Source organism: Aulonocara stuartgranti (assembly GCF_965226115.1).
Source record: "Aulonocara stuartgranti genome assembly, chromosome: 4".
NCBI lineage: Eukaryota > Metazoa > Chordata > Actinopteri > Cichliformes > Cichlidae > Aulonocara > Aulonocara stuartgranti.
The window spans coordinates 28,880,671-29,169,028 of NC_138942.1; the positions used below are offsets into that span (position 1 = coordinate 28,880,671).

The 288,358-nt window shown below is 41.7% G+C and overlaps 8 protein-coding genes and 1 long non-coding RNA gene across 24 annotated transcripts; 3 read left to right on the forward strand and 6 right to left on the reverse strand.

Moving 5' to 3' along the window:
• Positions 1-22,084: 22,084 nt before the first annotated feature.
• Positions 22,085-71,568, reverse strand: LOC309705671 (mitochondrial adenyl nucleotide antiporter SLC25A23-like). 5 transcript variants are annotated; one of them, XM_082531592.1, is made up of 13 exons: positions 70,732-71,568; positions 69,067-69,120; positions 68,927-68,974; positions 68,704-68,751; positions 63,991-64,114; positions 63,802-63,889; positions 59,283-59,394; positions 58,825-58,983; positions 31,684-31,836; positions 31,375-31,488; positions 28,761-28,928; positions 24,498-24,648; positions 22,085-24,371 (listed from the first exon to the last, which is right to left on the reverse strand). In XM_082531592.1, exons 1-13 carry the CDS (start codon positions 70,942-70,944, stop codon positions 24,190-24,192), a joined length of 1,614 nt encoding a protein of 537 aa, XP_082387718.1. In that variant the 5' UTR covers positions 70,945-71,568; the 3' UTR covers positions 22,085-24,189. The 5 variants fall into 5 exon arrangements, with proteins under 5 accessions (XP_082387718.1, XP_082387717.1, XP_082387721.1 ...); XM_082531591.1 differs by having other exon boundaries at positions 68,915-68,974; XM_082531595.1 differs by lacking the exon at positions 70,732-71,568 and adding an exon at positions 69,543-69,693 and having other exon boundaries at positions 68,915-68,974.
• An 8,641-nt stretch (positions 71,569-80,209) lies between these two features.
• On the forward strand, positions 80,210-93,378 carry gps1 (G protein pathway suppressor 1). Its single transcript, XM_082530251.1, has 14 exons — positions 80,210-80,366; positions 84,436-84,528; positions 84,781-84,962; positions 85,316-85,480; positions 85,731-85,866; positions 86,375-86,452; positions 86,575-86,635; positions 86,775-86,860; positions 87,128-87,222; positions 87,319-87,424; positions 90,286-90,366; positions 91,112-91,249; positions 91,335-91,469; positions 92,205-93,378. Exons 1-14 carry the CDS (start codon positions 80,334-80,336, stop codon positions 92,277-92,279), a joined length of 1,464 nt encoding a protein of 487 aa, XP_082386377.1. The 5' UTR covers positions 80,210-80,333; the 3' UTR covers positions 92,280-93,378.
• An 11,983-nt stretch (positions 93,379-105,361) lies between these two features.
• On the forward strand, positions 105,362-138,089 carry LOC309704789 (TANK-binding kinase 1-binding protein 1-like). Of its 8 annotated transcripts, none has more exons than XM_082530214.1 (15): positions 108,162-108,289; positions 108,655-108,741; positions 114,424-114,505; positions 123,355-123,595; positions 123,708-123,839; positions 124,415-124,519; positions 124,639-124,789; positions 126,742-126,935; positions 127,457-127,524; positions 127,608-127,714; positions 128,301-128,473; positions 128,574-128,855; positions 129,454-129,534; positions 129,628-129,855; positions 136,037-138,089. In XM_082530214.1, exons 4-15 carry the CDS (start codon positions 123,362-123,364, stop codon positions 136,163-136,165), a joined length of 1,884 nt encoding a protein of 627 aa, XP_082386340.1. In that variant the 5' UTR covers positions 108,162-108,289; positions 108,655-108,741; positions 114,424-114,505; positions 123,355-123,361; the 3' UTR covers positions 136,166-138,089. The 8 variants fall into 8 exon arrangements, with proteins under 8 accessions (XP_082386344.1, XP_082386340.1, XP_082386341.1 ...); XM_082530215.1 differs by having other exon boundaries at positions 114,427-114,505; XM_082530212.1 differs by lacking the exon at positions 114,424-114,505.
• A 4,927-nt stretch (positions 138,090-143,016) lies between these two features.
• LOC309704790 (uncharacterized protein) lies at positions 143,017-179,129 on the reverse strand. The gene is made up of 5 exons (XM_082530220.1): positions 178,846-179,129; positions 144,933-145,978; positions 144,623-144,778; positions 144,267-144,359; positions 143,017-144,133 (listed from the first exon to the last, which is right to left on the reverse strand). Exons 2-5 carry the CDS (start codon positions 145,962-145,964, stop codon positions 143,561-143,563), a joined length of 1,854 nt encoding a protein of 617 aa, XP_082386346.1. The 5' UTR covers positions 145,965-145,978; positions 178,846-179,129; the 3' UTR covers positions 143,017-143,560.
• LOC309704793 lies at positions 150,420-152,407 on the forward strand. The gene is made up of 3 exons (XR_014276379.1): positions 150,420-150,600; positions 151,740-151,924; positions 152,012-152,407. It is a non-coding gene; the product is annotated as an uncharacterized lncRNA (long non-coding RNA).
• Positions 152,450-157,935, reverse strand: LOC309704792 (G2/M phase-specific E3 ubiquitin-protein ligase-like). 3 transcript variants are annotated; one of them, XM_082530222.1, is made up of 13 exons: positions 157,503-157,931; positions 157,196-157,314; positions 156,808-157,114; positions 156,650-156,741; positions 156,348-156,400; positions 155,099-155,138; positions 154,925-154,992; positions 154,705-154,791; positions 154,311-154,624; positions 153,901-154,079; positions 153,565-153,746; positions 153,204-153,419; positions 152,450-153,113 (listed from the first exon to the last, which is right to left on the reverse strand). In XM_082530222.1, exons 1-12 carry the CDS (start codon positions 157,651-157,653, stop codon positions 153,266-153,268), a joined length of 1,746 nt encoding a protein of 581 aa, XP_082386348.1. In that variant the 5' UTR covers positions 157,654-157,931; the 3' UTR covers positions 152,450-153,113; positions 153,204-153,265. The 3 variants fall into 3 exon arrangements, with proteins under 3 accessions (XP_082386348.1, XP_082386347.1, XP_082386349.1); XM_082530221.1 differs by having other exon boundaries at positions 156,650-157,114; positions 157,503-157,933; XM_082530223.1 differs by lacking the exons at positions 156,808-157,114; positions 157,196-157,314 and having other exon boundaries at positions 157,503-157,935.
• Positions 179,130-184,482: 5,353 nt separating the features above from the next.
• Positions 184,483-196,753, reverse strand: LOC309704873 (oxysterol-binding protein-related protein 7-like). Of its 3 annotated transcripts, none has more exons than XM_082530344.1 (23): positions 196,506-196,753; positions 194,700-194,919; positions 194,352-194,495; positions 194,181-194,234; positions 193,982-194,095; positions 193,731-193,889; positions 193,293-193,434; positions 193,021-193,139; positions 192,476-192,565; positions 192,226-192,367; positions 191,943-192,076; positions 190,772-190,864; positions 190,193-190,373; positions 190,011-190,085; positions 188,518-188,732; positions 188,266-188,403; positions 188,125-188,188; positions 187,949-188,027; positions 187,147-187,291; positions 186,900-187,050; positions 186,556-186,682; positions 186,331-186,453; positions 184,483-185,459 (listed from the first exon to the last, which is right to left on the reverse strand). In XM_082530344.1, exons 2-23 carry the CDS (start codon positions 194,865-194,867, stop codon positions 185,351-185,353), a joined length of 2,766 nt encoding a protein of 921 aa, XP_082386470.1. In that variant the 5' UTR covers positions 194,868-194,919; positions 196,506-196,753; the 3' UTR covers positions 184,483-185,350. The 3 variants fall into 3 exon arrangements, with proteins under 3 accessions (XP_082386470.1, XP_082386469.1, XP_082386471.1); XM_082530343.1 differs by having other exon boundaries at positions 192,226-192,370; positions 196,506-196,752; XM_082530345.1 differs by lacking the exon at positions 190,772-190,864 and having other exon boundaries at positions 192,226-192,370; positions 196,506-196,751.
• Positions 196,754-219,793: 23,040 nt separating this feature from the next.
• Positions 219,794-229,147, reverse strand: ube2z (ubiquitin-conjugating enzyme E2Z). Its single transcript, XM_082530256.1, is given in 8 exon segments — positions 219,794-223,570; positions 223,759-223,849; positions 223,965-224,029; positions 224,032-224,079; positions 224,161-224,272; positions 225,464-225,651; positions 226,191-226,263; positions 228,209-229,147. Coding segments are annotated over 8 exon segments (1,212 nt in total). The 5' UTR covers positions 228,661-229,147; the 3' UTR covers positions 219,794-223,387.
• Positions 229,148-273,946: 44,799 nt separating this feature from the next.
• Positions 273,947-280,369, reverse strand: atp5mc1 (ATP synthase membrane subunit c locus 1). The gene is made up of 5 exons (XM_082529458.1): positions 280,235-280,369; positions 278,952-278,999; positions 278,402-278,482; positions 277,969-278,147; positions 273,947-274,348 (listed from the first exon to the last, which is right to left on the reverse strand). Exons 2-5 carry the CDS (start codon positions 278,988-278,990, stop codon positions 274,234-274,236), a joined length of 414 nt encoding a protein of 137 aa, XP_082385584.1. The 5' UTR covers positions 278,991-278,999; positions 280,235-280,369; the 3' UTR covers positions 273,947-274,233.
• Between the last annotated feature and the right edge of the window lie 7,989 nt (positions 280,370-288,358).

The window sequence follows — 288,358 nt, forward strand, 5'->3', positions numbered from 1 at the left end:
TGCAAGTGTTGCATTTTGAGGAGAAATTTATTTTGAGCGAAGAAAAGCTAAATTTGAGTGAACAAAATTCATTGCTGCGTGCAAAAAATGTATTTCAGTGTTTGCTATTATCACACACACACACACACACACACACACACACACACACACAATAGCAGCCCCTGTCGCTCAGCTTTTGCACTTGCTAGCAATCTGTTGCCCCTCAACTCTTTCTGTACACCGTTATATTTGTGCGCTACAAAACCAGCCAATCACAGACTTGGATGCAAAAAAAATCTGATTGGCTGTTTTGGTCTCTATGCAGCTCGAAATGACGAAATGCAATATCTCAGAATCCATTTCGTCCAAAACTCAAACGAGGCAGTGGCGGAGAAACACAGAGTGGCAGCGTTTGAAATATCACTCTTTCTGGGTCACAAAATAAACTTTTAAGATATTTTCATGTGAGAATGGTGCTGTGTAAACTTCATATATTTGCTTGATTTATCAAGACATCACATATTTGCATAAGTGCTCTAACGTTTTCGGAGATGCCTGTTACCCACCAGCTGACCTGGTGGTCACTCGGGTTAAACATAATATATAAGGCTGAACTGACAAAAAAAATCACTGACTACACCACCAGGTATTATAGGAAAAACCATAAAGCCTTTGAACTAAAACAAACGCTGTTGTGACAGTGATGTACACTGTCTTGTTGGTATGTGTATGATTTGTATCACCTTCATGTTTCCCTCTCACCACATATCCAAACCGATATCATGGCCAGCAGCTTTTACAGCTGTGGCTCCAGCAAACATCAGCTGATACTAGAAAGTAATATTAAATAAATTCTAACAACAGCTTATCAAGCTTGAACGTGCTGCTGTTGTTTAGCGTGACATCCGCTGATTTCCTCTTTCTGGCGCAAAGTGGGCGATAAACAAACAAGAGACGATCAGCTGATCATTGATCAGTTTCATGATTGAAGTAGCAACAGGAGAGAGTGGGGAGAGAATGAGAGAAGAAGCAGCAGCTGTGCACCAAAGACAGAATAACTCCAGCTTTGTGTCTTTCTCATTGTAGCTGAAGTCCGGGACGAATCGCGTTCCTTTTCCCCTCAATACGGATGTATTGTAATTGGTCCAGCCCAGAGTTGATCATGACCAACTGGCTAATCCACCACCTTTCATTGTTTATACCGTTACAAAGACAAACAAACAAACAAAAATTAAAAATTACCATCAGCCCACCGGGCAAATGCCCAATGGCCAGTCCAGCTATGCGGTCAGCTGGTGGGTAACAGGCATCTCCGAAAACGTTAGAGCACTTATGCAAATATGTGATGTCTTGATAAATCAAGCAAATATATGAAGTTTACACAGCACCATTCTCACATGAAAATATCTTAAAAGTTTATTTTGTGACCCAGAAAGAGTGATATTTCAAACGCTGCCACTCTGTGTTCCTCCGCCACTGCCTCGTTTGAGTTTTGGACGAAATGGATTCTGAGATATTGCATTTCGTCATTTCGAGCTGCATAGATATGGAACGCCAGGACTGCCATAATGAATTAATTAAATACACCATTAAATAATTAATTAAATGTGGCAATAATTAATTAAAATTGGAATTAATTAATTAAATAAATAGTTATGACACATGTAATTAATTAATTATTGACACATTTAATTAATTATTTATGTATTTCACATTTTAATTAATTATTGACACATTTAAGTAATTAATTATTGACACATTTAATTAATTATTTATGTATTTCACATTTTAATTAATTATTGACACATTTCATTAATTATTGACACATTTAATTAATTATTTAATGATATATTTATTTATTTCATTTTGGCAGTCCTGACGCCTGGCTCTCATCATGAAATAATTTTATCTGTCAGCCTCACCCATCAAACTCAGGGGGCGGGGTTAACGCTGATCGAGTCAAAACCATTGCTTTGGCCTGGTGGCCATTGTTTCTAGCACACAACAACCGGCATGTTGAAACTAACAGAACTGAACTTTGAAAAACCCTGTTTGTGTGTCACCAAATACCGTTTTAATATTTTTTTAGCCGAGAATGTAGTGGTTTAATCTTCATGTGTCTGGTCGGTTTGTCAAGATACAGCCTCTTTGCAAAAGTGTTTCGATGATTTCGGAGATGTCTGCCCAGTCTCACGGCAAAGCGTGGGATAGACCCGCTCGCCTCGCAAGCAATCCCACCGACAAAGCGCAGGCCCCGGTACACAGCTGTAGTAACCCCCGCTGACTTCTTTTACTGAGGTTATATTTATCGGTGTTTTATTTCCTGATGTTCTTATGTGTCCTACTTGTTTCAGTCGCCAATTCTGAATTATAACTAACATTAAAAACATGTTTAAGGAGGAGAGAGAGCAAATAAATCTGTTTAACATCTGATCTTTGGGTTTTTGTTCAGTAATCAGCGTGACCTGTGTATAAACACATAAAAGAGATAACGTTGGTGTTTCCGTCATGTAGTAACTGCTGGCTTTAACTGTACAAAGGTTGTTCGACACTATGAAACACATACAGACTTCATGATGTTCGGCTAATATTTTTATTGTGAATATTAATCATGCTGACCTCGCTCTGTACACCACGCAGCGAGGTCAGCATATCCACGATATCCTCAGCTCCATGAGTTAACACAAAGTTTCCCAGCTGACTATCTAACTGCCAACTATTCCAGAGACGTGAAAATATACAGCATAAAGAAAAGTGTAAGAGACTCAGCAGCAGATTAGAATAACAGTTATACATTTAATAAATCACCAAATGAATCCAAGAAACGAGCAAACCTGTTCCGACAATTTGAATTTGTATTCCCTCAGCTGCAGACTCGCTGCTGTTTAAATGTTTGAAAAGGAAGATTAGATATAAAAAACGTCAAACATAGACTCAGTCTGCCTTCACATTTGATATGAGGCCAGCACGTATAGTGGCCTCAGCAGGCTATTACTGAAATACACGTGCTATATCATAAACTATGATATAAACAGGGAGGTCCTATTAACATGTTTAGTTTTAAAGGACACCTTCCTGCCTTTAGTCTCATTCATGAGCAGTATTAGTTTTCTTCTAACATCCAGAAGTCTGCACAATGTGTTTCATAGTTTGTAACAAGCCTTTGACAGGTAAACATAACATGACCGAAAAAAAAAAAAAAAAAAAAAAAAAAAAAGAGAGAGAGTGTTGACATAAGAAGAGAAAATTCTCTCAATTATGGAGACAGACAAATGGTTCGTTTGATGTGTGTTTATTCCTCCCTAAATATCGTCGGTGAAGTTTGCCATGCACGTCAGATTTTCCTGCGCATTTTTATACCTCTGCCAACAGAGAGAGAGAGAGAGAAAAAAAAAAAAAAAAAAAAAAAAAAAAATCACATTCTAACAGACAGCTGGTGCTTAGAATACAGTTGAATAACTATTAAAAAACAGATGATATTTAGATGATAGTTCAGTCTAACACATGTGCCAGTGAACCATTAAACGTCTGTGAAACTATGCAGTTATGAAACGTAACTTTAACCTCAGCCAAACCGATTTGCTCAGTTGTAAATAAAACAGCGAAGTAAACGTGACCCGACAGACAGAACCTGAGTGAATGAAGTCCAGCGTTTAACCACTGAGAGCTAAAACTCAGCTGAGGTTTGAAAGCTGTGTGCCGGTGATTGGACATCAGCCGCTGATAAAGCTGTTCGCCTATAAAGTGCTGTGGCATGAATAAGGCACGGCGGGACCACGGAGCGACGTTCAGAGCCAACTTTATTTGATTCACGTCACACCACACCACCACCAACCCCTGAGTCCGTGTTTTAACACGGCGGGCGTGATTGCGGATGCCGTGCAGGTGCGTCCGCACGGCCCCGCAGACCACGCCCCACCACATACCCCCATCGCCCGATTGAGGCCGGGGAGCAATCTGGCCGAACCTACTCCCCCCCCCCCGCGAACTGGGGCGAGACTCGGCCCCTACACATCGGCGCCCCAGCCCCTGACCAAGCGACGGGGACGCGTCCGTTCTGGTGGCCGCCCGCGCATCCAGCGGCAACGGCGAAGCTGGTCCGGAGGTCGGCCGCGTAGCAAGCGGACACGGCCCCACAGGCATGGCCGTGCGCTCCTGCACACAGGCGGCTGGGCAGACGTCAGGTGCGCAGAATTGACTGGTGGCAGCGAGGCTGGACTAGCCAGCCCGCCGATCCCCGGCCTAGCGGGGCTGTCCCGCTCCTCTGCCTCCAACTCCGGCTGCACAGGCTGCCCTGGAGCAGGGACCTCCGTCTCCCCGCACAGCTGCTCCGCCACCGCCTCCGCCACTCCCGTTTGGAGCGGCTCCCCGCACTGCGCCTCCGCCCCCAGCAGGCACAGCCCCTCGCCCACCTCTGGGTGGAGCGACTCCTCTGCCTCCGGCAGGTGTAGACCCTCGCCCGCCTCGTCCTCGGCCGCCGATTGGAGCGGCTCCTCCACCGCTCCCGGCAGGAGCAGCCCTTCACCCGGCTGCTCCTCCTCCTCCGGCAGGCTCGGACCCCCGCGTGGCTCGTCCACCACCTCCGGCTGCCGAGGTGACCCACACGGCTCCTCCACCGCTTCACTGTCCTCGGGACACACTTGTGGGGGTGGCGCCCAGGCCCAGAGCAGCGCTGCCAGCTCTGCCATCTTCCCCAGGTGGCGTTCGCTCTCCTTCCGCAGCTCTTCCTGTTGGCGACGCACCTCCGCCGCCTGCTTCCGCTGGGTGGCCGCTATTTCGGCCACCCTCTCGGCCAGCTCTTTCCTTTCCTGGCTCTGGTAGGTACCCGCCATGCCGCCTCCTGGGTTTCGGCACCAATGTGGCATGAATAAGGCACGGCGGGACCACGGAGCGACGTTCAGAGCCAACTTTATTTGATTCACGTCACACCACACCACCCCCTGAGTCCCCGTGTTTTAACACGGCGGGCGTGATTGCGGATGCCGTGCAGGTGCGTCCACACGGCCCCGCAGACCACGCCCCACCACAAGTGCTCTGTAAGGAAACGAGCTCCAGCAGCTCTGCGCTCGGGGAAAACACTATATTTACTTATCTTGTGCAGAAAAATGCGCTGACATTGCGTTATATCGAGCACCGGCTGCCCAGTTAAACTGTGACTATCACCAGGTAACTAGGCGTGTTTCTTGAATTAGCAGCAGGTGTTAAACAGCTGACAGATGAGGAGGAGGATGCATGCAGGTAAACTGAGGGTCTGTTGAGCTGATCGCTGGTTTCGTGAGAAAAATGTCAGCTCGTTCTTTATGTTACAGAAGCACAGAGACACAAGACCAGGCGGAAAGAGACGATGTTCGGTGAAAATGAGAATCTGCGAATGCAACATGTGGAACACGGAGAGTGGAATATGTAAACAAACCGGTTAACGTAACCCCCTGGGTGCGCTCTGCATGCTAACTGTTAGCAGAGCTAGTGAAATCTCTGAAAACATCTGAGCACTTTTGCAAACATGTTCTATGTTGACAACCTGACCAGACATACGTCGCGACATTCGCGGCTAAAACACTGTTAAAAGTGTAGCTGGTGACAGAAAAACGGGGTATTTTAAAACTACACCACCACCATTGCTGCCTGTGATTTGATCTGCATTCTGGGATAACTGGCTGCCCCAAGTCTACACAAGCAATCGATTTTCTAGGATCGACCTGTTTTGACTTACTTTGCACGGCAACCAATCAAATGTTAGAGAAGCTGCATGGGCAGCGTTAACCCCGCCCCCTGAGTTTGATGGGTGAGGCTGACAGATAAAATTATTTCATGACGAGAGCCAGGCGTCAGGACTGCCAAAATGAAATAAATAAATATATCATTAAATAATTAATTAAATGTGTCAATAATTAATGAAATGTGTCAATAATTAATTAAAATGTGAAATACATAAATAATTAATTAAATGTGTCAATAATTAATTAATTAAATGTGTCAATAATTAATTAAAATGTGAAATACATAAATAATTAATTAAATGTGTCAATAATTAATTAATTACATGTGTCATAACTATTTATTTAATTAATTAATTCCAATTTTAATTAATTATTGCCACATTTAATTAATTATTTAATGGTGTATTTAATTAATTCATTATGGCAGTCCTGGCGTTCCATACATAGAGACCAAAACAGCCAATCAGATTTTTTTTTGCATCCAAGTCTGTGATTGGCTGGTTTTGTAGCGCACAAATATAACGGTGTACAGAAAGAGTTGAGCGGCACAGACAGAAATGTTGAGAGCACAAGCAACACATTGCGAGCAAGCACAAGTGCAAAAACTGAGCGACAGGGGCTGCTAAAGACTATGTGCACGTTAGCATATGCTACTTCCGGTGCGGAAACTCCTGTGGGGAGCTTTGTTTCCGGTGTTCTATTCGCGCCCTGTTAACGGTGCAAAACAAGTTAAGGAAATGAATGAATCAAGCGGCGATTTACATTTCTATAGATGTCTTGGGTATTTACCCAATATATCTGTAAATGATGTTCATCGACTTGTCGATATTTTTTCCCCCGTGCCTCAGAGCAAAAGAGAAAAGGGATTCAAATGTTATATTTCTCAGTATCTGTAAACAGCGGTCCCTTGTTTATCGCGGGTGTTATGTTCTAAAAATAACCAGCGATAGGTGAAATCAAGTAGCCAGTTTTATTTTTTGACGGTGCCAAAAATCCGCGATACAGCGAGGTGAAAGGTGAACCGCGTTATAGCGAGGGACCACTGTAATTTTGAAGGTAAGTCACAACATACCCTTCGTAAATACTAATGTATAGAAACCGTTACCAACAATCGTTCATTTTTTGTGTGGCTTTTTTTCACGGTTTGTTAACATAGGGGTGGCTGTAGCTCAGGAGGTAGAGCAGGTCACCTACAGGTTGGAGGTTCGATCCCAGGCTCCTCCAGTCTGCATGCCAAATATCCTTGGGCAAGATATTAACCCCAAGTTGCTCTCCGATGCATTCATCGGAGTATGAATGTGTGTGAGTGTAGTTAGAAAGCACTCAGTATAGAGGTAGTGCTTGTGAGAATGGGTGTGACTGGGTGAATGTGGCGTGTTGTATAGAGCGCTTTGAGTACTCCGGGAGAGTAGAAAATCGCTATATAAGAATCAGTCCATTTACCATGCTGTGTGGGTGTGTACTTTACTAGCTGATATCGACATAACGGGGGAAACATCTGGTTTGACTATTCTTCACCTGTAGTTTGAATGCTGAACATTTGCCTGTTTAAATCATAATAACTGTCACTATACAGAGATGTGCTTCTGAATGTGGACGATGTGTCTTCTGCATGCAGTAATGCAGTTCTGCTTGTGTTGAGTGATGTAAACAACTGATCGATCTCTTTAAACTCTTTAAATGTCAAAATTGATCATTCGATTTTTTATGACACAACAGTGGTAAGTGTTCCCACCTTCTCCTCTTCGTAACTTAACTCGATCTTTCCGTTTTCGAGTTTTGGACATGATTTTGGAGTATATCTTCACAGTAGCGATTGACCGCAAAGTAAAGCTACCGGAAATGTACAACCCCACATCTGGTCTCAAACTAGGAAGTTAGCATTTTCTCGTGCACAGGGTCTATTGTGTGTGTGTGTATGGATAATAGCAAACACTGAAATACATTTTTTGCACGCAGCAATGAATTTTGTTCACTCAAATTTAGCTTTTCTTCGCTCAAAATAAATTTCTCCTCAAAATGCAACACTTGCACCTGCAATTTTTTTTACGTGCGCTCAGAATAGTGGCACAAAAATAACACCATACATTCTCCCTCTGTTAACATTCGTGTCGTTCACAATAAATCAATTTATGAAGTAAAACAGAGAGAACGGACCGTGTTTCCTGTAATAACCTCACAGGTTTCACACAGCATCTTCTTCCTGTATTTACTTTTTTTGCTCCCGCCCCAGATATATCCGGCCAATGAGCGGATTGGACATTGTCACGTGATTTATAGTGACGTATTTTGGTTCACTTAAAGTTGACTTGAATTTTTCTCAGTGTGAAAACAAATCAAACCACAGGAAGAAGCTTCAAGTTTACAAACTCATCAGCTGATTCGGACCAAACGAACAATAGGTGTGAAAACGCTGTTCGATGCAACATTATTTCTTCATAGCATCAAACAATTTTACAACTGTTTTATTCTTCTATAAGCATGAATATCAGGTATCCTAAATCAGGACACCAACACTGCACTTACTGACCTCATATCAAATTTGTATAAGTTTGAATTTTGTTTTTACATTTAACTTATATAGTTATAGATTATCTGCTGGGGAATACATTTTATTTGTATTTATTTATTTATTTTTTATGTGCAGCTTGTTAAATTTTACCTTATTGAACCACTGAAGGAAACAAACACTGTGCCACATTGTCAGTGTATTAATTTAGTGATTTAGAAAATATCTAAATGTTATACTTTATTCTAATCTGCTGATTATTCTGTTTTACACTAATGCAGCACTACGGACGATACCTACAGCCACCATTACTGAGACTAACAAGATGATCTACAATATGGCAGCAGTGATCAGTGAGATGCTTGGCCACAAGTTGAACAGCCACAAAGGACAGTACCCGCCATGGAGAAGGAGGCTAGAGGCTACAGTGGGGCAAAAAAGTATTTAGTCAGCCACCGATTGTGCAAGTTCCCCCACTTAAAATGATGACAGAGGTCAGTAATTTGCACCAGAGGTACACTTCAACTGTGAGAGACAGAATGTGAAAAAAAAATCCATGAATTCACATGGTAGGATTTGTAAAGAATTTATTCATAAATTAGGGTGGAAAATAAGTATTTGGTCACCTCAAACAAGGAAAATCTCTGGCTCTCACAGACCTGTAACGTCTTCTGTAAGAAGCTTTTCTGTCCCCCACTCGTTACCTGTATGAATGGCACCTGTTTGAACTCATCATCTGTATAAAAGACATCTGTCCACAGCCTCAAACAGTCAGACTCCAAACTCCGCCATGGCCAAGACCAAAGAGCTTTCGAAGGACACCAGGAAAAGTATTGTAGACCTGCACCAGACTGGGAAGAGTGAATCTACAATAGGCAAGCAGCTTGGTGTGAAAAAATCAACTGTGGGAGCAATCATCAGAAAATGGAAGACATACAAGACCACTGATAATCTCCCTCGATCTGGGGCTCCACGCAAGATCTCATCCCGTGGGGTCAAAATGATCATGAGAACGGTGAGCAAAGATCCCAGAACTACACGGGGGGACCTGGTGAATGACCTGCAGAGAGCTGGGACCAAAGTAACAAAGGTCACCATCAGTAACACACTACAACGGCAGGGAATCAAATCCCGCAGTGCCAGACGTGTTCCGCTGCTGAAGCCAGTGCATGTCCAGGCCCGTCTGAAGTTTGCCAGAGAGCACATGGATGATACAGCAGAGGATTGGGAGAATGTCATGTGGTCAGATGAAACCAAAGTAGAACTTTTTGGTATAAACTCAACTCGTCGTGTTTGGAGGAAGAAGAATACTGAGTTGCATCCCAAGAACACCATACCTACTGTGAAGCATGGGGGTGGAAACATCATGCTATGGGGCTGTTTTTCTGCCAAGGGGACAGGACGACTGATCCGTGTTAAGGACAGAATGAATGGGGCCATGTATCGTGAGATTTTGAGCCAAAACCTCCTTCCATCAGTGAGAACTTTGAAGATGAAACGAGGCTGGGTCTTCCAACATGACAATGATCCAAAACACACCGCCCGGGCAACAAAGGAGTGGCTCTATAAGAAGCATTTGAAAGTCCTGGAGTGGCCTAGCCAGTCTCCAGACCTCAACCCCATAGAAAATCTGTGGCGGGAGTTGAAAGTCCGTGTTGCTCGGCGACAGCCCCAAAACATCACTGCTCTCGAGAAGATCTGCATGGAGGAATGGGCCATAATACCAGCTACTGTGTGTGCAAACCTGGTAAAGACCTATAGTAAACGTTTGACCTCTGTTATTGCCAACAAAGGTTATGTTACAAAGTATTGAGTTTTATTTTTGTTATTGACCAAATACTTATTTTCCACCCTGATTTACGAATAAATTCTTTACAAATCTTACCGTGTGGATTCATGGATTTTTTTTTTCACATTCTGTCTCTCACAGTTGAAGTGTACCTCTGGTGCAAATTACTGACCTCTGTCATCATTTTAAGTGGGGGAACTTGCACAATCGGTGGCTGACTAAATACTTTTTTGCCCCACTGTACGATCAAGTTGGCACAGAGGGAGGTTAGCCAACTATCGGAGCTGCAGAAAGGTGCGATGAAGAGGGTGCCTAAGAAGTACAGCAAGCTGTCCATGCCTGAGGCCTTGGAAACTGCCAAGCAATGACTCACAGCCTTGGCCAGCCATTTGAAGAGGTACACCAGAGAAATCGAAGGCAGAAGAATAAACCAGCTGTTCTCCACAGAACCCGCCAAGGTGTACTCTCAGTGGCAGGGGAACAATATGAGAACAGCACCACCAAGGCTGGAGATGGATCAATACTGGAAGAGCATATGGGAGAAGGATGCAACCCATAACGACAATGCTCAGTGGCTAGTGGATCTGGGGGCAGACCACAGCAACCTCCCTGAACAGGGTCCAGTAACCATCACAGTGGCAGACATCCAAGAAAGAGTTGGACAGCACCAGGCCATGACATGGTTCATGCCTACTGGCTAAAGAAGCTGACTGCACTCCACGAGTGTCTGGCAGCACAAATGAACCAGCTGCTAGTTGACAAGAGACACCCAGAATGGCTAACCGAAGGCCGGACAATCCTGATCCTCAAGGACCCCCAGAAGAGACCAGTCCCCTCCAACTACCGACCAATAACCTGCCTCAGCACCACATGGAAGCTCCTGTCAGGCATCATAGTGGCTAAGATGTACAGGCACATGGCTCAATATATGAGTGGGGCACAGAAAGGGATGGGCAAGAATACCAGAGGGGCAAAATACCAGCTACTGGTAGACCGAACAATCAGCCGAGACTGCAAGACCAGACTGACCAACCTGTGCACTGCCTGGATTAATTACAAAAGGCCTATGACTCAATGCCCCACACATAGATCCTGGAATGCCTAGAACTATACAAGATCAACAGGACCCTAAGAGCCTTCATCAGGAACTTAATGGGGATGTGGCGTACAACACTAGAGGCCAACTTCAAGCCCATAGCACAAGTTGCCATCGAGTGTGGGATCTACCAAGGAGATGCTCTGTCCCTACTGCTGTTCTGCATAGGCCTTAACCCCCTCAGTGAGATAATTGACAAGACTGGCTATGGATACCGACTACGGAATGGAGCAGTTGTCAGCCACCTCCTGTACATGGACATCAAGCTGTATGCCAAGAGTGAACAAGACATCAATTCACTGATCCACACCACCAGTATATACAGCAATGATATCGGAATGTCATTCGGACTGGAGAAGTGTAGTCGGATGGTAACAAAGAGAGGGAAGGTAGTCAGAACTGAGGGGATTGAACTACCAGAAGGCAACATTGCAGACATAGAGCACAGTTACAAGTACCTGGGGCAAATGGGAATCATCAAGAGGTCGCTAGAAAAGCTGCAACCACCAAGTACCTACAGAGAGTCAGGCAAGTCCTGAGGAGTTCGCTGAACGGTAAGAACAAGATCCGGGCTATCAACACCTACACCCTGCCCGTGATCAGGTACCCGGCTGGGATAATAAGCTGGCCAAAGGAGGAGATAGAAGCCTCTGACATCAAGACAAGAAATCTCCTGGCCATGCATGGAGGGTTTCACCCCAAGGCCGGCACCCTGAGGCTGTACGCTAAGCGGAAGGAAGGAGGCCGGGGACTGGTGAGTGTCAGCACCACAGTCCAGGATGAGACAATGAACATCCACGAATACATCACAAAGATGGCCCCAACTGACAGCGTGCTCAGTGAATACCTCAGGCAGCAGAAACCCAAGAAAGAGGAGGGAGACGAGGAACCACCATGGAAGGACAGGCCCCTGCACGGTATGTACCACCGGCAGATAGCGGAGGTGGCTGATATCCAGAAATCCTACCAGTGGCTAGACAAAGCTGGACTGAAAGACAGCACAGAGGCACTAATCATAGCAGCACAGGAACAAGCTCTGAGCACAAGATCCATAGAGGGTGGGGTCTATCACACCAGGCAAGACCCCAGGTGCAGGCTGTGTAAAGATGCCCCTGAGACAATCCAACACATAACAGCAGGGTGTAAGATGCTAGCAGGCAAGGCATACATAGAACGCCATAACCAAGTGGCCGGTATAGTATACAGCAGACCTTCCCAAAGTGTGGGGCCCCCTATATTGTTTAGTATTAAGCTTTGCTTGTTCCATATTCAGTTTTTCAGCAAAACGTGTTTGAGTCCATAAGAAAAGATTCATTCTTATATCTGGAGGAATAAATATATTTCAATAAATATTAACATTAGCCCGCGACTTTGTTCCAGTTTTGAATTTTGGCCCACTGTGTATTTGAGTTTGACACCCCTGTTCTAAGCCAAAGACTAGAAAATATGGTGAAGCACATCTTCTCTTTGGCTTCACCTGCACAAGTGCCAAGGTAGATCTCCCCTGCAGAATTGCTTTTCCCTTCGTCGGGAGCAGCGCTGGGCTGTTTAAATCACGGACAAACAGTATCCCACATTCGTGATTTAGTTCACAAACACTTCTTGTAATGACTAACTATTCCTGACATTTTGGAGATATACATACTATACTATACTTTATACAGTAAAGTTACAGTAGGATACAAATAATATCAGGCTGATCCTGCCACGATTTGTTCCCCTGGTTCAAATCACGGACAAACAGTATCCCACAGATGTTTATGTTTTTAAACCTATTTTGCACAGAGAGGCATTTTTTGAATGAGCAATGTTGAATATTATTACACAGGAAAAAAAACAACTACACGTAAAATAATCACCTCCATTTACAAAGCCTCTGCCTTTGTAAATGGAGGGACATTAACTGCGTGTGTCTATGTAAGCGTGTAAAACCTGAAGATAGTCAGATAAACAGTATCTATCTGCCATTCTGCAATTCATCTCATGTAAACAATAACAGCGTGACGTGAAATAAGGCACATACCTTTGACATTGCGACAAACTCTGTATTCCTCGTCCACACCTAAACGCAAAAAAGGAGTTTTAAAAAAAATCTCAGTTTTCGGTGATTCGAAATGCCGTTTACGTGTGGACGAAACAGCTGTGTTTTCAAAAATACCCGTGTAGGTGTGGACGTAGCGTAAATTAGTTAATTTTCTTACTACCTGTAATTTATTGCAGATAACTTGTATTTGCGTAATGTTTTACTAAATGTTTGAGGTGTGACATAAACCGCAATGGAGCAAAATATGGGTGTGTGTGGTTGGAGGATGTGTGCGTGCGTCATAGTGGTGGTAGACAAACAGTAGAAGACGGCCATAGTGATAGATGTCACGGTTCCCAATGACAGCAACATCAGAAAGAAGGAACACGAGAAGCTCGAGAAATACCAAGGGCTCAGAGAAGAGCTCGAGAAAATGTGGAGGGTGAAGGTAACAGTGGTCCCAGTGGTAATCGGAGCACTAGGTGCGGTGACTCCCAAACTAGGCGAGTGGCTCCAGCAGATTCCGGGAACAACATCGGAGATCTCTGTCCAGAAGAGCGTAGTCCTAGGAACAGTTAAGATACTGCACAGGGCCCTCAAGCTCCCAGACCTCTGGTAGAGGACCCAAGCTTGAAGGATAGACTGCCCACAGGGGCGAGCGGGAGATTTTTTTATTTTTTATTTTATATTAAACAGAAAGCTCCTTAAAAGATTACAGGAATGTCACAACTCAGTCAGACTGGATGGGCATGTAACAAATTTTTTCAGAGACCTAAGATTATAATTATAATTTTGGTGAATTAAATTTTAATTTGAAGGTTATAAGAGGCTTTTGGACAAACAAACAATTAGATTTTACAAGTATTTTAAGAACATAATAATTGGGGCAGCTGGAGGGGCAGTTGCCCCCAATTTTTAGTTCAGTTGCCCCCCAGGGGAAACCCTGGGTTAACTTAATTAGTTTATAACCAGCTTCATTGAGTATTACAGACTTCTTCCCTTATAATGGATGAATATAATGGATGTAGCAAAGAATGTTTTTGTTTAGGTTGAAACTAGGTTGTATATTTGTCCATATGTTAAGTTATTAGCTTACCAGACTGCATTCATAAGCTTTATCGATGTAATGCACAGACCCATTTAGTCAGCAGGCTATATTATTGGTCAGATAATCAGTATAGAAACAGTTCAAAAAGCACCAACACTATAAACAGTTCAGTGAGTTGACTTAGTGAAGCATAATCTATCTGCTACAACTGCCTACGTTTGCACATATGTGTCTCAGGGCTGTTATGCCCTTGTAAAGATTGACCTGACACACGTATGTTGTTCACATTTTGAGGCGTGTTTATTACAATAGCACACATGTGACGTTTATATAATTGGCACCCGATCCACCAGTTTTCCAGCTGGTCTCCAGCACACCCTCCTCCTCTCTGGGTGCCGGCTCCACTATATATCAGCAAGAAACCTCAAAAGTGTCACGGCTGCCGAGGCGAGCCGTGTGGTGTTGGAGGGAGAAAGGACCCAAAATGCAAGCAGTGGATGATAATGCTAGTGATGTTTATTTACAAAGTGGAGTGGTGGCAAAACAGGCAATGAGGGAGGACAATAAACTAAAGAAACCTAAACTGGGAAAACGAAATAACTAACCTGAGAAGATACCAAAAGGGATGAGAGGCAGAGAGACGCAGATGAGGAACAGGACACCATGCGTGGGACACGGAATAACACAGGCGAACCGGCAACAGGCAGGAGAACACACAGGGCTTAAATACACACACCAGTAATCACGGGATGAGAGACAGGAGGGCAACACAGCTGGGAGAAATCAGAGCTGACGGGACAGGGGAAAAGTAAACTGACACTCACACTCACATCAGACGGAGACCTTCACAATAAAACAGGAAACTCACAGACACAGAACCAGACAAGACAGAACTAAACAGACAGATTCACAAGCAGACAGTGTGACACCATGGACAGAAGGAGGGAACACAGAAAAGTGGGAGCAGGCAGGCAAAGAACAGAAACCTAACAAATGGCAAATCACAACAGAATACATACTCGGAATGAACAAAAGCATAAGGAAACATAAAACACTGAGTCGGCAGGCTCAGGACCATGACAAAAAGTTGATTCTGTGCCCCTGTTCACCAACCTCCCTGGCACTGCCCCTTGGGCTCACTGCACCACCCCTCCACTTCACCTGAGCCAGGGACCACGCCACCACCACAGCCCTTTACTAACAGTACCCAATCTGAGTTTAAAAAAAAATTCATACCACATATAGCCTTTACTAAGGCAAAAACTAACCACAGATCCCACAACCATTTTCTGTACTAGACCATTAATGCTGTAGAACTGAACATTTTAACATGGCAGTTAGAGGTGGGCAGAGCTATCCAAAATAAATAGTATTGATAACAACCCTGATATTCATATTACATCAATACTAGCACGACAGAATTAATACTTTGTTTCTGTCCTCTTAGTTCAGTTTGTAGCACAATGAATTGTGTTATTTTTGAATGTATTTTTTGGGGAAATGAAAAATCCAAAAACTTTTGATTTGATTGCTTTTGATTTTGAAAACTTTTGAAAAAAATATCTTCAGCATGTTTCAGTGCGTGGTGTATCCCCTGAACAGAGGAAATAAGATAATGAGATTTGATTATGGAATCAAGAGGTACAGGAAAGTATTCAAAGCAAGAGGCTAGCAAAGAAAAAGTAGGAGATGAACAAAGTAGACGGGAGTATTATGAGGGTAGGCATACAACAAAGCGAGGTGGCAAAAGCAAAAAAAAAAAAAAAATTATAGTGAATTGTATATCAGACAAGCTTAAAAGGACTTATAAGTTAGCTAGGCAGAGCTGAAAAGGATGTGCATGATAGAGATGGTAATGTGAACAAATGAAGAGAGTGTGTTAATAAGACGGTACATGTACATGCCCACACTACAGATGATTACTGGATTTTTGAAAAGGATGCACAGGCTGTGGTGAACAAATATTTCAAGTAGAGGGAGGTCATAAGGGTTAAGTATAAGTTTGGAGGAAGGTGTCTGCAGATGGACTAAAACTTATACCAATGCTAAAATTTGTAAGAGATAGGAGATTGCAATGTTGTATCACGGAAGAATGCAGCTAGGACGACTTTGGAAGTAAAAAAGAGGAAGTGAGTGAAGGCATGATGAAGGCAAGATGTCTAGGAGAGAGGGCAGTGAACCTTTTACCTACAGGGAGAGAGCGCTGATAAACCACAGCATTAAGCAATGGGAAAGAGCTGTTGAAGCTGGGTTAAGATGAGAGGTGATGATCAGCGAGCAGCAGTATGGCTGTCAAGAAAGAGAAAATTGCATCAACGAGCAGTTCTGATCTTGAGGAATTGGCAGAAGTATGTGAGGGTAGTACAGAATGTATATCTTGAAGACAAGATGATGGTGAGGTGTGCAGTAGGAGTGAGAGATAGGTTCAAGCTGCGGATGGGATTCGATCAGGGATCTGCCCTGAGCCTCTTCTTGTTTTCAGTGGTGATGGACAAACAGAAAGATAAAGTCAGCCACTTCACTGACTATAATTTTTGCAGATGACATTGTGATCTGTAATGGGAGTAGAGAGCAGGTGAAAGAGAGCCGAAAATGTGGAGCTGTGTGCTGGACAGAAGAGGAATGAAGTCAGAGAAGTAAGACAGAATACATGTGTGTGAATGACAGGGACACAGGTGTAACAGTGAAGCCCCATAGAGTAGAAGCAGTGAAGATGGATGACTTCACTTCACAACCATTCTACTAACAGTTTGCTTATTTATTGATTCTGCCTTATATGTACCTCTTTTCTCCTCTGTTTGGGGACTTTATGAAAATCATGGCCAAGCCCTGCCTCCCACCTGTCTTGCCCACTTTCATTCCACTTGCTGGAAAAAAATACCCTGTCACTATTCTGTGAAAAGACAGAAAAGTGATCAGAATCCTCCTGATATTCTTTTAGTGGGATCTATTCTGCATCCACTGGATGCACAACAGATATCTTTAAGTACGCTCACTCACAGTTTCAGTGGTTTACCTACCTGCTCATTGAACCTGAAACCTCTCTACAAAGACTTTCAGTTCCATACATGCCTATTAGTATTCCAAGGTAATATTTCTGAACTCGGCTGCGAAAACTTTAAACAGGAATTAAAGTGCAGTAAACTTCTTGATATGTCCTGCATTTGAGTGCATTTAGGCAACCTTGACTGAATTATCTGGTTGCTATGAATTCGGGAGACAGTAGGTACTGTACACGAGACCCTCTCCCAGTAAGAAATCATGCTGGGAAGCCATGAACAGGCCTTAAGACAACTCATAGAATTGCAACAAAATAATCAGCAGCAAATTTGACAAATTACAGGTATGAGCCAATGCACCAACATTAACCAAAGCACTTGCTTCCCCCAACAACAGCAACTGTTCCCACTTACTAATGGAAACCTCCATTTACATCTAGTACACCTCGAAAACCCTCCATGCCACATCCAGAGTCCTTCAGTGTTGAGCTGGAAAAATATAAAGAATTCATCTTTGCTCATTTGTTTAAAGATTATGCTTTAAATTATTCCAAGTCTATGTTGTAAGTTTAGAGAAAGAGCTTTGAATTGGGCCAAAGCTAAAATTAACAAAGAACCGAGCAGTGACTTACACTAGGTTTGTAAGGATTTCTGATTCAATTCAATTTTAATTTTATTTATACAGCGCCAAATCACAACATCAGTCGCCTCAAGGCGCTTTAGCACTTAACATAACTAAGGGAGGATTCAGGGTCACCTGATCCAGCCCTAACTATATGCTTTAGCAAAAAGGAAAGTTTGAAGCCTAATCTTAAAAATAGAGATAGTGTCTGTCTCCTGAATCCAAACTGGAAGCTGGTTCCACAGAAGAGGGGCCTGAAAACTGAAGGCTCTGCCTCCCATTCTACTTTTAAATACTCTAGGAACAACAAGTAGGCCTGCAGAGTGAGAGCGAAGTGCTCTAATAGGGTGATATGGTACTATAAGGTCATTAAGATAAGATGGGGCCTGATTATTTAAGACCTTGTATGTTAGGAACAGGATTTTGAATTCAATTCTGGATTTAACAGGAACCAGTGAAGGGAAGCCAATACAAGAGAAATCTGCTCTCTCTTTCTAGTCCCTGTCAGTACTCTTGCTGCAGCATTTTGGATTAGCTGAAGGCTTTTCAGTGAGTTTTTAGGACTTCATGATAATAATGAATTACAGTAGTCCAGCCTGGAAGTAATAAATGCATGAACTAGTTTTTCGGCGTCACCCTGAGACAGGATATTTCTCATTTTAGAGATGTTGCGCAAATGGAAGAAAGCAGTCTTACATATTTGTTTAATATGTGCATTGAAGGACATATCCTGGTTAAAAATGACTCCAAGGTTCTTCACAGCGTTACTGGAGGCCAAGGTAATGCCATCCAGAGTAAGAATCTGGTTAGATACCATATTTCTAAGCTTTTCAGGGCCGAGTACAATAACCTCAGTTTAATCTGAATTAAGAAGCAGAAAGTTAGCAGCCATCCAGGTCTTTATGTCTTTAAGACATTCCTGCTGTTTAAATCAGCCTATAATTCCAGATGACGCCTCCTGCAAGCTTTTGCACAGTGCACAGTGCACCAGACTACTTTTCATATTTCTGACTTACCTTTTCCCAAATGTGGGGAGCACAGTGTACTGAGTGTACTGTTTCAGCAAAGTCTAAATGATCAAACAAGGGAACTTACCTCTAAACATAAAACCAACACTGCTTATTCTTCCATCTCTTAAATCATAAAAATAGATAACTGTCTAAGGGAATGAAGAGCGTAAAAGGATATATTTCAAAGTGAGGGCGCTCCTTATTTCTGGTCCTGGAGTCTAGAAAACTGGAGACATGCAAATAGGAAGGTAAGCAAACACCCATGTCTGAGTTGGCCCCTAAGTCAATGGGTGGGCCTTGTTATATCAGGATTTTGTTGGGACAACTTTTATGTAGAATTAGAGCCACTGTCTGCTTACGATGATGATTATGTACATAAAAGTGAGCTAGGCCTTTAAGATAACAGTAAATAAACCATTACTTAAAAAACTCACTTGACACAGCTATCTTAGCTAATTATAGGCCAATCTCCAGCCTTCCTTTTATCTAAAAAAATCTGGAAAGAGTAGTTGTAAAAGTGTTAACTGATGATCTGTAGAGGAATGGCTTATTTGAAGAATTTCAGTCAGGTTTAAGAACTCATCACAACACAGAAACAGCTTTAGTGAAGGTGATGTTCTTAAGGCCATTGTCATTAGGTCATTTGATTGTTGGGGTTTCCTCTCTGTTATTGTAGGGTCTTTACCATGTAATATAAAGTGTCTTAAGGGAACTGTTGTTATGATTTGGTGCTATACAAAGAAATCTGAATTAAGTAGTTCAATAACCAACAAAGCCCAGTACATTGCAAAATATGTAAGAAAACTGTTCTCCCTAATAGTGGAAACAAACTTGTTTTAGAAAGTGTACTTTAGAAAGTGTACTTTATTGGTCCCCGTGGGGAAAATCCCTCTCTGCATTTAACCCATTCACTCAGTGAAGCAGTGGGCAGCCACTGGGCGCCCGGGGAGCAGTGTGTAGGGACGGTACCTTGCCCAGGGGTACCTCAGGGTAGCTGTTCAGGGGAATCGAACCTTCCGATCATGGGGCCACCACTCTACCTACTGAGCTATCCCTGTTTTACCACTTGAGTCAATAATATGGTTGAGTACAAAAACAGATGTGTACTACAACGTGATATTCATATCTCAGTGAGCTGCGTCAAGCTTAAAATCTGCATTTTCTGTTTCACGACAGTGGCTCTCTTAGCTATACCACTGTGGTAACTAATGGTGAATACATAACATGGTTGAGAGCAAGTAAAGTTTTATTTGTATAGCACATTTCAAGATAAGCATCTCTAATTGTTTCACACTAAAATGCTAGAAGATAAAAACAAAAGTTAACAAAAAGCAAGTGAAAAAAGATGACTTTTTGGGTGTTTTTATAAAAGAGACCACAAGATCCACAGATCTCAAGCTCAGAAGGAGAAAGTTCCAAAGTCTGGGGGTCACTGTTGCAAAAGCTCTGTCTCCTTTAGTTTTCAGCCTCATGTGAAGCACAGTCAGCAGGCCCTGATACCTCAGGGACCTGTATGTGACAAGAAGGATTTAAAATTTGAGTCTAAATTTACCAGGAAGCAAATAAAGAGAAGACAATATAAATTTTAAAGCTTTTAGATCATCCCGATAAGAAAGAATAGCAGTAGTCCAGTCTAGAAGTAATAAATACATAAACTAGGAGCCTCATTTCACTTCTCACTTCTGCTTAGCCCTAGGTACCCAGGTGAGCCCGTCTTCTGGCTATTAACCACAGGCTAATGGACAAACAGGGTCAATCAGGAGCGGAAGCAGCACTTCAGTGTGTAATAGCCACTAACCCTGCTTCTTAGTGCAGTATGCAGGTAATTCTTTGATATGATCAGGTTATAAACCACAGTGGTTTTACTTTATTCAACTCACAAAACCCTGACAGAAAAAAATGTAACCGTTGGCTGGATACACTTAACAAAACCTAGCCAAAAAATCCAAATAACCACCCAAAGATGCCCTTACTGAGGGAACAATTAGTTTTCTTAACCAGCTTGTTGGCTGTGGGGCAATAACAATAGCAAAGTCTTACAGCCAGATGACTGAGGTGGAGGATTCCTGAAACAAACCTAACTTGTGACAGTAAAGATGGGGATGTCCTGGAAGAAAGGCACACCTAACACAACTTGCAGGACTTAACCTCGTAATATTCAACACTATACCAGCCAATCACTGAGGTCCAAGGTTACGGTTAGAATGCATCACAGTCAGACATCAAGACTCTGAATCATGACTGTAAAGATATACTGTTTTTTTGATTAATCTGATATGTCTTAAAAAACCCTAATTCCAAAAAAGTTGGGATGCTGGAAATTGTTAATAAATCAGAATGCAAGGATTTTCAAAATTAATGAACCCATTTTTATTCACATATAGAAAACCTATTTATTCAAAACAGAAATTGAAAACATTAAATGTTATAACTGAGAAAATGCACCATATTAAGAAAAATATTAGCTAATTTTAAATTTGATGTCAGAACACATCTCAAATGTTGGGACAGATCTGGGAACTGATGGAAGAAGTTGCTGGACTTAAAAATGCAACTTTTAAAATGTATTCCACTACAGATTACAGATTACATGCCCCAAAATGTATTTTGTAACGTATTCCGTTATGTTACTCAGTGAGAGTAACGTATTCTGAATACTTTGGATTACTTAATATATTATCATGCTTTTTACAACTACATGAATGTACTATTGCTGTGTGATTTATTACTTTTACTGAAGGTTATTCGCCATACCACTACCAACTAGAGGTTTACACCTTAATATAAATGAGTAACAGTAGGGTGGACATTAGGTAAGGCTGCACTTTTGCAGCGATCGTGTATAGAAAACTATTTTGTGTATATATAAAACAGGGACCTCTGGCTAATACGTCGGGTTCGTAGCCGAAAACTAGCTTTACTTTGTTGTCTGGGTCAACTTTGCTAGTGAGAGACAGAGAGAGGCGTTGAAAGGCTGCTTATTGTTTTGGAGGAAAACACAAACACAGTGTACAGTCGAGTCTTAATAGCTTACTTACAACTGGGCTACACTGCCCATGAGGCTACATTCTTTAGAGATATGCCTGTAACACTGCCTATTGACTTCATATTAAATCATTTTTTGAACAATAATTAGAAAAACTATTTCTTCACGTCATTATGCGGGCCGCAAGCAGAGGTAACATGGGCCGCAAGATTGAGACACAGGCATTAGAGCCTCTTAATGCCTGTTTTGTTTGGGTTTCCACCGGCGTTAGAGCATAGGCGAACATATGAAACAGGAAAATACTGCAGTGTAATCCATTTATTTCAACAAAGTAACTGTATTCTGAATATCACCTTTTTAAACTGTAACTGTAACGGAATACAGTTACTCATATTTTGTATTTTAATTAAGTAACGCCAGTACATGTATTCCGTTACTCCCCAACACTGCCTTTATATACCTTTTGCAATTGATGATGCCTTTCCAGATGTGGAACCTATCAATTCCACAGGTGCTAATATACCTCCATGCTATCAGACATGCATGCTTTTGACATGTGTGCTGATAACAATCTGTATGATCCATCTCCTCTTTGGTCTGGAGGATGCATTCTCCATGTTTTTCAAAAAGAATTTCAGATTTTGATTTGTCTGACTACAGAATGGTTTTCTGGTTTGTCAGTCTATTTAGTCCATTTTAAATGAATTTGGTCCAGAAGATGATGCTCATATATGGGGGCTTCTTTATATGACAACATTTTAATCTGCACAACAGACGGTCTTCACAGACAATCATTTCTGAAAGCACTCCCGAACCCCTATCAGTTTTCCATTACAGAATCAGTTTTTGTTTGGTTTTTATAGGCCTGAATATCACAAGCATTCAATATAGATTTTTGGTCTTGTTCCTTGTATACAGAGATTTCTCGAGATTTCTAGACTCTTCTGATGTTATTATGTACTGTAGATGACAAGATACTGTATTTCAAGTCATTTTATGTCCTGCAACAAAAGGTTTCCATGAAATCATCAATTTGTAGTCATAGTGTTTTTGCAGACTGGTGAACCTCTTCCCAACATTGCTTTATTTTTTATATTATTTATATTTTATATTTTTAAAAAGTCATGTTGCAGACCTGTGGCTAGTTTGTCAAGCTATTACTTTTTAGTACCACTTACATTTTTAGCCTTTCGTTGCCCCCACCCAAATCTTTTGAGATGTGTTGCTTATATTAAATTTAAAATAAGCTAATATTTTCTTAAAATGGTACATTTCCTAAGTTCAGACATTTCATAGGTTTTCTATTTTGAAGCATATCCCGTCTGTCATAGGTCAGGAGATGGCCTATAGTCCTTTTAAGATTACAGCTAGGTTTGTTTAAGCTAAGATTTTTTTTTCTCATCCTGTTCCTTTTGGAAACTTGCAGGAAGGAACACTGTTGAAAAAAAATGGAGCATAAACTCTTCATATCAAACCAAGTTTTGTGTTCACATCCACATTTTCACTACATGCAAGAAATCCATCTTCTCCATTTATTTCAATGTAGTTTCCAGCAACAGCTAGCAGCAAAACAGTTAAAGGTTTCAAAGGTTTACAGCAATGCACAGCTAAGTCATGCTGCAGCTCACATGCACACACTGCTTCTATATTATTTTATAACTTGAACAAGCAAACCCAGCTGTTTACCTCATGTTTGTTTCGACAAAATTCTGAGAAGTCCTCCTTTTTGGAATCTGATAACCCGCTGTTGGAATCTCATGTATTTTGCAGTATTTTTTGTGACCTTTCCTAAATCATTATCAGATATTGATATACTACATATTGATACCTTTAAACCAACCCAAAATGTTGCTTACAGGACAAAAAGTCTGAGATTCAACTCTTGCTTGTGTGAGACGTTATCCAAACATTCTGGAAAAAGGGCCATGGAAAAAAGTGAGAAACAAGATCAGGAGAATCCTTGTCCTTTTTTGTGACATGTACTGTGCACTATAAATTTATGACAATGTAAACGTGGAGTTCTACTGGAATGTGCTGAGACACTGGATGGAGAAGGAAAACACAAAAAATAGCAGCCGCAAGTGAGTCCATCTGGATAAGGGTGAAAAGAATAGGGTAAGAATTTTCATTCCTAAGAACTTTTTGATGATTCCTCAAGCATAACATAATACTGTTAGAGTGGGCATCATTAGCCTCATTCTCCTCTCCTAGATCAATAAATTTATCCTGCTGACCTAGTACCTGCACTTTAAAAAGGTTGGAAGTTGATGGTGTCCACAAATGTTTTATGGCATCGGTGCACTGATCCTTCATCTTCTCTCTTCAGAGGCCCGAGAAGCTTAATTCTCCACTTCTGCTTCTTCTAACAAATGTGTTTCTGCCTCCACAGTTGTGTTTGTCGCATCAGTCTAGTAAACCACTCCAAGGACCTTCTTCATGTGCTCGTAGACCACATAGGAGATGCTGACAGCAGGAATAACTTTGAGGAAGTTGGGCGTGATGCCTCGGTACAGACCTGGCACACCTTCATGAGATATGATGTATTTGAACTGACCCACCATGGTCAGCTTGGGTTTACCCTCAGTAATGGCTGAAAGTAAAAATGAGAACAATGTAAGCTACAGAGAGTAATATATGGACAGACTTATTGCTAAATTGTTCCAATGTTTTGTAGGCCTACAACTGCCTACAATCTATCATTTACATCATATCGCACCCTGTGCCTGCATGCGAGTCCGGATGAGAGCGAGGGGATATGACGCTAGCTGGCCACAGGTGCTGGAGACAGTACCACAGCCCAGCAGGACCAAAACTCCTGGGTCTGCTGAGTTGACACAGTACCTCTGGAGCCAGGCATTCCTCAGGGTCTTAAAGCATGAGCAGTGAAAAATGTTAAGACACTAATAGAGGAGAGCAGTTAAAAGTTAAAAGAAAGAGGAAGAGAAAAAGGAAGGGGAAAGAAATGAACTGAAACGCATACACTGACAACCACTTTGTTAGATAGTCTGTTTAGCTGCTCAATAATGCAAATATGTAATCAGCCAAATATGTCAGGAACACATGGTCAAGATGACCTGTTGAAATTCAGGATGGGGCAGAATGGGGAATTAAGTACTGAATGTGGCATGGTTGTTAGTGCAAGATGGTATGGGGTAGGTTTCTTTAGAATCTACTGGGAGTTTTCTGCACAAAAATCTCTAGGGTTTACAGAGAAGTTAAGTGAGTAAGTGTTACTTCTCTGGGCAAAAATACAATCTGTCTGCCAGAAGTCAAACAAGAATGAGTAGATCAGAAGACAACAATAACTCAAATGACCACCTGTTATATCTACATTATGCGTGCGTGGGAGTACAGTGTTCAGGTGTGGAATCCAAATGCAAGTGGTGAGTATGAGAGATCAAATGGAAAATATTAGGAGCAGAAGGAGAACACAGGTTAGCAATGCATGGAAACAGCAAAACATAGACAACTGAGGTGGCCTGTACTAACAGAGGTTAGCAGAAGAACCGGGTAAGGACAGTTGACAATGCTGGCTTTAAATACCACTGGCTGATTGCTTCAAATCACGAACAGGTGCGGTGAGCTGATGAGGAATCTGCCCAGAGGCGGTGCCATAACCACACATGGCGAGACTCAGCTGGCCCATGAAAGGAACAAACATGCTAATGCTTCTGATCTGAAGTAACTCTTTATACACAGAGAGTGTACAGAAAGCAGTAGTCAAAGTCAAAGTCAAAGTCAACTTTATTTGTCAATTCTGCCACATGTACAGGACATACAGAGAATAGAAATTTCGTTACTCTCAAACCCTAGATGAAATAGCAATGAACATTTAAATATAAGAGGGTGATTAAAAAATGCAAATAAAATAATTAAAAAGTAAAAATTTAAATAAATACAATACAAATTAACAAGAAAGCTATACAATATACAATATACAGTATTCAGGTAAGGGTAAATGACATTGAGTGTAAACCAGGCAGAGTAGTGCTGTGGCCAAACGTTTAGAGAATGAGAAGTGTTGTTTGCTTATTTACAAAGTTTGCTGTTTCAGTGATAGTTGTATATCATATTATATCACTTCAAACAGAGGTGATCCAGTAATGCTGCACTAATGAATTAGACTAACTATTCACTTTAGCTAAAGTTATTAAGTTAGCTAAAGAGTTGGGATGCTGTGTAAGACATAAAGCTAAAATACAAAGGTTTGGACACCGTTTTGCATGTTTCCCTACTGTAGGGGTCTCTGCAAGCATACAGAGGGGGTACTCTGAGAGGGTCCAAGATGACAACTTTGGAATTCTACTAGAAACAGTCGATCATATTTGTTGTCAAAGCTGAATTCAGGGCAAACTACGCTAAATTAGCGTTTTTAGCTAGCAGCTACAATAAGCATAAAAGTTACCGTACGGCTATCATTTGTTAACATGACGCTTGTTCTTATACATGTAATACATTTATTACCAACCTGAGAGTTTATCTGCTGGTCATTCGACATGACGAATGACTTCTGAAGTCTTAATTCAGCTCAAGACGCTGTAGATTCCCGTCAGTAACACTTTCGGTCCGCTAGTAAAACGTAGTTCTATTAATCTGCGCTTGAACCGGAACCGGATGTAAGTTCCAAAAAACTGAATTTTGGAACTGAAATTGAATTGTAGAACTGAAACTGAATGGTGAGAAGTGAAACTGAAAGTATTCGAGAGCTGAATTTTTAAAGGATAAAATGCAGTTTCAAAGCAAATCAATTCATTTTCAAAATATAAAATTCAATTTCAATTTAGTGATGATCATTTTCAAACCATAAATTCAATTTCAAATTAGACTAATTCAAATTCAGTTTTCAAAAGCATTTATTCAAGTTACAATTCAGATTCAATCTGAGCAATTCAAATTCAAATTTAACTTATTCAAATTCAGTTTCTGATGGCACAGATTTCTGCCCATAGTTGAGCCCCAGCTGGACCAGTTTTTGATCGGTTGAGCGGTTGGGCCGATACGCAAACTGGAAGGGATCCAGGGAGGGGGGCAGGACAGTCTTGATGTGTTTCATGACTAGTCGTTCGAAGCACTTCATCAGGATGGGAGTAAGTGCAACAGGACGGTAGTCATTAAAGCAGGAGGGAGATGACTTTTTTGGAACCGGAATGATTGTGGTGGCTTTAAAACATGTGGGGACGACAGCCTGGATGAGTGATATGTTGAAGATGTCTGTGAAGACATCAGTGAGTTCCACTGCACAGTCTCTCAGTACACGACCAGGAATGTTGTCAGGACCCGGAGCTTTTCGTGCATTGATCCTGCTGAGGGATCTCCTCACGCTGTCCAGGGACAGAGTCATCACCTGGTCACCAGGAGGGTGTGGGGTCTTCTGTGCAGTGGTGTTGTTTTGGACTTCAAAGCGAGCAAAGAAAGTATTCAGCTCGTTCAGCAGGGGGATAGTGCTATCACAGGTCTGTGGTGGGGGCTTGTAATCTGTGATGGTCTGAATGCCCCGCCACAGGCTCCGTGAGTCTCTGCTGTCTTTGAAGTGATGAGATATTTTCCTGGAGTACTGTCTCTTAGCCTCTCTGATGCCACGGGAAAGGTTGGCCCTAGCTGTCCTCAGGCTCGCCTCGTCTCCATCTCTGAAGGCAACATTCCGAGCTTTCAGCAGCCTGTAGACCTCTCCTGTCATCCATGGTTTTTAATTTGCCCGGACAGTTATGGTTTTCGTGACTGTTACATCCTCAATACACTTGTTGATGTAGGCAGTAACAGTCTCTGCGTACTCCTGGAGGTCAGTGGTGTTGTTATAGGTGGCAGCCTGCTTAAACATGTCCCAGTCTGTGGTGTTAAAGCAGTCCTGTAAAGCCTCTGAAGACCCTTCTGGCCACACTTGTATCCGCTTACGAACCGGTTTGGTGGTTTTAACGAGTGGTCTGTAAGCAGGCATTAGCATGACAGTGATATGGTCTGAGGCGCCGAGGTGGGGGAGGGGAAAAGCTTTGTAGGCTCCTCTCTGGGTGGTGTAAACAAAGTCCAGTGTGTTATTTCCCCTTGTTGGAAAGTCTATGTGTTGTTGTATTTTTGGAAACACGCACTTTAAGTCTGCATGATTGAAATCCCCAGCCAGGATGAGAAAAGCATCAGGATGGGCTGTCTGTTGCTCACTGATGTGCTGGTACAGTTCATTCAGTGCCTCACTCCTGTTGTTGACATTGGAGGAGGGAGGGATGTACACAGCGCACAGTAGTATGGCTGTATATTCCCTCGGTAGATAGAATGGCCGGCACTTAATAACCATAAACTCCAGCACTGGTGAGCAGTGTTTGCAGACCGCAGCAGCATCGCGACACCAGGCATCATTGATGTAAACACAAAGTCCTCCCCCGCGGGTCTTACCTCCCGCGACGATGACTCTGTCAGCACGGTAGCATGTTAGCTGGTCGAGCTGAATGGCGCGGTCCGGGACACTGTCGCTAAGCCATGTTTCCGTGAACACAAAAGCACAGCAGTCCTTTACGTTCCTTTGAGATGAACGTAGCAGTCGGATGTCGTCCAGTTTATTTTCTAGCGAGCGTACGTTGGCCAGAACGATAGAGGGGATGGCGGGTTTGTGTGGGCTAGCCGCTAGCCTAGCTCGGATGCCACCGCGCTTACCCCTCTTCTGCTTCCTCTCACACCGCTTGAGGCGCATCCATTGTGGGCGAAGTGCAGGAGTGGGGGTCGGTGATTGAGTAGGCCTTCGGAGCAGACCCAGATCTTTCAGCTTCTCGATGTCCACAGAGTTTAACTTAAAAAGTTTGTTTCTGCCGATGTCGAGAAGAAGTGTTCGGGCATATCCTCGCTTGCACACAGATAGACGCGACAAAGACTTACAAAAACACTGCAACTTACAGGACGAAAAACACGAAAAAGTAGTTTGTTTGGGAGAGAGAGAAGCCGCTGCGTGTGCACGCGCCGCCATGTTGTTAAAAAAAAAGCCTGGAGTACATACCTCATACACAGCCAAGTCAATGCCAGCATATGGAATGATGCCCATTGTATTGGGCAGGTATCCTCTGTAGAATGCTCGGATACCCTCAGTCTTCAGAATCTGTCTGGCACAGTCAGCCATACCTGAGTACTGTCCGGTCTTCCTTAATGTAAGGCGAGTTTTCAGCACCTATCCAGCATAGGGAATAGAAGAAAAAAACGCATACAAATCCAAAATTAACACAGGAGTAAGTAGAAACAGTAGCAAGAGGTTCTTCTTCAATGAGTCAAAGAAGGTAGAACTGGTCTATGGTTTCTTTAAGCACCTATTTTCTAATTCTTCCACTGATACAGTTGTACTTTACGGTAGCATTTCTTCAGTTTAACTAAAGAAGCCTCTTAAATAAGAGGTGAAACGTCTTTTACCAAACATTTTTCTTTTTACTCTGAGCAGAAGCCAGATTTCCTATGCCATGCCTCTCCAGCTGCAAACAAAATACAGAGCTAGCCACCACTACCACCTTTAAGAGGGTTTGACTCCTCTTAACTACTTATGTCCAAACAATAATTTATAAGGGCTAAATGTGTGCTCTCTCCATTAGCCAGGATCAACCATGGCAAACCCTCCTCGCAGTCTCCCCCATTTGATTGCATTAAGTGGGAGTTCCGTGTTTGATGGAAACACCCCGAAGCTCCCCTGACTTTGAGCATGATAGACTGAAGCCCTGTTAAGCTTGATGTTAAGATGTTTAAGAATTTGGGAGAACAGATTAAAGAAAAAGTTTGAACGATTTTTGGTATATTAAAAATGGAAATAAACTGAGTAAGCCCACACATGTGCCCCTGCAGCACCATTACTCCAAATTCATGTAATGCCCTAAACTGTCAAATTTGGATGGACTACAACCTTTAATTGACCCTGAAAGAGGCTTCATGCCTATCCCTAAGACAGGGCCAGAGGATCGTGTGAAACTCTCCTGTGACTAAACTGAAGCTCAAAGGAAACATTAATGTTGATCTGAGACTGAAGGGCTTCAAAAACAAAAAACATCTTCAAAGGCCTCCTTAAATACCCACAGAACTGACCCTTTGGACTTTGCAACAGAGCACCAAACATGGGACCAGAGGCGGTTTTAGATATGGGCAACATGGGCAGCTGCCCAGGGCAGCATTGTGGTGGGGGTTGCATCATGGCATTGGGGGGAAAAAAAAGTTGCTTGCACTCACGCTGCCCCGACATCATGCCAGCAAATTTTGGGGATTGCATAGGCACCGAATGGTTTTCTATTGCCCATTTGCAAGGAGTAAGGGCACCTCGTAAATGGAGGCGAGGGGTAGGACAGCAAGTGATTCTCTGGCTGGCTGGAGCAGCATCTAATAATAAGCTCACAAAATAAAAATAAATAAATATTTTGAAAAATAATAATAATAATCATTCGTAATATTGTCAATCCAAGCCCACTATGTATGAATTATTTTTCCTGGGTTGTGTGGAATCCAAAAAAAACAAAAAACAACCTATAGAACCTGAATCTGTGCATAAGGTGTCTATTAGTGTATGTTGTGGGGTTTGGTTGTTGATACTGGAGTGCAAAATTACTGATGGAAGATTGACAAGAAAAGGTCAGAGCCATCAGGTCCTCAGTTTAGAAAAAAAAAGAAAAGAGGAGAAACGAACAAAAGACACGGGTAAGCAGATGTGTCTTTGGATAAAGGCAGGTATTATGTATCCTGAAACAAGATAACATTCATTAGTAGGTATTGGGAAAACTTCTGGTTGCCTTTGTTAGCCACTTGGCTATGATAGTAAACAGACAGTAGACACTGATGTGGTTTACTCAATCTTTTGGGCTGTGTTCAGTACAATATTAATTAGCCATTACTGGAAGAGCTGTATTGTTGATTTGTCTGCTATTCTCAATTTAACATTCAACAACAGTTTTCACAATAAAATATGTTAAGTTACAATCTTTAATATGTTTGGTGTGTGTGACTGTGTGTCGGGTGGGGTGGGGGAAGAAGGTTTTATTCTGTGATGAGAAAAAATGTGACCTTGATGGTCCTGATGGTTTCCAATGTTACTGGCTTAACAAGCAGATCCCACCTGAGATGTTCTCCACGCTCCACAGTGGAGGGGGTGCCATAATGGTCTGGGGTGCTACAATGCTACAGTACACAATGCCCGCAGGACAAGGGACTTCTTCCAGAAGAATAACATCACTCTTTTGGACCATCCTGCGTGTTCCCCTGATCTAAATCCAACTGAGAACCTTTGGGGATGGATGGCAAGGGAAGTTTACAAAAATGGACAACAGATCCAGACAGTAGATTCCTTTCAGATGGCCGTCTTTACCACTTGAAGAAATGTTCCCACTCACCTCATGGAAAAGCTTCCATCAAGCATGCCTCAAGGAATTTTTGAAGTGATCAACAATAATAGTGGAGCTACTCATTACTGAGCTCATGTTTGGAACATTGAACATCCATCTATCTATCTATCTATCTATCTATCTATCTATCTATCTATCTATCTATCTATCTATCTATCTATCTATCTATCTATCTATCTATCTATCTATCTATCTAAAAGAAACATATCTTCAAGAGGAAATGACTGACACAAATTTTAAACTCACCTCCATGGGATAGATGATAGTTTGGGCAGTAGCTCCTGCAAGCGACCCAGCAATGAACCTCTCTTGTACCCTTAAACTGCCCCCCTCTTTATTACCTCGGATCAGCCACTTGATCTGGAGTAGGAAGAGTGAGGAGCAGGAGGAGGGGAAACCACAAGCAATAAAAGATTTCAGAAGGACACAGAGTGGACTATTGTTTTTTCCCCACTGTAAACTAATATACAGTTACTACTTTTTCTACCACGAGTTAAGTAAACACTTAAGAGAACAGAAGACATAGTTCCACTTTCTCACTGTTTGTCCACTGACCTGTTCGTAGGCCATAAACTTAATGGCGGATTCAGGGGCAATTTTCAGGACGTTGATACCATTTCCCCTCCAGAGTGAAAGCACACCTCCCTCCTGGATCATCCCCCTCAGGCCAAACCACAGATTAATCTCTCGAGCTGTGGAGCCATGTACCTAAAAATTCAAATTATGACAGTAAAGCTGATTTTTCTTTTTTTACAATCTGTACTATGTTTTAAAAATACGCTGTTGGCCACCAACCAAATATGTTAGCGTGCTTATCCAACCCTAGTTGGGTATATAAGCAGAATACAAAGGTAAATATCTTCCTTATTAAGGCCATATAGATGTAAATGTTGCACACCAAAGATTCTTTTTTGTTTGGATCACAGTCAGCACTTGTTTTTGGTCTTTATACAGACTTTGGCTACAAAGTATCTGAAGTAAAAAAAGGAGCATTCATCTGAAGCTGTATTTAATCCCATGTGATAAATGTCTTTTAGCTCTGTTTCTGGTCTTCATCTGGCCCTGAGTAAATTTTACTTATGATATGAACTATGTTCACCAGACATTTTTAAGCAGTACCTCTCTGCTGTTTGCTGAAAACACTCTACACTGTGGATGACAATTATGTCATTAGCGGTGAAAAGTGGTGATGGTGTATGTTAAAGTGAATTGTTAAATGTTGTCATTTTTATGCTTACCATCTCTACATTGTTTCAAACTGTGTGATCAAAGACATTCCTTTGTCTCTGACCACCTCTCCAGCCACTGGTGCTGAGGGAGGTTTTATTGTAGATACATCCTATCTGAAAGATCTGTTTCTTGTGTTGTAAGCTTCCTGCTTTTATGATCCTTTTGGGGAGCAGGAGAACACGCATACACACACACACATTCTCACATGCATGCACACACACACACTACGAGGAGGGCTGCTCTTTGAAGGAGTTGGGCTGGTGACAGGTGAGGAGCGTTAAGCTCCACAGCCTGGTTCCGATCAGCCTTCCCTTGCTAGAGAGTAAAAGACCGGTTGAAGATGTTCTGGCTTGTTTTTGTTCTTCATGAGGAATAAGTCTCTAAACTAGCGGGATCTGTGGAAGCGCAGACTCAACATTTATTTGGTCCTTTGAGCCAGATCCCAACACATTGCGTCCACCGAGGAGGAGGGAGATGACGCTGCCGAAGTCTGCTAGCAGCCAGCATCTGGGATGCCTGATGAAAGCCCTGGTGCTTAACTTTATCGCCAGGCTGGAGAGTTTGTGTCTGAACTCTCCTCGGGTTGGATGGCACTAGTGTCTTTTTTTTTTTTTTTTTTTTAAGGAGGGTTAAGCAGGTTTCCCATCGAAAGGAAGGTTTTTCTCCGCCGCTGAGGGCGTTGAGTGCTGGAGAAACCAGCACTTGTCAGAGCTCTTGTTGGTGTCTATTTTGTGTGTGCGGGCCAGACGTGGTCTGTTTGAGTGAGTCTGATTGTTGTTTTGTATGCAGTCACTTTTAAGCTGATGAGCAAGGTACACATTTTCAGAGCAGAAGCCGGTTGAGAACGCATTAGAGGGAGGGAAACAGAGCTATGATAACTCGAGCATGCAGCTATCCGTGAGTTCAGTTTCTTCCTCACACCTCAGATGGGCAACAGCTTTTCTGCATCCTGATTCATGTGTGTGAGACCTTTGTAACATCAGTATCACGTTTTTTGTTTTGGCGAAAGGCACGTGATTGTGTTTGACATCATGGTGTGTGTGAGCCACAGAGAGGTGTGAAAGTATGTGAGTGAAGTGGTCTCGAACTGGGGAGTGTTTGGTGTTTCTCAGCCTGAAACAACTGCAATCCCACTTTCTGTTTTTAAGAAAGGAGAGTTCAAAAACAGAGAGATGTATGTTGTTTATGCGGTGATGAGAATAATGAAAACTTGATGAGAGAGGTACATAAAAACCCACACAAACAGAAAATGTCTTAACCATACTAACCCTACATGCATATACACATACAATGACACTCATGAAGACCAGACAGCATCTAAGCATGAGATTCTGTTTGTCATCTTGTCCAAGTCACTAGCAGGCACGTGCAGAGGGGGGGGCTAGAGGGGGGGGCTAGAGGGGCTTGAGCACCCGCCCCTTTCCTGATGGGTGCCAAAAGTGCCCTTTTGTTGAGGCAACTTTTTAAAAAAAATTTTTTATTATTTTTTAATGTGTGTGTGAGTGCGGAATCCTGTCTGTGCCCCTCAACAATAATATTTAACTATTAATCACAGTTTTGCTAAATACAATCTTGCTTGCATCAGTCACATGATCACTATTAACCAATGATCGCCCTTGTCGGCAGAACGCGCTGGTTACGAGCCGGGAACGAGTTCACAAAGAGCACGCGCATTTGTTGCGGTCCGGAGCTGTAGGAGAAACACAAGTTAACTCAGAGACACAGACTGATGCGACAAAACTAGTAAGTAGGTGTACAGCGCACACTGTATTGTGTAGCACCCAGGAGTATTAGCTTATTATGTACACGTTGGTAGGCTGTCTTGTTGCAACTGACGAACTGAAACAAACCAGTGTGCTGTGTGTGCAACAGCGCGACAAACATTACCTGTCCTTTTATTAACTGCACAAGTAGTGCTGGTCATAGCTGCTGGCTACCGGTGTAAGGCTGTCATGGGTTTGTAGCTCTGTCACCGTTTTAGGGAACCTATTTAGTTTTAAAGTATTTAGAAACATATTTAGTTTTAAAGTATTTAGAACATATTTAGTTTTAAAGTATTTAGAACATATTTAGTTTTAAAGTAAGTTTCCGGGCTTTTCCGGCCTTTCTGGAGGGATTATATTTCACTAAAAAACGATCTAATATGCACTTCCACATAATTATGCATTATTATAATTATAATATATTAAAAACACACGCTGTATTTTAAAGAACATACATTAAGAAGCAGATTATATTAGATTTATATTTTAAATAAGACAAAATTTGGATTTTACAGCAGTAAAATTATTGTATCTCTGCAGTTTAAAAATGTAATAAGCTTTGCCCTGCACAGAGTGGATAGTGAAACAAATGGAATCTTCATAATGACATTATTTCATATTTATTACTTCCCCCTCCTCTTTGCTTTATTATTGTAGCTCTAGTAATAAATAATAATGTAAGGATTCTGGATCAGCACCATGATGCCCATAGTATATACAGTATTCTGAAGAAGGTCTAAAATGTCACTGTGTGTGCGTGCATGTGTGTGTTTTATTTAGATGGATTTTTAAAAAAAAATATTACTCATGATATAACATTGTCCAGACATGGCTGGTAAGGACATGAGGAGGAAACAGTAGGAGCTGTGGGAGGCTACTAAAGGCAGTGCTATAACATTTTTCTGTCATCATTTAGATTAAGTGCAAGAGTTGTTAGGTGTGGATAATTAGATTATAGTTTATTGCAATAGCAAGTTGTGCCTTGTTCTCAGATAGACAGCAAGTGGAGAGTGATATATGAAATGATGGGATGGAAGGAAGAAGAGAAGCAAAGAGTGATTCACAGGCAGAGCCTAAATTATTTCTCAGTTTTTTGTTGCCTTATGGTTCCAAGCGCTGTCACCAATCTTTGCATTTTGTTATTATCTCATGACACTTGTTTAATCAGCTACCATCTCTCCTATGGACTTTTTAATGTCTACAGTCTCAGATCAACACAGCCCTGCCCTCCAGCACTATCAGCAGCAGGAGCAGCAACCCCTCAACAGCAACATTGTACCCATCAGGTAAAGCATCGGCTACGTTTGCTTTGCCTTGTTGCCCATATTAGATTCTTGATGAATGTGTGTTGTTGTTATTCAGCCTGGTTCAATGTGCCCCATTTTAGCTTTGAGCACCCGCCCCTTTAAACCTCTCTGCACGGCCCTGGTCACTAGTAAGATGAAAGTGATACATAGTCTAGTGTCTAATATTATAGGAGGACAGATGATTGCATCATAGGGGTGGAAAACAGAATGCTGATGAGGGGTCATGAATGAGTGAGCTGAGTGAGCTGATTGTTGAGTTTCTGATGTGTGAAGAAGTTTTAACATGGCGCACATTTGGTTACATGAGAAGAAACTTATTATGTGATGAGACAACAGGGTTACGCTGTATGTTGTGTGTGGTGTGGCTGATTGGATGAATGTTTGAGATTAAACTGGCTGATGATTTGTCTTTTGTTACAAAGTTGAGCCTGCCAATTAGGTTTGGTATGATTTACTGGGTGACCGACACCTGACCACCAGGATGATCCGTGTGTTTGGCTAATGCTCTTTCCTTTAAGAGTGCTTGTAAAGGATTCAACACAGACAGACAAGTGACAATTGAACAGATGTGCAGTGGTTACAGAATAGTTACATGGGGCTGATCACTATTGAGCTCATGGTGAGTGACAAATTTAAGGAAAGCCACTGATTACAATGTGGAATGAAGTTGAGATGTTCAATGATTTGGAGCAAATTACGGAAAAGGTAGGGGTTTAATGAGTTTAGAATAACCCTGCAACGGTACTTGTCTCTATGATGCTGAATACTTTATTACACTTATGAGCTACAGTTGGTTGCAAATGTGAAGTTGTTCTAGGATACAGGCTCCGGGTGGACCTGGGACTTAAATAAGCTTAACATTTAACCACTGACTAATGTTTTGACACAGGGTTACAGGTTTGGAGTGGAGCTACTCCAAGAGGGACCCTGGAGCCTGGAGAATATTTTTTTAGGGAGAATGTGCAACATTCTTGTACATGTCTCATTGTGTGGGAGTTGATACATGGCGAGAGCCGTGTGGCGAGAGGAGAGTCAATTTTTGATTTGCAGGTGTCATGAGGTGCCATGACGAGAAGGAGTGACTGAGGGGATCGTCCACAAGACGCCAGGCTTCAGGAGGATCAGAGATCATCTTCAGCACAGCAGACATCCCACAGAGACCTGTGCTACTGGGCTTCCAGAAGATTGTCATGAGGAGATTTTGAACAGCAAAATCTTAAATGAAGTGAAAGAGTTTCGACGTTGAGGAAGAGAACTAAGGTGTACGACGTGCTCTGCCTTAAATCGTCCGCGGCATTGGAACATGAGAACCTTAAGGTTGAAGGGAGCGTGCCAAGCTCCATCCGACGGGCAGGAAGAAGTTCAGCGATGGACTTGTGGTTCTGTGAAGAGCACGAATGCCAGGTGACAGTGGAATAACTAACAGCAGTAACTTACTATTCTAAAAGATTAGATCTAGTTGCTTGTGCTTTGCCTCCGTGTGTGAGATCAGTATGTGCAGCGGCTCAGGCTGTACAATGTTCCGGGAAATAGTTTTATTTCACCCTTTGACACTGCTAGTTCCACACGAGGTAGACGTTTTACTACTGCAGACTAAAATGACGTTTCTGTCACCCGCAAGATACTTGTTTTTAATGTCACTGTTACTCTCACAACCACACATAACCATAAAGCGGTGCACAACTCTGAATCCGTCAACCCTTTTGCCAACGAAGGAAGAGGGCACTCCTCATGAGTATAGAGAGCACGTGGAGACGGAGTGTAAGCCAAGGGATGATATAAAAGATGTGCCACTTGGTGAGGGAAAGGTTTGGTTTGTTGATGGTTTGAGCTTTAAAACAGCAGAGGGACAGGCTAAAACAGGTTTTGCTGTAGTAGATAGTGAGAAAGCTATCTGTGCAGGACAGTTAGCATGTTTCATATCTGCTCAAGCAGCAGAGATAGCAACTTTAACGAAAGCGTGTAAAGCTGCAGAGAAACAAAATGTGACAATATACACTGATAGCCAATATGCATTTGCTACATTACATTTCTTTGCAGCACAGTGGGCAAGACGAGGTATGACAACCTCGACAGGGAAACCTGTAGAACACGCCAAACTCCTGCAAAATCTGCTGGACGCAGTATTAATGCCCAGTAGAATTGCTGTTTGTAAATGTGCAGCACATACCCCAGGGAAAGATCCAGTCACATTAGGGAATGCCTTAGCAGATAAGATTGCAAAAGAGACAGCTTTAGGAGCATATGGTGTTCACATTTTAGCAGTGCAGCACCAGCAGACATTCTTATTACACGAGATGTATTGGCAGACATGCAGGCCCACATACGGCAGGAAAAACAGTTGTGGTTCACAAAAAGTGCAAGCTTGCAAGATGATGTTTATTATCTATGTGATAATACTGCCTGAGAATTTATAAGACTGCTGTGATTTTGAGCCATGGGCCATGCCATGTCTCAACAGGAGGGATGATGGCAGCAGTAGAGCAACATTTTCATACTCTAGGACTTAATGCTTTAAATGTTGCAAGCACAATTCTCAGGGTAATTTGAGACCTAAGAGAGGGAAATTCCCCAGACCCATTCACCCATTTCAAGTTATTCACATGGACTTTATAGAGCTGTCCAACTGTAATAACTATAAGTACTGTCTAGTGATAGTGTGCCCTTTTTCAAAGTGGGTAGAAATTGTCCCAACTAGGAAAGCAGATGCTATTTCGGTTGCCAAAGCAATATGTACGAATATCATCCCGGAACACGGGATTCCAGAGACCATTTATAGTGATAATGGCCCACACTTTGTAAATGAACTGATTGGGTTAATGGCACAGCATCTAGGGATAACACTAAAACACCATTGTTCATATCACCCACAAAGTGCAGGGTTGGTAGATAGAACTAATGGGACAGTAAAGCTAAGACTTAGGAAAACAATGGAAGAGAAAGGCAGGACATGGTTAGGCTGTATAGAATTAGTTAAGATGTACAGTGGGGCAAAAAAGTATTTAGTCAGCCACCGATTGTGCAAGTTCCCCCACTTAAAATGATGACAGAGGTCAGTAATTTGCACCAGAGGTACACTTCAACTGTGAGAGACAGAATGTGAAAAAAAATCCATGAATTCACATGGTAGGATTTGTAAAGAATTTATTCGTAAATTAGGGTGGAAAATAAGTATTTGGTCACCTCAAACAAGGAAAATCTCTGGCTCTCACAGACCTGTAACGTCTTCTGTAAGAAGCTTTTCTGTCCCCCACTCGTTACCTGTATGAATGGCACCTGTTTGAACTCATCATCTGTATAAAAGACACCTGTCCACAGCCTCAAACAGTCACAAGAGGAGAACACATTAGCAGATTTGATGCTTAAAATGTTAAAAAGTAAAGAAGTCATGAGAACAAATGATCTGCCAGATGATTCTGTTTCTCCACAGGAGTAGAGTCTGAAGTCTGGAGAGTCTGGGTGCTGATAAAGGCCATAAAAAGGAAGTGCTGGTCCAGTCCACGGTGGGAAGGTCCCTATCAGGTGCTGCTGACGACGCCCACAGCAGTGAAGATTGCTGAGAGATACACCTGGATACATCAAGAGCACTGCAAGAAGGTGCTTCCTGGTCGAGTCTGGGTAATGGTGAAAAGACCGGAGTACAAAGGGGGAAGAAAGTCTCTAGGGCCTCTCGTCTCAATCCTGGTGAAGAAACCGACAGATCCAGAACCCAATTTAGAATGTCTAGGAATGTGCTGTGCACCTTCTTGAGCCTGTTGACCCTGAGTGGGTTGACAGGAGCGCACTGGGACATAGTAAACCACACCCAGTACCTGCATGGGATTTCAACCAATTACTGGTGGCAGTTTATGAACACAACTGCTCACATAAATAATGAGACCAATTGTTATGTTTGTGCACACATACCACTGTCTACACATTCTTCTGGGCTGTGGCCATATAGCCACAGAGAGCGAGACAGTTTGTTTGCTTGCCTGAGCAACGCACCCAGGAGTAAAACATACTTGGAACTAGGGATGGGTACCGGTGTCCGGTGCCATGATGGCACCGGTTCTGACATAAACGGTAGTAACCAGACCGAAAAGCAGCGCACATTTTGGTGCTTTATTTCGGTGCTTTTTTTTCCTGAGCTGTGATACACTTCTAGCCAATCATTTTACGTTTCCGAGGATAGTAGGCGGGTCCAGGTACGTACGTTCTTTTAGAGCAGAGCTACAGATTTAAAAAGCCTAAGGCGAAGCGGTCAAAAGTCTGGCTGTACTTCACAGCAAAATATGCAAACTCAGCAGCCTGCAACAAGTGCTTTAAGCTGATACTGTGATACTGTCAAAGGAGGTAACACCTCAAATCCGATGAAACACCTGGAGACGCATAGCGTGTTTTTTTTAAAGCCCAGAAATGCACCGTATTTGATAGCTTGCTGCGAGACCTCACACTGTGCACATCTACTGCGGGTGGGTTGCCTGTTATGCAACATCCCCCAAAAACACGAAGAGGAGAGTCCTGGCCCCTAGCCCTGCCAGTGTAGCAGAAATGATGAGGATGATGATGCAGCAGCAGCCGTTCTTCTCTGCGTGAGTTGCTTAATGTTGTTCGTGTGTAATTTACGTTGAGTAGGCTAACCACGTTTGTTACGTCCCCTCTTAAATGCTAGGCGATGAGGGTGGGGGACAGTAACAGTTAGATCCAGGTGGAATGAAAAGAACGCCAGGCAGAGGTATTTAATATAAAAGAGATCTTTATTGCAGGCAAACACCTCAATAATTACAAATGGCAACAACAAAAGGAGACAGCACCGCTGCTTTTTAATAAGAAATCAGGGAGGTCAACCCAAAGTGGTAATGACCACTCAACAAAGAAAGCAACAATAAGGCTTCAACAGAAAGAGACAGCAACGCTGCTAACAAACAATATCCAGGCAGGCCACACAAACTAATGAAGGCCGCCATCACTCATGGGCAATCACTGCTCAGTTAAGCACTACTCACACACCAGAGCCACACACCAGAAGGCTGGTCACACGCAGCAGGCTGTTCCACACCTAAGTCAGTAGCCCACTCTGACCAGCACAGAGGGAAAACCACCAGAAACCTCTCCTTCCTCTTCCACACTGCTCTTCTCCAGCTTATATCACCCCTGAGGGTAATTGGTTGTAACGAGAGCAGATGAGCAGCAGGTGTGACCTAAAGGAGAGGGCAGGGGCAGAGAGAGACAAGGGGAGGGGCCAGAACGAAGGAGGAGGAGAGAGAGAAGACAACACCACGCCCACACACTCCCACAGCCTCCCAGGATGTAACATTCCCCCCACCCTAAATCCACACTATACAAAACACAGAAGAAACTCATCACTATGCACTGCGTGAGAGTGCATCAGCCACCAGATTTTCAGTCCCTTTCTTGTGCTGGATAACCAGATCATAATCCTGCACCAGCAAAGCCCAGCACATTAGTCGTTGGTTGTGGTTGTACATGCGCTGGAGGAAAGTGAGGGGGTTGTGATCTGTATACATCGTTACCGGAAAGGAGCTAGAGCCCACATACACAGTGAAGTGCTGCAAGGCCATCAGCATCGCTAGAGCATCTTTCTCTATGGTGGAATAGTTTAGCTGATGGCGCTTGTACTTTACAGAGTAGTAGCAGACTGGGTGACACACACCCTCTGCGTCGTCTTGTAACAGCACCGCACCAGCTCCGGTGGTACTGGCGTCGACTTCCAGCTTGAAAGGCTGAGAGAAGTTAGGGGCAGCCAGAACTGGGGCGCTGCAAAGGAGGGATTTTGCAGACTCGAATGCGTGCTGGCATTCCCCTGACCACTCAAAAGGGACTTTGGGGCTACATAGCCTTGTCAAAGGGGCCACAACTACCGCAAAGTTCTTGCAAAAACAGCGGTAGTATCCAGTCATGCCCAGGAACCGTTTTAACTCCCGCCTAGTGGCTGGGGCCGGGTAGCTGAGGATAGCCTCGACTTTTGCCTCCACTGGGCGTACCCGCCCGAAACCCACCTGTTTCCCCAGGTACATGACTGTCGCTTTGGCGAACTCGCACTTAGCGAGATTTAGAGTCAACGAGGCGTCAGCCAGTCGCTGAAATACTGATCGTAGGATGGCCACATGCTCTTCCCACGTGGCTGTGTATATCACCACATCATCCAAGTACACATTACATTGAGGCACGTCTCCTACAACCAGCTGCATCAACCGCTGAAATGTGGCCGGAGCGTTTTTCATGCCAAACGCCATCACGGTGTACTGCATGAAATGGTCGGGTGTGACAAATGCAGAAATGTCAGAGGCTCTGGGGGTCAAAGGCACCTGCCAATATCCTTTAAGAAGGTCCAGTTTGGAAATAAATGTGGCAGGACCTATGTTGTCAATGCAGTCCTCCATACGAGGAAGTGGAAAAGAATCGGCGACAGTCACTGCATTTACCCTACGGTAGTCGGTGCAGAAACGTGGGGTGCCATCAGACTTGGGCGTAAGTAAACATGGAGAGATCCAAGGGCTGTGACTCGGTTTCGCCAAACCATTCTCCGCTAGATAACTGACCTCCTTCCTCATCACCTCGCGCTTTCCCATAGGGCAGCGGTACGCGTGCTGTTTGATTGGGGTTGCGTCCCCAACATCGATATCATGTTCACAAACATTAGTACGCGAGGGCACATCACCAAAGAGAGAGGGGTAGGAGTGCAGTAGATTAAGCACATCTTCGCATTGTGAAGGGGACAGATGAGACAGGTGGGCCGTTACTTCGGCTAAGTAAGCTGAATTCGCCAACCGTCCACACTGTTGTCCCTCAGAAAGTATATTGTTACGAACTTGTATGTCCATGTGTTTGTTTGTGCAGGTGTTGTGTTTTTTCTATGTTAATTTAGCTGTGCCAGGGCCCTGTTCCGATTGGTGCGTGGATATACTGCCCCGGCGTGATTGGATCCAGCTGGAGGACCCGCCCATTAAAAGGAGGCTGGAGTGCTACAGCGGGAGAGGCCCTCGCGTTTCTCCTCATCACCCAGCAGTAGTCCTGTGGTAGCCGCTGGCTGCAGTATACGCTTGAAAGTTGTGGAAGTGGAGTGGGTAGGGGTGAGCTGCCATTTCTTTTGATCACCCGTTTTCTCCTGTTTTGAGTTAGTTAAGGAGGTCAGACTCTGTCTTTATTTTTGACTTTGTTTTGGTAAGGTCAGGGGTGCGGGATTTGTGTAGGTTTGTTTTGTTTATTGTTTTGGCCTTGGCTCACCCTGAAGTGTTGACACTCCCGTTTTGGTTCTCTTTATTCACATTGTAAATAAATCACCTCATATCTAACGGATTGGTTTCGTGTGACTGCTTGGGTCTTGGGGGGGAAGCGAGTGCCTCGCTCATGTTATGGCCTGGCCCTAGACGGGTCGTAACATGAATTGGGGGCTCGTCCTCTGCCTTTTTCTGTGGGTTTTCGCGTGTGTTTGATCTGTTGGCGGTTTTCTTGGGTGTGGGGGTGGTAGGTGTGTGGAATTATGGAGTTTTCTTTGGATGATTTTGTTACTTCGCCTTCATGGGATAAAATAGTGAAGTGCAGGAAGGCGGATTTGCTTATTATTGCTAGTTGTTATGATATTCAAGTGTCCTATGGTGCCCGCAAAGCGGAGGTTAGGGACGCTTTGTGTGCAGAGCTGGTGGAGCGAGGCATCCTTCCTGCCCCGAAGGCAGCTGTAGAGCAGCCTGATGGCGGGGGTGTGAAGGTGGCTCCGGAGGCTGAGCCGGGGCCGGATGCCAAAGGGCCTGTTAACGTGCTACCAGCCGAGGCGGACTCTGATGCAGCTGAGGCGGACTCTGATGCAGCCGAGGCGGACTCTGATGCTGCTGGGGCAAAGATTGAAGCAGCTGGGTCTGGTACGGCCGGGGAACCCCTGGCGGGGCGGTCTACGGAAGATCTCCGTTTGACCCTCCGTATAAGGGAGGTGGAAACCCGTGCTAAAGAGTTTGAGGTACAAGCAATGCACCTCCGTGTCATAGCTTTGGAGCTGGAGCGAAAGCCCTCCACATCTGCCTCTAGTCATCCTAGTACGTCCACCGCTGTCCCAACAAGTTTTGACATCACTAGGCACGTTAAACTGGTTCCCCCGTTTCGTGAGGCCGAAGTGGATTCCTATTTTAACGCTTTTGAGCATATAGCGGCCGCGTTAAGCTGGCCGAAGGAATTTTGGCCGCTGCTGTTGCAATGCAAACTGGTTGGCAAAGCCCAGGAGGTGTGTACCAGTTTATCAACTGAAGATAGCCTGGATTATGACATCATGAAGAAGACTGTGTTGCAGGCATATGAGCTCGTCCCAGAAGCCTACCGTCAAAGATTTAGGAAGTGTGAAAAAACCGCCAATCAGACATTTGTGGAGTTTGCCCGTGAAAAGAGTCGCTTGTTTGAACGATGGTTGCAGGCCAGTAAAGTAAAGGATCTCGAGGGGCTGAAAGAGCTTCTTTTGTTAGAGGAATTCAAAAAATGTTTGCCGGACCAAGTAGTCATTTATCTGAATGAGCAAAAGGTGACCTCACTTGCTAAAGCAGCAGTGATGGCTGATGAGTTTACTCTCACCCACAAAACTATATTTTCGGCCGCTGTCTCACAGAATATCAGGGTGGGACAGGAAAGGAAAATAAAGTCCCCAAAGATAGGACTGAAAGATAGACAGGAGGATGGTGTTAATCGCGACTGTTTTTATTGTCGCGAACCCGGACATCTGATCGCTGTCTGTCCTGCGCTCCGGAGGAAAGAGCAGCGCAAAGGCTCTAAAAATCCAGCGGGCGTAGGTCTCATCAAAGTTGTCCCTTTGCCTAAATCGCATTCCACTCTCACCCGTGATTTGCACCATGCGGATGTGGAAATAGAGCCACGTTTTAAACCATTTATCACGAAAGGCTTTGTTTCTGTGACGGGAGAAGAGAGGGATAAAGTGCCTGTTACTATTCTTCGGGACACAGGTGCGCATCAGTCGTTTATGTTGGATAGTGTACTGCCATTGTCAGATAAAACTGCTTGTGATTCAGATGTGTTGGTTTGGGGAATTAAGATGAGCGTTCTTCGGGCGCCGCTACACAAAGTACATTTGCATTCGCCCGTGAAAACGGGGCATGTTAAAGTTGCTGTGAGTTCCCAGTTGCCTATTAAAGGGGTTTCATTTATTCTGGGAAATGACTTGGCTGGGGGAACAGTTTTCCCACCGCCTGAAGTGGTGGAAACGCCTATTTCTTCTGTCACTGATGTTGCCGCCCCTTTATCAAGTGTGTTTCCTGTTTGTGCTATTACTCGTGCGCAATCGCGGAAATTTGATGATGTTGTGGATGTTGCTGACACGTTTATGGCGACGCTAGACGAAAGAAAATCTCCCAGCCGTGAGAGTGGCAGAATAGCAAGCGGAAATGATGTGACAAAACTGATGCCAGAGCTGGATGAGAAATTGAATAGGGATGCATTGATAACTGCTCAGCAGAATGACTCATCACTGGCTCCCTGTTTTCTATCTGCAGCTAAGAGTGCAGGAAGTGAATCTCCCACTTCTTATTTTGTGCAAGATGGAGTTCTTATGAGGAGGTGGTCCTCTGACCGGTGTGGTTTGCCTGGTGCTACGCAGGTGCTTAGCTTAGCGCATGATGCCAGCATGGCTGGACATCTTGGGGTGAACAAAACTTATCATCGGGTGTTGCGCAACTTCTTTTGGCCAGGGTTGAAAGCTGATGTGGTGGCATATTGCCGTACCTGTAGCACATGTCAGATGGCGGGGAAACCTAACAGACCCATCCCACCTGCTCCGTTACATCCTATTCCAGTAATAGGTGAGCCGTTTGAAAAAGTAATATTGGATTGTGTGGGTCCCCTGCCAAAAACTAAATCCGGACACCAATACATACTTACAATAATGTGTTCAGCAACAAGGTTTCCGGAGGCAATTCCGCTACGCACGCTGAAAGCAAAACCGGTGATAAAGGCACTACTTAAGTTTTTCTCTACTTTCGGGCTTCCGAAGGTTATTCAAACAGACCAAGGAACGAATTTTACTTCAAAAGTGTTTGCACAGGTTGTGGAGGAGTTGCACATAAAACATGTAAAATCCAGTCCATACCACCCAGAAAGTCAAGGTGCTCTGGAGAGATTCCATCAAACCCTCAAAGCTATGCTGCGCAAGTTCTGCGCAGAGTCGGATAGAGAATGGGATGAGGGTCTGCCGTTATTGTTGTTTGCCGTCAGAGAAACCACTCAGGAATCCTTGGGATTCAGTCCGATGGATCTGGTGTTTGGACACGTGGTCCGCGGTCCCCTCCGCCTTCTGAAGGAGAAGTGGTTGTCAGAAACTTCTGAAACCCAGCATAATGTTCTGGATTATGTTAGCGGACTTCGGGAAAAGCTTCACCTTGCATGTCAGTTAGCTCGAGAAAATCTGTCACATAAACAGGCAAAAGTGAAAGCTCGTTATGATAAAAAGGCTGTTCATAGAAGTTTTCAGCCGGGAGAGAAAGTGTTGGTGTTGCTGCCTGTGGTAGGGTCCAGTTTAGTAGCTCAGTTCGCTGGCCCATATGTGGTGGAACAGAAACTCAGTGATAACAATTATGTGATTCAGACCCCAGACTGCCGGAGAAAGTCTAGAGTCTGTCATATTAATATGTTAAAATCGTATCACTCGAGGAGTCCTTCGGGTGCGCCGTTTCCAGTGTGCGCCGCTAGTGCTGTTTCTCCTTATGAACCCTCTGATGACGGGCTGCTCCAGAAAAGTGAAGCGCTGGGTAGCGGCCGGTTGAAAAATTCGGAGATCCTAAATGATTTAGACACATATTTAGCCCACCTATCTGAGCCCACTCGGGCTGACATCACTGATCTGATAGAGGATAATTTATCACTCTTTTCTGACCATCCTCGTCAAACTGCGGTCCTGTGCCACGACATTGACGTGGAAGGACATAAACCGATTAAGCAGCATGCTTATCGAGTGAACCCAGTGAAAAGAGCGATAATGCAGAAGGAAGTTGACTACCTCTTAGAACACGGTTTAGCCTTTCCGAGCGCCAGCGCATGGAGTTCACCGTGTGTGCTAGTACCAAAACCTGACAACACTCCTCGGTTTTGTAATGATTACAGGAAAGTTAACGCTGTTACCAAACCTGATTCATTTCCTCTTCCTAGAATGGAGGATTGTATTGATAGAGTGGGATCGGCATCTTTTGTAACCAAACTTGATCTGTTAAAAGGTTACTGGCAAGTACCTTTAACTCCCAGAGCCTCTGAAATATCTGCTTTTGTCACGCCAGATCATTTTCTCCAGTACACGGTTATGCCGTTTGGGTTGCGTAATGCACCCGCTACTTTCCAGCGCCTTATGGCCAAAGTACTGGCGGGCGTGAATAACTGCGATGCCTACTTGGATGATGTCGTCATTTACTCATCCACCTGGTCTGACCACGTACAAACACTCTCCCTCGTTTTCAGCCGTTTTCAGAAAGCCTCGCTTACGCTAAACCTAGCCAAATGTGAATTTGGCAGAGCCACCATCACATATCTGGGAAAACAGGTGGGTCAGGGACAGATACTGCCGGTGACCGCGAAAATACAGGCGATCGTTGAGTTTCCAGTCCCACAAACGAGAAGGGCGCTGCGCCGATTTCTAGGAATGTGTGGTTATTACAGGGGTTTTTGTAAGAACTTTGCCACTGTTGTCGTTCCTCTCACCGATTTGATCAGTCCGGTGAAGCCTTTTGTGTGGACGCCTGTTTGTCAGACTGCTTTCGAGTCTGCGAAAGCATTACTGTGCAGTTCCCCTGTTCTTACGGCACCAAATTTCATGTCCCCTTTCAAGCTCGAGGTTGACGCTAGTGCGGCTGGTGCAGGAGCTGTCCTTATGCAGGAGGACCATTGCGGCGTAGATCGCCCAATTTGTTACTTCTCAAAAAAATTCAACAAACATCAGATGAACTACAGTACTATTGAAAAGGAAGCCCTTGCCTTGTTGTTAGCCCTACAGCATTTCGAGGTGTATATCGGATCCAGCTCTATCCCTGTTCAAGTGTTCACTGACCATAACCCATTGGTATTTCTCTCCCAGATGCAAAACTCAAATCAGAGACTTATGCGTTGGTCCCTTCTTTTGCAAGACTTCAACCTGCAGATCAAGCATAAGAAAGGGACGGAAAATGTCATCGCGGACGCCCTGTCGAGAGCAATTTTGTAGTTTAGGAATTAAACAATAGGAGGATTGTTTAAATCTTATGGAAGGGGGTGTTACGAACTTGTATGTCCATGTGTTTGTTTGTGCAGGTGTTGTGTTTTTTCTATGTTAATTTAGCTGTGCCAGGGCGCTGTTCCGATTGGTGCGTGGATATACTGCCCCGGCGTGATTGGATCCAGCTGGAGGACCCGCCCATTAAAAGGAGGCTGGAGTGCTACAGCGGGAGAGGCCCTCGCGTTTCTCCTCATCACCCAGCAGTAGTCCTGTGGTAGCCGCTGGCTGCAGTATACGCTTGAAAGTTGTGGAAGTGGAGTGGGTAGGGGTGAGCTGCCATTTCTTTTGATCACCCGTTTTCTCCTGTTTTGAGTTAGTTAAGGAGGTCAGACTCTGTCTTTATTTTTGACTTTGTTTTGGTAAGGTCAGGGGTGCGGGATTTGTGTAGGTTTGTTTTGTTTATTGTTTTGGCCTTGGCTCACCCTGAAGTGTTGACACTCCCGTTTTGGTTCTCTTTATTCACATTGTAAATAAATCACCTCATATCTAACGGATTGGTTTCGTGTGACTGCTTGGGTCTTGGGGGGGAAGCGAGTGCCTCGCTCATGTTATGGCCTGGCCCTAGACGGGTCGTAACAATATGCAGATCGTCGTCAGCACTGGCCTCTACACTCAGCACGGTGGCGGAGACAGAGCTGGAGGTTGCCGCACTGGCAACAGTCTCATGGGTTTCCCTATCATGGTAGGGTTTTAACATGTTGATGTGGCACAGGCGTGTTTTCCTCCTGCGCTCTGGGGTACTGAGAACATAATCTGTCTCAGACACTTTCCTCACTATGACGTACGGTCCCGCGAAACGGGCCGTAAGAGCAGAACCAGGCACCGGTAGCAACACTAAAACCTTGTCCCCAGCCTGAAAATGCCTTTTCACAGCCTTTCTGTCATGCCACGTCTTCATGCACGCCTGGGCAGTACACGGGGCCTCTTTAGCTAATGAGGTAGCACGTTGCCAACGATCCTTACATGTCTTTACAAAATCTGCCACGTTAGTTTTTGGAGCACCCCCACTAAGGAACCTCTCTTTCAACACCTTTAGCGGACCCCGCACCTCGCGGCCAAACACAAGTGTAGCTGGGCTGAACCCTAAGGACTCCTGCTTAACATTGCGTATTGCGAACAGTACAAAGGGGACACCCTCATCCCAGCTTCTGCCCGTGTCATGGCAGTACTTTTTTAGCATAGCCTTAAGTGTTTGGTGCCAACGCTCAAGTGCACCCTGCGACTCTGGGTGATAAGCACTAGACACAGAATGAGAGACGCCCAGGGAAGCTAAAGTCTGTTTGAATGCTCGAGATAAGAAGTTAGTTCCCTGGTCTGTTTGCACTGTTTTTGGAAGACCAAAGGTGGTGAAAAATTTGATTAGCGCCTTAGTAATGTTTGCAGTGGTGACCCTCCGCAGAGGAATTGCTTCGGGGAACCGCGTGGACAAACACATTATGGTCAACAAAAACTGATTGCCTGCTCGTGTTCTTGGCAACGGACCAACACAATCGACCAAAACATGCTCGAATGGCTCACCAACAGCTGGTATTGGACATAGTGGGGCGGGGGGCACAGTTTGATTTGGTTTGCCCACCAGTTGACACGTATGACAAGTATTACAGTACTTCGCAACATCTGTCTTCATTGCCGGCCAGAAGAAGTGCTGCAGAATACGGTCATATGTTTTAGTTATCCCCAAATGTCCTGACCATGAATGGTCATGGGCTAACTGTAGCACGTGCTGACGTAAACTAGCCGGGACCACTATCTGTTGGACTACACTCCAGTCCTCCCCTGGCTTTGAAGTCCACCTGCGCATTAGCAATCCATCAAAAACAACAAACGTCTGCTTCCTGTCTCCTGTCGGATGATCACTCTCATCTACGGCAGCAAAACATTTGGTTAACGACGGGTCTTCTTTCTGAGCGATAATAAGGGCCTCCCGTGTGAGGAGAGGGGGGGCTGCGAGTTCAGGAGCAGGCTCAGCCACTTCTTGAGCCAGTTCCTTGGCATCAGGACCCACCTCCTCCTCCGAGGGCATCACATCCATCTCCAGCATAGAGCCGACCACTGACCCTGACAAGTCAACCACTTCTCCCCGCCGATGGGCCTGTGACCGGGTAAGAACACCTACAGGAAATACATCCGGGTGCTGCCGGTTTAAAGCATCTGGCAAGGGGCTTGGGTCAGGGGTCGTTATGACCTCTGGGGTAGGATAAACCTTCCCGCCTGCAATGTCATTGCCCATTATGAAGTCTACACCATCAATCGGGAAACAAGGACACACAGCTACAGGAAAAACACCGCTTATCAGGTCACTCTGCACCCAAATTCAATGGAGGGGGGCTGGCACATAAGTCATTCCAACGCCTCTAACAATAACATCAGTGCCGCTGGCGGTCTTTTCATCAAAGGCAAGGGCGCTAGCCAGTATGAGGGACTGTGAACCACCTGTGTCACGTAGAATGGTCACATTACGCCCATCTCCAGGCTTACCAGAGAGTGACACCGCTCCTTTGAAAATGAAGGGTTTAAAACATTCGTCAGGCGTTTCAGTGCTAAGTGGTCTACTACCAGAAGAAGCGTTTTTAATCAGCCCTATCCCTTTTGGTTTACGTGGTGTTGAAACTGGCTGTCTTTGCCTGTAGGCCTCGCAATCCGCTATTAAATGGCCGGATTTAAAACAATAGAAACATTTCCGGTCTGACCTGGGACGAGGCACAGGCACCTCTCTCCTTGTGTCTTGCTCACCACTAGCCTTTGCTAGTATGTCGCGTCGCTCATGCTTAACAACACTGGTTTTATGGACGAGTGCGAACTCGTCAGCCAGGGTCGCGGTCTGCTGCAACGTAGAGACCTTCTGCTCATTCAGATATACCGCCATCCGCTCGGTGACGCAATTTTTGAACTCCTCAATGAGAATCAATTCCCGTACCGAAGCTAGGTCTGCAGCTTTACAGGCCATACACCACCAATCAAAGAGGATACTCTTTTCTCTTGCGAAATCCAGGAAGGATTGACCCTGCACCTTTTTCAGCCCCCGAAATCGCTGCCTGTAAGCCTCGGGAACTAGTTCATAGGCTAACAGGATTGCACTTTTCAGTTTGTCGTAGTCCAAGCTGCATTCAGCGGACAACGAGGAACAAACTTCCTGCGCCTTGCCCACCAGCTTGCACTGTAGCAGGATGGCCCACACATCCCGCGGCCAACGCAAGGCACTCCCCTGTGCTAGCCGGGGAGAGCAGCAGTTGCCAAATGACCTTCACACAACACACAAACACCTGTACGCACTTGTAATCAACCCAATTCCTTTCATTCCGATCCCGGACGAGCCCCCACTTTGTTACGTCCCCTCTTAAATGCTAGGCGATGAGGGTGGGGGACAGTAACAGTTAGATCCAGGTGGAATGAAAAGAACGCCAGGCAGAGGTATTTAATATAAAAGAGATCTTTATTGTAGGCAAACACCTCAATAATTACAAATGGCAACAACAAAAGGAGACAGCACCGCTGCTTTTTAATAAGAAATCAGGGAGGTCAACCCAAAGTGGTAATGACCACTCAACAAAGAAAGCAACAATAAGGCTTCAACAGAAAGAGACAGCAACGCTGCTAACAAACAATATCCAGGCAGGCCACACAAACTAATGAAGGCCGCCATCACTCATGGGCAATCACTGCTCAATTAAGCACTACTCACACACCAGAGCCACACACCAGAAGGCTGGTCACACGCAGCAGGCTGTTCCACACCTAAGTCAGTAGCCCACTCTGACCAGCACAGAGGGAAAACCACCAGAAACCTCTCCTTCCTCTTCCACACTGCTCTTCTCCAGCTTATATCACCCCTGAGGGTAATTGGTTGGAGCCAGAGATCGACAGTTGAAGAGGGAGCTGAGTGTAAAAGCGAAGCTCTCAATTTACCGGTCGATCTACGTCCCTACCCTCAACAATGGCCACGAGCTGTGGGTAGTGACCGAAAGAACGAGATTGCGGATACAAGCGGCGGAAATGAGCTTCCTTCGAAGGGTGGCTGGCCTCTCCCTTAGAGATAGGGTGAGAAGCTCAGCCATCCGGGAGGGGCTCAGAGTAGAGCCGCTGCTCCTCCACATCGAAAGGAGCCAGCTGAGGTGGTTTGGGCATCTGACAAGGATGCCTCCTGGGCCACACCCTTGCCACATTGTGGTTACAGTGATTGCCATAATCAAGCAGCTCATGCATCTGCTACAAATCTGCAGATTGTAGTCACTGTGACTGGACACAAAGTGAAATAATGCTTACATGAAGACATGAGGGCAACGAGGACAGATTTAAACCTGGATAAATACCCACTGTTACCTAAGTGACTAAAATATTTCCAGCTCTCACCACATACTTGGCTCTGTGTCTTTTTTGCTGTGAACAGCCCAACCACCCACTCAAACTACCCACCATGTGGTTTGCTTCATTTCTGTTAGTGAATATCAGTGCAGCCTATGGATGTTAGTGTGCTATTCACTTAACAGCCATTAATAATCAAGAGCATTTCTTGCTATCAATAAACAGTAATGACCTTCCTCTGCCATATTTAATAGATTATATTGAAGAGCTGTTCACAGCCTTTTTGATACTTTTCCTCTTTCCATCATTCTGGCACAAGGAAATCTTTCTTATGTCCAAATATTGTTTTCTTTTTCACAATTGAGAAGGCTCTTTTCAATGCTTTTCTGGAACAGTCTACTCTGCTCTACCTGTTCTTGAGTCCTTGTTTGGACCTTTTATATTTACGTTCATGAACGAGGCTCTTGATTGCAGACTCTGACAATGATATGCTTACTTCCTTGAGTGTGTTCTCGGCAGAGCCAGATGGTATGAAAGTATAACCTCTCTTTTGGTGTTCTTCTACATGTTTGTTGAAGAAGAACAGGCCTTTTGGTGTTGCTGAGCTAGCCAGTGCATTACTTCTCTTTAAGAATATGCTGCTTTGTTGATTTTTGTCTCATTTTCACTTTGTTTCTCTTCTTTTCTCTCTCTCTGGTTTTCTTGTCATCTTTGTCTTATCTTTAAGGTTCTACACCCCAGTGTTGCTTTGTTTTGCTGTTTTGTTTTGTTTTATTGTTCATCTGACTCAGAGGAAACTCTGCTCACTACAACAGACTCTTCAAATCGCTTAGAAATAACTTCAAATGTTATTAATGTAGACATAGATACACTGGTGCTGCACTGAGTAGGTTGGTGATATGTCAGCACATTAACCACTTTAAACTAATATTAATAAACTGGCTGAAATTCATAGTGCTTTTCTTGCTAATTTAATGCATCTCAATTACACATTCACTGATATGTATAGGAAAACTGATAAGCACCAAAATGAACTTTCTCTGATAATTATAAAAATATTTTAGTGATTTATATGAATTTATGAATTATATGAATTTAAGTTCTAACAGCAACATTTGAGCAAAAAAAGAAAGTTGTAGATTCTTGTTTTATTGCATATTATAAAATTTGATGGTTAAAAAGGTAAAACAAAAAAAGCCTGTGATCCTTAACCTGCTGGGATAATAAGCTGGCCAAAGGAAGTGATAGAAGCCACTGACATCAAGACAAGGAAGCTCCTGACCATGCATGGAGGGTTTCACTCCAAGTCCAGCACCCTGAGGCTGGATGCTAAGTGGAAGTGTGAGCATCAGCACCATAATCCAGGATGAGACAACGAACATCCACGAATACATCAGGAAGATAGCCCCAATCAACCGGGTCCTCAGTGAATACCTCATGCAGCAGAAACCCAAGAAAGAGGAGAAAGAGGAAGAACCATCATGGAAGGACAGGCCCCAGCACTTTATGTACCACTGGCAGATAGCAGAGGTGGCTGACATCCAGAAAACCTACCAGTGGCTGGAGAAAGCTGAACTGAAAGACAGCACAGAGGCACTAATCATGGCCGCACAGGAACAAACTCTGAACACAAGATCCATAGAGGCTGGGGTCTATAACACCAGGCTGTGTAAAGATGCCCCTGAGACAATCCAGCAAATAACACCAGGGTGCAAGATGCTAGCAGGCAGGGCATACATTGAACGCCATAACCAAGTGGCTGGTATACAGTGGCATAGTATACAGAAACATCTGTGCCGAGTATGGCCTGGAAGTCCCGAGGTCAAAATGGGAGACGCCCTCAAGGGTGGTGGAGAATGACCGAGTTAAGATCCTGTGGGACTTCCAGATACAGACGGACAAAATGGTGATGGCTATTAGCTAAGCTAACATGTAAAAACTGGACTGGAACTAGTAACTTCATCACATCCAAGTCAACTTTGTTGTCATTATGATACTCAAGCATACAGTATTTGTGCCCTTCTCTCAGCTGTTATAAAATATATGTGACATATGTATAACTAGGGGTGGATTATTTAGCCCATAGCCTCAAAATTATATCCAGATCGTTCTATTAAAATATGATGCATGCAGCTTGCAGGCATCTGTCATTATGAGCTATTGTCATAATGACAGACTTTGTAGTGTGAAGTATGTACAACATATAACAGTATAACAATAGTGCAGGACAGTCTGATGTTGTGTCATCACTGCTTTGGCTGATGCTCAGCTGCCACACAGTACAAGCATAAGATATGTGCATACAAGAGCAATACAATCCTGACTACTGTTTACCTGAATGTCTCAATAAATACCACTTCCAGACAAATAAATCATAGTCATAAGTTACTGTATATTTAAAGTTTCAGCCCAAAATACCACACAGATCATTTTTTTTACTATTAATGTTAACCCCTAGTTTGGTCCTCTTTTTCTAAATCAAATTAGAATGTCTGCATCTCTGTCTTTCAGGAAGAGCCCTGTGATTGACGGAGAGGTATTTCTCTTAAACCCACCAGATTCAACTTACAGGAACAAAAATGAAACCAAACTCTAACTTTATCTTGGAGGACACAAGGTTACTGTGTGACTGTTTAACACAGTCGATTTTAGAATTACTGTCTTAAAACATCAGTCACCCAAAAAATGATCGAGGCAACAACAGGTTATTTGCATCGCAGGTAAAATTGTCATTTTTTCCAGTGGAGTCTGGTGGCTTTGACTAAAAGTGTCTTCAGTTTCTTAACACAAGCAACGATCCAACAGCAGCTTAAGCCTATCTATAGCAGGATGAATGGGATGTGCAGAAGGCTATGACACTCTGCAAAGCACACAGGCAGAAGTGAGCAGCAATGTGGTGTGAAATCTTTTATTGAACCAGAACCAGAATCCATAAAACAATGCTGGGAAAATACTGGGAGCTAGGAAACTAAGGTGAACACAGGAAACAATAAACAGGATGATAAATATATAATAAACTATAGAAGACGAGGGCTATAAACACACACAAGGTAATTAGGGAGATGGGAACACCAGGGAACTGCAACTAATTAGGAAAACTAGATAACAAACCCAAATGCAACATACATTAGATTAGATAGGATATTAAAAAATGAAACAGGAAGAACTTGTTAAGGGAACATCAGGAGCATAGAAGTAAGTGGAATAAATGCACAAAGCTGAAAAACACAAGGGCAAACTAAGGTGTACATTATTACAATGCAATATTAAATATCAAGTAAAACTTCACCTTTTATAAGTGTGTATGCAGCGCTATGAGATTCAATAATATAAGCTGAAACATGTAATTGAAAAATACTTCATCAATGTCACTTTTATTTCATGGGTCCAAACATTATATAAAAATCCCAAGTCTCGGGTAAGGGTTAATGGCCACTGACTTCTTCTCTCTAGGCCACTGCACTAGACAGGGTGAAATGTTAGCGCCGTCCTTATTTGCTCTCAGTATTGAACCGTTAGCTGAACTGATCAGATCCAACCCTCTCATACAAGGAATTAGAAATGAAACCAATACACAATATAAGCTGTCACTTTTCGCAGATGATATTTTGCTATTTTTAGAGAATCTGGTCACCTCTGTCCCAGCCCTTCTGAGCAATCTTAAAGATTATGGTACAGTGTCAGGTTATAAAATAAATACAAACAAATCTGAGGCGTTAATTGTTAAGTCAAATTGTTGAATGTTGTCATTGTGGTTCTTAAATTTGTAAAGTCTTAGTTCAAGCAGTAGGATCAAAGCCATTCCTTTGATCCTGACCACCCACGCCAGCCAATTTTTCTGGGTTTTTGAATTTACCAAGGGTGTGTTATTCACCACCTTGTGTTGCTCACAGAGGATTTGGGCTAGAGAAAGGAGAGGAGCATTGCTCCACCGCCTGGTTCTGACCAAGGCTTCCCTCGTTAGCGAGTTAAAGACCGGTTGAAGATGTTCTGTTATGTCTTGTGTTCTTCATGAGGAATAAGTCTCTAAACTAGCGGGGCATGTGGAAACACAGACGCAACATTAATGATTGTTGGGAACTGGCCCACACAGCTAGATCATCTTGTATCTTTTAGACACTCTAAACAGGGTTTCAGATACTTGGGGATAATTATTACTCCTAAAACCAATCAGTTACTTGCACTCAATTATGATCGGTTATTCAAGGAGGGACTTGGACAGATGGAACCTACTCCCACTCACTCTTATGGGGAGGATTGAATGTATAAGGATGAATATTCTTCCACGCCTATTATTCCTATTTCAGAACCTACCCATTTTGATCCCACAGTCTGCATTCAAATTATTAGAAAGCATTACATCTAAATTTATCTGGCAGATTACACAACCAAGGGTCAGACTCAACCATGTCTCAAGCTGTTCCCGTAAATGGAAATGTTGAGTTCCTTCCATCATTGTCAGATCTGAGTTTTGAGAGGTGGGCGGAGAAAGGTTAAATTAAGATTTTAGAACTCCACTGAAAACCTTTCTTTCCAAAAGTAGTGTCAGTGATAAGCAGTGTTGGTCAAGTTACTTGAAAAAAGTAATCAGTAACTAATTACTGATTACTTTACCCCAAAAGTAATCCCTTTACTTTACTGATTACTTTTTCCAAAAGTAATTAGTTACTTAGTAACTTTTTAAAAACATGATTTACAACCTGAATAGGTGATAAAGCGATAGATCTTTCAGCCCAATTCTACTTTTTCTGCATAATCCATCATACAAAATGTAATCAAATGGAAAAGTCTCTTTTTAAAACTTGTTTTATTAGTTTTAATCTTTTAACTTTATGCATCAAGCAAAAATGTAATTATATGCAACATTCTCTGACTGGAAGAAATTTGTTTAACATTTAAACCTATTTTCTGCACATTCCAGCACATAAAATAAAATATTTTTTTTGTGTTTACACTCAGTCTTTCAAATAGATGCAAGTGAAATACAGTAGAAAATAAATAAAATCAAAGACTCAGCGGTCCTGTTGCTCTATTTTCACCTGTTTAGCAGGAGTGCGGCAGGCGGAGGTTTGCCCTGGTGCAGGTGTGCCGCAGCGGTCAGTGGAAGAATCTGTGAGTTTCTCTGTGAATTTCACATTCCCGTGGCAGCATACTCGGTGCTTGCTCTGAAGTTTAGGGGTTTTTTTTGCTGTAAAAATAAGTTTTCTTCCCACGCAGTGAACAGTGGACGCTAATGTTTTTGTCACTTTTTACGGAATCAAACTCAAAGTAAGGTCAGTACTTCCACGCGTTAAACGCTGCACGGTCATAAGCTCTCCCGCACTCTACATATTATCCATTGTTGATCTGCACACAGCTGTTGCAACGAACGTTGCACTCGCTTACGTCATTGTCATGAGACACTCGCAAAAAAATCACGGCTTTAGTAATGCAGTAACGCAGCGTGCTTACAGGAAAGTAACAGTAATCTAATTACTTTTTTGGCAATAGTAATCCCTTACCTTACTTGCTACTTGAAAAAGTAATCAGATTACAGTAACGCGTTACTTTTTCCAACTTTTTTCAATTTTTTTACTGCCCATCTCTGGTGATAAGTGTTGGAGAAATTGTGGGGTTTGGGGGGACCAGACGCATCTCTTTTGGGACTGTGTTTGCATACAACAGAGCTGGATGGATATTAAGAACATTATGCAAAACATATTGTCAGTCAACCTCCCAATGGATACTCTTATCTTTTTTTGGGATATCTTTCCTGATGGTTTCTCCTATGAGCAGCGCTTTCTCCTAAATTTTCTCCTCATGACTGCAAGAAAAATGATAAAAATTTACTGGTTCAAGTCAGAAGCACCCACAGTTGCCCAGTGGCTTCTGAAAACGGTTTTGTTCATCTACGTTCTTTGATTTAGTGTTTCTATTATTTAGTTTTGTATTTCTAGCTCCCCTAGTTATATTTAGTATTCCTGATGTGTAGTTCTCAGTTTTTTTATGGTGCCTTCCCTGTGTTCTTGTGTCTCGTTGTCTCACTTGTGTTTTCACGTCTGTTATTTTCTGGTCTCGTCTGTGTGTGTATGTCAGTTTGTGTTCCCATTACTTCCATGTGGGCCATGTTCTGTTTTGCTTCACTTACTTTGAAGGTTCCTCGTCTCACGTGTTATGTTCAGCTTTGTGTCCTGTCTCGTTGTGTGATGTTAGCCCCAGCTGTGTTCCCCGTGTATTTAAGCCCTTTGTTTCTTCTGTCCTCCGTTGCGTTCTCCCTCATTCACGTTGCGTTCTGTCTGTCTAGGTTATTTTGTACTCCTCAGTTTAGTTAGTTTTCCTTGTGTCCAGCAATAAAGCTGTTTTGGAGTTCACTTTTCGCCTCAGAGAGACTGTATTTGGGTCCTCCATTCCTGCCTGCCACACACAGCCAATGACAAAAGTGACCAATCTTGGTGTTCATATGGAATTTTTGAACTTCTAATGGATCATCTAGTGGTTTTTTCTCAATGTTTATTAATGTTTTTCTTCCTTCTTACCTGTTGGCATCTTTGTTTTAGTTTTGTGTGAACAACCACATGGAAGCATCTACTCAGAATGCACATACAAAGACGGGGAAGTAATTGCTGTAAAGCTGGAAGGTAATCTTGTTGCTGAAGAGGCTATAAGAAGGCTTCAAATGTTCAAAACTCATACTTTGGAAAAAAAACCTCTTCACAGAGGTGGAGTTTCACAATATGTGTCCGTTAAGGACTGGGTGTAGCAATAACAACAATCACTGGAAATTACACAGAGCATTAAGTCGACTAATGTCTCTGGCTCTTTTCAGGTCATTATATAGTAAACTAAATGTGTGTATCAGTGGCAGGACAGTGTGAATACCCACTTGCAGGAAGACCTTGAGACGGTCCAGTGGAGCAGTTCCTGTCCGGGACACTGCCCCTGCCATGGCTCCAGCAACCAGCTGCCTCCATACCAAACCTGATTGCCGCTCCCGCTCTGAAAACTCATCAGGCACTGTCAGGTGTTCCCCAATGTCAAACATCTAAAACAACATTAGAAAGATAGAAACTGTGTTTGTGTTTGCTCGTTCTTCGCCACTGCATCTTGCCAACACATGCTAACTGTTACATAATCTACATCTATATGAGGTATGAATGAAAACAGTGTAGTTCACAGTTCAACTTGATTATGTTTTGGCCAAATACGACCAAATATTTTCATCCTAATAACCCATTAGCATGAAAATATAAATACTGTCAGGATGTTAACATTTATTAATCATTTATAATCATTTATAACATTTAAAAGTGAAAAACAAAAACAAAAAAAAACCACTCCTACATGGGAGTGCTTCCAGTGGTGGACAATTTCCTCCATGTTGTGCAAAGGGTTGAACAGGAAGTGATCACGCCATTCATTCCAGTCAATAGTCATAGTCCCATCTCTGTCCATACTGGGAGAAAGAGAGAAGGTTAGGGCCGGTTAATGCTCACTGTTTCTCGCCCTCATTAACTGGATGACAAAGTGACATCACATCTTCTGACATTTGTATAACAGATGTATTCAGGAGCTCAAGGGTCCCAAATGGCCATGGGCAAAAGCACCATACGGGCAAGCATGCAGTGCTGTGAAAGAGTATTTGCCCCCTTTATGCCATCTCCCTTGATGCCGGGTTTAAAAAATAGCAGTTTTGATTTTGGCGAATAAGACGCTCTCATAACTCATTGAGTCATGCCACTGACCGGCCAATTGGTGCCATGCATTTTAGTACCTCTTCAGATTGCTTTAGAACCCCTTCAGAGCACATACTATTTTAGTATCTGGTACCAGGTATTATTACAGTATCACCTAATGGAAAACCCTGAAAACTGTGGCGAACGGTGGCAAGTCGATCCGAGTAGGTACTAATGGAAAAGGGGTTTAAATTAAAGCTCCAGGCCCTTGGCTGCATCAATTCCAGGGTCCTGAAGTCCTGTGATGCCCAACCATCTGCCCCCTGCAGTATCTCTTCAACCTAAGTGGAAGATTTCTTCACTAATAAAAAGCATTCCCAGTTAATTACACCAACATGGCTGTAGGATCCCATGCAGACCCCTTTGCATCCTCTTGTCTCCTGTCTGATCACTGTTATAGCAATTGGTGAAGGTGAAGACATTATACACTCAACAAAAATATAAACGCAACACCTTTGTTACTGCTCCCATTCCCCATGGGATGGACGTAGAGACCTAAAATTCATTCCAGATACACAATATAACCATCCCTCCCAAACAGTGGTCACAAATCAGTCCAAATGTGTGGTAGTGGGCACATCTGCTATATTGAGATAATCCATCCCACCTCACAGGTGTGCCACATCAGGATGCTGATCTGACATCATGAATAGTGCACAGGTGTACCTCAGACTGCCCACAACAAAAGGCCACCCTGGAATGTGCAGTTTTTTGCGCTATTGGGGGTCTGGGGACCCAGAACCGGTCAGTATCTGGTGTGACCACCATTTGCCTCATGCAGTGCAACACATCGTCGCATGGAGTCTATCAGATTGTCAATTGTGGCCTGTGGAATGTTGGTCCACTCCACTTCAATGGCTGTGCGAGGTTGTTGGATATTCGTGGGAACTGGTACACGCTGTCGTATATGCCGGTCAAGCACATCCCAAACATGCTCAATGGGTGACATGTCCGGTGAGTATGCTGGCCATGCAAGAACTGGGACATTCTCAGCTGCCATCTGCCCTGAACAATGTGAACCATGATTCATCCGTGAAGCGCACACCTCTCCAACGTGCCAGACGCCATCGAATGTGAGCATTTGCCCACACAAGTCTGTTACGGCGACGAGCTGGAGTCAGGTCAAGACCCCGATGAGGACAACGGGCATGCAGTTGAGCGTCCCTGAGACGGTTTCTGACAGTTTGTGCAGAAATTGTTTGGTTGTGCAAACCAATTGTTCCAGCAGCTGTCTGGGTGGCTGGTCTCAGACGATCTTGGAGGTGAACCTGCTGGATGTGGAGGTCCTGGGCTGGTGTGGTTACACGAGGTCTGCGGTTGTGAGGCCGGTTGGATGTGCTGCCATATTCTCTGAAACGCCTGTGGAGACGGCTTATGGTTGAGAAATGAACATTCAATGCACGGGCGACAGATCTGGTTGACATTCCTGCTGTCAGCATGCCAATTGCACGCTCCCTCATTGCTTGTGGCATCTGTGGCATTTTGCTGTGAGACAAAACTGCACATTCCAGGGTGGCCTTTTGTTGTGGGCAGTCTGAGGTACACCTGTGCACTACTCATGATGTCAGATCAGCATCCTGATGTGGCACACCTGTGAGGTGGGATGGATTATCTCAATATAGCAGATGTGCCCACTACCACACATTTGGACTGATTTGTGACCACTGTTTGGGAGGGATGGTTATATTGTGTATCTGGAATGAATTTTAGGTCTCTACGTCCATCCCATGGGGAATGGGAGCAGTAACAAAGGTGTTGCGTTTATATTTTTGTTGAGTGTACTATGGAAGACGTTATGTTTAGTACTGGTACCGAAGAAAGCCATTCCTTCTGGCCTTAATGACTTCAGACCAAATGCCTTGATGTCACATGTCATGAAGGTGCTAGAGAGTGGTTCTTGCCCATCATATCTTGCAGGTGAAACATCCCCTGACCCCTTTCAGTTTGCGTACCACCCTCTTGTGGAGGTGATTATCTACCTCTTTCAGCATGCTCACTCTTAACAGGATGGTACTGGTGGCATTTTTAGAATCATGTTTTTTTTCCCAGTGTCTTTAATACCATCCACCCACTTCTGCTAAATAATAAGCTGCTCAGGATGGGCCTCACCACTTCTATTGTCTCCTGGATTGCTGACTATCTGTCAGAGAGCCCTTAATTTGTACCACTGTTTGATGTGGTGGTTAGTAATACTAGGGCACCACAGGGGACAGTCCTGTCTCCATTCCTGTCCACCTCAAATTTCCATTACAAGACTAAAACATGCCACCTGCAGAAGTTCTCTTATGACACTGCAGTGGTTGGATGTATTAAGAAGAAAGAAGAAATCACCTCCTTCTGAATTTCAGCAACACAAATGACATGTTGGCTGACTTTCGGAGGAAAAAAACACTGCAACTAGGCCCATCAACATGGCGGGTGAAGAGTTAGAAAACGGGGACGGCTACAGGTACTTCACCTGACTGGAGGAACCAACAGTGTACAAGACGCTGTACAAGATGAGGATGAGCAGACTTTACTTTCTAAGGATGCTTAGATCCAATAATGTGTGAGGCAAGTTGTTGGAGGTGCCATCTGTTTGACATCATTCCCTCTCACCTGTTTAAAACAAGTTTTCATGTAATTCGGCCATCAAGATTATAAATACTTGTTTCAAGACGGCCACATCTCCTAGCCAGAGGCAGCTTCTCTGCCCATATCTGCGAATGGCAGATGGATTGGTTCCTATATGGTGGTTTTCTACTCTGAGCACTCAAAGCACTCCAAAGCAATCCAAGGCTTGCCAAATTACACCTTCACTCCGGTGGTATAGGAGGCCAGTTGACCCTGATCAACCTGAGCCTTCCAGCTCAACACAGGCCTCTTTTTAATAGATTTTTCCCATGGCTTTCCACACTTTCAGATGACAATGTGAAAAACAGGCCAGCCTCAACAAGCCTCAGGTGAATCTGACTGGCAGCAGCCCAGGAGTAAAGCTCCCAAAGACCTGCTTCTCTCCAAAGCCGACAAAGTAGTACAAAGAAACCAGCTCTTTTCCCCCGCTTCCTCTGACGAAGCCTCCTAAGCAAAGGCGAAGTGCTCAAGCAGCACTGGAAAAACAACCTCATTTTGTTGACTCTGAAAATTATCCATAGCAGATTTTATCAGATGCATCATATATTAAAAGGAAGATGACACCGGGCAAAACTGTACCAAAAATACTTGCACAATATGTAAAATAAACAAACACATAGACAGAGGCACAGCCAAACACAGGTGCCATCTTGCAACCCAAGTCCATTAATATTATTTTCTTTTATTGTGCACTTCTTTTTCACTGTTAGTAATATTTTGATATTAACACTTCATCATCCTCTGATTACAGCAGTCAAGTAGCTGCTTTTCTAAATCCTTACTATTACGTGCACTTCTTGTGTCCTAAATCCCCTCACGTGCTAACCATCTGTATGCCAGCCTTGTCCCTGGGCCCTTCTCCAGTTGGAAACTCACCTGAAAGTTCAGTTCTATCACTAACTGCTACTGATTGTTTAAGATGCGGCCTTCACAAATGCCACTGCCACAAAATCTTTGGCTTTGTAAACTCCCTTAATCCTCAAAGCTAATCCTCCGACTTAGCCAGTTGAGTTTAAATCATTTATGTAGTTTTAACCTTTTTTATACTGGAAAGTAGGGCGAGCACAAGGGAGATAGAATCAAACCCAGGCACCTGTAGACTTTTGGCATATGGATCACCTGCTCAACCAAGTCAGCTACAATGGCACATGGTGTAAAATCTGAGCAGGTGGAACTGACAGAAGGGAAGCTGAAGAAGAGCGGAGTGTACGAAGGGGTGAGTATGTATGGAGAAGCTCGGATAGATATGGAGGAGCAAAGTTATGAAGCGCTTTGAAAGTGAGAAGCAGGATCTTGAAATTGACACGGAGGTGAACTGGGAGCCAATGGAGCTGTTTAACAGGTGTTATATGTTCAGTGGATCTAGTTCTGGAAATAATACGAGCAGCTGTATTTTGAACCAACTGCAGTTTATGGAGGGATTTATGAGGTAAACTATAGAGAAGACTTGACTGTAATAGATCACTGTGTAAAGAAATACAAACAAAATCAAATTTCCATTTCAGACATGGTACCTCTGCAGTATTTTGGAGGCCTGTTCCATGGTAACCTCCACTCCAAGCTTTTGTAGTGAGTGCTGGATCTCCCCCACATCAATTTGCCCTACCAAACACATCAGAAAGTACAAACAGCATTGGAAATTGGGGCCTGTAAAGAGATTATTTATGGGTGGTGTATTTACTGTGTGTTAAGCATGCACACACCGTCATTGTTACGGTCCAGTCTGTGGAACATGAGCCAGAGTCTTTTCTCGTGAGTCTGGAGGTACTGAGAGAACTCCTGGAAATCCAGCAGACCATCATGGTTGGTGTCGCTCTCAAGGACTATCTGTAAGTCCAGAGAAAGAGAGAAAGCACAGAGTAAACAGGGAATTAAAGCCAAAAAAAGGCTTAAATTAGGATGTGTTCACAATGTAAATGACATGGGGCAAACGGTGGGATCAGGGAGTGTAAATAGTGAGGAGAAGAGAGTTGAAGTCAGCCAGTCCATTTCCATTGTCCTGTCTACCATGCTGGATTCACAACCACAGAGCACAGGGAGCCACGGTGAGTTTATTTCAAAACTTTGTTCAGTACATTAACAAAATCAATACACACACAGAAATTCCTCATTAGGAGCAGCAGCAAGAATCAGAGCGAATGACCATTTTAGCTAACGTAGCTAACCATAAAAGTTTCAGTTTCAGTTTTCAGTTTTATTTGTCATATGCAAGTTAGCACAGGGTCAATATTGCAATGAAATGTGTTTGACGAGTAGCAGTCACTCAGCAGCATGATACAGTAAAAGTGCTAGCTAACTAGCTATCCAGGAAATACACACTAATCAGTGTACTGCCCTGACATTAGTGCTGGTAACTAGCAAATTTCACTACTGGACTGAATCAGCAAAAATGATTTAAACACAAAAAAAGACAAAGAAAGAACAACATATTATTCTCAACTGCAACAAGTAAAACAGTAAAATCTAGATTATTAAACCTTAAATCTCTCTTTTCTAAGTGCCTGTTAGCACATCAATTAATAATTGATTAACAAATCTTACAGAAACCTGGTTACAGCATGATGATTATGTTAGTTTAAATGAATCAGCACCCCAGAGTTATACTAAATGTCAGAATCTATAAACCACAGGCAAAGGGAGGATATGGTAGCAAGCTTTGCACCTCAGCTTTTTAATCAACCACAGACCCAGGGAGTTTCAATTCATTTGAAAGCCTGATGCTTAGCCTTGTCCACCCAAGAAAACTCAAAAATAGTTTTATTTGTTGATATCTATTGCCCACCATGCCTTACTCAAGGTTTCTGTATGATTTCTCACTCTTATCAAATTTAGTGCTCAACACAAATAAAATAAGTATTGTGGGTGATTTTAACGTCAATGTAGATGCTAAAAATGGTGGCTGCGGCTCAGGTGGTACAGCAGATCAGCTACTGATGGGAAGGTTGGTGGTTTGATTCCTGGCTCCCCAAGTCTGCATGTCAAATATCCTTGGGCAAGATATTAACCCGAAATTGCCCTCCGATGCGTTCATCGGAGTGTGAATGTGCATGAATGTTTATTAGTTGCACTTGAGTTTAGAAGTGCTTGTATAAGTGGGTGTGAATGGGTGAGTGAGGCTTGTTGTATACAGCGCTTTGAGTACTCCGGGAGAGTAGAAAAGCGCTGTATAAGAATCAGTCCATTTACCATTTAAAAATACTTAACAGGGCAGTGTTATTATTTATTATTAGACTCAGTTAACTTCTTTCAAAATGTAGAAGAACCCACCCACTACTTTTCTCACACTCTAGATCTTGCTCTGACATATGGCCTAGAAACTGAACATTTCACAGTGTTTCCTGAAAACTTTCCTGAAAGCAAATTTAAAATGCTGCTCCTCACATACAAGGTCCCATCTTATCTTAATGACCTTATAGTACCATATCACCTATTAGAGCACTTCGCTCTCACACTGCAGGCTTACTTGTTGTTCCTAGAGTATTTAAAAGTAGAATGGGAGGCAGAGCCTTCAGTTTTCAGGCCCCTCTTCTGTGGAACCAGCTTCCAGTTTGGATTCAGGAGACAGACACTATCTTTACTTTTAAGATTAGGCTTCAAACTTTCATTTTTGCTGAGTTACGGCTGGATCAGGTGACCCTGAATCCTCCCTTAGTTATGCTGCAACAGGTAAAGGCTGCTGCGCAATTTCCATGATGCACTGAGTATTTCTTCTTCAGTCACTTCTCTCGCTAGTCTTTGACTTTATTTATTTGCTGCTGTGTTTTACTTGCATCTATTTGAAAGAGTGAGTGTAAAAACACACAAAAAAATTATTTTATGTGCTGGAATGTGTAGAAAATAGGTTTAAATATTAAACAAATTTCTTCCAGTCAGAGAATGTTGCATATAATTAAATTTTTGCTTGATGCATAAAGTTAAAAGATTAAAACTAATAAAACAAGTTTTAAAAGGAGACTTTTCCATTTGATTACATTTTGTATGATGGATTATGCAGAAAAAGTAGAATTGGGCTGAAAGATCTATCGCTTTATCACCTATTCAGGTTGTAAATCGTGTTTTTAAAAAGTTACTAAGTAACTAAGTAATTAATTACTTTTGAAAATAAGTAATCAGTAAAGTAACGGGATTACTTTTTTGGTCAAGTAATAAGTAATTAGTTACTGATTACTTTTTTCAAGTAACTTGACCAACACTGACAGTAAGTAAGGTAAATAAAGCCCAGCTTCAGTACCTGAGCTATGTCTTGAGGCAAACAAAACTAAACTTTCTTAAAGAGTAAGAAAATGTGTGCATGCTCAATTGTTTCTTGCTGTATTAATTGGCAATAAATCTTATACTGGAAAGCCTGTTATTTCCCTTTAAATGGTGCCACATTTGTAAGGAAAATATATCTGTGGGTTGAATAGCAGAGTTGAGTATGTGGGATGAGTCCATGAAAAACTTACCAAATCTTCTCTGCCAATACTAAACACCTTAGTCTGCTATTGACTCTTGCTTTGACAACATGTTCACTGGAAGCTGAAAATGTGGAGGAACCTTATGTGAGTCCAGATTCTGCCTATGGCAGTTGGATCACAGTGTGGAGAAGATGCAGAGAATGCTATGTTCATTGGTAACAGCTTTTGCTGGAGACAGTGTGATTGTGTTCAGCGGCATCTCCCTCACTGTAAAAACAAGATTTATCATCATTGGAGGCCATCTCTATGGCAATCCCATATCTCAACAGTCTGGGACTGAACTTTGACAGTGCTCACCCCCACAGAGTGGAGTTTATTGGACACTACCACCAGAATTTGGAGAGGATGCTATCGCTTACCTGCAGTCCTGATCTCAACCACATTGAACATTTGTGGGATCAGCTTGGACATGTTGCTCAAGCCAGAATGACTAACACAATCACACAGGCTGACTTGCAAAAAAGCTGGTTGAAGAGTGGAATGCCATCCCACAGCAGTGTGTGACCAAGCTGGTGACCAGCATGAGGGGGAGGTGCCAGGCTGTTCTTCCATATGATACCGAGGCCCTTGCTTATTAAATTAACAAATTCTTTATTTGCCAATATGTCTTCAATTATCCAACTCAATAAACAGCACCCAACAAGAGTCAGTAGCAGAATACGTTTTTGTCACTGGCAGAGAAGATTGGCAAGGTTTTCATGGGTATAACCCACATGCATCTTGTGGATCTTCAGAAGTCCATATATAAAGCGTATAGCATCCCCTGTATTATTTGAATGGCTAATGAAGAAAAAGTTCATTTACTGAGTCCAAGAAAAACTGAGCAATGTCATTAAACTTGGACTTATTGCTAAATGTGTGACAAAGTTGATTTATTTCAACAGACTGTTGCCATTTCTGACATTGGTTTAAAATGGGGATGCAGCTGTTAGACTCCCCAGCATAAAGTAGCTCAATCCCTTATATTATTTTTCTTTAAGTACTCCACGATCAGGATTTCAAAAGTTAGTTCTTTTCTTCTATTCATTCTTCTGTTCAGAGACATAACTTTTACCACGTACCACGTTGACGTCGAGTGTCCTCAGTAAGACATCACAACAAGGGCGTAGATTTGGTTTTGGCATTGGTGGGGACGGATGATTCAACCACTGAACTCTGCCCTGTTTCTTTTTTTTCCTTTTGGTTTTTGCTTCTTAATAAAAAGAGGAGAAATATACTTGCCTACATGTGCTATTCTACGTGCTTTTAAACCATTTAAAATCACAATTCATAGTTTTATATGTGACTTATATAATGTTAAAGTACTATTAAACAAATGACTAAGTATTTTAGGCTTTAGTTTACTTCAGCCATAATCCATATAAATCAGGTATCATACAAAAATAAAAATAGCTTCAAATACAGTCATGACAATAAAAGAATATGACTTTAAGGACTTAACAACATTACTTCAGTTATAGTACACCAACATCTGTTATATTTTGGCCCTAAGGGAACACTGAATGACCTGGTGGTTTTTGTCCATAAAACTACTCATTTAAGATTACCACAAAGTAAAAGATCTCTCAGCAAAATTATGCAACAGTTTAGGCACACAATTGCCCCGATCAAATCAGTGAGCTGAGATTTTCTATTCTAAACATGAACTACTGTTACAGCAACAGACATGGACTACTGGTGTCCCACACAACAACTCAATGTCCACTATGTGAAGGAGCCAAACACATGCCTTCTCCTCTTGTTAACTGAGACAAACTGCTGGCATATTTGTTTTACATCTATACTGTCCAGTCTCTCCTGGTGGACATGGCATACAGCAGCATTGTTTAATCTCATTTGAGTCATTGTTAACCTTAGCCATCTTTTTAGTCTTCTGAGAGCACTGAAGCTTCTTTCAGCCTCAGTACATGCGTTTTATCCTCAGATTACAATTATTATTCTGTGCTTGATGTGCCTCACCTTTGGCCCTGGCTCTTCCCCTCTGACTGCACTACGACATATTGCCACCTGATAAAATAACACATGGATTCGTGCCATATAAAAAGTGAGACATGTCAATTCAGATTCTTTGTCAAATATACACTAATGAAACAATTTACATCAGCAGCCTAACAATTGTCATGATAATAAATACTATTTAATCTACAGCACCAAATCATCAGTCAGTCACCTGTGACCTCACCTCTTCACCTCTGTCCGAGCTACAGCATGGCAGAGCTGCCTCTGTCACCTGATAAATAACAGTGAGACATTCCAAATACATGCAGTCACACATGTGCTTCAAATACAGTAATGAACCAACAAGTCATCATCCAATTTCACCTGTGATCTTGTATCACCATTACTCTCCGAGCTTTGTGTTGGTTCTTCTGTCACCTGACAAATAGGACATACATGACAATAAGAATAAAATGAGTAGCTGCTTCGGTGTTTCTGTCAATTTGTGCAGATCTTGACTCATCAGTAATGTTTGTAGGGTGAGTGCATTTTTAAAACAATTTGTGCAAACTGCACTACAAGGTGGCACTACAAGACTACCTCATGACATTTTGTCTCAAAAATTAACCTTATGAATATGTCAGTACCATTAGGATGAAATTATTGTGTCACCAACATTTTAATGTTAGACATATAATTTTAACAGCCTCTGTAAACTAATATCCTGGCTTGCTCAAAGCTGCCGTTTTCTCTGACAGTTTCAATCAAAATTAGAAATGCTACTCTGGGAGACTGAGATAACTAATAGTGCTGCCTGTTGTGCAGTTAGTTTCCAAAACACGTTATTCGTGGTTACATACAATTTTAGACTGATGTGGGCCAAAGCCTAGCATAGCCTGTAACGTTATTATGACGGACACATATTATGAGTTAATTTGGCTTTAAGTGACTTGCAGGTTTCTTTGAAAAATACTTATATCCAGGTTCTTCCTTTTTGCTGCCATCCTCCTCTCCTCCTCGCAGCGCAAGCAGTGTTGCCAACTCCTCAGTAAGGAAAATCGCTATTGGTTGTCCTAAAAGTCGCTAGAAGTCGCTAAATGACGTCATCGCCTAATTGGTCATGCTAATCTAATTGTAACCTATGTTGTTGGAGAGAGAAATAACATCGTGGAAGAGACATAAAGTGAGTAAAAAACGTCCTAAATGCATTTAGAGTTTATTTAGAACTACAAATTAAATTTCTTTTAGCAATTATTGTTTTTTTTTATGTCACAATTCCAACCCTGCTCCTTTACCTGGGCTTGGACCGGCAAAAGTGACCCGAAATAGGCACTCTGGTGGAGTTACTTTGTGTGTGTGTGTTTATAAGTAGTTTTAAACCTTGTGATCCACAAAACAGCATAAGAGTAAAGGAGTGAAAGAAGAACTGACTGCGTTACAGCACCCGCTGCTTGTTGAGAGTAAAAGTGATACGCGCTTTCACGTCTTTTTTTAGCGACTTTTTTTTTTAGAAAAAAAGTCGTTAAGGGGTCTGAAAACTCGCTAAATATAGCGACAAAGTCGCTAAGTTGGCAAAACTGAGCGCAGGCTTGCCGCTGGTAAAACCAAACAGAGCTCCCTGAAAGGCACAGCCAATCACATTGGCCATATTTGTCACATGAGGTAGGACTCCAGTAGAGGACGTAATTTAACTCTTTCTGCACCGCTGGGTGAATGAGACGTTGACAGATCGGGGTTTTTTTTTCTTTCTATCGGGTTTGATTTTCTTTACTCGAATAGATCAAATTATTGGTGGGGACAATTCAATAATCGCTGAATATTGGTGGGGACATGTCCCTTCCGTCCATGCCAAATCTACGCCCTTGCATCACAAACACACAAAGATAAACTTGATTAAATAAAAACCTAAAATACAGAAGAAACCATTTCCACACTCTTTACCCTTAAGATAAGTTTACTTTTTTTTTTTACAAACACTATAAACTAGTTCACGTACAGCGTGCGCGTGCGTCTGCCTCAGCCTGTGCCGCATTAAAAACACCTGCTCACCTTCTCAGCCTCTCGGAGTTGTAAACCACGAGTTGCCAGTCCGGTCTTCAGTTCATTGATGTCAACCCTGCCATCTTTATTCAAGTCCAGTTGCTCGAACAGCTCCGCATACCTCTTTTCTCTTTCTGGGTCCAGAGCTGCTCCGCTCTTTCCGTTCTCTGCATTTTCTCCGCGGCGTGAAGGGGCGCTGGAGCACTCCTCGTCTTCGCCCATATGAAATGGAGAAAACCGGGTTTTGGTGCTGATCGACAGATTGTTTCACAGCCAAGCATCAGAAACTAAGCAACCGCGCGTGTTTTTGCAGAGGAACTGGTACCATTGTCTTACATAGTAACGGATGAATGGAGAAGAACGGAGTCTGCAGAGACTAACGTTCCTTCCAGATGGATGGATGCGGTTTGGACGAGCTTGATTAATCCCCGTGTCAGTTACATAGCCAGTCCTCCCCAGCACGCGCTAATCCATAAAGTCATTCAGCTGAATTTAAGTTTCCGTCATAGTAGAAGGTCGTAAATGAGTCGCTCATTCTACCGCAGTGTAGGCTTTTAGAAACACATCTGTGTGCGCGCCAGGAGCTTAACATCACCTCCTACTTGCACTTAAAAAATGGTACGAAAACCTCAAACCCACTTGAAGGGAGAGTGAGTAAAACGCAGTCTACCTCCGCAAATTCATCGTCCCCTGGGACTGACGGCACGCGCTCCTACTGCCTCAGCGTACGCGCGCGCTTACAGCAGTGCACGAGAGAAGATCACCGAGTTCACGCGATTGTATTAGGTTTGCGATATTTTACAGGGAGCCAAATCAAATCAACAGCCAGCCTTCTTACAGTCTGGCGCGCTTCCATGTTTTACTGGGTGGTACAGAGGACCACGCTGTAACTGTGGGAAGCCTCCTCTGTACACATGTATATACGGGAAGGATATATACAGGAGAGCCGCACTAAAGCACAAAATATAGTCTGGTTTTGACAGCTGTTTAGCACTTGCAATCAGCACAATAAAACATGATTATAATATTCAACACATCCTTTAAGTTTTAGGGAACACTGGGGATGGTTGTAAAAAGGGAGATGGCAGAAAAAGCATCACTTTCACTAAGAAGGAATTACATAAGAATCATGTAATCAGCTCAGTGTTTATTACAGGTTTATTCCAGACTATGCATGTGACAATGTGTGAAGAAGCATTCAAAATCTCTAACTTTCATCTAGGATAGTTTAAAAAAAATTACGTGTTTTACTAAGTACTGATCATTAAGAGGTTTGTATTCAAGGAAAATGAGTGGTAGCGAATGAGCTTTTATTGCCTGCGACATGCAGTTACTAGCATTGTAACCCTCTACTGCAAAAAAACATCACGGAGGATCCCCTGCCCATCCTCACATAGCAACAAATTGATTATACATACTAACATAAGGATTGTTGTGGTAACAAAGTGGCACTACTGAAGTAGAACCATTTTGATTTTTTTTTTCAAACCAAGAATAAATTCTTATTTATTTACAGGTCCACTCTCCATGGTTTGAAAACTGCTCAGCCTGATCTACACTGTGGACTCCATTGTAATAAACTGGTGTACAGCTCAGTGTAAGTGGTGTTGAATGTTCACACACTACAGTCCCTGTCACTTTGGTGCTGGTCAACCACATCTGTTTCCCAGGTGGATGGTAGCAGAGCTCATGCATATGCTGGCACTTATTGACTCATTTCTGATTTGCATTTCTGCTCTCTTTCTGACTTTAACTGACAGCAGCACTGTCAGGAAACAATAGGTTGAGCAGAGATTGTAAGGTTGGCACAGTGGAATGAAGCAGGTGCCCCATAAAGAATTGACCTGGGCTGAAGTATCCCAACAAGGCAATAGATCTGTGGCCTTTTTGTGGAGGTTTTTTCTGTACCTGCTCATTTATGAGAAGAGAAGAGAAGAGAAGAGAAGAGAAGAGAAGAGAAGAGAAGAGAAGAGAAGAGAAGAGAAGAGAAGAGAAGAGAAGAGAAGAGAACCTTTATTAGTCCCACACGTGGGAGATTTGTTTTGTCACAGCAGAAAGTGGACAGTGCAAAGTTATATAGCAAAAACTGGAGAACACTGGAATACAATAAGAATAATATACTGTACACAGCTGTACAGAATAGAATCGAAAAAATAAAATAAAATACTATATACAATAGAATAAAATATACAATAGGATAAAAATAGAATTCAAATGCTATATACAACTGAGTAAAAATACAACTTTGTCAGAAAAAGAGTATTGCACTTAGTCTTATTCCACATGTGTGGATGTGTGTGTTTGATCAGCTGCAAAAGTCTTTGTTGTGGAGTCTGACAGCAGTTGGGAGGAAAGACCTGCTCCGTCCCACACCGTGGGTGCTGCAGCCTGCCACTGAAGGAGCTGCTCAGTGCTGTCAGAGTCTCCTGCATGGGCTGGGAGATGTTGTCCAACAGGGATGACAGCTTAGCCACCATTCTCCTGTCACTCACCACCTCCACTGGGTCCAGAGGGCATCCTAGAACACAGCTGGCCCTGCGGATCAGCCTGCTCAGTCTCTTCCTGTCCCCCGCAGGGATGCTGCCGCCCCAGCAGACCACACCGTAAAAGATGGCTGAGGCCACCACAGAGTCATAGAAGGTCTTCAGGATTGGGCCCTTCACTCCAAAAGATCTGAGTATCCACAGCAGGTACAGCCTGCTCTGCCCTTTCCTGTAGAGGGCATCTGAATTATGAGTCCAGTCCAGTTTATTGTTTAGATGAACACCAAGGTACCTGTAGCTTGTGTTTAGCCTCTTCATTAAAAGGAATGTTTGCATGATGAGGGCAAATTCTATGGCAAAAAAGAGCTTCAGCACATTAAGGTGTATGCTTTTTGGAAAGAAATAGATTTTACTAACAGTAGTACAGTTGGTTTCAATAATGGCAAAATTATTCGACCTGAAGAAGTACAACTTGTTATAGAGAGGATGCCTCTAAAAAGCATGTGGTTTAGACCACTCACTGGGAAGATATCTAGTAGTGTCTGAACAAGATGGAATATTGTCTCCTGCTCTATTCAGTCTGTATCTTAATGATCTTTCTGTCAAGTTAAATGCATGTAAGACTGGGTCTATTGTGGGTAACGTTATTGTTATTAATGTATGCTGATGATTTGGTCATTTTGTCTCCCTACAGTGCTGGTTTGCAGCACTTACTTAGAGTTTGTGTTAGGTATGGTGCCCAGTATTGCTTTTAACCCTAAAAAGAGTGTTATTGTGATTGCTCCAACTAAGGAGGATCACAAGCTAAATATTCCATCTTTTTATTTAACCGACCAAGTATTGAATGTGGGGAGCAAAGTGAAATACTTGGGTCATATCTTAAGAAATGATCTTTATGTTGATGATGATGTGAAACGGCAGTGCTGTAAGCGGTACATGCAAGCTAATATATTGGCACCTTCACAACATCTGCTTTCTGGTCATTCGCCCTGACAAGGACTTCAAGGACATGAAGTGCACGATGTGTGCTTCAGTCGAAGAGAACTGTCCTCTCTGAGATGTTCGCTCTGACTGTCCAGACAGGAAGTCCATTCTTTGCTCCACCTTTGCAGTAGAACTTCACTGAACTATGCAGTTCAGTCTTGTTAGTAGGTCAGGCATTTCTCTGGTTGCTGCTGTCTTGAATGGATATGGCTTAACTCCAGTTTCTGGGAAAATGTTACAGAGGAATTTAACTTCCTTTGATGATATCTTACATTTTTCTATGCTTGGGAATACTGTATGCAGGTGAGAATCATGTTCTTTCTGTGAGAACCCCCAGATCAACACATTATCAATGTAATAATACTAATGGATTGCATTTATATAGCACTTTTCAAGACCCTGAAAGCGCTTTACAATTCCACTATTCATTCACTCTCACATTCACACACTGGTGGAGGCAAGCTACAGTTGTAGCCACAGCTGCCCTGGGGCAGACTGACCCAGAGGCAAGGCTGCCATATCATGCCATCGGCCCCTCTGGCTATCACCAGTAGGTGGTAGGTGAAGTGTCTTGTCCAAGGACATAACAACCTAGACTGTCTGAGCCAGGGTTCGAACCAGCAACTTTCCGATTACAAGACGAACTGCCAACACTTGAGCAACGATTGCCCCATCTAGACCTTCAACAACAACTATCCTTTTATGGAAATGTGATGGAAAGTTGAAAGGTGATGAATTATCCTGAATGTCAGCCTATAAAAATGATGGTGGCAAAATGGTTGTTAGTTTAACAGACTCTTCTGCTAAATGGACTGATTCTTATAAAGCGCTTAATACAACATGCCACATTCACCCATTCACACAAGTACTTTCTTGTATGCTTTAAGTGCTTTCTAGCTAACATTCACACACATTCGTACTCCAATGTAGCTTTGTGGCATGTAGACTGGGGGAGCCAGGGATCAGTAGATCTATAGATGACATGTTCTACCTCTCGAGCCACCCTTGTGTCATAACCTTAGTTTAAGTTGGACTCAAGCACAGGGCTCTGAAGAAAAGTTCAAAGTTTTATTTACAATGCAGATTAATGCAGATGCTTAAGACAAAAGACTGTTTAATAAAAGGACTGATTCTTGTGTCACACTTCTCTACTCAATCTACCCATTCATATAAGCTCTTTTTTCTATGCCCAAGTGCTCTCATATAACATTCATACTCAAACAGATGTCTTATTATGATGCCAAAGAATGTGCAGTCATGTTCTTCTTGCACCTCATGCACAGCGTTTAAGTAATGATGCTACTCCTCACATGAAAATGAGCCAGTTGAGGTGTTTTGTCTAACCAGAAGGAGACTTGAGGTAGAGTAAGGATACAATTGAGAGGCTGGATTCCTCAACTAGGCATTTGCTGGGAAAAAATAGGTCTGAGGATCTCTGCTTTGCCTCTCCCTCTTCAGTGTGTACTATAGAAGTGAGATTAATTATTGAAGCAGCATTTAGTCATGATAAAGAGCAGATTAATCAAAAATAGGGCTGTTTAGTAATTGACTCAATGAAAGAGTTGCTTCTTTAAAACAATTACTCAAGAGACAAGTCCAGTGTCTTAGAGCGAGCTAAAATATACCAGCATTTCATAGTGGATAATGGGCAAATAATCCCCTTTACTAATTATTGAAACTGTAGTATATAAACTTAAGATTTTGCTGTTTATGCTTTTGAAATAATAATAATTAAGTGACATTGCTGTACAGTTATGAACACTTGAACCTCTGTGTGTTGTAAAGCATAACTAATGCTTTACAACACACAGCATAATTAATAATCATAATATAGCTAAAATCCATCACTGGTGGTGAAGTTGTGTCAGCAGGCCTATAGATGACTTGTGAATGAACAATTAATCGCTTATTGGCTATTAATAGGGTGCGGATTTTGAGCAGTGACGTACAGCAGAAGATAGTGAAGTGCACTGATCAGCATCCACAGGATTAGACACAGAGAGGGAGAGATTAAAATGGTCAGTGTCACTTTCTCTTTGTGATGGACTGTAGCCGTCATGAGCAGATACGATTTGTAATTTCCACCTGTACAGGCACTTTTTTGTCCATCTGTGCTTTAATAGCTTCAGACTCAACAATTCAGAGCAACTCACAAAATAAATGATTGAATAAACAGCCGATCATGTGGTAGAAACTCAGTGCATTTAGGCGCGTTGACATGACTGATACAACCTGCTGAAATTTAATACAAGCATCAGAATGGGAAAGAGAGTTTTTTTTAAGTGACTTTTGAATGGTTGCATAGTTTTTGCCACAAAGTTACCAAATCTTCTGTGTCGATGCCAAACCAATACTTATTGTGCTACTGAAAATGCTGGTAAAGTGCTGGTGCTATATCAGCATCTATTAACATAGATGTCTATTATGTGATCAGTCTGCTCCAAGCATGCCATGTTTAACTGACCTGAAAAGGGCCCATACCTAATTGGGGAAATTTTAAGCCAGTGTTCTACAAAACCAAGTTGCACAATTACACCATTATTTGGAGTAAGCCTAGTACATGGGTCCAAAGGGTCAAAGTGTGGAGAAGAAGCAGAGAACACTATTTTGACTGCTGCACTGATAGAGTAACAGCTTTTGATGGAGGCATTGTCATATGTCCAGGGGCATCTTCCTCACTGGAAAAATAAGGCTATAGTGCTGCCACTGTGGGCCTCAGACTGGATGAGCCTGGACCCCTGCTCTCGGTGGATTTTGGAGAACAGGGGTGTCCATGGGGGCCAGCGGGGGGAGCTGGCTCCAGGTACTTTCCAACTGTCCCAATCATTTCCCCTCCATCCTTCCATTGCTTCCCTCTTCCTGCTTCATCATGCCACCACACATGCAGGACCTTGAGGTAAAGGTGCATCACTGAGTTGCAGGGGAGGTATTCCTCCTCTGTCCCTTCCTGGCCACCGATGCCTCAGTTTTATTCCTTAACAGGCACTACTACATTACTTACACTCTCATCACATACACAAATAGGGCCTTGGGGTGGGTACACTGAATGGCACCCTGAGGACAGTCTGTTTAATCAGCCTCCCCTCTGGTGCAAGTGCCCACTTCTCAATTTTAAATCGCATGTGTGTTTCTTGGAACAAAAGCTGTAATGGTCCACTTGGGAAAATTAATCTGTTGGGCATTTTGTTTGGTCTTCAGACAATAATTCTGATTGCTACACTGCCAAACAGGACAAGCAAAAAAGAAGGAAAAACAAGGCTTGTGATTATTGGAAGCAATCTCAATACAGAGAGATATGGATACGATACAAGTGGCAATCCCATATCTCGATAGTCTGGGCCCAAATTCTGTACTCCAAGATGGCAAGACTTGCCCCCACACAGACTACCTCCAAAATTTGGGAATGAAGAGGATGGAATGGCATGCCTGCCTCAGCCCCACCGAACACTCATAGGATAAGCTTGGATGTGCCAAGCTACCTGGTATTTTCATGCAATAACACAACATCTGAATATTTGTTTTGACTGTTAAAATGATAAACAGATTGATTTTCCAGTTTTATCATGCATATAATGGAATTTCAGCCAAATGAGGATTGATAACACCAACATACATAATTTACATTTCTTTTTTTAATGCTTTTTAAATTATGCAGTTGACCAGTTTCGCATAAAACAAAGTGAAAGGTTACATGAAATTCACATTTTAAACTCATCAACAGGGTAATGTCACAACAACCCTGCAAAGGCAAAGACCTCTTCCTCCCTTAGAAAGTAGATTTTACAATAAATGTTAACTGAAATCTTGTTGCCTTGTATGTAATAATTAATTTCCCTAATGCATTTCTGCATGGACCTGTGAAAAGAAATATATCTAAAGAGAGATAACTGAAGAAAATGTTCACATTTGCATTTTATTTATAAAGAAGTAGAAATGGATGATTTCCCAACATTAGTATTATTATTTATTTTAATATAACATGTTTATACCAACAAATATCAGCTTAGCCAAAGACTGAATTGTGTAAGGAAAACTAATAAAAAAACAAACAAACAAAGCATCTACAATCAAGACAGCATGTTGTGCTCGCCTTGAGTGCATTGTTGCATTGTTAGCTGCAGCGACAACTGCTGGATTTAAATAATGATTGCAGCCAGCGTTTATAAAGAGTGTGGAGAAGGACTGAACTTTGCTCAATCATTCTGATATCTAGACACCAAATGAGTGATGAATGGTCCTGTTTACATAACCAGCTGATGGTAAAGTGCTAACTGAATGAAAGATAACTCTGTATTCCAATTAATTTAATTATAACAAAACGATATAATAGACTATAGTCTGTCAAATGCAGAATTTACAAAAATACTTTTTACAAGGATGCATAAGTTGAGAACAGGAAATCAAAGTTAATGTTTTGTTTAGTTTTGCTTTAGGATATATACGCGCTTATAACAGTCGGAGTGTATGTGAGGGGTGGAGGCAGTGTTAAATGATCCCAGACTGGAGAAAATGTCCTTTTCCTCTGCGGTTCCGGTGATGATGACCCTAAAACGTAAAGTCACAAACAGCACCAAAGATAGTCTCCTCCTCTTCTACTCTCAGCACGAATTTGCTCTTAAACACAGTTTCATACCTCATCACTGTACAACCAATGACTTTATAAAAATCGTTGTGTACGAAACGACAGCTGTCACGTGATTTTTTCTTATAGCAATACACATGCTGATACGGGGCTTCACTAGTTGTGCTTTGATACACCCACTGAGAGTCCTTTATCGTTTGACCCATCACAAATGAAAGTCAAAGTGCTACAGCTGCCTGACCACTCTTTATCAACTGTCTCTCAGTCAAATGTGCTGAAAAGAAGCATCATATGGCATATTTTTTTTACTTAAGTAATGATACATATGCTGCATATTTATATTGTGCACATATGTGAAACCCAAGGGTTAAGGTGGGCTGGAAAGATCTGGAACAGCATTCAGTACTAATTTCAAACAACAATTACATAAACTGTTCCTACACAGTAAACATTTAAATCAGATATTGAATCTATAAATCACGTTTTCTTGCTTGTTTTTCTGAAGCTTCTTGGAAAACAAGCTGGCACATACAAATGTTGTGTTATTTACAACCAGGCATTTTAGTGCAACATAAACTGGTTCGTTTGCAAAACTTTGATAAAGCTTGGAGTGAGCCATAATGATGGACTGGCTAAATCTAGAGGTTAGTAGACATTTTTTCATCTTAATGATAATGGTTAGATTGACTCACTAATTTCCACCTTTTATAGCAGCTTTATAGAAGGGATTGGAAAATCAGCTATTTAACCCACATAATATATTTGATCCTTGTTAGTATGGGGTCAGAACGATGCCACCTTGAAATGAAACCAAAAAAAATATTGAAACTGAAAAAAAAAATTGTAACTGAAATAAATGTACTGAAAAATCTTGTATTGAAACTGAAAAAAATTGATAGTGAAAAGCAATTAATTGAAACTGTAATTTTTTTGTTTTCGCTTACAACTTTTTTTCCAGTTTCAATCTATCTTTTTTTCAGCTTCAATCCATTTTTCAGCTTCCATCCATTTTTTCAATTTCAATCCATTTTTCAGTTTAATTAACTTGTAACATCCATTACAAAGTTGTTCAGTTAAGGTAGTTAGCTAATTGTCTGCTGGATGCAAATTATATGCAAATTACCGTAAAGACTCAGCAGAAACCCGCCTTTAGTCCCCTCCCCCACTGGCCAAAACAGCGACACATGATTAAAACAGTCATTGATTAAACTGAAAAACAGATAGAAAAAAGCAAAAAAAAAACAATTGTGAAAGTAAAAAGGGAAAATAACTGCAAATGTAAAACAACAGAAGTAAAACACAAATTTGTGTTCATTAAATGTCAGCCTTTCCTTTTTCAGTTTAATTTTTCTTCAATCTCAATATTTTTCTATACCAATGTTTTCTTTTCAGTTTCCTTGCTCTTAATTAATTGGTTACCGTTGCAGTTCCCACCTCCCACCAGTAGTTGGAGATCCAACCCAGTCCGGCTTGGCTGCTGAACTGTCCGCCAGACATTTATGTCTTCATGCTACAATCCCACCCCCTCAAAGACACCAATTCTTAAGTGAGACAAACATAAGATGCCTTTGCCCGTGCAAGTGTTTAACTTTCAGGTGAGTTTAAAATGCTGTTTAAAATGTTTTTTGTTTTTTTTTGTAGCAAAGACTGCTGGAAACTCTGCCACCTTAGCTAGCGTTTAGCAGGCTAGCTTTGAATTTGTAGTTACGGTTGTCGTGGTTAAAAATCACAATTACAGACCACTTACGCAGTAGTTGTTTATTGTGTTTAATAGGCATGTACTAGGCACCATAAGTGTGTAAAACACAATCCACTTATCTCTTTTACATGTTAAAAGACTTACAGCGAAGGAACAGCTAATGTGTAAGACATCTAGAGGTAATTTCTGATTAGTGCAATGCCATATGCCGAAATGAGGAGTGGCCCTTAAAATGTCACGAAGCATCTTAAAATGCACATTCCCTGAAGCCCTTCTACGTAAAACTGATATGAAGCTTTATGAAGTGGAGCAGAACTCAAGGATTACAGTTGACTGAAGGCCTCGGTTAGCTAACAACATTTACAGCGCTGGTGTTAACGCACCTAAATGATAAAACGACGCGTGACTCTCGCGGTTGGCTTTTAAAGTGAGCCACAGACATGGCAAGTTTCAGTCTTTGTATAACACAGCACTTGGAGTACACTAAAGAACCAGTTGTGTTTATGGTCGTAGCCTTAAGCTAACGGAAGTATACCTAATATCCTGTTGTTGGCAGCTTGTCATGCTCGTTCGCTCCGGATAGCAGTTACTAGCACCATAAGTAGACAACACAATTATTACATATGTAAGAAGTATCCGTTGTCAAGAATAGCTTAATTTCAACGTCAATAAACTCCAGTATATACCATCTTTCAGTGTATCACTTTGCTAGCGCCAAGCTAATGTTAAATGCCTGTTGTTTACATCAGGAACCCGTCCATCCTAAGCATGATATTTGTGTCTCGTTCTCTGCCAGGCCCATGTAAGCTTGTTTATGGCAATGGAAAAAACCACAAAACCACAACACAAATCATTTGCTATTCATAACTCATAATGTTGAACTGGGTATTTCAAAATCTTCAGTTAATAAGTCAGGATTTCTAGAAAATGGCACAATTGTAAGAAAATAGCTTAAAATTTCAATTTGAGTATCTCAAATTTTTCAGTCACTAAGTTGAGGTTTAGAGTTAGCTCTGTCAATCAGGAAGCTATATGAAGGTACATTATTTCTTTGCTTACCGGAAAGAGAATGCATCAGCTGTCCAACAGCTGGACATGAATACATTGTTTCAATAGCTTTTATGCAGTTATCTTTGTGAGCTGAAGCTCAATAATAAAAACCTTTTATTGAGCCATAGCCAAACCACTGATGTGCAATGACGTGCTGTAATGTTGTAATGCTCAAAGCTTGTAAAATCAAGTTAAGCTCAGCAAGGGTTTGAGCTGTCACTTGAGAAAGCGTCATGCCAAAAACAAAAGAAAACAGTTTACATTTGAGAAAAATAGTTGTTGGTGCTCTCGAAGCAGGAGATGGATATACAACATCATCAGTGTTTTCGAGTGTTAAAAAGTGAGAAATACCATCAAGTAATTCAAAGTTGGCTACAAAGTTCAGAACAAGAATAGTGAGGTAGGAAGCCAAAGATTTAAAAGACTCTGGAAAGAAAATGATTGTCTAACAATACCAGTGAATGATTTAGCCAAGTCCGGAATTGTAGTCTCAAAGAAGACAATCAGTAGAACACTCCAAAGAAATGAACTTTAAGGTTGCAGACCAAGAAAAATGTCACTTCTACAGACGAAACATCTTCAAGCCAGATTGAATTTTGCTCAACAAAAACTATGCATACTGGAAGCTAGGGGTTGTTGGGATACTAGGATTTTATACTTGATGTTGATACGCAGGAAATTACTTGATCCTCAGTACCATTTTGGTTGCCACAGGGGAGATTTTGACCCCACCCTGCAACAACAAAATTAATCGCAAACAAGTCAAAATCTTGACTTGTTAAATCTCAACTAATTTTCTCTGACTGGCCTGCACAAATTTTTGACTTTAATATCACTGAAAATCTGCTGGAGGCACTTAAGAGAATTGCCATTGAACAATGGTCTGGGATTGCTTGGGAGGTGTGTTGAAAACAAATCACTGCAGGCTGTTATCCAGCAAAAAGGATTCACATTTAGCTGTTAAGATCAGAGAGTTGTAAAGTTTGGCCCTACTGTTTTCATATTTCATCATATTTCTGTGTGCAAAGTCAAATACTCTAAGCAGCCAAAGTAAAACTAAGATGTTTGGAAATGTTGACAACAGCACTTCAGGTTATTTAAAAAAAAGAAGAAGAAAGAAACTCATAGGGAGACTAATAATTGTCCTGTTCTGTAATATAATTTGACAAGCATAAAATTGTAGTTTTGCAAAAACGGTGTGTTTCCCAAAGAGTTACTAGCCAAAATTTGGCTTATTTTGGAATGCTGCTTGGACAACAGATGTGTCTGGCATAAAAACTACCTACAGGAGATGAACATTGTGTGAAAGTCATGTCCTCAAGAAATGGGAATAAATCCAGTAAAGACCTGATACAGGATTTGAGAGATACAGAGATGCTGCATTTCAGTGTGTGGTATTTGATTCGACCAAAGTTGTTATAATTATGAATGCAGAAGGTCAGATTTTCAACCATGCAAGACCTTTTTAGAAAACATAAGATTGGCGAAAAATGTAGCTGTAACTGAAAAATGTACACTTACAAACTGGACTGGTCATACAACATGCAACACCTGTATAAAAAAGGCCAAAGCAGACTGTATTTCCACAGGAGGCTTTCCTCGGTTGTTGCCGGTGTACTCTTCTATATTGTGGTGTGCTGGGGGAGCAGCACAGCAAAGACGGACTCATCCAGGCTGGACAAACTAATAAGGAAGGCTGGCTCTGTGGTCGGCATGAAGCTGGACACTCTGGTGACAGTGGCAGAGAAGAGGACACTAAAAACACTGCTAGACATTATGGACAGTGTTGGGCATCTTCTGCATGGTCATAAATAACCAAAGGAGTCTGCTCAGCGTCAGCTAGCTTCTCCCCATGTCTAGGACTTAAAAACTCCTTTTTCCCACACGCCATCAAACTGTTTAACTCCTCGTTGGGGGCAGGAAAACAGGAGGACAAAGGAGGGCGGGGACAAATAAGCAGTAGTGTTTGCACAAATAAACACTAAATAACAACTAATCACTGTTCAATAGACTGACAATAGTCGAAATACTGTGCAATAGGCGTTTTGGCTGCTACATTGCTTATGTTTATATATATTTTATTCATTCTTATGTTTATATTCTTTTTTCCCTTTAATTTTTATTCTAATTTTTTTTACTATTCAAATTTCTTTCAGTTTAATAATCCGAGTGATTAATAAAGTTCTATTTATCTATCTTACTGCCAATGCAGTAAAATCATACCTTAGTCCAGTGATCTACCTTGGCACTTGTGCAGGTGAAGCCAAAGGGAAGATGTGCTTCATCATATTTTCTAATCTTTGGCTTAGAATGAAGTTGGTTTGGAAACATATTCAGCGATGCTTCATCTCCTGCTTTGCGTTTGTGTGGGCGCCCCGTGCTAGCAGTGTCCAAGCGGTTTTTGGTTTCTTTCCCCCTTTCATACTGCGCCCCCCCCCCCTGCAATGGCGGGCCCCGCACTTTGGGAAGCTCCGCCTTAGTCATTCCACTGTGTTTTCCTGTCATGTAGGGGTTGTCCTCTCCAAAGCTCAACATTATTAAAGTGTGGTATCATCTTGACAGAGAATGGAACAAAAGACTGCTGCCATCCAAGAAAAGCTTATGTTTGCATATGTTTCAATAAATCACTGCGCCTGTTTTGCATTTTCAACATAAAGGCATAAAAGCATTAAGGAATAGGGCGGGGGCTGTGCCCACTTATTCTACTGAACATATTGCGTATCCATTATAGGACATTGTTTCCTGTACAGTTACTCCGACATAGTAAACTACCAGTACGAGTTTAAGCACCAGTGAACTACTGATGAAAAGCCCTTTGAAGAGAGGGCTTCCTGATGTAAATTACGCATTATCTAGTCCCAAGATCAGGTCTGTTGTTGAATCTAACAAAACTATGTATGTGATCTATTTCTAAGGGGTCTGTGGAGCCCATGCAGATTGATGCAGATCCCCAGGAGGACCAGCAGAATGCTCCAGACACCAACTATATTGTGGAGAACCCCACACTGGTATTGTCTCACAAACTGTTACATATATCCCAATATCTCTTATTTTATTTGTAATGTTTAATGTGACGCAGATTCCTGCTGCTAATTGATTCTTGTTTCTGTTAACTGTTCTGGGTGTGAATGAACGAAAGTTAGCTAAAATCCTTGTACATGCGGAGCTATATCATCCACTGATGAAAGTGTTACCTGACTGTTTAATCGAAGCAGTTCTGACATGTTTTTGAACAGATGTTTCACTCCTTGTCTGTGCAGGATCTGGAGCAGTATGCGACCAGTTATAGTGGATTAATGCGCATTGAGAGACTGCAGTTCATTGCTGAGCACTGCCCTCAGCTCCGAGTGGAGGCCCTGAAGATGGCGCTCACCTTTGTTCAGAGGACCTTCAATGTTGACACTTACGAAGAGATTCACCGCAAACTCACAGAGGCCACACGGTATTCTTTCTAGTCCTCTCCCAGCAATTGGGTGCTTCCTTTTGGACAGAGCTGCTTTTTTTTTTTTTAACAAGACATTTCCCAATTCCTTAAATCCTTAAATCCTGCGTTGTAGCAAAGAACAGCATGATTCAAACAGTACAAACAAAAACTTAGGTGGTGTATATCACATGTGCTTCATTATGGATAAGCAAAACCGCATTGCTGCATTTAAAATTAGGCTTGGAAAGTCTTAACTCCCAGCCTCCAAATTGTTCAATTTCTAGATTTGTAAATATTTGTGTGATTTTTTTTTTTTTTTTTTTTTTTTTTTTTCTTTCTTTTTCTTTCTTTCTCCTGGGCTCCACCTATAGGGAAGTGCAGGGTGTGCCAGACACAGTTCCTGAAGGAGGGGTTGTTCCCCCTCCCCTGGACTCAGCTTGGGCTGAATCGACCAGAAAAAAGGCTCTGCTTAAACTGGAGAAACTAGATACGGATCTTAAGAACTACAAGGGCAACTCCATCAAAGAGAGCATCAGGTGTGGTTGCAAAAGCATTACTGTTAATCTAAAGTTTAAGCTTAAGACCAACTGAACATTGAATAAGATCAGTAATCCAGCTAAGAAGCAGAAGGAGAGGTGCTGTCTCAGTCTTTTTTGCTGGAACAATAATAAATATATACAAAACTAGTGAGGGTCAAAGTTTTTTGATGAGCAGATTGGTCATTTTCAGATAACATTGTTTTTGTGGATGTCTGCCGTCTCCTCACCTTCCATCCCTTCTCCCCAGGAGAGGCCATGATGACCTGGGGGACCATTATCTGGACTGTGGTGACCTCAGTAATGCTCTGAAGTGCTACTCTCGAGCCAGAGACTACTGCACCAGTGCTAAGCATGTCATTAACATGTGTCTGAATGTCATCAAGGTACAGCAGGAAGGAAGCACAGTGCTCTGCTGCTGCAGTCACTGTTTCCATTGACACAATTGTCCAGGGATTATTAGCCTTATCACAATTCTTATTACAATTGAGAGATGAAGTTTATATTGAACTTAGAAACCTGGTTCTGGCAAAACTCTGCACATCAGAAAAGTATATGAGTATTTGCCCAAGATGTTTCACTTTACTGAAATCTGTGTGCACGTCAGCACTTCCAGACTTTCTCCCAGCTATAGTACCCAGTACACAGACCTATACGTACTGGGAACTATATAACTTAGACTGAATTGTGCCAAGACACTTTCAGTGTCACTGTAGTTTTCTACAGATAGCACTTCAGCCAATTAACAGAATTCGAAAACCTGGAAAAGTTGTTACACACAACAGAATCTTTTGGGTTATTTTTGCTTGTTTGTTTGTTTTTTACAGACATTGAGTTGTCTGATTAAGCACGTGAGTAAACAAAGTCTTTGTGACTTAAATTGTGCGTTCACAGGTTAGTGTTTACCTCCAGAACTGGTCGCACGTGCTGAGCTACGTCAATAAGGCAGAGTCCACACCAGAAATTGCAGAGGTGAGCACAGTTTACATACTTCAGCATCTCTTTTATTTTATATATTGTGTCCAGCCTTTTATGAAGAGTAATAAAATATTTATAGTAAATTTCTTCTTTTTGCTCTCCTCCCCCCCTAAAAGCAAAGAGGAGAGCGAGATAGTCAAAATCAAGCTGTCCTCACCAAATTAAAGTGTGCTGCAGGTGAGTGTGTGTGTGTGTGTGTGAGTGATTTTTGAAGAGGTTGCTTTCTGTTAACCAAGATTGGTCTTGTATTTATAAAGTTTGGAAAAATGTGACCTGATTTCCAGTATATTGTTCATCTTGCTTGTTGGTACATCAGGATTGGCCGAGTTGGCCTCTCGAAAATACAAGCCAGCTGCCAAGTGCTTCCTGCAGGCTTCCTTTGACCACTGTGACTGTCCAGAGGTGAGCTCGTACATGAAAACTGAAGATGTAACATGCAACATTGCACTGGGTGTTGCACTAAAGCATTAGCATCTCAGATTTTAAAAAAAGGAATATCACCCACATGTCTTCTATCCTCTTTCATTTGTAACCATGTATTAGTAACTTACATGGTTACATGTACACCTCAACCAGTGTGTTTGGATCCTAAAAATGTAGGACATAATATGAGCATCTATGCATGAGTCTAATTGCTGGGAGAAATATCATTATGTGTATTCCCTGCAGCTACTGTCGCCCAGTAATGTAGCTGTGTATGGGGGCTTGTGTGCTTTGGCCACGTTTGACAGACAGGAGCTTCAGCGCAACGTCATCTCCAGCAGGTAGGCTGGTGTACAAATATTTCTTGGATAGAAATCAGTTCTAGTGATGGACAGCAATCCATGCTAATACTTTGTATCTGTTTTTTTTCTTCCTAGCTCCTTTAAGTTATTTTTAGAGTTGGAACCTCAAATTCGTGACATTATCTTCAAGTTCTACGAGTCTAAATATGCATCCTGTCTCAAGCTACTGGATGAAATGAAGGTTAGCGCATGAAAGGTTTTTAAACTAACAAAAAACTGGCCATTGTTTGGGTCCTGGGCCACATCTGGTCCTTTAGTTGTCCCTTACTGGCCCTTAAGAGGTCAGTGGGTTAGAATTCAAATGTATAAAGGTATACATCATGCAAGTTCTGGTAGCACAAATTACTGTGCTTAAGGATTGAATTTTGAGTCTCCATTGCAAAACTAAACATTCAGAGAAATACAAGAACTTCACTCACTAGAAATGGAAAGCTGAACCTTTGCTAGCAGGTAGTGTTGTTATGTCTGACACTGAAGCCCTGAGGCCCGTGTAGAGCCGAGGAAGCCTGTGTCATGACCCGTATCTTTCCTCAGAATATCACTTGACCAAAGATAAACGAGGCCCTGTTTGAGCTGATGAAAAGACACGGGAAGTACATTTTTGTATGAACTGGATCTGAGGTGATTCTGAGGATCATAATGAGCTTGGAAGGAGATTGTAAGCACATTATGGAGCCACCAAAAAGGCAAAAAATATCAGCAGTTTGGGAGCATTTTGATATGCTATCGCTCAATAATAACAGATCTTCTCACAGATGGTTAGAGGTGTATGTGTGTATATTATACAGCACTTCATATAGCTATTCTACAACTGACACATCATTACGTTTGCATATCCACTGGTATGTGGTCCACATCTATTATCACAGCAGGGCTGCTGTACATCGAATGACCAGCAGATGTCAGTACTTCCAAATAAGCAGTTGAATGGTGTGATCTGCCTGTAGGCAAATAACTGTCCAGAAAGGTTCAACAGACTGAAAGGGCTTCATCACACTATCACTACAAACACACAACACTAACTCATTCTCTGAATTTATCAAAGTGTGTTTGGAAGAATATGAGAATGGGCCCCTCTCCAAGATAGACTGAGGACAGTGCAGGAAATCTGGAGCTGTGGTTGAAAAACAAAGCAGACCCTAGTTCTGGACGAGAGCTATGATATTTATGCAACTCAGTTACTCAGTTTTGTTAATTAACTTTAAAATGAACTTGGAGCTGAAAATAATTTGAGTTTTGCACTGTATAAAACAACAGGATGTGTTGTGTATATCAGTGCTAAAAATTAACCATGTTGTTGATGAGGAACTGTAGCTCATGAGGTGAAGCAGGTCATCTAAACGTGCTACTAATCCTGTAATCACTGGTTGCTTCTGTCTGCATACCACAGGGGTGTCAAACTCAAATACACAGTGGGCCAAAATTCAAAATGGAACAAAGTCGCGGGCTAACGTTAATATTTATTGAAAAAAAAAATCTTCCTCCAGATATAAGAATGAATCTTTTCTTATGGACTCAAACACGTTTTGCTGAAAAACTGAATATGGAACAAGCAAAGCTTAATACTAAACAATATATATATTAGCTGTATAATACCAGTAGGCCAGCTCTAATAGTAATTTGGTATGGCTTCGCGGGCCAAATGTAATTAGGCTGCGGGCCAAATTTGGCCCGCGGGCCAGAGTTTGACACCTAGGGCATACCAGATATCTTTGAACAGGATAGGGCTGTGCGATATGACCAAAATCGTATATTCCGATATAAAACATCTATCGTCCCGATAACGATATAAATCACAAAAAATTTAATATTTTCTGTAAATTCTGTGAATCTCGGGTAGGTGAAGTGTTTCCAGCTGGGCGTCGTGTACCTGGAGTTGAGTGTTTTAACCGATGCATGAAACTACACATTTTTAGACATAAGTTGTAACGGCCGCCGTTTTCTTTGTGAGTATTTATTACACGGCGTGCTGCGGGGAAAGCCTGTTCTAACGTTTGAGTCTAAGGTTTATTCTTTAGCACCTGACGACTCTTTCTTTTTTCTTTTTTTTTTTTTGCTTCTCATCCGTCAATACTCTGCATACTTTCTCACATGATTCAGTTTATTTTGAAAATTCTCAACAGGATCTTGAGCTTTATTGTGAAAGGTTTATGTGGAAAATAAACAAGCAGACACGCGATGCTGTTACCGTCGTTGTTGCTAACGACAACCCATTAAAAACAGGCGCTTGTCCGTCCGTAGTGTGGTTATATTAAATATAAGAGAAAGAGAGATCTTTAAGAAATTAATATAGCCACTACAGTGACCATCAAAACGATGAAAAAAATATTGCCGTAAACAGTTTATTTTGCGACACCACGAAACAAACGATAGCGTAAAATGAAACGATAGACGTTTTTATATCGTCATCCGATATATGTCGTTATATCGAACAGCCCTAGAACAGGATATTAACCCCCAGGTCGCTCTCCGATGCATCTATTGCACGGTGAATGTTAGAAAGCACTTGAGTGGGTGAATGAGGCATGTGTCATAAAGCGCTTTGAGTACTCAGGTAGGGTAGAAAACTGCTAAGAACCAGTCCATTTCAAATAGTTAACTTTATCAGGGTAAGAGCACTGAGTCACAGACATGTAACACATGGTGATGTAGGCCACTACACAGCTATCAGCTGGCTTTGCCTGTTCAAAGTACTAAAGGGTAGGAACCTAAGAACCAAAATTGAGTCTTCTAAAGAGAGAGGTGAGTATATTTCAGAGCTCTGATGCAGAATGGAAGGCTCAGACATTGTACCTGACTTTAATACATTTGTTCAAGACCAAAAAGAAAAGAGAAACATAAATTAATAGTGACCAGAACTGAGTTCAGCTTGTTGATGTGGCCTCCTCACTTTCTAATGTGGCCAGTAGAGAAAATGAACTGCCCACCCCTGAAGTAACACTACACATGCGTCAAAGGAGAGTGTGTGCTCCCGCTGTTGCATAATATGAGCGCGCGCACACACACAGAAAGTGCAGTATATGATTGTGCTGTTTCTTGCAGGATAACCTCCTGTTGGACATGTACCTGGCACCACATGTCAAGACACTGTACAGCCAGATCAGAAACAGAGCCCTGATTCAGGTGAGACATACTGCATACACACTGACCGTGCACAGGATAATCAAGTTGCTGCTGATTCTTTGGGGGGGGGACAAAACAGGGTGTATAAATAGTAGCCGTGGCAGGATGAAGCCCCTCCATAAGATAGATCTGCCCCCTGCATTGGTGTAGTGCTGCCACCTTTATCCGATAGTAACACATTACATCCTACCATCACTGGCTTCAAAAAAACAAAGCAAAGACAAGGGAATGTGTATATTTGAGACAACAAATAGTCACATAAAATATTAGGTATTTGAAAGTTTTACTAGTTTCACTTGTCTGTCATAATGACTGTCACTGTTAATGGATTTACGCAGTTTCTGAATATCTAAGTACTGGATGAATCTTAGGGAGAATCTGTTTCATCTGCAGTTATTGTGACTTGATGGTGGCAGTGTTGTCTCACAGTTTGATTGCCTAAATCCAGTCAGCAGTACTGTGCTGTGCGTGTTTGGCTTGTGGTAACACGATGGCACTGCAGCTGCTGACAGGTCTAGTGAAGTGTTGTGATCTGTAAATGAAGATGATAGTGTTGGTTACAAGGAAGCATCTCATATACATGTAATACTGTTTAACATGCACAGGCATTTCTGAGAAAGATGATTGACCAAACTAATGTAATCACTATAAATCTTTGTACTTTGTACTAACTTTTTCAAGTGTCATGTTTTTGAGCACTGATATTTTTCTTGTGTGTGGGTTTTCTGTTTTCTCCTCCTCCCAGTATTTCAGCCCCTACGTGTCAGCAGACATGACCAAGATGGCTCAGGCGTTCAACACAACAGTAACAGCTCTGGAGGACGAGCTCACCCAGCTCATACTGGAGGGTCTCATTAATGCACGTATCGACTCCCACAGCAAGGTGAAAACGCTGCACACATCAAACCGTTGCCACAGGTACTTTGTTGTTTGAACCCTGACAAACTGGGACTCTGACCTGCTCGTAGATTCTGTATGCGAGGGATGTCGACCAAAGGAGCACCACATTTGAGAAGTCTCTTCATATGGGCAAAGAGTTCCAGAGACGAGCCAAAGCCATGATTCTCCGTGCTGCTGTGCTGCGCAACCAGATTCACGTCAAGGTAGAGACATTTTCTTCTCTTCACATTGTAGTGAATAACTTTTTTTTTTCTTTTTCAGTTGTTCATAATGTTCTTTGTGTTGCGATAGAGGTTATTATCAAGTCTGACTACAGTAAATTTCGTGTGATTTGGTGATGAGCTTCTTTTTAATGGCATATCTAAAATGTATTTGATTGTAAATTAATGAACGGTACAGATTACAGTATTAATATTAACAGAGGGGGGTTTCTAAAATTGGATTGGGTGACTCAGGAGGAGAAACCAGTTATCTACTGGCATGATACATAGTGCGGGTAGAGTGCTACTGACTTTAACTAAGGATAGAGGTGGTTGGTGAATGAATACTTAATTCCACTGACACGCCTTCCACAATGGAATCACTGAGGTAGTTAAACAACTCCTTAATGGCAGGGAACCTGGGGCGGATGGGACTTGCTCTGAGTTCGTCAAGGCCCTTGGAGTATCCTTGTAGTGGGTGCTTCAGGAGTACGGGGTATCTGGCTCATTGCCACCAGCCATTCGGTTCCTCGACCACATTTGCAAGAACTTGGTCAACATTGCTGGCAGTAACTAAGACTAGCTCCTGATGGTTGTTGGACTCGGGGTTTTAATATTCTGATAAGATTTTTAAAGTCTTCTTTCTTTTTTGAACCTCACCTGTTATTCAATGTTACAGAGTTTATAGCTATGCTGTTGAACAAGAGTAGTGCCTTACTTGTTTCCTCCTGTTCTCAGTCTCCACCCAGAGAAGGCAGCCAGGGTGAACTCACACCAGCCAACAGTCAGACCAGGATGAGCACCAACATGTGAGGAAGAAGTGAACAGCTGTAGCGCAAAGGGGAAGGTTCACTGTTCTGCAACACACACCACCCCACCCACCGTCTGTGAGCTGAACGCAGAAACGAGATGAAACATAAAGACAGATAAAAACCACTTCTCTTCTTCTGTCAGGTGACAGGGAGCAAACTTTTTGTTTGTCTGACATGGAGATTCAGATGAAAATGTGTTTTGAATGAAAGCTCAGCACTTAGGCTGTAAGTTACTGGTAGGAGATGCACTTTGCCCTGCTTACACTTTGAGACCTCATTAATAGAAAGTTTTAAAATAAAAAAAAACACCTATCCAAACCCATCTAATCTCTGTTTATTTGTGCCCCTTTCTGTTTTTATCAAAGAATTATCCAACCAACAGCTATTTGTTTTCCACCAGTACTGTGCTGGTGAGGACACAGTTGTCCCTTGTCTTTTGGGCTTTTTTTGGGGTGGGTGGGTAAACCTGGTACGTGGGAATATATTTATGTTGGTTTTTACTGCTATTTCAATGACAGTATATGAGCTCTGAAATTCAGCTTGAATTAGCTTGAGACAGTCTGCTGAAACGAAGTGAAAAAATAAAACAAAAATACAACTTTGGTTCCTGTTTTTTCTAATTTGCACACCAGTTTTATCTGAATTTTTTTCAGAATTTAGTCTCTTAAGAACTAATTGCCATATGTCCTTGGGCTTCATTGACAGATGGAGCTGGCGATCGTCTACATAGCAATGAAAATATATGCTATGTTTTCTAATAGTACTGCCTAAGTGAAACCAAATTGGTCCTAGCATAGAACCCTGTGAAGCTCCACAATTAGTTTTGTGTGTGAAGAGGACTCTGTTTACATGAACAAATTATATTCTGTTAGGTATGGTTCAAATGACTGCAGTTCTGTACCTTTAACTCCCATGGCATGCTCTGATCTCTGTAATAAAATAATACTGTCAACAGTATTCAGTGTTGTACTGAGGTCTACAAGGACGAGCACTGTCAGAGGCCACATGAAGATCTTTTGTAACTTTCACTAATGACGTTTCTGTTCTGTGATGAGTTCTGAAACCTGACTGAAACTCTTTGAATAAACCATTCCTCTGCAGATGATCAGTTAGCTGTTTTACCACTTCTCTTTCAAGAATTAGAGATAGAAGGAAGGTTGGAGATTGGCCTACAGTTAGCTAAGACTAAGGTTATAGCCATGGTCTTTTAAGCAATGGTCTAAATAATGCCACCTTAAATACCTGTAGCATGCAGCCCATTAATAAGAAATGGACTCTGCAGTGAAGCCACACCAACCCTGACTTCACAATCCAAGTTAATGTAAACATTAGTGAAAGTTGTAACACAGGTCTGCAAAAAACATTTTTCTGCTGCATGGGATAGTTTTTGTAAATTCTGGGGTTTTTTTTTTTAGAGTGCTGAATTCAAAAAAGATATCCATTTCCCTCCATCACGTACACTTTTTTTTTTTTTTTGCAAAACATGAGTTTACATTAAAAAAAGCACAACAGCAATGAAGCAAGTCAATATTTGATTACAATTAACTATGCATAATTTTTCTGACATTCCTTACCTTTCACTATGAGCAAAATAAACCTGTTGGCACACGATCATCTGAGCTCCTCACAGCACCAAACCCACTGTGTGCAAATGTACTGTTTATAGGTTGGGGAAACCTGCAGTCAGCTGAGACTGTAGAAGTCACTTGGATGAGTGACGAAAACGCTGCGTCCAGATGAACCAACCTTTTGGGATTTACTTACCTGCATGATTGAGCATGCATCCACACATAGAGCACAGGGCACACATCAGGAATACCTGTTCAGTCAATCAAATGAATTAATCAACTTGATGCTTCATTCAGTGCGTGGCTCTGTAGCCCGCAGATGTGTTAAATGATGTAAATGCAAGCGTTTCACCCACATTTGCGACAACACTCCTAATACAGCAGCAACAGTGATGATGACTCTGGCACAATTAAATGCACTCGGAGTCTGTTTACACACTGCGAAGAGCAAAGAGGCAGCCAATAAAAATGTACATGGGCCATTAAACTCCTAGCCACAGACCTGAGGGTTGTTAGGTTGGACACCGGATTATTAATATTAATTAAAGTCTGCTCCATCATAACATTTGTTTTCAGTAGCACTAAAACTATGCCCCTCTTAACACCAGAAAGCCTTCGAGGGAGACAGAGGAAAGATCATTTTATTATGCCATAGATTTCATATATATATCTTATTTTATTTAACTTTGACTGTACTTGAGATTATTTATATATTTTTTGCATTTCAGAAATTATTCAAAAAAGAAATTTCAACATGACATGTAGGGTTTAGTTGGGATTTTTTGACTGCATGTTTAACTGAATGTTGTATGCAGTTAAACAGTTTTTTTCCTCTTTTGAATATTTATTATTTCTCATTAATAAGACAAAATAATTTATATTATTTCTTATTCAATGAATCGTTTGATTACTCAGTTACTAAAATAATCGATAGCTGCAGCTCTACATCGAATCAGTAAATTTACATTTCAAAATGTAACACTTTGATTCGCGGGCACTGATTTTTATAATAAAAGCACAGCTGCTTAAGACTGAATTTCTTTTGTGTTTGAACTTTAGTCAATGAGTTCTGTGAATCATTTGTGATTCACTGAACCCGTTTGTAGTTTTTGGGTGCCATAACTGCAACTGACCTCTGGTATGATCTGTCTTTGAGGCTTTGAATCAGGAAGAAGCCTCAAATGCTTCATATGACTTCCTCCACTCATCTCTACATGCATGGGTCACCAGGCAAGTTTTAGCAGGTATGATTGAATCTATAAGACATTTTTATGGTTTTAATTTAGATTTTATTTTATTATTTTTTTATCTATGAATTGAAATGTTTTCATTTTCAATAATTGGGTCCTTTCATTTGAAATCATCAATTTCTTTGATGATTTTCTATTAAACCTGCCCCAATTTGTAAAATAAATAAATAAATAATGTTTCATTGGTTTAAACATGTATAATGATTACCATGAAATTTCAGCTTTGGTTAGCAAATATTTTCTAGATCTATATTTACAAAAGACCACAGTTGACCCACTTTCAGGCCATTTTCTTTCTGCACACATCGTGCCCCACGCATCTATTCTAGTTATAATAATTATGTTCAATAGATTTGCTCCTTAATTTAGTTTAACCTGAATTATCATACTCTTCCAGGGCACTAGGTCTCAGAATGGTAGGCAGAACAGGCCTTAAAGGGGAAAACTAGCACATACAGCAGGTAAAATAAATATAGAAAACATCAGTAACTTTCTAAGTAAATATATATATATAAGTGCTACTGACATGAAATTCTCACCAGACGTCATCCAATCCACACATGCAAAGAAATCCAACCATAGATGTCCATGTGTGTGTAATAATCAGAAATGATACAGGGAAAAAGTATTGAACACACTTACTGAAATATATTTACTACTTTGTACAAATACTTTACTTTGTACTTTGTATAAAAGCCTTTGTTGGTGATGACAGCTTTGAGATGCCTCCTGTATGGATAGTTGCATGCATTACTCACATGTGATTTTGTCCCATTTTTCCACACAAACAATATTCAAATCCTGAAGATTCCCTTCTATAAATTCAAAGCTTTAGTTCTTTCCACAACAGTTCACTTGCATTTAGGTCACGTGATTGGCTGGGCCAGTTTGAACATTGTCTTCATCATCAGAATACTTTTTTAATCCCTGAGAAAATTTTGTTCTCAATGTTGCTCTAATCAATCAATCAATCAATCAATCAATCAATCAATCAATCAATCAATCAATCAATCAATCAGTCTTTATTTATAAAGCACTTTTCATACAAAAAAATGTAGCACAAAGTGCTTTACATAGTTAAAAGCAGCCCACCCCACCCTCCAACTCACTCCCCACACTCTCATTAACATAAATGATGTGAATACACACATATCCCCCCCCCCCCCCCCACACACACACACACACGCGCGCACACTTAAAGAGTAAAAATTGGGCTGGGTTCGCATGAGCCAAGTGAGGAAACACTATAACAGGGAGCCGTCTGCACCGGGAGCCGGTCACAGACCGCAGCCTCCAGGCTGGGCACACAGCAGGAGGGAGGCAAAGAAGCCCCCCAGCCAGGCTGAGAGGACCCCTAGAGACCCAGCAGCCACGGTCGATCACAGCCCCGGTGCAGAGAGCCCCCTCCGAGGAAACACTGGAGATATGCCACAATAGGCTATATACAGGGTAAAAAGATAAAATAAATAAGAACGGGATACAATATAAATATAAATATAAATAGAGTAAGAAGATTAAAAAATCAATAAGAATAAAATCAATAAATATTAGGTAAAGCCCAAATTAATAATAGAATAACAGGATAGAATAAATAAGCATAAAATAAATAAACGCCAAGTAAAAGCTAAATTAAAAAGGTGGGTCTTGAGCCTGTTCTTAAAAACATGTACGTTCTCTGCGGCCCTGAGCTCCTCCGGCAGGCTGTTCCACAGACGAGGACCATACCACTGAAAAGCTGCCTCTCCGTGAGTATGTGTCCTGACTTTAGGGACAATCAAAAGGCCAGTACCAGAGGACCTCAGGGTCCGCGAGGGTTCATATGGTAAAAGCAGATCTGAGAGATAAGAAGGCCCAAGACCATTAAGACATTTAAAAACCAATAAAAGAACTTTAAAATCGATCCTGAAACACACGGGGAGCCAATGCAGCGATTCTAAAACCGGTGTAATGTGGGCCCGCCCTCTGGTCTTCGTCAGCACACGAGCTGCCGAGTTTTGCAAAAGTTGTAAAGTTGAAATATTCTTCTTAGGAAGACCAGAGAGCAGGGCATTACAGTAATCAATGCGACTGGTAATAAAAGCATGCATCAGCATCTCTGTGTTGGCCCGAGAGAGAATAGGGCGGACTCTGGCTATATTTTTTAGATGATAAAATCCAATTTTGGTTACATGTTTAATATGTGGGATAAAACCAAGCTCAGAGTCAAAAATAACACCCAGGTTTTTCACTTGTAGCGAAGGACATAGTGAAAATGCCTCTAATTTAGACAAGAGTTTCTCTCTCTGAGCCTTGGGACCAATGATTAAAACTTCAGTTTTAAGGTAGTAAGAACAGTAACTAACTAAAACAAATGAAAAATTGGAATACATTACAAAGTTACAAAATATAATGAAATAGCTCTAATAGCTACAAATAGCTCCAGTTATAAATATCCCAGCAGTACACAACATTGAGGTGGCCCTCTGTATGTGCTATCCTCGCCCTGAGTTTTCTAGTTTTCACCAGCTAGACAACGAGATAACGATGCTCCAATAAAAAGACTTATTTTCCTTTTTCGTGCTGATTTAATGTCCTCGACTGTTGCCTTCTCTTTGACGTCGTAAAACTGAAAACATACAAAATATTGTATTACCTAACTAACATTGCAAACAAGCTTGTTACACAATTACTGGTAGCTGAAAAGATCAAAAGTTCATAACTCCCTTAAACGTACAAATCATCATACCATTTTTAAGGAAAACAAAGAGACAATTATTATTTTATCGCCCCAGACTCTGGAACAGTCTTCCTCTTAATCTTAGATCTGCAAAAACACGTGAACTTTTTAAATCGTTACTAAAGACACATTTTGATGGTCTGGCTTTTAACATACATTGACCTAAACCTTAGTTGTTGTTTTAGTTGTTTTATTGATTTATTTTTGTTTTTCTATATTTTACTGCATCATTGTTTTGCATTTTATTTATTTTAGTGGGATTTTACATTGTTAAGCACTTTGTGCAGCATGGACTGTTTGGAAATGTGCTCTGTAAATAAACTTGACCTTGACCTTATTGTCACTCATACTTATGGACAAATCTCGACCAAAGCAACAATATTTTAAGGTCCATATCGGCTTAAAACAGTAATACTTTGGCATTATGTTCAGCCATCTTGGATTTTCTGCATCCTTTATTTGTCTTTTTCCAAAGTAATCAAAACAATATTACAAAGCAGCCACCAGAGGGAACTCTGGCAGTTTATAAAACTGTATAGTCCAGTCTAATTTATAAAAGGCAGAACATTGTACTTTGTTATTTTCTCGGTAGAAGATGTGCAGATAGTAAGGGAGTGGCAGTGGAGTACGCGACTCCCACCTGCTGCCCATGCATGCACCATCATAGCCACCATCAGCCTCGCCACTCATAGCTCATGCCCCCCCCCCCCCCCCCCCCCCCTCATGTTACACAGTCAGCTCAAATACACACTCATAGTGCTTCATAGTCTACTTTCATAGTGTTTCATTGTTTATATTCATGTGCCTTTTGTAAATAAACTTTGTTCATGTCATGTCACTCAGTGCCTCTGTCTTGAATCTGCTTTTGGGTCCAGATCACGCTTGGCTTCGGCCGTGACACTTCCTGTAGAGTGCAGTGGAGTTTTTAACCCTATAATCTCTATAATCAATTCCTTGGTCTTTGTTATGTTGAGCTGCAGACACCACTTGACAAAGGAGACCATCACAGCCCGAAACTCCATCTCATCAACCATACCGATGCATCTCCTTCCCCTGCCCATGAACGACAGAGAAAATTGGACCAATACCAAAAATGAAATTGGATGGTTGTTACATTTACAAGAATCTAACTTGTAATTTGAACAAAATAAATTTTATGTTCTGGTGGTGAACATAATTAAATCATTCATGATGAGCATGAAATTCAACAACTTAAAATATGTTAAATATATTTTTGTTGCGATGACATGATGTAATCTAGCAAGAGTGGTTAGTTGAAGCACTCATGATATCAAAAGATCACGTGAGATTTCAAACCACAGGAATATCACTGGGGTTGTAAGACGCAGAAAAGCATACACACACCATGTGTATGCTATTGCTATTTATTGTGGTTTAACCTGTCAAGGGCAAAAATATAAGGAAAATTCTCTAACAAGGCTTGTAGTCGCAGCTTTCCTGCTTTGTGGAGTGACACTGTTGCCTCACAACATAACATTCCTCAGTTCAAATCCACCATAAGGCCCCATGTTTGCATGGGTTCTCTCCAGTTTCTCTGGCTTCCTCCCATGTTCCAAAGACATGCAGTTAGTGGAATTAATTGGTGATTTTAAATTACCCATAAGTGTGACTGTGAGTGCAAATGGTTGTCTGTCTCTCTGTGTTAGCCCTGCGATACACTGGCGACCTGTCCAGATTGTTGGATCAATTCAATTAAATTCAGTTTGACTTAACTTCAGTAAATAAATTGATCCATCATTAACTAATTAAGTTTGTCCAATTTTACATTAAGTTCAAATAACAGAACTGCATAATGCTAAAATAAAGCAATTTATTTTTAACCAATAAAAATCATTTTCATTAATTTTTTTATTTTCATTTAAATTTTTGAGCGTAGTACCTTATATAACCTTATAATAATATACCAATGTTAAATCTGACACTGCACGTGATTTCATTTTGCGCGCTTTGGATCATGGTTTGAGGGAGGCATCCATCTCAGTCAAGTTGAGCAGCTGCCTCTAGTTTTGTTACCGAAAAAAGGAAATTGAATGGTTGTTAAGTTTACAAAAGTCTAACTTGTCATTTGTAAAGTGTAACAAAATAATTTCATGTTTCTATGGTGAGCATAATTAAATCATGTCTGTGAAGGTTCTCAGTCATCCAGGTCATCGTAGTCAAAGGAGCTTGCAAATTAAAGCGTCTGGACTTCTTTAAGTTACTAGAAGATGTTTCACCTCTCATCCGAGAAGCTTCTTCAGTTCTTTTTTTTTTTTTCATATTTTTATTGAGAGACAAGTGTACACTAGTTTACAATGACAATACAATCTGTTCCCCTCACATATTTTTTAGTTTTTCTTACATGAACAGATACAATAATACACACACACACACACACACACACAGGCACACCCACACTCATGCTTAAATAAAATTGACAAAACAAACAAACAAAACAAAACCTAAGACGAAACCCAAAACAAACACAAACAACAAACCCCAAAACACACACAAAAAAAAAGGGGGGGGGGGGGGGGGGATATGATATTAATCAGCTGGTAGAGCGTTTAATGACTTGTAATAGTTTACGGAGGGGCCCCAGATACGATAAAATTCTCTGTATTTGCCCTTCGCCACAAGGCCTATCTTTTGCAATTTAAGAAATGACATCACATCTCTAAACCAAAAAGAAACTGAAGGTGGCTTTGAAGATTTCCAAAGGAGTAAGATGCAACGTCTAGCCAAAAGTGATGTAAAGGCTAATATTTTGAAGTGTGTAGGGTCGGTTAGACCAGTGTTGACTGGAAGCCCAAAAACAGCCAGAAAAGGGTCCATGCAGATTTGGGTCCCAAGAGCCTTGGAAAGAATAACTGAATACTTACTCCAGAAGCCATGGAGTCTTGGGCACAGAAAGAACATATGACCTTGGTCACATGGGGTGGCATGACATCTCTCACACTGATCCATCACTTGTGGGTAAATCTCAGACAGACGAGACTTTGAATAGTAAACCCTGTACAACACCTTGAACTGCATAAGTTGTAACCTGGCACAGGACGTACTATAACGGACACTGGATACTGCTTTCTCCCATTGCTGATCCGAAAAAATTACTCCTAACTCCCGCTCCCAAGCCCCCCTAATTTTAACAACTGAGTGGACATTTAAATCCATAAGTTGTTTATATATTAAAGATATAATTGACTTCTTATTGGGTTTAAGGGATAAGAATTCCTCCCACGGTTGGACATTTGGAAGAAGAGTTTAGGAGTGTTACGGTCTGCGGAGACAGGCCGTGCGGTGGTGTGTGTGATGGACCCAGGTGCGTACACAAGTGAGTAGACAGGAGTGAACTTAACAGAAAGCGAGCCTTTATTATGGCTGAAGACAAAGTGTACAAACAAAGCAGGGATAGCGTGACTAAACTAGACTATAACTAAACTGGGAAAACTAATACTGTGACAAACTAAGAAGACTCAGAGACTATGATGATCACTGCAAAGACTGACCGTGAACACACGGAGGTGAGAACACAGACGACGCGACACTGAACACCGCAAGACTGAGGACTAAATACACACCTGAGGCGATCAGGGGAAGTGGAGACACATGAGGACACAGCTGACTAGAATGAAACATAATTACAGCACAGGGGAGAGTAAAACTAAATGCAGTGAACAAAGAACACCAGACTCTTTCAAAATAAAACAGGAAACCCAGAGACATGAAGATAAATCATGACATGAACTTAACATAACCACACAGACATGAAACATGACAGGTAGACACACGAATCAGGGAGACTGAGTACAGGGGGAGATGACAGAAACAACTAAGAAATAAAGGACTAAATAGCCACCTAGAAATTAACTAGATCAAAAATGGATACAAAAATACACAAAACTCAAACACTGGGTCACACGACCCAGCCCATGACAAGGAGGGGAGGAGAGCAGAAGTGCAATGCCGTACCTGAAAATAATGGAATAGATTAGTAGCTGGAAGATTTGTTTCAGAACACAGGTCTAAAAAAGTTAAGAAAGTGCCATCTTTAAAGAGATTCTTAAACGTATTAATATCATGATGCTTCCACTGTACATAGGTACCATCAATGAGGCCAGGAGTAAACAGATGGTTCTGTGTGATGGGCATGTGTACTGATGCAGAGATGTACTTAGACTAGACTGTACCACGGGATTTTGGGTGAAATGAGAAGGCTTAAGTGGTAGTGGAGAGAACAATAAAGCTTCTAAGGATGAGGAAGTGCACGACAGGCGCTCCAGTTTGCACCACAGCAGATTCAAGCCAATGGGTCAATTTGTGAATATGAGAGGACCAATAGTAAAATAAAAAGTTAGGCAAGGCGAGACCACCATCAAATGTCAGTCTCTGTAATAATGATTTCCTCACCCTGGGATGTTTCCCTCCCCACAAAAACGATGTAACTAGCTGGTCTAACTTTTTGAAAAAAGCTTTAGGTAAAAATATAGGAATACTCTGAAACAGAAATAACAATCGAGGCAAAATGTTCATCTTTACAGCATTGATCCGACCAATTAGGGACAAAGGTAGCGATTTCCATCTCTGAAAATCTGATTGAATTTGAGTCATTAAAGGGGAGAAATTGGAAGAGTGTAGAGAAGTCAAATTACGAGTCACGTTAACTCCCAAATATTTAAAGCCGGCAGGGCTAAGTCTAGAAGGAATGTCAGATTGTTTAAGTCTAAGACTTAAAGAATTTATGGGGAAACACTCACTTTTAAGAAGATTTATTTTGTAACCTGACAGAGAGCCGAACTTGTTTTTAATAGAGACACAATCGATGGTATACTAGATAAGGGATCAGAAACATATAGAAGCAGGTCATCTGCATATAAAGACAATTTTACACCAAGGCCTGACCGGGAAATACCATGAAAATGAGAAAGGGCCTTCAAAGCTATAGATAGGGATTGAATTACAATAGCAAAAAGTAGGGGGGACAGGGGGCAACCCTGTCTCGTTCCACGTGACAATGAGAAGTAGCCAGAGGAAACACCATTTGTATAGACACTGGCTTGGGGTGCCTTGTACAACAGTCGAATCCATGAAATGAATCTGTCCTTGAAACCAAATCTTTGTAAGACCGCAAAAAGAAAGCTCCACTCTACACGATCGAAAGCTTTCTCAGCGTCAAGTGAGATAACTACTTCTGGATTAGTGGTGCTTCTTTAGCTCTAAGGTCAAATGGTGGGAAGTGTCACGGCTAGACGGTCCTCACCGATCGCCTTGCCAATTTTTGGTGGTGTTTGTGTACTTTGTCGTGTTTTCCTCTCCATCCTGTGCATGTGTGTTTTTTCTGCTGGAACATGTACTTCTCGAAGCCGTGGCACGGAACGGCAGCTGACCCGGGGGGAGTGTCCTGAGCTGGAATGGTCGCACCTGTGCGTAATCACTTCGCCGGCTACAACTAATCTGAAGCAGACCTATTTAACGGTGCGGTCGAGTCACAACCAACGCTGGAATGTTGAACTAAAACGGGCAGCGTAGTCGCGACTAGCATACCCAGTTTGTGAAGGAGAGAGAACGTTTTCGTTACTGTGCGTGTGTTTTTCTCATTTGCCTCCAGGATTCAGGGATCGGAGGAGTGGGCACAAGGAGTTGTTTTGGATTGTCACTGCACTGTCACCACGGGGAGAAGCCACCGTATCACTGCACTGCCCTTTTTGGATTACTGACTCGAACAGTTGACTCACCTTTTCACTGTGAATAAATCCACTGTCACTCTGCAAGGAGTCTCGCACCTGAGTCCTTTAACCCAATTCGTCATGACAGAAAGTCCCAGATACAATAATTAAATCATGTATCTGTATGAAATTCACTAACTTAATTTGTTCTTGTTGAGATGACATGAAATATTCTAGTAAGAGTGGTTAGTTTCTGGACATGAAATTCACAAGATCACATGAGATTTCAAACTGCAGGTAAATCACTGGAGTTATGACAGGCAGCCAACTACACACACACCACGTGTATGCTATTTATTATGGTCCTGGGTTCAAATGTTAACTAGACTCTGGACTTTGTTGAACATTATGTAATATGAAGACAACATGTAGTATTTAAGTGACCAAGTAGTATTGGGGTAAAAGTTAATGAATAGTGTTGGAATAAAATGACAAAATTGTGAAGGATTAAAATATTCCAAGAGCTCAACTTACTTCATCTAAACATTTTTCAATCACGTTTCATCAACACAAAATGCACAGGTTATTGAATATGAATAAGTTGTTTAAGTTTCCGCCAAAGCAAAGCAATTGTGTGCAACCAATGTCCACTATTGAATTAAGTAAATCCAACCTGTTCTTTTTTTCAGTGCAGGGGCCCTCTCTAGTTTTAAGATTAGGCTTAAAACGTTGCTTTTTGATAAAGCATATATAGTAAGAACTGGATCAGGTGACCCTGAATCCTCCCTTAATTACACTGCAATTGGCCTAGGTTGTGGCTTCCCTTTGATGCACTTAATATTTCTTCTTTACTCATCTTTTTTCACTATGTGTTTATACACCTCTCTGAATTTAATCTTTAGTTATTTATTAATCTCTGGCTCTCTTTCACAGTGTGTCTTCTTCCTCCCATCACCTCCACCTGGTAGCAGCAGATAGCTGTCCCTCCCTGAAAATGGTGATGGCGGAGATTTCTTCCTGTTAAAAGTTTTCCTTCCCACTGTTGTCAAATGCTTGCTCAAAGGGCTCCTTTGACTGTTAGGGTTGTATCCTTATTATTGAAGGGTCTTTACCTTACAATATTAGGCACCTTGAGATGACTGTTGTTTCGATTTGGCGTTTTATAAATAAAATTGAAAATTAAATGTCATCAGGGGAGGAATGAAAGGAGGAAGGGTAGATTGTTTTTGTCTGAATACAATGGGATGGTTAGCACTGTTGCCTCCAGGTCCTGAATTCAATTCCAGCGTCAGGGAAAGGATGGATTTGCATGCGCTCCTCGTGTCTATGTGGGGTCTTTCTGGGTACTCGGCTTCCTCCCAAAGTCACCATATGTGCAGTTAGTGGGGTTAGATAAATGGTGATTCTAAAGTGGCCACACCATAGGTGTGAGTGAATGGTTGTCTGTCTCTCTGTGTTTGCCCTGCAACAGACTGGCGATCTGTCCGGGGTGTACCCTGCCTCTCGTCCTCTGCCATCTGGGACAGGCTTGCTAAGTTGTGTAGGAGGAAGAAGGTGGATAAATGGATATTGTGTTGTGTGTAGACGAAGATCAGATCTCACAGATTGTTGCATGTCCAAAATGATTTTGTTAACCCCTGTATATGCAATCCATCCATCCATCCTTCTCATTCCCCATACCCAATACAGGGTTTTCGTGAGGCTGGTCATAGAATGTGAGAAAGCCTATGTTCAAAAATGTTTCTTTATGAATAACTCCCCTTTAGACAGTTTAGTAAAAAAGTTTTGCGAGCTGGTTTTCCTCAGTATTCATCTTTTCGCTTACCCTCCCCATGTTGTTAAAAGGGGGAGGGGGAAGTACACTCAACCCCGCTACACACACTGCTGATGTCAGACTCCAGTCATGTCGACCCTCCTCAGGATCAACGATACCATCATGTTCATGGCGTTTCTTCAGAGCCGTGAGTAAAAGTAGCTTTAGTGCCGCATGCGTCTTCTCTCTAATTTCCGATATTGTGCGTGTTGCTGCAATCTACTGTATCTGCTGTCCTGTTATGTTACCGGCTAAAACATGTCTGCATTTCCAAACGGGTCAGGATGACATGCTTTAGTGGCGCAACGGAGGATGCTCTCGGGGAAAAGCATCAGCAACACCGTTGTAGCGATTTTTTTTAAAAACACACATTAATTTATTGTTACATCACAGAAAGATTATTTTCTTTTTTACCCGGCTCGACAATAGATTGTATAGATTGCAATATCCCCCTGCAATATAAGCATGGATAGAGAAATATAATGACATACACTTGACACAGTGAGACTGTGTGTTTTTGCGTGTGTGACTATTTGCAGTTATGACTAAAGGAGCAATGGAGATGCGAGGCTTTATCAATCGCATTAGACGTGTTGCCTTCAAGTACTGTCGGGTTTTGGACACTTTGTCAATACCTTAGCTAATTTCCTCTTAAGTGTGCGTGTGTGTGGGGGGGGGGCTTTCGAAAATGTGCAAATCACAAATCGTGCTATTCACACAATAAGGTTAGTACAGACATGACCCTACTTTTGAAATCGCTTTTGAAATGAGCTGAGATGGCCTATTTATAACTCAGACAAACTGATCATATAAATGGACTGGTTATTATATAGCACTTTTCTACATTATTTATACAACACGACTCATTCATCCATTCACACATATTCTACAGGTGTTAGTAAGTGCTTTCTATCTAACATTTACATGCATTCATTCTCCAGTGAATACATCAGAGAGAAACTTGGTGTTCAGTGTGTGAGGATACTTAGGCATGCAGACTGGAGCAGTGAGGATGGACCACTAACCTTCTTATTAGTAGATCACCTGCGCTACAGCCAAAATAGTATAATACTGTTCTTCCCCAAAACTAATGATCCACTGCATATGAGCACTGTAATAGCTTACCGAATAGAATACATTGAAGCTTAAATTAATATAAAATTTCAGAAAAAGATTAAATGTGCTCTCACTGACGGCCAGCATTGAGTGTTCATCTATTACTGAATGTATAAAATTGCTGGACTAAAATCATCAATCACATTATAGCTAATAATCAAACAGTTTTGTTGTGACACTTGCATGATCAGTTCTTGAATTTTGTGCATAATGATGCATAGCAAAGCATGACTTAAATGTGCCTTTTCTGTGCACACTTGGATGGTCATGCTTTAAAAAAGAGAATGGTCTAAAATAGAGACCTAGTTATATGAGCAGTGCTTACATAACCTAGAGATGGTTATGTGAGAAAATCCCAGTAGATCAACAGTTTCTGAAATACTCACTGATGCCAGACTAGCCCGTTTGGCACCAATGACCATGCCACATGCAATTTCACTTAAATCACCTTTTTTCCCCCCTGTTCTGATACTAAGGCTGGACTTTAATCATTGTGATCACATCTACATGCCTAATTGCACTGAGTTGCTGACATGTGATTGGCTAAAATTTGCAATAAGCAGTTCAACAGGTAACCTAATACATTGTCTGGTGAGTGCATACAGAGGGTAAAATAAGTATTGAACACGTCACCAATTTTTTAAGAAAATATATTTCTAAAAGTGCTACTGACATGAAATTCTCATCAAATGTCTCAACCCATCAAACCCACACATGCAAATAAATCAAACCATAGAAGTACATAATTAAATTATGTGTACTAATGATGCAGAAATGACACAGGGAAAAGTTTTCAGGATTCAGGTCAGGTCATTGGCTGGGCTAGTCTAGGAGGTTTACTTTCTTTCTCTATTCAAAGGAGCTTGCAAAGATTTCTTTCTCTATAAGCAAATGAGCGTTTCCTTGGCTGTGTGTTTGGGATTGTTGTTTTGCTGACACGTCCCTCGTTTCACCTTCATCATCCTGGTAGGTGGCAGTGGATTTTTTTTTAATCAAAAATGTCTCAGAACATCTTTCCATTCATCTTTCCTTCAATTATATGACCCCCCCCCCCCCCCCCCCCCCCAAATGCTGAATGCCAAAAAACAGCCACATACCATGCTGTTCCTACCTCCAAATTTCACTGTTGATATGGTGTTTTTGGGGCGACATGCAGTCTGTTTTTACCTCCAAACATAGTGTGTATTATGGCATCCAAATGCTTTAGTTTTGGTCTTAATTAATCAGGCTATATCCTGGCAGTATTTCACAGGCTTGTCTAAATGTTGGTCAGCAAACTGTAAACGCGGTGTGGTGAGTGTCCATACATGGTTGAGCGCATTATTTATTGCTTTCTTTCAACCAATTCTACCTGCTGATTTCAGGTCTTTCTGTAGCTCTCCACAACTGGTCCTTGGCTCTTGGAAAACTCTTCTGATAATTCTTTTCACTGCCTTCCTGAAATCTTGCGGGGATCACCTGGTCGTGGCCTGCTTATGGTAAAATGATGTTCTTACCAATTCTAGATTATGGCCCCAACAGTGCTCACTGGCACATTCAGTAGTTTAGGAATTCTTCTGTGACAAATCCCATCAAGATGTTTTGCAACAATAAGGTTTCAATGCAATGGCGTGTCCAGCGGGGTGGCCTGGGGGGGCACAGGCCACCCCCCCAACAGACTGGCCACCCCAGGTGCCACCCCAAAGGTAAAACAATAAAATTCAAACAAATGTACGATTATGTTTTCACGGTGAAGCTCAGATATCCGAGTGTAAGTGAATGCAGCATCGGCTTCTGCGCTATGTGCATCACGTTAGCAAAGGTAGGAGAGCCAAGCACGAAAGACAGCACTGCAGGAAACAATTTTTCGGTGAAAGAAAATGAAAACAGAATAAATGTCCCGGTAAGTAATATTAAGTTTGTTGAGTTTAGTAAACTTTGGTGAAATTAGAATCCCAAGGAGAAAATAACACTTAAAGAATTATTGCAGCCGTCGTATATATATACTACTGAGGGCAGCTAACATAAGAGTTATGAGTTATAAGATATAATCTAAGTCGTAACATTGCTGTATGGAGCTGCAGATTTGGTTGCAGGTTAACATAGGACTGGCCATCGGGCATACCGGGCATATGCCCGGTGGCTTTTTTTTTTTTTTTTTTTTTTTGTAATGGCATGAACAATGACAGGTGGTGGGCTGGCCAGATGCTGGCAGATGTGTAAAAATAACTCAGTTGTTTGGTGGTGTCTATGGCGGGGCTCCCACAGAGGCCAGCAGGTGGATGAGGGAAGGGGAGGCAGGTGGAGAGCCCCGAGGAGGCCACCAGTCCGAGTGTCAGGTGAACTGAACTTCAGGTAAGAAGTTATGACCTGCAGTCTATCTGGGTCAGATATAAACTAAGTTTAGGTGCAGTTTATTTTCGTTGTGCTGACTTTTTACTGTCAGTTGCAATAACTCGTACTGCGTTCTAGCCAGCTTGATGGAGTTTTTAGGTGGGTGATGTTACTGATAGTGAACTTTATTTTATTCATAAGGTTAGTTAGTAGAGTTGCCAACGGCTCCTTAAAAAAATGGGATGGTCCCTCATTCAGAGAAAATATTACACGTTTCGTATTGAGCTGAGAAGAGACGCAGTTTGTCCCGGACTTTAGCTAGAATGGAAAAAGACACAAAGCTGGAGTTATTCTGTCGTTACGCTGCACAGCTGCCTCTTCTTCTCTCATTCTCTCCCCCCTCCCTCTCCTGTTTCTACTTCAATCATAAAACTGATCAATGATCAGCTGATCGGCTTTTCTCTCTTGTTTGTTTATCACTCACTTTGCGCCAGAAAGAGGAAACCTGCAGATGTCGCGCTAAACAACAGCAGCACGTTTAAGCTTGATCAGCTGTTGTCAGAATTTATTTAATATTAATTTCTAGTATCAGCTGATGTTTGCTGGAGCCACAGCTGTAAAGCTGCTGGTCATGATGTCAGTTTGGATATGTGGTGAGAGGGAAACATGAAGATGAAACCAGGAGATGTCCTTACTGAATCATCAGAGCTGAACAGATGATGGAGAAACAAGTTTACCTTTTAGGTGACATGAATGAGTTGAAGGGAAGTTATGAACTGTTTCTGAGAGACAAATAACACCAGGATCCTTTTCTAAGCAGCTGACAGCTGGTAACTGTGCAGGGGCGGGTCTAGGAAGTTTTTGCCAGGGGGCCAGGTAGGGCATTAACAGGGAAAGGGGGCACAAAGAAATACTTTTCTTTCTTATTCTCATTTAAAATATCTAGCTTTTATTAAATAATTATCTAAATCTTACAACCAAAGTTTTTATCTGACGTAAAATGTATAGAAATCATACATATACCAGAAAGACAGTGTACATCACTGTCACAACAGCATTTGTTTTCATTCAAAGTCTTTATGGCTTTAATGGGGCAGGGATAGCTCAGTAGGTAAAGTGGTCGCCCCATGATCGGAAGGTCGGCGGTTTGAATCCACTTAACGGCTACCCTGAGGTACCCCTGAGCAAGGTACCGTCCCTACACACTGCTCCCCGGGCGCCTGCTTAGTGGGCTGCCCACTGCTTCACTGAGTGAATGGGTCAAATGCAGAGAAAAACAAGTAATTTCCCCATGGGGATCAATAAAGTATCCATTATTATTATACCTGGTGGGCCGGTCTGTAGTCAAAATGCCAGATTTTCTGTCCCAGTCCAGCCCTGCAGGTTAATACTGGCAGTGTCACCATGCCAGCTGACTGTATTTCATCATCAGCCAGTGTTGTTCTTCATACATCAATATTACCAAAGTTTACCATAAGGCAGCATAGAAAGTATTTACTTGCTTTCAGGTTTCATTCAAATGTTAGTCTTTTCAGTTGTTTCCCCACTTTTTTCCTGTTTCAAAATCAAACACCAGTTTGTGAGAAGATTATCTTCTTTTTTTAATAGGCAGATAAAGTTTTGCATTGGCATTGGCTAATTTGTCAATTGTTTGTTACAAATGTTCGTATTTTAATATTAAAAAATGTTTTTGCCCAAAACATGTGTGCACTATGTGTCAGTAAAAATACTATGCAAATATTGCTGTCCTTGAATGCTGAGTAAACACTGACAAAGCACTGATTGTATCTCTTGTACTTTATCAACACAGTATCTAAAAACTTTGCACCGTAGTGGTTAAAATCTCATTCTAATAAGAGTTAAAAGCGCATTCGGTTATTAGGTTTACAGGGTTATTGAATTATGGTTAATGGTTGGTAGAATTTTTTTTAAACATTATCTGCCAATTACATCTGCCACCCTTCTCCAAATCTGTGCCCCTACCTGGCCCCCCCAACAAAAATTTTCTAGACACGCCACTGTTTCAATGGTCTGGAGAGAGCTCATTGGTTTTTACCCATCATGAGATGTTTCTTGGTAATGAGACACATTTTTTAAAATAGGTCAGTTGGGACTGAATCAGCTGACGTTAATTCCTGTTTTATTTTGACAGTGTCTGTGTACTACTGTGTGTTCAATTTTGCTTTCCCTGTCCTGTTAGTTCATCGTTTAATTATCCTGTGTGTATTTTAGTCTCCCCCTGCTTGTTGTTGCGTCATCCCTGTTTGCTGTGTGATTCCCTGTACCCTATACTTTCCATGTTTTCTAGTTCCCAGTTCCTAATTTCTCCCTCGTTAGAGTTTTTTAGTGATGTTCCGTTTGAAGCGGAGGCTCCGGTGCAGAAAACCAAAAACAACACACTGCTTCTGAAGCAGTGTCGAGGCTTGGTTCAGCTAACCTGAGTCACATGATCAGTGATGTGTGAAGCTTCATTTGGTACGTCTCTGCTTCAATACCTGTTTCCATGGTTTATAATGAAGGGAATCATTGGCAGGATTTGTGCTGTGTTGTTGTGATTTTGTGTGAGAGAGCGAAGTGTGTGACATATTGAGAGACATGGAGCCAGCGAGAAAGAGAGGACATTCTGCCTATTCCTAAAGAAAAAATAAATAGAACAGTCTTATGTGTTGTTTTTATTTTACTAGTTTTTAAAAAATTCTACCCCAAGGTAAAAAAGTACCTAAAATACATTATAGATATAAGTTATAATATATTATATACAAGTGTAGCTGTGCATTGGTTAATTACATAACCATGTGGAAATGGGGACCTTACAGCACAAGCATACTCCCAACCTATTATAAGAGCGTGTTGTATATTATTATAAAGAATGTTTTGCTTTCAAATGTCAAGAAGTCAAACAAAAGGAGACCATAACACAGCACGTTTAAGAAAAAGTTTATTTATCAAAAGTATTTATTAATCAAATAATCATTCTTTTTCACTCCCCCCCGCCCCCCCATAAATACATACATACATTCATACATACATAAAAACATGTTCAAAGCACCTCAGTCACATGATATTAAACAGAAACTGTCAACTCAGCTCTGTAGGAAGCAGTTCATTTCAAGCTGTTTATTCAAGCTGCTCTTCATACTTTTGGCCACAAGATGGCACAAAAGAGGACTGTTGAACAGCTTCGAGTAATGAAACCTTTTTGAATACAAGCTTCAATGTTTCAGAAAGCTTAATTTGGCCATCATAGCTGCCACCTTAAAACTAATTCCCTTGTGTTCGAGTCCTGTGTTTGGGTTCTGCCTTGCCTGTCACACAGCCACATATGACATTCAATCTGTATAGGGATTAAAAATACAGAGTACAATACAGACAGTTTTACTAGTTCTCCTACTTTAAATGCTACTGAAACCTGTACAAGCCAACCAATAACAGAGGAATATAACGACACAGACGGCATAACATTATGGCCACTTGCCTTATATTCTGTTGGTCCCCCTTTTACTGCCAAAAGAAACATGGGGAGTCATGAACTATGCTAGACTGTAGTATCTGACAACAAGATGTTAGCAAAGATTCTTTGAGTTCTGTAAGTTGTGAGATAGGACCTCCTGGATTGGAATTGCTTATCCAGCTGTGTGTGTGTGATATTCTCTGTTTGACTTGGTTTGTTGAAGTGTTCAGTTTTGAGTTGTATGGAGGGGATTTTTACTTAGGTTGTGTTTTTGTTCATATTTGGTATTTATAGTTATCATTTTTAGATTTTCTTCAGGGTTGTTTTTTCTGTCCTCCTGTGTTCCCTTTGTCAAGTCTGCCTTTCTCTTAGATCTTCCGTGCTTAGTCAGTCTTGTCTTCATGTTTATTTATCTTTTGTCTATGTCACGTTCTTTTGTCTTCGTCCCTGTCTGTGTTTATGCATCTTGTTTTATTCTTTATATGTCTTTACATGTGCTCTGAAGCCTCGGCACAGTACCTCCCATCACTGTGTTCCCTGTGTGTTTCGCATTTCCCCATTAGTATCCTGAGTTTCTTGTAATTTTGCCCCGTCTACTTTTTTGTAAAGTTGTTTTGAGTTTAGTTCTGTCTCTGAGTTCTGCATATTGGGTCTCAACCTGCCTGCTACACAGCAACGCATGACACCAGCACATCAGAAAACAGAGACAGACTCTTTAGTGGAGATATCATCTGAATTTCAGGAGCGGGACCACTCCTCCTTCACTCCCCCTCCGGCCTCAGGCTATAACCCCCCCCCCCCTCCAATACCTGCTGTTCTCATTTTCATGCTCCCCCTGCCCCCCCCCCCCCCCCTTTTCTTTCTGCTCTTCTCCTCTTCTCCTCTCCTCTCTTCCTTTCCTCCATTTATTTCTCGTTAGTACATGGGGATCTGCCCGGCCCGAGAGCCGTTGCCAGTCCCCTTCAAGGCCTTCCCCAAACCGCAGCACTATACACACTTCCTCATCCCTCATTGCCCATCGTTACCGAGGAAGTGGTCCCTGCTAGTGAATTGTCATTGTAGCAATGAAGCATTAAACAACGAAACTGAGTTGCAATTCTCTCAGTGCGAAAAGAAGAAAAAATAAAGTAAACAAAAGAGATTACACATTCAAATCCACTTCCAAATCCAGTCCCAGCTGAAGTTGATCAGACCCCAGCTTGCATCCCAGCAGCAACCGTCCATGGATCATGGATATGGATGTTTTAGCAATGTGCTGGGGGAACTTCAATTGCTTCCCCAAATGGGGTTGTAGCTTCCAGGCTGTGTAGAGAAGACCTGACCTTGTCCTTTGCTGTTGGCAGGACTTCTCTCCAGCTTTGACAAAGGCAATTCTCCTCTTCGTGGCAAGATGTTATTTCCCAGAGAAGATTGCATTGCCAATGCTTTCTGCCACTGCTTTCAGCATTTGGTTGTTACGCCAGTGGTAGCAACCTTCTGCAGAGCCTTTGGACATCTACTCTGTAGATGTTCTAAGTATCCCCTTTTTGAGCATAGCTGACAGATTGGTGTCTCATGGTTGCCCCACATAATAGAGATTGGCTGGGCTTGGTAGGGCATGGATGAGGAATCAGACACAATGGACATCCGCTTGCATGATGTTCCTCAGGTGATTTTCCACTGTAGCTTACGTTTTGTCCAGGCCACCTGCTGCCTGAGCCCCACTGTCCTACACATTTGCTCTTCCTTCACATCTGCTCAGTCCTCTTCTTGGATTATGTGGTCTCTCTCATTTTCTCTAGCCTTGTCCATGTGAGGCTTTTGGGGGGGGGAAAAAACAAGCAAGCTCTCCTGGATGCCAGTGTATCCACCAAATCCTTCTGCCTGAAGAATGACTTGGCCACCTCCACAGCTCTCTCTGCCTGTTCAGTGATACAACTTTTAAAACTTTTCACTAGCTGCCCTGATATGGAGGGGATGCCAATCCTATCTAAGAAAGATGGAATTTGTCAGCCACTTTCCCCCTTTTTAGCACCATAGAGTTTGATTTGGTGGGCTTAGTGCTCATCCTTGCCCAGGTAAAGGTGAAGTTTCTCAAGGCCTTGCAAGATGTCCTTACCTCCTGGATATTACAACAACATCAGTTAACTCCTGGAACTGATGTTGTTGTAACAGTCAGGTCATCCATAAATGCTCTTATCGGATGACTAAGATGGTACATCTGGTTATAATCCCTTTTTCCTGCCGATGACAATCTGATGTTTCTGTCCTAGAAGTGACGGTCAACATGAAGATCCTTGCTACTCTGCTCTCCGAAGGGTCTCCAACCTTCTACCTCCTTAGGATGTCTTGAAGGTCAGCTTGTTTCTTCTTTCTTCTCACTACACCTTATATGTTTTTTGAAGGTATGGAGCTCTTGCCTCAGCTGGATCTTGATGGCTCTGGTGTAAGTGGTTCTTGTGTAAGTGGGCTTGGTATCTACTTTCTTGACAACACTGAATCTTTCTGCTGCATAGCCGCAAATTATGTTAGTCATTGTATGGAGTCGGCGGTGTGAAGGCACCTGAAGGCCAGTACTTATGAGTGGATTCAAGCACAGACACAATACAGAGCAGTGTTAAGGTTTTTACAAGTTTTATTGTAAACACAGGAAGAACAACCTGGACCAGAAGCTGCTGTTGACTGTCTACCGCACCTCATTGGAGAGCATGGTTTCCTATTGCCTGGGTGTCTGGCCCACAGATGAGAACAGGAAGCATGCACATAGGGTAACACTGCTGAAAAAAATCTTTATTTTTTATTTATTTTATTTATTTTAGCTGTCCTCTGCCACCCTGGAGGCCGTCAATTGCTCCTGTCTCAGGAAAACAAGGGCCATCACAGGTGGCCTCTTGCATCTTGCCTGCCACCTGTTTGACCCGTTGCCCTCCAGACGGTATCTTAGGTTTATAAGGTTCTCACACCTCCAGACTCACAAACAGCTTTCCCCCCTGGGTTATCTGGATTTTAAAAAAGAGATCATTTATCCTTCAGATGCAGATGTACAACTGAGTCTAAAGGTCTCTCTTTCAAGGATGCCAATGTTAAAATTTTGGATAGAGAAAACAGATGGCTTGAAAGAGGAGTGAAAGAGGAGGTGGCTACGACACCAACAGTCTGATGTCTATAATCCAGCTTTTGAGATCCCTTCCCAGACACCTTAACATATAGCACTCACATCCTGGGCCATTTGACCTCAATAAATAATATAAATCACATGATAGGGTGGGGCTAGGTTTCACTATGGGTTCACCTGAAACCTTGGCTGATTGTGTCCCACACCGTTTTCACACCTTGGCTCGTGTGATTAGGTAGAGGATCGATACAGGGTCCATGACCCTCTTGCGGACACTCCCATAGGGCTTAAAATCTGGGACTCTCAACCAATTGCACCTAGAACTGAAGAAGCTTCTTGGATGAGAGGTGAAACGTCTTCAAGAAAACTTAAAGAAGTCCAGACTCTTTTATTTCCAAGCTCCTTAGACTACGATGACCTGGATGACTGAGAACCTTCACAGATACATTTAAAATGCTTCTCCTGACACACTTCAATAATCAGGCTCCATCTTATTGTAAAGACCTCCTAGTCCCATCTCACCCTAATAGTGGTGACTTGTGGTTCTTTAAAAGTATAATGGTAGGCAGAGCCTTCAGCTTTCAGGAGCTTCTATTGTGGAACCTGCACCATCGCTTGCCACGTGGCCAACCCCTGGACAAGCTTCGCCGTCGGCGCTGGACAAGTCAAGGCCGACCACGCAGAAGGCAGTGGCAGCGCGTTAACAGTTCAGGAGGCCGAAGCTGAAGCTGGACCATGCGAGGCTGATGCTGGGGCTGGACCAGGCATGGATGAGGATGCTTGACGCTGCAGGCGTGGATGAGGATGCTGCGAAGCTGAAGCTGATGCTGAAGCTGCAGGTGAGGCTTAAGCTGCAGGTGAGGATGATGTCAATGCTGCAGACGAGGATGATGCTGATGCTGCAGATGACAGCGTGGATGTTGTAGGTGGCAGCGCTGCAGGCGATGGCATGGAAGCCGCAGGCGGTGGCGCTGCAGACGACGGCGCGATAGACGGCGGTGATGGCCGGACGGGCTTCTTGGAAGCAGCAAGCAGCAAGCTGAAGCAACTCCTCGGACCTCCCAGCAAAAGCAGGATGCTGGAGCAGTTTCTCGGACCCCCCAGCAGAAGCTGCCAATGATGGTTATGGCTGGACGGGCTCCTCGGACCCCCCAGCGAAAACAGTCACAGAACCAGCAGGCACGTGGGCTTCTGGCACACATGAGGCAAAACCAGCAGGCATGGGGGCCTCTGGCACACATGAGACAAAATCAGCAGGTGTAGGAGCAGACACACACTATAAATACACACAAGGTAATGAGGGAATGACACACAGGAGGGGAGCACAGCCGAACCTAATTCACAAGACGAGACACAGACCTACAAAGTAAAACAGGAAACACACAGACTGTTTTACAACACAAATTCGGGGATACGAACAGAGCACAGAGGACAGACACAGGTAGGGCTGATAAAACACGGAAGCACCAAACCCTGAGAACTAATACAAAATTAGAATTAACACAAAACACAAGATGAAACCAAAAGGAAACACAAAACGCTGGGTCACCGACCCAGGACCATGACAATCTCTAATAATCGGCTATGTACCACAGGACTTCAAGCTGGCTGTAGTTAAACCTTTACTCAAAAAGCCATCTCTAGCCCCAGCTGTCTTAGCTAATTATAGGCCAATCTCCAACCTTCCTTTCATATCAAAAATCCTTGAAAGAGTAGATGTCAAACAGCTAACAGATAATCTGCAGAGGAATGGCTTATTTGAAGTTTCAGTCAAGTTTCAGAGCTCATCACAGCACAGAAACAGCTTTAGTGAAGGTTACAAATGATCTTCTTATGGCCTCTGACAGTAGACTCATCTCTGTGCCCTTACTGCTAGACCTCAGTGCAGCGTTCGATACTGTTGACCATAATATCCTATTAGAGCGATTAGAGCATGCTGTAGGTATTACAGGTACTGCGCTGCAGTGGTTTGTATCATATCTATCTAATAGAATCCAATTTGTGCATGTAAATGGAGAGTCCTCTTCACACACTGAGGTCAACTATGGAGTTCCACAGGGTTCAGTGCTAGGACCAATTCTGTTTACATTATACATGCTTCCCCTAGGCAGTATCATTAGAAGACATAGCATACATTTTCACTGCTATGCTGATGACACCCAGCTCTATCTATCTATGAAGACAGATAACAAACACCAATTAGTTAAACTGCAATTAGTTAAAGACATAAAGACCTGTATGGCCGCTAACTTTCTGCTTCTTAATTTAGATAAAACTGAGGTTATTGTACTTGGCCCTGAAAATCATAGAAATATGGTATCTAACCAGATTCTTACTAACAGTGTTACTAAAACCATTTAACTCAGTTACATCACTGCCACATTAATCCTAGAAGCACTTCGGTATAAGATGAAACTCCACAGATACAAAGAAAAAGAAGAATGGAAGCCAAAATCAGTAAGGATGTTAGTTAACTAATGATAAAGAGGTACAACAGGGTTTCCATAACAGAGGGTCTGGAATATGCCACACAGAGACTCACAGCTCTGGTCACTTAGCTCAAGAGATATACCAGAGAAGCAGAGGCCAAAAGAATAAATGGCCTGGTCTCCAAAGATCCATCCATGGTGTATTGTCAGCTTCAAGGGCAGACCTACCCAGAAATGAAAATAAGCAATATTAGAAGAACATCTGAGAGAAAAAGGTGTCCCACTACACCAATGCCAAGTGGCTGGTGGGCCTAAGAGTAGGAAAAAAGCAACCTCACAAAGGAAGGTATCCAACAACAGCATGAAGAGTTGGAGAGCACCAGGACCAGACATTGTCCCACAACTACTGAATGAAGAAGCTAATAGCAATCTATGGATTGCAGTACAAATAAAATGTCTGCTAACAGTATGTACTCATTCATACTGTCCAACACAGGGCAGAACAATAGCTATCAAAGGGGTAAAACAACATCAAGCTATTGGCCAATTATCTGCCTCTCCACAACATGGAAGCTCCTCTCAGATATCATAGCAACCAAGTTGAATAAGCACATGAGTGAGATATGAGCACACTTCAGAGACATATTGCAAAAAAAACAAAAAACAACAACAACAGGGCGTAAAGCCCCAGCTATTGGTTCACAGAACAGTTGACCAGACAGACCCGAGCATTGTCTGTATTGGCTACAAGGCACTCTGTGACTCAATGCACAGCACATGGATACTGGAGTCCTTAGCACTATACAAGGTTAATAATGCACTTATAACATTCATCAGGAACTCAGTGTTGAACGTGGAAGACAACACTGAAGGCCAACTCCAAGGCACTATCTACCTTCAAGTGCAGAATATACCAAGGTCCCTGCAGCTATTCCGCATAGGCCTCAACCCCCTAAGCCAGCTCATCACGAAGAGTGGAAGAGACTGGAATATACATTCAGGACTAGAATGACCATCAGATACCTTGTGTACATGAATAACATCAAGCTGTATACTACTTCAAGTAAGACATTAACTCACCTTCAATACATATGCCCCACTAGTCATCAGATACCCAGCTGGAATAATAAGTTGGCCAATAGAGGAGATAAATCCCACTGAAGCCAGACCAAGAAAAAAACCAAAAAACGTGACATTTCTTTTCTTTGTATTTTCTACTTATTTGGGGCAAGAGTAACAATAATCTTTGTATTTTTAGTCAAAGAACCCCATAGATTTTTATATTTAATCATACTTCAGAAGTAATTTTAGCATTAACTTCATGTAGTAGAATTAAAGGTGTCTGTAACAGAACCTTTAAACCTAGTTCACACTTTAAACCTGGTGAGGCGTGATTGCAGATGTCACTCAGGTGCATCTGTGGTCCATGCAGCGGCACCGCAGACCACGCGCCTCCACATATCATATAAACTCCAATAAATAATCAGAAGAGTTTTTGCGGCGGCATCCTTCCGTGTCAAGAAGTGATGTTGTAACATTCAGACAGGTGTTCTTTCAGGTATGCCAGCATCAGTGTGCATGACTGAGAAGTCCTGTCCATGAGTGGCAGTCTCAATCGCATGCGTCGCAGACACAAGGAGACGTCTGATGAGGCTGGTGTTTGTCTGCCTCCCTTCTGGCTCTCTTTTCAGAGATGTGTGCAGCCCTGTTTTCCTCTGCCTTTTCCGCTCCCCTCCTGACAGTGAGGCGCCAGACTGAGCGATCAAGTGTGCCGGGTTTCCATGCCATGGTATTTATGCTGCACAGTTTCATGTCTTTTTTACAGACATCTTTAAAGTGCAGCCGTGGGTGCTTGGTCTTGCTTGGTCGCAAGCCCTTCATCAACTCGCCAGGTCCTTCAAGGATGCAGCCAAGTTCCATTTGACTGATGTGGCCAAGACAATGAAGGTGCCACTCACAAAGAAGGGCAAACATGCTGTCCATGTTTGTGGATTTCAGGACCTCTGAATTGGGCACTTTGTTTAGTCTTTGAATCCACAGAATGCACTGCAGGCACCTCAGGTGGAAGTTTTCTCTCATGCCTCATGTAGTTGGTCGAGGCTTCACTGCTATAAAGAATGATTGTAGGTTGTACCCATCTATAGCGATGTTTTGGGGGGTGATCTTTACCCCGTGCCATGACTTGCATCTTCTTTAAACTTACAGCAAGCCTGAATTCCTTGTAAGCATAGAAGAGACAAGTAACAAGCTGTTTCAAGTGTCTTCCTTGTGGGATGTTAAGCCTGTGTCATCAGCAAAGAGCAACTCAAGTATAGAGTAGAAACTAGGGCTGAACGATTATGGAAAATAATCTAATTGCGATTTTTTGCCCCAATATTGTGATTGCGATGCGATATGCGATTATTTTTTAAGGTCTTTGTCTTCTGTATTATTAAACAAAGACAAGCAATACATCATATAGTATGGCCAATACTATATTACATTAATTTTAAACTGTTCTTTCCTGGAAGACAGACCTCTGTTATGATGACATGAGGTGATGCATGAATTGATGACTGACATTTTTATTTAACTTCTTCAATCACAACAGTATATTTAAACATACACAATAGTTTATTTTTAGCTTACAAACATCTGAGCATAAAGTGCTGACAAGGAACCCTGGTGTAAACATTAAAATGAAAGTCAGTGCAATGTGCAGATTGCAGAAATATACATAAAAAAATCAGTGGCTTTACCACACTCAGTTTTTCGACATCTGTGAACTACTAGACAGTCATTCAATTAAAAAATAATATTAAATAAATAAAACTAATAAATAAAAAATACACACATCTTACTGATCTCTGCAGTCAGTAACATTACACATAAAGTGCAAACATAATAGCAATTGTATAAACACACACACAAACACGCCTTTAAAATTTAAAGGCGTGAAATTGGACGGTCTAGCCTTCTGATTAGCTAATCAGAAGGCTAGTTCTGATTAGCGTCACCGCTGTCTCGGTGGAGTTTAATAAACTCGGCCGTCTGCTTCTTGCTATCTAAAATATAACCAGACACTGGTGTAAATTCTCGACTGTCTCATACTTCTGTTTAATAAGTTTTCTGTTTGACGTTTAGTCAGCTGTGTGAAAACCAAGGAGGAACCCACCCGGGGGATTAATAAAGTTTTATTTTATCTAATCTAATAACTTTAATCTCAGCCAAACCGATTTACTCACGAACAAACAAAACACTGAAAAAAGCCCAACAATAACATTTTTAGGTCGTCTAAGTGACTTATATATTACGTTTAACCCGAGCAGCGAAACTCCGCGGTGATCTGAAAATGATGTGCCGGGAGTTGTGCCGTTCTCGGCCGCATCAGTAACCCTCGAGCTCCCGGCTAGCTGTCGAGCTGGTGGGTAGCAGACGCCTCTGAAAACGTCGAAGCACTTTTGCAAATATGGGATATCTTGATAAACCGAGCAGATATTTGATGTTTACACAACTACTTTCTCGCCTGAAAATATGTTAAAAGTTTATTTTGTGACCCAGAAAGATTAGTATGAGTAATTTTAAAACTTAGTAGCGGCCGCCATTGCTGGAAACTGGAGTTTGGCTGGGCCGCGCTATGAATTCTGGGATATGGTAGTAATTTGGACAGCCTTCGGCGCGTCGCTGTGACGTAATCGGTCTACAAATGCGGCCTCAGGAGGATGCAGCCCATGAATTTGGACATGTCCAGAGTATAATCGCAGCCTTTGCGGTTAGAAAATTGCACTTGATCATGTCGCGATATTATCGCAAATGCGATATATCGTTCAGCCCTAGTAGAAACAGTGTGTGGATAACATGGATGTAGACTCCACTGTGTTTGTGTTTTAGTGAAGGGGTAACCATGTGATGAATACATACGGGCTTGCTCTGGTCTGTCCTTGGCTGATGCTGATTGTGCTTCTGTAAAAATCCCTTAATAATACAGCTAAGTGAATTGATTTGAAAATTTAGAGCCAAAATGGGGAAAACGACGACAAACACAGGCAGTATGTGGGCTGAATGTGTGTGAGAGAGGCAGAGACTTTGATGTGAGGGGTGGGGTGGTAGGGGGTGCATTGGAATTATGTTTTTTGTTACATTCAGCATGAACAAAATGTGTGGTTTTAACCATGGTCACATGTTTGAGTGACTCTCTGCTGCCAGCCATTCCTTTTTCTTTCCTTTTTTTATTTGAAAATATTAATTTCAAGTAAACCGATATGAATCAGTATGCATTAGAACAGTATCCAGAATCACAAGCAATAGATTACATGTTGTTTCTGTTCCACAAACTGTCCTGAGCTGTTGTTGGTCTGTTAAAGATCCATATGCAAACTGTATACCATTAAGGATATTTGGAATGGATATTTGCAGTTAATCAATCAATCAATAAAATATACAGTACTGTGAAAACAGTGGGGAGCCACCCCTCATTACATTTTGCTTCCAAGGAGATGTTCTGGTGGAGTTGCTCTCCGGGGTTTTTGAAGACCTTTCAAACCATAACAAAATCTCTTGTTTGTTAGGCAACTGTTCGGCCACCGTCATATATAAATCAGTTAAGCATAAAAAGGCACACACCACAAGAGACAAAACAGTACTGTATCTACATATAAAAAATAATAGAACAGACAGACAGAATCGGAGACACTGACACACTAGATGAGAGATGGATCTGGCTGATCACTTGATCTACTACTACTTGCTGAAGAAATAGTCTCAGTGGAATGGTGGCATTCAAGAAGCCATTCCTAATAAAGGGAAATAGGGACAAAAGGATAAGTAACCAAAATTACACACAAACTGGACTGGACGTTATTTGGAGCAGGTGGAGTGATGAATCCAAATTCAATTTCTTTTGACTCAAATATTTATTATCTGTTTGTTAACAGGTATGGACTGTACAGAGAGTACCAAAAGGCATCGTCATGGCTGCATTTCTGACAATAGTGTTGGATGTTGTAACTCAAAGTTTTGGATGTCAAAACTGATGATAATGATGGATCACGATGGAATAATATATCACCATTCAGCAGTATTTTTGGTTAGCTCCCATCAATTAGTCTTAGGCCCCACTTCTATGTATCAAATTACAGGTAGTGATCTTTTTCTACTCTCCAACCTCATTGAAACATATAAACTCCTGGCTGCACACACACTGGCTTTAACTTCTGTCAGGATGTAGACTTTTATACATTTATTGCTGCTAGTGCTCCTGTTGTGTGAAATGGGTGTGGAGGAGCATGGTGAGGTCACATGGCTACTAGTTTTTCTGTCTGTTCACCCATTCCAGTTTGTTGCAGTAATCAGAATCAGAATGCTTTATTGATCCCTAGGGGAAATTATTTTGGTTACAGCGCTCACACCTATGGGCAATCTAGATTAATCAATTAACCTATCCCCAATAACTGCATGTCTTTGTACGGTGGGAGGAAGCCAGAGTACCCGGAGAGAACCCATGCAAGCATGGGGACAACATGCAAACTCCACACAGAAAGCCCCTGGCCTGATGGTGGAATTGAACTCAGGACGTCAACAGCGCTAACCTAACATTACTGGCCTTACGGATCAGTTTATTGTAACTTAACAGAGCGAAGAATTTCTACAATTCTCCCCCATTTTGTCTCTTTCCCTTGTAGCTAACTGATGATGGATCTGTTCAGCAGAGGGGAGCTGGGGCTGCTGGGAGGAGGAGAGGGCCTCAGAGATGATGTGGCTGCGCATGGCATCCGCTGGCCACCCAGTCGTCTGCCAGAAGACATGTATCCGCCGTCTGGATTGGCCCTGGCTGCTGCCTACCATGACATCAAGCTCCGACTAGCCAGTCTGGAGAGGGAGAACAGTAGCATTAAAAGGAAACTCGAACACTACGAAGTCAAGGTGGAGAGCAGCAGGCACACACACATATCCACACATCCTAGACCCCATACACAAAACAGCATACAGTAACATTTCTGTGTTGGGAATGCTTTGTTTGTGCCCTGTCCCCCAGTTCCCTATGATTACTGAGTTTGGAGAGGAGACAATACTGTGTTGTTCCTGTGAGCCCATCATCAAAGATACCAGCACTATTCAGTCACAGACCACCAACCTACAACAGAGGATCAACTCCCTCACTCAGGAGGTAAAATTTGACATGCAGTACACCAGTTAGATGTGTCTGGTCAAGTCTCTTATGTGAATCATGTTGAGGTTTTTTCTCTGTCAGCCTTGTTTGGATTTTTTGTAATCTGACAAATAGTGAACACACAGCTGAGAATCAGGCAAAACAGTGATGAGACACATACCAGACTGTTATGATGTTGCACAGCAGTCAGGACCACAAGCACTGTACTTGCACAGTGAAGCTCTAATTCAAGGAGTTTAAGAGAAATATTACATTAACTGTTCAGGAAGTCTCTCATTTTCAGATTTGATTAACTATCATGACATACCATTGACATACTTCAGATCCTCAGACTGAAAAAAAAAATGCTAAAAAAAAGTCCTAGGGGTTACCTCTTGGAACCGCAAAGCAATAACACAGATTTGAGCCATGGCAAATGTCTCAGTAACTAGGAGGCCTTCATAATGGGAGAAACCTTTCTCCTTTTAAAATGTAAAATTATATCATAACATATCTTTCTGAAATTTAGATACCTGTAGTATACTGTATTTCATTTGGAATTAATTGAAATTGTTAGAAATAATTTTTCTCAGCTCCAAAAGAGCAAAGAGAGAGAAGAGAGACTGGAAGAAGTCATCCAAGCTTACGAGAAGATTCACCTGGAGAAAAGCAATGTCCAGAGAGACCTAGACAAAATGGTAAATACATACAAACATAATAATGTGTTTTGTACTGTTAAACACATTTTGTGCTGAGGTATTTCCTAGCAGATTGGGTTTCAGTTGCAATTTGCTGTGTTTCCATTTGTGTGAGACAGACAACTCTAGTGGAGCAGCACGTGGACAGGATCCGCATCCTCGAATCAGCTCTCAGGCAGAGAGATAGTTCCCTGCAGAAACTCAGCACTGAGCTGCACAGCAAAGACTTACATAAGTCTCAACTCCATGCCAGTCTAGACATACCGAGAGGTGGGTTCTTTATATATCAGGGGCACATCTGCTTAAATAAATGTCTATGGTAGCAGTAGGAGAAATATCCTAATCCATAAAGGGCAAGTAAAAACTATACTGTTTGTAACTGTCATAGTTATAGTTCAGGATTTCCATTTATTTAAAATCTGTCACATTCACAAATTCATTGCTTTACATATTCTATTCCCGCTATTCTTCTGTACCAACAGCAGGGCGGGGCATTCCTGATGAATGCTATAGAGCACTATTAGCCTTGTACAGTGTGTGTGTGGCATTGGGTCATAGTCTGTCTTGTAGTCAATCCAAGCAATGCTGTCTGGTCTTCTCCACTATCGGAGGGCGATGGCCCTCTAGTATGCACTCCGCGCTCATGTGTTTACTCATGTGCCTATTCAGCTTGGTTGCTATGCCTTAGTGGAGCTTCTATGTTGTGAAGATGCAGGCAATTAGCAGGTTTGATGGTACTGGACCGTTTTGAGGATCCTTCATGATTACGATTGTTCTTCCATTCGTTAGTCAAACACCTTAGTAGTGCTGCCAAGCATCCTTGGTCTGCCTGTCATAGTGTGGATGTTTGGGGAGTTTGAGACCTGTTTTTTCCAACCTTGGAAGACACGTTTTCCTTTTCTCCTCCATTTGGGGCGGAGCTGGTCTCTGCTGTGGTCTAGGTACACCTGCTCATCATAGGGCTACAATAAAGTGAGGGTATTTAAGGACCAACTTGAACCTTCATTCTTGGAATTAACTCTGCTCTCTGCTCGGATTCCTGTTCGGTCCTTTCCTAGTTTGTTGAATTATGTCTTTGAAAATCAAAGGAATCCTTTCTTGCAATGGAACAATTGCTAGGGCATGATCCGGACAGCAGGAGGTAACAGCGAACAGAGTTGACCACCCACAAAGTTCTGGGACACACTTTCGGGTGAGGTCAGAAGCTGGTCAGCTAAGCAAAGTTTAAAAGAGCCTGCAGTAATAACAAGCCAGCCCCAAGTACTGCTTCATCTCCTTTTTGGTTTTGGTGACATAGTGTCACGGCGGGGTGCGCCGGTGTGTTTGTTGGAGCGGACCCAAAAGCAGACACTGGAGGCAAGGAGCTGGTTTGCAAACTGAAGGTGAGCCTTTATTTCGGCTGAAAACATGAAACTATGAAACACCAAGCATAACTATGATAAATTATGTTGAACCTATGACTGACCATGATAACAAAAGGTAAAACTATGACTGTGACTAGATGACATGAGGAAAATTGGCAGACGTCCTGACAATGAACAGTAATAGACAAAGGACTTAAATACACACATGAGGTGATCAGGGGAAGTGGAGACACATGAGGAAACAGCTGACTCGGATGAACATAATGATGCACAGGAAATGTAAACTAAAACACAACGACATGAAAACTGGACTTTCAAAATAAACAGGAAAACATGACACCACACAGGCATGACAGCATTAACCAGGCAGAGCAGAAACATGACACATAAGACACAATAAACAACAATGGGAACTCTGTGGCTCCACTCTGCTCCAACAGCACCAATTCATAGTCAATGTGTTGGTAACACTTGTCATGTGTTACCAACACACTTCATCCAGCTCCACTTGGTGAGCTGGATGAAGGGAGCAATACAAGCAATTTATCTCCCAGCAAAAATTATCTTAGGTGCTGCTGATGTTCCTCGGCCTAGAGCAAATTTTCCCATGATAACCTCCCCAGTGTGTATAGCTTTGCTTTTAGGTCCAGAACATATTGAAGTTCATTCTTACCTGAGCTTGGACCTTGCTCCCAGCTTTCTTTAATGACGTCCAGCACCCCCTGTGGCTTCCTGCCAAACAGCATTTCCTTGCTAACGCTGCTCAAACTGGGTTACACTGCGAAATCCAGAGCAGGGAGATATATGTGAAGCTGTCATTTCTTTTTTTCATTTTTGTTTTTTTGTTTTTTTTTCCAGATGGTCCAGGGCCGACACTGCAGAGCTCCTGCAGTCTGGATGCCCTTCTGGACCTGAAGGTGCAGCAGCTGGAGGCTGAGCTGGAGGGTGCGCAGAACCAGGCTGAGGGGGCTTTTCAGAGAGAGAAGGCAATGAGGGCTGAGGTCCAGAGGCTGCAGCATGAGGTAGCAAAGCTGCGGGAAGCACAAAGACAGGTACCTCTCAATTGCTTTAAATGCTTAACTGGCCATGATCAAGTACAGATGGACTGCAGGACATTGTGATCTCACAACTGCTGTGGGTCAACAAAGCACACTTAGGCAGTCATGACTAAGGTGCTGCCATGCAGCCACGCTTTAACGTTAAAGCTTATAAGCTGCACTATTGTCCATTATATGTCAGGTTATTTTAAAACAAATTCAACAAACAAATTACACTCCTGGACTGCCACTTGCTGCAGTCTTTCAGAGTTATTGTGGTAAAAAAAAACAAAACCCTTAAATTAAAATAAATGAATAAATCTTCAGAAATTGTTAGAATACGATAATACGAGGATACTGAGGAAAGGTTTTCAATCATTTATCCCATGCATAGACTTTAAGCTTTATTTTACATACTCCCAAATATTAATTTATAATAATATTAATTTATAAACATTTATCATTTTCAGTCACATCTCGTGTTTTCCTTCAGTGATTGGTAGTTCTAACCACAGATCCTTGTGTGTCTGTGTCAGTCACAGGACCTGTCTTCTCACTGTGAACACTGTGACGTAGAATGGATAAAGAAAGCCGGCGATGAACAGTAAGTCTAATTACAAAGAATATTTAAATAGAAGTCTATAGTTCATTGTCTTATGCGTGTGTCTGTGTGTGTGTGTGCTCCAGGGTTAACCTGGCATTAGCTTACACGGAGCTCACAGAGGAGCTGGGTCATGTTCGCTGTCTGGCTGCAAAGCAGAGTGACCTTCTGCAGCATGTCTCACAGGAGCCTGGTAAGCAACCTGAAAGAGTGACTAATTTGTGGATTTTGTGGTAGAATATTTGTCAGAGAGACTTGTCCTGTAGATATGCTAAAAGTCTCTACCAGCTTGAAAGTTTTTCATTTTAATTGCATGTACTGTACCCACTTACTGGAACAGTTTTTGTACTGAGGCTCAAGTGTTACTGTGAAACAGTAATAAACATCTTTCTTTCATCTTAGTCAATAGCTGATAGTTTATAGCAACTCATGTTAGCTGTGGAGTTGTTGGATCATGATGAAAGAGTTCAAACATCCTCTGTTTACATCAGACTGCAGGAGGTATAATCAGCCTTCTGTATAGATGACCATACCGTGACCACTGCAACTTCTACTTGGATTCTACTTGATTGGAAGCTATGCAGTAACTTGTTGGACACATGTCAGCACCCACAGTAAACTTAAGTGAACTATCTATGGGACAAACCCTATAGTCACTAATTTAGCTATTGATTTTGATTGATTTTGATAGTCTTTGCAATTCTTACACATTTAAGCAGAAGTTGTTTTCAGGTCTGTTATTTCCTTTCTTCATTCATCTTTCTCTTGCTCTTGCACAGCTCCTCAGCATCTCTCTCCAACCTCTTCCCAGCGTGCCTCACTCTCCCCTGACAGACTCCTCCCCACTCCCCCATCTCCTATGTCCTCAACTGAAGGGTCCATCTCCTATTCCCATCAGCAGACTAGCAGCCGCCTACGAGCTAAGTTCCAGGGTCGCCGAAGTTACTCAGAGGTTAGGTTACACATTTTAGTAGAACATGAAAATGACAACTACTTTGTGAAATATTTTTATGTATTTTATTTTGTACTGATCCTTGCCTCCTGTTTCCAAGGTATCTAACACATCAGTCAACCAAAAGCCCCCAGTTCATCTGTTAAGGGACCCAGTATCTACGCTTCCCAAACCCAGGCACGTCCATGGGGACATGCAGGCTTACGGTCAAACCAAAAGTCAGCTCTGTACCTCACTGGTGGGTTTGGTCAGACCAGCATCAGCTCATGGAGCTGGAGTGGAGAGAGGAGGAGGAAGGGGCATAGAAAGGTGTGGTGACAACAGCCTGAGCAGCAGTCCTTGTCACTGTGTTCTCGACCTGGACTTTCCTGTGGCTGCTGAGGTGAGAAGTAGAACTTGTATTCACTTAGTTCTTGTTTTTCAGATGTTATGATGAAACAACGGTTTGTAACCCATTTTAGCAGTGAGTGCTGGGTGCTCTGGCCATTACCAGTCCATAGTCCATAGTTTATTTGAAGATTTTATGACGCTTGAGCATGCTGAGTTAGACAAATCAAGATGAGGTATTTTAGTGTCAAATTTTCTCTTTTTGGTTACCCTTGATATTTTAGATGTAGTGGGCTTCAAAGTAGTCTTCCACTGATGGCCATATTCCTATTTGGCTTCACTAGATAAAACTTGCTGACCTATTGCTAGTGTTTGCTAGCACTAACATTCTTGGTAATGCAGACAAATGGCTTGATGCACAATGTAGCAGCTAGCTAATGGAGTCTGTGTTGTGCTAGGAACTGGTTGTTTGTTCAACTTAGTAAATAGTGGATTCGTTTCTAAGCTGCCTTTGGCTAGTGGATTATCAGAGAAAAGTAATCACTCTGATAATCATTTAGTCATTTTTGATGTAACATGATAGTTACATCAAAAATGACTACTATTCTGCCAAACTACAGTATCTACTTAACCCTACTTTTCTTCTCATGAAGGTTCACCACTTCTGTCACACTGATGAGCCAACTGAACCCACGCCACTGGTAACACCACCTCAGTCTTCAGATGATGAAGAGGTGATGATAATGATTCTGATGTTTACTGATTTTCATCTAGAGTTAGAGGTCATATTGAAGATGTGTGGGGTTGTGTGCTATGTAAATTTACAGGACGTATGTACATATCCATCGCCCGTTGCCAGCCCACCTCATACTCTTGGTGCTGTTGGGACTGGTTCATCGTCACCTAGGGAACAGCCCCTTCACTCCTCTTTCCAGTCTCCAAGGAAACAGTCCCACCATCCCTCTTTCTCAGCCCTTGAGGGCCCTACCATGCTCTCATGCCATCTGCCTCCCTACGTGAACACTGAGCATGCTCAGTCATGGCCATCTATTAATGTGAGTAGAAAACAATATTGGGGATTACATGAAGCTATTAAGAGATTTCCTGCAGACCCAACACGCTCAGTGCTGCAGCTCAAAAGAAGTCCCACTGAAGCACAAAACCCCTCTGTTACCTCGGGTAATTTAATTTGTTTAACATGCTGAAGATTATGTTTGTATAATTTGTGTATGGAAAAAAAATGTAAGTTGCTTTAAAAAGACATTCCTGTATTCCTTTTAGCTGATGCCACAGAGAAATAAATCTGCCTGTTTAGTTTGTGCAGTAAAGATGAGACACTGAAATATTATTTTAAACTTGGTAAAAAAAAAGAAAAACACTCTCACAGACACTTGCACAAACTCTTAAGACTCTTAAGACTCTGTAATACAGGAGAAAGTAATATTTAAACCCTGAAATAAGTTAGCAACTTGTATTTCCAGTTCTCCTGGCATAGATGGGCTTTCTTCATGAGGTTTTGTTAGATGCTCGAATAGAGTCTCTGGTTAACTCAAACTTTACCAAGCTCTGGTTCTGATGCAGCCAATGGAGCAGATTGTGCCCATTCAAGACAATGATCCATCCATCATCTTCTTGCTCTTATTAATTTCAGGGTTGCAGGAAGCTGGGGTCCTACCCCAGCTGTCTAGTGCAAGAGTCAGGATAGACCCTGGACAGGCAGCCTACAGTGATTCAAACTTCACCAACTGTGTCATTTTAGAAGCATTCCAAAAGCAGCTTTCCACTCTGCAACACTGGACAGAGCTGGCAAGGAAGGCAGAAAAATCAAACTTTGCATGTGAAAAATTCCCAATGTAATTTGAAGCTCTGCAAAAAATTAGTAATTAGTAGCATCTTCTCAGAAATTTAATGTCACAGATACACACCATTTCTGATAAATATCTGTGACATTGACTCTTTGGCAATGTTGAATATTTTCATTATATTGTTCTAAATGTTGAAGTAAGTAAATAGCCACCCCATTCATGAATTACGTTTTGGTTTGCTCACAAGCGGCTAAATAAGACACTGAATGTCATCACATTAAACAAAGACACACACTTTGTTAGTGTCCAAATATTATCGTTTTGCTTCTTTTCATTATGTTTGCTCTTCTAAAATCATATAACTGTTATGAGCTTGTTGAGATTAGCTTGCCGAAAGCTTCAGTTCAATTAAATCAAGTTTTTTAATTAATGGGATGACTGTGGATCAGGAAATAGCACATATCATCTGCCATTCGGAAGGCTGGTGGTTTGATCCTCTGCTGCTCCATTTGGCATGCCAAAGTATCCTTGGGCAAGATACTGAAGCTTGAGTTGCTTCCGATGTGCTTATTGGAGTGTGAATACGTGTGTGGAAAAGACAAAATAGATAGAGAGGGGGGAAAAAAGAGTGAGATATAGGCCTATTTAACAACATATACTGTTTACACGAGATAATTTTATTTCCTATATGAATGCTAAATATTTAACTGCCATAAACAGCCATAACTGTACTTGACTGAAAAACACGTCAAGTGAATAACAAATGTACTGCACTGAAACACTCAGTGAGGCTATTAACTGCTCTGTATCAACTCATTGGTTATTTGCAACTTAGCCTACATACCTAATGAGAGGAATGTGCATGGCTCTGTAAACACAGTTCTGTGATGTCTTGGTCATTTGAGGTCAGCTTCAGCCTCAGGTTTGATTCAGATCCAATCTGCTTCTGTATTTTGTGTAGATACGTGATCGTAAATGGAAGGAGAAAGCACATCGCCTTGTCTGAAAGTGCAGGGTATTCCCTGCACAGCTGTATTCAAAAGTCCAAAGTTTCTGCTGTCTGCTATTCTGTACAGTTCTCCTTCTGATACTTCCTGTTTGGAGCCAGGATTGCAATGCTTTTGAACCGTTATTTTTCATTCCTCCACTTGCCATGACGACTTAGTTTGTCAACCCTTTTAGCTACTTGTTAGGCCGGCCTAGTAAGCTTGCCTACTGGCTGATTTAAAAAGGAATATGCCTTTTTCAAAAAAGACAAAACTTTATTTAAACTCAATTTTTGTGATCTTGAATGTTTTTAACATTTTAAATAATCATTTGATCTTAAAAAAGTCTTTGAGACGTTCCAGCAGTGGTACGTGTACCACAGTTTGAGAATGACTGTTTTAGGACTACATGCATTTTTTACTTGTAGGCTGGACTACTGTAATTTATTATTATCAGGAACTAGTTTTTCAGCGTCACTCTGAGATAGATGTTTCTAATTTTAGAGATGTTGCACAAATCGAAGAAAGCAGTCCTTAAACATTTGGTTTAATATGAACACTGAAGGATATGTCTTAGTCAGCTCACAGTATTACTGGAGGCCAAGGTAATGCCATCCAGAGTAAGCATGTGGTTAGATAACATATTTCTAAGATTGTCACAGTAAACTCACAGAGTCAAGCACAGGACTCTGTGAGTTTGGAATTGAAATTTCATGGCTTATTTACAACAACCGCCAAGTGCTATGGAGAGAAGGAGGACACCACTCTCCGCTGCAGTCAGACACTGCCAGAAACACACTCGAACTTCCAAACTCACTCTCAGGGATCCAGGGCAGAAACAGGGACAGTGAAATCTATATACAAAGAAACAGGCGAAGAATCAGTAGAATCTATTATCAGTAGAATCAGTATTGACGAAGGCGAAGAGAACATGAGTAGAAAGAGCCGGGGCTACACTGATGTGAGCAGTACAGCAACAAGGACCACTGAGCCGCCGTAGTGGCCGGACGAGTCAGGTCTGGTTGGGTATCATTTCATAATTAAGTGTGTAAAGAGGACTCCCCATTTACATGAACAACATTTACTGTCTATTAGACAGATATTATTCAAACCACTGCAGTGCAGCCCCTTTAATTCCTAATAAAATATTGTGGTCAACAAAAAAAAACGCAAATCTAGCAGGACAAGTGCAGAGACTCAAGATTCAAAGAGTTTATTCTCATGTGTACAGAAGAAATAGCATTTCTCTGTGCAATGAAATTCTTCCTCTGCTGTCCATACACAAATGAGATGAGCCATAAGATCATTTGTAAACTGTAACGCTGTCTCTGTACTGAATTCTGAAATCTGACCGAAACTCTTCAAATAAACCATTTCTCTGCAGGTGATCAGTTAAATACTTTAACTAATGTTTCAAGTATTTTTAAGATAAAAAAAAAAAGCTTGGACATTGGGCTATAATTAGTTGAGGTAGCTGGGTCAGGTGATAGCTTTTTAAGTAATAGTTTAATTATTGCTACCTTAAAGATTTGTGGTAGGTAACTGATTATTAGAGATGAGCTGATCACATTTGAGGAAGCATTAACTAACAGTTGGACTTCTTAGAGAAGTCTTGTAAGAATGGGTCTGCTAGTAATTCCTGAAGTTAACTCAGAAAGATCATTCTGAGAAAACAGGTCTAAAAAATATCAATGATATTTAAAAAGGCTGGACATTATGATGGGTTTGAATCATTTTTATCCAATGAATCTAATTTTATTTGTGGAGAAAATCATGAAGTCATTGCTAGATAAGATTAAAGGAATGCTTGGCTCAACAGACCTCTGACTTTTTGTCAGCTTGGCTACCATGTCGAAGAGAAACAGACTTTTTTATTTTTATTTTCTTGAATCAGTGATCAGTAAGATGTTCTAGCTTTGAGGAGGGGGTTCTATTTTTAGAGCAACAAGCTATTTTTAGGCTGATTGAAGCTCTTTTAAATTTGTGATGTGTCATTTTCTTCTCAAGCTAAAGCTTTGGGTTTGCCATGTGACACCCAAGAAACCTAAAGGATTTAAAGACTATGTAAAAAGGAGTGTGCCATAATCTCTCTTAAGATGTGTGTGTAGCACTGGTGGTGCAATTCTAGTAGTGGGCATTGATAGGTCTGTGTAGCACAGGCCTACTGCTGGAACACCGAGACAATTCTACTACAACAGCAAAAGCAAGACGCAAGTCACCAGAGCACTTTGTGTTGCTCGTGCACGACGGAGAGAACTATGACGAGCGCCGTTCCTTCCACTTGAACCCCAGTCACTCTCAGTTAGCTCCCCCGTAGCACTTCTCTTTATTGTGGTTACATGAATATGTATAGGTTCATTAACATACATATGAACAAAGAGTACGTGTGTGTGTGTGTGTGTGTGTGTGGTCAAGATGTAACCCTGTGAACGACTCCCCAAAGCTGGTGCTAGGAGCCCAGCGGTCCACCTAAACAAAGGGCTCTTATGCTAAAACAGATACAGAGCAGGTGTCCTCCTATACCATAAATCAGTAAGAGAAGGTACGACTTCTCTCATGACCTTAGGATGTGTGTGCATATGCCAGAGTGCTCTGGGGGCACAAAGAGTCTTTGCAGACTGCTATATCATTATACAATTGATTATATACCTCTAAGCATATATGAGCAATTGTTTCCAAGCATAAATGACAAATCAACAATATAAACCTAACAGGCATATAAGACCTGTTAGTGCTACTTCTAGCCTTCTTTGCACATAGTATAGGCAGTATAATTACCTTTAACCGCAGTATGAGGACAGAAGGGAAATATGGGCCAGATCAGACAACTTCTAGATTCGTAGGTGCTAAGGCCCCCTACGAGCAAGCACTTTGGCTCCAGTGGGAAGGAAAAACTCCCTTTTAAATGGTAAATGGCATGTATTTGTATAGCGCTTTCAGAATCAGAATCAGAATACTTTATTGATCCCTGGGGGAAATTATTTTATTTTTTACTAGTCCCTAAGGTCCCTAAGGACTCCAAAGCGCTTTACACATCCAGTCATCCACCTATTCACGCACACATTCACACACTGGTGATGGCAAGCTACCCTGGGGCACACTGCCGGACACTGGCGCTACCGGTCCCCCTGACCACCACCAGTAGGCAACGGGTGAAGTGTCTTGCCCAAGGACACAACGACCGAGACTGTCCAAGCCGGGGCTCGAACCGGCAATCTTCCGATTACAAGGTGAACTCCCAACTCTTGAGCCATAATCGCCCAGGAAGAAACCACCAGCAGAACAAGGCTCAGATCAGATCATGCCCTGCAAGGATTACCAGCATGGTGATGGTGGCTGCAAAATTGTTGTAGACGAGAAGGGAGAGCAAGGAAGGGCAAGAAAAGGAAAACTTTTACCAAATATGACACATATTTTATTCATGATCCATATTTATTTTATTTTATGTCACATAAGTTTCATCAAACTAAATTTTGCTTGGTGCATGCAAAAGGATTTTATGCTGCACATTATTTTAACAAATAAAGTTCAACTATATGAAAGAGAAGACAAAGGCTGATGTGCAGTAGCGGCATATAAAACAAGTCAAGTCAAGTCAAGTCAACTTTATTTGTCAATTCTGCCACATGTACAGGACATACAGAGAATAGAAATTTCGTTACTCTCAAACCCTAGTGATTAAAAAATGCAAATAAAATAATTAAAAAGTAAAAATTTAAATAAATACAATGCACTATTTGCCTATTTGCACTACTATGCCTCCTTAACTTGAATATTGTATATTGTATATTGCATAGCTTTTTTTTTTGTTATACGTAAAATTGTAAATGGAGATTTAGTAGTGAAATGGGAGTGAAAAGAGGTCAGCGCAGAAGAAATCCACAGTGCATTATGGGAAGTCCCCCAGTAGCCTGAGCCAATAGCAGTGGAAGGGATGGTTCAGAGTCACCTGACCCAACCCTAACTATAAGCTTTATCAAAAAGGAAAGTTTTAAGAGCAATTTTAAATAGGTTGTGTATCTTTTGAACCCAAACTAGGAGTTGGCTCTACAGGAAAGGAGCTTGATTGCTGAGACTCTTCCACCCACTTATACTTTTAGAGATTAAGCCTACAGTCTGAGAGTGAGCTGCTCTTTTGGGATAAATCATCTATTCCAAAGCTATTCTAAAAAGTCTCACTGGCATTTTGTTGAGTGAGCCAGGGCGAGGCTAACTTAAAATATTTAAAAGTATTCTCTGTGATACTTGATCTAAACAATTAATAATCCAAGCTATAAGAAGCTTTTCTACTTCATCATATCACAATTTTCCATCATCGAGAAACTGTGCTGAAGGACTTGTGTTCTCTTTGATTGAAGCTTTATGAAGACTTTATGAAGGATTTACCATTATTGATGGTTAAGCAATTTGACACCTATTCTTTTTTTTCTTCCTAATCTCCACAGTTATGGATGGAATCGGAAGAGAATGCTGCTCGGAGCTGCCCTCTGTGCCAGCTGACCTTCCCAACCAGTTACCCTGATGATGCCCTCATCAAACACATTGACTCTCACTTGGAGAACAGCAAGATCTGACCTTTCATTTTTATTTAAAAAACAATTGTAAGCTCACTTTTCACCAGAGATGTACATAAAGGTTATTTTTGATTGGTTCTTGGTTTGATCCAGGAACGGTTTGAGTAGCCTGCATGAGTCTTTTGCATCACTCCAACCTTAGTATGGCCATTACCCATCTCACTGAAGTGGATAGTCCAATCTAATTGTGAAATGAAAGCATTCACAGGCCACAATTTCCTTTTCAGTAAACACACATGGATTGCATATTATTTTTCATCAAGCACTATAGGTTTTCTTTCATTCAGAATCAAACTAACATTTGTACATTTAAGAAATTATATATGTTATAGTTGGAACCACTGCAGCTGGCACTCTTTTTGCAGTGCCGCATGTGCTGGCCTGAAAGCAGTCCTGGAAACAGAAGACAATTCAATGTTGTAGTGGATCAAGTTGGCAGTTTGAAAATATACAAACCTTCCTGAGGTCTGATCTGGGTATGAAGAGCACACTTGGTGTGCAAATTTAGACCCGTAGAACCATGGTAGCCACATTAACCCTTTAACATTCTCTGTAAGAAAATAATAATAGAACTATTATTTCTTAGCACTTTTTATTTACCATGGGCAATAATAATATTAATCAGTAATTTGTTTTTAAATAAATCTTGCATGTTTTAATATTGGCTTAAAACACGCTTAAAAATACAAATAAATACAGATTTTTTTATTAAATGATTCAGGCTTTTCATTTTAGCTCTATTTTATTTTATTTTTTTAACTTTTTAAACTAAAAATGTGATTACAAACCATGTAATGATGTATTGCTAGAAACATGTTTACCAGCATATGTGAGATTGTTAACATGGGACAAACCATCCTCTCCCTGGCCACCTCCTCCAGCTTGTCCGGTTCAACACCAAGGCATTCCCAGGTCAGCCGAGAGATACCTCTCCAGCGTGTCCTAGGCCTCTTCCCGGTGGGACATGCCTGGAACACCTCACCCAGGAGGGGCCCAGGAGGCATCCTTGTCAGATGCCTGAACCACCTCAACTGGCTCCTTTCAATGTGGAGGAGCAGCGGCTCAACTCTGAGCCCCTCCCGGATGGCCGAACTTCTCACCCTATCTCTAAGGGAGAGGCCAGCCACCCTTTGGAGGAAGCTCATTTCTGCCTCTTGTATCCACGATCTCATTCTTTCGGTCACTATCCACAGCTCGTAACAATTGGTGAAGGTAGGGACGTAGATCAACTGTTAAATTGAGAGCTTCGCGTTCACACTCAGCTCTCTTCACCACAACAGACCGGTACAGCGGCCGCATCGCTGTAGTTGCAACACCAATCCATCTGACCATGGGATTACTATTACCTAAACTGTCATGATTTTTACTTATTTGTTTGTTTATTTTTTATTTTTTTTTACCAAACTTAGGATACTTAATTACTTAAAAATAATGTTGATGACATTATTATTATTATTACTGTTATTATTATTATATCCTTGAAAAAAGGAGCCGTGTATTTATTTGTCCTAAGATAATTATTTTGTTTTAAACTTTCATGAAGGAAGTTTAAGTTTTTAAACTTCCACTTAGAAAAAAAAAAACAAAGCTCTACCAGCTGCTTGGTAGAACTTGGAAAAAGTTATTTTTCTATCAAGTTAGATAATTAAGTAGGACCTAAAATAAAAAAGTCTACTTGAGTGTCATGCCTGGACTGAGCAACAACGTCCGTGTCGGAAAAGAAAGGCCCAAAACTGTAGCCTGTCAGCTGAAGCTTCAAATTGAGGTGTCCAAAAAGCAATGGGTGGCTACATCCGTGTTTTATATGAAGTTTTATATGAAGAGGATGCCCCTGGATATTCAGATAACACAGATGTCCCTTAAGTGGGGACTGGAGGCTGTCTCCAAAGGCGAGTCAATGTGCATGTTTAAATGTCCATATCAAGCAAATAAATGTATGACATTGTACAAACGTTTTGGTCTCTGTGGCTTCTTTCCCCTTCATAACAACTATCATTGGCCACTTATTTATTTATAATGTAACCAATGATGTGAATTTTAACATATGCTGAAGTCTATCTTTTTTATAGAGTCTGGACTGAGTTCATGGTACATACCTTCCTGGTTTAAGCTAAAACGAAAACTTAAACTAAATCAAGATATTTAGTGTTATGTCAACAATTTAAAAATAATGTATGGTAATTTAAAATGTCCTTTAGTTTTATTTACAAATTTTCACAAATCTGCTGGAATATTCATAAATTTATGTAAATGATATAAATCTCCACTAAGAAAATATAGAACTCTTATTATGCTCTCTGCAAGTTGGCTCCTGTGCAGAAGATGTGGACATGCATCCAGAACTATAAACAAATATTTTGACTCTTGGCTGCTATTGTTTTATGGATTACAGACAAACTTAGCATTAGAGCTGTTACAATGATGAGCAGTAAGGGTTCACTGTCTCGCTGAAGGTCACCAGTACCAGTGTGTTACACCCCGGCCTAGGCAACCGGAGTGCAACACGAAAAAAATAAAAATAAAGAAAAAAAAAAAACCACACAAAAAACCCCCCACTAAGGCTCTCCACCAAAATCCCAAAACGAAAGTATCGACAAATCTATTTACAGCTATTTACAACAAAACACCAAACTATTTACAACACGGGGGAGATCGCGACCATGACACCCTGAAACACAGGGTTTAAATACATAGAGGGAGCAATCAGGAAAATGGACAACAGGAGGGAAACACAGCTGGGGCAAATTAGAACTGACGAGACAGGGAAACGTAAACTGAAAACACTAAGATAACACAGACTTTCAAAGTAAAACAGGAAACACATAACAGTCACGCCAAAAACAACACACCGACAACACCGAAACGTAACAAGTGCCTGTGAATGAACATATGCTGGCTGCTGGAAGTGGAATGGAAGTTAAATTTAAGCTGATTTACTGAGTGCTGCTGTCACAAAGCTGACAGGAAAGTGCAGGAGAGGTGTGAAGACTCCAGGTTAGCCTCTGTTTGGGTACACCTTCCTTTTATTTCATCGCTGTTTTTTTTTTATTATTTTTTTTATTAATTTATATAGCACATTTAATAACAACAAAATGTTGACCTAAGTGCTTTACAAAGATAAAAAGAAAACCCAAAAAACAAAAATTACACAGTAACAAATAACATCAATAACAAATACCTGGTAACAGATGACTAGGTGGATAGATAGGTAACTCTCATGCGGTGTTGAAAGCCAATGAGTAAAAACGTGTTTTAAGATGGGATTTGACACCATTAGACGCTATTAAAGAGCTGAAGGCTGGCAAAGTAGCGGGACCAGACAGACTATGTGCCGAGTTTTATAAAGAATTCAGAGAAATTTTAGCTAGCCCGCTGCTGAACATGTACAATGACTCCTTTAAAAAGGGTCTCTTGCACAGTTCTTTAAGGGAATCCAATATATCCCTTATACTTAAAAAGGGCAAGCTACCTGAAGATTATCCCTCCTATAGGCCAATCTCTTTGTTGAATGTGGATCTGAAAATCCTCTCCAAGATATTAGCAAAACGTCTGGAACTTTTACTCCCCTCGCTTATTAATGAGGACTAAACGGGTTTTATTAAAGGGCGCAATTCATATAATAACATGCGTAGGTTATTGAATATGATCCAGTTCTTCCAACAAAAATCTCTGCCTGGTGTGGTAATTTCCCTTGATGCCGAGAAGACATTTCACCATGTTGAATGGTCTTACCTGTTTTTTACACTACATCAATTCGGTTTCAGTGGAAACTTTATAAACTGGATTAAGTTACTTTATAACAATCCCTGCTCTGCAGTTCTTACAAACGGGGTGCGGTCCTCCAACTTCCGGATACAGAAGGGAACCAGACAAGGCTGCCCCCTCTCCCCTTTGCTCTTTGCCCTAGCCATAGAACCATTGGCAGAGGCAGTACGAGTTCAGACGGACATACATGGTCTATCTGTAGGACAAAGACAGCATAAGATTATTCTGTATGCTGATGATGTACTTGTTGTGTTGACTCGGCCGGAAACATCAATCCCCTCTCTGGTTGAAACTATTAATAAGTTTAGTGAAATCTCAGGCTATAAAATTAATTTCAATAAATCAGAAGAGATGCCATTGGGCAGTCTGAAACAAAAACTATGGGCCCCTTCTCCATTTCCCTTCACTTGGTCCACACAGGGCTTTACGTATCTGGGGATTAGGGTTACTCACGCCTTTGAACAGATGTATAAAAGTAACTTTACCCCCCTATTTGAGCAGGTCAAACTAGATCTAGAGAGATGGAAGTCCTTACCGTTATCCTGGCTCGGTTGTATTGCTCTTCTGAAAATGAATATTCTACCTAGGCTACTTTACCCAATACAGATGGTTCCGACCCTTTTTCCACATAAAGCTATCCAAACTCTAAATGGCTGGTTCAGCTCCTTTGTTTGGGCAGGGAGGAAACCTCATCTTAAAATATCCACGTTATGTCTTCCATCCTTAAAAGGGGGCCTTTATTTCCCAGATATAAGGAAGTATCAGCTGAGCACCCATATGCGTATAGCTGCCGATTGGGTACAACAGCCTTCTCCTGTCTGGTTGGATATTGAGAGCTCTATGTCTAAATTCCCTTTGAAAAGTTTGCTTTTTGTGGGAAAACTTAAGACCTTAACGATGTTCTGTAGCAACCCACTCACATTATCTACTGTTAAAGCTTGGCGAATGGTTCAAAACATTCGCCAAGCTTTAACTTGGCGAATGTTAAAGCTTGGCGAGGTAAGGTAAGGTGAGGATCGGGGAAATATGCTTGTGTCTCTTTGAACGTGTCAGGAAACGAGCTGCAGCATTCTGGACCAGCTGGAGCCGTGCTAGACAAGACTGGCTAACAGCTGCATATAGAGAATTACAGTAGTCCAGTTGAGATAAGATTGCTGTAGTTAGAGAAGCATTGTGGCAAGCTGAGCTACATCATCCTATGCTCCTCCCACTTTTTTGCATTCACTACTACTACTCTCTAAATGTAGGGTTATAAAATGTCTGTAATATAGTTTGTGTACCTCCACTTGTGTAGAGTTAATGTTATGCTGTGTAGCTTAACATTAACTGTGACACATACATGGTTTCACATGTCTTGATGCATGCTCAATCATCCAGGTAAGTAAATCCCAAAAAGTTGATTCTGTTCATCTGGACGTTTTCAGCGGGAGAAACATTTCATCATCATCCAGGTGACTTCTTCAGTCTCAGCAGACTGCAGGTTTGCCCAACCTTATAAACGGTACAATGACTTAAACTAGCTCACTGAATGATCAGGGGGCTGTGAGGTGAAGCTCAGGATTTATCCAAAGGAGAGCTGCATCATTACAATCTCTTCCACTCTATGAACCTGAAATCTGTGTGGAACAGCTAACCAATCACATATGCAGAACAGGACAAACATTATTTACTGTCGTGTAAAACAACAGGCATAAAGCCTGATTCCCCCCCCCCCCCCCCCCCCGTGGTGTCAGATTTTGCACAAATTATATGTGACTAAGTTACAGTGGTAATTATTGCACACTTTCTGTAAATCCTAAAAGCTTGATTTCACTTGTCAAATATCATTGTGGTCATCTGCTGATATATTTAAATGAAATTGCTGATGTAAAGAACCAATGTTTTCTAAAGGAAAATCGTGAAGATTATCAGGGGTGCCCAGTGCTTTGCATACAACTGTGTAAAGTCTCCTCCTGGAAGTGAAAAGCTTACAAATCCATATCCCATTAAGCAAGCTGCAAAGATAGCCCTGTTCACAACTGTCAGTCACAAATTGACTCTGAGCCTCTTTAGTAATTCCAGCAACTTTTTAAGATCAGACGATGGTTTCATGCAACTGCAGACATTAGTAAACGTTCCTTCTTTAGAACATCAGCCTTTGTAATGAAGATATTTTTCACAGGCTTTTCATGACCTCCATAACACACCGGGTTTAGAACACATCATAGCAAAGTAAGGTAGTCCATCTTCTGTAGTTTCAATACGGTGGACATCTGGCATCACATTGTTAAGGAGAGACAAGTGTAGGGCTGTTCCAATTCTCAGCAAATAGCTCTTCTCATTTCGTAAGTCCTTAGCAATTCTTTTACCAAGGAATAGGAGAGAGGTACTGCATATGTGTGGAACACACCCCGTGTTTCCATCATTTCAGGGTTAACAAACATGGAGTTGTTATCTAAACCTGCTTCCTGGAATACCCCAGTGGGCTCTACACTACGGGTTCAACAAATCCAGGATATCTTTGTTCACTGACCCTAACATTGTCTATTAGAATAAGTGGTGACACAAACCTTAACTCTTTAAGTTGACCCAGGGTTTCCCTTGGATGTTTACATGAAAGGGGTACACTGAAAAAAAAAGTTCTTTCAATTTACTTGATTTTATTGTGTACATCGGTCCCACATAATATGAATAAGTATGACTGACTTAATTTTCCACTTTCCAACAAGTAATAATTACTTGTAAAGCCAAAGTATTTCATTCACATTAGATTACTTAAAAAAAATCATGTTCGATGTACATACTGTTTGTCTGTTACCAAAATATCAATGTATTACGTAATGTTGATATATTTTAAAGTTTAACACCAACGTATTTTTGATTGTCAGTGGTACTTAATGAAATTGTGTAACATAAAGGCATTATAATTATGTTCCTGCAACACAAATTATGGCTTTAAATCCTACTTAATTATTTTAAGTCAACTTCATAAAAATTCAGTCCTTGGTTTCTTGCCTATGTACAATATAATAATGTAAATATAAACTAAATGTTATTGACAAAAAAGGCAAAAAAAAAAATGGGAGTGCTGAAAAGTTCACCTTTATTTTAACAGCAGTGAAAACAGCAAGCATATAAACTTGTTACACAGTTTTAGCGATTGCCTGCAGATATAACTGAAAGAAAGATTTAAAACATTTGTAAATATTTCCCCTCAAAACTGACCTTAGCAGCAATACAAGAAAGCTACAAATAAGTGCTTATTAATGATCCTGTCATCTTACACATATTTGTATTTAATTTCACAATTAAAAGTTTGAAACTAAATTAAGCCTACTTGGAAAAAGAATCAAAAAGCATCCATGAACAAACAGGCTTACACAAATATAACTTTTTTTTGCATTTAACATTTCTACAACTCCTGTTACCTGGAGTTTAAGAGACAGAAACCAGCAAGCTGCTTTGAATGATCAAGTCTGTACATATATAGAACAACTTCAGCTTAAATTGGTCTTCCAAAACTCAAAGAGGCAGCAAGCTGCTATTAAGGATAAGATATATCTTCATACATGTCACATTTTGTATTTAGCTGTACAGAATTTTTTTTACTAAATTGAAGCTTAAATGACACTGTCACATAATACCAAACACCTAAAGGAATCTTCCTTTTGAACATATAAGCAGGATGTAAAGGTTGACCCAGAGCACATTGCTAAAAAACCTCTGTAAACATTTCTCGCAATACAATACCACCAAAAGGAAGAAAAGAAAAAAAGTGTCACCTCGAAGTGCAGTCACATGAGAAAAAACAACAACAACAACAACAACAAAAAAACCCCAAACAAACAGTATCAGCAGTATAACATTGCAGTTTTTCGTTTTGTGTTCAGTAAAGAATTGCTGAAGTGCAGTCTTTGACCCTTCAGTGAAACAGACGGTTTTTGAGAGCAAGAACTTTGTTGGAGAGTTTAGTTCCATGAAAACCTTCTGGAAAACCTCAAAGGTGTAGCAGAGGTCAGCAGGGTAGGCAAGGTTTAGTGCATACATGAGTCCAAATAGCATTACCACAGCAAATGCTACATTATCCAAATTCTTCACCACCCTGATGCCTTCAAGGACAACTCCAATGTCTTCTTGTTCATCTGCTGAAGCTTGTTCTTTAAGAAGATAAATTCCAACAGTGGTGTCTTCAATGGCCTCATTGATGGCGTCTTCATCCATGTCCTGTAAAAAATACATAAATAAATAAAATAAAAGTCATGTTACTCAATCCATGGCAAGTGAGCAATATGATGTACTGGTGAAAGTCACCCCCCCACTCCCCCAAAAAATAAAATAAAATACCCCAAGTACTTACCACATACTCCCGGATAAGGTTGTCAGGATCTTCACCCATGTAGATACACACTCCCTTAATGACACACTCACGTCCAGCATCAACATCTTCACACTGAAATCAAATTTGTGTGATTAGTATCTTCAGTTAGCCCTTCTCATTGATTTTAGGTTTTAGTACTGTACTTTACATGAATGCTTTCAAAGTAAAGGCACACATACTAATAAAGTTGACTAAGTAGATTAAAACAAAAACAAGCAGATGTAAAAGTAGTACAAGATGACAGCATTTATCATTGGAAAAACATTTACAATTTTTAACCAATTAAAAGTTTTGTCCAAAAGGGGTCATAGTTGTGTTAAGGCTTTATCACTTACATTATCCATTTGTGCCACAACTTTTTTCAGTCTTTGTCCAAGCTGTCCTCCTCTTCTTTTGAACAGCTTCACCAGGTTGTCTAAGTGGAGATCCATCTGAGACAGGAACTTTGATTGAAGGGGGATTGTGGTAATTCTTTTAAACTCAGCATTGATCTGAAAACATCAGCACAAAAGAGTGAGCTTCAAATGTTTAACACCAGGAAGAAGGCCAAAATCACCAATGCTGAAGAAATTGGCTGTTAAATGTGCCTAAAGTATTTTAGCTTAACACCTCTTCCAAGAACTCCCGGTGTGAGTCAAACTTTACCTCATGGACATCAAATAGAGCAGGCCATCTTGCCATGAAAGCCTCTACCATTGGTGCATCACGAACAACTTCATGTCTTCTGTAGGCAAAAGTCTTTTCCATCTTGAATTTCACCAACTCTCTGTTGTTCTTCTTCTTTATGTCCAAGAGTAAAGTTTTCCGCATTGCCTCCAGGCTCTCCTCAGTTTCTTCTGGTGGGTATGTTGGGCAAAAGTTAACTTCTGCCCTCTTTGCTTTTTTGACACCAAAGGCTGCACTGCATCTTCCAACAGGTTTGTTCTTTAGAGAGTTTACAGTCACCTCTGGGCAGCCCAGTTTTCGTAGCTGGGTGCGATAGTTTGAGAGTTTATATTTTAAACTGGTCTTCCATCCTCCAAATCCAGTGTTGGAGCCTGTCTCAGTTAGACAGGGATGCTTCTTGATCAGACTCTGAGCTACTTGATCCATTTCTTTATCACTGACATACACTTTATACTTCACAATTTCCTGCACCAAACCTTCAAGGATGGCTGACTTCAACTTGGGATCTGGAATAAGTGCAGTTCCATTCTGATTGTACGCAATTTTTGCCTGCTGAAGTTGTAATTCAGCATCATACGAAAACTTGGGCACATAAAAGACAGCAGGCCAAGAAGATCGTGAGCTTGTTGACTCACTTGATGACAACACATCCGTGTCCACAGATCCACCAGACAGGTACGAAGAATCGTTAACAGAGGAACAGCTGAGGGCTTCGGAGTCCTGGACAGGATCAAGAATGATATAATCCTCATGCTGCATAGTGGTGGGTCTTGACATGTCAATAACTTTAAGAGTCCCTCTGTCTGCCACTTCTGAAACTGAGGTAAGATTAAGGAACTCATTCCCAAACAAGGAATCCATAAACTGAAGTCTGAAATCGCCCTGAAGACCACACTGTCTCTTGACTTCAACAATGAGATCCTCAATTGATTCAGGTGGTCCATTGGAGAGAATGAGCCTTTGACAGGTTCCATCAGTCAAGATGATCTTTAGGATCACAGGGGTCCCCATTTCAAGCAGCTATTCTGTAGACGAAAAAAAACAACAACAATACATCAGACACCCAGAAAGAATAACTTCAGTTTAGTCTTCATACAGTTACCCATACATATCAGTCAGTTATAAAAGGTCAGATATACAAAAAAAAAAAAAAAAAAAATGTATCTAGTGAAATACATGTGACTGAACTTATTACAAATATTTGCACACCTTTTATTTCTATATGCCTTTTTAAAGTCACCATGCGGACTGATCCGATCTTGTAGTCAACCAGTGGATAAGTGTCAAGGAGTTCACGGAGTGAAACAAGAGTGAATATTCTTGCAGATACTGAGTTGAGCTCAAAAGCTCTGTAGTGCTCCCTGTACCAGCCACCGAGCTCTCTGACAATGTAGAATATGCTCTGGTTTACAATGCAGATGTGGTTTATTTCACAGAATTCTGGCAACCCACCAGCTGCCCTGTGGGCCAGTACCATTCCCTTCCTATAAGTTATGCCCTTTATTGTCACACACTGTGCAAGGTTTATCTCTAGAATGTCAGGGAATGTTTGCCTAATGACTCTAGCCATCTCCTCTTTAAGCAAATCCACTGGAAAAGTTGATACAGCCGAGACCTCTAGTTCAGACTTGCCAAGAGATGGGGAGCTTAGATGGTAAGCTATCATCATCTGATGCTTTGAGGCCAAGGAGAGAGGCACATTCTTAAAGCAGCTTGTGTGTCTCATGACCTGCTTGAAAAAGCTGTGTTTGGCCTCGAAACGCATTGTCCACAGCCAAACAACTGGACCAAAAAACCTAATCATCTGTGGATAGTGCTCCAAATAATGGTGTTTTGGTAGTAGCTTAACATCAGGAAACAGTGCCTGGTATCGCTGTCTGTGCTCTATAATTTTGCTTTCCAAAAAAGCCAGAGAGTCATCACTATGCACAGGGGACACGACAAGTTCTGTGATATCCTTCAGAGTCATGAGAACAAGCCATGCAGGCTCATCTTCAGGCACAAGTGATCCAACTAAAAAAGGCAAGCTCCAGTTCTCATGCGCATTTCCTCCTACTGTTTTGGTGCTAGAGAAAGTTTGTGACACTACATGAGGTCTGTTTGTCTTATCTTCCCATTTGTAGGGGAACTTCAGAATCGCATTGTTTAAGTCGGCTAAAGTGAAAAACTTCTTTGATATAAGAACTGTCAAGCAATGAGCCAACTCTACTGGGATTATACCCTCAAAAACATCGTGAGCAAGATCAGGCGGATAACCAAATATGACATGAAAGTGGGACAGATTTTTGGTGAAGACACATTCTCTTTTCACTCCACAACAGCCTGTACCTGTATCTTGGGCTTGTTTGACATGGACTTGGTGAAGGTCTTTGCTTCTTAGCGTGAAAGCACCAGACGCTACAGAATACAGCTGAATATCACTGCTCTTCCCTGTGCAAAATCTGCAATAGTATTCTACAGAAAAGCTTTGCATAAATCCTGCAACACTGTGTACTCCAAGGTTATCTGCGATTACACTTACGACTGTACCTTTGACTGACTCTCCTAATAGTGGAACATAAACGCCATGTTCTTCAAGAGTTTTCAGATCCTGTAGAAGAGGTTCCAAGATTTTGTCATAACCATAAGTTTTAACGTCAGTGGTTTTGCACAACACTGACAAGTAGATGGACGATAAGGTACCAAGGGGGTTACAGACTTCAAAGTCATCCACATAAAAACGTAGGGAAATCCTTAGATTTTCTCCAGAAAGGAAAAAGTTTTCCTTAAATAGGGAACCATCACTTGAAGACTTGTAATGATATGACCCAGTAGTCTGTTCCCACCTGTTGTTTATGGCATTTCACAACTTCATCAACAACATCTTTTCTACTCAACAGCTGCTGTAACAATTTCAGCAATGGGACATATTGGAAACTGTGTTTCTTTTCAGCATCAAGTATATATTCAACTGGTTCTAAAACACAGAAATTTTCCTTGTAATACTGCTTACGCAGATATGCTGTGCTTAGCGGACCACCCTTTTGAATGGACCTTAGTACAGGATTACCTGAAAAAACTGCATTAATAGTTTCTGTAATGAGATCTTTATCAATGGGGAGGTTTCTTTGATTAAAGATATTCGTCACAATATCACAGGATAATGGTACAGGTGCCGACCGTATCAAATGATAGAGTTCCTCTAAAAATACATCAATAGCTGTGCTTGGCACATGGACCAAATGCTCCAGCTTTAGCAGAGTATTTGCAAAACTTTGCTCTATGACTTTTTGCAAGTACTCAGTATCACACTGACCATGTGAAGGAATGACAGTATCCAACTGATCTACAAACTCCTGACTATTTTCCGCAAATTCATTTGTAGGTGCGATTCCTGTTCTTACTATACCTAGTTTAAAATCACCTGGTGTATAATGTCTGTGTTTACAGTTTTTGTGTGATTTAAATGTACAGTAAATGTTTGTTTTAAAGTTGCAGCCTAGAAACATACAAGTAAGTGTCTCATTTCTTTTAAGATGCGCATATATGTGAGCAAAATAATCACGCTCTGATGCTAAATCATTGCATTCGCAAAGGTGGCAACTGAAAATCGCCTTTTTTTTAGTAGTGACCCCCGTGCTGTGGATTTTATTTTGATGGACAATAAGGGCATTCCACGTTTTAAAGGTGCATGGACAATGCAGGTATGTACATGGAAAGTGAGAACGACGTCCAAAATGTGGATGTTTTAATCTGTAGTGATGCAAAAGCTTGGAACGACTTGATACCGTTTCTGTGCACCCCTTACAACTCCACATTCCCAGCACCACCTAACCCTGTAAGACACAGATAATCAAGAGTCAGCTCATTCAATATCCAGAGGATTACGTCAGATTCAGAGATCTGACACACACACACACACACACACACACACACACACACACACACTTAAAATTGGACGCCAACATTGAAGATTTATTTTGTTTCTTTATGCTAATCTACGTATACAATAACATTGATGTTATTGCACATAACAAGAATATAACTTCATTTTCCAGACATGTGTAATCATAAAAGTAAAAAATGCCACCATCACATATATACGGTGGCTGGGAAGTGCAAAGCGCAACAAATTAAAAAACGGCAACAAATTAAAAAACCGCAACAAATTAAAAATCCACAACAAATTAAAAAACCGCAACAAATTAAAAAACCGCAACAAATTAAAAATCCACAACAAATTAAAAAACCGCAACAAATTAAAAATCCACAACAAATTAAAAAACAGCAACAAATTAAAAATCCACAACAAATTAAAAAACAGCAACAAATTAAAAATCCACAACAAATTAAAAAACAGCAACAAATTAAAAATCCGCAACAAATTAAAAAACAGCAACAAATTAAAAATCCACAACAAATTAAAAAACCGCAACAAATTAAAAACCCGCAACAAATTAAAAAAACGCAACAAATTAAAAATCCACAATAAATTAAAAAACCGCAACAAATTAAAAATCCACAACAAATTAAAAAACCGCAACAAATCAAAAATCCACAACAAATTAAAAATCCACAACAAATTAAAAAACCGCAACAAATCAAAAATCCACAACAAATTAAAAAACCGCAACAAATTAAAAATCCACAACAAATTAAAAATCCTTGACGGAAAGGGATTGTCTGAAATACCGGAAGTGGCACAACGATTAGGCTTACTCCATATTTGTAGCTCAGAAAAGTGATTCGGGATGTCAACAAACGTTGAGAAACTCACGCCTCACAGCGCTTCCTTATCACCCTGACGGTGCTTGCTGCACTACATAGAGAACCGGAAAATGTTTTGCCCGTTTTGTGGCGTTAGCTTCAGCCTCTTCCCCCTTTTTTGTGCTTCCTGTGGACGGTCTCTGGAGCTTTTGCGGGACACATACCAGGCTGAAGGATCAGACACCCTACAGTACTGCATTAAATATTTCAACGAAGGTCACTCATATAGTGTTATCATGGACATGATGTTAAGTTTGCATGGTGTAAAGATAAGTTTAAGGAGTCTTAAAAGTAAACTTAATAATGCTGGACTTTACCGAAGAAAATATTTTCACTCCAGAACAACGATCATTAACGCAATCAGAGCGGAGCTTCAAGGACCTGGGCGATTGTTTGGGTATCGAACAATGTGGCAGGTACTTAAACAAAAGCATCATCTTAAAGTGAAGAGGGATGATGTGATGAAAATACTCCGGGAGCTTAATCCTCATGGATGCCAGATGAGAACACGCAGAAGATTCATTAGGAGAACCTATCATTCGCTGGGACCCAACTACATGTGGCATGCTGATGGTTATGACAAGCTCAAACCATTCGGTTTGGCCATTTCAGGGTGCATTGATGGATTTTCACGCAAGGTTTTGTGGCTAGAATGTGGACCAACCAATAATAATCCAGTGGTTATAGCTTACTATTACTTGTCATGTGTTTGGAGCCTTGGTGTTGTACCGATGAGACTGAGAACTGACTGTGGGACAGAAAACGGCATTATGGCTGCAGTTCAGTGCGCACTACGTCACCATCATGATGACCACTTCAGCGGAGAGTCCAGTCACATGTTTGGTTCATCAACGAATAACCAGCGAATTGAGTCCTGGTGGTCCATATATCGAAAAGGAAGGTAAATATAACATTTAATTTTGCCTGATATTTAAAGGCGTAACAAATTTGAATGTCGTGCAAAAGTTGATTTATTGTCAGTCTGCCCCAGGGCAGCTGTGGCTACAACTGTAGCTGCCTCCACCAGTGTGTGAATGTGAGAGTGAATGAACAGTGGAATTGTAAAGTGCTTTGAGGGCCTCGAAAAGCGCTATATAAATGCAATCCACTGTTGTTATTATTATTATTATTATTATTATTATTTCAGTAATTCAACTTAAAAAGTAAAACCGATATTAAATACTCATTGTATGCCAAACTATACATTTTTAGCCCATTTAGTAATTATGATGATTATGCTTTGGAACTTAAGAAAAACCCAACTTCAAAACCATAATATTGTGAAAAGGTTAAATATTTTAGACTTAAAGTGCCACTCTACTATGAGCTAATTAATTCAAATCATCTGCAAAGGGTTCCTGAGCCTCTAAATGGTCTTTCTAATTCAGGAGGACTCACAGGATGGACATGACTGCTGTCCTGACAGCTGTGGGAAAAAAAACATAATTGACACCCTCCATAAAGAACACCTTAAAAGAATTTGAATGTTCACAGAGACTATCAAAGCACATTAATAGAAAGTTTTGTCTAATGTAAGTGTGGATGAAAGGGGTGTAACATAGTGTAGTGGCTAAGACCTCAAGGCTGCTACTGAAGCATCCTGGTCTTCCATAACACCTCAACAGATCCACAGACTGATAGCATCCATACCACGCTGCATGGAGGCAGTAATTTATGCAAAAAGGACCCAAACAAATAGAACATACAAATTGTTAGAGACATTGAATTTGGGTTTTTCATAAGTTCTACGTCTTAATCATTAACATTGTAAGAAATACTTGAAATACCTCACTTTGTATGTAATGACTCAGTATCGCTAATTTCACATTTAATTAGAATTCCTAAAATAAATTAACTTTTGCACATTACTGAAATGTTTTAGAGTTTTGCCTGTATGCAATCCCTTTCGATAGAAAACATTTAAACTGACTGGAGTCTATATATGATTCAGTTAAAATGAACTGTAAAGTGCCGTGCGATGACGTGTTGTGAAACGATGCCATGTAAACAAACTAAACTATCTCTAAACAATTTTTTTAGGGCTCAGTTTTGGTTGGAGCTGTTTGCGGATCTTCGAGATGCTGGACACTTCAATGGAAGTCACGAGCATCAGTGCCTTTTGAGATTTTGCTTCACTGTCATTGTTCAGAAGGATCTTGATGAATGTGTGAAGCTGTGGAACACTCATCGGATTCGTCCCTCAAGAACAGCTTCATGTCCAGGAGGTGTGCCACAGGTAACGGATAATAATGATCAAATAATTACTTTATGTGTAAACCTATATTAATGCAATTGTCTTCCATTGATCACAGATACGGCTCCAGAGACTGTGGATTCCTGATTCAACAATCTGAACTGGACGCTTTTCCTGAGTCTAGGCTGTCAGTAGTTGTATGTGGGGACTCAAACATACAGGAGTATCTGAATTTTGTAATGGAGCAAAATCATTTTCAAAAGCCCGTCTGCTGGGAGTCTGCCACTGAACTTTACATGAAGTTAATAGAAATTGCAAATTTCTAAAAAAAACCAAAAACCTGGCTTTTTGTTGTTTTCACCAAAACCTATAGCATATGCTGCTTTTTTGAACTAGGCTACATGAGTTGGCTGAAGACGCCAAAAGTTTAAGTTTGTGTTTGTAAAAGCATATTCTTACTGAATGTCTAGATAATTCTGGTCCTTGTTTAGCTGATGGAAGTTGAGATACAGTCCTGAACATTTATATAAATAATAAATCAAATCAAAATCACATCTTGCACTGTATTGTGTGTTTATTACAACTTTTAAGAGTAGAACACAGTACACCTTTAAATGCCTTTACTTTTAGTAGCACTGTCAAAACTTTGAACAAATCAAGTCTAGCGATTGCATTTTAAATCTCCTTTGAACAGATGTACCTACATTTTAGAATAAAAAAAACATGCTCAAATACATAACAGATTTCTGGATAAGTCCCGTAGCAAAAAACCTACAGAATTTACAATGTAATGCCAAGAAGAAGCAGCTGTAAGTAACTGGGTTATCTAATAAAACTACAATAAACCTGGTAAACTATAATGGATTTGTGCTGTACCGCCAGTATGTCCCACCTTCTCCTATTCATAACATATTTTAAAAAAAATTTGACTTAAAAACTTGAGGAATAAATCAACAGCAGGTTTGAACTACAAGGCCAGACATTCTAGAAACATCCAAATCCTGGGGAGTTTTGAATTCCAAAATCCATGTTGGATTTAAACAAGGAATATGAAGTTATCATTGGTAGTTTCAATAAGTTTAAGCATGTATTTGCCATCGGGAATAAAGAGTCATCCAGGAACTGTAGGCTTGGTAGTGGATCTAATCCAGAAGGTGGCAGTGATGTTAGCCCAGTTGCAAACATCAGAACATCGCCCAACGACACAGCAGTTTGTGATTCTGCAAAAAATTTAAAAAAAAATTATATATGTATATGTGAATTCAACACATTGTCTTGTAATGAGTACTAAAAGAAATACTGGTATAAACCTTCACAGTCCAGCAGATAGTCTGACCAGTAGCCCACAGTTTGACTTTCCAGACGTCTCCTGTTACTTCCAGATGGGCTTTAAGTCAGGTTTGAAAAGTCTCTCAAGTTCAAGGGCTGTGAGTTTCTTTTCCATGTGACACAGGACCGGGGAAAGCAAAGTAGGGTGTTGCTGGAGTGCACTCAGGAAATTAAGTGCTGAAAGACCCTCTTTAAATCTAAAGAATGAGGAGAACTTTGTGTCATTTACCAGTTCATAGTACATGCACAAACTATGGACAAACTGTGAACTTTGGAAACCTTGGAGAATGTAAAATATTTCAGTCGGAAATTATGAACAACACTGTCATAACAATAATTCACCTGTCTCCCCTGTCAATTACAGATGAGTTTCGAGCAATTATATACCACCGGAGATAGTCAGACACAATGTCTTTCTTTTCCTCAACTGTGGAAACATGCCTTAGACAACCAGCCACCTGTAGCATAGTACTGTGTTTTATGACACAGTCACGCAGGACATCCACTGAACCAGCACTGTCGATCTGAAAAACCCATAAAAATGGACATACACAATGTAAGCTTACGTGTCTGATTTTCATTCCTGTTTTTTCCCTACACAAAGAAAGAATTTTTTAATGTCATACAGATGAAGAAGCTGTAGTTCTATCCTGCATTCAAATCCTGCGCTGTCCTCACCTCTTGTAAAGCTTTCCCTATGTCGTCATCTGTGACTGAGGCAACTGTTGCTTTTACTGAAGTCTGGCCTGCAAGATAATGTACCAGCTCTTCTGACAGGAAATGGGGCCCTGGACCACCATGCACAACTGACACGGCTATCATCTTTCCTGCTAGGTAGTATTCATCCTCCCTTACAGCTGTGAATGAATACAGTAAATGATAAACTCTCTCACACACACACCTCTCTCTACCGATCGATCAGATCCGATCGATGTCAGATAGATCGATCAGATAGACAGACTAATGCTGTTTTGAAATAATCCAAGAAATTATTATGAGTTGCTTCTGATAATAATTAAAAACAAATTGATTTAAAAGTCCAAAAAAGTCTTTAAATTAAGTTTATCAAACATCTGATCATTGCATACCCTTTGCATTGTAGACGAGGAATCGACGTCCTTCGGGTCCATCAAAAATGGGACGATCTTTCATGTGTTTCATTAGCAGACTCAAAAACTCTCGTTTTGGGCCACCTGCATCAAGTCCTTCTTCTAGAATGCCAGAATCATCAGTAAATTTAACCAGCATGTCATTGGTTTCAGAGTATGACAACCGCCTGAAACCCCTGACTGCTCCATCCCAGACATTTGCTCTTGAGATGTTGAATCTGCTGACACTTCCATGATGAATAGCACTGGATAAGTTTGCAATGATGTCAGGTAGATTAATGTTAACGTCTTCCCTGTAATCACAAAAATGAAAGACCGAATGCAAGACTATACAATTTAGCATTGTTATTTGAAGTAGTATTTGATATTTTACAGTGCTCTGTCATCAATCGGTGAAGCAACTTCAACCAGCTCTTCATCCTCGTCCTCAATGCAGGGGGCACACAGTTCTGCATATTTACTGTTGAGAAATTATAATTCCAACATTAGAATAACTTCTATTCACCCTTTAATTATCTTTACCCATTTCACAAACCCAAACGTGTACTGTAGTTACAGATTTAAAATTACATATAAGACACAATTTTATTTACCTATTGGGACTCATGACTGGATTCGTTTCGTTTTGGTGATCAAGATCCTCTGTATCAGATATTACAATCTGGAAAAAAAAGAACAAAAATTGCATACTGTATATAAACATACATAGCTTTGTACTATTTCAGCAATAGCAAAAAACGTCATGCTGACATAAATTGCCCAAATACCTGACATGGCTGTATGATAGATGAAGGTCCTGGAGCATGTCTGAAACAGAATAAGAGTATTGGAATTAAAATGTCCAGATAAGAAGCTCATACAGTTCAATATTATTTATGATACCAACATTATAAAAAGGCTATGAAACCAATAAATATTTATATTAGGGCGGGGCAATAAAATAACAATATGTATTGCAGTATACTTTTCTCTCAAAGGAAATATGAGACTATTGCAATAGAGCTATCCATCCATCCATTTTATATGCTGCTTATTCCTCTAATCACTCTTTTTTTTCATTGACATAAGAATAGTCAATCCTTATCAAGTAGCGCAGCAACCAATCGCTCTGGGAACAGCATCATGTCCAGTTAGGGTGACTTGTTACCTGCAGCACAGTGAAGTAGCAGCGCCACCCGTGGAGATGTTTGGGCACCATTTACATCTAAACCAACCATTAAAATAAATATACAAGGAGAGATTAGGAGAATTTGCTTTTATTTCTTAGCTTATTCATTTGATATTGACAAAGACTTTGTCAATTTTATGTCTGTTCTCCTGTAAAACTTACTGTAAACTAAGATTTATGTTTAGAATCATTCTTTTTTGTTTTTAAATGTAATTGACCAAGCAATTGAGTGATCTGGTGTTTGTTGTCTTTTGAAACTGGAAATCTTTATCCCTGACTTTTGATTTAGTTTTTAACATGTACCTTTTTTTAGTTATCTGAAACGGATGTAATATGTTAATACATCCGTCTGTCTGAACTTATGACAGGAAATAAATATTTAAATCAAAACAAGCTTCTGAGGATTTCACATCTTACTTATGTGAAATTTTAAGTTCACCTTGTAATCGGAAGGTTGCCGGTTCGAGCCCCGGATCGGACAGTCTTGGTCGTTGTGCCCTTGGGCTAGACACTTCACCCATTGCCTACTGGTGGCGCCAGTGTTCGGCAGCCTCGCCTCTGTCAGTGCGCCCCACGGTGGCTGTGGGTACAATGTAGCTGCCATCACCAGTGTGTGCATGTGTGTGTGAATGGGTGGATGACTGGATGTGTAAAGCGCTTTGTCCTTAGGGACTAATAAAGCGCTTTACAAATACAGGCCATTTACCATTTACCATGAGCAACGGCACATTTAATATGTACAAATCTAGCGGTTTATATCGTGATCAATATTCCCTGAAATAAAACAAAGACATATATTGTATTGCCCAACTCTAATATATAGCAGAACAAGCTCTTAAATAACTTACTCCTTCTCAGCATGTTTACCATTAGGGGTACTCTGGTCTTGTGGTTTGAAAACCTAAGATGAAAAACATGCACTTTTCAAAGCTTTCACCAACTTCGTATCGCATTTAGATAGTTCATCAATACTTAAAAAAAAAAACTTTTTTAAAGAACATATAATCACACAATGAAAATAATAGACCCATGGATGCTACAGAATTATGATCATTATAGAGAAAAAAAATAGAGCACTCAGAGGACATGCACCTCTGCCAGGGCCACTCACAGGCCTCTGGCATGGTGGAGAGGGAAAAAAAGTACACACCAATGTGTCTGCCTGGTTGAACTCAGCTGTGCTTCTTGATGTAATCACAATCTCAGGGTCCGAGTCTGAGGTACCATCCTCTGCAATCAGAGCTGAGAAAGTAGACACATTATTAGTTGTTGTATATGTAAACACATCAAAATATAAAATTAACAAACCTCGTTTGAAGTGGCTCTCTGGGCAAATGAATAGAGAAATCCTGTTGTAGTTCTTTCCTATTTCCTCTTTGTAGTCTGCCAATCGGAATGGCCTTTCTGTCCCAGGCACATTTATCACCTCTGTGCAGTCAGGATACAAAAGGACATATGGTCCCTCCACCAAGTCCTTGTTGAATGTTCTCATTTTTTCTACAGCCTGCTTCAGGAGGTCAGGGGCTGTAATTTCGGGGGTAATAAATAAGGGCAGTGTTTTCCCTCTTAGCGGTTTTAAGTCGGTTTGTTGTGACACCATAAATCCGATATTGATCTACAAACAAATAATAAAAGCCAGATCACTTTAAGAATAATTGCCAAATCCTCGTTTATAAAGTTACCTGTGATGGCTTACCTTGACAGGTTTACTCTGTTGCTTGAGTTTTAATTTTGCTCCACAGCTGAAGGCCTGACGCTCTTTGGATTTTGATTTTTTGTACTCCATGAACTGCTTGTATGACGGACATGTTTGTTCTGGTTGAATGAAAAACGTTTGACATCAAAACGGGGTTAGCACTCTCCATTACTAAACGTAGACGAGAATACAGTATAAGGAAACAGAAACAGAAACCGGAGCCAAAATGGTAAATAAATGTGCTATTTAACTGAAATAGCATAGACTGTCTGAAGAGAACAAAAAGTGAGTAATATATCAAAATTACTTTGTTCAGAATTTTCTGTTTGTTTTGATGTCCCCGGGGAGTTTGATCCTTCAGCCTGGTCTGTGTCCCGCAAAAGCTCCAGAGACCGTCCACAGGAAGCACAAAAAGGGGTGAAGAGGCTGAAGCTAACGCCACAAAACGGGCAAAACATTTTCCGGTTCTCTATGTAGTGCAGCAAGCACCGTCAGGGTGATAAGGAAGCGCTGTGAGGTGTGAGTTTCTCAACGTTTGTTGACATCCCGAATCACTTTTCTGAGCTACAAATATGGAGTAAGCCTAATCGTTGTGCCACTTCCGGTATTTCAGACAATCCCTTTCCGTCAAGGATTTTTAATTTGTTGTGGATTTTTGATTTGTTGCGGTTTTTTAATTTGTTGTGGATTTTTAATTTGTTGCGGTTTTTTAATTTGTTGTGGATTTTTAATTTGTTGCGGTTTTTTAATTTGCTGTGGATTTTTAATTTGTTGCGGTTTTTTAATTTGCTGTGGATTTTTAATTTGTTGCGGTTTTTTAATTTGTTGTGGATTTTTAATTTGTTGCGGTTTTTTAATTTGTTGTGGATTTTTAATTTGTTGCGGTTTTTTAATTTGTTGCGGTTTTTTAATTTGTTGCGGTTTTTTAATTTGTTGCGGATTTTTAATTTGTTGTGGTTTTTTAATTTGTTGTGGATTTTTGATTTGTTGCGGTTTTTTATTTCAACTTTGTTTTATTAATTTCAACAATGACATACAAAGTTAGCAACAGCTAAGTCCATCTTGATTTCAGAACAGTGGTATGTCCATTATACCCTCCAACCCCCCAACCCAAATTCTCCCCCTACCAGGTCTACAATAGACAAAACACTGCAGAAAACCAGTTTCTGCCCACACACACACACACACACACACACACACACACAAACCCAAAAAATAAATAAAAAAAAAAACAAAACAACAACAACAACAACAACACCTCAGGACCCATACACATAACAAGCATAACCCCCAAAAAACAACAACAACCACAACTCCCCCCCGTCCCCCCGCCCCGTAACCAAACAGACAAACAAAAACAAACAAAACAAAAACAGAGAAAACAATAACAGAGAAAGGACCAAGCAAAACAAAAGGAAAAACAAATAGATAAGGTATAAATAAGATTAAAAAAAAAAACAAAACATTATAATGTAGCTTCGCTCAGTTCACTGCAGACTCAGGAAGTAAAGTAATAGTGTCGACCAGCAAGAGAAATGATTTCCAGATTTTATTAAATTCCCTAATAGAACCTTTTAGAGAGAATCTAAGTTTTTCCAGCTTTAAGTTAAAGAGTACATCTCTCACCCAATGGTCATGAGTTGGGGGGTGGGGAAGCTTCCACTTCAACAGAATAAGCCTCCGGGCCAGTAAAGTGGTAAAGGCTAGGGCCTGTTTGAGGGGATTAGATAAGTTCAAGTCAGGAGGAATGCCAAAAATTGCAGAGAGTGGGTTAGGAAGGACAGTCTGGCCATATGCTTGGCTAAGTGTGTCGAATATATTCCTCCAAAATGCACTCAGTTTTGAACATGACCAAAACATGTGGACATGGTTGGCAGGCGATAGTCCACATCTGCTACAGGCATCACTGATGGTTGGATAGATTTTAGATAATTTTGCGTTTGTATAGTGTACTTTATAGACCACCTTGCACTGAATCAAAGCATGACGAGCACAAATTGAAGACGAGTGAATCAATTTCAAAGCACGATCCCACTGCTGTTCTGGCAGGGTTGTCTGAAGCTCTTCCTCCCATCTCAGCTTAATATGAGAAATGGATTTGGGGACCAAAGCATCTAGTATTTTATACAAGGCTGATATCAGTCTGTTTTGATGAGGGTTCGTCTGCAGGATGATATCCAGATTTGTTTCTGGAGGCCGATTGGGAAAGTGAGGGAACTGCGTTTTTACAAAATTTCTAGCCTGAAGATAGCGAAAAAAGTTGGAGTTAGGCAGGTCGTATTTGGACGATAGGTCAGCAAAAGATAGAAAGGTGTCCTGACTGTACAAGTCCTTAACAGTCCTAAGTCCGTTATCTTTCCAACTACTAAAGGCCGCATCAGTGTTTGAAGGTGCAAAATTAAAATTTTTTGATAAAGGTGTTAGCAAAGACGGTCCAAGTAGCCCGAAGTATTTTCTGAACTGTCGCCAAATAGTTACTGTTTCCTTAGCTATTAGATTATCCCCAACAAGGGTTGGAGAAAAAGGGAGTGGTGAGCTGAGTATTGATGATAATGAGTAACAGCTAGATGCAGTTTCCATTTGTACCCAGGCTGTTACAGGGGGGTCGTTATGAACCCATTGTAAAAGTTTTTGTATGTTAGCTGCCCAATAGTAGTGTCTAAAATTGGGCAAACCAAGACCACCATCACTTTTAGAGGACTGAAGAATAGACTTGCAAATTCTAGCTTGTTTCCCTCCCCATATGAAATGTGACAGAATCTTTTCTAACTTGTCAAAAAATGCCTTGGTAAGAAAAATCGGGACATGTTGAAAAAGATACAAGAATTTTGGGAGGACACTCATCTTTATCAGGTTAACTCTCCCTGCCACTGACAATGGTAGAGAAGTCCAACGGTCACAATCTTTCCCAACATTTTCTAGTAGGGATAGAAAATTCTCCCTCATCATTTTATGTATAGAAGAGGAAATAAAAACCCCCAAATATCTAAATCCGGTTTCTGTCCACTTAAAAGGCACTATTGAGTGGGGAAGAGCTCTGGCCAGGGAATTAAGGGGTTGCAACTCACTTTTTTGATAATTGACCTTATATCCTGACAGTGTACCATATTGGTCCAGTATGTCAAAAAGCACCGGGAATGAGTTTAGAGGGTCAGAAATGTACAGGAGCAAGTCATCTGCATAAAGGGAGAGTTTGTGAGTCACACCGAACCTTGTAATGCCTTTAAATCTATCCTCTGAACGCAGCCATATTGCAAGAGGCTCGATAGCAATGGCGAATAGGAGGGGTGAGAGAGGGCACCCTTGCCTAGTGCCCCTCTCAAGTGGAAAAGGCAAAGACAAGTTGTTGTTAGTACGAATACAGGTGGATGGCGAGGAATATAGTAGCTTAACCCAGAGAATAAAGTCAGCCCCCAAGCCAAACCTATCCATCACCTCATAGAGGAAGCTCCACTCGACGCGGTCGAAAGCTTTCTCCGCGTCAAGAGATACCACAACCTCTGGAATTGAGTTGCACGATGTATGGATAATATTCAAGAGGCGTCTTGAATTGTCATATGAGTGCCTGCCGGCCATAAACCCCGTCTGGTCAAAGGCGATAATTTGTGACAGAACACGTTGTAGCCTAAGTGCGAGGATTTTAGATAGTATTTTAAAATCAATATTTAAAAGAGAAATTGGTCTGTAACTACTGCACAACAAAGGATCCTTATCCTTTTTCAAGATTAAACAAATAGTAGCTTCGGACAAAGTCTTGGGTAATTGACATTTTGAAAAGGCTTCATTATACATATCTTTCAACAACGGTGCCATAAGATCAGAATTGACTTTATAGTATTCTGCAGAGTAACCGTCAGGGCCCGGCGATTTACCTGTGTTTAAGGATTTAATGGCTTCTTGTACCTCTACTACAGTGATAGGTCCCCCTAATCCTTTCGTCAGATCTCTATCTATTCTTGGAAAATGTATATTTTGGAGAGTTTCTTCTGATAGAGGGGGAGAACTTGAAGTGTATAGATTGGAATAGAAACTTACAAATACTTCATTAATTCCCTCTGGGTCCGATATTATGTCACCAGCAGCAGACTTGACCTTTGGGATTAGCTTAGAGGTTGCTTCGGCACGGGCTTGATAAGCCAGAAGTTTCCCTGCCTTGTCGCCAGATTCAAAAAAGCGTTGCTTAGTCTTAATTAATTGAACCATAGCTGTTGCGGTGGTGGTTAAATTGAGACTGGCTTGAACTTTCACACGTTCTGTATAGAGGTTAGGATCTGGGTTTGATGCATATCTGCCATCTAGATCTTTGATCTTATTCAATAAACTGGACGTGTAAGTTAACTCTTTCTTCTTTAAATTTGACACAAATCCTATAAGCTGGCCTCTCATGTAGGCTTTCGACGTTTCCCATAATACACCTCTTGACACTTCAGTAGAATCGTTCAACTCAAGGAAAAGTGAGAACTGTGATCTCAAAAAATGTGTGTAGTCATCCCTTATCAACAGGCTAGAGTTAAATCTCCAATGTTTAATGGGTCGAGACGGGGTCGCTAATACCACATCAAAAGAAACTGGTGAATGATCTGAAATGGCGATAGCATGATACTGACAATGGCTAATTTTACAGAGAAACCTAATATCAACAAGAAAAAAGTCTATACGTGTATATGTACGGTGGGGATGAGAGAAAAAGGAAAATGCCTTAGTAGTGGGATTCGCATGTCGCCATGGATCCACAATCCCCAGCTGAGTTTTGAAAAATTCTAGGGTTTTAGCAGATTTATTCAGGGAACAGGCCTTAGTTGACGATCTATCCAGCAGAGTGTCCTGAACCAAGTTAAAATCACCTCCAATAATAAGATGATAGTTTTCCAGATTTGGAAGTGAAGAGAAAAGTTTAGCTATAAAAGAGTCGTCATCCCAGTTCGGCCCGTACACGCTAGCCAGCTAGCCGGTTTTTTAATTTGTTGCGGTTTTTTAATTTGTTGTGGATTTTTAATTTGTTGCGGTTTTTTAATTTGTTGCTGTTTTTTAATTTGTTGCGCTTTGCACTTCCCAGCCACCGTACATACAACATTAACTTTTACTAAAAAAAGTTATTCCCAACAAGCAGAACATTAAAGTGCCAATCTTTTGCTCATTTATACATAATGTTTTGAGAAGCAGCTCACATATGTTCCACACAAACTAAAAAAAAAACCCAGAAAGGTTGTAACTTTTGTTTGGACAGTATTGGAAAATTCACAATCCAGAACTTAATTAGACAATTAGAACCACTGTTTATTGGCCATGCTTTTCTTGGGGTGCTGGGAGCATGCTCCATTGAACAAATGTATGTATCTGTTTGTAGATATCTGTATTAGTTGGGCTTGAATAAGATAATAGTTAAGTAAGGGGCACTTCACCTAAAACAATGACTATGACAGATGATTTGGCATTCATGGGCAAAGGTTCTTAAACCCAAGTCTAAGTCTACATCCACACACACAAGGTATTTTTGAAAACGCAGCCTTTTCTGTGCATTTGGGTCTTTCGTCCACACAAACTGTCATGGTCCGCGGCCCGGCGTCCGGGGTGCTGCTGGGATGTCCACGCCCACGAGCGTGGCTGCTAACCCCACACCTGCATCCCATCCCAGGCGATCACCAGGTGGACTATTTAATCCTGCCCTACCTGCTGCTCCACGCCAGTCCGTAGTCGCCTCTCAGCGGTAACGTACGCCTGCGGGAAAAGAACTCGTATGACAAACTCTCCATCGGACCTAACACTGTTTTTTTCCCTGTGTACCCAGATCACAACTCGGCGTGTTTTTGTTTTCGAGCCACCTGCCTGTCCACCTGTCCACCTGTCCGCCTGAGATTTGGTTCACCATCAGCTTCGCCGTCTCGACCCCTTTTGGAGCTCCACCCCCCTCTGGTTCACTCGGCCCGGCTATCACCCCTCTCACAGCCCCGCTCTCGGCGTTCCCTGTGCGGTCCCTCGGTTTCTTCTGGTTTCATACGTTGTTTTTCTGGCTACCCTCACGGGACACCTTTAGTTGCAATAAAAATTACTTTCTTTATTCGCTCCTACCCTAGTGTGTGTGTTCTGCTACTGGGTCCTGCCTGCGCTCGGAACTTCGGTTCATGACACAAACGGGATTTTGTATCACTGAAAACTGAGATTTTCACGCAACGCCTTTTTAGACGTCACGCTGTGAGATTAATTTCTTCAGTAGCAGATACTGGCAAAATACTGTTGCTGTTAATCTTACTGTTTGCAGTTTTTATACACTTACATATACATACGCAGTTACTGTGCCTCCATTAAGAAAGACAGGCGTCAGGGTGAACTTATACATTTAACATGGACGCTCTCACAACCTAAATACCTACGCCAACTTTGTAGTTGGTTTTGCGAAAACATTTTATTTTTATTAAATTTCTGTATGCTGTATGAATTTTGTGCATTCCCCAGTTGTGAGTCTACACCAGTCGTATTTCATAGCGTTGTGAACCTGGCCATGAGAGCAAGAGACACAAAATCCAAAATACTGTCTTTAGTTATTAACATTTTAAATGCCTTCATCATTTCAAAAGGTAACACAAAATTAGCTGCCTTTCTAGAAAAAACACGAAAACTTTTCAGAATTACCTCAAAGTTTTGTGAGTATACAAAACTGTTTACTCCTTCCGCTCCCAGGCTTCTAGACTTCTGATTAACCAACATTTCTACACTGTTTGTTACACTAGGATTTGGTTCTTGACAGCATTTGAGTTTACATGTGGACGGAGATATTTTTTCAAGACTGCAGCATGGATGGGATTTTTTTTATTTTTTTAACTAAAATGGGAAATCTCCATTTTCAAAAATATCTGTGTACGTGTGGACGGATTCTTGTTATGACTTGCGTGTGTGTCAGCCACCAGAATTAACATATCTCACAGTGGCAATCCCAGCTTGCTAAACTCTGACTGTTGCAGCAATTAGCCACTGTAGCAATGACTAGCAGTGTAACACAAACACTATTGTGCTCTCTCGGTGAGATTTCATGAGCTTGTTAAGCCACTAACAACCCAGTGTCCTCTGCCACATTCCAAATCCGACCGATAACAGCCACTTTCTCCCGACTATGTGCACTTTGTTAGACTATTTTTTAGCTATAGTCGTGTAGCTAATACCAACACTAGTGATGTGTCCTGTGTGTCGAAGCTTCGAATCGTGCGTCGGGTAATCGCGGGGGCGTTTTTCTGAAGCGCGTATCGAGGCTTGCTTTGATTACGTATGCAGTGATGTTCGAGGCCTCGTGGGCAGTCCGTACCACGTGACTGATTCAGGGACTGGTTCACCGGTTCGCGCCAGATTCGAAATAACATGGGCAGGAAAACAGCTGATTCCCCATCACACCGTGTTGTGGAATTGGATTACGTATGTGCTACATAGTTACTTGTGCATTTCTTCTTCGATGGAACCAGCAAGGAAGAGATGTTTTTTTTTTTTTTTTTAAATTTTGTCTCTCCTAATAAAGTATGCACACAGTAATAAATATCACAAATGATAAACACCAAAATATAAATAAACAACACTACACATCCTATAATCTGATTTCTGTCTTTTAGTTTATTAAAAAGTGAAGCACCAAACACTAGTTTGTGTCATTATCCAGATGTACATAAGGTTTACATATCATTATAATCAAAGAGCCCGCTTCACTTGAATTGTCCACTTGATGGCGCAGTAGAGCAAATGAATCATCACAATGCTTCGAACCATGAGTCGACCAATTGGATGGAAAGCTTCAGTTCATCATGAGGCTTCATTTCACCATCACTAACCAACACTAGCTAGCAGTGTAAAAAGAAAAGGAAAAAGTGCATTTTGGTGCATGCTGTACGAAAAGCATTACAGATAACTTTTTTCCCAGCACGCAACAAAATAATTCTGTGAAAACATCCCCAAGGAAAACAAATGTATTTAATTTACTTACCTTCTCACTATGCCCACTAACGCAGTGCCAAAGGTTGCATGTGGCTTAACAGTCTTCCAGAAACTGGCGGTCAATTGCGCTCTCCTTGAATAATGTTGTTGTATAAAGGCCGCGCTTATGTGATTGTCCAATCATATTTAGTTGCTGTCTTTGAATATATTACATCATTTCCGTTGGTGGTCAAACATGATTACAATGGTTTTAGTATACTAATTTAGTCATTTTATATCAATGCAAGAAAAATGAGTAGTTTCAGTATTGCTTATAATTACGTAAATGGTACTTTATTCAATAATGTAAATAAGAGAAACATGAAAGGCTTGTGTAGCATTAACTAAATTCATTTGTGCAAATCCAAAAGCCTGCCAATTACCATTTTTTCAGTGTAGTGTTGGTAGCATCTGACTATTAAATTCAATTTTATATGACTTTCATATGACTGTTTATATGACTTTTCTTCTAAATGTTAGTATTTTTAGTATTTATTTATTTATTGTCATTGTCAAGAACAATGAAATTGCGTTGGGGGCTTCCATACAACCCAAAAAAAAGAAGAAAATAATAAATACCCCTTAAAACCCAAGTGTACATATTTAACCCAGTGTGACTCCAATGCAATAAGACAATCCTTAGCAATAATGTTCGTAGAAATTCAGACAAAGACCTGAGAAACATGACAAAATACAACAATGCAACCCATTCAATATTATTGTACTGTGAGATATGATATCAGTCAACAGGATTCGCAGGGAAATTCCTCAATCCACTAGACAGACAGATCGCAATGTATTCACCACTCAGGTATGTTGCAGGTCTTTTGTGGTTCTATGTTTATGTGTTTCATTGTGTGTAAAAGGGCTATGAAAATAACAATTTATCTTATTTCTTAGGTGTTTTCAACCTCTGCTGCCACGCTGACGGCGTATGCGGCCAAACGGAAGAAGACAGTCTATATTCTTAGCAGCATGCACAGCGTGGTTCAGACTGATAACACCACCAAAAGGAAGCCAAACACTGTCACCCTTTACAACAAAACAAAGTGTGGCGTGGATGTGATGGACCAGATGGTTCGGGAGTACACTGTCCGCAAAGGAACACGGCGCTGGCCAGTCGCCGTGTTTTATAACATGATTGACATGGCAGCACTGAATGCACATGTGCTGTATCAAGCATGCACCGGGACGAAGGAAATACGGGTGGACTTCCTGGTGGCGCTTGCAACAGAGTTGGCTCACTCTCATGAGCCAACTCAGGTCAAACACAAATGCAAGAAAAATCAGGCCACTGTGCGATGTGTTCACTGCAAAAGATACACATGTGGTAAATGCAGACTACAGGTACCATGGCAGTGCCAGGATTGTGAGTGATTGCTGACAATGTTGAATTATTTGTAAATATGTGTACAAATGGTTGGTTTTTTGTACTGTTTTTATCAATAAATGTCAGCAACAAAGGACATACACCCATGTGTGTTGATTTCTCCCCAAGATGGCAAACTGAAACACTCCACTCCCCCACCCCCACTCCCCTCCCTCCAGAATTCCTACTTAACAGCCTAATATACATATGAATGACTAGCCAATTTAGCTTCCACTTCCACCATTTGACTGCTCTCCGGGTTTTATAGGTAGAAAGGTAGAAGCCTGGGGATGCTAGTGTTAAGAAGTTGGATATGGTTATTGTCTGTGAGAGGGGGGCAGAGAGTTCAGGAGCCTCACAGCCTGTGGATACAGGCTGTTGGCCAGTCTGGATGTTCTGGCCTGTATAGACCTGTACCTTCTCCCTGAGGGCAGCAGATGGAAAAGGTGGCGCGCAGGGTGATGTTGGTCCCGCAGGATACTGTGCACCCTCCTCAGACAGCGAGTGGGGAAGATATTACTGATCTCTGGCAGACTTGTTCCAATAATTCTGCCAGCTTCTTTCACCACCCGCTGGAGTGCTTGCTGATCGGCCTTGGTGCAGCTGGGGAACCACACTAGAAATCCATACGTCAGAACGCTGCTGATGGCACAGTTGTAGAAGTTCAACATCAGAGATCTGGGAATGTGTGCGCTCCGCAGTCTCCTCAGGTAGTAGAGGCGCTGTTGGGCCTTCCGTGCAACTGAGGTGATATGGTTGCCCCAGGACAGGTCCTCGGTCACAGTTACCCCCAAGAATTTAAAACTGCTCACCCTCTCCACCGCCTCACTGCCAATGAAGAGAGGCAGATGGTTGTTATGACCCCTCTTCCGGAAATCTACAATGATCTCCTTGGTCTTTTTGGTGTTTAAGACCAAGTTATTGTCGTGGCACCATGACTCTAGTTGTTGCACCTCTGTCCTATAGTTTGTCTCATCATTGTTGGATATAAGTCCGAGCACTGTGGTGTCATCTGCAAACTTAACAATGAGATTGGACGCGCAGGAGGAAATACAGTCATGGGTGAAGAGAGTGTATAGCAGAGGGCTCAGAACACACCCCTGAGGGGCACCGGTGTTGACCACAAGGGTGGAAGAAGTGTTCTTACCCACTCTGACACTCTGTCTACGGTTAGTGAGGAAGTCCACAATCCAGTTGCACAGAGAGGAGTTGAGTCCCAGTTGGTGGAGTTTGGGACGGAGTTTGTATGGCCGGATGGTATTAAAAGCCGAGCTGTAGTCTACAAAGAGGAGCCGTGCATAGGTGTTCCTGTGTTCCAAGTGCTTCAGTAATGTGTGCAGCTCTGTGGCGATCGCATCCTCGGTTGACCGGTTCTCCCTGTATGCAAACTGGTGCGAGTCCAGGGATGGTGGAAAAGCAGCTCTGATGTGTTATTATCCCTATGAGTGCCACCTACTCCAGAGACATTATCTAATGGTGGTAACAATAGTTAAAAATCATTAACCTATACCAGTAAAACAACACGCAAAGGGATGAGCAGTGATGGGAATAACAGTGTTACTTTTTTCAGTAACGAGTAATCTAACTAATTACTATTTGTATCGTTACAACACCGTTACCGTTACTAAGAAGAAAGTAACGCGACTGCACCGCATTATTTTTTTTAGTAAACAGACGGTTGAAGCTGTCTTCCTAGCGCATCTTATATCAGTTGCACGGAAGTAGCTGTAAGTAATCTGGACGCTACAGCTTTAAGCAGCTGCGCGCGCTCCCGCGGACGGCAATCACTGTCTGCCCAACGATCACTTTCTGGCACAACACCTGGAGCTAGAGGGCAAAACATTGGCAGGAGTGCTGCTGTTTGTCTGAGGAAGAATAAAGTAGTCGTGGTAAGCCAATCACATGACCACTTCAAGATGACAAAGCAATAAGGTCAATATCACTTCCTATTGCAAAATGGGAAGCGGATTTATCAGTTAACTTAGACCTAAACTTCTGGTCTCAGATTTGCTTAAAAACCTTTCATCTAATTAGAAATCCCAGTCTTCAATTAATTCAATACAAAATATTACATAGAGTGCACTATACAGGTCATCGGATGTTCAAGATGGGCTTTACGTCTACCAACAACTGCTCACACTGCCAAACCAATTCACCGGACAATTATATCCACGCTCTTTGGTTCTGTCCACCAGTTCAGAAGTTTTGGCGCGAGATATGTGAAGACTTATCGAAGTGTCTGAAATGTAACATTCCAACTTCCCCCTTAGTGTGTTTGTTGGGCAGCTTAGATAATGTCACTTCAGAAAAGAATATCGCCCATATGGTTTTCACTGCCCTATGCATAGCCAAGAAAACAGTCCTCATGAACTGGAAAAATAAAAATAATCTTAATTCTAACCAATATAGAAATTATCTATTAGATTACATTAGTCTTGATACAGCCTCTGCCACCACATCAGATCAATTGCTCTGGGCTCCTTTGATCAGCTCCATCACCTAGTGGGGGTGGGGGGTCATAGTTTGGTCCCGCCTTCACTGTTGTGATTGGTGTGGGGGTAGGGACAGGCTTAGGGCATCGGGGGGTTCCCCGGAGGCATCTTCCTTGGGGGGCTCAACCCGGGGTAGCGGTCATGTCCGGATAGGGGCTCTGTTGGCTCTCAGGTGACTGTTTCCTCGCGGCTGCGTGCAGCGGGGCTAGGGGAGGGTCTGTGCTGACGGACGTGGGTTACTGACCTGGTAGCCTGGCTGCCCCTGGGTGGGTCCGGGATGGGCGTGAGGTTCTGGGGGCGCTCCGTCTCTGGGCTGGGGCCCGGGCCGGGCCTCGGGGGCTTGGGTCCTGGTTGGTGTGTTGCCGGGGTTGTGGGCGGGTGGGTGCATGGGGGCCCAGCCCTGGAGCAGGGTGCCGCCGGTGCATCGAGCCACCTGGGGGGCTCTTCAACTGGTGGGGAAGATTGTCACATCTTGCAGGAGCTTTCCTCTCCTCAGGGGCTCTCTCTGCAGGAAGGGGAGATACAGGAGAGGTGGAGGAAGATCTCAGCCTGGGTGTTTATTGTCTTATGTAGTCTGGAAGAAGAGTGGATGGTGGGGTGGGTGCAGTTTTCTCTGTGGTGGGGTTGGGTGGACTGTCCTGGGCTCTGTGGGGCCGGGGGGCGCTGCTGCGCTGGGCCCCGGTCTGGATGGGCCTGGGCCCCCTTTCCCTGGTGGGTCGCGGAGTATGGGGGTGCCTACTGGGGTCAGCGGGGGAGCTGGCCCCAGGGAGGGGTCACTTGCCCCTCCCTTCCTTCCCTCCCCATCTCCAGCTGCCTCCGTCTTCCCGCTCCACCACAACCACCCACACATGCAGGACCTTGGAGTAGGGGTATGTCACCAGGGTGCAGAGGAGGCCACCCCCCCCCCCCCGTCCCCTTCTGGCTGCCTCTGCCTCAATTTTATCCCACAACTTAGACATTCACATTACTCACACTCTTATTACACATACATATAGGATCTTGGGGGTGGGCACGATACACGGAATCCAAAGTACCATCAGGGTGTACACCCCACCCTGGGCGTCGTTGCCCACCTCTCAATGTTAAATACACGTAGACATTGAGGGCCAGCAGGAGGGACCATGCGCTTACCTGCTGCTCTCTGGCAGGTAGCTCCATGCCCTCCTGGGTTTTAAATGCACCTTAGAACACACATGCATCAACACTACAACGAGCGGGTGGAGGGAGGTTTGGAGTCTTCTCTCACCCCCATTCTCTGCGACCTGCTGGAGCGGGGGGGCTAGGAGGAGGAGTTGGCCGTCCGACTGCGGTCTGGAGTGTGGGGCCTCCCTGCTGCTGCAGAGTCGGGGCGGTCTGCCTCCCCCCACCGCAGGGAAAAGGGTAACACCACCTGGGTCTGGGTGCAGTTCCCCCCCTCCAGGGGCAAGGGTACCTAGGCTTAGAGTACGCTTGGGGAGTGTGATCGTGTGTACAGCGTCTCTTTATGTCTGTCTCCACGTTGGTTGAGTGTGGAGTAAGTGTATATGAGAGCATGAGGGTGGGAATGGATGTTTGTATATGTGTGTGCCTGTATTTCTGTGTCTATATGTCAGGTTGGGTGTCAGGCGCCACCTCTCTGGGGACATCTTAGGCCCTCCAAGGTATGGAGGCCTATCTCCCCCTACCACCACTTCCCCTGCCAGTGGCGGACCCCCTCAGACATCGGTGCGTTGGTGGTTCTTTGTGTCCGGGGATGGGCGTCCAGGTACACACCGGCTCACTCCTTGGCGGCCGCTTATCCGGGCCTGGAGCCTGGGGCTTGCTCGGGCCACTTCGGAGGTGGGGTGCCCCCGGCCTCTCGGCCTGGGGCTCGGTCACTCAGACACGGCTGGCTGCCGGCGGAGCTCACGGGCGCGTCACTGCAACTCCCCCTCTCTTCTGCTCCGCGGCTGCTGAGTGAGCCCTCATCTGGGACTCTCCTCAGCTCTTTCTGGGACAGTGGCGTGGCTGCCCCTCTGTTGGTCTTCCTTGGTCTCTTGTGTTCTGGGGGCCTCTGGATGTCTGGAGTTTTGATCTCCTCCACACCTGCTTCATGCCCTGGAGGACGGGGCTGTGGCCCCCCCACACCCTCTAGCAGATCATTACATGAAGGAACCTTTTAAAAAACAAAAAACAAGCGCGTCCATGCTCACAGGTGTACACACGGGTGATCACACCCACAAACTACACCCTTTTTGGCTCCTACCTCAAAGCACACTGTGTTCGGTTGATCTTATGTGCTGCACAATAATGTTTAATATTTAGTATTTACTGTCATATTCCCATATATCATTGTGATGTTGTTTATTCTATTACTCTTGTTCTCTTCTGCTTGTTTTCTTTTTTCTTTCTCAGCAGGTGACCCAGGTGATTGATATGCATTTTTTTTTCTTTTTTTCTTCTTTTTTTCTTTTTTCTGCTCATTCTGTTGGTTTTTGGTTTTTGCCCTTCTCCCCCATCCCTCTTCTCAGCTGTTTCTCTTTCCCTCTTTCTTTCTCCCCTTCTTTCCACCAGTCAAGTCTGTCCCATATTCAGTAAGTGAAAATAAAATAAACAATAAAAGGTGAATCAAATGGACCATTACGGCAAGGCTGGGATGGTCAATTTGGTAAAGTAAATCTGTTGGGCATCTTTCTTTGCCTTTAGACAACAATTCTGATGGCAAAAGAGCCAAACGGGACAGGCAAGAAAAAAAAAAAAAAAAAAAAGACAAAGCAATAAGGTGATATATACCAGTTTTTAAATTGTGTCGATAGGCCACGTAAAACCAGAGTCATGATAAACAATATACATGGCGTTTTTTCTTCAATAGTTTCGACATGTTTAACGTCTAAGTACAGCCCATATGGAAAAGATATATATAAATCTTATAAAGTTTGTATCTGTCTTGTGTGAAACTTGTATGAAAAGCATATAAGAGTGAAAACAGATATAAGATCCCTTGAAAAATTATATAATGAAACTTGTATGTTTTGGATACTTACTAAAACAATGTATGAAAGTAATGAGAAAGTGGCCACTTTCATGAGTAATCACATATAAGTTTTTACTATTTCTTTTCCATATGGGAGAGCTAGCAAGCACTCTCTGCTTATGACAACAACAAAAAAAACCCCAAAACAAACCTGCCCTTTGGTCTTGGTGGAAAAATGCACCATGTCAACCAATCAAAAACGATATGGCAACATGACATTTGGTTGTTTAGGAAGAGGGGGGAAGTTTTAGGAGTGACAGCGAGAGAGAGAGAGAGAGAGAGAGAGAGAGAGAGAGAGAGAGAGAGAGAGAGAGAGCAGAAAAAGAGAGAGAGGGCGTTTTGAGATGTGAGAGATTTGTGACGTTTAGCGTGTTTGGAGTGTGTAGTTAATGTGTTGTCTTTTGTAGTTAGTGTGTAGTGTTGTGGATAGTGTTGTGTTGTGTGTCAGAACAATGAGGCGACTGCTTTCTCCAGGTAGAGAACAGGAGTGATACACCTGCTGCTGTCAGACCTGCAGGTATCAGGCTGTGATGTTCTCCTTTATAGTGGACAGAAATATTTGGAGTGGCACAAATAATTTGTGTGGCATCTTATTTAATGCAGAACAGCTGATTGTTCTGTAAATAGTTTGAAATGGTGATTTAAAAAAGGGGTAAAAGGTAAATGGCTGCAAATAGCTTTGTTGTTTCCAAAACTTGTGCATATGATTTTAAAATTGACAATTTATATTTGCATTTAAAGTTGTGAAATATGATTCATTAAACAAGTTTGTGGTTGTTACAGTAAAAAATATAACTTTTTCTACTTGGATTTTATGGTTTTTTGTCTGATTTTAGATCAATTGTGTTAACATAGTATGTCAAAATGAAATCATAACTGTAAATTCAGACACTTGAGGTTGTGCTGAAAAGAATGATAACAAACAAGGCAAAGTAAATAGTTTTTAAAGGTGAAATGTACAGGGAAAATCAAAAGTAGTTAAAAATGGGCAATTATACCCTGGACCCCAGAAGCTTTTTTTTTGTTTTTTTTGGGGTGGCTGTAGCTCAGGTGGCAGAGCAGTTCAGCCACTAATCAGAAGGTCGGTGGTTCGATCCCAGGCTGCATCCTGGCTGCATGCCAAATATCCTTGGGCAAGATACTAACCCCGTGCTTGCCTACTGGTGGTGGTCAGAGGGCCCGGTGGCGCCTGTGTCCGGCAGCCTCACCTCTGTCAGTGCGCCCCAGGGCAGCTGTGGCTACAATGTAGCTTGCTATCGCCAGTGTGTGAATGTGTGTGTGAATGGGTGGATGACTGAATGTAGTGTAAAGCGCTTTGGGGTCCTATGGACTAGAAAAGCGCTATACAAATGCAGGCCATTTACAAATGCAGGCCATTTAAAAGTAACGCAATAATTACTTTTCAAGTAATTAATTACTTTTAGAATATTGTAACTCAGTTACTAATTCAGTAAATTAGTAACTGAGTTATCCCTTTGGTAAATTTCACAACAAGCTACCCTATATTGCAACCGCAAGCCAAGATGGCAGCAGCATGTCTCCTTGTTGAATGTCTGCTTTGAATTTTTGGGGTATTTTTTTGTTTTTTACTATCTTAAATGGATTTTAGTTTTTTCTAACAAGCTTTTTAAGAGTATTTTAAACTATTCTGTAAATTCTTGGAAAGTGGTCTTTTTTGGGGGGGACCTCTGCTACTACCAGAGGTTGTCTGCACTACACCAGGGCCTGTGCTGCTAGCATAAACCAACTGAGCCTCAACCAGGGCCTGTGCTGTTTTCTGAGGCCATCTCACTGCACCGGGGCCTGTGCTGCCAGCTAGATCCATCGGCACCATCCCAGGACCTGTGCTGCTGGCTGAGGCCATCTGCACCGCACCAGGGCCTAGCTGGACCCATAGGCACCACACCAGGGCCTGTTCTGCTAGCATAAACCAACTGAGCCTCACCAGGGCCTGCACTGCCGGCTGGACCCATAGGCACCACACCAGGGCCTGTGCTGCTAAACCAACTGAGCCTCACCAGGGCTTGTGCTGCCAGCTGGACCCATAGGCACCACATCAGGGCCTGTGCTGCTAGCATAAACCAACTGAGCCTCACCAGGGCCTGTACTGCCGGCTGGACCCATAGGCACCACCCCAGGGCCTGTGCTGCTGGCTGGGGCCTAGTGATGGTGAGATGAAGCCTCATGATGAACTGAAGCTTTCCATCCAATTGGTCGACTCATGGTTCGAAGCATTGTGATGATTCATTTGCTCTACTGCGCCATCAAGTGGACAATTCAAGTGAAGCGGGCTCTTTGATTATAATGATGTGTAAACCTTATGTACATCTGGATAATGACACAAACTAGTGTTTGGTGCTTCACTTTTTAATAAACTAAAAGACAGAAATCAGATTATAGGATGTGTAGTGTTGTTTATTTATATTTTGGTGTTTATCATTTGTGATATTTATTACTGTGTGCATACTTTATTAGGAGAGACAAAATTAAAAAAAAAAAACATCTCTTCCTTGCTGGTTCCATCGAAGAAGAAATGCACAAGTAACTATGTAGCACGTACGTAATCCAATTCCACAACACGGTGTGATGGGGAATCAGCTGTTTTCCTGCCCATGTTATTTCGAATCTGGCGCGAACCGGTGAACCAGTCCCTGAATCAGTCACGTGGTACGGACTGCCCGCGAGGCCTCGAACGTCACTGCATACGTAATCAAAGCAAGCCTCGATACGCGCTTCAGAAAAACGCCCCCGCGATTACCCGACGCACGATTCGAAGCTTCGACACACAGGACACATCACTACTGGGGCCGTCTGCAGCACACCAGGGCCTTTGCTGCCGGCTGAACAAACTGCATCTGTGTTGCTAGTGGAAGACATCAGCACCACACCAAGGCCTGTGCTGCTCGAAAAGCTTATCTGCAATACATCGGGCGCTGTGCTGTTGATTGAAGCCTTCTACACCACATTGGTGAATGTGCTAGCAGAAGCCCTCTGCTAGCAAGCCACCAGGACCCGAACTTTTGGCTGGAGCCTTACTTGCCATCCTAGGTTTGTGCAGCCTATTTAATTCAGCATGAACAATCATTGTGTTTTGGATAATGGCTTTTTTAATAACTTTACTTTGCTTATTGGCCGTGGGGGACTTTTGGACACTCAATTTTTCTAAAATGAGAACATTTAACAGTGACCCCATTCTGCGAGACATGGTTCCCAGATCTACATGTGTCACTGCTGCTATACATCCTGTACAATTTCCAATGTATTTGGAACAGGACATTAATCATTTTGAACTACAGAAAGATTTACCTCATCTTCAAAACCTTCTTGCTTTGTACAATTACAAAATTAGTTACGAAAAATCCTGCTTTGTGTCAACATTTCACACGTCAAAATCAATAAGTACAAAGCAGAGACTTCTGATCATCTTACTACTGCTCTTATCTGGTAATGTGCAACCTAACCCAGGCCCTGAGCTGCAATGTAGCCAGACACCATCTGAATTTAAATCCTCACCTGGGCTGAAGATAGTTCATCTTAATGTGCGCAGTTTGTTACCCAAGATGGATATGATCAAGATCTGGGTTCAATCAACAGATGCAGATATTGTCCTCATTTCTGAAACTTGGTTGTATAAATATATATCTGATGAACATGTTAGCATGGCTGGCTACAATATCTATCGCACCGATAGACTTAAGAAAGGTGGTGGTGTTGCTGCTTATGTTAAGTCAAAATTTGATGCTACAATAGTTCTATCAGGATCAATTTGCAAACAATTGGAATTTTTGGCTCTGAATGTGAATGTTGCAAAGGGTCTTTGCATAACAGTTGCTTGTTGCTATCAACCCCCTTCTGCTTCCACAGAAGCTCTGCATTCTTTAAACCTTTTGCTGTCCAGACTAAATTATGGGGAGCTTTTTCTAGCTGGTGACTTTAACTGGGATTGGCTCAAAACTGTTTCAGATGATTTTAAATCTTTTTGTGATTTTATCAGTCTTACCCAGCTGGTCAATTTACCCACTCGGCCGAATCTCAAAAGCCCCGAAAAGTCTACCTTGATTGACTTGATTTTGACAAATGTTCCTCATAAATTTTCATCTTTGGGTGTCTTTTGTAACGACTTAAGTGACCACTGTGTTGTTGCTGCTATTAGAAATACTAAAGTGGCCAAGTCACAACATCGTATTATTTTTAAAAGAACTCTTAAACATTTTAATGAGCAAGCATTTTATCATGATTTGTCAAATTATGACTGGAAGAAAATAGGATTGATCCCTGATGTAGAATTAGCGTGGGCATTCTTTAAGGATGGGTTTATGCAAATTGTGAATAAACATGCTCCATTAAGAAGATATAGGATAAAAGGTCGTGAAAACCCCTGGTTCTCCCAAGAGCTGGCAGATATCATTCATGAGCGTAACCTGGCTTGGGCCAAAGTGAGGAAAACAGGCTACCCCAGTGATTGGCTTCTTTTCAGACAACTAAGAAACAGATGTACTTCCTCTATTAAGAAAGCTAAAACAGAATATTATCTGTTTGTCACCACTGAGAACCTAAATAATCCACAGAAGTTCTGGAAAATCATTAAGTCTCTTTCAGTGAGTAAAAGCTCCCACGCTCTACCCACCTATGTTTTTAAGGATTCTGTTCCTGTTTATGATAGGAAGGAGATTATGAATTGTTTTAACAAGCACTTTATATCTTCTGGCTCTTTGACTCTCTGAACCCAGTCTCTGTAAAATCTGGCACAAACCTTCTGGTGTACACTGGTCAGCCATTTAACTTTGTTCCTTTCTCTGTGCAGGAGGTCTGTAAAGCTCTTAAACTGTTAGATCCTAGAAAATCTCCAGGGCCAGACTTACTAGATCCTTACTTCTTGAAACTGGCAGCTGATTTTGTAGCAGAGCCTCTCACAACACTTTTCAACCTCACACTGGATACGAATAAAATACCCTCAGTATGGAAATCAGCTTTTGTTGTTCCTCTATTAAAAGGGGGCGACCCAGCAGTGTTAACTAATTACAGACCAATATCTAATCTATCTGTGCTGGCCAAAGTTCTTGAAGCTCTTGTGTGTGAGCAGTTAAAGGAGTTTTTGCACACAATGCCATTTTATCTGAATATCAATCAGGCTTTAGGAAGAATCACAGTTACTATCACAGCTGCAATTAGAGTGGTAAATGATATTACTATTGCACTTGATAAAAAACAACACTGTGCATCCCTTTTTATTGATTTGTCAAAAGCATTTGACACTGTTGATCATTGTATTTTAAAACTTAGACTCTTCCAGTCAGGACTCTCTGAGAGAGCAGTGGCATGGTTCTCAAACTACCTCAGTAACAGGACTGAGGTAGTAAATCTGACGGTCTATGTTCTGACTCATTTATGTAAACAATCTTAGTCTACATGTGCCAGATGCAAACTTGCACTTCTATGCTGATGATACAGTTATTTACAGCTGTGGTTCAACTCTTGTCCAAGCCATCGACTCCTTGCTGAAAGCCTTTTCTGCTGTCCAGCACTCATTACATCAGCTTAAACTCGTTCTCAACGCAGACAAAACAAAGCTCATGTTGTTTTCTAAATCAAGGAGACGAGCCCAAACAATCCCATCAGTAACCACTCTTGAAGGTAATAAAATAGAGTTGGTTCACACCTATAAATATCTGGGAATCTTAATTGATGACTCGCTTACCTTCAAACCACATGTAGAGAATCTTGTGAAAAACCTGAAGTTAAAACTGAGATTTTATTTTCAAAATAAGTTGTTTCTCTTAGAGATGGCACGATACCACTTTTTTATGTCCGATACCGATACCGATATCATAAATTTGGATATCTGCCGATACCGATATGAATCCGATATAGTGTTTTTTAATCAACAAAACTGTTTTTTAAATATCTTGCTGCATTTTGTATAAGTTCATACTCAAGTTTAAAACAACAACTACACTAAAGCTATTCTGTTATACCTGTATGCAAAAAAAAATATTTCATAGTTCAGCAATACTGATCAATCTAATAAACTTAAACCTACACCATCCTCCCTATTCTGGTATTTTAAAGAGTACTTAGCATAAATATTAAGCAACCTAACTAATAGGGTTCCAACTCCCAGCAACAACAAAAATAAATAAATAAAAAATAGGGAACCACCCCTCATGCTCCACCTCATGATGCTTAATCAACGTAATCAACCTTAATTTGATGCAGTGTGAAAAAAAATGCACAGAAATCAATTATTTTTCAAGAAATATTAAATAGATTCAACATCTTTCTTCAACAAAATTGCAGACTGCACAGATGGTACCTTCCCAAAGGAAAAAGTACTATAGCTTACTAGGGTATATATATTAGACTTAATAGTTACTATATACAGTAATTGACTTCTATTCATTTTACATCAAATTGAAACTTTGGGTGTCAGATAATTATTTATTAAAAGCTAGACATTTTAAATGAGAATAAGAAAGAAAAGTATGTCTTTGTGCCCCCTTTTCCCTGTTAATGCCCTATCGGCCCCCCTGGCTAAACTTTGCTAGATCCGCCCCTGCACAGTTACCAGCCGTCAGCTACGTAGAAAAAGATCCTGGTGTAGAAAGTAATATTAAATACATTCTAACAACAGCTGATCAAGCTTAAACGTGCTGCTGTTGTTCAGCCCCTGGTTTCCTCTTTCTGGTGCAAAGTGGGCCAAAAGCAAACAAGAGACACGGACTCCGACAGAAAAGCCGATCAGCTGATCGTTAAGCAGTTTCATGATTGAAGTAGCAGCAGGAGAGGCAGTCGCTTGTTAAGCTTAACGCAGGAATGCTTTACAAACATTCAGAGATGGACTTACACACTTGCTGTACTTCTCTCGGGATAACTTTGTCGGAGATGAAATGCCGGGTTGCTAGCGAAGCTCCAAATGCTATCCAGACCACCGACAGGTCCTGCATGCCACAGCCGCTCTATCACGTGATGCATACTGCTCAGACGTGCTAACGTTCTGAGGTGAGTTACGGCGTGTTGCAAGTTTTGTGAGGTGCTTTCGTGATATTTAATGGATCGGATTACATTTTTTATTTTTCTCCGATATCCGATCCAGTAATTTAGGTCAGTATCGGACCAATACCGATACGTAATATCAGATCGGTCCATCTCTAGTTTCTCTTTTAATACAAAGAAGCGGCTTGTTGCTGCAACATTCTTGCCTGTTCTGGATTATGGTGATATTCTATATATGAATGCTTCTGCTCAATGTTTAGATTAGATTAGATTAGATAGAACTTTATTAATCCCTCGGGTGGGTTCCTCTGGGAAATTCGATTTCCAAAAAAAGCACAGCACCGACAGAAGTTACAGAGTTACAGAATATTATATATATATATATATATATATATATATATACATACATACACACACACACACACACACACACACACACACACACACACACACACATATATATATAAATACAGAGACAATATAAATAAAATATACAAAGGGGATAAATAGAATAAATAGGAATAAAAAATAAAAATACAAGTGAATTGCACATTTCAAGTATTGAGTCTATTGCACCGTTGACTATTTACAAAAGTATTGCACAAAAGGTATTGCACAGTGAGGTGAAGAGGCACTACAGCTTAGTTGTTCCCCCCTCCTTTGTCCTCCTGTTTCCCCTCCCTCTCCCCTCCAGGGAGGAGTTAAACAGTCTGATGGCGTGTGGGACAAAGGAGTTTTTAAGTCTGTTAGTTCTTGTCTTTGGGAGAAGCAACCTGTCACTGAACAGACTCTTCTGGTTGTTAATGGCCGTGTGCAGAGGATGTCTGGCATTGTCCATAATGTCCATCAGTTTCTTTAATGTCCTTTTCTCTGCCACTGTCACCAGAGTGTCCAGCTTCATGCCGACCACAGAGCTAGCCCTCCTGATCAGTTTCTCCAGCCTGGATGAGTCCTTCTTTGCTGTGCTGCTCCCCCAGCACACCACAGCATAGAAAAGTACTCCAGCTTACCTGCTGCTCTCTGGCAGGTAGCTCCAAGCCCTCCTGGGTTTTAAATGCACCTTAGAACACACATACATCAACATTACAATGAGCGGGTGGAGGGAGGTTCGGAGTCTTCTCTCACCCCCGTTCTCTGCGACCTGCTGGAGCAGGGGGGCTAGGACTAGGAGGAGGAGTTGGCCGTCCGACTGCGGTCTGGAGTGTGGAGCCTTCCTGCTGCTGCGGAGTCGGGGCGGTCTGCCTCCCCCCACCGCAGGGAAAAGGGAAACACCACCTGGGTCTGGGTGCAGTTCCCCCCTCCAGGGGCGGGGGCACCTAGACCCGGTTTGTAGAGTACGCTTGGGGAGTGTGATCGTGTGTACAACGTCTCTTTATGTCTGTCTCCACGTTGGTTGAGTGTGGAGTAAGTGCATATGAGAGCATGAGGGTGGGAATGGATGTTTGTATCTGTGTGTGCCTGTATGTCTGTGTCTATATGTCAGGTTGGGTGTCAGGCGTCACCTCTCTGGGGACATCTCAGGCCCTCCAAGGTTTGGAGGCCTATCTCCCCCTACCACCACTTCCCCTGCCAGTGGCGGACCCCCTCAGAAATCGGTGCGTTGGTGGTTCTTTGTGTCCGGGGATGGGCGTCCAGGTACACACCGGCTCACTCCTTGGCGGCCGCTTATCGGGGCCTGGAGCCTGGGGCTCGCTCGGGCCACTTCGGAGGTGGGGTGCCCCCGGCCTCTCGGCCTGGGGCTCGGTCACTCAGGCGCAGCTGGCTGCCGGCGGAGCTCACGGGCGCGTCACTGCAACTCCCCCTGGCTTCTGCTCCGCGGCTGCTGAGTGAGCCCTCATCTGGGACTCTCCTCAGCTCTTTCCGGGACAGTGGCGCAGCTGCCCCTCTGTTGGTCTTCCTTGGTCTCTTGTGTTCCTGGGGGCCTCTGGATGTCTGGAGTTTTGATCTCCTCCACACCTGCTTCACGCCCTGGAGGACGGGGCTGTGGCCCCCCCACACCCTCTAGCAGATTATTACATGAAGGAACCTTTTAAAAAAACAAAAAACAAGCGCGTCCATGCTCACAGGTGTACACACGGGTGATCACACCCACAAACTACACCCTTTTTGGCTCCTACCTCAAAGCACACTGTGTTCTGTTGATCTTATGTGCTGCACAATAATGTTTAACATTTAGTATTTACTGTCATATTCCCATATATCATTGTGATGTTGTTTATTCTATTACTCTTGTTCTCTTCTGCTTGCTTTCTTTTTTCTTTCTCAGCAGGTGATCCAGGTGATCGATATATGCATTTTTTTTTCTCTGCCCGTTCTGTTGGTTTTTGTCTTTTGCCCTTCTCCCCCGTCCCTCTTCTCAGCTGTTTCTCTTTCCCTCTTTCTTTCTCCCCTTCTTTCCTCCAGTCAAGTCTGTCCCGTATTCAGTAAGTGAAAATAAAATAAACAATAAAAGGTGAATCAAATGGACCATTACGGCAAGGCTGGGATGGTCAGTTTGGTAAAGTAAATCCGTTGGGCATCTTTCTTTGCCTTTAGACAACAATTCTGATGGCAAAAGAGCCAAACGGGACAGGCCAAAAAAAAAAAAAAAAAAAAAAAAAAGAAAAGTACTCCAGCAACCACCGACTGGTAAAACATCCTCAGGAGCTTCCTGCAGATGTTAAAAGACCTCAGCCTCCTGAGGAAGTACAGTCGGCTTTGGGCTTTTTTATACAGGTGCTCTGTGTTGCATGACCAGTCCAGTTTATTGTCCACCCACAGCCCGAGGTACTTGTACTTGTTGACCACCTCCACCTCCTCCCCCTCTATCTGAACCGGCAGTGGACCTGCTCTAGACCTCCCGAAGTCCACAACCAGTTCCTTAGTCTTTGAGGTGTTGAGTTGCAGGTGGTTTGTGTGACTCCATGCGACAAAGTTCCTCACCAGACTTCTGTACTCCTCTTCCTGATCATCCCAGATACACCCCATGATGGCTGTGTCGTCTGCAAACTTCTGAATGTGGCATAATTCAGAGTTGTAGCAGAAGTCAGAGGTGTACAGGGTGAAGAGAAGAGGGGACAGCACAGTTCCCTGTGGTGCTCCTGTGCTGCTGACCACTGTGTCAGACGTGATGTCCTTCAGCCTGACGTACTGTGGTCTGTCGGTGAGGTAGTCAGAGATCCAAGCCACCAGGCAGGGGTCCACCTCCATCCTGTTCAGTTTTTCTTGAAGCATACAGGGCCGGATGGTATTAAAGGCACTGGAAAAGTCAAGAAACAGGATCCTGACCGTGCCTTTTCCCCCATCCAGGTGTGAGTGGGCTCTGTGTAGGAGGTACAGGATGGCATCCTCCACTCCGACACCCGCCTTGTATGCAAACTGTAGTGGGTCCTGGGCATGTTGTACCTGTGGTCGGAGGAGGTTGAGGAAGAGCCGCTCTAGAGTCTTCATAAGATGTGACGTCAGTGCCACCGGTCGGAAGTCATTCAGCTCATTGGGCCGGTTCTTTTTGGGGACCGGGAATGTCTTCGAATGGCTGATTCTGTGTATCATGCTTCTCTGAGGTTCATCACTAACCGTAAATTTCAGACTCACCACTGTGAGTTATACTCTCAGGTAGGATGGCCTGCTTTGGTAAGTCGGAGGAACTGTCATTTATACAGTTTTATATATAAGGCGATACTTGGGTTGCTGCCTTCTTATATATGTTCCCTGCTTGTAATGAAACATGCTGGTCGGTATTCTCTTCGTCCGCATGGTTACTTGTTGCTTTCTGTTCCATTTGCCTGAACTGAACTTGGTAAAAGAGCTTTTGTCCATTTAGCACCCTTGGCCTGGAACAAACTGCAGAAGGAATGGAAAATGACTGAATTCATTTCATTAAGTGATTTTAAATCTAAACTACGAATCCTTGAGGCCAAGTCCATAACATGCAACTGTTTCAATTAGATTGTCATTTTAACTGACTTTTTATTTTATTTGAATTTTATTTTTTATTTTATTTGTATTCTTTCACTTATTGTTGCATGTGTGTTGTTGCTGCCTGTGTTTGAGTAATTTCTGTAACTGTGAGACATCTGCTGCTGCCTATCTTGGCCAGGTCTCCCTTGAAAAAGAGGTTTTTAATCTCAATGGGATCTTCCTGGTTAAATAAAGGTTGATAAATAAATAACTTTTTTGAAGTAGTAACTAGTACTGTAATTAATTACTTTTTCAAAGTAACCTGCCCAACACTGGGGATGAGACAATATTATTTACTTGCACTTAATAGTTTCAATACCTGGTTGCGCACTCAGTGCCGTTTATCTCTATAGCTGCACATTACTGCTCTGAAACTTTAAACTGGATCAGTTTAAACAGAGCTTGCTGTTTCACAGCCCGATAGTCTGTTTGTCGCAGATCAAAGTGAAATTAATTTTATTGGCTGAACAGGTATTCTTGGTGTGTATTTGTCTTTCCAGCTGTGTAAAAACAGACAAATAGGCAGATTTTGGCCTTTTGGTCACTGCTATAGGGTCAATACTGTTTATTTTTCACCAGGCTAATAATCACAACAACATTTATAACAAACACATGGATATTCCATTAACAATGCTTCATTCAGCAGTTTTAGTAAGGTGTGCCTTAACAAGCTGCACCAGCAGAGAATCCACGTTGCACTCAAAACATACTTTACATAAAAGAATCTATGAAAATGGAGTGCTTGATTTTAAACCCAAACTCTGAACATAACCTGCTGCCTTTAGTTTTTAATTCTCTCAGCAGCTTGAATAAAACAGTCATTGCATTGTTCACTGTCAAAAGGAAAAACAAAAAGACAAAACCCACAAAATTTTACACCCACACACAGGTCTGAGGAATCTTCCAGAAAATGGTGTCACATTTTCTGGAGATCTGCAGGTCAGGTCAGCAGGTGGTGACGGCATGTCTCTTGATTTCTAATCTGGAACCAAACCTGCTCTGGAGCAGATTACGTTCACAGTTTAAGTTATCATGGTGATTTACCCCGATAAGAAGTGAACCGCATTAGTACAAAAAAATTACCTGAATAAGCCAGAAGCCGGTTTTGTTGTAAAGACCTCTGGACAGGAGCAGGTCATGTGTTCAGCATAAGTTGTGATTTAGCCAGGTAAAAAGAAGTAGTTCACTTTCATGACAAAACTGACAAGGCCACATATCTTGCCAACTGTGTATAGTAAACCGCTTCGGTGGATGATAAGAGATTTAAATATGCTGCTACTCAAGAATATTAAGAGTTTCACTTCCTGGTGAATAAGGGAAAAACAAACAAACAAATGTTACAACATGTACACCTGCTGTCTACGTGTTAGCATGCTTCAGTTGATTGTGTGTGCAACATAATGACAGCCGTGAAAGATAACCAAACAGGAGCATGAGTCAGCACTAGAGGATTTCACAACAACCACAGTTGCAAATATTCACATCTTTATAAATACAAGTCCAGATTCTAGGCAGCAATTTTGTAGTGCAGTTTAGTAATGAACAGAAGTTTAATGTTGATCTAGAACCTTTTATTTGAAACTAAACCACTGAAAGAAAACATTCACAATGATTTAACAGCCATCTCTTTTCCTTATTAAAAAATCCACTATTGAAACATAAAAACCCTTCACTGATTCAACTCACAGTCTAAATGTCTAAGAGGTGTTTCAGCTCATCAAGGACAGAGAAATGAAGAATGCTGGGTTGAAATGGCGCTTGATTCATTCTGGTATATGGATTCACCAATGTGACCCAACACAACATGCATACAGACTTTGTTTAAACAGTAAGACCCACTGAGAACAGCACCAGTTCACCTGCAAAATACCACATAAGCCCCTCTACAAGAAAGCATTTAACACTTTGAGCCTGATATTAAAATTTACAAACACATGACATAAAATGTTATAAATCAACTACTATTTACATCAAGAAAACATTTTACCCAATTTTTTCCTAAATGGCAGCAATTTAAAATAGAATTCAAGTTAAGCTTTGCTTCTTAAACATAAATGATAATATTTCAGATTTTCTTTATGGCAGAGAAAGGCAAAAAGGCAGGAAAGACATCTGGCTTCATCTAAATCAGTCTTCATTTGTACCTTAGTAGCATCTCATCTCTACACTGGAACCAAAATGAAACTAATGAGAGGTTCATTTATGCTTCTTAAAGCCCTTTCCCTCTATACCCTTGCACCACTGGTAGTAGTATTTTGGCCCTTTGGTCACCGCTGTTGGGTCAATACTGTTTATTCTTCACCAGGCTAATAATCACAAATAGCTGATTACTTTTATTGACGACGTGTTCATTCTGCCATTATGTGTTCACATGAATCCGCTTTTATTCAGCCTCATGTTCAGGTGGGTGTAGATTTCTACCACAGATCCAGATTTTCAGTATTGGCAAAGCCAGGGTCTTTGCGGAGCATCCAGTATGTCCCATTGTACAGCCACACCTCTCTGCCAGCTTCATCCACCGATTTTCTGGGAAAACAGACCAATTAGTGACATGCAACACTGGAATGTCATTCAACCTGGAAACATTAATAAGCCTAAATAAATAAAAATACATAGATTTCTGTGGGAAAATACAGACTCTTAGAACACTCTAAAGAATGTGACGTTTATAATCACATCCAAGAACCTCTTCTGTTGACAGTATCAGTGAGGCAGCCGATCACCACAAAACAAAAAACAGAACAAGCTGCTGATACCCAACTATGTTAGGCATCAAACATTTTATTTAAGCTCTTATTAGTTTCAGTTTTATTTGTCATATGCAAGTTAGCACAGGGTCAACATTGCAATGAAATGTGTTTGACGAGCAGCAGTCACTCAGCAGCATGATACAGTAGAAGAAAATATAATAAAATAATAAAAAGATAGCCATTAGCCACTGACCTAACAGTTTAGTTAGGTCTTTAAAACCACCTTAAAATTAAGGCCATCCTATACCCTGTCTGGGAAACAATCCTGGATGGTTTTTTTTTTTTTTTTTTTTTTAACTAAATGGGCCCCCCTCCCCCTCCTTTTAAACTGCCATCATGTTTATTATTTAGTGCTTTAAATACCAGCTTTTACCACCATTATTGGTTGGACAGAGTAATCTCTTTCCATCTTGTGGTCTTTGTTACATTCAAAATAATATCCAAATACTCCCATATTAAAAGGCATGCGCTTGAGCAAACCCCACATCTTGTAAACAGATTAGAAAATGACATTTATATACATTTCCTACAGAAAAAAGGCTGATACTGAAGAAAAGGACACCAGATGTGTTGCTGCTTGAATTATTAACTAGACTTTTGACAGTCCACCACAAAACCAGAACGAGGCAACGAGGAAAGCTTCTCACCTGAAGAACCTGGGGATGTGTTCCTCCCCTTTCTTGGCCATTTCTTTCCTCCTTTCCCTTTGGTTCTCCTCCACCTCATCCTTCCTTTTATCTGCTTCTGCTATTTTTCCCTCCTCCAGGAGCCTGATAGAGCAGACAAGAGTAAGGAATTGGAGCGCACAGAAGATGGTGCAGAAATGTCTGTCAGTCTACCATAGTTTAAATTAAACAAGATCTTGTGGATACCTCTGGTCCGGTCTGAAACGTGTGTCCGTAGGTGGAAGGACAGCCTTCAATTCTGAAGTCAGTTCATTAAGTTCCCTGGCATAACTTGAGAAGCCATAGAACTTGACATAGTCATCAGGCTGTACATCTGTATAGAAAAGGATATCGTGGATATTTAAAGATCTTTCATCTAAAACTTGAACATAGTTGACAAAACTCAGCGTTTGTGTATAAAGTAGATTAGCTTAATCATTTGTGGAAGAGATCAATGAGTCAGTCTTGGCTCAGGTTGACGGTGGTCTTTACATGAGTCATAGGATTGGAGTAATTTGTGAGGGATTTGAGCGCTGAACAGTGGTACTCACTGGGTTTCCAGATACATTTTGGTGTAGGTAGTGTATCACAGAAAATGCCTTCATGCCAGAGACCTCCGAAACGATGAATCACTGACCCAGCCTGGTCCAAAACCACACCCTGCACCTCATTCTTACTGCTGTCCGAGCTCCAGTAGCGGGACTGGGATGAAAAGATGAAGGCACTTAGCACAATTTCAATGCATTACATGGACCTCTGGCTAAATTAGAAAAAATATGCATATGTGCATGTCCTTACCTTGACAAAGGTAATCTTGCAGGTGCACACATCACTCTTTGTGTTTCTGATGGTCACCTCACCATAGTGCTCCAAAGAGCGTTGCTGACTCAGGACATTGTGGATACATGTAACGGCCTTATTCCATTCATAGTGATCACCATAACTAAACAAAAAACAAATTATACTGTGATCATTGCATAATGAAATTGAAACAGTTTTTAAATGTAGATGAGATCGTAGATCGTACAGGCTCAAATTGTATATGGATTTCTAGAAATGCTGGTGCCTTGTGACAGCAAACTGCAAACCAGCCATCCTTTGCTTTAGTCCATCTTGTTTACTTTTTACTAACATTTTTAATATTGTCACTTCTGTGTCAGCATTTGTATCCAAAAAGCCTCAAGATAATTTTCAAGGTCTCCCACTCATCCGATCAATCTTCTAGCCTGTTTGCATTTCTCCTTTTTATCTGGAAAAATCACGCCTTTGAAACATTAAGCCAACATGCAAGTGCCAGAAACTGCACTTCCTTCAATGGACAGTTTGGTGAAATTGTCCAGCTTTGGAGCAACATTAGGCCAGTTATTTATTTAAAAAAAAACAACCAAAAAAAACTAAACAAACACGCTTTTGATCAGTCCCTTTTTTATAAAAACATTATTGTATGTAAAAGTTTCAATTATTCACCAATCTTGATATAGAGCAATGATTCTTTGTCATCTCTTGTACTAGTGTATGGTGTTGTATACTACTATTAATATTAAAACACTGTCCCTTTGTTTCACATCTTTTGTGGTTAAAAGTGGCATAAAATCATCACCTGGGTAGGGTAACATTAACCAGTCCAGAAGAGATGATCTCCACAGACTTGCCCCAAAACTTGTACTTCCATCTCTGATCTGAGAGCAGAATTAAAGAAGGAAAAGCTGCAGTGTTAGGTCTGATTGCTGTATATCTGGGACTTGCTTAAGAAACCAAAAAACAAAAACAACACACCTTGCCAGAAAGTGAAGTTTTCTGACTCTGCATGGCAAGCAGAGATGGGTGGATGGTGACTGACCTGAAAACATAAGACAATACAGCATTAAAGTCTGTTCTAAAACACCAATAAGCCGAATCATTATGTCTTCAGGTTACCTGTTCACTAATGTATTGGAATCCTTTGTCTTCTCTGTAATTCTCATACGTTTCACCCAGGACAGGGTTGAAGGGTTTGTAACGATTCCTCCAGGATGCCCAGGCATAACCAGAGATGGAGAATGCTGCTACATAAACCTAAAAACAAACAAGACAAAAACAATTTTTTCCTAAATCCTGAACAAGCCTTACACCAAATTCAACTTGATTTGACCCCCAGCGGGTCAGAAATCATAAGCAATCCCAACACACCATCCTCTCATATGGATCATCAATGTTGCTGGCAATGTCCAGCAGCTCAGAGTACTCCAGTTCTTCACTGAGCCTCTGCAGCAATGAGAGTGGCTCATTGAGAGCAACTGGCATAGACACTCTGGACAGATCCTTGCCAATGTTGTTGTAGAGGATGGTCATAATGCCAATGTGGCTGTTGTCTGCGCAGGGGGCAGGCAGGGTAGTGCGACGACCTGCATGGTAACACCACAAAACAGCGTAACATATTAAACAAAATGGATGATTAAAAATACAACACACACACACACACACACACACACACACACACACACACACACACAATGAGATAAACCTGGTCAACTAACCAAGAATAATCACAATATCCACATGTTCCAGGCCTCACTGGTGGTGCTTCCAAAACCTTTTATGGCAGCGGTCCTCAATGCCCGGGCTACGGACCGGTACCGGTCCGTGAGTTGAGGCTTGGGTATGAAATTTATGGTTTTAATCGTTATTTTTAAACTCTGTTTCCCTGGGTCTTTCCCTGTGTGTTATGCATAAATCTTCTTTTTTTGGTACCGGTACTGGTTTTATTTTGTTGTATGTATCCACGACATCTTAAAGGCAGGTCTGTGAAAATATTGTCAGACAAACTGGTCCGTGGCGCAAAAAAGGTTGGGAACTGCTGTTTTATAGCATGTTTCGAGATTCTTAAGATCCTTATTAAATTACAGGCCATACATGGTTAGAAATGTTGAAGGTCTCCCAAATGACAATTAAATAGTCTAGTATGGAAACTGCCACGCATCAACATGCAGAGCCCTCCGGAGGATTATTGGCAGCTCTCTACCCAGTCTACAGAACATTTACACCTCATGCTGCATTCGTAAAGCCACTAGCATCATGGCTGACCCGCATCACCCCTCCCACCAACTGTTTACTCCTCCTCCATCCAGAAGACGACTCTGCAGCATCAGGAGCAGGTCAGCGAGATTTTTTTTAAATTTTTTTTATTTTTAAACAGTTTGCACCTTTGATCCAGGAGGACATCATTTTACCCCACTGTATACTTGAGTGTATATTGTAGAGTTTTATTGTCAACCCAACAAAGCTCTACTGGACTAAACATAATTGAGGTAGGTTTTGGAGTCATGGGTAGCACCAGTTATGGCAGAAACTCACATTAGCCCAGATAAGCTCATGGCTGTCCTGCTGCCCTTTTCCATGGGCAAGTGCCATTTGGGACATAGGTTTCAGCTCGGATGAGCATGCTTTGCAAAGCGGCTTGCAGCAGCAGCCATATACAGGTGAAGCAACTCAAATTCTAAGTGGTTTTGACAAAGCAACAGTTTGGTTCCAAATGTATACAGGCTACTTCACGTCTGAATTTTGTGTGAATCAGAAGCACGATTAGCAGCCATGTCTGTCCTACTGTTATCATTCCTTTCATATTAGCGGTTACCATGTTGAAATATAAATTTACAGGTTTGCTTAACAGAAGATTACTTTACCAGTATCAGGAGGCACTGGCCGTGGCTTGTGACTTGCGCTGTTCAAACTTTCTCTGTAGTTAAGAGTAGCAGCAGCTGTGGAGGACAGAGGAAACAATGACTTGATGTTTTTGTTTCATGTTAACCTTTGTTGTGACACAGAAAATCGTGCAGTGGCGATTTATTTGAAAGTAAATACTCACAATGTCCTTCTTCAGGCTCTGATGTGCTAGTGGTGGTAATGTCACTCAGGCCCGATTCATCAGAAGCCTCGGCCTCTGACGAAGTCTCGCACACTATTACCTCGCTAGCATCAAAATACTCTGCCATAGAATCTGCCACTGAAGGTGGACGGTTACTGTGACGACTTAAGGAAGGCGTTCTCTGTAAGGATGAAACATGGTTCCAGCTATAGTTTGACCATTTAAGTCCAATAAACAAGTCTACCTGTAAGTGCTGCGAAGCTGCGAAGTAAATTCAGAACAGTGACGACTGACATGCACAGTTATTTCCAACAGGTGCTACCCACACAACTTGCTCTGTAACAATTGTAGGTGCAGCTGTCCCAACTGTGAATAACAGCAGCACCACCACCCATGTCACTAGACTGTAAATCATTCCATGTTTTCCTTCTTTTGACCAAAGTTTCCCACAATCTTATAGCTTCAGTCAGATAAAATTTCTTCATGATCCTGAGCTAGAATTCAATGTTAATCAGGATGATTATCAGTGACACCAGAAAAAAATAAATAATAATAATGCTACACACATACACTACACACCTGGTCTGGACGGACAGTGCAGAAGGATTCTTCAGAAGAGTCAGAGGACAGGGAAAGCGAATGGACTTTGGTCAGATGGGACTGTATATCAAGCTGCATGCGCGCAGGCACACATGCACACAAGCCATGCAGGAGAAGTGCAGAAGAAACACACAGGATCAAAAATGCATGCAGCGAATATCACGCACACTCCAAAGCACAAACACAGCAGAGGTGAGGCAAATATTACTTGTTGCCAAGTGCAGTTGCTCTCCAGTACAGTAAATACCAGCACAATCAAACTGAATTATGTATAATATCTTAGCAAGGACAGAGCTTTTTAGTGGGCCAGGTAGGACTTTAGTAAATGAACTTAGTACAGGTTAGGAAAGGTCCCTTCAGACATTTAGTATTTCTGAATTATCCATCACTGTGGATATAACTATTAACAAAACACCCTCTTGCAAAAAAAAAAAAAAAAAAAAAAAATGGATCTTTATCAATCAATTCTTCGTAGAAAAACTTTATTTACCCTTTAAACTCACTAAATTATGGTTAGTAAACGACTCTAAAGCGATTTTGAACAAGAGGGTGAAAGTCTCACCAGTTTCCAGTAGAGTGATATAACAGTAAATAAACAGGGTAATAACATACATTTATTAACCATGGGATATGTTCATCACTGTGGATATCAAGCAACTATTAACAAAATAAAGCCCAAAGTCACAGCCGCTGATGTTCAAACATGCAGTCACATGCACCATGGTAAGAAGCCAAGGGGAAAGCAAGAAGTGTTGCATAAGCACAGTCAGTCTGACAGCAGGAGCCAACAAGTCCCTAACCTGACTGCTTTGTTTCAGTATGCGGCAGTCGTTTTATATGCATATTTGTGTGTGAAAAGAAAGGAATACTTGAGGTGTGTTCCTTTAAGTTCCACCTGTATTAACTTGTGCCCGTCTTACCTAAAAACAGCCCAAACCTGCTCAACAGTATCACTTAGGGCTGGGCCCATTGTTGCCGTTTGCAGGGCTACACTAAGATTTAGAGTGTTGGAAAGACACTAACTGGGGTATGGTGAAGGATCTAGTCTGTGTTTTTATCTGGTTTATGACATCAAGAATTAGAAGTCAGGTTAAGTTTGCTTCCACATAGGCCAGAAGTGTCCATGTTTGTATACATATGTGTCTGTTACCTCAGACAATGTGCTACAGATGGTAGCGAGCTGCTGTGAGGTGTTCTGCCGCATGTCTGGGCCGGTCCAGGCTTGCCTCAGTCTCTCACGCTCCAAGGTCAAAACCTCATGAATGGACTTCAGAGAACTGTGAACTGCAACACAGCAAAAGTGTAAGTGATAGATGAGGATTCTCACACTCTCAGCAATATGTCAAAATGTGTCAGGGAATATGTAAAGGGAAAAAAAAGTCAATGCTAATGCAGAGAGCGTCAGACTTAGCCAAGTGGCAGCAAGGCCATACCTCTCTGAGAAGCAGTGCAGATCTCCTGGTGGAGCTTCTTAGCTTCAGGTGAGGTGACTTGAGGATTGGACAGCTGAGAGTAGACGTAGTTTGGAATGGACTGTACAGAAGTGGAATTTGTGCTCAGATGACTGGAAGTGAACTGCTGGAGATGAAGAGAAAAGGAAAAGAGTCACAGAATTGGATGAGGCTAAAAAGTGGTGAGCTGTCTGATGGTACTGTAACAAGACATTAAGTAACAAATTCCTACCATTCCCCCCATGGCCTCAGCACGAGACAGAGTCCTGGAGTGACCCGGCATTCGCCCATTCTTTTTCTTGGGTTTTTCCAGGGAGAGATTCTAAACACAGAAGTACAAAATTATAGCTTCTTTTTCCAGACCATTTTCTTTTGCAGGTTAGGGTGGAGCAATTCTGAAGCTGAGAATGAAATCCCAACAGCATTATATCACAGTTCCATCCTATAGTTTATATATGGTGCTGTTAAGGCTAATCTGGTATATAGTTGGTTAAGATAGTGAATGACCTGGAAAAATATTTCAGAATGAGCAATTATGGGTGTATTTTGTTTAATTTCTTTTTGCATTTCCTAAAGAAAAACTATGGTGAAGTGTTACAGCCTTTTTACTGGATGCCTATTGTGCTTGATACCATAAATTTTAAAGCCCATTTAAAACATTTCAGATTTTTGCTTAGATTAAACATCAAACTTTGTGTGAAATTACTTCTCACCCCCCGGTTGTTAAATATTCTTTGACAAGTGACACACATTCACATTTGGGACCAGCATACTTGCCTGCATGCTGATTCGCATCTCCAGGTCTGTGTTAGTGATAGGGTAGCCTCCTTCCAGCCAATTCAGTCTCTGGATAAGTTGAGCCAGTTCTGTCAGATCTGCCTGACAACGAGCCAGTTCTGATAGGCAGTGGGTTAAAGGTCACAGTTTAGAAATGGAACGAAGAGACAGGCACACCTACTGATCAAATCTGTATTCATTGTTAAATATGGAGGACATATGATCAAGAATCAGGCCTCTCTTTCTGGCGCCATCTCTAATGCAGCTCTCACCATTGGAGGTTGCATCTATGTCGTGGGTCTGCTGCAGCCAAGCTGATACCTTGCTGGTCACACCTGGTTGACTGGCAACAGCTGGGGCAGGACTTGCCATCTCTGGATGGTACACCGATGCAGAGCTGGCATAGTGAGGAATCTGCAGGATCATATATCAAGGTTAAAAGAAAGCACTTTCACAATTACAGTATCTGTGGGCAGCTGCTGTTTTTCAGACTACAGTGATCATGGATTACATAAATACCATTTTCTGTATTTTTTTGATAGTCAGCTGTCTAAAGTATTATCATCCAAATTATTAATACTCAAACATTTTTTGGTCGCAAAAATGTTCACCAGTCTATCTGCGATTCTCCATTTGATTGGATTCCTATAGCACAAAGTAAATTTCCTTTCAGCTGTGGACAGTTTACTGGAGCAGGAAGTTATACTGACTGTTGCTCTGCTTTGCTGAGAGAAAGCCGGGAGAGTGCTCTGTCCCAAAGAAAGCGCATGAAGCACACCACGGTGGACACTCATGGCCTCATTTTTTCTGAACACACGATGGGCACACAGCTTGGTCAACCAGATGTAGAAAATGTCGTGACTTTTTGCCTAATACCAGAGAGAAGAGAACTTATTTAATTTGGATACATCCGATTCTAGCCACAGTAAACACTTGACTCATCCTGGAACCAATAAGTTACCTTGAGGTGATACAGGTTGTCTCCAGCATCCAGGTCTATGCGTTTGGTCTTCTTATTCACAGACATGACAGCCATGCTGATGTCCAGAGAGCCATGCAGCTTCCCTCTTTGAATCTAAACACAATGGCAGAGGACATTTAACACTTTATTCTTCATCAGAGCGTATCATTATTGTTTGATGTTTTTGTGTTGGACTTACATCTTGCTGGGTCTTTGAGTACTTGAGAATGCCTTTCTCCAACAGAAAGTACCTCTAAAAAGAGAGTTTGGCAAATTAGTTGTGGATAAAAATCTTCACTGTTCAACCCTGCAGGATTTACTACAGTTTCACTGAGAAACTGGAAGAGCAAAATAGTTTAAATTCTCTCACTTTGTGCCAGCCTTTGAGCGGATATTTTCTCCTTTTCATCAAGTAGCCCTCACAGATCCCAGGAATACTGAGGTCTCCAGATGACCCTGGAACCAAGCCCCTGTCAGCATGCTGCAAGTCATCCACTACCTCCCAGTGACGAGACTGATAGAGACAGAAAGCACTTTAAAATTACATTTATGAAAACACAGCTTTTAGTTTCAGGTGTCAGTCAATTGGAGGAATTCTGTGATATGGATTGCAAGAGGGGGCAGAAATGGAGAAAATCTCTGGAAGCCCATTTGTACCAAGTGGGTTACAGTTTTATCTTTTACTTTACAATATAATTAGTGTATTTTTTCTTTTTACCTGTTTTGAGTGCTTGCCAGAACCTGTGCTGCTGCTCCGTGAGTGGCCAGGTCTGAAAGTGCTTGCTGGGGATTTGTCAAGGCCACTAATCACTGACTGGCTGCTACTGAGAGGTGGTGGACAAACCTGAGGGTCCATTGGTGCAATGTAATGAGAGTAGCGTTGCATGGAGAGAAATGACCTTCAACCCAAGTTGTTTCTCATGGCAATGTACACAGTGCTGGGGGGACAAGAAAAAGCTTCATGACAAGTCAAAAAGATGACATACAAATGTACAACATCATAGTCACAGTCAAAGCAAAATTAAAGCCGAGTTGGAAAGGTGGATAACAGGAATGACACAAGCAGAGTTTTAAAAACCTTCTTCTAAAAGAAACAAATGTATCCACAGACATGCAACTTTCGACTTTTAAAGTAATATGTTTGAGAACAAAAGAAGCCTGGGTGGAACCATGATTCTAGTTTGTCCAAGAGTTACAAGTGGTCCTTTTACAGTACAAACAGAAACAAATCTACAGTCTCATTGTTTGTCTAAACTGCAGGCATAAGGCAATATTTTATCTGTGCCTGTAATGATGTCACCATTAAGTTCCTGACTTTAACAACATTAAAGTCAGGAACTGAGAAGATATAATTGTCTCACCAAACGTAAAAACAAAAACAAAAAAAACAAACATTTTAAAACCATTTTAGAACTTTAATCTTAGATTGGCTCGTAAAATTTAATGTGGATTAAGGATCAAGACAAATTATTTGTTATGAACATAGAGGTGACAAATTAAAGGTATTATGAAGCCATCAACCATATACTCAGACCATCTGGTAGCCCTTACGCTATGGGGAGCATTTTCCTCCAATGGTCCGTGTCCATGTTTTCCCTTAAAGGGAAGGGCACCTGCAATCAAAAGCAGGATTTTCCTGTAGAGGAAAGGAATGACCGCTAAAGGGACTTCGGGAGTTTTATTTGACTGCCATGTTTGTGTGTGAGATATCATACTTCCTGCTACTGAAATCACGAGGTATGAAAGAAGTCTAGATCTTACTAGTCTGTTAAGTCAAGCAGGTGGACAATTAAATGCATAATTAAAAAAAAAAAAAAACCCAACAGTCTTATGGTCCACTGAGCCAACAGTGGTTCTTCCTACTCGATTTGGAAGGGAAGTCGGAAGACCCTTACACCCAATTCCAACACTTACATTTGTTTTTTCTCATTCAGACAGATCAGCTTACATGAGGAAGAATCACTGACAAAATTCCAGTCTGAAATTCCAAGAAGTCTTAACCAGAGACTGGTGTCCGTTTATTGCTTAAGGCATGCAGCTTGAGCACATAATCTGTACTTAAAGGAAATTTGGATTTGCATGTGACTGCATGTTTTCTCTTCAGGGTGGAACAGTTGCACCTTTACCCTTCTCTCTCTGTGGAATATTAATCACATATTAATCTTAATGTCCTACTTGGGGACAACTACAACTATAGAGAATGTGATCAATGCCTGACACAATCTACTTAGTTTACAGATGATTCAGGTCTGACTTTCAGTATATGGATCGGAAAACCTCCATCAAAACTAAAACTAACTACTAACTAATCATGGCTTACATTTGGGTGATATGGCAGCAAATACAGGATTGTATATCGTAAACAAAAATATAAAAGTTTATCCATACAATCAACAACAAACAGTAAAAAAGTAGACAACTACATCAACAGTAATATTTGTGACTATGTATCTATGTAGAATGCACATAAAAGTCATATAAAATAGTGGGAAGGCACAGAGACAAAATAGTAAATGAAACACACCTGTGTTGGACTGACAAGCTGCAGCAGCAGGACTCCACAGACAGTTCCTTATACCTTCTCCCAGAAACAATTGTAGAGCTGTAAAATGTCTTCTGTGGAGAAAAATCACAGCACAGAGACTTTCCTAGGGTGTTCCTTCACTGTGTGATCTCCCTGCTCTTGTCCTCTGAGTTAAACAAAAAGCAATACCACACCTGACTGATGATGTGCTTGTTAGACTGGTGTAAATCAAAGCCAGTGGGTATCTGGGCGGGGCTGAAAGCTAAGGAACATGACCTGACCAAACAGGCCTTCCAACTTTGTCATCTCAAAGATGGCATGCGTTAGAACAGATTTGCAATCAACAGATATGCCAAAGTCTTGAGTTACTTTCAGTAATTAGCTCTGACCTACAAAGGTCTTAAAGAGAGTAATGAGCTGACAATTCTGTCTGATATCAGAGTGGTTTTCTGAAAGCAATCTGCTGAAAATGTGAATGTCAGTGTTTTCATCAGTGAGAAAGTCATTTTCCTTTAATGTCTGTATGGGTTCTCAGTCTACCAGGTACCATGGTAGCCCTTTTTCACAACTTGGATGGGAGGTGACTCTTCAAGAAACTTAAAGAAGTCCAGTTGCTTTCTTTTAAGCTCCTTCGCATGCATACACACACAGGCAGACACACATGCACACATATTTTGCTGCCCCAAACTACTCAGTAAATCTGAAACAAAAAGGAACCCCCTGCAGACTTGGCTTCAGGATTAAAGCCAGAGTTACATTTAGGTTTGGTACTCTGTTGTGATGGTCAAATGTAGAGTTAAGGGGGCCATAAGATTATGAGTATTGATTAATATTTATCACTGAATGTCCTCACAAAGATAAGTAAACATACATGCCTGAGTGTTTTGTGTGCTTGTAGGTGTGTGTGTCCCCCCTGTACACAGAGTGAGGAAGACAGCAATAACTCCACTGGAAACAGAAAATTATTTCTATCTTACAACTGCGGTCTACATACACTCATCATGGATGTCGTGGTATTTGGACGTTATAAATGATTTCTTTGAACTGTTCTTTTTATCAAGATTTGAGTGCAGAGGTTTGACTTTATTTTTGATTTTCTATAAGATACATACAAGGTCAAAAATGTAGAAATAAGCTTAAAGACACTGGTACAAAAATAAAGGAACACATAGAAAACACAGATCTTAAAGGAAAAAAATCTTGCTGGGTATATATTGTTGAAATGGACTGAGTAATATGTTAGGAATGAAAGGATGCCATATTTTTTTGATGGAAATGAACATTACAGAGGACTAGAAATGCGCCTCAAAAATGAAAGTGATAAAATGTGGCAGATTAGTCCATATTGCTGAAATTTGGTGCAGCTCAAAATGGTACTTTGTATGGCCATCGTGTGCGTTTAAGCATGCCTGACAATATTGTGGCATGCTCCTAATGAGATAACAGATGATATCCTGCTAGATCTTCTCCCAAATCTGGACCAAGACTGTCTGAGGTGGAAAGTTACAGACAAAATAACATTCTCCATAGTTTCTTCACGCTCTATCCAAGAACACTGCACCAGTGCTGGGCCTGCCATTTCTGGTATTCTCTGGCAAATGCCAGTTTGGCTCCATAGTGTTGGGCAGTGTTGATAGGCCATGTAAAACCAGAGTCATGATAAACAATATATACGCTGCATTTTTTCCTGAATAGTTTCGTCACGTTTAACGACAGCGCTAGCAAGCACTCTCTGCTTATGACCAAAAAACAAAACAAAAACAAAAAAAAAACCCTGCCCTTTCCTGTTGGTGGAAAAATGCACCATGCCATGATATTTGGTTGTTTAGGAAGAGGGGGAAGTTTTAGGAGTGACAGCAAGAGTGAGAGTGAGAGAGAGAGAGAGAGAGAGAGAGAGAGAGAGAGAGAGAGAGAGCAGAAAAAGAGAGAGAGGGCGTTTTGAGATGTGAGAGATTTATGACATTTAGCGTGTTTGGAGTGTGTAGTTAATGTGTTGTCTTTTGTAGTTAGTGTGTAGTGTTGTGGATAGTTTGTGTTGTGTGTCAGAACAATGAGGCGACTGCTTTCTCCAGGTAGAGAACAGGAGTGATACACCTGCTGCTGTCAGACCTGCAGGCATCAGGCTGTGATGTTCTCCTTTATAGTGGACGGAAATATTTGGAGTGGCACAAATAATTTGTGTGGCATCTTATTGAATGTAAAAGGTAAATGGCTGCAAATAGCTTTGTTGTTTCCAAAACTTGTACATATGATTTTAAAATTGACAATTTATATTTGCATTTAAAGTTGTGAAATATGATTCATTTAACATGTTTGTGGTTGTTACAGTAAAAAATATAACTTTTTCTACTTCTTGTCAGATTTTAGATCAATTGTGTTAATACAGTATGTCAAAATGAAATCATAACTGTAAATTCAGACACTTGAGGTTGAGCTGAAAAGAATGATACCAAACAAGGCAAAGTAAATAGTTTTTAAAGGTGAAATGTACAGGGAAAATCACAAGTAGTTAAAAATGGGCAATTATACCCTGGACCTCAGAGGGTTTTTTTTTTAAAAGTAACGCAATAGTTACTTTTCAAGTAATTAATTACTTTTAGAAAACTGTAACTCCGTTACTTTTTTGAAGAAGTAACTAGTAACTGTAATTAATTACTTTTTCAAAGTAACTTGCCCAACACTGGTTGTGACGCAGGAATGTTACTTACCACCAATGTTACTTGCCTTCCAGCTGAAGATAAAAGCAGTATAGGACACTATTACAGAGCACGTACCTTATATTAAACATTTTTGTCATTCAGGAAAAGCTCATGGTTGTTGAAGAAGTAACTCATGTACCTGTTCCCCATCTTTGTTTGCTAGATATCCACACCGTCATGTCCTCACAAAAAAACACAACAAAACACAACAAAAACAACCTTAGAGCTGATGTCATAACCCAGGGATAATGCTTATATTTTGAGTCATGACAAGGTCAGAGGAAGATTTCAGATCAACTATGTCAAGTATGTGGTCTGACCATTAAACCAGAGTTTGTATAGTTTCTGTGCTAAAGCCCCAAAAACATGTTAAAAAAAAAACCCTATGAATTTCACCTTGACTGGAGAAGAAGAAATTACATGGTATAAATGATAAAACTTACTGTTTGAATTCTGCAGAGAAACTACTGCCAAAAGGAATGTAGAAAAATGATTTGAGTGATAACATTATCCCTATGGCACTTTTATGAATTTTGATGCTTTGTGCTAAAGTGTCCTCAGGCAAGATACTGAACCCCAAGTTGTTCTCTGATGCATTTATCAGAGAGTGAATATTGTGTGAGTCCATCATGACGTAACCATAATGTGTATGGGAAACATTACACAGCCCAAGCAAGCCAAATATGGAAGTCATATTTGGATTTAATTGAAAGATGCAGACTGTTTTGTTGTCTGTGATTAAAGCAAAGTTGTCCAGAACAATCTGCCATCCTGTCTCTGTGACAACACTTTAGACAGGTTTGAGACGTAATATGACTGGTTTTCTCTCTCGTCACTCCTCCATTTCTCTTTTCCCTCCTCCCTTCAGGAATGTGCCAGAACAACATGCACAGGCTGTTGGGCAACATTCGAATAAAGGGATACTTTAAGGCCAACTGAGCACTGTTTAAATACCAGAGCCTACTAGAGTATATAGAGTTATATACAGAAACAAAACAATTAACTCATGTCAAACAATAAGATATGTATTTTTGTGTGTTGGGTGTAATCCTTTTAATGGTTACTGGGGATTTATCTTTCAGCGAAAACTCTATTTTATAGCTACGTCAAAACTGCAAACCTCTCGAAAACCCTGAAATATAACCTACAGCATAACCATTACCTATGGCATAACCTGGTGTGTAACTGCCTAGAAATGTAACTACTGTACATGTCTGATAGCTGCAGTTTGAAAATCTTGATTTATCTGTTGAGTACTGTTGATGCATTTCTGGCTACTTTTTTCCCTCAGTTATTGAAAATGTAATTGAGAGACAATCAAGACAATTGAGAACAATCATCATCAGGAATCATAGTCTACGATTTAATTTAAGGACACACAAATCTCAACAAATTAAAATTGAGGCCAACATGGAAGTGTCAAAAATGTCTTCTGATGACCACTTGGAGTTGGCTCCACACTCCCAAGCTAACAGTAGCACAAAGAACGTGCAAAAAGCATTTTATGACTCTGTGGATAGTTTCCCCTTTCATTTTCATGGTGGGTAATTTTTTTCTGTGAATTCAAACAGGACTTGGTTAATTTGATTGATTTAGTGTAATTATCATATTTTAGACCATCTAAGTTTGTGCTTTAGTTTTGCTGAGCAAAATTCCAATATTTTATTATTTATTTTATTAGTCTGTTGCTTAGCACTACTTCCCTGGACAGGGAGGAACACTGGTTTGAGCAGGGAGTCAATTTACATGAAAAAGGAAAGACCATCTCTGAATCAAGGATTGGGCATTGGTCATTGGTCAATGACCAATGGTCATGACAATTTGCATATTAATGACAATGAAACTGACATCACGTCCCATTGTTAGGCTACGTCCACACTAGCCGGGATAGATTTGAAAACGGCGTTTTCGTCTGTGTTAAGATTCAAAAGTTGAGAAAGGGTACAAGAGGTGATCGAAAAATAACCACACTGGTCCGGCCGGGTGAAGTCAAACGAAGATTTTAATTCACACGTGGGAAGATCACTGAACACAGCAATTGATCTTCGACTTACTAAGGCACAAACAATTATTTTATAACATCAGGGTTTGTTTACTGACGCCCCTTCATGCGTCACAGATACATTTTATACATAGATCAGATCAACATCATCATGACTTTTCACCTAGAAAATCATCTTCTATTTTCATGGCTAGCCCTTCCTGTCTACCTTTCAGTTCTTGTCTTGTTCCTCTTTCTTGCCGAGACACCAAGAAACGGTTCCTCTTTTACCAAGACAATTTTGCAGTTACCGCCAAACATAACTAACCTCTCCTCTAAATAAATCTAATTTAAAGTGTATGTGTGTGTGTGTGTGTTGACCTCACATGCTCTTTGTGTCACCTCTTCACCTACTGTCTGTGTCTCGTCCTCAAATGCTCTTTCTCAATTCACCTGTTGCACTTCTGACCTTTTACCAGACCAGAAGCTCACTGAGACTATGTGTATGTCTTCTACTAAATAAATGCTTTAATCAAGAACCCCTACTAAAAGCTTAATATAAAATGACCTGATATAAGTGTTTTGTAAGCATGTATTGCAATTCCTTCTATGTTCTAGTTTTCCCTCAGCATGTATCACCTGAACAGTCACGTCAGTGAGGCTTACGACCTTTAAAGAACCTGAACATCAACTCAAATAAGCACAGATATGCAATATGTATAAAATAATTATAACTGCACCTGAAATACAAAGTTAACATCATCATAAACATCTTAAGGCCATCTTAAAGCTATCTATTACATTGTTAAAGCAATGATCATACTGCAGATTATATTATGCTGGTAAAATACTTTTTGTTCATCCCTACAATCCCCCTTTCGACCTCTGGCACACCAGAGGTCGATACATAGGTTGTTGTTCACTCCTCAGTCCACTCGACTACTGTTAGAAACAGGAATACATCCGGGGAAGGAGGGTGAAAGTAGAGCGTGGTTTCGTTCGGCAGTGCTGGCAGGGCTGCCCAATCAGGTTGCAGTTGACTTTAGCTTTAGCTAAAAACTCTCTGGGTGTGTTTTTAGGATCCCAAATAATTTTTGGAATGGCTCCAGAGTTAGGAGTTGGGTACTTCTCCCGGACTGCATCTGCTAAGTCATTCTGCACCTCATGGTATTGCAGGTCATTTGCATATCTGGTTGTTTGAGCTATCTGCTCTACATCTGCTAACCCACCACCCAGCATACAACGTCCGGCCAAAGCGCGAAAATCGCCCAGCGCTAATTCTTCTCCTTCGGTCAGCGCGCCCAGCCTTCTCAACCAGCTAGCTCCTCCCTCAGTTATTGGTGGAAGTTGTTTAACCAATGCTTCCAAATCTCTCACCTTATAGGCAGAATTGTCCCCAAATGTTAAGATTCAAAAGTTGAGAAAGGGTACAAGAGGTGATCGAAAAATAACCACACTGGTCCGGCCGGGTGAAGTCAAACGAAGATTTTAATTCACACGTGGGAAGATCACTGAACACAGCAATTGATCTTCAACTTACTAAAGCACAAACAATTATTTTATAACATCAGGGTTTGTTTACTGACGCCCCTTCATGCGTCACAGATACATTTTATACATAGATCAGATCAACATCATCATGACTTTTCACCTAGAAAATCATCTTCTATTTTCATGGCTAGCCCTTCCTGTCTACCTTTCAGTTCTTGTCTTGTTCCTCTTTCTTGCCGAGACACCAAGAAACGGTTCCTCTTTTACCAAGACAATTTTGCAGTTACCGCCAAACATAACTAACCTCTCCTCTAAATAAATCTAATTTAAAGTGTGTGTGTGTGTGTGTGTGTTGACCTCACATGCTCTTTGTGTCACCTCTTCACCTACTGTCTGTGTCTCGTCCTCAAATGCTCTTTCTCAATTCACCTGTTGCACTTCTGACCTTTTACCAGACCAGAAGCTCACTGAGACTATGTGTATGTCTTCTACTAAATAAATGTTTTAACCAAGAACCTCTACTAAAACCTTAATACAAGAATATGAACCTTGACTGGAGAAGAAGAAATTACATGGTATAAATGATAAAACTTACTGTTTGAATTCTGCAGAGAAACTACTGCCAAAAGGAATGTAGAAAAATGATTTGAGTGATAACATTATCCCTATGGCACTTTTATGAATTTTGATGCTTTGTGCTAAAGTGTCCTCAGGCAAGATACTGAACCCCAAGTTGTTCTCTGATGCATTTATCAGAGAGTGAATATTGTGTGAGTCCATCATGACGTAACCATAATGTGTATGGGAAACATTACACAGCCCAAGCAAGCCAAATATGGAAGTCATATTTGGATTTAATTGAAAGATGCAGACTGTTTTGTTGTCTCTGATTAAAGCAAAGTTGTCCAGAACAATCTGCCATCCTGTCTCTGTGACAACACTTTAGACAGGTTTGAGACGTAATATGACTGGTTTTCTCTCTCGTCACTCCTCCATTTCTCTTTTCCCTCCTCCCTTCAGGAATGTGCCAGAACAACATGCACAGGCTGTTGGGCAACATTCGAATAAAGGGATACTTTAAGGCCAACTGAGCACTGTTTAAATACCAGAGCCTACTAGAGTATATAGAGTTATATACAGAAACAAAACAATTAACTCATGTCAAACAATAAGATATGTATTTTTGTGTGTTGGGTGTAATCCTTTTAATGGTTACTGGGGATTTATCTTTCAGCGAAAACTCTATTTTATAGCTACGTCAAAACTGCAAACCTCTCGAAAACCCTGAAATATAACCTACAGCATAACCATTACCTATGGCATAACCTGGTGTGTAACTGCCTAGAAATGTAACTACTGTACATGTCTGATAGCTGCAGTTTGAAAATCTTGATTTATCTGTTGAGTACTGTTGATGCATTTCTGGCTACTTTTTTCCCTCAGTTATTGAAAATGTAATTGAGAGACAATCAAGACAATTGAGAACAATCATCATCAGGAATCATAGTCTACGATTTAATTTAAGGACACACAAATCTCAACAAATTAAAATTGAGGCCAACATGGAAGTGTCAAAAATGTCTTCTGATGACCACTTGGAGTTGGCTCCACACTCCCAAGCTAACAGTAGCACAAAGAACGTGCAAAAAGCATTTTATGACTCTGTGGATAGTTTCCCCTTTCATTTTCATGGTGGGTAATTTTTTTCTGTGAATTCAAACAGGACTTGGTTAATTTGATTGATTTAGTGTAATTATCATATTTTAGACCATCTAAGTTTGTGCTTTAGTTTTGCTGAGCAAAATTCCAATATTTTATTATTTATTTTATTAGTCTGTTGCTTAGCACTACTTCCCTGGACAGGGAGGAACACTGGTTTGAGCAGGGAGTCAATTTACATGAAAAAGGAAAGACCATCTCTGAATCAAGGATTGGGCATTGGTCATTGGTCAATGACCAATGGTCATGACAATTTGCATATTAATGACAATGAAACTGACATCACGTCCCATTGTTAGGCTACGTCCACACTAGCCGGGATAGATTTGAAAACGGCGTTTTCGTCTGAAAACGCTCCGCGTCCACACTAGCGTTTTCAGTCGTTTTCACAGTGTTGTGCGTCCACATTGAAACAACAGAAAAGGCTTACGTTCCAGTACTGCGCATGTGTGAAACGCAAGAAGATTCGACCTGCCTCATTAGTCTGCCGCTTATTTACTTTCCGGCTCTTTGAAACGTTGCGGCAGAATGCTGAGGAAAAGCAGAGTTTTTTAAATGGATTAACAATGAGGTGGAGTTGTTGCTGCGAGTAACACAAAAGTACAAAGTTGCAAAAGTGAGTGAGAGTTAAAGAATTTGAAGAAAAGCTATCTGTACAAACTGATATTAATCTTTTTTTTTTTTTTTTTTTTTTTTGCCTGTCCCGTTTGGCTCTTTTGCCATCAGAATTGTTGTCTAAAGGCAAAGAAAGATTCCCAACGGATTTACTTTACCAAACTGACCATCCCAGCCTTGCCGTAATGGTCCATTTGATTCACCTTTTATTGTTTATTTTATTTTCACTTACTGAATACGGGACAGACTTGACTGGGGGAAAGAAGGGGAGAAAGAAAGAGGGAAAGAGAAACAGCTGAGAAGAGGGACGGGGGAGAAGGGCAAAAGACAAAAACCAACAGAACGGGCAGAGAAAAAAAAATGCATATATCAATCACCTGGATCACCTGCTGAGAAAGAAAAAAGAAAGCAAGCAGAAGAGAACAAGAGTAATAGAATAAACAACATCACAACGATATATGGGAATATGACAGTAAATACTAAATGTTAAACATTATTGTGCAGCACATAAGATCAACAGAACACAGTGTGCTTTGAGGTAGGAGCCAAAAAGGATGTAGTTTGTGGGTGTGATCACCCGTGTGTACACCTGTGAGCATGGACGCGCTTGTTTTTTGTTTTTTTAAAAGGTTCCTTCATGTAATAATCTGCTAGAGGGTGTGGGGGGGCCACAGCCCCGTCCTCCAGGGCGTGAAGCAGGTGTGGAGGAGATCAAAACTCCAGACATCCAGAGGCCCCCAGAACACAAGAGACCAAGGAAGACCAACAGAGGGGCAGCTGCGCCACTGTCCCGGAAAGAGCTGAGGAGAGTCCCAGATGAGGGCTCACTCAGCAGCCGCGGAGCAGAAGCCAGGGGGAGTTGCAGTGACGCGCCCGTGAGCTCCGCCGGCAGCCAGCTGCGCCTGAGTGACCGAGCCCCAGGCCGAGAGGCCGGGGGCACCCCACCTCCGAAGTGGCCCGAGTGAGCCCCAGGCTCCAGGCCCCGATAAGCGGCCGCCAAGGAGTGAGCCGGTGTGTACCTGGACGCCCATCCCCGGACACAAAGAACCACCAACGCACCGATGTCTGAGGGGGTCCGCCACTGGCAGGGGAAGTGGTGGTAGGGGGAGATAGGCCTCCAAACCTTGGAGGGCCTGAGATGTCCCCAGAGAGGTGGCGCCTGACACCCAACCTGACATATAGACACAGACATACAGGCACACACAGATACAAACATCCATTCCCACCCTCATGCTCTCATATGCACTTACTCCACACTCAACCAACGTGGAGCACACGATCACACTCCCCAAGCGTACTCTACAAACCGGGTCTAGGTGCCCCCGCCCCTGGAGGGGGGAACTGCACCCAGACCCAGGTGGTGTTTCCCTTTTCCCTGCAGTGGGGGGAGGCAGACCGCCCCGACTCCGCAGCAGCAGGAAGGCTCCACACTCCAGACCGCAGTCGGACGGCCAACTCCTCCTCCTAGTCCTAGCCCCCCTGCTCCAGCAGGTCGCAGAGAACGGGGGTGAGAGAAGACTCCAAACTTCCCTCCACCCGCTCATTGTAGTGTTGATGCATGTGTGTTCTAAGGTGCATTTAAAACCCAGGAGGGTTTTTAATCTTTAATAGGGCTGTCAAACAAACCAACTGCTGTATAATGCCCTCTGCTATCTTGGTTTAATTGGTCATATGACTGCACGTTGGAGTCTATTAGATAGACTGAACTAAAAACCTTTGCTAATTCTGTGTTATTTGCCATAAGGTTTTCAGAGTCATTCATACCAGAGTAACTTGTTAGGGTAATATATATCTTCAATATATACTTTGCTTAACTTTCTACAGGAATGACTATACCATGATTATGTAAAGGTCCAGAGCCTCTCTACATTATCTGAAAAGGATACAGTGCTTCTAACGTCACACAAAACAAAGGTCACTGTTACTGAGGGAGCCGCTGGTGAAGACTGTGAATCCTGTTTGATCCCTGTCATGAGCTTCAGTCCTCCTGATGTTTCTGAGCTGATGTCAACAAAACATCTGGCACAAGACAGCTGTGATGGTCTGAAATAACAGTGTCTGAAATATTCACACCAGCCTGTCTGACATCATCAACCATGCTATGTGTCATTCTTGAGCTTTCATTCTTTGTGCCTTGAGGGGACTGTTGTTGTGATGTGGCGCTATATAAATAAAATAAAATTGAACTGAATTGAAATTCTTACTCTGATACTCCGTTTGAACTTAAGCAAGCTGTCTTGATTATGTCTATATGGCTGTCTATGCATATAGACTTGCAATTTCTATATGCCTAAATTGCTGATGTGAAAGGTTAATTTGATATTTGGGTTACTGTAACAAGTTATGGAATAGGTGAGCCTAATAAAGTGGTTGCTAGACGTATATAGCGTGACTTAACTGGACTATACAGCAGCGGTCCCCAACCTTTTTTGAGCCACGGACCGGTTTATGCCCGACAATATTTTCATGGACCGGCCTTTAAGGTGTTGCGGATAAATACAACAAAATAAAACTAGTACCGGTACCGAAAAAAAGAAGATTTATTTATAACACACGTGAAAAGACCCAGGAAAACCAAGTTAACGATAAAAACGATGACAAAATAACGCTGAAAACCATACATTTCAGACCTGAGCCTCAACTCTCAACGACTCACGGACCGGTACCGGTCCAAGGCCCGGGGGTTGGGGACCGCTGCTATACAGTATTTGATGTTCTCAGATTGTATATAGCGTCTTTGTCTGTTTTCTGATGCTGAGTTTAAAAGTATAATTTTAGCTTTTCTCAATTTCAGCTGTTTGATAAATTTTCCATAAAATCCACCACTTTTCATTTTTGTTTCTGAACATTTTTACTCTAACTTAGACCTACCTTGTTGCAGAACTCTCCAAAGTCAGTTAGGTTTTGAGGAAAAAAACTAAACATTTTGATGACTTCGTCTTTAAAAGGGGGGTGAAAAATATTTAGTCGTTGAGTGAATTAAAGTCTGAATGTATAGAATGAGAAGTGAATATACTGAGTAAAGTCTGAATATATTGAATAAATCTTGAATATACTGAACCAAAGGCTAAATATTTTACATGAAACTTGAATATATTGAATATATTACATATTGAATACACATTGATGTCACTAAGGCTCTTGCACCATCTAGTGTTTTTACTGTTTAAGTCATATAATGTAGTTGCAAGAAGTTGCACTATGAGCCATTCCCCATAGGATCACTTCCTGAAATCCACAGTAATGAGGAACTAATCAACACCCTGGCAAATGTATGTTCTGGCCAGTAACAATGTCCCATATCACACTAACGATGAAGAAATCTTTTCACTGTTTTGTTGTGGAAGACTAAAAAAACCTCTCAGGTTCATGCAACTCCTGCTTTTCAATCTAACATGCCTTCGACATCACAGGCATCCCCCACAATAGTTCCTATTTATAATCTCTGAACTTTTACTCAATAGGGCAAAAGAGATACGAACAGAAATGCATTGAAATTATTGGTGGAAAATTTTCAACTGCTGGAATAAGCGAAGTAAACAAAATATCATGGAGAGGGTTTGTGGAGACTAAACTGTAAACAACAATTACTCATTTTTAATTGTGGAAATGGGCTATTTATTAATACTTGAAACTCCGTAAGCGTCATCCGCTAACATTGCATAAAAGCAAAGCACATCATTCAACTGTTACAATACATCTTTCTTCCATCCATCCATCCATCCATTTTCTTCAACGTATCCAGATCAGGGTTGTGGGGGGGCTAGAGCACACCCCAGCTAGGGAGAGAAGCTGTTAGGTTTGTGTTTATACAAACTGGAGCTCTGTATTTTTTTTAATTACATTTAAATAAATGAATTATTATCTCAATATACTTGGCTTAATTCTCACATCATAAAAACCATTCTCACCACTTTTAATGCAGGTCTCAAAGCAGTTAAGGCATTTTTCAATGTGATGTCATGTGTACTACAGACATTACAAAAATCAAAATGTGTTTTCACATTTCTCAAAAGATGAATAATCAGTCAATAAAACTCTGTGATGAATGAATAAAACCTTCCCACCATCTTTAAAAACTTAGTCATTAAAAACATTTAGATTTTTTCCTCAAATATCTAATCAACCTTTCACATTAGCATCAACTCAAAGCATTTAGGCATGTAGACATATAGTGACATGTGGTGTCCTGTAGCTCAGGAGGTAAAGTGAGCTACAGGACATCACATGTCCTGTAGCCCACCAACCTTCTATTAATCAGAAGGTTGGTGGTTTCCAGTCTTCATGCCAAATATCTTTGGGCAAGATACCAGTCCCAGGGACTAGAAAGAGAGAGCAGATTTCTCCTGTATTGGCTTCCCTTCATTGGCTCCCTGTTAAATCCAGAATAGAATTAAAAATCCTGCTCCTCACATACAAGGTCTTAAATAATCAGGCCCCATCTTATCTTAATGACCTTGTAGTACCATATCACCCTATTAGAGCACTTCGCTCTCACACTGCAGGCTTACTTGTTGTTCCTAGAGTATTTAAAAGTAGAATGGAAGGGAGAGCCTTCAGTTTTCAGGCCCCTCTTCTGTGTTTGGATTCAGGAGACAGACACTATCTCTACTTTTAAGATTAGGCTTCAAACTTTTCTTTTTGCTAAAGCATATAGTTAGGGCTGGACCAGGTGACCCTGAATCCTCCCTTAGTCATGCTGCAATAGACGGAGTCTTCCCGGGGATTCCCATGATGCATTGAGTTTTTTCTTTCCAGTCACCTTTCTCACTCACTATGTGTTAATCGACCTCTCTGCATTGAATCATACCTGTTATTAACCTCCTGTCTCTCTTCCACAGCATGTCTTTATCCTGTCTTCTTTCTTTCACCCCAACCGGTAGCAGCAGATGGCCCTGTCCCTCCCTGAGCCTGGTTCTGCCGGAGGTTCCTTCCTGTTAAAAGGGAGTTTTTCCTTCCCACTGTCGCCACAGTGCTTGCTCATAGGGGGTCTGTAACTGCTCCTGAAGGTTTTTCATGTTTGAAGTAGAATAAAGAGCCACGCTCGCACTGATGTTCAGCCAGTATTTTAATCTTCTTTTCACCAGCAAACACCGTGAAAAACTATGGTGAAATGATCAATGAAAAACACAGATATTACATCAGCAGAACAAAAATTACAATTCAAATAAAACGTACACACAAAGTAAATGCACCGACATACCGTGTGCGCCTTTCTACTGAACATTCATGAGCAATTGTAGTCCATATCGTCCATATTTCCACCTTTACACAAGCCAGCCTTCTCTTTCTGACTCAATCCTTCAGTCTCTGGTGACATGTGCGCTTAATTGAGCATCACCCCAAAGCATGCGCACCACAAAGCGCCACACTCAGGTCCACCAGTAGGCGGCGACAACACAACATGAATCCAGATTAAACACCAAATTTTGAACATTGCAATCACATAATAATTACATTTCAATGCGACGGCTACAGGGTCTAATGATTGCTGGGTTTTTCTCTGTATCTATTATTGTAGAATCTACCTTACAATATAAAGCGTGTTGAGGCGACTGTTGTTGGCGCTATATAAATAAATTGAATTGAATTGAAGTTGCTATGCAATACATCCATCATAGTATGAATGTGTGTGAATGTTAGATCGAAAGCACTTAAGCATAGAAAATAGCACTTGTATGAATGGGTGAATGAGTTATGTTGTATAAAGTGCTTTAAGTGCTCCGGGAGAGTAGAAAAACGCAATATAAGAATCAGGCAATCCATCAGACATGGTCAAGACAGTCTGCTGAAGTTTAAACAGGCATCAGAATTAGGAACAAAATAATTGAAAATTATATTATAGTGTCTAAAATATTCACACCAGTCCAACACTGTGACATCACACATCGCACACCACACCACATTGTTGATGTCAGGTGGACTGGAATATTTTACACACTTGGGTTTACAGGGAATGATCTGAAATGAGAAAATATAAAATATAGCACAGATCCCCGTGGAAGTCGATAATTAACCTATGATTCAAACCAATGTAAGCACAGTACCTTTAATACCTACGATATGCTATAATCTCTCTAATAAAGTATTATGGTCAAAATTATGGAACGCTGCACTGAGGTCTACTGGAACAAGCACAGAGATGACACAGACTAAAAGTATGTATTTCTATTTGTTGAAAGAAAACCTTTGGCAGGGTGTTACTGTATTTGATTAATATTTAATTGTAAGATGTTACCAAAAAGTTAAACTACTGTTAGTTTTGTTCTTACAGTTGTAATTTCTAAAGAAGTTATCTCAACCATTCCCACTGATAAGACGCAGCTCCATGAATGTTGGTGATGAGATTATCTGGTGTGTTGTTACCCAAGATGTTTACAAAGTTGAATGTTCCATCTCTGGGGACACCCTCACAATGTTGTTGTCACTATTGATTAAAAGGAGTCTTTCTCGAGTGGAACATCTGCCAGTGCCAGTGGCAACATACATGGCTTGTCAATTAGTTCCTCTGCCAGTGTGACACAAATGCCTTCTCTGCTAATAACACCTCCATTTTGTTTAATGGTCCTAGCCAACCCAGTGTATCCATCAGGTCCTACAGGTCTCTCTTTTGTGCATTTTTGTATTATTTTTTTTTTTGAGCTACCCTTCCGCTCTTCATATTTTGCTGTGCCCCTAATGCCTTCCTTAAATAGGGTAAAAAACAAAAAAATGTGTGCCCCCTGGAGCCCAAGTGATGGTAAGGTGGGCCATTTATATGGATACGGATATGGAGCGGTGTGGTTCTCATCTTCTCCACCCCCAGCCGCCGGCAGATCTCCCCGAAGACCTTCGATTCAAAGTTACGCCCCTGGTCACTGTGGAGCTCAGCCGGGACCCCAAAACGGGTGAACATCTCCTCCACCAGCTTCTTGGCCGTCGTCGCTGCGCTCTGGTCCGGCACCGCCTAGGCCTCTGGCCACTTCGTGAAATAGTCCATAGCCACCAACACATACCGGTTCCCTGACTCTGTGACAGGGAAAGGCCCTAGGACGGCCACTCCCACTCTTTCCATTGGGGCCCCCACCAGATACTGCTGAAGGGGGGCAGTGGAGCATTGAGTTGGGCCCTTCTGTGCCGTGCAGGTGTCACAGCAGTGCACATGAAGTTCCACATCCCGTCGACAGCCAGGCCAGTAGAACCGTCCCCTGAGATGGCGGAGAGTTTTGGCATTCCCATAGTGGCCGACCCCCACCGAGCCGTGGACAAGCTCGAGCACCTGCAACCGCAGCGACCGAGGCACCAACAGCTGCAGGAGATCTCTGCCCTGACCGGGGGCCCGCCATCTCCGGTACAGGAGGCCGTCGTGGGTCTCCAGGTTGTTGTACTGGGAGTAGTAGGCCTTCACTTCGGGCTCCTGTCCCGACACCCCCGTCCAGTCTGGGCGTTGCGCCGCCTCCAGCCAGGCCCCCACCTGAACCAACGTCACAGTGGCCTCCTGCTCCCGCTTCAGCTGCTGCGTGGTCAATGTGAGCCATCCCCCTCCGCTGACCGCGGCCTGAGCAGTAGCCACCCCCAGCGCTTCCTGGGCCTGCTCCTCCTGTCGCAGACAGTAGCGGCACTCGACGGCCATGCAGGGCCGTCTGGAGAGGGCATCAGCGTTGCCATGCTGTCGACCTGCCCGATGCTGGATCTCAAAGTCGTAGCCCTGAAGGACCTGCAACCAGCGGGCCATCTGACCTTCTGGGTGTTTGAAGTTCAGGAGCCAAGTCAGAGATGCATGGTCAGTGCGCAGGAGAAACTGGCAGCCGTGCAGGTATGGCCGGAAGTGCCGCACCGCCAGCACTACGGCCAGCAGCTCCCGCCGAGTCATGCAGTAGTTCCTCTCGGCTCGCCCCAGAGCACGACTGAAGTACGCCACCACCCGTTCTCCAGCCTCGTCCTGCTGGGAAAGGACCGCCCCGACTCCTACATTGCTAGCATCAGTGTCCACAATGAAAGGTTGCCGGGCGTCGGGATAGGCCAGGACTGGGGCTCTGGTGAGAGCCTCCTTCAGCTGTGCAAAAGCCGCAGCACAGGCATCCCCCCAGCCAAACAGCTGTCCCTTGTCAGTCAGGCGGTGGAGGGGGCTGGCCATCGTCGCGAACCCCTTGATGAACCGACGATAGTAGGAGGCTAGGCCCAGGAAGTTCTTTGACGTTCGAGGGAGTCGGCCAGTCCCGGACCGCAGCCACCTTTGCGGGGTCGGTGGCGATACCTTGAGCGCTGATCACATGGCCCACGAACGTGGTCTCTCTCGCCAACAGCCGGCACTTCGCAGGGTTGAGCCGCAGCCCAGCTCGTCGGATGGCACTGAAGACCTCGCTCAGGTGAGACAGTGCACTGTCGAAGTCACCACCGTGCACCAACAGGTCATCCAGGTACACAACACAGCGGCTGCGAGGGATGTTCACGAGCACCCTCTCCATCAGCCTCTCAAACGTCGCTGGCGCATTGCAGAGCCCAAATGGCATGACCCTGAACTGTTACAGCCCCTGTCCAATGGTGAATGCAGTCTTAGGCCTTGCTTCGGGGGCTAGCTCCACCTGCCAGTAACCGCTGCGTAGGTCGAGGGAGCTGAACCAGCTGGAGCCGGTAACGTAATCTAGGGCCTCGTCGATCCGCGGAAGCGGGTACGAGTCCTTCTTGGTGACTGCATTGAGACAGCGAAAGTCCACGCAGAACCTCGGGCTGCCATCCTTCTTCCCCACCAGAACCACGGGTGCCGCCCATGGGCTATTGGACGGCTCGATCAACCCAGCCGCAGCCATCTCATGGATCTTCTCTTCCGCTACCTGCCATTTTGTGAGGGGCAGCCGGTGTGGGCTTAGACGGATGGGCTGAGCAGAGCCGGTGTCGATGGTGTGCTGGACCAGACTCGTCTGCCTACAGTCTTTGTCACTGGCGGCAAAGATGTCCACATTCTCGTCCATGAGGCACCTCAACCGCTGGCGCTGGTCGACGTTGAGACCTACGCTGCTGCGCTGCCAAAGGTCATCAACAGCCTCGATGGTCTCGGTCGAGTGAGGTTTGTTGGGCTGAGAGGCTGAGGCTGAGGCGAGTGGAGATGACCCGGAGCCACCAGCATCCGAAATCTGCTGAGCGGCAGCTGCCCGACGCCTGTCTCGTGTGGTCCCCTTCGCTCCTTGCTTTTGGCTGTGCTGGAGGGCAAAAGTCTCTGCGCCAAGAGTGATAGCCAGCTTTGCGGTGTCAACGCAGGCCCCCCAGCGGGTCAGCAGATCAAGGCCGATGATGCACTGGTCCTGAATGTCAGCAAGCCAGAAGTTGTGCACCAGCTCCAGATCCTTCACTCGGATCCGCAACGGTTTCTTCCCCCGCATGTCAGTTCTCTCTCCCGTCACTGTCATCAGCTGGGTGTCGGTGGGTGACCAACCCTTCACAAGCAGCCCGGACGTTCCAGGGAGCACACCAGGTCGTATTAGGGAAATGGTAGACCCCGTGTCCACCAGGGCCCAGCATGGCTGTTCCACAACACAGCAGCTCAGGTAGAGTCCCTTGAGGTGCCCGACTCGGCCCACCACCGTGCATTGTCCTTGGAGGGGGGCAGGAAGCTGGAGCGGTGGTCCCCTCGCTACACCGGTCCCTCCCCGTTTCCCTGAGGCTGCGTAGTTCTGGTCTTCGGGGCAGGTGCTGGGCAGTCACGCGCCACATGGCCAGGCTCATCGCACCGGTAGCAGCGGTTGGTCGGTCGACGAGGACGCCTCCGGGGCACCGAGGGTTGCAGCTGGCATATCTCCGCGACCTCCCCCTCCCCGTCGCAGTCTGCAGCTCTGATTTGGGGGTAATTTGGGGGGGCACCTGCTGGTTAGGTCGCGAGGTGAGCACCAGCTCGGTCCTTTCAGCCTCAAGGAGCACCTCACGGAGAGTTTGAGGCATGGCCAGGCGGACGTGTTGGCGTAGTCGCTCTGGAAATGAAGCGCCTTGAGGCGACTTTTGTTGTGATTTGGCGCTATATAAATAAAATTGAATTTAATTGAATTGAAAAAGTCCTCGCAGAAAAGCATGCAAGCTAAGCTCCTCATGGGCTGCTGCTGGGAACTCCAGGTAGCCACGACGAGCATACAGCAAGCAAAGGCGCCCAGGCTCTCCCCCGGCCGACGGCTCCGGTTGGTCAGCTGCTCCCTGCTTTGATCAGTGGAGTGCCGCTGCCCGAATCGCCTCTCGAGTGCCATGGTGAGGGCCTGGAGCTCATGCTGCTCTGCCGGGGCTAGGTCAAGGAGTACCTGCAGTGCATCTCCTTCCAATGCTAGTGCTAGGTGTGTGGCAGCCTCTTCATCGCTCCAGCCACTATGCCTCACGGCTAGCCGGACTTGTGAGAGGTAGGGCTCTAGCGGGGTTAGCCCGTTGTATAGCCCGGTACCTTAGCTGGCGTGGTAGGCATAACTGCTCGCGGTTGGGGACACGGTGTGTGGGTCGACAGAGGTAGCCCATGAAGTATTGCCCTAGCGTCTGTCCCCCGTCGGGGGATTTACATGGCCGCTCGCTTCCTCTCTCTTCAATCACCAGCTTCCCAAGCAGTGAATGCTCTCCTCGAATGCTTGCTCCAGTCTCGGAATGTCTCTCTCCATTACGGCGAGGGTGAGCAATCCCACTTCTGACACCAATGTGGCGAGCTCAGACAAGGAGGAGACGGAGGTATCGTTTGGTCTTGCTTCCCGTGAGCTAGCCAGGGAGCACAGCCGTTTATTAACACAGGCAGACCAGCACACCACAACAACAACAAAAAAAGGCGCTCTCTCACCCGGAAACACACAGTCGCAGAGAGAGCGTCACCTGTAACCATGACAACAGAACAACAAAACATAACTGTCAAAACAAAACCCCGAACAGCCCTGACCCGCTACAGTATTTAGAAAAAAAGCATGGCTTATATACAGTGTTGGGGAGTAATGGAATACATGTACCGCCGTTACGTATTTAAAATACTAAATATGAGTAACTGTATTCCGTTATAGGTACCGTTTAAAAAGGTGGTATTTAGAATACATTTACTTTGTTGAAATAAATGGATTACACGGCGGTACATTCCTGTTTCATATTGTGGCGGGTCATCACTTGCTACTGAAAACAAGAAGGGGCGGGTCTGGCAAAGTTTTGCCAGGGGGGCCAGGTAGGGCATTAACAGGGAAAGGGGGGCACAAAGAAATACTTTTCTTTCTTATTCTCATTTAAAATGTCTAGCTTTTAAAAAATACTTATCTGAATCTTACAACAAACAATTGATAGACTGTTTTGATGGCATATATACCATCAAAACAGTGTACATCACTGTCACAACAGCATTTGTTTTCATTCAAAGGCTTTATGATTTTTCCTATAATGGCGGGCCGGTCTCTAATCAAAATGCCCGGGCCGATTTTTTGTCCCAGTCCAGCCCTGTATGCAGTTCATCTGCAGTCTAGTGTTACCTACATCTTCCTACTCGGAAGGCAGAATTTCCGAGTTCTGAGTACAATTGAAAGCACCACGACTGCAGTTTTCATTTTGGATGTTTTTCTTTCCCCAAGCCTTGTCTGTCCTGTGTGTAGCAAGTGAAAATAAAATTAAAAAAAAAAAGAAGAAGAAGAAACAATGCCCATGTTTCGAAAAAAAAAAAGTGGTCCTAACGGTGCGTTCACACTGATAGACGTGACCAGAGCGTCAGGTTTACATGTAAAGTCAATGGAGAAGCGCGATGACACGCAACTGGGGGTCCCGCGAAAATTCAGAAGCAGATTTGCGTCACGAAAACGTGCGAATAAAAATATGCGCGTCAGTTTATGTGGTGAATTTTGTGCATTCGCACGTATCGCATCTACCGCTTGAGTTGGAAACATTTGAACTCCAGCGTCAATTCGCGCAGCGACAACCAATCAGGAGCCTGGTGACGTGGCTCTGACCTAGTTCAAAGGGGCAGGTCCAGCCAAAGCCCTTCATTCTTCATTCAATATGGAGGAAAGGCTAATAAACGCGGTTGCAGACCACCCGGAGCTGTACGACACTGTTACGGCCCGGCTCTGCTAGGCGACAGAGGATATAACATAAATGAGCTCAGAGGCAGGAGGGTTAGATAAAAAGAAAAACAGAAGATTTATTACTACAACTGAAAACCGTTAGTGAAACAACTCACTAGGCAATGGGGTGTTTTAAACAAACGAAAAAACCTCATATATTCAAATAACACTAGTGGAACACAAATCATCTAAAAATCAGTAACTAATTACTGATTACTTCCCCAAAAAAGTAATCCCGTTACTTTACTGATTACTTATTTTCAAAAGTAATTAATTGCTTAGTTACTTAGTTACTTAGTTGCTTTTTAAAAACACGATTTACAACCTGAAGAGGTGATAAAGCGATAGATCTTTCAGCCCAATTCTACTTTTTCTACATAATCCATCATACAAAATGTAATCAAATGGAAAAGTCACTTTTTTTAACTTGTTTTATCAGTTTTAATCTTTTAACTTTATGCATCAAGCAAAAATGTAATTATATGCAACATTCTCTGACTTGAATAAATTAGTTTAACATTTAAACCTATTTTCTACACATTCCAGCACATAAAATAAAATATTTTTTGTGTTTACACTCAGTCTTTCAAATAGATGCAAGTAAAACACAGCAGAAAATAAATAAAGTCAAAGACTCAGCGGTCCTGTTGCTCTATTTTCACCTGTAAAGCAGGACTGCGGTAGGCGGAGGTTTACCCTGGTGCAGGTGTGCCGTGGTCAGTTGAAGAATCCGCAAGTTTCTCTATGAATTTCCCATTACGTGGTAGCGCACTCAGTGCTTGCTTGGAAGTTTAGGGGTTTTTTTCGCTGTAAAAAGAAGTTTTCTTCCCATGCACGATGGACGCTAATGTTTTTAGTCAGTACTTCCACGCTTTAAACGCTGCACGCTCATACTCTCTCCCACAATCGATATGTGATCCATTATTGATCTGCACACAGCTGTTGTCACTAACGGCGCACTCGCTTACGTCACTGTCGTGAGACATTCTCGCAAAAAATCACGGTTTTAGTAACGCAGTAACGCAGCGTTAGTAACGGTAATCTAATTACCGTTTTTGCAATAGTAATCCCTTACTTTACTCGTTACTTGAAAAAAGCAATCAGATTACAGTAACGCGTTACTTGTAACGCGTTACTGCCCATCTCTGCTGGTGACCCCTGTTATAGAGTCTGACAGCTGCAGGGATTATATACAAATATTCAACTGATTCTATACCAGAATTAAACCAGGTCTAAATAAAAAAAAAATTAATGTCTTTATAAGATAGACCTTCTCAGTATCACTACAAAGATTACCAACAGTGGTCCTCACACCACAGTTTGATATCAGCAAACACCGAGAAAATACATTGATATGACACCACAGCCATGCTATCATTGCAAACACTGATAACATAGCATAAATCGAATTAAATCAGGACTTGATGAGACCTTCTGAGTATCACTAGAAAAATTATAAACAGTCGTCTCCATACCACAGTTTGCTATCAGTAAACACCGACGGCATTTACTGATAGCATACCACAGCCATGTTTTCAGTGTATAAACGGATAGTTTCACATATATTAGCACAGGCATCAATAAAGGACTACTGTATTAAACACTTTTACTAACCTCAGGCAGACGGACAGGTGCTCTGCAGGTGGGATTGAGCTCCTGTAGTTGGTGTCTAGGCAGGCGATGCTTGGACCAACGCGGGACAGCAGTTCCTTAAATTGGGCGAGGGAAAGTGGCCGTCATCCAGATGCAGCTCCAGGAGCAAGTGGTGAAACTCACCAAACTGCTCACGCTTCTGGAGGACCTGATGGACCCAGGTACGGCGAGGACGTCCTTTACGCCGCTGCTCTGCTCTCCACAGTAAATAGAGAAGGGAGACTCTCTCTTCCAACGCTAGATCGACAGCTGCCATCTTGCAAACATACCGTCTGGCACTACTTCCTCCCACATTTCCGCTTGTAATAATTCGCGTTGGACGCGCATCGAGGTGCGAATGTGCACGCGTCAAGCTAGGGGCATCTGGCGCGTTTTGGTCGCGTCTATCGCGTTTGGTGTGAACACACCGTTATAGTTCTTGTTACATGTGCTAACATGGAGGAGGCAAAGTTTGTGACCTGTACAGCCAGAAACCAATGGGTGATAAAAAATGTTGGGCACCCATGTTTTCTACAGTCATTGCAAAAGACTTTAATCCTGGACCCTCAGATTCAACCTGATGTTCTAACATCTGAGCTACCCAAGACCTGCAAATCAGTTCATAGGTGTAATTTGCTAAGAACATTCCTTAAAAAAGGCAGTTTCTGTGAGATTGCAAGCCTTGATGCTCTGGAAGTTTCATTTGTATGAATTCATCACATCAATATTTATGTTGTAAATGTTTTTTACCTTTTACAGGTTAGGAAATATTGCAAAGTGACTGGTAACATTATTTTATTCACACAAAACATCATCATACCTGAATATTCTTTCCTGCACAGGACATCTATGGCTATATGCAAAGAATAAGTTAAAAAATCGAGTAAACACAGGTGTTTTCAGTGGATAGTTCTACCTTTGAATGAACTAAGACATTATGGAGATCCTTTACTTTTACGAACTTCTGTGATTTGGTTTTTCCTTGACAAAAAAGATGGTGTTGGAGTCCAAACTCGAGTTATGTAAGAAAACAGGGAGTTCACATCTAACCACATTCATTAAAACAATAAAATAAAACCAAATTTAGGGAACAACAACAAAAAAGACCAGTCATATGCATCAGGACTGAACAGCACTTTATTCTATGCTTTTCCAACACTTCTGCACAATATCACCATGCTCAAGACCTGTTGTGAATCCAGGCATTTTTGAACCACAAAAAACACTTTAAGCACAGCACAAGCAAACAAGGATATAATCCCTGTTGTTCCTTTCAGGGCATGTTGAATTGAACATTTTGGCAATCACAAAACTTTGCTAGAAGCAGCTTCTCATAACCATTCGATAACAAAAAGGAATGCCCTATGTTAGAAATGCCATTATGGCAATCAAACAAGAGTCTGACACAAAGCTGAGGGCAGAAACTGACTCCATCAACACTGCAATTAAACACAAACTCTGTAGGACAATGGAAGGCAGAAGATAGTCAAAACACTATAATGTTTTAGTCTAGAGAGATGAATATGAGAGAATGGCCATATGATTTTCTTTCTCCTTGATGATGAGACTCGATCATGAATGTCTGTTAGCTTAGCACAAGCTAGGAAACATGTAGCATAGCTCTGTCCCAATATCATATCCAGTATACTCAGAGCTATTAATGCCCAGATAAATCATGAATGGATTTTATGAAAGTTAGATATTCTCTTAATGGGTGAACTTGTTTTTTCTTCCTTATGATTACAAGCTAAATATCCTACCTACCACCATTCTGTATGATGAAAATGTACAAATGCAGTCTGGTTTGGGGATTCCAATCACAACATTTTAGTTGCTCAGACAGTAAGATGCAGTTGGGAATACATTGCATATAAAAGGTGGACACAGCTGCCCTGATGGTACCCACTGGTTTTGGGCATAAGATTATTAAAGCTAGCAAGCTGCTTAGCAAGCTGCATCCATAACCTGTGCAAGTGCAATGCTTATTAGTACCAAATAAGAGCCCGAGAAAACAAAGTTTTAAAGAAAATACTAGAATTTCAAATACCCACTTCTTGGATGGCCTGTCCCACAAAGCAGGTGATATTATTTGTCAGATAAATTTCAAGCCCTAAAAGACAAATGCAGGGGAAAGTTCCAATTCAATTCAATTTTATTTATATAGTGCCAAATCACAACAAAAGTCGCCTCAAGGCCTCCAGTGACTAGCATTAGCAGAGGTGATGCCTCAGAGATGCCCTTAACTTCATGCTTCTACAGAATCCAGCACTTTGCCACAGCTCCAAGTTGTGTTCATTTTTAAAACCTGAAGGCTGCAGCTTGATTGTGACAAATAGTTCCACCTACATTTTATGTAGGTTTATGTAGCAATTAAATTAGAAAACACAGTTTTTTTAGTTACAGAAGTGCCGATAACCTTTTAGTCATTACATCTCCACTCGAAGAAAGTGTGACTTGCAACTTTTCCGTTAAGCTAAGCTGCAGGTGGCTTAAGTGTAAGTGATTTTTAATTCTTGTGGATGTGTTGTATTTGACACATTAATGCATGTTCATGTATTGCATGTGAATTTCACCCTAACATTGGAATTTAACTATAACATTACATTTTAACCAGTAGTTGCTGCCTCCACAGTGACAAAAATGGTCAGTATCGTTGGGAAAAAGAAAAAAAAAAAAAAACTTGATTAAAGCAAATATTGCTTTATTGAACAATGGAAATGGCTATCAAAGGAAAGGTTTTGGTAAGAATTTGAGCAATGAAATGAAACAGCATCTTTGTAGCAATCGTGTTGATGTAAAAGTACACATTTACCACAGTCAGAAAAACAACTTCACAAGTTTACTCATGGGACAGCTTAAGAGCACAATGCACCTTCTCATTCAACTCAAAGAACTTTCAAAAATCGCATTTTATTTTTTTTAGTGCCATCAACTTATATGCAGCAGGCACAATGACAAAGGATATCAATATCATTCCTCTTCTTCAGAGCAGATCTTAAAGAGTTAAACTGAAGCTATTACAAGCTGCAGTCATTGAAGTGAAAAACAACTGGGTATCGTTAATGTTACAATAGTTTGTTTTCTTGCCAAGTTGTAATGTGGGTCTAAGTCCTGATACAAACATGGCCTACAGAAAAACACCAATAAACTGTTTACCAGGATGAAGGTGCTCATCTGAAGCATCATTACATTGACCTAATGATGTCCTGAAATGAAGGCTTTTCCGCCACCACACACACATTTCTTTCAGTGCAAATATGAGTATTGTATAAAGACAGAAGGAAAAATCTCAGCATGTCAACCAAGCATTTTCCTCCTCTCTCTGTGCCCCTTTGTTTCCCCAAGAGAAAACCCTCTCGTTGAGTTCAGAGCATAAGCAGCAACACCTGTCACTTTAGTACCTTGTGATTGTGTAACTCCAATGGTGCCGTGACTGTCATTTATTGGTGAAAAGCAGAAACCTGAAATAACAAATGAATATTAGTTCACTGCGACAGCTACCTTCAAGGGTTGGATAATGGAGAAACAACTACCAAAGCATAGAAAAAGCCTGAGAAGAACAAACTGGTTGGGTTAATTCACTGTCCATACAAGAACAGAGTTTTGTATTCCTTCCATTAATTTCCCTGAATTAAAGTTAATCTAGTGAAAGTGTGAGACAATTTGGTTTGAAAAATTGACTGATTAAAAACAAAAAAAACCAAACCCCAGCTAGGATTACAAATAATGCATCGTACATATTTTAAGGTATTGTTAGTCTGATGTCTGATTACAGCAAAGAAAAATAACAAAAAGGCATAATGATGTTAATGAAATTAAAATGTCTCCTTCTCTAAGCACCAGTTCAACAGGACAATTAGAGCTGAAAGCTAAACAGAACTTTTTGTAGAGGCTAATACACAAGAAATATTGTAGAAATCCAGAGCTGCTGAATTTTTATTTTATTTTATTTTATTTTTTTTTTTGTGGCCTGACTGAAGAAACAATTGATGTTAAGTCTGGAAGAGGTCTGGCATGGCTTTACACTTAGAGGAGACAAGGCACTGACTCACAAATCCACTGCAGTCACTTTCTCCATCTTCCGCGTTACACAGGATAACTTTGCCTTCCCTCTTGAAATCAAAGACGGGGAGCACCTTCTTTGATCTTACCCTGCTTCAACCAAATCAGGCCAATCATCCTGACATTCCCAGGATAAGGTCCTTTGATTTTGCTTAAACCAGCTCCAAGCTTCAGGCCTCCTCTTCACAGGTCCCTAACAGACAGTATTTCATTGGTGTGGAAAAGATAGAAAACATGTTTGTGCTTGGGGATCAAAGTGGAACATCATAGAAGGTTCAAGCCGTCACTATAACCTTTTCTTTTCACAAGTATCCAGAATGTCAAATTGAGCTTTTAGAGTCGCAGATCAAAATGGTAACTGGCTAGCTACAAGTAGCACAAATCCAAAGCTGCAGGTCAAGCTTTCCAGCACTTGGCTTGCAGATTGCTGTTTTTTTTTTTTTTTAATTATTTTCAGCAAAAAGGAACCACCTCTTCTTTAGTTTTCTGTATTATTTATACAATAGATACTCGATTCCAATCGTATTCCCAAGAAAGACTCACATCGTCTTCCGTGATGTTGCTCCGATGCAGCAAAAGAAACAAAGATACACAAAAAAACAGTTCTCTTGTCTTTAGTTTTCGGCTACAAGTCTAGCACTGTCCAAGAAGTCAGGGCTGTGAGCTGCCCTGACTGTCGGGGTCTGTCCCTGAAGAGCTGGTGTCTGAGTCCGAGTCGTTGTCATTGTGGTTATCCTCTGCCAGGTTTTTCTCTCGCAGTCGTCTGTGGGTTGCGCCGAGACGAGCCAACAAGCCCTGGTAGTCGAAACGGCCACGCTTCTCCCCAAATGGGTCCTGGAAAAAGGCAACGTCATGTTTGGAAGAGGAAAAGATTGCCATTTATAATCTTTACTTTCCCGGCTCACACAGTGCTGTCACAAAGTCATGTGATATTGCATTATTGACATTAAGAATGATTTTATACTGAAAGCACTGTTTGATTAGACAAAAATAATCCAACAGAAAAAAAAATAAATACTCACCTGCATGTTCTGCCCCTGCAGATGCAATCTCTCTTTGCAAACGCCCTCGTAGAAATCATAGTATTCAAGGAAGGACTTCTCCATCACACTCCTAAAAATAAACACATTCACACGCTTGATACATTTAGTTAACAGCTAGAAAACAAAGATGGAATGCAAGTGATAAAGGAAAATAGAAAGAAGAAAAATAAAAATAAGGATCTCACAACAAAGCTTCAGGACAAAGAACTTTTCCCTCCAGCATGTCACACACAGCCACTCTCATGGTTTCAGATGGCGGATGCACTCATTGTAATTCTTACTGTCCCCTGGGTGACGCTCCTGTGAAACAGAATGACAAGGTGTGATGGATTGGTGGCGACATAAAACTCTCATATATCTATATCTCTTTGTTGACTGTACCTGTTCAAAGCCAGGTTCATTGTGATAGGGGTTCTCCGTCATCAGAGACTGGATTGAGATGAGCACAGATGAGATACTCTGAGCTGGACTCCATGCCGGCCCTGTCCATGTCCTACACGCAAAGATCACAGAAACAGTTTGTTGCATTCTTACAATGGGTTCTTGCATAATTTAAAAAAAATAATCTAAATCATTGATGTAAAATGACTTATTTTAAGACCTAAAAATTATGAATCACAAATAAAGTTGTAAATTTTTGATAACATATATTTACAAACAAACCGTGGACATCTGACTAGTTTTAAATTAATAACATGTATTCCTCACTGTGAGGATCTATTTCTTTTTATTATTAATGTGTAAAGGTCAGTGTTCTAATTATGTTCACCATGTCTGGTGAACATAATTAGAGTGAAATTGCATGACCAATAGTGGGAGAAGAGAGAAAGCATTTCCTTTGTAGGATCTTTTCAGTTTTCAGTCACACTTTAAAAGAAAGAGAAAAAGTCCATCTAATGCAGGGGTGGGCAACTCCAGGCCTCGAGGGCCGGTGTCCTGCAGGTTTTAGCTGTATCCCTGATCCAACACAGCTGATTCAAATGGCTAAATTACGTCCACAACATGTTTTGTAGTTCTTTAGAGGCCTGGTAATGAACTAATCATTTGATTCAGGTGTGTTGACCCAGAGTGAGATCTAAAACCTGCAGGACACCGGCCCTCGAGGCCTGGAGTTGCCCATCCATGATCTAATGGCTCAGACCAAGGATTTGTCCACTGTCACAAACAGACAATATCCAGCTTTTTGTCTCAAGTGTCTGACCAATAATATTGGACTAGCACATGCCTAATGTACGAGTATTCGACAGACAACAATCCCTACAAATAAGTATTTTAAGTGTTTTTCCTTTTCCTTTTAGATTTTGGGTTGCTAGTTAGACAAAACAAGGCATTCTGAGATATTACTTTGAACATCGAGTTTTAACTATAACTAATTCGAGGTTTTGCTAGTTTACTCACTGATCACTTGCTGGTCTAAAAATAACCTCTGCATTGGGCAATGTTTTTGTTTGGGCATTTTTGCTTATTTTCCTCAATCTTTAAAAAAAAAAAAAAAAAAAAAAAAAATTGTATCCCATGTAGAGTGCAAATTGAATATGTTGACCCAGACTTTTTCCTTTTTTTTTTTTTTTTTTTTTTTTAAATAGGCTGCTTATGGCCCAGCTGATGAACAGAAACGTATGCAGTGAACATGGTAATTCTTCATGAGTTCCCTTGGAGACTAAAGTTAGAAACCATGACTCACCCCAGGATGCTGAGGCATACTTTGCCATTGCGGTAGAAGTTGGGATTGAAACGGACAGTGTTGTGCCCAGTGGTGATGAGCTTGACCCGTGGTGGATGAATTGGATAGTCAGGGGGACAGCGGAACAGGAAGAGGAAGAAGCCACCCTCATATGGCGTGTCAAATGGCCCTGTGATCAGGGCATGGATCTGAAGTCATGAGGCACAGGAGTGGGATTAAAGGATGAGAGAAAGACAGGATGGGGATTCATAAGGTGGTCTAAAACGATGTCTATAGGCAGAGAGGAATGCTAGGAAAGAACAGACCAATTAGCAAAGAAATTTAATCTAGAAAACAAATGACTCGTGCTGAGTCATTATCAATTTTTTTGACTCTGATCTAAAGGTTTTTCTCCATTAGTAAATGGTTGCTGTCAGCACCGGTACAACTCCAGTTGAATGGAAAACACCACTGAGGTAGTCACAGTTTAAAGGACTCTTCACTTCGCTGTTTTGCACTTTTTACAGCTATACCACTTCTTTCATTTTTTATTTTTTTATATACAGCGCCAAATCACAACAACAGTCGTCTCAATGTGCTTTCAGTACTCCAGAGGAAGTCCAGTGCTGATCCTGATTTCCATCAAGCCCAGGAATAAGAAGCCTAGTGAAATCTGATTGGCTATCAAGTTAACATGTTAATGATGTCAAAGGTTGGTAAATCTTTCAGACTGTACTTTGCCTTTTACCTTGGTCATGTCCTGAGGATCAGGGACCACGAACATCCCTGGTGGAGGTTCCTTGTAGATGGACATGATATCCCTACAGACAAAATAAACAGATGAGGTTTGTGAAACACTGAAAACTGGAGAGAGAACCCACAAAGAAATATGCCCCTAAACATTCCAGCAATCCACTAGTAAAACAGTATGTCCTGGAGGTGAAGGATCTTAATATTTTCAGAAATCTATTATAAAAAATACATTTAAGTACAGTACTGAACTCTAAAGTTGCTCTAATGTGAATTTTTCGAACATACTAACGCAGTCATTAAAAAAAAACCCCAAAAAACTACCATAGTCAAGTTGGCAATTACATGCAGTGTGTTTCTGATAATACAGCAATTAACAGCGATAAACTGCATCATACAACCAGCTGAGTCGAGTCCTCTCGACTTGTAACAAAGACTCATTCAGACTGATACCAACATGTTGGCAATCTGTTTGCATTTATATATTAGACAGGAATTATTTACCAGAGTTGTCATGATACTAGAATTTCCAGAAAAAGACTCAAAGGAAACAAGAATGTTCAAGCTATCCAGCTGCTTAAACAGGTAAATTAAGTGAAATAGTACATTTCATTAATTTGGGTCAAGTGATTCCTCAATAACTTTATTTTTTGTTTATTAAGCAACAAATTAATGACATGTTAAAAATCAAAGAAGTGTGTTCATGTATGTGTGGGTCAAACTAAAGCAACATCTTTAAACATAGGCTGAGTGCACTATCGTCTAAAATACTGCTCAAAGGGATTTCAACATACCCAGGGTATCTCTCAGTTTTCTGGATTTGTTTACCGTAAGATTGGTAATCGCAATAAGCCGTCTCAAAAATCAGGTTATCAACTTGCAAAGTTAAGCCAAAGTTTTCCCTGCATGTTTGTGTAAACCAGGTGGTGTTGGCAACATCTTATCTAAAACAGGAGTTTCAAAGGCCATATGACTCTTATTCCACAGAAAACAATCCCTATAAATGCCACCAATTCAATCAACAATATTATTAGATGATGATAAAATTGTGATAACAAAAATATATAAAAAGCATTGAAATTATACCAGTAACCAACAACTGCGAAGAAGACACATGGTTAATGCTGCAGAAAATTATTAATCTGGTTATTTAACACACAAAGCCCTATAAATAAACTTTTAAATTACAGTTAATTATTTATCACTGAGTGCACTCTCAGTGCTGGTGTTTATTTCTGAGGTGATGGCTACACATTAGAGCTCTGAAACTTTGAACTAGTCCCACTTAAAAACCCAGGCTTAGTTTAAAACGGCAAAACATGCCACAAATAAAAGACTGAGTGAAAATGTGGTGGTTTCAGAAAGTTTTAGTTTTTATTCTTTCAGCTACAGACACAGGGGTGTTGAAGGGTTTGAAGCAGAGCAGTTTAAGTAGTGTTAAGATCATTAATCCTTCTAGAACAATAAAATTGCTGTAAAACTCTCTGCTTCTAACATAAAAAAATAAAATAAAATAAAACCATGGAATAAAGCTGTATCTAAGAATCTATATTTATTACTGATGCTCATCAGTGAAAGCCAAAGACTTTACACGCTATTAAAACAAAACAACAACAACTTCAGACCCTCTGTGTGACCTTCTAGGGAATGGTCAATTTTCTCGATAACAGATTCCTCAGAAGGCAACGATTTAACACCTGCTGGTCTCTAATCTCGAACTTGACCTGCTCTGGGGGAGGTTAAATTCACATCATAAATTACCATGGCGACAAATTCTGGTACGAAGTTAACCCGAAAACAGATAGTGAACAGAAGAGCCAAGGTTAACCCTGTAGTTACCTGGGTCAGACGAAATCTCGCTTCTTATTACAGACCTCTAGTTTCTCAAATGTCTCCGTCAAATGTGACGTTTTAGATGCTGTTAAAAACTTTACGGAAAGATTTCACTTTCGATTGCAGGTCTAGATTACGTAAATATGCCCACCTCCGTCAGAGTTCTGTGTTTCCTAGAATTACCTCTTTATCCTCAGGATGCACTGCTGGGAAGCTTTTTCGTTGTCCCAATCCGTGCTAAGAGTTGGGTCCCAGGAAGTGGCATTGATTTGAGATAGGAGGCCCGCTCCTGCCGCCCCTAGCCCAACACCGGGGAGAGGCGAGGAGGCATGCAATGTGGGAGACACGGCCACGACTGGTGGTGAAGAGCCGGGAGTCAATGTGTTCCCAAAACTGACCGGGGTAGCAGTGACAGCGGACATAGGGGCCACCACAGCTGTTAGGCCACTCTGCGCGGCGACAGCAAGAGGCGGAGAGGTCGGGTTGGAGCTGGAGTGCACACCGCCAGTTGCCGACATTCCCACCGACAGAGAGTTAGACAAAATCGGAAGCTGTGAGGCTCCGCTCCCCTGTCCCGTAGTAACGTCTAAGCCTAGGGCACTGCTGCTGGACTCATCTCCAAAGCTGTCCGCCATGGCCCACAAGCTAACAAGCTACAGTAAACCCGTTGGTGTTGAGTAATTTATATTTTTCTCCAGCGCAGCATTGACAGTAGAGTTTCAAGTTACCTGCTTCCTTTGTTGCCCAACGCAGATCAGACAGCAAAGAAACCGGGCAGAGGCGAGGCCAGAAAGCAAGGCAATTCTTCCCAAGACATAATGGATATTTATCGTTAGCTTGACTGTTAGCTTTACCCCCAGGCCTCCAAAAAACTGCTCGGTCTTCAGCAAAATTGCCACGTCACAGTGTTACGGTTACTACTGCCCTCTGGATACTGGTTCAAACCATTAAATCCCCAGAACATTTGGTTTATTACCAACCACATCCCTACTAGTCTTTTACCATCGCAACTTTAGGAGCTTGTATTTGTCACCAGTTAAGAACACGGAAATAATAAAGCCACGGCACATCCGGGCAAAAGTTTTCAAAGTAAAATTCCTGAAAACAATAATACAAAACAACAACAACAACCCACCATCATTTCAGCTTTTGCAGCTAGCGTTTAAGCAAGGCCCAGCTCAAAACTTCCAAAACAATGGGAAGTTATTGTGCCCTCACAATCAACTGACCGCGGTAAAGTGAGCCGTCATTTGTGAGCCGCGGTCAAGCCAGCCGCCTCCTATCCGCCGCATAAATTTCCTTGCGCTTTTACACCAGTCTTTACGGTAGCGCCTTTTCGCTTTATATCCTGATTGAAAGCCTAGACTCGCGCACACACGCACGCGCGTGAACAGTCACACGCACTCGCGCACACAAATTACAATGGAACAGCCATCGTGACAGTCTGGTTGCATATTCAAAAATTCATTAAAAATCATTCTTAAAAGTTGATGCCAAGCTTTCAACACAATCCTCTTCTCGGACACCTACTTTACCTCTGGGCCAGTTTTTACCCAGATTTACTGTAATATTACTCAGAAATCACAGTAAACTCATATTCAGTGCAATACAGTCAATGCACTACAATTATGTTTATTTCAAAAATTCATTAAAAGTCATCCTGAATAGTTGAGGTCCAACTTTCAACACATCCCTCCTCTGGGACACCTACTGTACCTGTGTGCCAAGTTTCATCCAGATTTACTGTAGAATTCCTCAGAAATTAAAGGGTACTTGTATTCAATGCAATACAGTCAATACAATAGAATTATGTCAATTTTCAGAAATTCATTAAAAATCATCCTGAGTAGTTGATGTCCAACTTTCAACACATCCCCCCCCTGGGACACCTACTGTACCTGTGTGCCAAGTTTCATCCAGATTTACTGTAGAATTCCTCAGAAATTAATGGAAACATTTATTCAAGCTAATACAGCCAATACACTACAATTGTGTCAATTTTCAAAAATTCATTAAAAATCATCCTGAGTAGTTGATGTCCAACTTTCAACACATCCCTCCTCTAGGACACCTACTGTACCTGTGTGCCAAGTTTCATCCAGATTTACTGTAGAATTCCTCAGAAATTAAAGGGTACTTGTATTCAATGCAGTCGGCCAATACACTACAATTATGTCAATTTTCAAAAATTCATTAAAAATCATCCTGAGTAGTTGATGTCCAACTTTCAACACATCCCTCCTCTAGGACACCTACTGTACCTGTGTGCCAGGTTTCAGCCAGATTTACTGTAGAATTCCTCAGAAATTAAAGGGTACTTGTATCCAATGCAGTCAGCCAATACAGTAGAATTATGTCAATTTTCAAAAATTCATTAAAAATCATCCTGAGTAGTTGATGTACAACTTTCAACACATCCCCCCTCTGGGACACCTACTGTACCTGTGTGCCAGGTTTCAGCCCGATTTACTGTAGAATTCATCAGAAATTAAAGGGTACTTGTATCCAATGCAGTCAGCCAATACAATATAATTATGTCAATTTTCAAAAATTCATGAAAAATCATCCTGAGTAGTTGATGTCCAACTTTCAACACATCCCCCATCTGGGACACCTACTGTACCTGTGTGCCAAGTTTCATCCAGATTTACTGTAGAATTCCTCAGAAATTAATGGAAACATTTATTCAATCTAATACAGCCAATACACTACAATTGTGTCAATTTTCAAAAATTCATTAAAAATCATCCTGAGTAGTTGATGTCCAACTTTCAACACATCCCCCATCTGGGACACCTACTGTACCTGTGTGCCAAGTTTCATCCAGATTTACTGTAGAATTCCTCAGAAATTAATGGAAACATTTATTCAATCTAATACAGCCAATACACTACAATTGTGTCAATTTTCAAAAATTCATTAAAAATCATCCTGAGTAGTTGATGTCCAACTTTCAACACATCCCTCCTCTAGGACACCTACTGTACCTGTGTGACAAGTTTCATCCAGATTTACTGTAGAATTCCTCAGAAATTAATGGAAACATTTATTCAATCTAATACAGCCAATGCACTACAATTATGTCAATTTTCAAAAATTCATTAAAAATCATCCTGAGTAGTTGATGTCCAACTTTCAACAGATTCCTTCTCTGGGACACCTACTGTACCTGTGTGCCAGGTTTCAGCCAGATTTACTGTAGAATTCCTCAGAAATTAAAGGGTACTTGTATTCAATGCAATACAGCCAATACACTATAATTATGTCAATTTTCAGAAATTCATTAAAAATCATCCTGAGTAGTTGAGGTCCAACTTTCAACACATTCCTTCTCTGGGACACCTACTGTACCTGTGTGCCAGGTTTCATCCAGATTCACTGTAAAATTCCTCAGAAATTAAAGGATATTTATATGCAATTCAATACAGCCAATACACTACAATTATGGAAATTTCAAAAATTCATTAAAAATCATCCATAATAGTTGAGGTCCAACTTTCAACACTTTCTTACTCTGGGCGTCCTACCGTACCTCTGGGCCAAGTTACATCTCAATTCACTGTAATCTTTATCAAAAATTGAAAGAACAATTATATGTCAATGCTGGATGTGTGTCCTTTCAAAGTGACACTAAATAACAGAACTCAGGCACATCAGGGAATAATCCAAAAGGCGGATTTATTAAACAAAAACAACATACAAAATATCTCTAACCCATACTACATAACCTAAAAAGAAACAAAGGGACACTTAGAAGCACAAGGAAACAATACTGAAAGGGCAAGAGACACAGTCCAAACATAATCCACAACTAAAATGCCAAAAGAACAAGTCATCCCACATAGCAGACGGGTCTTGCCTGGATCTGGTGTCAAGCCGGCACTGCTGGCTGACTTCTGGCATGGTAAGATGGCACTGTTTATGTGATGGCATGCCACATTTGGCCTGATTGGGTGAATGTGACATGTTGTATAGAGCACTTTGAGTAATATGGGTGAGTAAAAAAGTGCTGTATAAGAATCAGTCCATTCACTGTCTGAACAGAGTTTCGTCATGTTACTTTTGCACTATTATGTTCCAGCACATGTTGTTATTACATGGCTTACATGGCTAAGGTACACATTAGGCTGACATCTGGGGCCAGAGCTGAAACTGTTCTGGGCCAGCACAGGGCCAGCAGTGTGTCTGCAACTGGCCTTGTGCTGGCTCATGTGTGGGCCACCTCTGGTAAACCAGATCTGGGCCACCATAGGGCCGTCATTCTTTGCGGTACGCAGGCCATGTGTAAGCACATTGTGTGTGACAGATCCAGGCCATACCAATTTTGCTATGTGGGAGGAATTATGTAAAAATAGAAACATCATAAAAATGAAAATGAACATAAAGTAAAATGTACTGAAAAGAACATCAGTATGGCCATCATTATTTGCTCGGAAAGTCTAAAGTTCCATGGCTTTGAACAGCCAGAGAACGCAATGCCCAGCTTAGAATGACTAAAAGTAACTTCTTTTAACATTCTGTCATTCTGCTTCTATATCAAAAATCCACTAAAAATAGTCATTTGAAAAAAAATATTCGCCACTTTTCATCAGTTTGGGTTCCTCTGTTTATAGCAATTTTTAGAAAAGAACCCAATACCTTTGTCACTATACAGTTGTACAGTGAGATACAGAGCATCTCCTACTCATTGCAAACATGCTGGGAGGGTGGCTCTATCCGCCTTAGTGCAGCTGCTGTACCATACTGTGATGCAGTAAGTTAGTAGGCTCTCAATGGGCGAGTGGTGGAAGGGTGAGCTGTAGTCCACAATGAGCATTCTGGCGTAGCTCTGCCGCTGTTCTAGGTGACTCAGCACCGAGTGGAGGGTGATGGCATCTTCTGTGAATCTGTTTGCACGGTATGCAAACTGGTGGGGGTCGAATTCTGGGGGGGTAATCCTTGGTGTGCTGAAGGACTAGTCTCTCAAAGCATTTCATGATTACCGGTGTGAGGGCCACAGGGCAATAATAGTTCAGGCTGGTGATGGGAGACTTCTTTGGTACTGGGATGATTGTGGCTGATTTTAGACAGGATGGGATGGCTGCTTCATCCAGTGAGAGGTTGAAGATTCTGGTGGAGATGAGGGTGAGCTGGTGGGCACATGGTCTTAGCACTTTACCACGTATTCCGTCTGGACGCCTTCCTGGGGTTCACTGCTAGGAACACTCATCTGACATCGTGCTCCGTTACAGTGAATGGAGCGGTGCAGGAACCAGGTGAGGATGAGGATGGGAGCAGGGCTGAGGCAGATGAATGCTGCTGTTGTGGTGTTTCAAAGCGGGCAAAGAAGCTGTTTATGTCCTCTGCTAGCTGCACACTCAGGTTTTCTGTTTTCACAGTTCTGCCTCTGTGGTTTATGATGTCTATTATTCCATGCCATGTGTTGTTGCTGGACAGGTGGGACCCCTTTTCAGGTCAGCTCGAGCAGACCTGTACAGAGCTCTGTCAACAGACCTACAGGGAGTGCAGAATTATTAGGCAAGTTGTATTTTTGAGGAATAATTTTATTATTGAACAACAACCATGTTCTCAATGAACCCAAAAAACTCATTAATATCAAAGCTGAATGTTTTTGGAAGTAGTTTTTAGTTTGTTTTTAGTTTTAGTTATTTTAGGGGGATATCTGTGTGTGCAGGTGACTATTACTGTGCATAATTATTAGGCAACTTAACAAAAAACAAATATATACCCATTTCAATTATTTATTTTTACCAGTGAAACCAATATAACATCTCCACATTCACAAATATACATCTCAGAATCAGAATCAGAATCAGAATCGTGTTTATTGGCCAAGTATATGTGCAGACACATACAGGGAATTTGGTTCCGGTAGATGGTGGCTCTCAAGCACAGCAATGTAAATCTTACACACACACACACACACACACAAGTGTCTATATATACACATTACACATACATACACAAAGCTATGTAAACCAACTATAAATAACGAATCTAAACTTATATACATAAAATACAGAAATGAATGAGGTGGAATGAATACTACAAAATGTACATAAGGTGCAGTTGCAGTCTGGCAGTGGGAGCAGTGTGACAGGTCAACTGTTAAGAAGGGAGATGGCGAGGGGAAAGAAACTGTTCCTGTGTCGGGTGGTCCTGGTCTGCAGGCTTCTGTACCGTCTGCCAGAGGGCAGCAGATCAAAAAGTCTGTGTGCAGGGTGTGAGGGGTCTGCGATGATTTTCCCTGCCCGTTTCCTGGTTCTTGAGAGGTACAGATCCTGGATGGAGGGCAGGGGGGCGCTGATGATCCTTTCTGCTGCCCGTACAGTCCGCTGCAGTCTGCTCCTGTCCTGTTTAGTGGCTGCTCCATACCAGACTGTGATGGAGGAGCACAGGACAGACTCAATGACCGCAGTGTAGAACTGGATCAGCAGCTCCTGTGGAAGACTGTACTTCCCCAGTTGTCTCAGGAAGTACATCCTCTGCTGGGTCTTTTTGAGGATGGAGTTGATGTTGGTCTCCCACTTCAGGGCCTGGGAGATGGTTGTACCCAGGAACTTGAAGATCTTCACAGTCGACACAGGGCTGTCTGATATGGTGAGGGGGAGCAGAGTTGAGGGATGTCTCCTGAAGTCCACTGTCATCTCTACAGTCTTAAGAGTGTTCAGCTCCAGATTGTGCTGACTGCACCAGAGTACCAGCCGCTCAACTTCCTGCCGGTATGCAGACTCATCACCATCTTGAATGAGGCCAATGACAGTGGTGTCATCTGCAAACTTTAGGAGTTTGACAGCAGAGTTATTGGAGGTGCAGTCATTAGTGTAGAGGGAGAACAGTAGTGGTGAGAGGACACATCCTTGAGGGGCACCAATACTGAGGGACTGGGTTTCAGAGGTGATCTCCCCCAGCCTCACTTGTTGCTTTCTGTCTGTCAGGAAGCTGGTGATCCACTGACAGGTAGCTGGTGACACGCTGAGCTGGGAGAGTTTGGAGGAAAGAAGTTCAGGCACAATGGTGTTAAAAGCCGAACTAAAGTCCACAAACAGGACCCTGGCATAAGTTCCCGGGCGGTCAAGGTGTTGCAGGATGTAATGCAGCCCCATGTTCACTGCATCATCCACTGACCTGTTTGCCCGGTAGGCAAACTGCAGAGGGTCCAGCTGGTGGCCTGTAATGTCTTTCAGATGGGCTAACACCAGTCGTTCGAAGGATTTCATGACCACAGACGTCAAGGCGACAGGTCTGTAGTCATCCAGTCCTGTGATGGTGGGTTTCTTGGGAACAGGGATGATGGTGGAGCGTTTGAAGCAGGAGGGAACTTCACACAGCTCCAGGGATCTGTTGAAGATGCGAGTAAAGATGGGAGCCAGCTGTTCAGCACAGGTTTTGAGGCAGGAGGGTGAGACGCCATCTGGTCCGGGGGCTTTCCTGGGCTTCTGTTTCTGGAATAGTCGGCTCACATCCTGAGTGTGTATTCTTAGTTTCAGGGAGGAGGAAAGGGGGGTGAGAGGTGTGGTGGAGGTCGTTGAGTCTGGGTTGGAGAGGGTGGTGGTGGTCGTTGAGTCTGGATTGGGGAGGGTGGGGGTGGTCGTTGAGTCTTGATTGGGGAGGGGCAGGGTGAAGGGGGGAGAGGTGGAAGGTGTGTTGGGGGTCAATGTCTGAAGCAATGTCCCTGGGGAGGGGAGGGTGGGGCGTGGGAGTCTGTCCGTCTCAAACCTGCAATAGAAAGTGTTTAACTCGTTGGCCAGGTCTTTGTTTGCTTCAATAGTGGGTGGGGGGCGTCTGTAGCTGGTGATTTCCTGCAGGCCCCTCCACACTGATGCAGGGTCGTTGGCTGAGAGCCGTTCTTCCAGCTTCTGGGAGTAGATCCTTTTAGCTGCTTTGATCTCCTTGGTCAGTGTGTTCCTGGCTTGCTTGTACAGGACCCTGTCACCACTTCTGTAGGCGTCCTCCTTGGCCTTGCGAAGATGTTGGAGTTTAGGAGTGAACCATGGTTTATTGTTGTTGTATGTGCAAAAGGTCTTTGTTGGCACACACACGTCTTCACAGAAACTGATGTATGATGTCACAGTGTCCGTGAGCTCATCTAGGTTCTCAGATGCAGCTTCAAAAACAGTCCAATCAGTGGAGTCAAAACAGTCCTGCAGTTCATGCTTTGCTGCGTTAGTCCACTTCTTCACAGTTTTGACTACAGGCTTGGCACGTTTGAGTTTTTGCCTATAAACTGGAATAAGATGGACCATGCAGTGATCAGAATGTCCCAAAGCTACCCGATGCACAGAGCGATAGGCATCTTTTAGAGTGGTGTAGCAGTGATCCAGTATGATGTTGTCCCTGGTGGGGCAGTCTATATGCTGTCTGTATTTAGGGAGTTCGTAGTTTAGGTTTGCTCTGTTAAAATCCCCAAGAATAATTGTAAAGGAATCCGGGAATTTCCTCTCCAGGGTAGTAATCTGGTCAGCCAGCTCGCACAGTGCGTTGTTCGCGTTGGCCTGTGGAGGGATGTAAACTCCGACCAGCATGAAGGAAGAAAACTCCTGCGGTGAATAAAAAGGTTTACAGTTGATGAGAAAACTTTCCAAGTGTGGGCTGCAGTGTTTCTGTAACACTGTGACATCAGTACACCAACCTTCATTAATGTAGAAGCAGACTCCACCACCCTTTGTTTTCCCTGAGAGCTCTGTTTCGCGGTCCGCCCGGTGAAGTTGGAAGCCCGGCAGATTTAAGACAGCGTCTGGGACTCGCTCACTGAGCCAGGTTTCAGTGAAGCAGAGGGCAGCAGAGTGTGCAAAGTCCTTGTTAGTCCGGTTTAAGAGCAGTAATTCGTCGACTTTGTTTGGAAGAGAGCGGAGATTCGCGAGGTGAATGGAGGGGAGTGCCGTGCGGAATCCTCGCCGACATTCAAAAACAAAACAACAACAAATCAGCGACCAATATAGCCACCTTTCTTTGCAAGGACACTCAAAAGCCTGCCATCCATGGATTCTGTCAGTGTTTTGATCTGTTCACCATCAACATTGCGTGCAGCAGCAACCACAGCCTCCCAGACACTGTTCAGAGAGGTGTACTGTTTTCCCTCCTTGTAAATCTCACATTTGATGATGGACCACAGGTTCTCAATGGGGTTCAGATCAGGTGAACAAGGAGGCCATGTCATTAGTTTTTCTTCTTTTATACCCTTTCTTGCCAGCCACGCTGTGGAGTACTTGGACGCGTGTGATGGAGCATTGTCCTGCATGAAAATCATGTTTTTCTTGAAGGATGCAGACTTCTTCCTGTACCACTGCTTGAAGAAGGTGTCTTCGAGAAACTGGCAGTAGGACTGGGAGTTGAGCTCGACTCCATCCTCAACCCGAAAAGGCCCCACAAGCTCATCTTTAATGATACCAGCCCAAACCAGTACTCCACCTCCACCTTGCTGGCGTCTGAGTCGGACTGGAGCTATCTGCCCTTTACCAATCCAGCCACGGGCCCATCCATCTGGCCCATCAAGACTCACTCTCATTTCATCAGTCCATAAAACCTTAGAAAAACCAGTCTTGAGATATTTCTTGGCCCAGTCTTGACGTTTCAGCTTGTGTGTCTTGTTCAGGGGTGGTCGTCTTTCAGCCTTTCTTGCACTGAACATAAGTTCCCTGCAATTTCTGAAGAATATTACAGTAAATCTGGCTGAAACTTGGCCCAGACGTACAGCAGGTTTCCCGGAGGAGGGATGTGTTGAAAGTTGGACCTCAACTACTCAGGATGATTTTTAATGAATTTTTGAAAATTGACATAATTCTACTGTATTGGCTGTATTAGATTGAATAAATGTTTCCATTAATTTCTGAGGAATTCTACAGTAAATCTGGATGAAACTTGGCACACAGGTACAGTAGGTGTCCCAGAGGAGGGATGTGTTGAAAGTTGGACATCAACTACTCAGGATGATTTTTAATGAATTTTTGAAAATTGACATAATTATAGTGTATTGGCTGTATTGCATTGAATACAAGTACCCTTTAGTTTCTGAGGAATTCTACAGTAAATCTGGATGAAACTTGGCACACAGGTACAGTAGGTGTCCCAGAGGGGGGATGTGTTGAAAGTTGTACATCAACTACTCAGGATGATTTTTAATGAATTTTTGAAAATTGACATAATTCTACTGTATTGGCCGACTGCATTGGATACAAGTACCCTTTAATTTCTGAGGAATTCTACAGTAAATCTGGCTGAAACCTGGCACACAGGTACAGTAGGTGTCCTAGAGGAGGGATGTGTTGAAAGTTGGACATCAACTACTCAGGATGATTTTTAATGAATTTTTGAAAATTGACACAATTGTAGTGTATTGGCTGTATTAGATTGAATAAATGTTTCCATTAATTTCTGAGGAATTCTACAGTAAATCTGGATGAAACTTGGCACACAGGTACAGTAGGTGTCCCAGAGGGGGGATGTGTTGAAAGTTGGGCATCAACTACTCAGGATGATTTTTAATGAATTTCTGAAAATTGACATAATTCTATTGTATTGACTGTATTGCATTGAATACAAGTACCCTTTAATTTCTGAGGAATTCTACAGTAAATCTGGATGAAAATTGGCACACAGGTACAGTAGGTGTCCCAGAGGAGGGATGTGTTGAAAGTTGGACCTCAACTATTCAGGATGACTTTTAATGAATTTTTGAAATAAACATAATTGTAGTGCATTGACTGTATTGCACTGAATATGAGTTTACTGTGATTTCTGAGTAATATTACAGTAAATCTGGGTAAAAACTGGCCCAGAGGTAAAGTAGGTGTCCGAGAAGAGGATTGTGTTGAAAGCTTGGCATCAACTTTTAAGAATGATTTTTAATGAATTTTTGAATATGCAACCAGACTGTCACGATGGCTGTATTGGGCTGTTCCATTGTAATTTGTGTGCGCGAGTGCGTGTGACTGTTCACGCGCGTGCGTGTGTGCGCGAGTCTAGGGTTTCAATCAGGATATAAAGCGAAAAGGCGCTACCGTAAAGACTGGTGTAAAAGCGCAAGGAAATTTGTGCGGCGGATAGGAGGCGGCTGGCTTGACCGCGGCTCACAAATGACGGCTCACTTTACCGCAGTATCAAACCGTCCTAGTCTCTGAGTTTTGTGATTCTTCATTTGCAGAAAATATCTCAGTTTGTCTCCTCCTTTCCCTCTGTAATCTAAAACAGAGATAATATGTCTTGGATAATTTGTAAGATATTTTTGTACTTTTTAAATATACGTTTTGTTTTTTGTTTCTTTAATTTGGAGTTGGAAAATGAGTTGAGCCGAATGCTTTGTGTCAAAGATGGTTGCCCTTCCAATGCATAGACTCAGCCCTGTAATAAAATCAAGACTTCCATTTATTCTAATGGTCAGCACCTGTGAAGTATTGTAGTTGCAAAAGCTAAGTCCTATTCTATAAAAGTCAGTTTGGAAAACAGCCCTCAGCTCCCTTGACCTATAATCAGAGTAAACACTTACTGATGAGTAAGTAAAAAAACACAGTAAAGAGCTTAGGCAATAAAATTAGATCAGAAAATGAGCTTTGTCCAAAAGGTGGCTAGGATTTCCCTTAGAAATACGGTGAGGAGATTAGTATTTGGCAAGGGTTAGGAGTGGAGCCACTGCTCCTTCACATCAAAAGGAGCCAGCTGAGGTGTGTGCCTCCTGGGTAAGGTGTTTCGACCGGGCCTATCCTAACGGCAGGAGGTCCCGGAGTAGACCCAGGACCCACTGGAAAGAATATATCAATTATATGGCCTGGGAATGCCTTAATATTTCCCCAGATAAGCTGGAAGAAGTATCTGGTGAGAAGGTCTGGCGTTCCCTGCTTAGGCTCCTGCCCCCATGATCCACTGTCAGATAAGGTATATTTTCAATGTTAACTTTTATTGAAGTGGTTGTCATGTGTTTTCAAACAGTGTGCATCATTCACAATGCACGGCACATAGTGCCACACCTTTCAGTCGCATCTTATTTGCTTTTCGGATGTTAATTTTTCCCATTTTGATAATATATTAACATGTTTTGTAGTAACATGTTTTAATATCATTGGAGACGTTTATCATCAATGGGCGTCTCCCATTTTGACCTCAGGACTTCCAGACCATACTCGGCACAGATGTTTCTGTACACTATGCTAGCATCTTGCACCCTGCTGTTATGTGCTGGATTGTCTCAGGGGCATCTTTACATAGCCTGCACCTGGGATCTTGTCTTGTGTGAAAGACCCCAGCCTCTATGGATCTTGTGCTCAGAGCTTGTTCCTGTGCTGCCATGATTCGTGCCTCTGTGCTGTCTTTCAGTCCAGCTTTATCCAGTCACTGGTAGAGGAATTGGCTGACATCCAGAAATCCTATCTGGTGGGGGAGACCGGGGATAGTTGTAACGTGGGTCAGTTGTAACACTTCCAATTTCTCCAATCAGGGCTAAGTTTCAAATAATGTGACTCATCCTGTGCATGCCCAACTCAGTTCTGCTATCACATGTGAAAAATCAGCACATTTTGCCAAACACAGACAATTTAACACGAAAAAAAGTAATTTGTATGCCAAAAAGTAAGTTTTTCTACTTTATTTCAATTTCTAATAGCATTATCTGCTTTGCAGTTAAACTCATCAAACTTAAATTGTGTTATTTGTATGTCTATGGGGATATATTCTGTGTAGGTCTTTAGTGCTAATGTTTTAGCCGTTGGCTGTAATGTTAGCTAGTTCATGGCTATAGGAGTCTGGGTCAGTTGTAACAGCAACAGTCTGGGTTAGTTGTAACAATAATGCAGATGTTACAACTTACCACACTTTTACTTTAACTTATATTAAACAAGTTGGGGCAGCGACATCAGCGAGAGAGGTTCACTGGTCGCATTTGTATATGCGGTTAATGCCATTGGCAACACAATTCCTCCACTGTTTGTGTTCCCACACATACATTATGCAGACCTCTGTGTCAGAGATGGACCAGTAGGAAGTACTGGTAGTGGAAATAAGTCAGGATGGGTGCAAGAAACAGATTTCCTCATCTTTCTGAAGCACTTTGCAAACCACACCAAGGTAAGCCATGAAAAAAAGTAATGGAATTGCGATGCTGGTGAACAACTACATTTTTTCAGCTTCATTGTTATGTTCAAAATTGGTGCAAGAGTTGTAGGTTATAATGCCCACTGAGCCAATGAGGCCAAACTCAAGGAAGACCAACCAAAATTAATGAAATATTCAGTTTCAGAAAATTTTATAATTTGTCTTTTTTGGGGGGCTGGAATATGTTCAAAAGCTAGATTTCTGCATTCTGTCACACACACACACAGCTACATAAATGGATGTAAGTGCATTCATGTGTTGAATAAACAAAGATTACATGTTAATGTTTTGTTAGTACCCTTATTTCATTGTGTTACATTTTACCCCGGGATATGTTACAACTAACCCAGACTATGGGGTTAATTGTAACATTTCACTCTTCGTGTTTGAGGCCATACCATGCAATGGATAATTGTGCTGCAGAGAAAATAGCTGCACTATTTAATAGCAGAGACATGTAAATACTTTGCATTACATTTTGAATCCACTACCTTAAAAGAGCTTTAATTTACAGACAGAAATGTCAAAAATGTTACAACTATCCCCGGTCTCCCCTACATATTGTGCAAGGGCTTGTCCTCTCATGATGGTTCCTCCTCTTGCTCCTTTTTCTTAGGTTTCTACTGCCTGAGGTATTCACTGACAAGCTTCCTGATCCAAATGGTTGAATTTGTTCATCTGGATGTAAAGTTTTCAGTGGGAGAAAAGTTTCATCACTCATCCAAGTGACTTCTTCAGTCTCAGCTGACTGCAGGTTTCCCCAACCTTAGAAACAGTACGTTTGCAATGACTGAAACTGGCCCACTGAAGGAACAATGTGCTGTGACAGGAAGATGGCGCCTTTGCTCGGCTTGACGTCTACCTGCCTACGCTGTATTGTATTTTATGCTTTTATATCAGCCCTGACGTTTAATATATGGAGCTATGCTGCTGTGATTTACAACCGTTCTTCCTTGCTCCACATCAAAGAGTCTATGGAATGTCTTTATGATGACTGGGACAGTTATAGAAAAACTTTCCCCCCACCATTTGTGCACTCTTCCACCTCACCGGATTACTTCTTGCTACCGGCGAAACGTGCCCTAAGCAATTCCAAGAAGAAATCGAGGAAAAGAGGCTGTAGGGCCGGCATCCAGGTACACATCAGACGAGCCTACAGATCGGAGATCTCCCGACTCGTCTGGAGGCGTCCCCGGTTTCTGCTGCCAGTTACCCTTCCGGATTTGATTGGAAACACGTACTTGCAGCCACTACAGCGTGGATCCTGCCAATCTGATGCTCTGGATTTTGCCGATTATCCCCCCACCACTGTGGCCTCACAGCCCGCATCGCACAACCGGTGGTTGGCCCCGCCGGTTCCGTGGCGCTGCTGGAGACCTCGCGTGCGGACACGGTGTTTGCTGTCAATTCCACTCCGACAAGCTGATGGGAAACCTGCGCCGCCAGCTTTTAATCGGATTGCGCTCTTGAACTCCCGCTCCATTGCAAACAAATCCTTCTCTCTGAATGAGCTCTTCACAAGGAAAAGCCTGGACTTTCTGTTTCTCACCGAAACATGGCAGAGGGAAGGCGAATTTATTCACCTAAACGAACTGCGTCCTGCAGACTGCTCTTACTTGAGCGCCCCCGTTTAGGTCGCCGTGGTGGAGGTATTGCCGTTGTCTTTAAGGACAGTTTCACCTGCAGAGTGACCACCTGCAAACTGAAAACTATTCTTTCTTTGAGTCGCAAACAATTAAGGTGGGCTCTTCGAACATCTTTTATTGTGTTTTAGTCTATCGCCCTCCTGGCCCTGCTACTGAGTTCTTAAAGGATTTTATGGACTTCTTATCTTCTATTATCAAGCTGGAGAAAGTTTTAATTCTTGGGGATTTTAACATTCATATTGATGATGCCTCATCTAACTCTGCAGCTGAACTTCTATCTATATCTGAGTCTTTTAATTTTGTCCAACATGTCTCCGGTCCAACCCATTTAAAAGGCCATATCTTGGACCTTGTTTTTTCCTTGGGCCTCAACATTGGCAATGTGTTTGCTGAGGATGTACATTTGAGTGATCATAACTGTATCTTTGTTGAACTTAATTTTAGCTCTAAACAGACGCCTGTGAAGTTAAAAACTCATAGACGCATAATAACTGAGACTACTGCTGAGAGGTTCTCCATTATGTTTGACAGGTCTCCACTTTTTACCAGAAACGATGTAAATGTTCTTATTCAGTCTTTTAATAGGGAATGCACATCCATTTTGGATCAAGTGGCACCTATTAAAACAAGCTCGGCTTTACAAAAGAAGACATGCCCTTGGATAAATGAGTCTATCTTAAACTTAAGGAGAATATGCCGCAAAATAGAACGACTATGGAAGAAAACCAAACTTGACGTACACAGGCTCCATCTTCGAGATCTCATGCTCTCCTTAAATGACACAGTGAGAACTGTTAGATCTGAATATTTTTCTAGACTCATAAGAAAAAACAAGAGAAATCCCAAGTTTCTTTTTGACAAAGTTAGTGCTATTGTCTCCCCAGATGTGGTACCTTTAGATGTACACTCTAAAGTAGATAGTAATAAACTCCTCCGATTTTTTGTTGATAAGATTAACGACAACAATGCTAAAATCTCCCCAAAGCTTTCTTGTTCTCCGAGTCAGGCACTCCCTTTGTACTCCTGGTCAACTTTTACAACTGTAACATATGATGAAATAGCAGCCCTGGTTGACAAAATGAAGCCATCCGAGAGCCCCTCAGACATTATCCCCACTAAGCTTTTTATTAATGCCTTTGACACCATTGGTCCTTGGGTTGTGAACCTTTTTAATGTTTCTCTTCAGACTGGGATGTTCCCCAGTTTTTTAAAACATGCCATTGTGGAACCAAGGCTCAAAAAACCCAACCTGGACCCAACACTACTTCAAAATTTAAGACCTATCTCCAAACTCCCATTTATGTCAAAACTCCTTGAGAAGGCAGTAGCTGTCCACCTTACGGCATACTTGGAGAAATAGACCGTTTTCAATCTGGGTTCCGTAAATTGCATTCCGCTGAGACAGCACTACTGAAAGTTACTAATGATATTATGATGTCAGCAGACTCCGGAGAATACACAGTCCTGGTCTTGTTAGACCTTACCTCAGCCTTTGATACAGTCAACCATACCATCCTGATAAACAGACTGAGAGACCTGGTTGGGATGTCTGGCTCTGTTCTAGACTGGTTTTCATCTTATATATCTGAAAGGAGTTTTAGTGTGTCTGCAAACCAGATCATGTCGGAATCTACAGAGTTGTTGTGTGGAGTTCCTCAGGGCTCTGTGCTGGGACCTATTTTGTTTTTAATATACATTCTTCCTTTAAGTCAGATAATACAGCAGTTTCCTGAAGTATCTTATCATCTTTTTGCTGACGATATTCAGCGATATTATTCGTTTAAGCCTGCTGAAGCTCATAAGCTCTCCAATCTGATTGACTGTTTAACCAACATTAAACAATGGTTGAACAATAACTGCTTACAGCTAAACCCGGCCAAAACAGAAACTTTGATTATTGCACCAGGCAGTGCAATACCTGAAAAGGATAAGCGGAAGCAGATGGATGGATGGATGGATGGATGGATAAATAGACAAATGGCACCCTTACAAACTCCAGCTACAGCAGCATCTCAACGAGGATGACCCAGATCGGCGCACAGAATTTGCAGAATGGGCAAAACAAAAAGTGGAACAGGACCTTCAGTTCACGCAGAAGATTTTGTTCAGTGATGAGCATGCTAGCATGCTCTACCAAAAATAGTGCTTTGTTGTGTATCTGACGATCGAAAGCTAAACCAGTTCCCAGAGGTGGGTCGAGTATCCAGAACTTGTACTCAAGTAAGAGTATCATTACTTTAAAATATTATTACTCAAGTAAAAGTGAAAAGTAGTCGTCAAAAAAGTTACTCGCGTAAGAGTAAAAAAGTACTTGGTGAAAAGGCTACTCAAGTACTGAGTAAGTAGCGAGTAACTGTTTGAAATGTCCGATTTATTTTATAAATAAATGCTATCAGACAAAGAAAAATAAATAAATATACAAATTTTAGTATTTTCAAAAGGAATATATGTAAAAAGATCCACAAAATAAGGCACAACAATTCTAATTTCAAGATTTCAGTTTTTCACAACGTAAAGCTTTTTCAAGCAAAACCCACAGTAAATATATTCGCATTTACAGCAGCCTCAGAGAAAACATTAGAACGAGGCAACTTCAACATAACAGACTACAGCTGATGCGCCAGAATGTCATACTAGGGCAGGGACGTGCAGAGGGGGGGGCTAGAGGGGCTTGAGCACCCGCCCCTTTCCCGATGAGTGCCCAAAGTGCCCTTTTGTTGAGGCAACTTTTAAATTTTTTTAATTAATTAATTAATTTTTTTTATGTGTGTGTGCGTGCGGAGTCCTGTCTGTGCCCCTCAACAATAATATTTAACTATTAATCATAGTTTTGCTAAATAAAAAGATCTGGCTTGCATCAGTCACATGATCACATTTAACCAATGATCGCCCTCGACGGCAGAACACGCTGGTTACGAGCCGGGAACGAGCTCACAAAGAGCACGCGCATTTTTTGCGGTCCGGAGCTGTAGGAGAAACACAAGTTAACTCAGAGACACAGACTGATGCGACAAACCCAGTAAGTAGGTGTACAGCGTACACTGTAGTGTGTAGCACCCAGGAGTATTAGCTTATTACGTACACGTTGGTAAGCTGTCTTGTTGCAACTGACGAACTGAAACAAACGAGCGTGCTGTGTGTGCAACAGCGCGACAAACATTACCTGTCCTTTTATTAACTGCACAAGTAGTGCTGGTCATAGCTGCTGGCTACCTGGCTGTCATGGGTCTGTAGCGCTGTCACCGTTTTAGGGAACATATTTAGTTTTAAAGTAAGTTTCTGGGCATTTCCTGCCTTTCTGGAGGGATTATATTTCACTAAAAAACGATCTAATATGCATGTCCACATAATAATTATTATAATTATAATATATTAAAAAACACACGCTGTATTTTAAAGAACATACATTAAGAAGCAGATTATATTAGATTTATATTTTAAATAAGACAAAAGTTGGATTTTACAGCAGTAAAATGATTGTATCTCTACAGTTTAAAAATGTAATAAGCTTTGCCCTGCACAGAGTGGATAGTGAAACAAATGGAATCATCATAAATACATTATTTCATATTTATTACTTCCCCCTCCTCATTGCTTTATTATTGTAGCTCTAGTAATAAATAATAATGTAAGGATGCCCATAGTATATACAGTATTCTGAAGAAGGTCTAAAATGTCACTGTGTGTGCATGTGTGTGTTTTATTTAGCTGGATTTAAAAAAATATTACTCATGATATAACATTGTGCAGACATGGCTGGTAAGGACATGAGGAGGAAACAGTAGGAGCTGTATGAGGCTACTAAAGGCAGTGCTATAACATTTTTCTGTCATCATTTTATTATAGATTAAGTGCAAGAGTTGTTAGGTGTGGATAATTAGATTATAGTTTATTGCAATAGCAAGTTGTGCCTTGTTCTCAGATAGACAGCAAGTGGAGAGTGATATATGAAATGATGGGAAGGAAGGAAGAAGAGAAGCAAAGAGTGATTCACAGTAGGGCTGCTCAATTAATCGAATTTTAATCACGATTACGATCTGGGCTTTCAACGATCATTAAAAATGACTGAGCCGATTATTAGCCCCTCCCTCATTTATCCGCGACACCTTAAAGGCCGTCTGTGAAAATATTGTCGGGCATAAACCAGTCCGTGGCGCAAAAAAGGGTGGAGACCGCTGATTAAGAGGACCCGAGGGAAGCTCGGAAAGCTAAGTAGAAGTTATTTGGAGAGTGACTGCCGTTGGTTGAAAAGAGAGTTTAAAAAAAAAAAAAAACTTCAGTGGTGTTGCACACTATTTTATATTATTTTTTAAAAGTTATTGTTAACCCTTTAAAGCCGGTCAGAGCAGCATGCTCCGTTTTGCGTAACTATTTTTAAATCCCTGTAGAATCTGAACTGTGTAAGCTAGCGCAATAATTTGTTTTGCATATGAAACCGGAGGAGTTGTACTTACATCTGATGCCATCAGCTTGTCCTCGGTCACGGTTTCGTTCCACATATAGCTTTGCAAAAATTGCATAAAAAGCGCTTGCAGGAACAAAAACATAATATTCCAGAAACACGCTTTGCCGTTCCTATCAGCTGTTCGTAACACTTCCCACAGTGAAATGATGCACATGCTGTTTTCTTTGCAAATTTGCATCATAGGATTGTTTTTTGTTTTTCCTGCAGTATATAAAAATTGCTGTATCTCCAAAATAAAACTATGAAGACACTCAAAATAAATTTCCTGTGGTGGGAAACTATTTTTTTGCAACTTTATTGTATTTAAAGTTTTGAGGGATAAACCTCTTAAATTTCTCCAAGTAGAAATATATGTAAACAAAACAAAAGCGATTTTCAATTTTTTTTGTAGTTTATTGCACTTTTTTGCAATTTATGTAATTACTATGGACTTAATGCATACATATTATTAAAATATGGGCTATAACAGTTGTATTGATGTATAGCAACTTGAAATGCTCCCACAAATGGCACTACAACATGTAAAAAAAATAATAATATAAGCTCTGGTGGACTTGGTTCTATGGTAGGTCTTAAAGGGTTAAATAAATATCATCAAATAATCGTGATCTCAATTTCAGTGAAAATAATCGTGATTATCATTTTTGCCATAATCGAGCAGCCCTAATTCACAGGCAGAGCCGAGTTTATGTCACAGTTTTTCGTTGCCTTATGGTTCCAAGCGCTGTCACCAATCTTTGCATTTTGTTATTATCTCATGACACTTGTTTAATCAGCTACCATCTCTCCTGTGGACTTTTTAATGTCTACAGTCTCAGATCAACACAGCCCTGCCCTTCCCATATTAGATTCTTGATGAATGTGTGTTGTTGTTATTCAGCATGGTTCAATGTGCCCCTTTTTAACTTTGAGCACCCGCCCCTTTAAACCTCTCTGCACGTCCCTGTACTAGGGGTGGTTCTTTTAAATACAAGGAGGGATTAAGTAAATCAGAAACAAATGACACAGAGATGCAAAAGGTACACAGCAAATCCAGCATGTCCAAATTAACACTGTCGGATTTGATTTCAACACTATTAAAGTGTCTATATGGGTCCACACCAGAGAGTGTTAATTTAACTCTTTTTGGAGAGTTGGTACGTTAACTCTGATTTAGTGTTAAACACCAAATCTGTCTGGAGTTGACAATTTAACACTTGGTGTTAAGAGTTTATATATTAACTCTCAAAGAGTATTTTAGTTTAACTACGTAAGAGTTATCTTCTAATTCATTCTAAAAAGCGGGAATTTTACTGTTCTGAACTTCTATAAATTTCTTTTGGAAATAAACATTTACTAAAAAGATGCAATGGTTTTTGAAAAACATTTATTCTGAACTGTGCACCACAATTTCAAAACATTTTCTGAAAGATGTAACAGTATACATAGGGCTGCTCGATTATGGCAAAAATGATAATCACGATTATTTTCACTGAAATTGAGATCACGATTATTTGACGATATTTATTTAACCCTTTAAGACCTACTATAGAACCAAGTCCACCAGAGCTTATATTATTTTTATTTATTTTTTTTACATGCTGTAGTGCCATTTGTGGGAGCATTTCAAGTTGCTATACATCAATACAACTGTTATAGCCCATATTTTAATAATATGTATGCATTAAGTGCATAGTAATTACATAAATTGCAAAAAAGTGCAATAAACTACAAAAAAAATTGAAAATCGCTTTTGTTTTGTTTACATATATTTCTACTTGGAGAAGTTTAAGAGGTTTATCCCTCAAAACTTTAAATACAATAAAGTTGCAAAAAATAGTTTCCCACCACAGGAAATTTATTTTGAGTGTCTTCATAGTTTTATTTTGGAGATACAGCAATTTTTATATACTGCAGGAAAAACAAAAAACAATCCTATGATGCAAATTTGCAAAGAAAACAGCATGTGCATCATTTCACTGTGGGAAGTGTTACGAACAGCTGATAGGAACGGCAAAGCGTGTTTCTGGAATATTATGTTTTTGTTCCTGCAAGCGCTTTTTATGCAGTTTTTGCAAAGCTATATGTGGAACGAAACCGTGACCGAGGACAAGCTGATGGCATCAGATGTAAGTACAACTCCTCCGGTTTCATATGCAAAACAAATTATTGCGCTAGCTTACACGGTTCAGGTTCTACAGGGATTTAAAAATAGTTACGCAAAACGGAGCGTGCTGCTCTGACCGGCTTTAAAGGGTTAACAATGACTTTAAAAAAATAATATAAAATAGTGTGCAACACCACTGAAGTTTTTTTTTTTTTTTTAACTCTTTTCAACCAACGGCAGTCACTCTCCAAATAACTTCTGCTTAGCTTTCCGAGCTTCCCTCGGGTCCTCTTAATCAGCGGTCTCCACCCTTTTTTGCGCCACGGACCGGTTTATGCCCGACAATATTTTCACGGACCGGCCTTTAAGGTGTCGCGGATAAATGAGGTAGGGGCTAATAATCGGCTCAGTCATTTTTAATGATCGTTGAAAGCCCAGATCGTAACCGTGATTAAAATTCGATTAATTGAGCAGCCCTAAGTATACATGTTCTCACTTTCATTAGAATTTTGTTTATCAAAAGGTCTGACATGGTAAATGCAAATAACAGCATTCTCATCACTTATTTCTTCAATACAATATGCATGTCCTTCATTCATCCCTTTGTGGAACTTCAACGCTCTCCCCCATATTCCATCTTCACAAGCATATCCTGTGCGGAGATCGAATAAAAATTAGTTGACACTAATTAATGGCACAAATAATCCAGTAAACAATTGCAGCACAGTAAAAAAAAAAAGGAATCCTCTTTGAGCCATTACTTGTGTAAAGTATTTTCCCAAAAGACAAGGACACAGGCAACAGGTAATACTGAACTAAATGTAAAACCTCAACCTTTTTAATTTTTACCTAAACCGTGTGCACAAAACTCTGGAGGGATCTAAATGCTACCGTAGAATCGAGTCAGGACGTCAGCTACTGCTGTTTGCTCGTTTTTTGTTTTTTTTTTATGGACGATCGTTTTCAGGCTTCAAGTAGCACCATTATACCAACATTTCACATTCTAGACATTGTTTTAGGTGTATTTGACCAAACGTTTGACTGAAAATTCACATGCAAGCTTTTTTCAAGGCTGTGGTATTTGCCCGCAAACAATACCTTTCAGCTAGCTAAAACAGAATATTATGCTATCAGCGAGCAACATGGCTAATGTCTTTCACACAGCTTTGTCTCAACTCCAAATAGCCACAGAAGTAAAAGCTAATAACAATTGAAACAATCTTTGAAAAAATACTTACCAAGCATGGCAAACAACTCAAATATGTAGAGCAAAATGTTCTGAAACGGCTACACTTCAGCTTCGATTGGAGCCGTGCTGAGGGCGGAGTCTGCGAATTTACTCTGTTGGTGTCATAGCCCCTCTAGGAGTTCAGAGTTAAGAGGTCAAGAGTTAATGTTTCCATTGTAACACCTCCAGATTTGACAGAGAAACACTCATTTTTAACACTCAATTTTAACTACTATCATTTTACACCTCAGAGTTACATTAAAAGAATGTGACTCTGCTTAGAGTAAAATTAACTCTACTTTTGCAAGGAGACTATTAACACCAAAAAATTTAACACTTTTGAATTTGCTGTCAGGAAAAGTTTATTCCCAAGGCGGACAGCAGGAATTAAAAAAAAACAAAAAACAAAAAAACACACACACACACACAACACATCTGTGCTAAAATTCCACAGGAATAGACATTCTAACAAAACTATAAAATGTTCTTTGTATACTAAAATACCCTGAAGTATAGACAGTGGATTAACACAATGTAATATGAAAACACTAAAAACATGCAATACAAACATCAGAATGAAAATATTTCAAATAAAAACTACACTCAACTACAAAGAGCTGTATTGACTTTGACTGACAGCTTCTTGATCCGAGGAAAGCCATGCAATACATCCATACCTCCAGTGAATGGACATGAAAGGTACCTCTCCAGCTCCACTGCTTCTGGATTTCCTGACCCCATGGACCCAAAGAAGTCATCTTCATCAGATAGGCTGCTGTTTGTGCTGGCCTCACCCAACTCTGTGTCTAGTTGATGTCTGATGAAGGTCAGACCTGTGGAAAGATATATGGTTAAGTCTGTGCATTAGTCTGCTGTATAGACTGCCGAGCTGCTGATGTTTGGCATGAAAAATTTTATCACACCGGAGATGTTTTTTTCCCCTAACTTTTGTCAGCCTTTTTTCCCCCCAACTAACACTATAATCCCAAATCACAGTAACAAGAAAAGTCATTATAAGTCAAAATCTAGTGGCTCACAATTTAAGAGCTCAGGGTCTTTCATCATTTCTCCAAAACGCTTCTGGATTCCATCCCGCAGCGCATCAACAAGAGGTCTACACATTTTGCAAGATGACTCCAGCTTCCTCAGCTTCTCCAGCAACTGGTAAAGTGTTGGCAGCAAGAAGCCCATGTGCACAGATGATTCCCCTTGGAGGATATTAAGGGCCATGGCAACAGGCTTCATCACAGCAGTGTACGCAACCAAAAATCCCATTTCAGCAGATTGAATCTAAAAAAAAGTGTAAAAACAGAAATAGATCATAGCCATTTCTACAGCAATGTAATAACTGTCTTTAAAATTTGCAAATGATTGCAAAATGCGACAGTAAAACTATAAGTAATTGATAATATTTACATTTTTCAGTGTCAGTCAAAGTCACTTAAAAAAAAGGGGTGGATTCACACATTAGTCACAATTTAATATTTAAAAACAAGTTCCATCAACTTACATCTTTACCTTTAATGCCGTGCAAACATTGCGGATTGTTTTCTCTCCTTGCTCTTTATGAATGCGCACAAATCTTTCCACAGCAAGGAACAGGGAGCTCCAACGAGTTTGATTGGGTCGAAGAAACTGCAACTTGCACTCACGTTCCACTCTTTCATAAGCCATGATTGACCTGATGGTTTTATTCCACAGAGCATGACATTTTGCAAAAGCAGACCGAGACAGTCTCTTGTATGTATCATTGGTAGCTTCTGCAGCAGTGGCATCAACTGTTGATATAAGATTGAGTAGATGACATGCACACTTTTGGTGCCTTGGAAGCTGGTACTCCAGACCTGTGTTATCATCCAAAACGGCAAACACATCTTGATACTCCACCTCTAACTCACTGTCTTCTGCATCATCAAGGATAGGCCCACTATCCTCCTGCCAATTGGTTGTTCCTTCCTCTTTGTCCTCACCATATAATCGAAAGGCCTTCAAGAAGTTTGAACCACTGTCTGTTGTCGTCCGGGTGACCTTTTCTCTGATGTGATACTCTGAATGGATTTCCTCTAATGGAGCAGCAAGAACATCAAATGTGTGTGAACCTTTAAGAGGTCTACAAGCCAGTGCAGCAGAATGCCTTTCTAAAGAGATATCATCTATCTAGTGACAAGTCACTCCTAAGTAGCTATACTGTCTGGCAGACCAGCAGTCTCTTGTGGTAGCAACATAGTTCATGCAGTGCTCAGTTTTTTGATGATTATGCTTTTCATGTTCTTCACAGCGTCTTGTATTTTTGAACACATTTTCCTTGTCATTACTGTACACTGAGGTTGCAAGGTTTCCATCATAGTCTTGAAGGATGATGTCTCAACTATAGAAAATGGTTGGTTGGCCTCACATACAAACGTAAGCAGAAGCTTGTCAAATGCTGCTTGTGTTATTCGCCTAGAGCCAGTGAAAGAGTCTGTAAGTTTTGCGTTCTTCATAGGTAGCTCGGTAGAAGAGGATGACTTTCGTTTTCTGTGGCTGTCCATTAATTCCGTATACATCCTCAATTTGTTGGAGTGAACCCTCTGTTGGCAGAAAAAAATAGACCATGAAATGACATGTGACTAAGCAATTTCTATACAGTTCTTAGAAAAAAAGAGGGAAAAAAAGATGATCCCGTATTTTTAACCCTCCTGTCATGTTCAACCCCCCACCCATTGACTGAACGACCAAATGAAAGGCCCCCTGAACGACCCACTGGACGACCAAATGAAAGGCCCTCTGAATGACCCATTGACGCACCCACATAACTGAATTTAGTGGTGAAAACTGTTTGTTATGGTAATTTAAGAGCTGTTAAAACAGACCAGTCAATTTTGACAGGGAACACTAAAGTGGGGGGGTGAATGCGACCGGAGGGATAAGTGGGCCATTCAGTGAGTGGATTCCAGTTTATTTCCTATGGCAGTTACTTTTGTCCAGGAACACCACAGGTGTAACAATGCTGATTAAAACACTCAAAATTCAATGAAAGAGGTGATCATTACTTTTATATGTTCAAGTGCATAGTGCAGAGGATATCATTATGCAATCAGATGTAAAACACAATATTTATGAGTGCTTTAAGTAGTGAATTGGATAGATTTGACCGGAAGACTACAGGAAGGAAAGAGAAACAAAGTCATGCCTACATTACATGGGTTTCCACTTAAAAAAGAAATTCCAGATTAAGTTCAAAACAAGAACGTATGCAAAGCTTAGCAGTGCTAGTCAATAGATTTTCCTTCAAAAAAAACAAAACAAAAGAAAAAACCTTTAGCTTTCCCTCATAAACTTCGACACCTTATAACTGTACTTCTCTGAAGTAAGAGTCAGGACAAAAAGTCAATTGTGGAGAAAAGAAAAATATTAAAACTGTCACGGTTTGCCGGGGCAAGCCGTGTGGAATATGAAATAGGACCCAAAATGCAGACTGCTTAAGTGGAGGATGAGCTTTATTTACAACCGGATAAGAACAACAAAAGGGGTGGCGAGAAACAGAACGGTAATAACTCTAAACTGGGAAAACTAAACTAAACACGAAACCAGAACACTAATGAGGGTACCTTGCAGGGAGAATGACCAGGAAGCTGGAGGAATAAACACAGAATGGCGTCGAGGAAAATAACGCAGACGAACCAGCAACTACCATGACAGAAGACACAACTTAAATACACCCAGAGAACACAGGGAGATTACACGCAGGTGGGGAACACAGCTGGGAGTGATTATCATGACGAGACTAGGGAGGCAAACTGAAAACACTCACATAAGACGCAGACCTTCACAATAAAACAGGAAACACATACACGCAATGATATAACACACCAACTTAACACAGACTGGGGGACACAGAACATAGGAACATGAACAAAAGAATACAAACACCCAAGGTAACCAAAACCACAGAATACTAATAGACTAAACATAAACACAGAGTCACAGACTCCGGACCATGACAAAAACGGCTTAATTACTATTAGATTATTCTGTTATTATATGTTACCTTATATATGTAATCAAAGTAGTTGAATTAGAATACTGCTGTAGATCATATTATACCCTTTAATATAGAGTGTGTGAGCTGTATGTAGTTTAGTTCTCGTTATACTTTTGAGTTAACAGAACATATTCACTTATTAGTTTATTAGATAAGTGTGCATCACTCTGTATCCTTGATCTGCTGTGAATGTGTTACATGCTTAATTGTTGAATCATGAAGAGAAGATTGTAAGCAGGAGACTCTGTGTCTAAGATAGGGGAGATAGACAGACCACATTCCACACCCCCACCTTACAGAAAGCAGAGAGACAACTGCCGAGGTCATAACTTAGGCGCTGTAACAGAGAAAGAATGTGATGTTTTGGCTTTTACGACTAGATGGGGGCCACTAGAGACTATAAAAAGCTGAGCAACCCGTCACCATTTTGAGACTTGCTGTGACCCTCTTCAGGCATGTCTCCCCATCATGATGGTCCTTATGCTCTTAAGTGTTGAATTGTATGGAAATAAATGATTGTTGATTGAGCATAAATACACCGAGTATTGTCCTTCCTTCAGCCCAAAGATTCAAAGAATTGGGAGATTTCAACAACTTGGTGCCGTGACCCGGATCTTTGGTGTGCTGAGGAAGTGCAGATTTGGCTTTTGGTGAGATCGTGGGGCGAGGTGAACAGAGGACCGGTCCAAATATAAAAAGGTAAGCACAGCCTGTTGTATTTTAAATACCAAATGTGCATATTGGGCTTTCCAAATTAATCTGTTCACTGAGTCACATGTATTTTCACATTAAATTTGTCGGTGTCTGGTTTTTGGCGCGAGATACTAACAACATAAGTTGAGGCTGAATTCCAGTGTGTTAAATAAACTGCTTCTACCGAGAAACTAATAAGACACTACGTTGAGCTAGTTGCAGTAAACTGCTTCTACCGAGAAACTAATAAGACACTACGTTGAGCTAGTTGCAGCCACTTTACCTTCCACATTTAATTTTGTCTAATACTGGCTTCTGTAGCAATAATACATTAGAATTTCTTCTGAAGACGCGGCCATTAGTTCAGTACATTGAAGTCGAGGTTTGAAGTTTGTTTATGGTGTCAGTTACGTCCTGGCTCTTGCCGGCTATGAAATAGAAGTTGATTTAAGGAAAAGCAGATGCTGGCTCACGGTGCAGTTGAACGCTTGCAACGCGAGAGCGAAACACGTCCGTAGGTTTGGTTTATGATACGGCCGTGTTCCGGTGGTGCGGCCGTGAAGTGCAGTAGTGGTTGGTGCTAGTTTTAGTACATTGAATAGAGGTTTGACGGTGGTTTGTGGCGTCAGTCGAGTTTTTTAAGGGCTGCGGTCATAAAACAAAGTAAAATTTTACTTGCCAAGAAGTACATAGAGCAAAACCTGGTTTATGATGTCAGGTATAACTTCGGGGATGCAAGCATCACTTTTATGATGCGACTTTGCCCCGTTGTGGCGGTCATAAGCGCAGAGAAAGGGGTATTTTGGTCTATGGTGCAGTGTGCTTTAAGAAGATCTAACAGTTGAGCTCAGAGGTTTCTGTGCAAATTTCTGCTGATGAGAGGCGCTCTCTGTGTGTCTCACTGATGGTGAAACGCACTGTGTGTGTAAGGCGCGCTCTGGCTGTGTGTGAGGCGCGCGCTGAGTGTGTTTCTGTGTGTGAAGTCTGAACACAGTGACAGTGACGGTTGATGTGTTTGATTAGGAGGACGCTAGAGCAAAGACACATTTTAGGATCAAAGGTTGATGCCTAGTGTACCTGTGGAAATAATGTTGTTCAAGGTGTGGCGACCCTCCTGGTCGTGGACGCGCGGCCAGGCCCAGCGGCGTCTGGATGCCAAGGTGGCAACTTGGGAACTGAGGACTCCCGCATTAGCTACGGAAATAACACTGGAACAGCCGTGTAATCACGGGTTCACATTTATTCCGGACTAGAACAAGACACATTTTGCGAACAAAGGTTGAGTCTAGATTAGTAAAGAAATATAAAAAGGTTGAATTCCTCGTTTCAGTGGTTGAAATTGTTGTGTGCCTGTCCCCTGACGAGTGTGAAATTAAATAAAGAGGGAATTTGGAGCCACATAGAGATAGACGGGCATAATTGGGTGTATTACTCTGTGGTGTAATAAAAATTAAAAAATTAAAAAAGAGAGATAGTAAGAGGTGTGTAGTGGAGAATTATGACGCTGTCAAGGTAGGCGTGTTGCCTGCTTATCTGTTTAACAGTGATGAAAATGAAATTAAATAAATCTCTTAGTGTGTTAATACAGGAAGCTGCGGACCTGGACCAACTGCCCCCACAAGCACAGCGGCCGAAGCAAAATTATAGGTAATGGGAACCACACCCAGCACGAATCAGCAGCTGTGAAACAGACAGCAGCAAGGAGAGAATTAGAGGAGGAATTAAGAGAAGTTTTTAACACATAAAATTGGGGCCAACGGACTTGTGGAGGTTGGGAAGGCGTCCGGAGCATCACAACAAAAAGGTGAAACAAAAACACACACAAGCAGAGAAATCTGAGAGAAAGGCTCCTTTTAAGGTAACGCCTAGTTTGAGAAAAGATAAAATTAACCTGCCTGCCTACAAATGCACACACATGCAATGAAGAAACAGCTTACACTCATGAACATGTGAAGATTTTCCACCAAGGCTAAAGCAGCGAAACTTAACATACATCTGGGCCCTGTTTCAGGAAGCCGGTTTGGAAAACTCAGAGTGAAAAACGACACTCACGGTTGAGTAACCCCGAACTGTCCAACTCGGAATATTCCGTTTCAGAAAGGCTGATAACAATTAGTTCAGTCAACGCGGAGTTGCTTTAACCCCAAGTGAAGCGCGCGGACGAGGATACATAAAGCCCTGATAAGCAGAGCACAGATTAAGCGAGTCACCATGGAGACGGAGGGAAAGAAGGCACGGTCAATGTATTTCACAGCGCTTGAGGCCGAAATTCTGATGGCAGCATATGCCGATAACATGCAAATTCCGCGGAAAAAAGTAACACAGCCACAGCTGCAAAAGCATGCATGGCAAAACATAGCCGACAGAGTCAATGCGTGAGTGTTAATTTAAACATTGATCGAGGGATTTCCACCCATTTAACACGTTATTTTATCATATGTTATTTTATTTGTTATTTTATACATTTTATTTTGTGATGTGATGTGAGCGCAGGTGCAACCCAACAGGCCCCAAACGTGCCTGGCAGCAAGTAAAAATGAAATATAAAAATATAGTCCAAACAGGTAAGGTGTAATTGTATTATGAGCCATAGTGCTTGGTCTGTTTGTCCCATGTAAATCAATTGCAGTTAGAGGCTACATTAATTTTCTTTCTGTAAGCACTTATTGAAATTATCTGAGCACATTACAAGTACATATTTGCTTACTCTGTATGCTCAAATGTGGCCCGTTATAGCCAACAGAAAAAAAGCGGAGGCCCGAAAAACAGGTGGGGGTCCTCCACCACCACCACTCACAGAGGCTGAGCAGTTGGCCCTCAGCCAAAACAGTGGGCGCCCTGTGGCCGAAGGCATCTCTGCGGGGACATCCTCTGAGTCAATAACCCCGCAAGACACAAGTGCCTACATAAGGGGTAAATTCAAAATAATACATGATGTGCATACATCCTTTCTTCACAGTCACCTTTGCAGTGCGACACATTCATTTGATAAACTCTTTACCATAATGAATTATTTTGTAGTGAAGTTATTTTCCGACTGATTTTGCCTTCCCTCAGCCTTGGTTGTCTTTGAGAGCATAATGACAATGAAGTGTAAGGTGCTTGGTATGTTTGTTAATTGCCATTTGGTCCCTTGTAAGTTATAAGTGACCTGTATAAACCTCATATTCTATCAGTTGATGGTGATGGTGTACTGCATCTGGTGCAGCCTCCTGTTGAGCCAGACCAACATGCAGTTGTGAGTACTCTTAATACTCCACAGATTATATGAGTTTACAGTAGAACAGCAATGTTGTCTATTTCTTTACTACAGGAAAATAATGAAGAAACATTGACAGCTGTTACAGAGGAGGAAGCAACAGAGACACTTTATGAGGTTTACATCTTTTAATACTTTGTGTACAGGAAATACAGGCGACCAATAAAGCCAGTTGAACAAGAAATCTGTTTATTCTTCTTTCAACATGTTGAGGTGATGGGTCAAAAGAAATGATTGTGACATACAGTGGGGCAAAAAAGTATTTAGTCAGCCACCGATTGTGCAAGTTCCCCCACTTAAAATGATGACAGAGGTCAGTAATTTGCACCAGAGGTACACTTCAACTGTGAGAGACAGAATGTGGAAAAAAAATCCATGAATCCACATGGTAGGATTTGTAAAGAATTTATTCGTAAATCAGGGTGGAAAATAAGTATTTGGTCAATAACAAAAATATAACTCAATACTTTGTAACATAACCTTTGTTGGCAATAACAGAGGTCAAACGTTTACTATAGGTCTTTACCAGGTTTGCACACACAGTAGCTGGTATTTTGGCCCATTCCTCCATGCAGATCTTCTCGAGAGCAGTGATGTTTTGGGGCTGTCGCCGAGCAACACGGACTTTCAACTCCCGCCACAGATTTTCTATGGGGTTGAGGTCTGGAGACTGGCTAGGCCACTCCAGGACTTTCAAATGCTCCTTTGTTGCCCGGGCGGTGTGTTTTGGATCATTGTCATGTTGGAAGACCCAGCCTCGTTTCATCTTCAAAGTTCTCACTGATGGAAGGAGGTTTTGGCTCAAAATCTCACGATACATGGCCCCATTCATTCTGTCCTTAACACGGATCAGTCGTCCTGTCCCCTTGGCAGAAAAACAGCCCCATAGCATGATGTTTCCACCCCCATGCTTCACAGTAGGTATGGTGTTCTTGGGATGCAACTCAGTATTCTTCTTCCTCCAAACACGACGAGTTGAGTTTATACCAAAAAGTTCTACTTTGGTGTCATCTGACCACATGACATTCTCCCAATCCTCTGCTGTATCATCCATGTGCTCTCTGGCAAACTTCAGACGGGCCTGGACATGCACTGGCTTCAGCAGCGGAACACGTCTGGCACTGCGGGATTTGATTCCCTGCCGTTGTAGTGTGTTACTGATGGTGACCTTTGTTACTTTGGTCCCAGCTCTCTGCAGGTCATTCACCAGGTCCCCCCGTGTGGTTCTGGGATCTTTGCTCACCGTTCTCATGATCATTTTGACCCCACGGGATGAGATCTTGCGTGGAGCCCCAGATCGAGGGAGATTATCAGTGGTCTTGTATGTCTTCCATTTTCTGATGATTGCTTCCACAGTTGATTTTTTCACACCAAGCTGCTTGCCTATTGTAGATTCACTCTTCCCAGTCTGGTGCAGGTCTACAATACTTTTCCTGGTGTCCTTCGAAAGCTCTTTGGTCTTGGCCATGGCGGAGTTTGGAGTCTGACTGTTTGAGGCTGTGGACAGGTGTCTTTTATACAGATGATGAGTTCAAACAGGTGCCATTCATACAGGTAACGAGTGGGGGACAGAAAAGCTTCTTACAGAAGACGTTACAGGTCTGTGAGAGCCAGAGATTTTCCTTGTTTGAGGTGACCAAATACTTATTTTCCACCCTAATTTACGAATAAATTCTTTACAAATCCTACCATGTGAATTCATGGATTTTTTTTTTCACATTCTGTCTCTCACAGTTGAAGTGTACCTCTGGTGCAAATTACTGACCTCTGTCATCATTTTAAGTGGGGGAACTTGCACAATCGGTGGCTGACTAAATACTTTTTTGCCCCACTGTATGGTGTCTCTGACTGCTCTTCCATCTTGTATGTCCGTGGGAGGGTCAGGATGTTCATGGTTTGGATCACTGCTGATGTTTGGTTCAGAAGGACAGTGTTCTCCTCTAATTGTGGCAATGTTGTGAAGAATCACACATGCCACAATAATGTCACATGCCCTTTCTGGGGTGACCCTGAGTCTTTGCAGGCACTGGAACCGGGCCTTAAGCATTCCGATAGTCATTTCAATTCTGGCTCTTGTCCTGCAATTAGCCAGATTATATCACTGCTGTGGGCCCGGTTCAGGGTCAGGGTAAGGGGTAAGCAAATAGGGTAAACATGGATACCCCCTATCACCAAGCAAGTAGCCAGTGAACTCTCCTAAGACAGAAGGGTACACTTCAGTTCAAATGTCCCTGAAGCAATTGGTCTTTATATATTTTAAAGTATTCTCAACTCACCATGTCCAAATTTTGTGCTCAGTGTACATTCACGGAATATTTGTGAGTCATGGACAGAGCCTGGCCACTTGGCTTCCACATTTGTGATAATGTTGGCAGCATCACATATGATCTTCACAGTGCAGAGAACACAAATTAGCATCCATTACTATAATGAAATAATTTGTTAGTTTGACATGCTACAGGGAACTATGTACCTGTACATTAATGCTGTGGAAAGACTTCCTGTTCACATAGTCTCCTTCATTTACTGAAGGAGCAATGATTGGAATGTGAGTACCATCTGTACAGTCAATCACGCCTGGGAACCCTGAAAATAAATGTGCAATTTAAGTAGTAGTCCAAGTATCACCACATCATACATTAAGTTTTGGTCATCCTGATACCTGCAATTTTGTGGCATCCCTCTTTGATAAATCTTGTGGGTCTGTGACCGGGGAACACCACAAACGAGTACAGGAGACGTTTCAGTGCAACTGTAACATTCCTGACTGCCCGACAGACGGTAGCCTTGGAAACGTGCTCAGCGTCACCAATATTATACAGAAAGCTCCCGTTTGCAAGAAACCGAAGTGCAATACAAATAATATGCAATGAACTGAGAGCATGTCCGCGATGTGTCACATGCGTAATATATGGCCTGAGGATGTTATCCAAATAAATTATAGATTGTGCTGAGAAACGGTAACGTTCACACAGAAAATCATCAGGAAATGATAAAATGTCCAAACGCGCTCTGATCACTCTCTCCCGGCGGAGAGCTCTGCGGAGAATTTGGGCTTCACGATCTACTGGCTCTTCAAGGAAGTGGCACGCCATGTCCGACACTTCCTACTGTCAGGTTTCCGACAAAGGGGCGGAGACAGTCAGGGTTAGTTGTAGTAAACCTGCTAGGGGGCAGGTTAGCTTCACGGAGTGTGTCGTCATAGTGACTCACTCAGGCTGCAGCTGAACTCGCTTTGTGAAACCGAAAACCCAGAGTTTTCGTTAACTCAGGGTATACTTACTCAGTTTTTCCACTAAACCGGCTTCCTGAAACAGGGCCCTGTTGTTAAAGGATAAATACATTACTGACAAATAAACTCTCTGGGTTGCAGGACAACAATTTAACTTCAAAGAAAAAGACACTGGTCTGACCAACCAGTGAAGACATGACAAATTTAGGGGTTAAAAGATTCAAATTGTGACATGTTTTCTGCTGATTGATTGATACAAGTGATTACTGAATGAAAGAAAATTTCTTTTTGGGCTTTTAAACATGATCTTAAGAATTTTAGCAAGGTGCATGTTGTCCTGTCAGCTTGGTGGGTCATGAGTGGATTATATGGTGAGAAAAAAAAAAAAAAAGGGGGAGAGAAGGCTGACACAGGGCCTGCCCCGTTGTTTCTCCCCTCTCGTTGTAATACAGCCAACACAACATCATTTTCCTGTTCGTTTGCTTTTGTTTTTGTCTGTTTTTGTTTTTTGTTTTTCTCTATATATGTTTAATTACAGGCTGCTTTGCCGGCCCTGAAAGCCGAGGCTGACTGGACTCCTGCTCTCCCCATACGTGACCCTGACCAAATGCTGCAACAGCTGGACCCACAACAACGACCTGAAAAAGTCAACAGTGCTGCAGGAATGTGATCTCATGCAGCAGAGACAGAGGGCACTAAACCTAAGGCCCGTTTCACTACACGGGGGAAAATTCCCAGACTGCGTCAGCTGACAGAGCTGTGACAAGACGCCCGCCAAGCCCGAAGGAAAAGTAAGGCCGAGCAAAAGAATGCTGACCTTGATAACGCTGCATTTACACTGTGCAGGACAGTGATGGACCAACACGGATGATCGGGCAGCAAAAAGGGCGTGACCGACACCGGAGGAGTAACTGAGGTCGGAAGGCACCTCAGAATGGACAAAAAACACAGAAGAAGATGCAGGTTTCACCTGCGGTGAGCATGGACACTGGAAAAAGGACTGCCCCAATTGGGGTCAGAACCAGGACGGACTGAACTTTGAGCAGCAGCAGCAGCAATGGTCGCAAACAAACTGAAAAGGAGGAGGGCAGGACCCCAGGGCACGCTTCAGGCCGTGGTTTACCCAGAACACCAGAACAGGAAAGTGATGAACACACACACACACACACACACACACACACACACACACACACACACACACACGTCTACAAACACACAGATTCAGAATGAAGTGAAATACACACATGAACACGTGCACTCGTTGAGTGAGTGAGAAATGACACACACACACATACACACACACACACATTGGAATGCTGATTCACTGAGAAGTGATGCACACACATACACATGCACACGCTGATGCAATGAAGAATGCTTTGCTTATGCTGATATGCAAAATGCTGCACACAAACATCCCAATGCATAATTTTTATGAGGAGCCATTGATTACCATTGATTACTTAGAATGTGTTATATGTCACTCAGAGGGCATTTATGTAGATTTTAGGAATAAGGTCTAAAACGGTTTGGTTATGAAAACAATGTCTGTGCGTGATGTCTGTTTATGGCTCAAGGCCTTGACTGAATTCTTTGCTGTGCTTCACACAGCCCTGATGAGGAACAGTGGCACAGAGTGAAAAATGATGAATTAATAGTGTAAGTTTAGGTTGGAGTACGGCATTTTCTGTGATTGAAATTTAATTCAAGGAGGAACAAAAGGTGTTACGGCACCTGAGCTTCTCATCCCCACACAATATTGTCCCGGCAGGAAGCAAAACGTTCCTGTGAATTTCTGGTTGATTTTTTGGTTTTGCTTAGCGCTAGCTTGATGTTATCAGTGAGCTTTGGCTTGTGTTCTTTCTCGTAAGCGAGAGAGGGATAGTTTTATGCTTGGACATGTCTGCAACGGGCCCTAGTTTGTGTTATTTCTATTAGTATTTTGTTGGTTACGTCTGTTTTCGTTTTTGTTACAGTGCACTGAAGAAAAAACATCTGAGAGGTGTGATCCACCGGTGGTGATATGTTGATATTTTGTGAGTTCATGATTTAACAATCCGCTCTTTAAACCAGGCCTGAAAGATTGAAATTTAAAGCGCTATGAAATATTATTACTGTAAACAGTTGCAAGGTGTGCTTCTCCATGATTGTAATTGGCTTGGGAGAAATTCACTTATAGGGAACACTGATCTAAAAGGATTGCACCGAGTCAATCCGGTCAAAAAAGAAAAAAAAAACAACAACAAGGAATTGTTTTCCTTTTAAAATAATGACGTCATCTTGCTGATGATGGATGCTCGAATAGGGTGCGCGAGAGACTCCATTATCAGCAAAATCTGGTATGAATGGGTGTGGAGGTATGCATGTGAATGGACTGTGATGGACTGACGACTAAAACTAAAAGTTTTGACTGACTTGATACTGAGACAATGACTGCATCAACTTTAGGATTAATAAATGCCAATAAACAATTCACCCAGCGGACAAGAGAAGGGTGGATGCTTCGCTTTGTTTTGTTTTTTCAGGAGCAGGAGGATAAGAGAGGCTGGAGGAGGAGACTGTGGCTTCACATGAGAGTGTGGAACTGCAGACTTAACTCTTGGGTTGGTAATGCTGAGTTACTCTTGTTTGCATTAAGAAAACTGTGCTATATTAGCTGTGTTTTGATTAAGGTATCATGTTATATTATTGGGAATGCCAAATGCTACAGTGGAGAAAACTATTGATATCACTCATGACTGGAATATGTTACTATTAACCATAGCAGGCCACTGTAAAAAGTCAATTAAATTTTATAGAGGAAAATTGCCTAAACTTTAACAATACCTATGAATGACTTGCCACATTCAGAATAGAGATATGCAATAATGAACATTGGTCCACGTGATTTAGGTTCTCACTTGAAATAGTAAGTTATTAAATGTAGAATATAATTGACAGGGACATTTGATAGGATGTGGTACTGCAAAAGAACAAGAGCAAAGTAAATAAAGAAAATATTGTGTTTAGTTTGGATAAATTCAAATTAAAATGTACCATTACACTCAGAGGATCGATATGAAATAAAACATATGCAAAATTTGTATGAAGTACATGACTGATAACTGTTCTGTCCTGAGCTTTTGTTTCTATAGCACCCACTTGACCACACCAACAGTTTCTCGCCACCAACAGGGGGTATTTGCAAAGAATAGGGAGGAATATCATCACAACTGGGAAAGGTAAGCCCCGATGGGGGTGATGACACCATAACTTTCACTTATGGTCAAATTCTTAAAATTTGACCCCAAACTTGAAAATTCTTCAAACATTTAGAGACAGAGTGGATAAACATAATGTCGCAAACCACATAAGGATGGAGCATTTGAATCAATAAGATGGTGAAATAACACGCAGTAAAATGTGGATCAGGTTGATTATGTTTATTCCAGTGTGCAGAGGAGTCAATTCCCTTCACAAAGTTTATAAATTCACTTGAACAAAACTAGGAGCACCCGGTGCTGCAAGAGTTAATAGTCACAATATCCAAGGACAAGCACAAGAGCATGACTGATATGATGGGACTGGGATTTTGCTACACTTAATTATTGCAGACACAACTAAAACTATAACTGAAACTAATCAAAACTAAACTAAACTAGCAAACAAGTGGTAAAAACTGATTAAAACTGATATAAAATTGAAAATCTGAAGTCGAAGCTAAATAAAAATAAAAACTAATGAAAATTGCAAAACTATTACAACCCTGGTCCAGACTAAGATGGCGTTGGACATCTTCAGGGCAGAAAAGGGTTGGTGTGACCAAGGTGTGTTTTGGCTTGTTGTATGTACATTTCAAAATGTTACAGCTCTGGATGGACCAGTTACCAGGGCATGGAAGGATGTCAGACTTTATTACATGAGGAGAAGGGAAATTTCCGGGATTGAGGATCCTCTGGGATGACAAGGCTGGAGCAACGGTACTCGAGAGAAGAATTTCTGATACTTTCTGAGATATGATGTCACTAACCTTCTCTTTTAATTGTCTAGCTCCAATGAATTGACACATGGGAGTGTGTCAAAAAGGGGGAAGTTGAGTCCGAACATCAAACAATGGTTTTATGAACATCTTATGACGTTATTTGAGTGTTTAATAATTTAGCTATGGTAAAACTTAAGCATATAATGTGTTAGACTTAGAAATGGTTCACTAATTTTTGATTTCTTTTACACACACATAGATCATGATTAGAATAAGTCCCTGGGTCAAAGAGTCCTGAACATAATATTTTAAACCAAATTTGAATCATTAGAACAACAATGGATAACAATATTAGATTATCAAGGCTAGGGAGAGAGGTGTTTTGGTTTTCTGTCTCTTGCAGAGAAAGGAACAGACACCAGACGGGGACATGGAGATGTGAGGACCCTTCACAGCAGAGACAGATGTAGGGACTGCCGAGACAGCAACTGGGGTCAAATGTCATGGCGTTTGGGCTCCTGGAGAAGATGGATCCCATAAACACAGCAATAACCATGAAGGGGTTGGCAAAAACCAGGAACACCAGACCAACGAGGTTCAAGAGCCTCTTGGCAAAAAGGGGGACACGGTGGTGACCCCAAAACACACAGATCCTTGTTTGAAATCGGGGCAGAATAATCCCCAGAACTGTGCAATGACTAAAGGGTGGTCTAACCCCGGAGGTCGAAGAAAGAAGCTGAGAATCACCCAACTGGAAGACACTGGTAGCTGCAGCAATAAAAATAAAGGTTAAAAGCTCCTTAGACAGAGGTTCTAGTCTAAGTACGTTTGAAAGGTATAAGGTAGCTTTAAAAAGGGGGTGGAAAACTGGAGCACCAAAATAAAGCTGTGGGAGAATTGGGGAGTGATGGGAGTGTCATCTGTAACTGCTGTTATGGTCGTAAATCTAACTTTGCTTGCATCTGAACTGCGTGAACACAGAGGTCATCCCACATGTGGTCCACCCGTTAAAGGGGGACAGAGGGCCTCAGGACCAAGAAGAACTGGACCTTGCGACCCTGGAGTGCATGTTATAAGTGATCTCTTTTAAGAGATCAAAAGGGGGAATTATTAGATTATTCTGTTATTATATGTTACCTTATATATGTAATCAAAGTAGTTGAATTAGAATACTGCTGTAGATCATATTATACCCTTTAATATAGAGTGTGTGAGCTGTATGTAGTTTAGTTCTCGTTATACTTTTGAGTTAACAGAACATATTCACTTATTAGTTTATTAGATAAGTGTGCATCACTCTGTATCCTTGATCTGCTGTGAATGTGTTACATGCTTAATTGTTGAATCATGAAGAGAAGATTGTAAGCAGGAGAATCTGTGTCTAAGATAGGGGAGATAGACAGACCACATTCCACACCCCCACCTTACAGAAAGCAGAGAGACAACTGCCGAGGTCATAACTTAGGCGCTGTAACAGAGAAAGAATGTGATGTTTTGGCTTTTACGACTAGATGGGGGCCACTAGAGACTATAAAAAGCTGAGCAACCCGTCACCATTTTGAGACTTGCTGTGACCCTCTTCAGGCATGTCTCCCCATCATGATGGTCCTTATGCTCTTAAGTGTTGAATTGTATGGAAATAAATGATTGTTGATTGAGCATAAATACACCGAGTATTGTCCTTCCTTCAGCCCAAAGATTCAAAGAATTGGGAGATTTCAACATTACTAATGTGGTTTCTAGGAGAAAGGGAGTGATTCTGGATATGTGCATATTTTTTTTTTTAAATCATCTCATTTTTAATATGGGCAAGACCTAAGACTGTGGTTCTTTAACCCACGGGTGTCAAGCTCCAGTCTTCGAGGACCAGTGTCCTGAAACCATTAAACATGTCCTCACCGCGAAACGCCGAATTATTGCTTGTTAGGACATTAGCAAGACTCTATGGTACTTGACTGCATACTGAGGTGGCAAAATTCAGCCATTTAATTCATGTGTGTTGGACTATGGACACATCAAAAAGTTGTAGTACACCGACTCTCAAGGAATCAAGCTCGACACAGCAGCTGTAAGACTGACATCCACTTAACCACGGCTAAAAAAGGAATTTAAAGCAAACTTAAAACATGTTTCCTCAGGTTTGAGTTGAGTTGAGTTAGATGTTGAGTTAGATGTTGAGCAAACCGACACTGAAACGTCGGTTTGCTTTGGCTCACACAGAAGACATCGCATTATATAGCTGTCCTTTTGTACTCCTTTAAAGCGAAACATGCTTTGCATATGCGGCCAAGGGTGTTTGTCCTGTTCAGTGTTAGCGGAGACGGTTGCCATTTTTTGATGTATTTCTTCTGTCCGTCTTTGGAAGTTGAAAGGCTTGGGCTACTTGGCCTGCCATTTTATATCTGGTCATGTGACCGCATGGCTACGTCTGATTGGTGAAAGAGTTACCGGTAGCTCCAGTGGCGGCATGATCCATAATTTATATTAGTAGTATTATCCAATGTGTGAAATTAATTATTAAAAAAAAGTAACGAGTCGAATTTTGCAAATGTAGCGGAGTAAAAGTATCGTTTCTTCTTCACAAATGTACTCAAGTAAAAGTAAAAAGTATCATGCAAAAAAGGTACTTTAAAAGTACATTTTTTTCCCAAAACTTACTCAAGTAAATGTAACGGAGTAAATGTAGCTCGTTACTACCCACCTCTGCCAGTTCCACACCACTGAAGCTGCAGCATTTTTACAAACCACTTCTGGTTCATCCGTTTCATTCAACGATCCGCTTTCGCCCTCCTCATTCTCCGTCGCCGCCGGCACACTTTTTCCGCCATGTCCGTATGAAAACAAAGGCACAGCGCCTGGCGTTTTACCCAAATTCTATCGCAATATTTAATTTTCTTGTCGTTGCCCAACATTATACCGGTATTACCGTGAACGGTATGATATGGCCCAGTCCTAATGGGCAGCACATTGAACACATTTTATAAGTGGTCAGAAACTTGTAAATAATTTATGAAAGAATAAAGTTACGTTGAAACCAAGCACACCATTGTTTTTCTTGTGACATTACCAATAAGTTTAATGTGTCACATGGCCCTCTTCCTATTTAAAAAACAAAAGTTGTATCCAAGATGGCCGACTTCTAAATGGCCCCCATGGTCACCACCCATCTTGAGGAGTTTGCCCCCTCACATATACTAATGTGCCACAAACAGGACTTTAATATCACCAACCATTCCCATGTTATTACGGTGTATCCATATAAATGGCCCACCCTGTAGAAAAGCGCTGTATAAGAATCAGTCCATTTACCTTCCCATCCTGATTCCCAAATCCTTTTTTAAATCTCTCGCTTCCTTAATAACCTCATTTATTTGAAATGGTAAACATCAATTTTGAGAAGAGCTCTTCTTCAAAGACTTAAGCTGGATCTCCAATCCACAAATATCAGGTGTATGTTGTAATGGAGACACTACTACCTTGAACCGTCATTGCCATTTAGTCTCATTCAAACAGGAAGATTTATTTACCTGCAACTTCAGGCTCATCACTTCCTCTTTCTTTGTCTTTATGGTAAATGGTAAATGGCCTGCATTTGTATAGCGCTTTTCTAGTCCCTAAGGACCCCAAAGCGCTTCACACTACATTCAGTCATTCACCCATTCACACACACATTCACACACTAGCGATGGCAAGCTACATTGTAGCCACAGCTGCCCTGGGGCGCACTGACAGAGGCGAGGCTCTCTTTACCTAGTAATAATAATAGTAATAGTAATAATAGCCATCATACTCTTAAAATTTGGTCTCAGGTTAGGAAGAGCCTTGGTCTGCGGGCTCACTTCTGGCACTCTAAGGGTCTCAAATCTTTTGTGCAATTATATGCAGATGGACAATTTGCAAGTTTTTCTCAATTATCTACCAAATTTGGCATTGCTACTGCTCAGTCATTATGTGCAGACTATGACAGTATAATTGTTCATTCTGCTGACTCATGACTGTGCAGCAATGCACAGTTCGAATCACATGATCAAGTCTGACGACTGTGGTGGGTCTCACCAGCAAGAGCGATGAATACAGAGAGGTGAACTGATGGAGGACCACAGACTATTGTAGATTCAACAATTTGTCTCTGAACGTGGACAAAACAAAAGAGATGATTGTCGACTTCAGGAGAGCACAGAGAGATCACTGTCTACTTAACATCGATGGACGCTCTGTGGAGGTCGTCAAGAGCACCAAATCCCTTGGTGTCCACCTGGTGGAGAACCTCTCCTGGTCCCTCAACCCCAGCTCCATAACTAAGAAGGCCCAGAGGTGTCATTACTTCCAGCGGAAGCTGAGAAAAGCCCATCTCCCAACACCCATTCTCATCACCTTCTACAGAGACACTGAGCAGCTGCATCACTGTCTGGTATGGTAACGGCACCGTATCAGATCGCAATACCCTACAATGGATAGTGAGAACAGCTGAGTAAATCATTGGAGCCTCTCTTCCCTCCATCACAGACATCTGCAAAGCCACCAGCATTATGGAGGACCAAACACACCCCTCACACACACTCTTCACCCTGCTGCCTTCTGGAAAGAGGTACCGGAGCATTCAGGCCCTCACTGCTAGACTGCAAAACAGTTTCTTCCCCCGTCAGACTCCTGAACACTCAGTGACTGACACACACACACACACACACCCTCATACACATCACTGCACAGTCTCTCTCACACACACACACACACACACACACACACACACACACGCACACACACACCTTCAAACATCAAGTTACTTTTTGCACAATGTTCAGTCTTTTCGCACAACCCACTGTCATTGTTGCACTTTTCTTTTGCACTGTTGTGTCTGTATTGTTCTGTTCTGTCAGGTGTTGCACTATAATATGTTATATGTAGGGAGGAAACCATAACATGAAAATAATGTGAAAATTCTGAAGTACTCTGTTTTGTACATTGCACTAAAACTTTGTAAAGTTAAAAGTAAAAAGAATTTTCTCAGGTTATGTGAAGATACTTTAGAGAAAGTACTCTAAAGGTTACACACACCTAACCTCTAGAGGCCTTTCTCAGAAGGTTAGTGTTGGCTGGAAAATGTGATGGGACACTGGGACCCCTAATAACACACCAAAATGAAAACCACCGCTTGACAGTATCCTTCTCACAAATCCAAGATCCCTCACCAACAAGGTGGATAAACTAAGGCTGTAAATATCAACAAACAAGATGAGCTGGGACAACTGCATTCTGCTGTTAATGGAGACACTGTGATTAGCTTAACAGGCTACACAACAGTTCAACATGATAGGAGTAAGGCATCTGGTAGGAGCAAAGGAGGTGGGATATGCATATATATATATAAACAGATGATGCACCAGTGTAATTGTGATAAGTAGGCACTGCTCAGATGATTTGAGTGTCTTTATCAAATATAGACCCATAAATCTGCCACAGGAGTTTACTGTCATACTTCCTACTGCTGTAAATATACCACCAGATGCCAGTCCTAGTGCAGCCATTGGCCATCTTTATAACACCATCACCAAACAACAGAGTACATATCCTGAAGCTGTCCTCATCATATCTGGCACAAAACCAAGACAGCCTGCAGAATGCTCCTCATGGATGATAGCTCAGCTTTCAATACCATCCTCCCTCACAGACTTCATGAAGTTTGTGATTGACACCACAGTGGTTAGACTCATGTTTGGCCGGGGTGAATCCCCTTATAGGGATGAGCTGGAGCAGTTGTCTATTTGACATCTTCAAGACTAAGGAGTTAGTATAGATTTGAGGAAGAATGGGACAACCATACAGCCACTTTTCATCAGCAGGTAACTTGTGAGGATTCCTCCAGTGGTGACTCTTCAATAGAGGGCACCACTTGTGGAAATCTTTTGCGCAATTGATTGAACAATTTAGTGCTATTGAGACATTGTCACAGCAAAGGCACTCTTGTCTTGAAGAATAGTCTTCTAGTACTACTGTAATACTTTAAAAACACATATCTGCACTGTAGATACCACACAAATATTTGTGTAATCACAGTCCCCTTAGACTTGTATACCTGCAGTTTTTTAATTGCAAAACTTTAAGAAATATGAGTGTTTGTGTTGATTTTAGATTTGCATTTATTTTTTAAAATCTGCATGTTTTACAGGCACCCGTCTTCCTGACTGATCTGATTACATTACAAAGGTGATAAAGACACAGCCGTGTCCGTAACGTAATAAGATTTACCCTGGTGCTGCTACTGGCCTTCTACTGCTACTACATTGAAAGCATACTCACCTTTTGTATGTGTGTGGTACAGCAGTTGCACTACAGCACAGAAAAGAAGGCACTTCAAAAAGGTTACCACCATTGCCTAAGGAAGTACCGGCCACCCCATCCCGACCTTGCAAGAACCTCTCAGTGTCTGACAAGGCAAAAAACATCAAGGACCCAACTCATCCAGGCTACTCCGTCGGAGCTCTTGCCCTCTGGCAGGAGCAAAACAGGAGGCAGGGACTAACAACTTTCTCCTCTAGGGCAGTAATGGCACTAAGTGCTCAATCGAACTATAACGTTGCTGCTCTGAGACTAGCTTTAGGCAAATATGCAATAGCAGTGTAATTGCTCTGTTATTTTGATGGAAGGAGTTATTATTGCAGGAGACTCAATATGATCCAATTCCATTGTTGTGCAAACAACAACAAAGATTCAGTGGTTGTGTATCCAATGCTTTGCTCTTGGTGATGTAAGGCTTGGGTGCAGCTGCCATTTCATGAAGCTCCCCATGCACGGTTCTTGATCCATCTGAAGGCCAAATTAAGTTTGGAGATCTGCAGCTATTGATTCTACAGAAAGTTGGTGACCTCTGCACACTAGATGCCTAAGCTTCCACTGACTCTGCCACAAAGTGGTAGGCCACACAAAAACAGCAGAGTTCCTGTTGTTCTCAATGGCTTCCACTTTGTTACAATGCAACCAGCGGTTAACTCCAGAATAATTAGTAACAAAGAAATATCACACCTAATTGTGGCACCAGAGGTGTCCTATCACGGTACCATGGTGGAATCAACTCTACTTGTGGTAGCAACCCATTCTTTGACAAATGTTTGTAGCAGCCCGCATGCTTGACTTTATACGCCCGAGTTCAATGATTTGGATCGGTGAGTGAATATTTTTGACAATATAGTGCGAGTACGATTGACATACAAGTCCACAAATAGTCGATGGAAATGGCAAGTGTTGCTGTTCATTCCCTTGAGGTAAAGGACTGCCTTGCCTTTTCAGTTATTTCTGTCCACAGGGCAGGTTATTGCTAGTACATTCATTTAATAGTTGAACGACTCATAATTTTTTGGGTTGGCTCACTTCTTTTAAACACCATGAGCTAATGAAATAAAGCTGCCATAGACAAGTAAAATAATCACCTTTTTTTTTTACTATGTGATTGAGGACATAAAATTCTGAGATTATGCATTTTATTTTAATTTTACTCATTTAGTAACTATTTACTCAACTTTCCAGGTTGGCATAATTTTATCTGATAGGGTCACTCACATTTGGTAGTCAGACTTTAAGGACTGAGATGGATGAAATGTAATGACACTGTTGTATAACAAACTCCTTTTGAATCACTGATGCAAATAGCTACAGTGGTTCAAATCACGATAGAGCTGACTGTGCTTAAAGTTCAAGAAAACTTGCATTAAATCTTAAAATTTGATACATTTAAGGGTTGCTGAGGGAATCTTACCATGAGGGGTTTATAATTAAGAAGTTGATCGTACAAAGTTGGTTCCAACTTAAACCATGTGCCTTCTTTCATACCATAATGAAGAGATGTTGAGAAGGGAAAGGCACTGGGAATTGGCAGATGTAAACCAGAACCTCCACTCAGTAAGGTCAGAGGATGTGACATGATTTGACAACTGTTTAAGCATCCATGTCATTTTCAATCTAGCGTTGCTCTAATGGGCTGCATCATGGCTGTATGGACTCCTGTTAAGTCAGTGATTTCCATTTTTATTTTATATGTTGTTTCATTTTAAAACATATTTGACCTTTTCTTCCCTATATGATCATAATGTGTCAAGAGCCTAATAAAGTTGTATGAAATTAAACACTTTGACCCATGTACTGCAGACAGCTCTTTGAAAGTTGTGTGCTGCTGATGAAAGACATGAAATGCAAACAAATCCTGCATGACAGAGCATCATTCATCCTATAAAGAGCTGACACTTAGCAATATTAGATTAAACCCATTTATTTTTGAAGGACAGTGTCCCCCCCCCACCAAATGAAGCCTTATATCAAAAACAAATAACTGTAGGAACATAAAAATGTTAGACTTTAGGCTCAACCTCAGTTGTAAATATTTTCCTTTAATATTTTCTGTTGATTGGAATGGCCTGGGAGCTTGTTCAGAGTTCTGGTTCTGAGAAAGCCCTCTTCCCTTTGGAAGGAAGGTAGTGACAAAGCAAGGAAGTGGAGAACAAGGGGTTGAAGTGAAGGAGGTATTGGGTGCATTTCCAGGTTTACATGGCAAACAGAATTAGGAATGCCACCATCAGACAGAAGAGGCCCATAGCCTCAGATAGAGCAAAGCCTAGGATGGCGTAGGAGAAGAGCTGCTGCTTCAGGGAAGGGTTCCTGTGAAGGAGAGCAGACAGGTACAAGGATACATTCAGATTCTGTTCCATTACAACTAAATACATGTAGGTCATCTTGCAGGGTCACTTTTACACCCCCTCGAACAACAGACCTGTAGTACCAATTTTAGCACAAAGTTTCACCATCTACAACAAGAAATGTACCAGTTACACTCTTTGCAACATTTCTGACAGATTTTGGTCTAAGAGCTTATAGTTATTTATGGAATTTTCAGGGGTTTTACTGTTAGTAATAAAATGGACCATTAATTTCACATTGACACATCTCAAAGTCTAGTTGGGGATCGTGTTAGTATGCCACTTTTAGCTTTTCTTCCTGCATTTAATGTTAACTACTGCAGTAATGTAGTTAATCCTGGTGGAAATGTATACACAGCCTTACCTACAAGACAAAAACTCCCTGATTCTGTCACCAGCAGAGTGATAATGCACCAACTAACATTTTAGTACAAAGTGCTTCAAGAACCCACTTTCTACATAAGCCCACAGATTTATGGGGGTTTTTTTGTTTTGTTTTTTCTTCCATCATGCAACTATTTATACTACAACCTGATTTTCAGTTTGTTCTGAGATCAAGAAGCAGCTCTCAGGCACATTTTCTTGGATGGGATTTCAAAAGTTCAATTTCCAGACTGATTTAACCCTCATAATGTCCTCCCGATTTCCATACACCTGTGGTCCTCAGGGGTCAAAAATGTCCCCACTTCATTTGAGTGTTTTTTTTAAAGTATAAATTGTCAATCAATTCAGTGTTACACCATAGTTTTACTTAAGACCAACACATTAACACAAAATTTACCCTACATTATACATTTTAGGGCCACCAGACCTTGTTTACATAAAGGTCTGGTGCCCACCAGAAAACACAATGTTTTCAAGTGGAAATAAACAAAATAAAATATTTAATTGTTTAGATAATTTTGACTAACTACAGAGTGCTGTATGTTGAACTTTAGTGAGAAATTTTTTTTTTTTTTTTTTTTTTTTTTAAATGGCAGCACATAATCACACCTGTGGTCCTCAGGGGTCAAAAATGTCCCCATCTGGTTTGATTGATACTTAATTAATATGAAGTGGATTTTTCCCCCACTTAATTAAAAATGGTAAATGGTAAAATGGTAAATGGCCTGTATTTATATAGCGCTTTACTAGTCCCTAAGGACCCCAAAGCGCTTTACATATCCAGTCATCCACCCATTCACGCACACATTCACACACTGGCAATGGCAAGCTACATTGTAGCCACAGCCACCCTGGGGCACACTGACAGAGGCGAGGCTGCCGGACACTGGCGCCACCGGGCCCTCTGACCACCCACCACCAGTAGGCAACGGGTGAAGTGTCTTGCCCAAGGACACAACGACCGAGACTGTCCAAGCCGGGGCTCAAACCGGCAACCTTCCGATTACAAGGCGAACTCCCAACTCTTGAGCCACGATCGCCCCACTTAATTCAAACATTTTGATACAATTTCTTTTATTCCATTTCAAATTTAAGTCTGATAAAAACATCATAAAAATGAATTTTTTCTTTGTTTTCGGGTAAAAAATAAATTAAATCATCAGTTATTGTGATTATTGTTTCACAACCAGAGTCTGTTGCTTTAACAGATTATCACAGACGAGTTTATGTCAAAGTTAATTTAGAAAGCTGTTTTTAAACTACTTCAAGTTTTTTACTGGCAGCAAATAATCACATCTTTTGTCCTCTGGGCTCAAAAATGACCCCGTTTGCTTTGACCGTTTATAAAGCAACAAGTATAAAATATCATCCATCTCTGTGTTTCAAGGTTTTATTCAACTTTATTCCAACTCATTACCTGACAGTTTTCTATATTTTGGCATGGTAGGACACCACGGCATGGGTCTGAGTGAAGGCAAACTTTCATGAGGACAAAGGCGTGTCCATATTTGACACAAGTGCAGGAGGAAACTCATGTTTATTCCTCTGCACTGGTCCCATCATGGACAGCATTCTTTTCTGCAGTTGCAGGCCTGCAATGTTAGGGACAACTCATGTGTCCTGGCTACAGGACAGACTGTTTGCCATTGTGCACTAGCATGTTCCATGTACAGCTGGACCTGGCATCATATACTGCCCATGGTTTTATCTCAGTGTTCCCTGGTTTACTTGGGATGTTCTGTTGGAATGGACAGAGTCCTCTGAAGGGGACTTGGTGCTCATACAGTCACATCAGTACCAGGATCTCACATCACAGCAGGAGAAACACCCACTTGTTGCATACACCTCAAATGGGAGCACGTTTGTGTCATGAACGATCATCTATTGTGTCTTTATCAAGAAATATAACCTTTTTGTGCTTCTATGATTAATATTGTGTTAGTATGAAAACTTCTCTACCAGACTCAGGATGTCATAAACTGGCCGTAGCGACTCTACTGGATGCACGGCCGTAAGAATCAACATACCCACATATGCCTACAGCTGCATTTGATCCATTTTTCCTTCCTCTCTCATTGTCCCTCCTTTGTCATTGAGTTGGCTATAGAGCAGGTCCTCTGCTAATTCTGCTAAGCCCAGTCACTTTCTTTCCAAGCTCCTCAGACTACCATGTCCTGGATGCCTGAGAACCTACTTGAACATAGTTCAGATTCTTCATCCACTTCTGCAGGTGGGTGATGTGCTTTTTCAGAGAAAGGGTAGCATGTGCTCTAAAAATGGACAATATTTTCTTTATTTTCTAACCCTGGATCTTCCTGAACAGTGATTCTCCCTCCTCATTATACTAGAGGACAATATATGCTTTTGTCTTACTGGTCATTGCTTTGATGAGCATACTCTTATTTTACCATGTTGTGCAAAGTATGCAAATCTTCAGTGCAATGGAGGCTTGTGAGCATACTTTGTGTATTATTGTAAGGTCTACCTTACAATACGAAGCACCTTGATGCGACTGTTATGATTTGGCGCAGTATAAATAAAATTTCATTGAATATAGAGCATCTGCCTCCTCATTGTGCTGCCTGTTGTTGTGACCAGTGCTTGACCCCACACATCAGTAATCCAAGATCAAAGAGGTTTGAAAGCAGTATGGTGTGAAAATACAGCTCCTTGCAACACTTTGTACTTCTGATCATTTTGTCCACGAGGACCACAGGTGTTATAAAATCCAATAAAAACCCCATAAATAAATCAAACTACTTAAAATTTATTCCAATCATGCATAGCATAGTATTGAATATCTTCTATTTTCAGACCATTTGATTAATAAAAACACATTTTTGATAGCAAGGACAACACAAGGGTTTTAAAGAGAATTTAGCAAGCCAGCATATTCTGTCCATTATTAGTTTTATTCAATGGCTTGAAGCAATCAGCCATTAATAGTATGTGTTGCTGCTCATTTTAGTGAGAGAAATGAAGCATTCATATGTTGCTATAGATGTAAAGACAGAGCGTTAGTCAGATGCTTAAAATGACTCTTCCAATGTCTGTCGATGCAAATAAGGAACTGATGACAGCTTGACCAGCTTTCAAGTCTTCAAATTAGTGAAGTTTTAAAACAGACACTACTGGTAGTCTCCCCTCCCCCCCCAAAACAACTATGCAACCCTTCAAGCTGATGCATAAAAACATTACCTGGCATAGCCAATGATAAGGCTGCCAAACACTGTTCCGATTCCAGCTCCAGAACCAGCCACACCAACTGTGGCAGCACCAGCACCAATGAACTTGGCAGCAGTGTCAATATCACAGGAAATGGTGCTGGTCCGGAAGGAGCGGGTCAGGACTGCAGATTGGCTGACTGGCAACAGGGCCTGGGTGAAGACAAAAGAAAATGCATGTTTATGAGTATTACATTAACAATTTGAAACATTTGCAGCCTTTAACTAACAAACTGATTGCATCTAAACAAGATAAACAAGATCCTTGAAATTACTTTTGGAAACCACCACTCAGTGTAAAACTATTAAATTAGTTTTGAGTCATGTCACTCATCCCATAAGCACATCACAGTACTGATTTTACATGTTGCAAGTGAACAGTGCAGTGATTCAGTTAAAGTATTGACCTGTTGCTCCACTGTGCCTTCAGGTCTGTTGAAGAGAGAAACTGTGACTGGCCGTGTCAGGACTCTGGAACCCCCACGCAGCTGTAAGCAGACCAAAACATTACAAGTAAACAATCTGAGCAACCAAGAGAAGAACCAAGCACCGGGTTAAGTGATAATGAATATATTTGTGTTTAATTTAAAGCTCTTGACAGCATTTTCGAAACAGCACAAGTGTTATATTTTGGCGTGAACATCAACACGCAACAGCATGACTGGACTATGAAGCAAATCGCCCAACCCAGTTGGCACAGTGAGTTTTGCACTGTACATCAAGATGCCGTTAAAGGTTTTTAGCTGGCAATGCCACTGTTCAAGCTGCATGATTTGATCATATTATGTTAACACTACTTTCACATCCCTGTGGTAAAATATTCCAAGTAACTGATAAGTCTTTGCATGAAAATAAAACCAATTGAAACTTGAACGGTTTATGTTTCACCCCAAACAATTAAAACATGAATTAATGAAGAACATGATGATTTAACTATCACGTTATCAGGTAACATACCACAGCAGGAGAAGTGACAAACTTGGTGCAGAGATACATGGCTGGAATCTAGAGAGAAAAAATTTAAAGTTAGTGTTCCGACACATTCATTTCTAGATAGTGAGAAGGATTCAGTCCAAGGTGACACAGTATCTTCAGTTAGAGAAGGCAGAAGTGACCTTCAAAAACTTGGCAGGTATGCATTTAGGCAAGCCACAATTAATTTGGATATACAACAGTCATGGTGATGTGGGAAAGTGGATAAACATTTTTTTGGGGAAAGATGGGATTTAACAATGTTCATATTTGTTTCAAAGAATAAAAACCCCAAGAACTGACAAGGTATAGATCCCAGAAATACATACTGTGGATAGTTTCCATGTGCAAAATTGATCTTGTAAGTTGTTTTTTTAAATTTAATAAAGGAAGAGCCATTTCAAATACAGGACGGGTATGATAGCAAAAACTGATGGGCTTGCTGTTGCCTGATGCACCTCATCTAATCCAATTTGAATGCTTACTATCAGGGTCAACTCTAAACAAACTAATAGATGTCCACTTACGTTGCACAACGAATGGCTTTGAGACAATTCAGGACATTTCTACTTACTGTGAACAGAGCCGTAATTTTTTATTTTTAAAGGCCAGTTTACTGAGGAAAAAAAACAACAACTTAGTTTCAATCCTTTAAGTCCCCTGCTTAGACAGGGGTCTCAGGGGGGTTGAATTATTGTCCTAGAGCAGCACCGGAGCTAAGCTACTTAGCACACAGCCCTGAAGGTCAAAAGTGGACAGCAAGCAGGCACATAAGGCCAAGACGACAAGCACGGCGCACGACACTAAACCATTTCAAGCCAGGCTAAGATGCAGTGACAAAAGGTTATGTGACACCACTCGTGTCCACAGCGGCGTCCTTGCATGCGCGTACTGATTCAAAGCTCGGCAGGCCCAGACTGTCAGACACTTTACGTTTAGCTTCCTGTCATGGTAGCTTGTCCGCGATAAACCCGGCATAGGACCCGTTGCTTGAGTGGCGAAGCAACAACCACAGCAAAATTGACTCTTCATCTTAATACTAGCCTAAGTTCACGTATATGAATGCAGCTAAAAATACAATTCTGTCATTCATCAGAACCACATCATTCAATAAACGTCCTAGCATGCTAGCAATCCAATGCTACCACTAACAATTAGACATACGAACATAAGATATACTACGCCATTTAAATGCCAGAAAACAAAAATAATAAAACGCCTTAACTGAGTAGAGACGAAGTGTATGAAGTAATACAGGCAAATATTACCGGTTAGATACGGATTTCAGGGACTCCTGAATTAGTTGGTCTTGTGCACAGCTGCAGTCAAAAAAGGCAGGACGCGTTAAACCGTCACCTTGTCATTTATAAGCTTAGCGTCTACGTCCTAAACGCTCATTGGTCAGAAACATCCACTCTTCATTCATAACTGACCCAGCTTGTCAGGCTAGCTAGCCTATCAGATAGAGCTTTGTTGAACCACTAATGCTGTGACTGGCCGTTACTTTTAAGAAGGTGGGACCAAAGGAAACGTTATTATTTTACTGGACAATATTGCCGGGAATGTCGAATCTACGTGGAGCGATGTTTTAAAGCACATTCAATCCTATAAATATATATTATTTTTTGGAAAGTCCAGATCGCTTGAGTAAGTCAGGGTGCGTTCTATTCGTCCATTTTGCTTAGGAAACTTCTTTGACACGTGACCCGGAAGTATCTCTGTAGAGGCCATGATGCGTTCCGGATGAAGTCGGAATTCGTAATTTCCGAGTTCCCAGTCGGAAATGTGAGATGTTTCAATTCTCAAAAGCTAAGGAAATTAGGTTCACTGTTCCTTTATTACCTCACTGATTAAAGGATAGAAATAATAATAATTCACAATTCATCATAATTCATTTCGACCATTCATGAAAACATTTCAAATTCAAATTTTATTTGTCACGTACACAGTCATACACAGTACGATATGTAGTGAAATGCTTGGACAACTGCTCGTGACCTAAAGAAAACAAAAAGGAAAAGGCTATGAATAAGATAGGAAATAAATATGAAAAATTAAAAAGGGTAAATTTAACTAGGAAGGAATAAAATATAAATTAAGGTTAAAAATGAAATAACTGTACAACACAAATTAGAATGAAGGGTAAATTTAACTGGGAAAGAATAAGATAAAATATATAAATTAAAGTTGAAAATAAAATAACTGTACAGCACAAATTAGAATGAAGGGTAAATTTAACTGGGAAATAATAAGATAAAATATATAAATTAAAGTTGAAAATAAAATAACTGTACAACAAAATACACAATATAGAACTATATAAGAATGTATGAAGAAATATAAATAAATATATACACAATAACAGCAGCTGTACAAGTATTAACTGGAAATGGAGAATGTAGTGACCAGTGTTGTGCAATCCACATTATGTCTTGTGCAGTGCAAATATGCTTAAAGTGATTTAAGTGATGAAGTGAAAACAATGTCCAGAATGTCCAGTGTGTGTGTAAGAACTATATGTGTGGGTCAGTACTGTGTGGTGGTGTGATTGAGAGACCGTATCGCCTGCGGGAAGAAGCTCCTCCTCAGTCTCTCTGTGTTGGTCTTCAGGGAGCGGAATCGCTTTCCTGACCTCAACAGAGAGAACAGTCCGTTGTTGGGATGGCTGAGGTCCTTCACGATCTTCCTGGCCTTGGTCCAGCACCGCCTGCTGTAGATTGAGTGCAGGTCAGGGAGCTCGGAGCGGATGGTGCGCTCAGCTGACCGCACAACCCTCTGTAGAGCTCGTCTGTCCTGCATGGTGCTGTTCCCGAACCAGGTTAAGATGTTTCCCGCCAGGATGCTCTCTATGGTGCACGAGTAAAAGTTCCTGAGCACCTTGGAGGGCAGTTGGAAGTCTCTCAAGCGTCTGAGGTGGTAGAGACGCTGACGGGCCTTTTTCACCACAGTGTTGATGTGACAGGACCATGACAGGTCCTGCGTGATGTGAACTCCGAGGTATTTGAAGCTCTCCACTCTCTCCACTGGGCACTCGTTGATGACGGGGGTCTGGTAGTTCCTCTCCTGCTTAGTGCTGAAGTCCACTATCAGCTCCTTTGTCTTACTGACGTTTAGAAGGAGGTTGTTCCTCTGGCACCAGTTCTCCAGATTCCTAATCTCCTTCAGGTAGGCCGTCTCGTTGTTATCAGAGATCAGGCCCACCACGACGGTGTTGTCAGCAAACTTGATGATGGTGGTGGAGCTGGTAGTGGCCACACAGTCATATGTGTACAAAGAGTACAGCAGGGGGCTCAGAACACACCCCTGGGGGGCTCCAGTGCTGAGAGTGGTGGAGGCTGAGACATGTCCGCCCATCCTTACTGCCTGTGGTCTGCCAGTTAGGAAGTTGGAGATCCACTGACACATAGATGAGCTGAGTCCCAGATGCTCCAGCTTGGTGGTGAGTGTGGAGGGAATTATGGTGTTAAATGCAGAGCTGTAGTCTATGAAGAGCATTTTAACATAATTCCCCCTTCTAGTGTCCTTCATTTGCCCTAATAAACAGTTTATAACAATGACACAATTTAAGCATTAGTAAGTAAAGTTTATGCATTGCTCCTCCTTAGTATGCAATATATATACAGGGCCTCAGGGAGGGGGTAAGGCAAGTACTACTTGTTCGATGGGTATTTTGTGTGACAACATCTATGCTGAGGGTTATTTTACCTTGTAAAACATTTATAAAATTATGACATGAAATAAAATTAAATACTCAAGACTTCAACAAGTCTCAGCTATCTTTAAAACAGCAAAATTACATAGACAAAGATCAAAGAGCAACAGAACATACCAATATTTTCTGCCAGATGCAACTATTACACCATCTGAGGTTTGCAGAATACTGAAATGTATGTAAGATCTGATCTGAACCAGACTTTGTAAGAGGGCTTTAGGAGAGAAAGATACACTGAGCAGTTCAAATTCAAATTCAAATTCAAATTCGGGGCTATTCGGGGCCTGAACCAGGTGTAGGACTGGACTCTCCCAAACAGGTCACTATAAGACTGGACTCTCACACACGTCACCACACGCACCACCACACATTTCCTATAATCCTATAATTCCTATAATTTATAATCCTTATCTTTATAATCTCTTCTGCTATTTGCACATTCTTTACTGTAAATTCCTAAGTTAATTTGTAAATTTTTGTAGTAAACTGTAAATTGTAAATATTGTAAAACTTTTCTTCTGTCATTTAATGGTCGGGCATTGTACAGCTACAAGCATTTCACCCCCATGTCATACTGTGTATGGTTGTGTGTGTGTGACAAATAAAATTTGAATTTGAATTTGAGTTTGAATTTGAACTGAGAGAGTGCATGTGAATAATCTCGCAGATCTTCCCCATCTAGTTGGCGGCGTGCATAGAACGCATGCAAGAGCTGTGGTGTGGTGCGCTTCTCTCTAAATGCCTCCCTCAAATATGAAAATAGATCACTCGGTTGCTTCACCTGGTCTGCCATACGTAACTTAACTTCCTCTAGGGCAGACCCTTTTATTATTCATCAACAGTGTAAGAATCTTTTGCTGGTTCCCCACTAAAAGGTACAATCACCTTTTCTCTTGGAATGTAGACAACAGATCTGGTTGGAACATTACCCATATTAGCAATACTAGACATAACAGCATCACGTTTCCTACTCAGATCGTTAATCTGTGTTTGCAGCTGCACCAACGGTTACCTGCACTGTCAAACAAAGAGGCAGCTTGACTGTCTTCAAAAGCTGTTTGCCCAACAAGGGGATATTGAATTCTATAAGCTAAAGCCATAAATATGTGTGTCTGAGTCTTCCATCAAAAGTTACAGCTATCTTTATGAAGCTGTACATAAACGCTTTATTTCGCCAAGGCACTGCGTTTCTTACTGTTACATGCATTCGAATGGAGTGCTCGCCCGAAACAAAGTATAGGTTTTCGTTTTGTGAATAATTTGAAAATCTTAGCTCAAACAGCTGCAAAAATTGTTTGGTCAACACGGGGATATTGAATTCTATAAGAGAATGACATGTGTGTCTGAGTCCTCTATCATAAGTTACAGCTATCTTTATGAAGTTGTACAAAAACGCTTTATTTCGTCTTTCATCTTCACCACACCAGGGCATGTGCTGCTGGCTGATACCATCCACATTACACCAGGGCCTTTGCTACTCGTTGATACCATCCACATTTCACCAGGGCTTGTGTTGCTGGCTGATGCCATCCACAATACAACAGGGCCAGACTGAGGACATTCACATTACACCAGGGCCTGTGGTGCTCGCCAATACCATCCACATTTCACCAGGGCCACTGTTGTTGGCTGAGGCCATACACATTACACCAGGGCCTGTGCTGCTGACCGATATCATGCACATTTCACCAGGGCCAGTGGTGTTGGCTAAGGCAGTTTACATTACACCAGGGTGTGCGGTGCTGACCAATACCATCCATATTTCACCAGGGACAGTGTTGTTAGATGAGGCCATCCACATTACAACAGGCCCTGCCAATTACTGGCTGAGGCCCTGTAGCTGTCAATGAAACAGGCCTTTCAGAATAAACTGCTCATTGGTTTCCATTTCATAAATCACGTTTTAAAGTTTAACTGCTTACAACATCTGTCAAGAACAAAAACAAACCCTTCGTATGTGCGTGCCATATTAAATTTTATTTTTTAAAGAAAACATTTTCTTAAATCCAGATATATACAAATACTCTCAAGTACAATCAAAGTCAAATAAAATAAGAAAAATACGAAATCTAAACTAAGGTTTAAAAATGAATGTTTCCTGTCTCATTGGAAGGCTTTGAGTTTTTCTACATGTGTTTCTGTGTGTTTAAGTGAGTTTGTGTCTGTAAGCCTTTAAAGGAGAATGTGGAGGCTGCAGTGAAGAGAAGGGAGCATATCAGCATTCTGGAGTTTGCCCTGTGCAAAGTTTCTGTGCTGCTGAAAACAAGATGTTATGAATGGTGTAGACTTTAATTAATATTAATAATAAACCACTCAGGTCAGCGGCTCAGTGTTTTACCAGTCCTGTACACTTTTATTGGCTTGTGAAAAAAGCTTTATTTTTATATTTTAAACATTAATTCTATTTAATTGAGACAGCAATTTAAATCATTTCACTTGAAAAAGGTTTGAAAACCTTGAAGTAAATAAGGTCTAGTACACCTCGTGCCCCCCTTTAGACTCAGCCCTGTTTGCTTCAGCTTTTAGAAACCCTTATAATTGAAACATGGTATCAAACTAAGTTAACAGTTCACCAGAGTATTTTAATACAACTTCACGTTGTTTGTTGATCAGGTGCTTTGATGAAGGACTCCTGCTCACTTTTTCCCAGTAAAGGTTTTAATGGTGATCACAGGGACAGCGCTGCTGTTTCGCTCAGCTTGACATCAGCATCTCGGTCCACCCTCTTTTCTCTTCGCGGTGTGTAAACAGACTCCGGCTCCACGTTAAACTGTTTCAGTACTGCACTGCAGGTCCGGTCAGGTGCTGAATCTACATCCACACTGTTTACAGTCCCAGCGACAGATAGCGAGAGGTGAAGCATGTAGAGGCAGGTGTCCCGTACTGGGCTCTGGCTCAGTCTGTCTTCCTAAGCCAGGGGATCGGCAACCTTTAAGCCCCAAAGAGCCATTTGGACCCAGTTTCCACGAAAAACAAACAAACAACTTATGAAATCCCTGAAGTGCTACAGAGAAAATAAAATGTTATTTATGTAATAAACACATTTGGAACAATGTTCAGAACAAAGTGTCTGCAGCTGCATTTTAAACCTTACTTTACACATGTTTAGTTCAGTGTTAAAGTCATTTTAGCCTCATGTTTACATCTCTAAGATCCAACTGTGACAATTTTCTATCAGTCAGCTTATAAGACAAATCACTCATGATTAATGTGTAACAGAAAATGAGACGAGATGATGATAAATGTGTGATGTAATCACTGTCTCCGCTCTTATATGTTGACAAATGAATAAGTATAAAAACAGCAAACTATCATAAATTTGGGATTTCAGTGTTTGTAAAAATGTAAACTTCCATCCATCCATCCATTTTCATCCGCTTTGTCCGGGGCCGGGTCGCGGGGGCAGCAGCCTAAGCAAAGAGGCCCAGACCTCCCTCTCCCCAGCCACCTCCTCCAGCTTATCCGGGGGAATACCAAGGCGTTCCCAGGCCAGCCGAGAGATATAATCTCTCCAGCGTGTCCTGGGTCTGCCCCGGGGCCTCCTCCCGGTGGGACATGCCTGGAACACCTCACCCAGGAGGCGCCCAGGGGGCATCCTTGTCAGATGCCCGAACCACCTCAGCTGGCTCCTTTCGATGTGGAGCAGCAGCTGCTCTACTCTGAGCCCCTCCCGGATGGCCGAACTTCTCACCCTATCTCTAAGGGAGAGGCCAGCCACCCTTCGGAGGAAGCTCGTGGCCATAGGTGAGGGTAGGGACGTAGATCGACCGGTAAATTGAGAGCTTCGCTTTTACACTCAGCTCCCTCTTCCCCACGACGGACCGGTGCAGCGTCCGCATTACTGCAGCTGCAGCCCCAATCCGTCTGTCGATCTCCGGCTCCCTTCTCCCATCACTCGCGAACAAGACCCCGAGATACTTGAACTCCTCCACTTGGGGCAGGAACTCATCCCCGACCCGGAGTGGGCACTCCACCCTTTTCCGGCTGAGAACCATGGCCTCAGATTTGGAGGTGCTGTAAACTTGTACAAGTTAATTCGCTGCTCTACGCACTCTGACAGTGACTTGATGAAACAGGAAATGAACTGGAGGGCCAGTCAGCTGATTCAGGTGCAGCTCTCAGATTTCAGGGTGTTGTCTAAACCAGCTTCCTTCCCCCCGGGACGCTTCCTCGGCTGGCTGCACATATTTAACACAAATACACACCACGAGTTGATCTTTGACTTCAACATGAGTCAGCTCAGACTGGAGGACTGTGGGAAAGGCACTGCAATGTATTTCAGGGTTGGAGCAAACATTTAGTGGCACTTCCCCTCAGACTGGCCAATTGTGACACTTGTTCTGCATTAATCAGTGTCCAAGTATCACAGCTGCTGTGAACATTGCATCCATGATCCTTCAGTTTTGCAGAGTGACAATTATTTTATTAATATTAGTACTCAGTATGAATGGGTTCACCTAACACCTGCGCAATTAATAAATACATCTTGGTAATCAGGGTGGCCACCTTAATAAGGTAGTGTTAAAAAAAATTGTCACTTTTGGATCTAGAAAAGACAACATGATGGCCGAGACTCACCTGAGCCACTCTGACTCAGGTGAGTCTGGGTTTATGCTCGAGGAAGAGCTGCGCATTAAAACAAACAAATATAAATAAGCGGCATTGTTGGACTGTAAACTTTTATCAGCTTTTTAAGCTTCGTGACTGTAAAAAGGTGCTGTTGTTATTACATGACTCTATACAGAAATAATGGTACTAAAATGAGACAAAAATATCAAAGTGCCAGCATGTGAAACATGGCCAGTATAACCACAGAACAAAAACAGAAGAATAAATATGCAGAAACACTGACAATAATTTGAAGGAACCAAAATAAGAATTTCTTTGCTTTGTGTGATGCAGAGAAAAGAAACCATAAGGTCACAGAAGAAGACCAAAGTAATGTCTACAATGCAGCAATAATCACCAGAACTGTTATTAAATCGTGTTAATTCTGTGTAATTCTAACAATGCAGAACAGGTTGTTTTGGCTTTAATAGCAAGAAAAGCAGGTGTATGTGCATTATTTCCCTTTGTATTCTGATTGGCTGGTTTTAATTAGTTGCTTTGAATTCTCTGACAGGAAGAGCTCTATTTGGATGAGTACGAGGCAGAGCCTGTGGCACATGTGTTTCTATTGTAAATGAGACAGCAGGTCTCAGTGGGACTGCCTGTATAAATAAAGGTTAAATAAATAAACATGAGGTAAAGAGCTCACAGAGAAGAGACCTGAATGTTCACGATGGCTCTACCTCTCAATTTAATGAGTGTAAAGTAATTAAGAACATTTGGTCCTGAATTTTCACAGCTGGCTGAAGGACATTCTAAGCTCCTCCTCCCTCATGCTACGATCCAATCGCTGTGTCTCACACTCTAGCAGGGACGTGCAGAGGGGGGGGGGGCTAGAGGGGCTTGAGCACCCGCCCCTTTCCTGATGAGTGCCCAAAGTGCCCTTTTGTTGAGGCAACTTTTAAATTTTTTTTATTTATTTATTTATTTTTTTTATGTGTGTGTGCGTGCGGAGTCCTGTCTGTGCCCCTCAACAATAATATTTAACTATTAATCATAGTTTTGCTAAATAAAAGGATCTGGCTTGCATCAGTCACATGATCACATTTAACCAATGATCGCCCTCGACGGC

Bases quoted from the DNA above. Each gene is read 5' to 3' on its own strand.
- LOC309705671 (XM_082531591.1), bottom strand. From the start codon at position 70,944: ATGGGCGAAGACGAGGAGTGCTCCAGCGCCCCTTCACGCCGCGGAGAA. The intron at 69,121-70,731 runs GTGAGCAGGTGT...CCTATTTGTCAG, and splicing joins AACTCCGAGAGGCTGAGAAG to GTGACAGAAGAACCAACACA. The intron at 59,395-63,801 runs GTACCATGTCTG...TCTTTCTCCCAG, and splicing joins GCCTCCAAAATACTGCAGAG to TATGGACAGAGATGGGACTA.
- gps1 (XM_082530251.1), top strand. From the start codon at position 80,334: ATGCCTTTGCCCGTGCAAGTGTTTAACTTTCAG. The intron at 85,867-86,374 runs GTACAGCAGGAA...GTGCGTTCACAG, and splicing joins TGTGTCTGAATGTCATCAAG to GTTAGTGTTTACCTCCAGAA. The intron at 91,470-92,204 runs GTAGAGACATTT...TCCTGTTCTCAG, and splicing joins GCAACCAGATTCACGTCAAG to TCTCCACCCAGAGAAGGCAG.
- LOC309704789 (XM_082530218.1), top strand. From the start codon at position 123,362: ATGATGGATCTGTTCAGCAGAGGGGAGCTGGGGCTGCTGGGAGGAGGA. The intron at 123,596-123,707 runs GTGGAGAGCAGC...CCTGTCCCCCAG, and splicing joins TCGAACACTACGAAGTCAAG to TTCCCTATGATTACTGAGTT. The intron at 124,790-126,741 runs GTGGGTTCTTTA...TTTTTTTTCCAG, and splicing joins CAGTCTAGACATACCGAGAG to ATGGTCCAGGGCCGACACTG.
- LOC309704790 (XM_082530220.1), bottom strand. From the start codon at position 145,964: ATGGGGACCCCTGTGATCCTAAAGATCATCTTGACTGATGGAACCTGT. The intron at 144,779-144,932 runs GTAAAGTTTGAC...TGATGTTTTCAG, and splicing joins CTCTATTTGATGTCCATGAG to ATCAATGCTGAGTTTAAAAG. The intron at 144,360-144,622 runs GTAAGTGATAAA...ATTTGATTTCAG, and splicing joins TTGTGGCACAAATGGATAAT to TGTGAAGATGTTGATGCTGG.
- LOC309704792 (XM_082530221.1), bottom strand. From the start codon at position 157,653: ATGTTTTGCCCGTTTTGTGGCGTTAGCTTCAGCCTCTTCACCCCTTTT. The intron at 156,401-156,649 runs GTGTGTACTTTT...TTTTCATCTTAG, and splicing joins TCAACCAGGCAGACACATTG to GTTTTCAAACCACAAGACCA. The intron at 154,993-155,098 runs GTATTTGGGCAA...TTTTTTTTCCAG, and splicing joins CTATCATACAGCCATGTCAG to ATTGTAATATCTGATACAGA.
- LOC309704873 (XM_082530343.1), bottom strand. From the start codon at position 194,867: ATGCAACGCTACTCTCATTACATTGCACCAATGGACCCTCAGGTTTGT. The intron at 188,189-188,265 runs GTAACCTGAAGA...TTATGTTTTCAG, and splicing joins TCCAATACATTAGTGAACAG to GTCAGTCACCATCCACCCAT. The intron at 187,292-187,948 runs GTGATGATTTTA...TTTTTTGTTTAG, and splicing joins GTTAATGTTACCCTACCCAG to TTATGGTGATCACTATGAAT.
- atp5mc1 (XM_082529458.1), bottom strand. From the start codon at position 278,990: ATGTATCTCTGCACCAAGTTTGTCACTTCTCCTGCTGTG. The intron at 278,483-278,951 runs GTATGTTACCTG...GTCTGCTTACAG, and splicing joins TTGTCACTTCTCCTGCTGTG to CTGCGTGGGGGTTCCAGAGT. The intron at 278,148-278,401 runs GTCAATACTTTA...GTCTTCACCCAG, and splicing joins AAGGCACAGTGGAGCAACAG to GCCCTGTTGCCAGTCAGCCA.